Source organism: Pipistrellus hanaki (assembly GCF_964339955.1).
Source record: "Pipistrellus hanaki genome assembly, chromosome: 3".
Classification (NCBI taxonomy): domain Eukaryota; kingdom Metazoa; phylum Chordata; class Mammalia; order Chiroptera; family Vespertilionidae; genus Pipistrellus; species Pipistrellus hanaki.
Genome location: NC_140505.1, coordinates 179,550,187 through 179,824,802, shown reverse-complemented (window position 1 = coordinate 179,824,802; position 274,616 = coordinate 179,550,187). Strand labels below are relative to the sequence as shown.

Sequence of the window (274,616 nt, the reverse complement as noted above, 5' to 3'; positions counted from 1 at the left end):
ACCACAATGCTATAGAGTAGAGGAAATTTAAGAAGATAATAATCAAATCCTCTTTACATACCAGAGGGGGCAGTCTAATACACAACTGAGCATTCATGTTTCCAACCAAGTCTGCTAAGAAACAGCTTCCATGTTTAGTGTTAAAAATAAAACAATGTTCTCATTTATAGAAACAACGACATTATCTGATTAGTAAAACCTGTTCCCCAGTTCTGTACTTGCTTGTCTTTTTAAAAAATATATTTTATTTATTTTTTACAGAAAGGAAGGGAGAGGGATAGAGAGTTAGAAACATCAATGAGAGAGAAACATTGATTAGCTGCCTCATGCACACCCCCATTTGGGGATGTGACTGTAACCAAGGTACATGCCCTTGACCGGAATTGAACCTTGGACCCTTCACTCCGCAGGCCGACGCTCTATCCACTGAGCCAAACCGGTTAGGGCCTTGCTTGTCTTTTTATTGATTTTAGAGAAGAAGGGAGAGAAACACTGATTTGTTGTTTCACTCCTTTATGCATTCATTGACTCATATGTGCCCAGAGAGCGAACTCACAGCTTTCGTGCATTAGGATGATGCTCTAACCATCTGAGTACTCAGCCAGGGCTGTATTTGCTTGTCTTCATTTAGAAATTCATGAGAAAAGAACAAATTTTGTTATAGTATGAAAATCTTAGGAACAACAAATGACGAATGTTCACTTTTTTTAATCCTCACCCAAGAATATGTTTATTGATTTTAGAGAGAGAAAGGGAGAGGGCGAGAGAGAGAGAGAGAGAGAGAGAGAGAGAGAGAGAGGGAAAGAAGGGGTGGGGGAGAGAAATATTGGTTGGTGGCTTGTCACCTGGCCAGGAGCACCAATATTCACTTTTAAAAAAATGTTTTTCTTCCTAAAATGTAAACATCCAGTAAATAAAATATTCATGATATTCCAGGTATAGAAACACCAATAATCACATATGAAAGAGATGTGTTTTACTATATGTGGTGATAAGGTTGTTGTTTGTCTTAAGCATTTCACCAAAAACATAAAAACATCCAGGTCATTTACTATTTAAAAGTTTACCCCTTTACCAAGTTTTCTCATTTGAATTGATTCATCGATTTCTGTAGAATTTTGGCTATAGGACCAGGCCATAGGAAAGTCTAAAATACCTAAAGGTCATCTGGCTTCAGAAGTGTTTTCTTGCGCCGTTGAGATAGTCATCCGTCACTGTGCTTGGAAGTGGTTCACAGTCTTCAGGGTAAAAGCCTAAGACCTGGGCTCTGGGAAGGGGCTGGAATTTGGACCAGCAGGGCACCCTTACAGGCATTCTGCATGCCACACTGTTGCAGTTCTGCAGCTGCCTGAGACCTGATCCTCTCCAAACCACCTCCAGTTTGTTGGCTATTTGGATATCCTCTTTTGTGAAGGGCTTATGAAAATCCCCCGCCTATTTTTATAAGAAATATGTATCTTAATTTTTCTAATTTTATAAAGATATATGTTCCTGTGACACTTTGCTAAATAGGTCTCTCATAGGACCTTAAAGGGCCCCAGAAGCTTAATCTTCATTGAATTCAAGGTAAGCTCGCCTCTGTCAGGTATCAACTACATCTCCACCTCCTCCAGGAAGCCCTCTCTGAATGCTCTTAATGAACCCATTGTCACCTTCTCTCATTTCACTGAACACACGGTATTGTATCAATATTTGTGGGTTCACTTCTGTGTCCTCTTGCCAGTTCCCTGAAGTCAAAGGCCTTTGCCTTCCCAATGCCTAACACTGTACTGTGGCCTGGGAATTCATTGAAAATTCATTTATATTATAGGATGAACAAAGCCCTGGCCTAATTACAAGCTACTATTATTATTACAAACATTAATCAGAACTGATTTTTTTTTTTGCCTTCAAGGACCTTTCAGGGGACACGCACGAAGTACACATAAAAATGTACTTTAAAATAGCTTATTAGAAACTATTTTGTTATGTATCCAACCTGAGTTGCTTTTTCAAAAAACGACTTTATTTTAAGGCAATTATAGTTTCCCATGTAGTTAGAAATAAAACGTCTTACATAACTATAATCCAATATCACGATCAGGAAATCTATACTGATACAATTCACTGAACTTCTACAGATCTCACTCGAATGTTTCAGTTCCAGGCAATTTCATCAATGTCTGGGCGGAGCCCCGAGAGGGGATGCCTGCTCACGCCCGCGCCTCACAGGCCCGGCCCCTCCATAGCCCCGCCCTCTCACTCCGGCCCCGCCCCTCCAGTTCTCAGCCGCCCGGAAGTTCCTCGCTAGGCCACGCCCACCAGCAGTGGCGGATTTTTGGAAAGCGGAGACCGGGTCGTGAGGAAGCCTGTGAGCCCGTCGTCTGAGGGCGGTATCCTGTCCTCCTGCCCCTGCTGTCCTTCGGGTCCTTTCGCAAGGGACCCGGCCGTGGGGCTGGCTGTCGCCTCTCACTGGCCGGGATGGGAACTCCGCTCTGCAGGCCTGAACTCGGGGAGCCGCCTGGGGTCCGAGGGTTCGTTCGTGGGACCTCCCGCTCTTCCCAGACTACACGCACCCAGCCGGGGCTTTCCGCGGCCCCAGGGTGGCCGAAGAGGCCTGGCCCGGGGCGCGGGTGGCGGGAGAGTCCGCCCGGGGCAGCCTGGCCGAGCCGCCCGGCTTTAGCTTGGGCACGGGCTCCGCGGAGGGATCCTGCAGCGGTGCCCACGGCTCACCCCAGGCTGGCTGAGGGGGCGGGGCCTGCGGCCAGTGGGCGGGGCTTGCGATGGGCGGGTGGGGCTCACGTGGAGTGGGCGGAGCCTGGGGCAGGGCGTGTGAGCCCCAGGGAAATGTTGAGCCAAACTCTGATACAGTTTCTGCTCCCTGGTCCTGAGAATTCCGTGGTGAGCAAAATGCTGACAGCCAGGGCGGGAGACGGACCGTAAACACGTACTCCCAGTATATAATCATGTAATTGCAAGTTGTGAGAGTGTCGTGAAAGGAAAATACAGGGGACTCTGCGGGCCTCCCGGGGAGACATCCCTCCGGAAGCTTCCTAGTCAGAAACAGACCGAGTGCTAGCTCCACCACTTGCGAGCTGGGTGCCCTGAGCGAGGTGGGTGGTCAAGCTGGGCCACGAACTCTTGGGTCAAAAATAGGCTTGTCCCAGCCTTGTGCAAACTGGCCCTGCAGGGCTTCTAAAGGGCAGTGCGGAAAGGCGGGACCCTGGGCAGCTTCTTGGAATAAGGACTTATGTATTCACACACCTCCTTCTCTGCCTCCTCCGGTGTGGCCTGAGTCTTTGTGTTGCCCCAAATTCATGTTGAAATTCTAATGCCCAACATGATTGTATACTGAGGTAGGGCATTTGGCAGGTGAGTAGGTCATGAGGGCAGCACCCGCCCAGCCTGTGGTATTTTGTTACAGCAGCCTGAGCTGACAGAGACACCCTCCTGGGAGGAACTTCTCTGACCTTGTCCAGAACCTACATTGGATGAAATCCTGGCTTGGTGATCCCACAGCGCCCTGTGCTTCATTACAAAGTACACATTGCCCCGCTTTTCTTAGCAGCTCTGGGCTTCGTGAATCATGGATTGTGTTTCAATCATCTCTCTTTTATTTTTTCCTTTTTATTGAATTTATTGGGGTAACACTGGTTAGCAAACGTATACAGGTGTACAAATCCACAACACATCGTCTGTACATTGTACTGTGTGTGCGCCACCCCAACCAAGTCGAGTCTCCATCACCATTTATCACCCTGATACTCTGCTCCACTCCCCCAAACCCTCTCCCCATGGCAACCACCACGTTGTTGTCCATGTCTATGATTTTTCCTCCTCGCTTTTCTGCTCAATCCCTTCACCCCAGTCCTCTCCACCTCCCCAGCTGCCAGCCTGCTCTCTATGAGTCAGTCTGTATTTTGCTTACTATCAGCCGTCTCTCTCTGACCTACAGCGGCAGCATCGTCACCACCACCATCGGACACTGAGGCAGGGCTCTCTGTGCGCGGCACTGTTCTAAGCCCTGACATGTTCCATTCATTTCGGTCTTCACACTCTGGCTCACTGTAGCAACTCAATTAAATGTTGAGTGAATAACTGAATAAGCTCAGGGGAAGAAGAAAGGCACTGATTTTTTTTTTTTTTTTTCCTGATATCTCTTGGAAAGCTTCACAGGGGAAGCTTTGAGGTGGATTAAAATATATATAAATATATATATAAAATATATATATATATATATGATTTCAGAGAGGAAGGGAGAGGGAGAGAGATAGAAACATCAATGATGAGATAATCATTGATTGGCTGCCTCCTGCACACCCCCTACTGGGGATCGAGCCCAAAACCCAGGCATGTGTCCTTGACTGGAATTGAATCCAGGACCCTTCAGTCTGCAGGCCGCCTCTCTATGCACTGAGCCAAACCAGCTAAGGCTGAGGTGGTTTCTGAAAGCCTAGTTCACCAGGTGGAGAAGTGGGGATTCATTCCTCCAGAGCAGTGGTTCTCAACTTTTCTAACGCCGCGACCCTTTCATCCAGTTCCTCATGTTGATGAGTCGTAATGTGAATGTCTGTGTTTTCCAATGGTCTTAGGCGACGCTCTAGCGGTTCTCAACGCTGCTGTAGAGCCTAAGACCATCAGAAAACACAGATATTTACATTACGATTCATAACAGTAGCAAAATGACAGTTATGAAGTAGCAACGAAAATGATTTTATGGTTGGGGGTCACCACAACAGGAGGAGCTGTATTAAAGGGTCGCGGCATTAGGAAGGTTGAGAACCACTGACTAGAGTAACTTGGGCAGGAATAAAGGAACATCAGGGAAAGCTGGGTAGGTAGGTGAGTGTGGCTGGATATTGGGTGCAGGGATTGAGGACACGGGTAGAGAGATATTAGGACTGGAACAACACTTACTTGGATCTGAATAACCTTAGTTTCTACCCCGCTTTCTACCTGCCTGTTTTGTACTTCCTATAAATGCAATACGGTTCCAGGATTGTCCCTTTGGTTGACGTAGCGTCACTGAGTCACCACCTTGGGCTTCTGGTTTTCATGAGATAATACATTTCCTTCTCTGGAGGCCCATTGAGTGGAGGTTTCTGTTCCTTGCAAACTCATGGCTAAAACTTGCTTTAAAGTTGGTGCCCACTGCCCGGCCGATGTGGCTCAGTGGTTGAGTGTCAACCTAAGCCCCAGGATGTCCTGGTTCGATTCCAGGTCAGGGCACGTGCCCAGGTTGCAGGCTCGATCGCCAGTGTGGGGCATGCAGGAGGCAGACGATCCATGACCCTCTCTCATCACTAATATTTCTATTTCTCTCTCTCCCTCTCCCTTCCTCTCTGAAATTATATATATAATTTTTAAAAAGCTGCTGCCCACCAACACCTGCAGGGAGTACATGCACAGACAACCCAGCTGCTCCTTGCGAAGGCTCCGTGGGTCTCCGTGAAGGAGAGCGGTCTGTCCACTCACCAGGCCAGTGGCCTCGGAGCCGAGTTGGTGGCTTGTAAGGGGGAGACGGCCGCTCCTGGAGGTGAATCCCGCCTCCTCGTTCCCCTCCAGAACCTCTGGTTTCACCCTGTAATGTGGGGGCCAAGCACCCCAGGGTGTTGGTGAGATTCAAATGAGATGAGGGAAGGAGAGCAGAGGGGCGCAGTGTGGCCACCGTGAGAGCTGGTCAGGGCCGGGCTGGGCTCCATCAGGGCCCCAGGTGGCACCATGTGTTTTCTCTGCCTTAAAGGTCACCTGAGGGGTCATCGGGGGCTCTTCCGTCTTTTCCCCAAACAGGGCTATGGCCCAAGGCGGCAGTGTGTCTGGGTTTCCGGGGTGTTCTCTCCCCCAGACCGCCCACCCCCCACCTGCTGGGCTCCCTCCGCCGGCTCCGCCAGGCCTGGCCTGAGGGCACGTTGGCCAGGATGTGGCTTTGTGTCTCGGGGCCGCACACCCCCTCTCCCAGGACCACTTTGGCTCGTTCCTCCCGGGAGCTGCCTAGCTGCAGAGAAAGAAAGGCCTTTGGAACCCGCCTCTTTTCAGCCCTTATTGAATTCCACCTCCATTCCTCCCCCTTTCCAAACAGGAACATCATTTATCTTGGACTGGGCGTTGCGGGGTCTTTAAGAGCTTTCTCTCTCCCAGCTGCGTGTGTTGACAGGCAGGCAGTCTGCTGCTCGCCCCCGCCGCCCGCCCCGCCGCCGGGCCATGAAGTGTCCGCAGCTGTGCCCTCCGTGCCCTCCCTTTCTGTGCCGCACGGGGCGAGCCGAAACGCCGCACAGCCATTAGCGCCGACAAAAAGGGACAGTTTTAAAACGTGTCTTCTTTTCACGGGAGAAGCTGACGGCACCAAAGGAAGCGCGTCGTTTTATTGTGAGTGCTTTTTAAATGTGGGTCACTCGGCCATCAGCAGCCCCAAAGGACCGAGAAGTTCAAAGCTGCAGTCACACAGATACCCGCGCCCCGCCCCCTTCTGTTAAATTATGCTAATTGACACCCAGGAAAACAGGGAGGGGCATCTCCTACCCTGTCCCCCCCGCCAGGCCCCCCCCCCCTCTCCTCACGGTGAAGGGCCTGTGAGATCAGAGGGCCAGGCAGGATGGTGGCCTGGGGGCCGGCAGGTCTTCCTTCTGCTTCTGCCTCAGAATCACTGAGACTGGAGTCTGGGGGATGCTCTCAGGCCCCGGGGAGAGGAAACCGGTCCTGGCTGCCCGCAGGCTCCCTGTGTGCCCGGGGCTGGGCCGACCAGCTGGGGGGGGGAGGGAGGTGGCGGGGAGGGAGTGCTGAGGGCGGCAGGGGTGAGTGGAGTGGGGAGTGGTGCCCTCTCTGCCATCCTAAAGGTGGGATGTAGACAGATGATGGTGAGGGTGCTGAGGAGAGCAGAGAATGAAACACGTGTTCAGGGGAGTTACAGCCCTCCCTCCTGCCCGCCTGCTCTGGCGATCAGAACCTGGCTGTGCTCTGGGAGGGAGCAGGGGAGGACTGAGCTCTCGCGTGCTGGTTCTGCCAAGTTCTAGCTTGGTAAGCACCCCCTGGAGGGCCGGGGCCCGCCTGTGACCTGCGGGGGATGCTGGGAGAATCCCCACCGCGGCGCTGCTGGGGGCTGCAGATGGGCAGCCCCCCTGGCCCGTGACAGTGTCTGAGGAATCGGAAGCAGGAAGTGGAGCCAGGACAGTGGTTCTGGGCCACATGGGTGGCCAGACAGTTTGCGGAGATATTGAAACGGAAATGATATGAAGGGATGCTCCGAAAGGCCCCGGAGACGAGAGGCAAAAAGCAGAGGCATCGGGTCAGGCTGCTCCCTCTGAGGGCGGGGGGCAGGGCAGAGGACCTGCCCTCTGTGCCTGAGCCCAGCTGGGCTGCCAACACGGTGGCCTAACCCTTAGGCCTCCTTGGCCCACCTGCCAATCGGGAAGAACAACGGTGGCCGTGCCTTCAGGTGGTTGTGAGGACTGGAGTGAGGCTGTTCACACCAAGCCCTCAGTGTCACAGTCATTACATTTAATTAGTCGTAGGACTCCGAGGACTTGGTGGTGAGAAGGGAGGCTGGTTGACAGGGCTTTCCTTCCCTCCCCCCTTCCTTCCACCTTCCTGCCTGCCTGCTCGCCAGGCACCTGGGAGAGAGCAAGGGCTCAGCACAGGCTTCTTCAGAATCGGCTGTGACTCAGCTCGGTGGACAGTGTGGGGACGCAGGTGTGGCTTTGGGACGTTCCTGGTCTGCCAGTCCCAGCTCTGCCTGGGTTACCCCATCTTCCTGAGCCTGTGCTCCCGGCAGGGAACAGGTGTCAGAATCCTCACGTTTCCCTGTGAGTGTCAACTGAGACAGCCAGCGTGGAACTCACAGCCCCGTCCTGTGCTGTGCTGTGCTGTGTGTGGTCCCGGAGACCCACAGCGGGCAGTGGCATAGGCACAGCGAGGGTGAGGAGAAGGGAGCCAGCCTTCTGAGCAAACAGATAGGAGGGCCTGGGACCCATGCGGAAAGTGGTCCAGGGGAGCGGGGTAAGACCGAGGCACTTGCCACGCTGTCCTGAGTTTCACCTTAAGGCGGTTCCTGCTGTTACCACTTTGCTTGATGAGGATGAAAAAGAGCTGTGAAATTGCTCTTTATATTAAACCAGAGGCCCGATGCATGAAATTCCTGCCAGTGTAATTAGCATATTACGCTCTTATTAGTATAGATGTGCATATTCGACCCTTGTCCCCATTTTTTGCACAGGGCTCCCCAAACCCTTGGAATTTCCTGAGTGGCCCAAGTGCTGGAGGTCTTTTGTTTTGTTCCTGAGGTGACTTTGGAAAGCACCCAGGGAAGGGGGCTGGCTGCTGGGAGACCACCAGGTGATCAGAGGGTGGGAACTTCGAGTCCCACCCCCTGACCGCCAGGGTGGAGGGCCAGGTTGAATCAATCGCCAGCTACACTTGTGCTGTGAAGTGGATGCAGAACCCCAAAGGGCAGTTCAGAGAGCTTCCTGCGGGGAGCACTTCCTGTGAGGTGCTGGGGTCCGCGCCTGAGCTCTGGCCAGCCCACACCCTGCCCTGTGCCTGCACCTGGCTGTTCCTGAGTGTGTCCTTTCCTAACGAGTGAGTAAATGCAGTGTTTTCTCAGTTCTGTGAGCTGCTTTCCACCTCCTGCCACTGGTCCAGGCCGCCCGCTTCCCCCAGGGCAGTGGTCGGCAAACTATTCGTCAACAGAGCCAAATATCAACAGGACAACGGTTGAAATTTCTTTGGAGAGCCAAATTTTTTTAAACTTAAACTTCTTCTAACGCCACTTCTTCAAAATAGACTCGCCCAGGCCGTGGTATTTTGTGGATGAGCCACACTCAAGGGGCCAAAGAGCCGCATGTGGCTCGGGAGCCGCAGTTTGCCGACCACGGCCCCAGCTGTACTAATGCAGCAGCCTCCTACCTGGGCTCCTCTCTGTCCCTTCCGTTCGCTCTCCGTGCTGCGGCCAGAGGGGTCTTTCTGGTCGTGTCCTGGCCTGGCCTGGCCTGACATGCTGTCACTGTGTCATCATAAGACACAGGAGCCCTTGTTTCAGTCACGCTCAACTGCTTGGGTTCTGTAAACACGTCAGGACCCTGTGCCCCTGTCCCGGGAGGGGTTGGGGGTGGGGAGGAGCTTGGTTGGTTGTGGTGCTGTCCATGCATCAAAAAGGTTGCAGGTTTGATTCGAAGTCAGGGCACATATAGCGGCAATGATCAATGTTTCTCTCCCACACTGAAGTTTCTCAAATCAATAAAAACAAACAACCTTAAAAAACCCCTATATTCTCAGGTGAAGATTTAAAAAAATAAAGAAAGAACCCTGGCCCTCAGCTTTTGTTTGAGCCAGCTCTGGCAGCGGGCTCTCTCCCACGTGGCAAGCCCATACTCAGCGCAGGTGTCACTTATGAAACCTTGTTTTTTTTTTTGTTGTTTTTTTTACAGAGAAGAAGGGAGATGGATAGAGAGCTAGAAACATAGGCCAGCTGCCTCCTGCACACCCCCTACCAGGGATGTGCCTGTAACCAATGCACATGCCCTTGACCGGAATCGAACCTGGGACCTTTCAGTCCGCAGACCGACCCTCTACCACTGAGCCAAACCGGTTTTGGCGAAACCTTGTTCTTAAAGCCCCTGCAGGTTGTGCTGTGAAAGGGTTCGGTATGGACTCCCCCACTGTGGGCACTCTGGGGACAGGGGCTTCTAGTCACGTTTGTGTCTCCAAACATCTCAGCAGTGCCTGGTACACAGAGTTCCTGGGGATCGGCGTGCTTGTGCGTGTGGGCCTCTCTGAGGTGGGATTCTCGGATTGCTGAGTGATGGAAATGGGGGGTCGGGGTGGGACGTAGGCTGTAATTATTTCCCCAATCCTGTTTTTCCCATTTCCATCCTGTCTGAACACTTTTCTCCCGAGTAAATGAAGACTTCATCACACCTCTCTCCGATTGCAAAGGCAACACATAACATAGTATTTTAAACAGGTTTGAGTTCAAATTTTGCTACTTACCGGCTATGTGCCTTGCACATAATACTTAACCTTGTTATGCCTTTGTTTTCTCATCTGAAAAGTGTGAGTCATTACAAAGATAAAATTAGAAAGTGCACGGAGAGTGCTCAGTACAGTGCCTGGCCCGGGACTCGGTCGCACACCACGCACAGCCGTAACGCCCCCTTCCGTGCACAAGAGGCAGCGGGCCCTGCGGCCTGGATGCAGCGGGAGCCTTGGCCCAGGGTCCGCGCTGAGCTGCAGCGAAAAGGCAACGCCCATCCGACTGCAGAAGCCGGAGGAGAGTCTGCTTCTCTCTCCGGGCAGCCTTCCCCACCAGGTTCCTCTGAAGCAGAGCGCAGCAGGCTGGGCCTCTCTTTCCCTCCCTGGCGCTCAGGGAAGGGACCCACGGCACACAGTGCAGGGCCTGGGACACAGGCTGAGCCCCCTCCCTCTGAGAAGGCTGCTCTGCTGCTGCTTGAAAACTCTGTGCCGGGCTCAGCTTAGTACATCCAAGCCACACCCCTAAGTCCTCCCAAGGCCTCTCCCTTTCCCTGAATCTCCTCTTAAAACCTCTCCCTCCCGCGCCCAGGGTCTGCTCCTAGAGCAGCACTCACTGGTCCCACCTCCGATGGTGCTCGCCACTCACCCACCTGTTCTGATCCGTGTCCCTTTGCTGTTCTTGGAAGGGTAGCCTGCCTCTCGCCATCCTCATGCACCCCCTCCACTTGGGAATTACAGCGAAGCAAATTACTGCCCACGACCACCCAGCACCAACATGACGGACACCTCGTCTGCTTTTTCACGTGCAGACTTTGTAAAAGTCACCTGCACCTCCCGCTGTGGTATTTCTAAGTGCCTCTCCTTGGCCAAAACCCCCTAACTGTCGTGATCTGGGCTCCCCAGGCTCCTGCAGGTCAGGGCCCTATTGCAAAGCCGCCCGCTCTTCCTGGTGCTACTGCTATTCCCGTCTCCAGCCCCAGGGAGAGAGCAGGGCCCTCCTTTATTGGGGGAGGGGTTATGTCGATGTCTTGGGTCAGTAAGGAAAAATAACACGGGTAGGCAATTAGCAGTTCTTACCACAGTTCATATAACGGAATATCATATAGCCATTCATTTTTGAAGAATATTTATTGACATGGGAAAATGCTCACAATGTTAAAGAAGCAGGATACAAATCTGTAAATACAGCATGATCCCAATCTTGTAGTAAAATAAATTATATATGCATAGAAAAAACACAGGACAGAAATACACTAAAACATTAACAGTGATTTATCTCAGGGTGGTGGGACTCGGGGTGAATTATTTTTTAAATTATTTCCGGCATTTTTCAAACTCTGCACAATGAACATATATTACTTTTTACAACGGGGGCAGGGAGGAAGTCGATACAGGTGACACCCAGTGCTGGGAGGTGGCAAGACTGACCGGGACTCGGGAGATACTTGGTACTTGTACTTGTCGGCCAGCATCCTTGCCTATAAAGGGATAACGTCTGTCCTGCCCACCCCCCGGGACCCCTGGGCACGTAAAAGGGTCTCAAGTGTCTGTTGATTGTTACTCCAAAGCAGCAGCTCAAGTGCCTTATTTTAGGACACATTCCTCCACGCGGTGTCAAAGGTCAGGAGGGATGCGGCCGGGGGCCGTGCGTGGTGTGTTCTGCCACCCCCACCGCAGGCCAGCGTGCAGGCAGGGGTCTGAAAGCCTGCAGCCCTGCTCCGGCCTCAGGACTCCAGGTCCTTGCTGGCGAAGCATCGAGCCAGCTGCCCCCTCACTTCAACCAATCACCTCTTCACATAGAAAGTTCTTGACTCTGGTTCTGCTGAAATAGTTATTGCTTAAAATGGCCTGAGAATTACCCCTCTCCCAGCATTCCAGAGTCATAGGAGGCACAACGTGGACCCAGGCGGGCAGTGTGTTACAGGGGAAGGAGCAAGGTCAGGGGTCGGGCCAGGGGAGCTGGGTGACAGGCTCTTTGGAGATGATCTCTAGTATGAGATGGATGTGATGAGGTTACATGACGCAACATAGAAAACCCGTGTGGTGAGCACACAACAGGTGTCGGTTCTCTGTCCACGTGCAGGATGTGGTCACTGTCAACCTCGCCCCCCGCAAGTTCTTTCCTCACAACTAAGACTCAGTGCCCAGTGCGGGGGGCTGAGAGGCAGGACTCAGGGCCCAGTGCGGGGGGCTGAGCGGCAGCGCAGCTCAGGTGAGGCTGCTCGGACCCACCGCACAAGGTCTTCGTTAGGGAGACCCACACGCATGCCACAGCGACCAGATTGTAGAAATTATAAAAATATTTCAAAATGCATTTGTACATGAAATAACAAAAATACTTAAATTCTTCTAAGCTTTTTTTTTTTACTTAATCTAAAAGTATGAATTGCCACATTTCATTTAACTGTTGTTAAAACTAGTCACCAAGATCATCTACACCCAACTGCTTTGGATGACAATCCTAAAATGCAATGTATTCCCCCTAGATTTTTTATCGAGTGTTCTGGATTTTTTTTTTTTTTAAAGAAACGGGCTCATTCTTGAGAATCAGTCTATGGGCCAGATTGTGATACGTGTCATTCGGGAAACAGACTCTCCCAGACTGTGAAACCTTGAGGAGCTTTCTCACTCTACCCGCTTCCTGCCCAGCTGCGGGCTTCACTGCCTTCCGTCTAGCGCTCCTCCTGTGCGACTTCTCTGTGGCCTAAAAGCCAGATAACTAAACGTTTTAGAAATGTATGCACATTTTAGTAGAGATTCTTGAGGCTCTCTCTGATGAGCAAGCTGCAGGAAGTTTTTGACCTCTCTCTTGGTGGCTTACAGGCATTGAAAAACTCAATTCCTGTTTTGTTTTGCCAGAGAAGTGGTTTCTGGATCTGACATTTTCACTCACACCCAGGGGCCTGTCCGAAGGAGGCTATTTTAAGTGAGATGTACAAGTACTTTAGAAAAGCATGAGCTGGGAAATAGTTTACCCCGTGTATCTGTAAAGAAACACACACAGAGGGCTAAATTGAATCAACCCCAATGTTTTATTTAATTTAAAGTTTTAAAAGGCAGTGGTTAAGCACATTTTCTATGTGTGTATATATGTATGTATACAAACATACATACATATATAAAAGGAAACCAACCCCTTTTCAACTTTAGCCACTGATTAACCAGGCTCACCGATTCATTTTCTACTTCTTTATGTGACCAATTTTTAAAGTAAAAATAGCCTTGATCAGTTTAACAGTAACTATTTGTGTTTCTTTTCTTTTCTTTTTTTTTAATAAATAAGGTTACTGATAAACTGATCATATGATAGAAAGGTAGAACACACACACACAGCCCCCACTTAAAACATGTGACGTATGAATGACCTATATGTACAAAAGGGTGCTATGACCCCCCGCCCCAGCAGAGGCCACAGAGAGTTCCCAGGGCTCAGGGGTCCCCATTCCCTCTGCTGGGACACGTGTTCCCGGCACCCCGAGGTAACCTCAGAATGCATGCTCCCCATGCAACGATGTAGATGGGGCTCAGTTCTCTGGGATAGTGTTCAGGTATGTGAGGGAATAAGTAGGCATTGGAGCTGCCTCCGAACTTAACCGTCATTTTACAGGGAGAAATGCATTCTGAAGTTCTAGGTAAGTGACATACAAACTTTCAGTGCAGTCAGTTTGCAAGTCCGGGGCTGTGTGTGTGTGTGCGCGCGCGCGCGTTTCTATATTTTATACAAAACTGAAATGAAGAATGGAGCTAGGTTTATGGAGCAGCTGCTTGGCTTCCATGTAATCAGTCCTGATCTAACAAGCCACTTGCCTCAGCCCTTACTTAGCAGTTCTTTCGGATTCCCGCGCCTCCGTCTGCCGGAGAGATCCAGGAAGGCAGCTCACACGATGAGAGGAAGGATGCAGCTAAATCTTCTGCTAAGAATCTTGGCAAATGACCTGCCAGATTCCGCCAGGGCTGGGTGACAGCGAAGTCCTTCGGTTCCGTCCTGATGAAATGGCGTTCTGCTGCTGCCAGCCCCCGCCACTCCATCTAACTGCAGCTCTGCATGAATGCCTCGGGATCGCAAAAACACAGGATCGCCTCTTACGTACGCTGGATTCTCAAGGAGTAAACCAGTTAATGTGTTTCTAGCCAAAGCAAGGGCATAAATGTTTGAGAGAAAAAGATTCCCCTGGAGCTACAGAGAAAAGACGCTGATAAAAGCAAGACTGGATCGAGCAGGTGATGGCTTTAGTCCGTGTCCGAGCTGGTCTCCTCGATGATGGAGTACTGGCTGAGGGCTTCCTCCAAAGGCGTTATTGTCCCGTCGGGCTTTAGTCCCATTGGCTTGAGCAGCTCCTCTCTGGAGAAAGAGAAAAGAGAGAAAGAAAAGTATTCACCAGCATCACTCACACTCCCCTCCCTCCCGCCCAGGCCACAGCCTTTTAAAAAGGAAAGTCTTTAAAAAACAAAGTATTTTTCCTCCAGCTCTCTGTCGTTTGTACCAGGAAAGATGAAAGGGGCATAGAGAGAAGAAGCGGGAGATAAAAGGCTTCATTCACACAGGCCAAACCCACTAAGCCAATTAGAGGTATGAAAAGTCAAGGTCTAAATGGCTCAGGCCAAGGAGCGGGTCCTTCTGTCTTTAATAATTCACTTTTTTTTTCTTTTGTGGATTTGTTTTGTTTTAGCGAAGCTGAAGCTGCCGGAACCTCACCTGTCGCAGAGAGTCAGGCGCCCGGTTACAGGGCTGATTTGACGTGTGGACTTCGCCACGGAATAAGGCGTCAGGTCTGATTTTGCCTCTCCGATCTCTAGTGATGTATGAGTACTCGATTCATTTAGAATCAGTTGGCCTTCCCCAACTTTCTCCCTCCCTTTTCTTTCCTCCTCTTTCTCCTTTTGTGAAACACCACTGCTTTTGTTTGTAGCAGTTTAATTACGGTTCTGACAGCCATTTTAATCTCCTCAAAGCTCCCCAACTGCCCCTTTCCAGCTAATCCAATTACATCTACTCCACAAGGTACAGCCTCATCTAGAGATGATTAATTATTGATTAAGCCAATCAAAAAGCATTAGGAAAGATTTATTTAATCTTTTCAGGGGTTCCTATTTTATTACATGGAGATTATGGCAAATGGACCTGTTGCGTTCTGATGGGCCGGAGGTCAGCAGTGCTGTAGGGGAGGCCGGAATGGGCACATGAGCTGCTGAAACTTGCTTGTTATGGAAGCTGGCATCGCCCCCTGAAAACTTATCTGCAACCAAGAACCCACGTGGCAGCGGCTGTAACGCTGGTGGGACTTGGAGTGAAGGCAAATAATAAACCTCCCTGGCCGCCGCCTCCCTGTCGTCCCCACTGGGGAGCGCCCAGCCACACGCCAGGGACGTGCTAAGCACAGGGAGACCTCCTGGGCGTGAGAGCAGCTCAGCGGCCACTGGTCAGTCTGAAGAATCAGTAATGTGGACAGCTGACAGGTTAAGCTGAGGCGCCTGAATATTTATTATAAAACAGGAAACATGTTTCCTGATCCAAGCAATGGGGTCAGAGTCACAGAACCTGACGTTGAAGGGGCCTTAGAGATCATTTAGTCCAACCCCTCCTTTCAGAAGAGACGGAGTGACTTACCTAAGGTCCCACATCTAGTGGCCACGTTAGACCTGGGACACAGGGGCCCCGATCCGGCCGTGCGCACTGCAGCACACACAACGGGGCGACCTGCTCTACCTGCCCTGGGAGCACCCTCCTCGGCTGCTCAGTGTCTGCTCACCACTGTGTGCCAGGAACTACGTCACATGCGGGAGACAGGGAGACAGCTCAGCTGCCCCCTCGAGCAGGTGAAACGTATACATGAAAAGTGACTCGTACGTAACGGGGTAAGCGCTGTAAGAGAACCACGGACCAAGGACTGTGGCAGCTCCTGAGGAGCACTGCCCACACTGCCAGGGGAGCGGGGACGGCACGCCAGGGCGGCGTGTGCCGGCAGCAGGCACAGGAGGCGTGCAAAGGGCTCCGTATGGTCCCATTTACTTGTGTGACTTTGCAGAGCCTTGCTGTCTCTGAAGCTGTGGAAGGCTGTGTTTGGGGAGTGGCGAGGGTCTGAATGAGTGGAAGGAGGCAAGGCTGCGAGGGGAGCTTGGGACCTAGTCGTCAGGTGTCCTAAATGCCCAGGCAGGCCGTCTCGGGGGAGCTGTCTCTGGCGGCTGTGTGTGTACAGCGGGCACACTGGGAGGGGCACTGGCAGAGACCAGTCATTAGGATGGCACTACCACCATGTGAGAGAGGACACAGGAAGCTGGATCATGGCTGTGATGTGGGAAGTCAAGACTACGTCTCTGAGGTAGACCTGGGATCCCCTGGGAGGGCAGGTTGGCTGTGAACAGAGTCCCCGTGCTTCCCACTCACTGACCACGTGACAGCCTCATCATGCCCGCAGCAAGGACACAGCAGAGGGAGCGGTCTGCTGGGGAGATGCTGGCATCCTCAGGACGTGAAGAGCGTGCGGTCCTTGCACGACAACCGGGTGGAAGTGTTTAGTGGAGAGCTCGAAATGATCTGCTTCCACTAAAACTTCCCTCCAGCACTGAGGCTCACTGTGCACATCTTATAAACTAATAACTGATACAGAGGAAAAGGGGGGCACTGCTGGGGATGAAACATTAAGGCATAGAAAGCTCAGAGGTCTGAGGAGTTGGTGGACTTGAGGGTACAGTGAGGAGGGGGGGTAGAGGAGGGGGTAAGTGGAAGTAGATGAGATGGGAAAAATTCTACCAAGATAGGAATTGCTGGGGGACAGACATCACCCCTCACGCTCCTGCGTGCCCTTGATGGTGCTGGGCTGGCTACCACCTGTACAGGGAGCAGCTTTCTTGGTCAAACCTGGGAGGAGTGTGTTCAGATCAAGGCCCTTAGTTTCATCCCTACTCCTCAATCCAACTTTACAATGGAAATAATTAAGAACAACTCGGTAGTTTTATGGCCAGTAATTCATCTACGGAATAAAAGGCCCCATATGTTAATTCCCACTGGTGGTCCCTTCTTCCCAAGCACTTATTTTCTGGGCCCTCTGTCTCCACCTCCACTACCGTGGGAGCTCCGAGGGTATGAGTATTTTCTTTCCCACATGGCTCCATGTGATGCTTGGAATTAACACTTCTTTGGGAGAAGTGTCCGTGGTCACTGGCCACGTAATCATGTATTCATGCAAATGAATTAACGCAGCAACGTGATAGAGGAGCAAAAACTATCTGGAGCCAGGAGGTCTGTGTGAAGTCCCAACTCTTCCACTTACCAGTTGAGTGATGATGGGCAAGTCTCTGAGCGGGTTTCCCTGTCTGTGGGACGGGAACAATGATGATGCTAGATCTAACTACTTCCTAGAGAAGATGTGAGTACCCTGTTTCCCCGAAAATAAGACAGTGTCTTATATTAATTTTTTCTCCCAAAGTTGCGCTAGGTCTTATTTTCAGGGGATGTCTTATCTTTCCATGCACTAGGTCTTATTTTCGGAGAAACACGGTAGTAGCATTAACATTAATAGTGGTAGGAGTAGAGTAATAACTACAGTTCAAATGAAAGACTTCCATGAACGGTAAAGGAGTCCTAAATATTTGTGTTACTGTGGTATAATGAAAAGCACATATAGGCTTAAAGTCAGACAGCCCAAGGTTCTAATCCTGAATCCACTGCTCACTAGCAGTATGACCTTGAACTCTCTGAAATTCCACTTCCTTGTCTGTAGAATTGGGATAGGAATACCCACCTCACTTAATTGTCATGAGGGTAAAAGGTCATTATACACCTAAAGTGCAAGGTGCAATGGCTGGACTGTCATGGAACCCACAATGGCATTTCCTGTCACGTGCTTACGGAAAGTTTCCCCACGCTCGTTAGGGCAGTCGGGGAATTAAGTGGGAGAAGAATATGCAGAAGCAAATAAAAGACATGGTCCCTGTCCTCAAGAAGCTTTCAGCCAGCTCAGAAGAGAACACACACGCACATTAAACGGTAATAGAATTACAGGACAGCAGGTCCACAAGCCGAGAGATTAACAGGCAGAGCCCTTTCCCTCACCTGGTGCTCAATTCACGACACACCCTATTGCAACTCAAATCTGCTCAAAGGACAGAGAGGGTCCCTTACAGATAGGTATGTGACTGCTTTTCCTTACAGCTCCACGTTGCAAAGCTCCATCTTAACGTTTCTAACAGTCTTCCTCTCTGTCATACAACTAACAGCCCACAAATAGCAAAATGAAGTCTTTTGATCGAGGGACTCACTCCTAAAAGGTCTGATGCCTGACCTGGTTATAATAGACTGTTTCATTTTATCAGCTCCATTGTATCTAGATCAGCCAGATATGAACAGAGAATGGGAGGCATTAATGAATACCACAGACATGTTGCTCCACCAATCATATGTACACGTGGGAGGGACACAGGAGACGGGGAGGCTGGTCACAGGCTCCTTGCAGGCGATAGATGCAGGGCCGGACTGTAATGGTGGTGATGAATATGGATCATGGGGAGGAAGGCATCCCAGAAGCAGAAGGATTAGTCAAGCAAAGGCACAGAAACAAGAGTTAGTTGTGTGCAGGGATTGGCAAACAGGCTGGGTTGGCTGAGGTAAATTTTTAAAAAAGCTCAAAACAGATACAGGGTATGAAAGAGAATCTCAAAGGAGACTATGAAATCCTAGGCTGACAAGTCTGGATTACAGTACGAGGTATTTTTGTCTTCTATTTCAAGGGCCTTACATTTAAAACATTCTTCTTACAAAGCTTGAAAGCTGTGGAACACTATCACTGACATATAAGAAAAATTGCATGCTTTCATTTTCATATCCCTGTGTCTAGCACAGCGCCGGCAGATACAGACCCTCAGTAAGCATGTCTGAGCTAACCTTAGCTGCAGCTGTTATCACCTTGCACTGGCACAGAAAGGAAAGGCGTCCTCTGGGCCTCCTGAGTAAACCACAACCAAGAGGAAAGTTGCATCTCTGGGTAGAAGAGTCACTTTCATCATCAGATCCACAGAGCCAGGAGAGGTATTATGGGCATTCTACAGGAAATTCCTCCCAAGGCTCTCTCTAGTAGACTGTGAGCAATCTGAGGGCAGAGTCCATGTCTTCCCTGGCTGTGGTCTGCATACCTAGCATAGGACGGAGCACACAGCAGGTGCTCAATGCTTACTGAAAGAATACATGGGTCATAGCATCAGTGGAGAATGACAGAGAACCATCTGTCAGGAATCATTCTCATTACTTTAGGTGTAATTAATTAATTAATTTCCCTGATGAGGCAGAAGTCAGGCCCTTTGCACCGTACAGCCTGGAGCTCCCAACCACTAAATGGTGTAGGTTCAGCTTCTACCACATGGAGCACCAGGAGGTCTAGATTCGAATCGCAGATCTCCCACTAACGTGCTGGGTGACCTTGGGCAAGTCATCTCCTTCTCTGGGCTTGAGTCTCCTCATCTATAAAATGAAAGGGTTGGACAAGATGATCCTCCAGATTCTATGCTAAGTGTCTAAATATCAGGCTACTAAATAAAATTTCGAACTATTTAAAAAAAACTGCTAAGTTTTTAAGACACTAAAACTCAATACTGCTAAGCCTTTGTTTTTAATATAGTCTAAGCCTAAGAGTCAAACACAGCATCCTACCTAGTTGTCACTGACATACACCGAGACCAGAAATCCTTTCTGCAAAACTATCAGCGGATGATTAGAATGATTACAAAGTAAGTCAAAGCAGTGGCAGCAGTCACAAGGAAGGACCTAAACTCAATCATGGCCCTCAATAAACAGGCTACTTCATGAAGAATCATTGGTCCTAAATGATGAAGGCCCCACCTGAGGGTGTCAGATACATGAACATCGTGGTTAAACAGAGATACTGTATATTGAAATGTGCATCAGGATTAAGATAGTCACATAGCAACAACTCCTTCATACTTACCTTCAATGCTATACACAGGCCTTAACACAAGTTAAGACTGCCCTCGTTATCATCAAAAAGTACAGTGATGTCTACTGGATAAAGAGCCCAGTCTAGGCACTGTGACAGTATCATGGCGGGCTTCTCATCTGATCAGGCATCTGGCCAGGGAAGAGATAAGCCTCCAAGAATGTTCAACTGGAACGAAACATCATTTAGAAATTTGATCTTACTAAACGATAAGGAACCATAATCTATAAGGGTCTGGCCAGGCACGAGGACACAGATAAAGCACGTCCACGAAAGGAAACCCTATTTGCCCCAGCCTAACCCTTGGGACGCTCATGGAAACAAAAAAATGCTTTCTTAAAGAGCGAGGGGTGGGAGATTATGGAACTTACACCGTATTTAAAACTGTCTGCTATCTTTCTCTTTCTTCAGATATACTTTAACATATATCCACTCTATTTCCCTGTAAGAATGGTCCTTTGGGATGCCTGGGCTTATATAAACTTCTCAGAACACGAGAGAAGATTCCACTTTTTAGGGCTTCTGGTTCCTACGTAACTCTTTCCCCCAGAAACGACAGTGCAATATTGGGGATCAGATGCTAACATACCCAATAGCAAATTATAGAAGAGGCCAGATGTGTATGTGTATAAAACACCTTACTTGACCTGGAAGCAAGAGAATACTCTTGCCCACAGCACATGTTTTTGTGCAATACAAACAAAGCATTCAATTCAAGTGTACTTGTTGAAAAACAGGACATAATTAAGCAGTTGGTAAAATGCATTCTTGTTTCCCACTTGCAGATCTCCCGAGTCCCTTCGAATTTACCTATACGAGTTTCAGCTTCCCGCTTGCCACTTAGCTTGATAACGACTCAAAAATCATTCCCTTGTTTTCAAGGGCTCTTCTTTCTTGTCTGCTCTGGGTACTACAGGGCAGTATTGACACATGGAATTAATGACAGGGTCTGTAATGAAATAACAGTCATGCAAACACCGGTCTGCTCTTTTGATAAAACAGCATGTTAGAGACCTATTCACCTCCCTCTAATTGAGTACTGCATAATAGTTTCTATCCTTTTATGTAACATATTTTGTTCTATGATTAGAAAGGAAGAAAAGGGGTTCGGGAACCTATGAGGCATTGCTTCCTTCAATCATCCCCTGATTAATTCTCTGTTTTTAATGAGGGTGGCTGTTGTTTAGGCAGGTTCTGTTACATACTTGTTTTGTTGACTTCTGTACAATGTCTAACAAAACCCAGGATGGGATAATTGGGAACCATTTCTTTGGCCCAGGGATTCCTGCTCTTAATGCAAGGTTGGCTTGGTAAAAAGAACCCTGACATTTTAAATTAGCCATTTCATATTTAATTCCTTTTCACATTTGAGAGATAGGTTGAGAAACTGGTTTATAAATAAAAACCTTTTAATTAACACAGAGCTTTTCCCAAAATGCCTTGCAAGAATGGAGCCAGTGATGGCCTGGAGAAAGAAGCTCTGTAATCTTTGCGACATTTCCAAGTCTGAGTGCATCTTGTTTCAAGATTTCAGCATCACTGCAATAGCCACCAATTCACTGAAATACAATGGATTTTCCAGTAACTTGGGAGATTCTTATAAGTGACTTTAACCTTTTTCCCTCACAGAAATAACATACAGCCTCTGGCCCTGGTTCACATGCTCGGTTCCATCTGTGGAAGTGTCCTTTGGACGCTGATCCTCCATCTCTCCTTCCATTTTTCATCTAATGCTTCCCAGAGCTGCCTGGTTATACTGGTTTTTCACTAAGCCACTAACCCAGGAGGTAGGAGGTATATGGAGGCTTTTCCATAGCAAATTCTAGGTAGTCAGGCTGCATCTTTCAAAAACGATTCCGAGGCCCTTCAGCCCTCACATACTTTGGGAATGGGTACAATTGGGAAGGTTAAAAATGTAGCATAAAAATATCACTCCCAAGACAAATAGATATGGCATATTGTCCACACCACACCCTTACATTTTGTGAAGGCAATTGGGAGTTGTCTAAACAGTCTCAAAGGGAAGCCTTTTAAAAGTTAAGTTTGTTTAATGTGATCATACTAAGTATAAGAATGTTAGAATACCTAAAATCATTCTCTTTTCAAAACTGAGACCATAAAAAAAAAAAAAAAAAAAAGACACCTTATATCACTATGGAATCACAGCAGTTTTACAGGTTTCCTCTATATAAAACTTAGTTTTTTTTATTTTGTTTGTTTTTTTAAAGCATAGGCTATTTATTTAGCTCCTAATCTGCTATTGGAAAAGAGCTCAAATCAATTATGGGATGAAAGAATAGGAATATATGCCATCCAAACCTAAAAGATCTTCTCAGGAAAATATGCTTACTATCTTTCTTTATGCTTTGTCCTTGTTTAACATTTAGAATGTTTTATTAAAAATAACCTGACAGACAAATTTTTGAGAGGTGTTGGTAATTTTCAAGATAACATGATCTGGAGTCTGAAGACTAGGAATTGAGTCCGGCTATGTCATTATCCAGATGCCAGGCCCTGGGTCAGTCATATAAACACTGGTCCCACTTACTCTTCAGTAAAACACCTTTCCCTACCTAAGTCACAGGGCTGTTTCAGTGTTCAGAGGAGATAATATGTATTGAAGCACTTTTTAAAAACTTTAAAGCACTATATAAATATTAGTCTATTATTATTGTTCTCAATTCTGTTAGAAGACAGCATACAAAGCTTCTAAAAATGTGCTGCCCACCTCACATTAAACAGCATGGATAAAATACAGAGGATGAGGTTAGGGATATGCTAGAAGAATAAAACTCAGTTTTTCCCCCTTAAATAAAGGTATTCTTTATTTTGTCTGGGTAATTTCTTTATAGGATTTTTTTATCCTGTTGTCCAAATGAGCAAATTAAATAATAAGAGGTCAGTAGGCCAACTGACACTATTGAATAAAGGAGTAGAAATAGAAGTTATATGCTCTTGCCAAATATAAAGACTTAAAAGTTAAACAAGGGGGGTAACAAAGAGAGCAGAAAGTCAAAAGTCATTTCAGCTAGTGCTTAAACCAAGAGCTCAAAGTAGTCATTGCTACTAAAGGACAGTGACTGCCAACAGGCAGACAAAGGCGGCATGACATCCTCCTTCGGTACTGTCCAGCAAGGAAGGGCCCTCCATACCCTAGCAACATACAACATCCAGTTTTTTAAATTAATGCTCATCTGCCACTTCAAAGGTACATTTAACTGGGTCCCAGTTCCGTTAATTGGACTTCCAAGCAACCTCAGGGTGTATGTTAATGCTGTGAAATGGTGCTGTCTAATGAAACTATAATGTAAGATACAAAATGTAAGCCAAATATTCAATCTTAAATGCTCTGGTAGATACATTGAAAAAGTAAGGAAAGATAGATAAATTACTTTTAGTATATCATAAAATTTCAATGTAAAATCTATATTAAACAAATGAGATATTTTAATTCTTTTTGTACTGAGTCTTTGAAAGTCTGAGTATTTAAAACTTATAGGACATCCCAATTCAGACTAACCACATTACAAGTGCTTAACAGTCATTTATGTCTGGTGGTTACCACATTGGACAGAGGAGAGCTAAAGGATTTTCTGATGTAAACAATTAAATCTTTATACTTTAGTTCCTACAATAGATTTCACAATGCTTTAAAGATTGGACCACATTTCTGAAATATACCTGAAAAGCATTTCCTTGACTAACTCATCAAAAAGTTGGGTGTAATCATAGTTGTTACTTTTGTAAACAGAGCAAAGTAACTTATTTATAAGAAAAAATTACATATTTATTATTTTTCAGTCATAAAGCACTTGTCCCAACTTTAGTAAGTTTAAAAATAATCTCTGGATTGAAAAGAACTAATCCACATTTGGTACCTGCACTTATTAAGAAAGCCATGTCTCAAATACTGCACAATGACTGGCAATAAAAAAAAAAAAAGAATGAATAAATAAAAATTATTAGATAAGAAATGGGAAAATAATTATTATTTATTTATATACATGTAAACTTTAGAGGATGTTGATAGAATAAGTGAAAAGGCAATGGACCTTGTTAAAAAGTAATGGGGTAAGGGTGGGGTATAAGATTAATCAGTCCTGGTTCCAACTAAGGAACTAGAGGGGATTAGAAAGGTCAAAACAAACTTGAAATATTATTTCCCTTGGTTAGTTTAAGCTTAAGCCAATCAATCCTCTCCCTCCTTTTTGGAGGAGGCTGCATTATTATATAGGAGTTGTGTGCTGTAGCTAAGGTGAATGCAATTGTATTAGCTACACTGGACTTGCTTAACCACACACAATCCCCATTCTAATCTCCTGCTTAAATTGCAGGGCTTATTCTTTTTCCAATTCAGAGAAAGAAAGAGGAGGTATAGAGGCAGGCACGTTTCATCCCCCTTTCCACCTCTGCTCTCACATTAAAATTGTCAAATGAAGCTTTCTATAATAATCTCATGCCTCAAGCCTGAAAGTTTATCTTTGATAAGTATTAAATTTTATTTCTATATAAAATAAATTGTGAAGCCTGATATTTAAATTAGCTAGTCATGGGCCAAAGAACCTTTATAGAATTCTTTTCTAGTCCTGAATTTTATGACATTTGGCCAAGAAATTGAACTGCCAATAGTATGCTGTAAAGTCGTAAACCATATAGGCTATTTTATAGAACAGGAAATGACCTTCGATTTGGGGATCAGCTGTGTGTGTGTGTGTTATTTTCTCTCACACTGGGGAAACCACGGGATACAAGGCACTGTACTAGCTAGACATGATGGGATTATAGGGCTCAGATTATTCTCAAACTCTTAAGACCCCCAGGTCCGCTGCCACCCCCTTATCTACATCTGTTCCAAATACAGTCCTTTTACTTAAAAACAAACCAAGCTCTTGGAATACTTCTAAGTCAGGTGGTATTCAATGGGAAGAAAAGGTTTGAGCACTGGTCTCTCCAGTGTCCTTGGAAATCCAGGTAAGATAAGGCTGCTAGGATGGTGAGCTCCTTGAGGCAGTAGCTATGGCCAGCGTGGAGGCAACATGGAAATGTAATTTTAATTTTTGCATTGGTGGTTTTACAGTTTTGGTAGTGTATATCATCTATACCCTACACCAGGCTCAGTAACAGTATTTGGCATGACCAACCTTAGCAGCACTTTGGTAAATGCTTTGGCACGGGCCACTGTTGCTAACCACCATCCTGGTACAGGTCCTTCACATCTGCTCTCCTATGGATGGAAAAAAGGAAGTGTCTAGTGTCCATTCATTGGCCACATCACCTCCAACCCTATCCTTGACTCATGTGCCATTCAATTCAGGCCCAGGAGAGAGTGATTTCATTTCTGAGAAGGAATTTAACCAGATGAAGCTACAGTACACTTTTAGTGCAATAAAGACTTGGTGGGATGCAGGACATCCTTGGAGGTTGAGGGAGCTGACCAGCAGCACAATGCTGAAGAAAATGACCAGGAAGTATTGTGGCCAACACTGACTCTCACAGACAGACACAGTAGCACAGCAGACAAAGCAAAAGTCTTGAGTTCTGGAAAATGAAGTTCCTAGTCTCACTTTATTATGAAGCTAGCAAGAGAATGTATGTGAAATGTTTTGTAAACTGTTAACGGAAATGGATTATCACCAGACATTAGTTTGGAAATGTTTGGGAAATTCTTTGGGACTTGCTTCCCCCAATGATAAATTTGATAGTATATTAATCAACTAATGATAAAACAACTTGAGCTCTTTAGAAGAAAGATGTAGTATGTGAATGTAGTATGTGGATACCAAAGATTTATCTTAACAAAAATAAGTTTCCCTCAGCCCAGAATGAATGGTCATTTCTCTACCTGTCTATTAAATATCTTTTACACTTTAAGGATCAGCACAAATGCTACCTTTCCTGAAACAATCCAGACAGAACGAACTGCTCCTTTTCCTGGGTGCTTCCAGTTCAACACAGACCTTATTTTCTTTTCTTCTAGAACAGATTTCCTTCACTAGAACGTGAGCTTTCCGGAGGCAGAGCTTGTCATGTTCACCAATCTCCCTCATCTTCCTAACACAGCGCCTTGCTAACATTAATAAATGTTCCTTGGCTTGTACTGCATTTAGTCTACTTTGGCTTACGGCTTCTTGTTTACCTCAAAAGAACCAAAACCAAAACCAATAACAGTGAAAAGAGAGAAGAAACTTAAGACAAACATATAAGATGCATAAAGAATGGCTTCATTCTTTGCATTCCTGCTTTGGAATGCCCACTGCTGATCTCCACACAGCTTTGTCATTGACTGTTATTAGTGAGAGCAAATGTTAGAAAGCACAGGAAGGCAAACAATGTGAAAGACCCACACACGTCATGCAAAGTCTGTCATGTAGACTACTCTCCAAGTTGCCTTTAGCTCCAATTTCTCAACAGCAAAATCGGTACCAACAAGACCTATTTGCTGTGCTTTGTAAGTGCAAAAATCAAAATCAGTGTCACCTTCAGGTTGAGTTGGGCACTATCTGCTGGGTATTCCTGGGTGAGTACATACCTTCTTTGAGGCCTAGTTTAAATCAGGTGGAAGCTTGGTTATTTCAGACTTGACGTTTGTGCATTTATTTGTTGGCAGCCTCTAGAATACGTGAATTTCCCTGAAATCACATGAAGGCCCTGGCACTGTTTTTGTTGCTGTTATCGAAACACCCATAAAGGTGAATTTATATTAGGGATGCCTCTTGTCTCTTTCAGTAAGTACCTGAATGACACTGTATTGTCTTACGTAGTTCTGTCCCTCATCTCCCACTTTCCTAGCTTGGAGCTTACTCATCATGGATATAGGGGCCAGTTGACTAGCATCTTTGTTATCTTTTAAGAACTCATATTATTAAAACAATTTATAAACAGGATATTTATGTAACTGTCCGGTTTGCTAGTATGTCCTAACATACTAATGTGCTCCATTCAGTCCTGTTAACACTTCCTATCCGAGCAGAGGGACTCTTAATCCACTGTGTTTCATCGGTCCTTTTGGAAACAGCTAAGCACAAATCCTACCGTTATATATTCATTCCTAACTTGTTATTCTGCCTCCCATAGGTTTGCCATATCGTATCTTATATTTGACTATTCTACCAAAAGTATGGAGAATGTCATCTGCAAACAGATGACAATGTCTTTTGAAGACTGTGAGCATTGTCAGTTGACTAAATTGTAACCCTGGGAAAAGATGAGAGTTTAAAAAGACTCCCTAGAAGTTCTACTAGGTTTGCAGGTGCTGAAACTACTTACTTCTAAATAACTTGTACCAACCACACTGCCAGCATCATCTGAAAGCAGCTCAGACTCCGCAGAGGGTCTAACTCCCCACCCGCTTTTGTCACACTCTCATGCTTTCAAACATTTCTACTCGGCCCCCTGCTGTGCTCTAAGCTTCTGCCCTCTTTGTTACACCTTTTCCTTTAATGACTGGCTTTCCTATTCCAGTTGCTGCTTCTCTTGGCTGTGGGATACTGTTCTTCAGAGTGTGAAAAAGGAGATGAGCAGAAGAAATTCACCTTTAAGTGACACAGAAGCACTCACTCAAGATGGCTTAAACGAGAAAGTGACTCAATGCATGGACGGAAAATAAGCAATTCAGGCAAGTGTGAAAGGAATTAATATTTTCTAATAATTCCTCCAAGATACCTAGTTGCTGATTAGTATATATTTGATCTAATTATTTTCCAAACTGACTATTTTTGGAGGAGAAGGAGATGTGGAGCCAGAAGGGAAGGGGAGACTGTTTTTAGAGCCCCTAATTAATGCAAGCGCCTGCTTTCAGAAAAGCCTTCATTTGAGCTATTCCTTTTCACTTTTTCCTGATGGGTGCATGACAATTTAGAATTCTTGGTTCCATCAAAAAAGAAAAAAAAGGAAAAAAAGCATCATGATTTGAAACAAAAAACCAAAACAGACCAAAACAAAAAATACAAGAAGCGGCAAAATCACTGAACCTAACTCAGCATCTTTTTGAAGACAGGGAGGTTAGTTGGTTAAATGTCACAGTGACCTAGCAGTTACTGTCCCACCTTGGGGACTGTGACTGTTGAAGAGTGCATGTCCAGAGGCACAGGTAGGGGACACGGGAGCCGAGAGCACTAACTGCTGCTGCCAGGGCCACCCTGTGCCAATCAGCATGGGTTTCCAGAGCTGCTGCTCTCTGGTAACTCTCAGCGAGAGAGACAAAGAAATAGAACATTTGTAGAAACCAAGCAAAAAATGGATGGGAATACAATACCTGGAAAGTTTATCAAGCATGTTGACAAGTTTCATGGCTTCATATTCTTTTTGTTCTTCTGTCATTTCATCTATAAGGTTTGGCATTGGTTCCTCTAAATGACCAGTGATAAGATTAATGCTACAAAAAGAAAAAAAAGTTATGCTGTATGTTTTAAAATTATGCTCTTTCTATATTTTGCTGGTCCAAGTTGTAAGTTATAATAAGAAAGAGTATAGTTGCCAAAAAAAATTGGCAATAATAGAATTTTATGGTATATAACTGCTCTAGGAATTTTTTTTTAAATTACTTTCCTAGTATTAACTATTGTTTTTAAAAAAAGTAAAACTAACTTACTTGCCAGCTTAAAAAAAATAAGGCCCGGCTGCTTTTTAAAAATAAGAAATTTGATTGGCTATTTAGGGTAAATATCCTTGGATGCACACCTTTTTCATTAATTATAAGGGGGAAAATGATTTAAGAGAGTAAGAAATTCATTTTGTGATACAGCATAAAACATATAAAAAAATTTGGAAAAATGATGATAGGCTGGAATCTGAAAATGAAAGCATGCCAATTTATAATCTCAATAAATTAGTCCATTAGTGATACCACAGAAGACAATGAGTGTTTAAATAATAAAAGATAAAGCAGAAGAACAATTTTAATTAGATTTGATCTGACCTACATAAAAAAGGAATGAAATGTAGCCTACCAAAAGACAGGTACACCCCATCTGGCTTTTTGGAAATAGATTTAATAAAGTACTTAGAATGAATACGTTCCATAAACTATGCATGAAGTTCTAATACCAAACAAGCTACTTCTTAGATAAAAGACACATTATTTTTTTTAAGAAAGTGAAATAAAAGGTAGTTCTTCCAATGGCTGCTAAATATCTGTAAGTTAAATATATTGATATTTCTGGAGAAAAGGACAAGCAATTGTGGCATTTTGTACTAGCCAAGTACAGATGTTTTTTGTTTTATTTTTTTAATATATTTTTTATTGATTTTATACAGAGAGGAAGGGAGAGAGATAGAGTTAGAAACATCGATGAGAGAGAGTCATCGATCAGCTGCCTCTTGCACACCCCCTACTGGGGATATGCCCGCAACCAAGGTACATGCCCTTGACCAGAATCAAACCCGGGACCCTTCAGTCCACAGGCTGACGCTCTATCCATTGAGCCAAACCGGTCCCGGCAGATGGTTTGCTTTTAATGATCAAATGAAATATCCCTGCAAACAGCAAATTGCTAATAAATTGCTTTGTAGGGTCTACAAACACAAATGCGTTCAGGGACCAGGCCTTCAGGAGAAGCAAGTGAGTGAACTGGTTGAGTATAAGTAATGTGGAATGCTGGGACTGGAATAAACTAGAGGTTAGAATGCGAGAATCAATAGAAAAAGTCATGTGGGCCAAAACAAGGACATTGTGATTAATTCGGTTCTCTGTGGCGAGCTTCTATTAGGCAAGTTAACTTTACTGGCCTGGGCTTTCTCATTTGGAGTAAGGGTTAAGCCACAGGTACTATTCTGTGTTACCACATTTCTTTTTCTTTTGCTGAATTCCTCAGAGGTTACATGACATGCAGATTCTTTTGAAAGAATTCAGTGCTCACCATCCTAAAAAACTGGATCTAAAACATCTGTTTTGCCATTCTTACATAAGACCCATGTCTAGAGCTGTGGTTAAAAAATCTTTTTTCCTTCAAAGCAGTGGAAACCATCCCCTGCTTCTTATTTAACAAATGAAACCCTCAGTAGAGGGCCACTGTGTAAAGTGGACAAAAGTTGGAACTGCTCAGGCAGAAGAGATAGGGATGGCCAAGAGCCCCCTTTATTTGTCTGCACTCATAAGGTATTCCCTAAGACTATGCCAGGAACTGTGATGCTCAGGGTAAACAGTCTGAAACCCACAGGCTTGCCAGTGATTTTTAGCCTTGGCTATACATTAGAATCACTTGGGAAACTTTAAAGGGAACTTAATCTGTGTGTGTGTGTGTGTGTGTGTGTGTGTGTGTGTGTGTGTGTGTACATGTATATACTAAAGAAATCTGTGCATAGGGGGTGAGGGTGGGGTGAGGGGGTGTCCCTCAGCCCAGCCTGCACCTTCTCCAATCTGGGACCCCTCGAGGGATTGGGCCTTAACGGGCACCCAGACATCCCTCTTACAATCCAGGACTGCTGGCTCCCAACTGCTCACCTGCCTGCCAGCCTGATCATTCCCTAACCACTCCCCTGCCAGCTTGATAGACACCTAATTGTTCCCCTGCCAGCCCGATTTTCCCTAACTGCCCTCCCCTGATGGCCTGGCTACCCCTAATTGTCCTCCCCTGCAGGCCTGGTCACTCCTAACTGTCCTCCCCTGCTGGCCATCTTGTGGTGGCCATCTTGTGTCCACTGGGGGCGGCTATCTTGTGTGTTGGAGTGATGGTTAATTTGCATATCATCTCTTTATTATATAGGATGTTTTTAAGTTTTCCAGATAATTCTGATACACAATGAGCTTGGAAACACTGGGCTAGAGTGCCTACTTCAGACACTCGTAATGCATTATTACTGCCTCTCCTTTTTTATTTTTTATTTTTTAATTTTTTTATTTAGGTGCTCATAAAAGAAGAGAAAAAGTCCTCTAGTTAAGTGGCCATTAACAAAAATACTGAATGGGGTCATCATTTTCCCCAAAAAAATCAAGAACAAAGAGGACCCAGACAAGGATTCTGAGAACTACAGAGTTCTTAAGAGGTATCCAGATGCCACAATGAAAATGTAATTCCATCTATTATTTACTTAGGCATATAATGAGACATGTTTTTACTGGTTTCTCTACTACCCCTTGCTAACTCAGAAAACAACTAGTCTTATAAATGATAAGTAAAAAGTACTTATTGTAGGCACATACCACTTCCCAAGCAAACAAAGGAAATCAGTTCTTAGAACAAAGTATAAGGGAAGGTAGTAGACATATTAACATATATGCTCATCTTGCCTCCTGAGTGAAGGCTTCTCTCATAAAGGTCTATGGAGGGGTGATTTTAAAAACCAGGCCCACAGACTGCTTTAGAATATGATGACATTATATAAGCCATTGTGTGCCTCAGGGAGAGGTGTGTCAGGAGGACACACTGGTGAGCTCTGTGGTATGGTGGACACCACAGCACACAAAGGTCAGGACATGCATTCCTGGGTCAGAGCACATTTGATTCTTTTCTTAGTTCTTTTAAGGGCTTAATGGAAGGGATGTCTGTTTTCTGTAAGCTGACCTCAAGTACTCCGCTGCTAAAATGATTGAACGGCTTGCTCTGAAATTAGGTACTAAAATCACAAAACCCTTTGCTCACTGAACATAAAAGTAGTAGCTAGAGTTAATTTTTATGGAGTAGGAACTTACCATCCTTTACCCATGGAGTAGAACATTCCAGTCCCCCCAAAGTCACTCCAGGGATTCAGGTTTCATTTCTCCTTTACAAAATCACCCCACCTGCCCCCGTACTCAGAACAATGTAAACAACACCACAGCAAACAACAGGAGCTATGCCACCCTCTTAAGGGAAAGATGGTAGCGTGCTGGGGGCAGGAGGCAGACTGGGACCCTGTCTCCGCCCTTGCTCCCCACTTCACACTAGTGGCATGCAGTTTCCTTACCCAGAGAAGAATAGAAAACAATCACCACCACAATGATGTCAGTTTCCATAAAATAGGTTATTTTCAGTTGAATAAACACTTGCCACCTTATAACCTCAAACAGTAGAGTATGCGACTTAGCTTTCAATTTCAGGATCTTAACCCTATGAAATACTGGGGTTCATTTTATTTTGTTCCAAGATGCTGAGTCTTAAGATACTTTAAGTACATAATTGTGGTGGGTATTTTCTGTGGTATTTCATTGAGAATTTTGTATTACATTAGGCCCTTATATGAACTGACTACAGCTATATGGGCCGGGAGATGAAATTATTAAGGCATACTAAAAAGTATGAGCAAATAATAAACATATGCATAAAAGTTGAAATACATTTCAAGTCTTTTGCTTGTTCTTAAAATTGTTACATTTGATCATCAATAGCACTAGGTCACTTAGCAAAAAAAGACCCATTAAAAATCCCCTGAGCTACATGAAAGTTAACTTCAGTCTCTAAAAAGTGTGGATTAAATTTTACTCAAAGCACTGTTGCTGAAGAATGAGCTATAAAGCTCAACCCCTACAGAGCCAGGCAGGTAAGATGAGCAGAAAGGATATGCTGTCAAACCAAGGAAACTTAGGCCTGGTATGAAGGGAACCGTACCAACTCCATTGCCATGCAAGAATATTATTAGAAACTTCCACTTTTTAAAAAGGAGCTGAAAATCCAAATTTTCACATGAAATATCTCAATTCTACATTATGGCAAGTAATAATTTAAGCAGTACTATATAAAGTTAAAAACAACAACAACAACAACAACAACAACACACACATACACACACACACACACACACAAACACACACACAAAACCCAAACTACCAACACAACATGGAAAAGTCAAGCATAACCTACCTATAATCTAAATCTAACCTATGAGTTTATAATTTGCAATCTCTGGGAAAGAATCAGGGTTTTAGGAAAAGGCATCTCACAGTCCAGGAGCCCTCAGGGGTGGGAGACAACGCCCCCATTACACCTCTGCTGCTGCCACTACTGGCATTGCAAGTCTTGGCCGGCCCTCGTTACCTGAGCCTCCGATGGCCCTGGGCGGCTGGGCAACTGACAACTGAGGCTTGCCTGTGCCTCGGCTGGCCCTGGATGCCTGGGGGGCTGAGGGGACTGGGGGACTCCGGAGGCAGGTGCATGGAGCGGCCAGACCCACCTAGTGGCAGGCCTGGATGTGCCACATGCCTGCCTCCCCAGAGGGGCTGAGGGGACTGGATATTACTATCTTGTGGCTGTGGAGGCCACCATCTTTGAGGGCGTGACAGTCAATTAGCATATTCCCTCCTTATTGGCTGTGGGCGCTGCCATCTTTATGAGGGTGTGATGGTCAATTAGCATATTCCCCCTTTGTTAGATAGGACGGTAGCCAGAAGATGGACACAATTTAAGTCTTCACTGACAGAAGAATGGTTAAATAAAATGTGGTACATACAAATGGAATGTCATTCAGCCTTAAGAAGGATGGAAATTTTGGCACATGCTGTAATACAGATGAATCTTAAAGAGATTATTCTAAGTGAAATTAGTCAAAAAAGGATAAATATTGTGTATGATTTCACCTATATATGGTTCCTAAAATGGTGAATTTTATAGCATGTATATTTTACCCCTCAAATAAGAAGGCAAAGTGAAGAGCACAATAAAACTTGCTTTGCCTACCTCAACCACACCCGCTCCCCCCAAAAAAACACACACACCATAAGCTTTGAAGTCAGGCCACCTGATAACTCATGAATTATGTGCTCTACACAAGTACTTGACATCATTGAGCTTTAGTGTCCTCTTCTATAAACTGGGGAGAACTCTCTCCCAAAGGGTTACTATGAAAGTTAAATGAGATAATATCAGGAAAGTTCTTAGAACAGTACCTGCACATATTAGACACTCAATACATAACAGCTATTATTATTAGCATAAATGAGCCACTTGCTAAGAAATAAGCAAGCCAGAAGGCCTTGGATGATGTAGTAAGCTTACTCTGTTCAGTTAAATCATCACCCAAGAGGGGCCTGTGCAATCTTCATTAACTAAAGAAGCCATGCAACAATTATGTATTTGGAGCAATTTCCTATACATATATTCAGATAGAGACATTAGTTAATGGTTGAAAATGTCTCAAGTAGTTTGAGAATTACCATAAAAATAGAACAGTGATTCTACAATAAACAAGATGGTAAATTATGAAACATCTTAATCTAAGTTTTTGCAGTCAATTAGCAGTGCAAAGAACTAGGGTGTGTGTTGTCACTCTTTCACTGTTTACCAAATATTTACTAAGTGTCTATCGTGTAGCAACCATACAAATAAGTATACTGAATACATATATGTATATATAGAGATACCATATTGTAAAAAAAACCTCCAAAATGTCTATTTAAATTATAGTGCTTCTTAGTGTTTCCTATGTTGAGTGTTTTGGATTAAGACTGATAACCTTTATTATAAAGGATAGAGAAACTATGGTTGTAAATCTATAGGAAATGAAATGTGGAGCAGCACTAGTCATCTAACACAACTGACCTTTTGTTGGCCATTTACCCAAATTATAACACAAAAATAAAATAAAATAAATAGAAAGTACAAAACTGGTAGGGTTGCAAATATCTCAAAAGCTGGTAAAGTTACAGAGCCCAGTGTAATGCAGAAGAGGCAGTGATTTATTCTCAATTCTGACCTTCCAGAGCAGCAGTCGCGGAGCACCAATGGTCCGAGTACTACTGGCTGGCGACCGCTGTTCTAGATCTGAACTTAGATTGTATTTCATGACGGCTTACAGTAAGTAAATTCTGCTTCCTAGAAATGGTAGTTAAATCCTATCTTATCTAAATATACCATCACAGCCCAAACTAGGCCAAAGGGAAAATCTTCAAGTCCTGATTTCTGGCTCATTTACTTGAATAAATATTAAAAACAAAAATCTTTCATGGATAGCCCCCGATATAAGGAGACATTTATATGGGATCTGACTTCATGTAACATAATAAACCTTGACAAATAAAAGAAAAAAATTCCTTTTTGCTAAAAAACTGTCAATACAGATGCTGACAGAGCTACGGCTGAGAGAAATATAGTCAAGAAGGCAATACCCAAGTAGGTTGGTATAATGATTTTAAGCTTCTGAATGTGATCTGAATTAGTGGGAGTATTAAAAGCATAAGGAGGTATCTTAAAGTTCTGGCCACTCTGGCCTTCCCATCCTTCTCCTCTTGTGTACAGAAGTTCTTTAAAGACACCTCTTTGGACCCCGAGGCTCCTAACCACCCTGAAAGTCACTGGCCTACAATAAACCAAATGTCATTAGATACACATCTTGTGATTGATGTTTGCAATTTTGTATACACCATCTCAGTCAGGTATATTACATAGACAGTTTAGGAGCCTCCATGCTCAGAGGCATAAAAGAAACAGGTATGAAATTAGAATTTAGAGATTTGGTTTCTCTTCGATACAATACCAAAGTTTATATGAAACCTTTTAACAAACATGGCTAAACATACATCAAATATCTGTGTGGCATGTAACTTGATTCAATGAGTGTATCCTGTCTAAGTGTGCTAATTACAGAAAGCCATTTCCAGTCCATTAAATACATTTATTTTGACACAAAAAGGACTGTTGTGATAATAACTGTCTCCCACAGCCTGAATGTAAGCTTCATACAATTCTTGGTTTCAGATTCCACTGAAGGATTACAGGTTACCTTGGTGTATTAATCAGAATCCACTTACATTTTTTTACAATGGGATAAGGGCCAACTGGATGAGGGGTAATTTCTCTGCTTTTGCCAATACTAGCAACTCTTGTGAATAAATGTATCATAAGAAACCTACACTCTGATCCAAGCAATCCTGTCAGATTTTATAAGTTCCACTAAATTGATAAAAGTTTTCAGGGAAAAAGTTCAGGCTCTGTGGGTCACGGCATAGAGCACAAAGGACTATCTCACTTGGAAAGTACTTTATTCACCACTACTTCCACAAAGACTATCTAGTTAAAGTATTTTAACAAATCAAACATCCCCCTACGCTGTTTCACCTAAAATTAGGGAAGATACAAGAAAAAACAAAAACAGACAGGAAACTCATACTTGTGATGAGTAATCTTTAAGAAACACAAAATTTCACAATCGTGACTACTCTGACCGTAAGACACCATTCCTATTAACAACGTAGGCCAGGTCCAAAGGCTAAAGATTAGGGATGTAAGGCCCAAGAACTAGTACAGAATCTCCTATGGCGGAAAACGAAGACAACAATATCAAACCTCATGGTCTTTGATTTAAACAAACAATGTTCTTCTGAAATCTAGCATGTCTATTTCCCATACCATTGGAAGAGACCCAGTGTTCTTGTATTTTCTCTGAACTCTTTCTTGTTACAGTAGCATTCTGGTGCTTGCTAGATACAAGGCCATTACCATTCCAGAAATCATCTACCAAACAAAAGCAACAATACACATTGAGTTGCAACAATACTGACCGTCCACAAGTACTCAAGGGTTGTCTAAGTTGACTGAGTCCACATCCCTGGGGCACAAAGAATGCCTAATGTAATTTCTCTCTTCCTTTATTTTATTTTATTTTTATTTTATTATTTTTTAAAAATATATTTTATTGATTTTGTACAGAGAGGAAGGGAGAGAGATAGAGAGTTAGAAACATCAATGAGAGAGAGTCATCGATCAGCTGCCTCTTGCACACCCCCTACTGGGGATATGCCCGCAATCAAGGTACATGCCCTTGACCGGAATCGAACCCAGGACTTTTCAGTCCCCAAGCCAACGCTCTATCCATTGAGCCACACCGGTTTCGGCCTCTCTCTTCCTTTAATATGAGACTTCTCCACTGGTATATTTTAATGTTTCAAATGGAGAAATATAAAACATTAAATTGTTATGGAAATATAATTTATGAAATGAAAAAAAAAAAAAAAAACAAGAATGAGCAAGACTACATTATAATTAAGTTATATATAATAAGGGAAATATTAAAGTATGATTTCTCTATCTTGTCTTCAAATACTTGATAGAGATACCCAATTCATAACATCTAAATGGTGGCAATCTTAAGAACTTACTGCTAGCATTTCCCCCAAAAGCCTTTTTTGGGGGGAAGAGGATATACTCTATAAGATCCTGCTGAGGCTGATCACACTGGGTTGCTAAAAGTACTGTTACCTGCTCAGCCGAAACCGGTTTGGCTCAGTGGATAGAGCATCGGCCTGCGGACTGAAAGGTCCCGGGTTCGAATCCGGTCAAGGGCATGTACCTTGGTTGCAGGCACATCCCCAGTAGGGGGTGTGCAAGAGGCAGCTGATCGATGTTTCTCTCTCATTGATGTTTCTAACTCTCTATCCCTCTCTCTTCCTCTCTGTAAAAAATCAATAAAATATATCTAAAAAATAAATAAATAAAAGTAATGATACCTGCTCAGACCAATTTGCTGAGAATATGGGCAATAAAATTCCCAATTAGGGCACAATCTTATACCTTCTCATACTCCATTCCTTTAATGTCAATAGGATATAAAATGAACATAAAGGGGGGGGGGGAGCGGCTAATTTTGCAGATAATGATTTTCTATCTTTGACCAAATACAACGTGACCCACATCACACTCTAGAAGACTATCAGTAGAAAACAGCATGTCAACATCAATGATGCCAAAAGGCAGTTACCCTTTTAATATTCAGTAATAAAAACCAAGAAACTGAGCTCAAACAACTTAGGAACTTAGGAACCTACCTGGAATGGGGGATGAGAAGATGAAAAGGATGGCGAGGGAAGGCAAGGAAGTAGAGGTGGTTTGTCTGCGACAGAGGAATTAGTGTCTTATTTGTAAGCACTGACTCAGGGAAGACTTGAGTCTCTATACAGAGCACTATGCATCTGCTCAGAGGTAATTCCCTCAATGTTTGAGTAAAATTTACCATGGAGCCAAAGTTCTTTACTTTTGCTAGTAATGTGCCTTGTTGCTTTATTGGCTCATAAAGGCTTTTATGCAAGAGGAAAACTCAGAATGTATGGAACCTACATTTAGCTTTCTGAGAAAGAATGAAGTATCAAATAACCAACCTAAATACTCAGTCTTGGTTATACCTTCTAAAATCTCAACCTATGGAAAGGAAGCAACAATACTTTAAAAATATATGATGGTAGATACATAAAAGCACCATCTCTCTTATGAGAGCATGTCGAAAATAATCATGCAGCACAACATTTCTTGCAATTATTATCCTTCCTCAATCACTTGAAGATACTCTGTAAGGCAGCGGTCACCAATCGGTGGTCCATGGACCACTGGTGGTCCGTGAGGTCTGAAAGGTTGGCGACCACTGCTCTAAGGCATGAGCAATGAAACTGCCTCTGAAAACACTATTAAATGGAAAGTTCCCAAATCCACAAAAGGAAAAAAACACACTTGGAAAATGAGAGACAAAGGAAGTGAAAGCCAAATAACCCACTCAAAGGCACAGAAGTAGGTGAAAAGAAACTTGATACTATACTTTGGTTTTGCATTTTTGTATTCTTCAGTGTCTGTGTCCTCGTCCTCTGAGTACCAATTATCTCCTCTTCCTCCAGTCAAGAGGCCCCTGGCCGCCAACAGTCCCGCAGCGTTCCCATAGCCAGTGTATTTCAGCAGGCTATCCACTGCAAAAACAGAACAGGTTTTAGACAGGAATCCTCGAGGGTGCACTAGCATCACTGACTACTCACCAACACAGGGACGCTGGAGATAAAGGCTATGATGGTAAAGCTTAAAACGGAGAATTTTTCAAAGTGTGGTTGGTAGTGGTTACACTGAGCTACCTACAAACTCTCCTATGTGCTCTGAGGACCAATCTTTTTTCAGGTTTCTGAAATTCAAACAGCTGATTTGAATATACTTTGTTGCAGAAGTGGGGCTCTCTGACGACCAGGGCATTGTTAAGGGTGCAGTTTTAAGTTTTTGTTCACAAATCTTATTTCTTTATCCAGTTTTAGAGAAATAATGATTAGAAATGAGTTACTGGCATTTTACCAACATTGCACATCATGTAAAATTTTTCTTACACCCTTTGTAGGAACTGGAGGGAAAGAAAATAAGAAAACTTAAGGATATTAGCAAATAGAATAGGCTAAGTTATTGCTTTTTTAACAAAGTCAACAATCTATATACATAAAAGGTTAACATACTAAGTATCTGACTGTCCAACCGGTTGGTATGACGCACACTGACCACCAGGGAGCAGATGCTCAACACAGGAGCTGCCATGACATGCACTGGCTGGCACCACACCTGGCACCTATAAACCAACCCTCAGCTTCCCCCAAGTGGGACACAGGCCCCACCACCACACAGGAATGATACCTCACCAAATTGTAGCCAATGCTGGCAAGACCCCCATGGCACAAAATGTGGCCACAAGCCAATCCAGCCTGGAAACAGTCACTGTGGGTACTGGGTAGTGACGTCACATAGCAACGCCTGGCTTCCTCTCCCTTGTGACAACTAGTTTCCCTGTAGTTTCTTCAGCCCAGGAACACGACTTGCTTTATAGCCAGGTGGAAGCATTTCACACTTTAACCAAATGTCTGTGAAGCATTTTCCCATGTCTCATCTCATTTGAGCCTCACAGAAGTCCTGGAGCAGGCAGATAGGAGACTCAGTGGAATTCTATTCTTTTTTTTATTAGCTATAAAATAGAGATTTAGAAAGCTTAGAAACTTAACCCAACTGAAAGAAGTAAGAAATGATGGACCTTGAAAATAACTAGGTTTTCTCACTGCACAGAATAGTCAAACACTGCTGCGGGTAAATATTTTACCTTTTGTTCTCCCTACGTGATTTACAATAATAATCTGCTTTGTGTTGATATTTACTGCTGTGTGGCTGACAATTACCTGAAAGAGAAGTTGGGGTTCTTCACTTGGCTGGAAAAAGTTTAGCTAAATCAGAAAGCAGGTCTAATTAAGCAAGTTTATCTTATCCTGTTCTATATAACAAAAGCCTCATATGCTAAGTGTCCGGTCATCCATTCAGTCAATCAAAGTGTAATATGCTAAGGCCGCTCAACCACTTGCTTTGATGTGCTCCAACCGGTAGATTAGCTTGCTCCTGGAATCCGGCCAATCACATGCCCTGGAGCCCTCCCTGTGGTCCTTCCATGGCTGGCCAACCTCCCATGTCCCTCCCTGGCCCTGATCGTGCATGTGGGGTCCCTCGGCCTGGCCTGCGCCTTCTCACAATCTGGGACCCCTTGGGGAATGTTGGAGAGCTGGATTCGATCTGACGGCAGCTGTGTGTTTTGATCTGTCATTGTCGATTGTGAATTTGATTGATACTTCTATTATAGAGAAAGGGCGAGTGGCTTCTGGCTGAGTGGAGCTCCCCCTGTGGGAGCGCACTGACCACCAGGGGGAAGCTCTGGCATTGAGCGTCTGCCCTCTGGTGGTCAGTGCATGTCATAGCGACCAGTTGTTCTGCCGTCAGACCGAATCCAGCTCTCCAACATTCCCCAAGGGGTCCCGGATTGTGAGAAGGCGCAGGTCAGGCCGAGGGACCCCACATGCACGATCAGGGCCAGGGAGGGACATGGGAGGTTGGCCAGCCATGGAAGGACCACAGGGAGGGTTCCAGGGCATGTGTAGCCCGTCTTTCTCAGTTCTGATTGGCCGGATTCCAGGAGCAAGCTAACCTACCGGTTGGAGCATCTGGCACCTGGTGGTCAGTACACATCATAGCAAGTGGTTGAGCGGCCTTAGCATATACTGGTGACAAGCAATGTACTTAGAGGGACCTGTGCCAAATGCTTTGTACAAATAAGCTTTGTTGGAGCTCATTTGTTTGGGTTGACTAAGATGATCAGTGATCATTTTACCTATATGACTAGGAAAATACTTTGTGCCCGACACTTTGCATGTGTTGACCTGTGAGGTAGATATGATTCCAATTCTCCAGATTAGAAAATGGGTACAGAGCTGCAACATAACGTACCCAGGGTGAACCAGCTAGTATGTGTTCATTATTGAAATCCATCCAGTGTAACTCCCGACCCTCCCTTCTCAGTGGATTCTGTATGTTTTTATATATATGACTAGTAGCCTGGTGCACGAATTTGTGCACATTGAAAGTTCCCAGGTTCAATTCTATAGAAACATACAGAATCCAGTGAGAATGGAGGCTCGGGAGTTACACTGGATGGATTTCAATAATGAACACATACTAGCTGGTTCACTCTGGGTACGTTATGTTGCAGCTCTGTACCCATTTTCTAATCTGGAGAATTGGAATAATATCTACCTCACAGGTCAACACATGCAAAGTGTCGGGCACAAAGTATTTTCCTAGTCATATAGGTAAAATGATCATCTTAGACAACCCAAACAAATAAGCTCCAACAAAGCTTATTTGTACAAAGCATTTGGCACAGTTTCCTCTAAGTAGTACATTGCTTGTCACCAGTGTAAGGTGATTACCTCTAAGACAGTGGTTCTCAACCTTTCTAATGCTACGACCCTTTAATACAGTTCCTCATGTTGTGGTGACCCCCAACCATAAAATTATTTTTATTGCTACTTTATAACTGTAATTTTGCTACTGTTATGAATCGTAATGTAAATATCTGTGTTTTCCAATGGTCTTAGGCTCTACAGCAGCGACCCACAGGTTAAGAACCGCTGCTCTAAGAGAAGCAGACATGTAACACTTTTTCAGGGAATCCTTGAACTGTAGTTTTACTTTGTGTGTATGATTTCTAAGCACCTTTAAGGAAGATACTGAGCAATCACTAGCAGCTTTATATAGAAGCACTTTCTTTTCTTCAGACAGTTTGAAGGTGAACACTAAAATATTCAATCAAAAGATAAAAATTGGCAAAACTTACTTAAGGCTTTCAATAAAATGGCAACTAAAGACAACTGAAAGAAGCAAAACAACACTATCCTATCCATGTGTAAGGCCTCAGTAAAATCTACATCTGAAATACACTGTAATTCAGATCATTTACTCAAAAAGATAAAATAAATCTGGAGAAGATTCAGAGGAGAGCCCTGGCTGGTTTGACTCAGTGGACAGAGCATTGGCCTGTGGACTGAAGGGTCCCAGGTTCGATTCTAGTCAAGGGCACATGCCCGGGTTGCGGGTTTGATCCCAAGTAGGGGGATGTGGAGAGGCAACCAATTAATGATTCTCTCATCATTGATGTTTCTGTCTCTTTGTCCCTTTCCAAAATCAATAAAAATACATTTTAAAAAAAGATTTCAGAGGAGAGCTATTAAAATGACTCTGGGGCCAAAGCTGGTTTGGCTCAGTGGATAGAGAGTCTGTCTGCGGACTGAAGGATCCTGGGTTCGATTCCGGTCAAGGGCATGTACCTTGGTTGTGGGCACATCCCTAGTGGGGGGTGTACAGGAGGCAGCTGATGGATGTCTATCTCTCATCGATGTTTCTGTCGATCCCTCTCCCTTCCTCTCTGTGAAAAATCAATAAAAATATATTAATAAAATAAAATAAAATGACTCTGGGAACTAGAAAGGGGCAATGGATAGGGAAATAGGTGGGTAAGGACAGAGGATAACTGTGAAAGAGTATGAAATTATGAAGGGTGTGAATAGAATGAATAGACCAACCAGGAGAGAGTTGGTCAATAAATTTTCAAATACTTGAACTACAGGGTACCTCCCTTGACAGTAATAATAAAAGGAAGTCTTGCTTTCAAAGAATATCGCAAACTGGTGAAATTTATGCAAAACAAAACATGTATTAATAATATAAGTAGATTAAATGCAGTTTCAACCATTTGCTACCTTAAAACCTATTGATAACTATGGTTTCTTTGGCAATAATTCTCAGTGGGTGCTCGATAAAATCATATTACAATTTAATGAGAGATCATGGTGGTGTAATTTGAAAGCCCTCGGAATACATCTGATCTGCTCTCTCTTGCATTTAGTACCTCTGCAAGATGAAGTGGTTTAGAGAAATTAAAGAATTCTTAATGTGTTTTAGGAAAAATGAATGTACAGTATATACAGGTATTCTTAATATTCATAGAGTCAGACATGGCCTTACTGACACATCACTGAGGTCAAAGGATCATAGATCTAAACCCACATGGCATACTCTCACTATATGCATTTTTTATAGGTTTATGGTTATTCTTGTTTTTAACAAATAACAATGTCTAGTGGTCTAGAAAAGAAATATTCACTGAAATTGTGAAAGTCTAAATTGAGATATGAATAAATGGTTTAAATGAATATACCCCAAAACAAAATAACAATAAAAAGACACAAAATGTAACCACCTGCAATAGCTGAAGATGAAAACAGTTTCAGAGTTTATCAAAGTCCAAAATAGATTAAAAAGAAGTAAACAAAACACTAAAAAAACTGCTTTCTTATGCAGATTGTCTTCCTGGAAGCCAGGCAATAGAAAAATTTCCTAGCACTTTCATGAAAATAATGCTTACTGCTCAATCACTGGAACAAGCATATGCCAACTCTCTGACAGCTTCAGTTACAGAGACAATTTAAGACCCACCTTGTCTTCAAAGCAGATGAAGCTATAGCCAATAGTTTTAAAATAAAGTGAACTTTTGTTAATAGCATAAAATACTTAAAATGGGGGTTGGGGTGGGAAGACAAATGGACTACATAATTCTCATAGTAAGAAGCATTGTCCTTGTGATGTCAGTCCTTGGCTGGGAATTTGCATATTTAAAGGGCTTAAGTAATATACTGATTTTTCAACTGCACCAATGGTTGGCGCTCCTAAGCCCTACCCAACTATATTTGATGGAGTGTTTCTAGCTACTTTTTAGTCTACTTTAAATTCATTGTATAACATCCTATTTAATATTATATTGGGAAAGCAGAAAAAAGGAAAATGGACTGAACTTGGGTGGTGAGGTGAGCTGATAAAGGCAAAGACATTCTGGTGGTCTTTAAAAGAAAAAGAAACACACAAGTATGTGTTCTTTGTTATGGTAACCACCCATACAGTTAGGTGAAACTGCTGCAAAAATGAAATAAATAGCACTCAGTCAGAAAGTTGTAAGAAATATTTTACCATTTTGTTATCAAGATGCTAGAGGGCACTATGAACAGAGGAAAGCAAACAGCAGCACACTGCAAAGTCAGAGCGGCACTGGCAGCCATGGTATCACTGCTTCCACAAACATGGGTTTTATCACACTCTACATGAAAATGAAAATGAGGTTTAGCCCTTTTATCAAGGAGAAAGAATGACAGAGCCATAGTCTACCCAGAGGCCCTTCTCCCTTCTCTGTTACACAGAAAAGAATTTATAATCCTTTCCTTCCAAATACTTTTAGAAATCCTATATTAGCTTCCTCTAACTATTCTCCCTATTACTAGTCTCAATCCCTCCATACAATACCTGCTATACTTTCGTAAAGCAAAGTGTGACAGTACTGCCTTCTTGGATGAAACTTCTCATTTCTCCCCTAGAGGCTGAAGCTCAAGTTTTACAACAGGGCCAAACAGTTCATTTTAAAATATATATATTTTATTGATTTTTTACAGAGAGGAAGGGAGAGGGATAGAGAGCTAGAAACATCGATGAGAGAGAAACATTGACTGGCAGCCTCCTGCACACCCCCACTGGGGACGTGCCTGTAACCAAAGTACATGCCCTTGACCGAATCAAACCTGGGACCCTTCAGTCCACAGGTCAGCGCTCTATCCACTGAGAAAAACCGGCTTCGGCAGGTTCGTTTTAAGGCCTTTGCTTTCTTTTTCAAACTCATCTCTTCTAACTGTACATACATTGTCAATCAGTGCACCTAGTTTCTTTTCTGTGTGTACCAAGGCAGTGCCCCTTTCTCTGTCCTCTTCTGTGAAAACTTCCTTTGACTTTCTCCACACCACCAACCATTCTCTTCCCGGTCACAGAACCTGACACATTCCTCTCTTCTGGTGCTTAGTGCATTGAAATCATTCCTTTTAATGTAGAAATCCATAGGACAAGGTACAGGGGGGTGTAACAGTAGGTTTATAGTTGTTCATATGGAAAATAACAGTTTAATACAAGAATAAACTGATTTGTGTATTCACAACTATAAACCTACTTGTGCCCACCACAGTAAATTCATAGATAGCACAAATGTTTGTTCTTTCGTTAAAACCTGGGGTACCTACTATCTGTAAAGTACCCTGCTAATACTAGGAATCCAAAGATGAAGACAACATGATCTTAGACGTAAAGAAAACAATGTCCAGAATGAAAGTTCAACACATAAAAAAGTTACGACATAGCAAATGTGGGAAGTATTAAAAACAGACAAAAGTAAAAATTATACAAGGCAGAGAATGATTAAATCTTTCTTGAATGATCAGAAATGTCTTTTCAGAGATAAGACAGGGAAAGGTATTCTATGCAAAACAGCATCTGCCAAGTCATGCAAATATGCCAAGAAATGGTGCAGTATAATCAGGAAAGAATGAAGAACTTCATACAATTAAGAATACACTACGAATGTAGGGATGGAGGGAAATTTTGGATTTTACCATGCAGATGATGACAAGGAGTCATTAAAACTTTTACAAGGAGGAATGATAAGATCATACTTGTATTTTTAGAACAACCCCTCTGTTAGCCATGTGGAAGATAAATAGAAGAAAACATGACCAGATAGAGATGACTACTTTAATAGTTTATAAAGTGATACTTGGATTTGGGAATGCCCAGCAAATAGGCTGAAGCAGAAGTCAAGGGAGTGACCACTTCAGGGGCCAGAAGAGAACTCTAAAGAACAGTAGCAATAAAATGTGGACAAAGATGAGATTAGCAAATGAGATTGAGAAGAAGAGACAGAAATTCAGGAGTGTGTGATGGCACAGAAACAGAGTGGTCAACAGTGTCAACTGTTAAAAGAGATGCAGCAAAGATAAAGACCAAAAAATACCTGCGGTGTAATTTGTTAGTTAACTTGTGACCTGACTGAGCATTTGCAATGGACTCTGGGGAGGAATGGCAGGGGAAGCCTGACTAGCAGCAAGGCGAAGCCTGAGTGGGTATTAGGTACTGAGAAGAAAAGCAGGTGAATTTTTCAAGATGCTGAGACGTGACGATGCATCTAGGTTGAAGAAAATACAGGGAGAGTTACAAACAAACAAAAGAATAGAGGGTGAGAACGGACGGAGCAAACCTTCTGAGAAGACAGGAAAATAAAAGACCAATAGGAAAGGAGGACTGCTTGGCTCTGAGAGACACTATTCCTCTGAGAGGAAGGAGACAAAAGTAAGTTCATACTAGTAAAGGTGAGGGATTTCAAGCCTTATTTATCTCTGCATTTCAGCCCTTATCACAATGCCTAGCACATACTGGGAAGTAATGAATATGTTAAAAGGGGGAAAACCTCACCAAGGCAGGGAGTTTAAAAAAAATATTTTCTCTTCTTAAACCATGTTAGGTCTAACTTTAGGCCCCTTCAGAAAGTATATAATTTGCAGAGCAGGTAATGAAAGTTTAGTTTTGTCATGAGCACAGGTTAACTGGTGGGCCACTCTCAGCGGGAGATTCAGGTTAGCTGGCACAGATGGGTACTGAAGAGACTTGGATAGTTCTTTCCGTGCCCAGTCTTCCATAAAATGTTGCCCTTTGTATTTCATGCTATTTCAGCTTTCTTTCTTAATCCATTCTCTGTGTTCCTAACCCAGTTTGACAGCTGCCTGTTGTCTCTACTTAGTGGTCTGACTTTTGAGTCTGGATCACAGTACCTTCACTTTCAAGCAGCTTTGAATATCCTTAAGAGGGAGGTCAGCCACTGTGATAAATTATTTAACATTTATTTCATTTCGATACAGTCTGTCTCTAAATACAACCCAAATTCCAAAATCTGATGACTTTTATAAGTTGAATGTAGATTACAAACTTTTTTTTTGCACCAGATTTTAAAATTGGAATTAGTTGACAGAATTTAAAAAATTGGGAGATTTTAAAATTCAGAGTCCTGGCCTCTCTTGGAAAAGCTATAAGATTTGGCAATACTGACTACATGCTCCTCCATGGTAATAACCAGTGGGAACTAAACAGCAGCAATGTCCTCTTTCTAGTTGCCCCCTGCTCACCCCCTTGTCCTCAGTCCCAACACACTATCTCCCCAGCAATGAGCTAAGTGTCAGTTTTCGTTTATCATCTTGAGTCCACTCCATTTGACTTACTTTTATTACCAGCCTGGCACTATGGGCATTTGTGTTATAACCCTTGATAACAAAGTAAATAATATGAATGAGGGCAGAGACCTTATTTATCTTGTATACATACCTCTGTATTCTCAAGGTCTAGCTCAAAAAATATTTGTTAAATAAGTTTTTATTCCAGAAGAATAAATCTACTAAACTTAAAATCAAACTAGAAGGAAAAGCAGAGGAAAATATATGGATTGTTAGAGGTCAAATGAAAAATATACAATTTTCCTAATATGTGTTGGTTTGGGTCCCAAAATTAGGACTATGAAACACAAATGTTGGGTCCAAGGGGGAATGAAGCGAACCATTTCAAATGAAAAACCATTAATAAACTCCTCTATAAATGCATATACTATTATTCACTATGACATTCACTAAGTCAGTAGTAAGGCGACTATATTTAGAGATGTAATTTAAGTTCTTAGATATGTAATTATAGAAGAAATAAACTTTATTTTCCCTCATTTAATAACTTTTTTAGAAGTAACAAAAGAAATGCTTGCTCATTGTAGGAAAAAAATTACAAAGCAGAGAACTAAAAAGCAAGTTAACAGTCATCCTACTACTCAGATAACAATGGATAATATTTTGGTGTATATTTTGATACACCTTTTTTAATAAATAGATAAGTATGTGTGTGTGTATAATTATACTTTAAAAAACAACAAATTTCTGATTTCAGAAAAATTTATTCAATTCAGCCAATATTTGAAATTTATGTGTAAGACACTATACCTGCATTTAATTCCAAATGCTATATTAATTTTTTCAAAGTCTGACAGAAATGAATTGTTTAAAAGAGCTGATGATAATACCCTGTTTCCCTGAAAATAAGACAGTGTCTTATATTAATTTTTGATCCCAAAGATGTGCTAGGTCTTATTTTCAGGGGATGTCTTATTTTTCCATGAAGAAGAATACGGTACACATTTATTGTTAAATGAAAATAAAAGAAATTTATTACCTGTATACGGTAAGGTAAATTTATTTTCATTCTGAGACAGAGCCTGGGGGGCCTTATTTTCAGGGGATGCCTTATATTTCACTCAGAAGGAAACCTGTAAGTAGGTCTTATTTTCGGAGGATGTCTTATTTTCGGCGAAACATGGTAGTTGGAATATAATTATTATGCGAGGAAATATGAAATGATAATACTCAAATTTGGGCTTCAGTTGAAGGCAACTAGGTAATCATTAATAAGATACTGAAAGGCTCTCAAATGCAAGGATGCCTCCTTTATAACACTGAAATAATAATAATAATATTTATCTTAGAGGGGCCTTATGAGAATTATGGCATAGGACATTCGGCACAAGATACTTCAACATAGCTGCTATTGTCATTGTTATGATATTGATTAGATTATGTTGCTAATATACCATCTTAATAGGAACTGAAGTGGTTGGATCAATCAGTCAGAAATGAAGTTTAAGAATTTAATGGGTACAACTCAATAGAAAATAAATGAATAAAGTTGACCATTGAATAATATAGGCTTGAACTGTGTGTGTGTGTGTCCATTTGTATGTAGATTTTTCAATAATTATACACAATACTATAAATATATTTTCTCTTCCTTATTACTTTAACTTTTTATCCTTTAGCTTACTTTACAAAGTATATGTTAATTGACTGTTTATGTTTCTTTCAACAGTAAATTATTAGTAGTTAAGTTTTTGGGGAGTCAAAGTTACATGTAAGTTATTAGTAGTTAAGTTTTTGGGGAGTCAAAGTTTTCAACTGTGTATGGGGTCAGTACCCCTAAACTTCCATGTTGTTCAAGGGTTAACTGTAGTTCAATTATAAGTGGGCAAAAGACCTGAATAAGCACTGTCTCAAGGAAGACAGCAACACATGAAAAGGTGCACAACATCCCTAATTATCAGGGAAATACATATCAAAACCACAATGACAGATCACCTCACACCTGTAAGGATGGCTTTTATCAAAAAGATAGAAGCCCAGTGTACAAAATTCGTGCACAGGGAGTGGGGGGGTGTTCCTCAGCCCAAACTGCACCCTCTCCAATCTGGGACATCCCTCTCACAATCCAGGACCACTGGCTCCCAACTGCTCACCTGCCCATCTTCCTGATTGCCCCTAACCCCTTCTGCCTGTCAGCCTGACCACCCCGTAATCACTCCCCTACCATCCTGATGCCTAACTGCTCTCCTGCAGGCCTGGTCACCCCTACCTGCAGGCCTGGTCCCCCCCAACTGCTCTTCCCTGCCAGCCTGGTCACCCTTAACTGCTCTCCCCTGCAGGATTGATTGCCTCCCAATTGCCCTCCCTTGCAGACCTGGTCCCTCCCCTGCTTGCCATCTTGTGGTGGCCATCTTGTGTCCACATGGGGGCAGAATCTTTGACCACATAGGGGCAGCCATCTTTTGTGTTGCAGTGGTGGTCAATTTGCATATTACTCTTTTTATTAGATAGGATAGAGGCCTGGTGCATGGGTGGGGGCTGGCTGGTTTGCCCTGAAGGGTGTCCTGGATCGGGATGGGGGTCCCCTTGGGGCATAGGGTGGCCTGGGTGAGGGGCCTGTGGTGGTTTGCAGGCTGGTTATGTGCCCCCCTCCCCTGGTGACCCAAGCAGAGGCCTTGGTATCTGGGATTTATTTATCTTCTACATTTGAAACTTTGTAGCCTTGAGCAGAGGCCAGGCAGGCCAGGAAGTTTGGCTTCCTCCATTGCCAGGAAATCCAAGCCTCCTGCTCGCTCCATGGCCACAGCCATTTTTGTTGGGATTTATTTATCTTCTATAATTGAAACTTTGCAGCCTTGAGTGGAATCTATGGCCAGCCAGGGTGTGCAGGAAGCTTGGCTTCCTCCATTGCTGGGGAGACCCAAGCCTCCTGTTCGCTCTGTGGCTGCAGCCATCTTGACTGGGTTAATTTGCATATGCTCCTGATTGGCTGATGGGCGTGGCTTGCGGTTGTAGTGGAGGTACAGTCAATTTGCATATTATGCTTTCATTAGATAGGACAAGAAATAAGTGTTGAAAGGATGTGGCGAAAAGGGATTCCTTGTACACTGTTGCTGTAAATGTAAGCTGGTGCAGCCACTACGGAAGACAGTATGAAGATTTCTCAAAAAATTAAAAATAGAACTACTATAGGATCTAATAATACAACTACTGGGTATATTTCCAAAGGAATGAAATCAGTATCTCTGAGAGATATGTGCATTTCCATGTTTGTTGCAGCATTATATACAAGTAGGGGCCCAGTACGTGAATTTGTGCAACTTGAAGGAACTGTGGTTTGTGAGGCTGCAGTAGGCATAGGGACAAGTCTCAGCACATCCTCTGCACCCGCACCTGGTGCCTCCTGCTGCTGCTGCTGCTCCTGCCACAGCTGCTCCCATGCGCTAACAGCCTAACAGCGCAAGCCCCATTCACACCTGCTGATGGTGTTAAGTGACTGGGGCCAGCACCATCAGCAGGTGCAAGCAGGAGCTGCTGCCCTGATCACTCCTTAGGAGCAAGGGGAGATGGAGAAGCCCTGAGGGGCGATGGGGGCTGGCAGCCACTGCTCACACCTGCTGATGGCACTGAGTGATCAGGGCCCTGGTGCTGATAGCATGTGTTAAGGCTAGGCAGGACCACGGCATGTGGAATCAAAAAATTTTCAATAACAATTACAGGCTTGCCCTGATGATAACGACCGGTGCCCCGCTTTGGTCTGGCACCCCTGATAACCTACTCCACCATTCTACCATGGCTTATGCCCGCCAAGTTCCATGTGCACCCCCTGGCAGTCAGTGTACAGCATAGTGACCAGTTGTTCTGCATTTAGTCTATTTGCATATTAGGGTTTTATATATATAGATAACCAATATATGGAAATGAGTTAAGTGCCATTGATAGATGAATGGATAAAGGATATATGGTAAATATCTATCTTTACTAATAAAGAGCTAATATGCTAATGGTTGGGACACTGTAATGAGTAATAACTGGACCATTAGCATATTAGCTCTTTATTAGCTCCCATCAGCAGGAAGCTGCCTGCATGCACCGTGGGGTGTTAATCCAGAGATGGGGCGGAAGCGGGGAAGCACCAGGAGGAGGTGGGACCATCCCGTGCCAAGGAGGGCTGGGGTGAGAGCCTGTAGCGCCCCCCTCACCAGTCTTTCACCACCCATCACTTGCACTCAGAGCACCCCACTGCCCGCCTGCCAGGGGAAGGAACACAGCACAGCAAGCGGAGCTTCCATGTTCTCCTCTGGTGCCATGACGGGAAAGAGCCGCTGTGTTGCTCAGGAGACAGGGTGGAAGTGGGGAGGTGCCCGGAGAAGGTGCTAAGGGTGGGGCTTAAAGTGGCCAAAGAAGGCCATATGGGTCGGGGGCTGGACCAGGCTTGCTGGAGCTCTGCATGGGGAGGTTCGAGTGTTAAGGCAGGGTGGTGGGTGGGTGACCAGGGCCACACAATTTCACGTGCTGGGCTCCTAGTATGTATATAAAATGTAATATTTAGCCTTGACAAAAAAGGAAATCCTGCTATTTGTGATAACATGGGTAAACCTTGAGAACTTTAGGTGAAATGAATAAACCACATAATATATGATCTCATTTATATGTGAAATCTTAAAAAAACAAACCAACAGCCCTGGCCAGTGTGGCTCAGTTGGTTGGAGCATCATCCCATGCACTACAAAGTCTTGTGTTTACTTCCCAGCCATGGCACATACCTAGGTTTTGGGTTCAGTCCAGGCGGGGGAACATGCGGGAGGCAACTGATCTATGTCTGTCTGTCTCTCCACCTCCCTCCCTCCCTAAAATCAATAAAAAATAAACAAAGAGCAAATATATTTAAAAAACAAAAACAAAACATGCATATAAACAACACAGAGCCAGAGTACAATGGCAGTTACCAGGGGGTTGGGTAGAAGTTATGGGAAATAGGGAAATGCTGGTCAAAGAGCATAAGCCTCCAGTTATAGCATGGTAAGTTCTGGGGATCTAATGTACAGTATGGTGACCATAATTAATAGTTACTGTACACTTGAAATGTACTAAGAGAGTAAATTTTAAGGTTCTCACCACACACACACACACACACACACACACACACACACAGTAAACTATTTGAGTAGTAGGTATAAACTGACTGTAGTAGTCATTTCACAATGAACATGTATATCAAATCATTGTGCTATGTACTTCAAATATATACAATTTTAGCTGTTAATTATACCTTGATAAAGCTAGAATAAAGAAAAAAAAAAAGAATTCAACTGACTTAAGATTTTGAAAGGAGTGAAGTTTGCTACCTTCAAATTATCTATCTAAAAAAACTGGGGTATTATAAAAGAGTGGAAAATGAGATCTGCTTAGTTGGGACTTTTTCACTAGTACATTTATAAACCAGGAAATGAAGAAACAAGTAAGAATATCAGAATAATAGTGAAAGTACCTTAATTGGAGAACTTGCCTTTTGCAGAGCAAGCAAACCATACAATTTTAGGAAACACCTTTCGGATGTATCTCAAAAGATAATCACTTTATATATACACTTATAAAATAGTAATTATTACATTATAGTGTAGTTATTTTATGTAGTTATTTTAAAACTAGAGGCCTGGTGTACAGATTCATTAGAGGGCATGTCCAGCCCATCTCACCCAGTCCCAGTTGGCGGCCGGCTGGTGAGGGACCACGGGAGGTTGGTAGCCACGAAGGGACTGTAGGAGGGCTCCAGGGTGTGTCCTGTCTGGCCCATCTTGCCCAGTCCTGATTGGCCGGACTCCAGCAGCAAGGTAACCTACCGGTTGGAGCTTCTGCCCCCTGCAGGTCAGTGCGTGTCATAGTGACTGGTTGAACAGTTGAGCAGTATGACACTTAGCATATTAGGCTTTTATTATACAGGATTTCTCTCTACTTCTATCTTACCCTGTTTCAAGGGTAAAGGTTGTACCTTATGCCTTTTTGTACTTCTATTATATTACTACAGCAATTTTCAACCTTTTTTCAGCTCAAAGCACACATAATTACTAAAATTCTATGGCACACCAAAAAATGTATTTTTTGCCGATATGACAGATTCATTCACAGCAGATGGCTATTGTTGTGCTGGCTGTTGTAATTATTTTATTGGACAATCTAAGGGAAAAGAAGTCAATACCTGACTAAATAGTTAGGTATTGCATGTTTTAAAAATTCTTGTGTGCCCTGGCATATTGGTTGAAAATCACTGATCTAATCTATTATGTAGCTTACATCCTATAACAATTTATTGACCAAAGAGTTAGTGAAGAAGTCTGTAATTTCAGTTCCAAAGGAAATTAAAAAGAGGAACTAACTCAGGCCTTTGTTTGGTATCAAAATTGCAGCACCTGAATTAGTTAAGCAGATATTTTCATAATGGATCCAGGTCATGCCTGGCTCATCAAGATTAAGAAGTCTAGATTAAGGATAGTGTAAATGTGAGTGTGTTTGGAAGTGTATCTGCATGTCTCAGTGAATTCAGAAGCATATAGAAAATGTTTTAAAATTATTACATTTAATATCTTCTTAGGCCTCTAATAGAACAGATGGAGAGGTAATCTCTGAGAAGAGTGGAAGGATATAGCCAGAAGAATTTTGCAAACTCCCTCAGAAAAATAACCAAGTAGAGGGCAAAGAGAATTTAACCTACCTCTCTCCTTGCAAAGGACGAAAAGGAATTCAGCAGCAATTTGTTTGACTCCAAGGTCAACATGTGTCATGAGGCGCACCAGCTTATTTCTCACAGTTGAGCCAACTTCAGGTCGATTTGTCACATCCCTCAGCGGTGGTAAAACCTAATGGCATAAATGCAAAAACCATCATCAATTGTGGGTACTAGAGCAAGAAAGGATGACACCATGAAACTGAATCAGTCTTGTACCCAGTTTTGTAAGCATGAAAAAAGCATTTAAAAAATAAATAGGTTTGTTTCCAAATAAAATAAAACTAAAGAGCAACAACAAGCCTCAAATAAGTTCATGCCTGTACTGAAATTTTGTTTGAAGAGAAACATCTCTTCACTATACCAGCATGATATACCCAAGTCCGTTTCTGAGCTTTATTCTTCACAGCACCTGAGATGCTTCTGCTTGCCTATATCAAAATCCATTTTAAAGTGTGGGTCAAGTTTCTCTTTCTTCTATGAGGCTTCCTATTACCCTGACTCATATAGATTTTCCTTTCTTTTAATTCCTGCAGCATTTTCTGTTCACTAGAGAAAACATCTGTACTTATGCTTTTAATTGTTTTATTTTATAGTAAAAAGGCTACTAATTATTACTTCTTATATGCTAGTTGGTGAAATTGATGACACTTTTTCTAGAGACCTGGTCCGTGAAAATTCATGCACTGGAGAGGGGCCTTCCCCCTCTCACAGTCTGGGAGCCCTCAGGGATGAGAGGCAAACCAGTGATCAGGGGAAGGCAATGCCCACATCACACCTCTGCTGCTGCCACTGCTGGTAGTGCAAACCTCAGCTGGCCCTGCTTACCTGAGCCTTGGGCAGCTGCCATATGAGGCTTGCCTGCTCCTTGGGCTGGCCCTGGGAGGCTGAGGGGATGGGCACCGCCATCTTGTGGCTGTGGGTACCACAATCTTTGAGGGTGTGGTAATCAATTAGCATATTCCCTCCTTATAGGCTGTGGGCACCTCCATCTTTGAAGGTATGGTAGTCAATTAGCATATTCCCTCCTTATTGGCTGTGGGTGCTGTCATCTTTATGATGGCATGATGGTCAATTTGCATATTCCTTCTTTATTAGATAGGATTAGATAGGATATTCTGTATAATCAATCCTCACCAGAACTCTTAATGCTCCCAGCAGAGCTGTTTCTTCTAAAGGTCTCTATTTTAATGCATGGCAAGCCATTCTTCCGTTTGGTACAAAAACCTTGGAAATATCCTGACTCCTCTTTTACACCAACATCAAATCCATCAGCAAATTATTTCAAACCTACCTTCAAATATATCTACAATTCAACCACTTCTCACTCCCTTGTCTAGCATTACCAAATCCAAGCTATCATTACTTCTCATCTGGACTACTGCCACAGCTTTCTAAGTGGTCCTGGCTTCTACCCTGGTCCTTCTATGATTTATTCTCTACATAGAAGCTAGGATGATTCTTTGAAAGTCAGATCATGCCACTGCTCTTCTCAAAGTCCTCCAGTTCTCATGGCTTCTCATCTTACTCTTAGTATAAGACAGAGTTCTTACAACTCCTTTAGGCTTCACATAATTCCAGCTTCCCGTTACTTTCCTGATTTGTTTGCTATTACTTTCTTACACTGCTACAGGCACACAAACCTCCATGGAGCGCCTTAAACACACCAAGCACTTTCCTGCTTCATAGTCTTTGCATTTGCTGCTCCCTCTGCCCAGAAACTCTTTTTCCAGAAACCTGCATGGCTTATCCCCTCACTTCTTCAGGTCTCTGTTAAATTGTCAGTTATATGAAGACATTTCTTGACCATCTACATAATTAGCCTTTAGACTTCTCTTTCTATACCACCCCCCACTTCATTTTCCACAAAGCATTTATCACCACCTGACACTGTATATCTCTATGTTTTTACTGTCTGCCTTTTATAAATTAGGCACTATGCTAACAAATGAGGATAGATACAAAGTCAAATACTAATTTACTGTGCCAGACCCTTTATGTGTATATTATTTTATTTGGTCCATTCAACTTATTTCTTTCCTTCCCTCGCTCTCTATATTAAATGCCTACCATGTATTAAGAGGTACCAGAGGCACTGGAGATACAACAGTAAATAAAAATAGAAATTAAGTTTCAGAAAATTAAGTACTCTACCCAAAAGGTTTACAGAATGCATATTTTAATGTCTCTGAAAGGGCAGATTACACGGCTCTTTGTGCACTATAGCCACAAAGTAATTGCACAATAAATTCTTATTTGATTCAGCCAACCATACTGTTTACCTCCTCTTTGTAGAAGACTGAGAAATGTAAAAAGTGATTTCTTGTAATATGTGCCTATAGTTACAGAGTACAGAATCTTATAGAAAAAAGAGGTAATACGCAAATTAACCCTCATGCCCTCAAAAGATGGCTGCCTATGACTAGGCCAGCAGGGGGGTGAGGGATGACCAAAGGACTGAACATCAGACTGTGTGGGGCAACCAGGCCAGTGTCGGGGTGTGTGTGTGTGGTGGGGGGGGGGGCGCGGGGCAGGCTAGCTGAGGGAGGGGGGGCAGTAAGGGGTGATTGACCAGGATGGCAGAGGGTCATCTGGGGGTGACCAGGCTAGCTGGGGGAGGGGGGGCAGTAAGGGGTGATTAGACTGGCAGCGGGGAGGGGGGGAGGAGGGCAGTTAGGAACGACCAGGCTGGCAGGGAGGGGGAAGTTGGGGGCGACCTGGCTGGCAGGCAGGTGAGTGATTAGGAGTCAGTGGTCCAGGATTGTGAAAGGGATATGTGATTGCCAGTTTAGGCCCGATCCCTGAGATTTAGACCTAATCCCTGGGATCAGGCCTAAACTGGCAGTTGGATATCACCCAAGGGGTCCTAGATTGGAGAGGGTGCAGGTTGGGCTGAGGGGACCCCCCCTTTTGTGCATGAATTTTGTGCACAAGGCCTCTAGTCTATTAATAAAGATTATCACACAAAAATTTTGTTAGCTATATTTTGGGCTTCTTAAAACAAGTTTAAGTGAAATTTTGTTTTTGTTGTTTATATAGGACTCCCAGACAAACTCCATCGGTATGGACTCTTTCTATTATCTCCCCAATACTACCCTCCAATACTTTTTCTTTTCTTTTTTTTTTTGTTTTTTTGTTTTACAAATATTGTCCAGCTTCTCTTTCAAACCTACAGCAGCCTCATCTATTCTATATGCCTCTCCAGACAAACCCAACCTGGATCAGTAATTTTCTACCATCTGTAACTATTCTCTTTCTACCTGCCCAAATACAGAATACTCAAGACCAATTTCCTTTGGGTATGCATGAGGAAATTTAATCAGGTACTAAGTGTAGGGCATAATAATTAATTAGGCATGGTTCCATTTACAATATTGTCAAAGTTAATCATCTGTTCCTTTAAGTTCTACCTTTCTTGAACAACATAGACTATAGTCCATCCTCCTTAGAAGAAAATGTGGATTTTTGTATTGTGCCTTGTACCTTTAGTTATCTTTTACTTGTCATGTCTCATCTCTTTATCTATACTGTACTGTTTCTTTGAGAACAAGGGGTGGGCCTCATAATCTTTTGAATATACATGTGTGGCACTAAGCCTTCATATAAAGAAGTTGTTTAACAAATAGATTTTTTTGGTTGTCTTGGTTATAGATAGCAAAATCTAAATAGCTTAGTCATAACTGGATCTCTTATGTGAAAAAGCTGAAATGTATAGGATTGAAATAATTTTCATTTATTCTTCTTCATCAAGTCCTCTTAGTCATGGTAGAATGTCTTACCATAGTCCAAGTTGGAAATGACCTTAATTCATTAGTTAATTAGTTTATTTTAAGTGATTATTCATGCTTTCATACCTCTCCCTTATTCCAATAGACTGCAAATCCCTCAAAGATAGACTCTCTATTTTCTGATCTCTCCTCATCAGCAATAACTATTAATGTACTTTATACATATCGATAGTAAAAGTGCTTACTAAATCTTTACCATAAACATAGATGGGGGAAATCAACATGGTATATTTATTAGGAGAAATCCTATTGATATATGGCAATAAATGAACAAGTAAGTGACTGGTGGTACCATGTACTGGAATGTGTAAAGAAAGAAACGAAACAGGATGGAAAATCAGGAGATTAGTTTGGGATATGTTAAACTTAAGATATTTACTACACATCCAATGGGAGGAGATGAGTAGGCAGTTTGTTATTTAAGTCTAGAGCTTAGGGGATAGGTCAGGGCTGGAGACAGCAATTTGGGAGTCATCAGTATTTATATGATTTTCAAAATCATGACTGCTGAATGAGATCAAAGATGAGTAAAAGGAAAAGACAGAGTATAGAAAACTCTCCTGAGGAACACTGCATAAAGAGCAGAGAAATGGGGAGGCAGCTTGAGGAGTGGGATTAAGGGAGGGTTTCTTTTGCTGTTATAATAGAAGATGTATTTGTATGCAGACAGAAATTATCGAGTACATTAAAAAAATACTAATGTAAGAAAAAAGAGAGGAACTACATGCAGGATCAAAGAAGGTGAGAAGGTGAGAGGAAAAGAGATCCAGGATAAAAGTGCAGAGGCTGGCCACAGAGGGGGAGATAAAAGATACGGTGGTACAGATGAAGTGATGGAAAGATTTTTTTTTTTAAATATTATTTTTATTGGTTTTAGAGAAGAATGGAGAGGGGGAGAGAGATTGAAACAGCAATAATGAGGGAGAATCATTGATCAGCCGCCTCTTGCATGCCCTTTACTGTCAAGCCCACAACCAGGACATGTGCCCTGATTGGGAATTGAACCGTGACCTTCTGGTTCATAGATCGACACTCAACCTCTGAGCCACACCTGCCAGGCAAAAAGACGATTTCTTACTATGATCTCTAACTCCTAACATCCTACTTCAAACCTTCATCATCAGTTCTCTTTGGGCTAGTATCCTCACATCTACTCACACTCTTCTAGTCTATTCTACATACAGTTGCCAGGGTTATCTTTAAATATGAATGAGGTCACTTCATTCCCTTTCTCCAAATGGTCCAATGCTTTTCCATTTCACTTGAAGAGAATGAAAGGTCCTGTACACTCTTATGTTACTTAGTTCTTGTTTATCTCTTTTACTTTGTCCATAACTCTTCCCCCTCCCCCTTGCACACTTATCTAGTTTTCTTGCTTTTCCAAAGCATCCTCTCCTCTTAGGGACTTTGAATTTGTTCTCTCTGGTACATTCTTCTTCCAGAATATTTTCAGAGATTCTTTTCTTACTTATCAAGTTTCTGCTCAAATTTTATTTCCTTGGGGAGGCTTTCCCTCATTCCCCTAAGTCTCCCCTTCCCCTGCTGTACCTATTTTCAGAACACTTATCACTACTTGACATTATATCATATATTTATTTGTTTACTTTTTGTCCCCCCACTATAAGGTTGACCCCACACGTCAAAGACTTTATTTGTATTTCTTAGAACAATGCTTAGAGCATAGCATATAATAGATTTCAATGAAAATTTGTTGAATAAATGAATAAATGATAAAAAATACACAGGATCACTTATTTCAGGATTAGAAAGATTTCAAAGATTAATACAAACTTTCCTGAGTTTCTGACCTTGTGAAAAAAAAATTCTGATAGAATTCAACTCATTAATTCTATGTTTAAAAAAACACACACACACAGAAAACTAACTTTAAGTTGTTATGTGCATAAACAGTTACCTGATCTTTGAGATACTTTCTGATGTTTCGATGGGTTCGGGAGCATTCTGTTAATAAGCTGAGAACTGGAGTTAGGCCCTCTCTATAGCTGCTTCCCTAGAAAAAAAAAGTCATACATGCTACATTAGTGTAGTTACTAATAGTGTTACTTTCCTCCACATAATGAGCATGTTATAATACTCCTTTTGAGGGGGAGACATTTATGCTATCCAATCTTTAAAAACCATTTAAAAATTATTTTCTTGACGATATTTCCATTTCATCAGTTAGCTTCATGTTTACCAAGGGTTACTTCAAGCCTTCCTGAGTTTTGCTACTTTTTGTAGGATCCTCACTGGCTTAATCAATGAGCTTAAATGAGGCAAAGGCTTTGATGACCCATGCAAACTACAATACCTTGCCTTTCAAAGCAAGTGATAGATGAGAGAAATAAGCAATTCACAACAAATGGAAAGGTGGTGATTTTTCTTTTAAGGATGTCTTTTAGATAGTATAGAATGCGCTTATCATTAAGTTTTTTGGGGGAGTGATAATTTTTCTTTCTTTTTTTTATCATTTAGTATTTAATTTTTTAAAAAATTTTCCCTTATTTTTTTAATTAAATTATTATCTGTGTACATATCTTACTATTACCCTCCCTCCCATACATACCCTCCCTCCCCAGAGTTTTGTGTCCATTGGTTGTACTTATATGCATGTATACAAGTCCTTCGGTTGATCTCTTATCTCCCCCAGATCTCCCTACCCTCCCTGCTGTAATTTGACAGCCTGCTTGTTGCTTTACTGTCTCTAGGATTTACAAAACACCTGTATAGAAAAGCAATCTTTCCTTTGTTTTCAGGCACTAGTCATAATTTTGGTGTTGCCAACACAATTTTCAGCTTTAAAGAAATAAATTCACTCAGTTTCAGTGATTTATCATATACTGGAACAAAGTGCTTTCCAGAGTACAGATAATTATGCAAGGCGTCAGCTATTTTAAAAAGCTTAGATTTAAAAATCATGTCCTGCGATGTTTGTATATATGGCCCATTTACATTATTTATAAGCATTTCCCCAAGGCCTCCATTTTATCAGCCTTACCTTATCTATTCTCTTCTCCATAAAATTGAGTAAAACGTGAATGGCCTCCATATTCATACCATTGTACACCATGGTATTGTTTTTCAAAACTGTTTCTTTCTCAGCTGTTTTATCACTGGGCAGTTCATCTAGAGTCGTTCCCTCGTGCGTTTCTTCTTCATGTGTTAATGGACAAATGAGAACATCCAAACAAGAGACCGGAACATTGCTTAAAAGGTTGACTGCATTGCTGAAAAGCAATTTAAAAATACAATATTTTAATTTGATTGAATAGTCCTTTAAAATGCAAACACAATAAGAAGTTCAGAAGTGACTTTTTAGGAGTCAATTAAAATGTTTCTTTTTCAAAACGAACCTTTAATATTACCTGCGTTTATTGAGAGATAGAAAATAAAGAGAACTATTTTAAATACACATAAGACAAATTAGAAAGAACAGATGTTAAATGGACACACACAATCACATGATGTCATGCCACTTTCTGAAATGCTAACATAGGAATTAGTGAGCTTTAACGCCAGTCTTCCATTTTATTATGACAAATGCTGGCTTTGCATTATTTCCTTGGGGTTTTAAATCCTTTTGTGGATACACCGGTGTTTTATTATTCGTTAGATTACAACATAAAGCATTTGAAAAGCACTGCATATAAGCAGTTTATCATGGAGGCAACAACATTAAAAGTCAAATATTATAAGATTAAGTTCTGTTCTTTCTAGATGTAGAAAATACAATTTTTAGATCATCACCCCCCCCCCCCTTTTTTTTTTTTTGGTAAAACATTTGCAGAAAATGGATAATGGTGCTTTTTCTTGAACTCTCATCACAGGTTTGTTTTTTTTTTTTAAAAAAGGCCAACACAGCAATTTTCTATATCGCCTAGGCCTTTCTGTTATATGTTAATGAATGCACAAGCCTGGAATGCACACCAGCAGGGGGAACTCAAACCTTGTATTTTTTTGGTATTCCTTAAAAATCTGGCCCTGTTGCTCAGTGTACAAGAGATTAAAATGACACTAAAAATTAAAAAAATTATACATGTTCTCAATTAACATATTTTTTCCTTCATGCACAATTTCATATTCTTTCATCGGAAAGGAGAAGCGGTGTTCTGTGCTGACTGGATCTTATAAACCTGGGTCTCAGAACTTCCTGATAAACAACAATGGAAAGACAGGCATTGCATTTCCTAGTGACAGAGAAGCAGATCTAAAAATAGCCACATCCTGACTAAAAATAAACTCTTGCAAATGCAATTTAAAAGTCTAACCAGTTGGAAACCAAATTCAGAGCTTAATGTATCTGATGCTGTCTTAATTTAGACACAGTAGTTCCTTTTAATTTAGACTATAGTGACACTCTCAAGAATAAAACAAAATAAACAACATCAAAACAGAAATAAAATACAAGGATTTTTTCCATCTCCTTTACCCTGAAGTGTGGCTCCATTTCCCACAAAATGAGTATTTCTTTTCTTTCTTTTTATAATATGAAACATTTCATAAGAAATCAAAGTTTAAAATTAGACAACACGGAACAGTGAGTGGTAATGTAAAGATAGCAAAAATTTCTGAGTCAAGAACAAAAATAATTTAACAAGTCCTATGAATGAATGGTTCCTGGTAAAAATACAAGTTATTTCACTGTCCCCATTAAAAATCAACTATAGCTGCTGCTGCTCTGCTATTACCATTACTATTAAACAAATCACCTAATTTTGGTTATTTGTAAATAACCACAAATGGTTTAAAAAAAATGCTTTCCTCACAAGCTTCCTTTAAAAATTTTTTGCAAATTTCTGGAGTTCCTTATCTATAGTTAAAAATGTTTTTGCTTCTGACTTAAACATTGGGGAACTGTTATTAAATATCGTACATTCATTAGGATTAAAAAAAAAAAAGAACTTTACTTTAGAATTACTTTCTAAAACTGTACAAACCATTCTGAAATGTTAGGTTTGTTTTTTTAAAAAACACATTAGGGCAATTGCTTCAGAGTCCTTCTATGGTATAATTCTCTGAATCTTCCATAGAGACCACACTGAAGTTTAAGACAATGCATTTCCTTACAAAGGAATGTTTCCCTTTAAATTCATTTAAAATAAGCAGGTTCCAGGAATTCGGTAAGTTTAAGGAACCAAATGTAGAATTTGATTCAACAAATATTTGGAGGTTTTAGGCTTTTCAAGAAAAGTTCCCATTTTCTCATTTCTCATTAAACAACTGGGTTCCCAAACAACTACAAAATTAATTTTCTGGCTCACTGTGTTTGAGCTATTCTTTTTAAGTAAGGAAGGCCAGCTTTTTGAGCTCTGTCACTTCGCTGACGGTTTTATTTGTGGTAGAAGAGTGTATGAAATTCTCCAGCTACCAGGAAGTCAGTGACTATGCACAGATCCGCACAATGGTGTTTGCATTCCTACTCCAGGGGGTGGAAATACTGTGTATATTACTCTCCCCTTTTCAGCTTCCTAGAGATCATTAATCACCGGGACATGACATCATCCCACTCACGCTCCCAGCCCCCTCCTGATATGCAGATTTCAAAGCAAGGACTATTAAAGCCTTGTAGTTGTATGGGAAGGAAGGCAATCTAAAATCCAGTGCTGTATAAATCACTGGACTAAACATAAATTTAATACCAAATGACATTAAGGAGTATAATAACAGTACAGGTAGACCTACAGCTGTTAAATCTTCCTGGTCAAATGTGTGTTCTTTATGTTTGGGGCTCACATATCTTTATCACGGCTGGAAAATCTACTCAAGTGAACCTTAAGATCTCCCAGAGATTTTCAGGTGTAGATATCTAAGTTTACTTTAATCTAACTCAACTCAGTAATTATTTATTAATTACTTGTGCTAGGCATTGCTTCAGGCAGGCATTATGATGAAAACATAAAGCTCCCTATGGAGCTTATTTTCCAGCGTGGAGAGAACAGTCAAGTAGATAAAACAGGTTAAGTTACCTGAACAGAAGGCGATTAAGTGGTCTGGGAGGAAAACCCAGGAGGGTAAGATAGCCTGGGATAAAGGGTTATGATGGTTAGGATAGATTTCACGGAGATGGCGTCATTTAAGCAAAGATTTAAAGGAAGTTAGGGAGTCAGCCATGAGCCCTCTGGGAAAGAGCTTTCCAGGAAGGAGAAAGAGCAAGGGCAAAGGCCTTAGGACAGGAGCAGCGGCAGGTCTGAATCGCAAAGAAGTTGGTGTGGCTGCATCACCCGGCACAGATGAGAAGGAGGAGGCGGCGGAGGAGGAGGACAGAAGATCGTACAGATAGCGGGTCAGATTGGTCTTGCAGGCTTTTATAACTTTACTTTTTATTCTGAGTGTAGTGGGGAGCCACTGCAGGGTTTGCGCCGTGATAGACTCTAACTTATGTTCAAAGGGCCACTCTGGCTCCTGCACTGGGAACAGGAGGAAGGACATCAACGCTGAGGAGGACCAGTTAGGGTGTTACATAATAAGTCAGGTGAGTGCACAGGGGGATAACAGTGAAGTGGTCAGATTGGGACACATTTTTAATAAATTCCTGATAAGCTAATGCAGAGTATAAGAATCCAAGGTTCTAGCGTTAGGAGGTAGAAAGCTGGAGTTACCATAAATTGAAATGGGAAACACCATAGGAGAAACAGCTTTTTAGGGGAAGATTAAGAGTTTAATTTTGAATATATTAAGTTTGGAGTGCCTACCAGACTTCCTAGTGGAGATATTAGTAGGAAGTTAGCTAAAAGAGTCAAGGTCAGGGAGAGAGATCTGGATTATAGATATAAAATAAGAATCATTAGCATGTAGATCAAGCATGTCAAACTCGCAGCCCACAAGTATTTTTGCAGCCCAGACAATATAATGGTATGTAAGAAATGTTTTAATAAAAATTTAATGACTTAATTTTTACAATATCCTGTTATACATAATTTTTAATAATGAACTACAATGTTTGTTAATGACTGATTACTATAATCATGTTGCATTCAATTCCTTACACACCTTACGTGCAGGCATACCATTTCTCTCCACTAATACTAGCAGCGAATATTTTAGCAGCCGATTGCCATGTCATTAGTCTTATCTTGACTTATTTGGTGTGCACAATAGGAAACAATTCGTTTTTGGAGAACAAGAAAAATAAATTTATTTGCATTACGCTTATTAATTTGTGCAATTATTCAGTATCTGGTAAATTAATGTGCAAGAAAAAATATTTTTATTGAAGTGTTCTATTATTTTATCTTAATGATAACTCATTGATTTTAGCCCTTTGTATTCAGCATGTCTCTATCGAAATAAACCTTTGTTTCTATGAAAATTTCAGCTTTTGTTTTTTTTTGCGGCCCACATAAACTTAAACCTTGTTTATTTGGCCCGTGTTAGCCTTTGAGTTTGACATGCTTGATGTAGATGGTACTTACAAATAAAAGATTGGATTGAATCGGTAAGGAAGTGTAGATTGAAAGAAAAACACACACACAAAAAACCAACAAAACCCTATGAGGACTGAGCCTGGGCAGTCTATCCTCCAGAGGCTGACTGGTAGAGGAAGAAGTTACAATTAGTGAGGTAGGAAAACCAAGATAGTATGGCATCCTGGAAGAAAAGTATGTAAGACTGGAGTCACCTGTGACAAATGATGTGAACAGTAAGAAGATAACTAAGAAATGTCTTCTGGATTTAGCAATACAGAAGTCACCAGTGACCTCAGTAATAGCCATTCTGGTGCAATAGTGGAACTAAAGCCTGAGGAGATTGGATTCAAGAGATGATAACAGAAGATTCAATCTGTACCTGGAGGAATTTTTTGCAAAGGGCAAGAGAAGACCAGAGCAGGAGCAGATAGAGAAGGTTCAAGAAAACCTGGATAATTATGGCTAGAAAGACCCCTAAATACTGCTCTCAGCAAAGCGTACCTTTTAAACCCACAGTGACCTGGTCATTGTTCTCTATTTTTTTTTATTAAAAAACTTTTTTTCATCTTCTAAATAAATCTTTATTGTTCAGATTATTACAGTTGTTCTTTTTTTCCCTTCCATAGCTCCCCTTCCGGTTCCCATCCCACACTCTGTCCTTACCCTCCCTCCCCACTATCCTCATCCACAGATGTACGATTTAAAAAAAAAAAAAATGTTTTTTATTGATTTTTCACAGAGAGGAAGGGAGAGGGACAGAGAGTTAGAAACATTGATCAGCTACCTCCTGCACCCTGGGGGATGCGTCCGCAACAAAGGCACATGCCCTTGACGGGAATCGAACCTGGGATCCTTCTGTCTGAAGGCTGACGCTGTATCCACTGAGCCAAACTTTGGCACGATTTTTTTTTTATTTTTTTTTTTATGACATTCAACCAATTGAGGTACTAGGATCGGGGCCAGGCCAGCAATCTTTTTTTTTTTTTTTTTTTTTTTTAATATATTTTATTGATTTTTTACAGAGAGGAAGGGAAAGAGGTAGAGAGTTAGAAACATCGAAGAAAAACATATGCCCACAACCAGGATATGTGCCCTTGACTGGATTCGAAACTGGGATCTTTCAGTCCGCAGGCCAATGCTCTATCCACTGAGCCAAACCGGTTTCGGCAGGTGTACAATTTTTGTCTAGTCTCTTCCTGTACCCCCAACACCCCTTTCCCCCTGAGAATTGTCAGTCCACTCTCTCTCTATGAATATATTCTATTATATTCACCAGTTCACTCCGTTCATCAGATTTTTTATTCACTTGATTTTTAGATTTACTTATTGATAGACATGTATTTGTTGTTCATAACTTTTATCTTTACCTTTTTCTTCTTCCTCTTCTTAAAGAATGCCCTTCAGTATTTCATATAATACTGGTTTGGCAGTGATGAACTCCTTTAGCTTTTTCTTATCTGTGAAGCTCTTTATCTGACCTTCAATTCTGAATGATAGCTTTGCTGGGTAGAGTAATCTTGGTTGTAGGGTCTTGCTGTTCATTACTTTGAATATTCCTTGCCATTCCCTTCTGGCCTGAATAGTTTCTGTTGAGAAATCAGCTGACAATCGTATGGGTGGTCCCTTGTAGGTAACTAACTGTTTTTCTTTCTGCTTTTAATATTCTTTCTTTGTCTTTTGCTCTTGGCATTTTAATTATGATGTGTGTTGGTGTGGTTCTCTTTGGATTCGTTTTGTTCAGGGTTCTCTGCGCTTCTTGGACTTGTAAGTTGATTTCTTTCACCAGGTTGGGGAAGTTTTCTGTCATTTCTTCAGGTTTTCAATATCTTGCTCTCTCTCTTCTTCTGGCACCCCCATAATTAAGATGTTAGTAAAGTTGTCCCAGAGGCTCCTTTCACTATCTTCATATTTTTTTATTCTTTATTCTTTTTTCTTTTCCGGCATTGTGTTTTTTGCTTCTTCGTATTTCAAATCTTTGACTTGATTCTTGTGATCCTCTAGTCTGCTATTGGATCTCTGTATATTATTCTTTATTTCAGTCAGTATGCTTAATTGCTAGTTGGTCCTTTTTCATATTCTCAAGGGTTTCACTAAATTTATCAGCGGTTTCTAGAAGATTCTTGAAAAACCTTAAAACCATGGTTTTGAACTCTATATCTAGTAGTTTGCTTTCCTCCATTTCTGTCATTTGTGACCTGCTTCTTTGTCTCTGCATTTTGGCTGCTTCCCTGAGTTGATAAAAAGTGGTTTTGTGTGCTAGGTGTCCTATAGGGCCCAGTGGCTCAGCCTCCCCAATTACCCGAGGTAGACCCTCTTGGTGCACCCCTTTGAGGGCTCTGTGCACAGTCTTGTAGTTAAACCTTGATTTTGTTCGTATCACTGGGAGGAATTGACCTCCAGGCCAATTAGCTGTGAGGGTCAGTGTATCTACAATGGGAAAACTTCTGTACTGGAGACACCCTTATGGGGCAAGACTTGCTTCAGTGGGGCTTTGGTACTCACTGAGTCTACCCCTTGAAGTATGTCCCTATGCATCTGAGGAGTTGAAATCTGGATAGTCCCACTCTGATCACTGGGTACACTGGCTCTTGGATCTCCAAGGAGGTGCAAATTTAGCCTCTGCCTGAGGCTACCCAGCAGGAGCTAAGGAGATATCTACAGATTCCTCTTCTTTGGGGTTTGAAGGTGCCCAGATGAGGCCCAATTATGAAGCAATGCAAGCTGCTGTGGGGCCTTGGGCCTTCTTTTGGAAGTTCTGGGGCTCTCTGACCCAGCTGCAGTTTGTTAGGTAATTTTTGATTGCAATGGGCCAGGCCATTCATATGCAAGAGGCTCTATGCACAGCTTGGGTGGGGTGGGGTCTCAGGGAATCAACAGGGTGGGGCAAACAGCTATAGCTGATCCTCAGCACTGCCCTAAGAGGCCCCCGGGTCTCAATGTCCTGCGGTAATCACTGCAAGCATCTCTAAGAGAAAGCCGCCCTCGAGTTCCACCTGAAGCCAGACAGTCCAGTTTCTCCCCATACGAGTCTGGGTCCCCAGAGTCTCATCTAGAACTGGAGTTCAGAGCAGTCGGGAGCTTATGTCTCCCTCCTGATTGAAAAAGACAACCGTGTCCTCAGTTGCCAGCCCTATCCACGCACATGCCTCCGTACCTCCGCACTTTAATTTTGCACCTCCTCTGAGTCTCAGTGTGCTTTTCTCTTCCTTTCTAGTTGTAGAATTTCCACATAGCCAGCCTTCCTGTGGTTCTGGATGATGTCTGTTTTGCCTTTTAGTTGTAGTTTTAAAGTGGTTGTGTGAGGCAGCAATTTCAGATGTTTACCTATGCCGCCATCTTGGTTTCTCCTCTATTTCTTTGTCTATGATTTCTCCTGCCTAGAACATTCTCATTCCTTAAGAATAGCTCAAACCTCACTTCATCCTCAACAAATATTTCCTATGCCTTTTTCTAGGTGCTAAATATAGAAAAATAAATAAAATAAAATATATTCATTTTCCTAAGAGAAGGCAGCATAACAACATGTAGAGCAATGGGCTGAATTCTACCATGTTTCCCCGAAAATAAAACATCCTCTGAAAATAAGACCTACTTACAGGTTTCCTTCTGAGTGAAATATAAGGCATCCCCCTGAAAATAAGGCCCCCCTAGGCTCTGTCTCAGAATGAAAATTAATTTACTGTAAACTGGTCACTAGGGCCGCCCCGACTGGCCATGGGGAGGGGCTGTGGGTGGTGGGCTGGCTGGCCCCACTCCCGAATGGGGTAGCAGGGGCTGACTGGGGGCCAGGAGCCTGGGAGAGGGGCCATGGGTGGCTGGCCAGGCAGCCCTGTCCCTGATCGGATTGGGGGCCGACTGGGGATGGAATTGGCTGGGGGAGGGGTCATGGGCCAATTGGGGTGGTGCAAGCTCATCTGGGGTAGAGGCTGCAGGAGGCTGGCCAGCCAGCCCTGCCGGTGGGAGAGGCTGATCCAGGGGTGGGGGGTGGCTAAGCGGAGGCACTGCGGGAAGTTGGCTGGCCACCCCCCATCTCCATTTGGCCAGTTCACTGGCCACAGTGTGCCACATAGTGACTGGTCATTCTGGTAGTTATGGTGTAACAGTTGCTGGCTTTTAATATATATAGACTAGAGGCCCAGGGCATGGATTTGTGCACTGGTAGGTTCCCTCAGCTTGGCTTGCACCCTCTCACAATCTGGGACCCCTTGGGAGATGTTGAACTGCCTGTTTTGGCAGGGTGCACCGGGATTCTAGTATGCATATAAGATCTTTGGTTAATCTCTTCCCATCCTCCCTCCTTCCCCTTTCCCTCTGAGATTCATCAGTCTGTTCCATGTTTCCATGCCTATGCATTAAGCATCTGCTTACTGGTGGTCAGTGCATGTCATAGCTATTGGTTAAATGGTTGCTTAGGTTTTTATATATATAGATAAAGCTGGGGGGAAAAAGACATTATGCTTAGCATTGTAATGAGATGTCACTAGGTATTAAATTGTCCCCTTCAATCCTATATAATAAAAGCCTAATATGCTAAGTGTCGGGCAGTTCTTCCAACCATTCAACCAGTCACTATGATGCACACTGATCACCAGGGGGCAGATGCTCCGAATGGTAGGTTAGCTTGCTGTTGAGGTCTGGATGATAGGGACTGGGCGGGACAGGCCCTGGAGCCCTCTCACAATCTGGGTCCCCTAGGGGGATGTCAGAGAGCCAGTTTCCACTTCATCGCTGCAGGCCAGGCTGAGGGAACCTGCATGGTGTACAAATCTGTGTACCAAGTCTCTAGTATATGAAATAAAATGAATGTGTCTAAAAGAAACATCTGAAAAAGCATTATAGGTGCTAATGTGCTGAGTGAAAGACATAAGATTGAGAGGCTAAATGACATTAAATCAGATCTGGCCCTTTCCCTTCTTTTTTCTCCTCTCCAGTGCATGAGCCATCTTATCTTACCCCTTCTCTCTAAAATAAATCCACAACCACAACCACAGCCACATCCATATGCAACTTTTTTTTGCATAAGCTTATTGATTATGAACAAGAGAGCTAAAAATACTTTCAGGCAGAGATAACAGAACTAGGCTGTCCTTTAATGTAGCAAAGAAGGTGGATCATACCAACTTGTTACAGTAAGTATAAACAAAAGGAAATGAAATATAATACAGATTTTAATAACTAAGATGCTAATTATTGGAAATAAAGGTCAAGTCAGCTGTTATTATAAGGTAACTCATTTTCTCTCTATGTTCATGTCCCCTTGATTTCTTGGGGGAGGGAGGAAGTACTGTCTTACAGATATCAGAAAAAGTTGCTGCCAAGCCATCTCCTAACTTACACATCTCTTAGAGCACCTTAATAGGCATCTGACATGCATGTTTCATAAAACGTACATGGCTTGAAAACAACACACCCTTAGAAAATAACTTTGAAAATGGAGTGAGATGTTACTTTGAAACAGTCTTCCCCCCCACCCCCACCCCGCTTAAACTTATGTCTTATATACACACACAAAATGTTTTCAGGATCACTACAAATGAGCAGAAATTAGTAGACATTACAATTCTAGTAAGCCTCCTAAAATTGCCCTTTGAGGTTGATGCAGTTTTCCTCTATTAAGTGAATTAGCTTATGTGTATTACTGCTAGAATAATCACTTTAAATTCTGATTAAGGGATATGCAGGGCCACTCCAGACAAACTGCCAAGTCAGCAGCAACCTCAATCTTCCAGGAAAGCCTCTGAGAATTCTATATGGGTAAATTCTATACTGGCTCTAGGGTAGGGATGGGGACTATCAGGCTCTTAGGCAGTTTAAGGCCTTCAAAATCATCTCGTCTGGCCCTGCTAAGGATTAGGGTTCAGTTAAATGTTTGACCAAATATAGCAGGCTAATTTTTAAGTTGATAATGTTGTATGGCCCTCTGATGATGTTATAAATATCCCAATGGCTCTTGGCAGAAAAAAAATTCCCTCTTCTCTGCTCTAGGGAAAGCATTTTTATTTACAGTGTAGCTAATAAATAGTTTATCAAAGCAACTTTTAAGATAAAAACAAATTTCATTAAAAATATATTTTAAATCAATTTAAGAAAAATAATATATAAAGCAACTCTTAGGAAGGGAAGTAAAGAAATCCGATTACTTTTTATTTAAAAATCTGATTAAAAAAACCCTCTATAGTTTTGATCTATTTTGATGGATACCAGGTACTATGTTAAAATATTAAATTCATTCTTCAGAGAAATCCTTAGCAATATTTTGTGACTAGTGTAGCAATGACTTTTAATACACTTTGTGTTGAATGGTCTCAATTCTTTGTATGAATGTTCTTTAACTCATGATATCTGATTTAAAAAAAAAAATTAATTTACTCCTGGGCTTATAAACCCCATTTTCTTTTAGTTTCTACATTTCTAATGCCTCTTGATTATATAAAAAAAAATTATGGTAAGAAAAATGTTCAATGAAATCTTTTTAGAGACTATGATTTATTGGAGTTATCTGATTATTTTTTAAAGGCACAGTCTCAAGAAAATTGAAGGAACTTTTGACCTGTAGCTGCATAAAAATTACACTTTTCAATTGAAACAAAAACACAATCTTTTGCATACTTGCAGGATAAAGTACATAAAGATAACCTACCAACGAACTCATTACAATATCAAATGATAAATTGCCAATTGTAACAAAAAAAAGTGGATTTGCTTAAAAAAATAACAAGAATATGTTTCATTTTATTTAAGCCATATTTTGGAAAACAATATTATAAATGTTCAAAGGCAATTTCTATTATAAAGAACCCAACTTTTAAATTTATTTATAAAGCAGAGATAATGCCAAAGTTACTTTTTTGCAGATTTAAATTTATTTGAATTGTTTAAAATGCCACTTGCGTTATTATTAAGCACCATGAGCAGTTTCATGTTAAAAGTCAGAAGTCTTGTTACTGCAAATCTGATCTTGAACAGAAAGAGCACTAGAAAAATGCATAAATACTTATTCAGTTGTTCTTGGAGAATGATAAATTTCAATAGTAGTCCATTAATACTCTAACAGGCAAGTCATAAAACTTGATATTAACTATTTTTTATGTATTACTTGAGACAGATTCAATTCTATCTCCATGTGCCGGTAGCTCTCCGTGGGACCTGGCCGCTCCACACCCGCCGCCCAGAGGCTCTCCGTGGCCCAGAGGCCCCATTCGCACCCCAGCCAGGCCAGAAGCCCATTTGCAGCCATGCGTGGAATGCTTGCCTCATTGCTGGGGCTACGATGCAAGCATCCCTCACCACTGTCCAGAGGCCCGCCGTGGACAATGCAATGAGGCAAGCATTCCACCAGGCCACTCATGCTGCCTGCTCTCAGCAGCCACCCCCCTGGGACTGGGGGGCTCTGATGGGGCTGAAAGGACTGGGTGCTGCCATATTTGTGATGGAATGAGTTAATTTGCATATTACCATTTTATTAGATAGGATATATTTTATTGATTTCAGAGAGGAAGGGATAGGGAGAGAGAGATAGAAACATCGATGATGAGTGTCACTGATCAGTTGCCTCCTGCATGCCCCACACTAAGAATTGAGCCCGCAATCTGGGCATGCATGTGCCCTGACCGGGAATTGAACTGTGATCTCCTGGTTCATAGGTCCATGCTCAACCAGTGAGCCATGCTGGCCAGGCAAGATTCAATTCTTATAGTTTATAAAATATAATTTATATTGTTTAATATATATTAAAGGCCTCTGAGAGGCTGCTGATCAGCCCCACCTCTCTGATCAGGCCCAGAGATGCTTACTGGCATAGAAATCGACCAGAATAAAATCTGGGTGAACTCTAAGGAGCCAATGGCTGCCTAGGAGGTGGAGCTTTTGACACTGAATGGCATAGAAACCAACCAATCAGAACCAAATCTGGGTAAAGTGTGAGGAGCGAATGGCTGCCTAGGAGGCAGAGCTTTTGACACTGACTAGCATAGAAATCGACTAGTCAGAACCTAATCTGGGTGAACTGCAAAGGCAGAACCTAAGGTGGGGGCTGAGGAGGGGGTTTTAAGGGCAATAGTTATTTGGTGTAAGGTGTAAGAAAGTGGTTCAATTTTTTAATGACAAGTTTGGCAGTATAGTGCACATGGCTGGCTATCAGTCCAAATATAGGGATTATGTATCTTTGTCTGCCAAGAGCATCTCCTCCTGCTGAAAAAGGCTCCCCCTATTTAAGCAATCCTATATTATATAATCTATCTATATTAATAAAAGGGTAACATGCTAACTAGACTGGGTCAACCAGCCATCATTTGGACTTCCGACTTCCTTCCGGACAAAGCTGTGGTGGTGGGGGCTGAGGCAGAGGAGATCAGGCTGGCAGGGGAGGGAAGTTGGGGGCGAGATCAGCCTGGCAGGGGAGGGAAGTTGGGGGCAAGATCAGGCTTGCAGGGGAGAGCACTTAGGGTAAGATCAGGCTGTTGGAGAGGGCCGTTGGGGGTAACCAGGCCAGCAGAAGTGGGCAGTTGGGGACGAGATCAGGCTGGCAGGGGAAAAGAGTTGCGGGTGAAATCAGGCCAGCAAGGAAGGGTAGTTAAGGGAGATCAGGCAGGCAGGCAGAGGCAGTTAGGGGCAATCAGGCAAGCAAGTGAGCGGTTAGAAGCCAGTGGTCCCAGATTGTGAGAGGGATGTCTGACTGCCAGACATCCCCCAAGGGATCCCCAATTGGAGAGGGTGCAGGCTTGCTGAGGGATAACCCCCCCCCCCCCAATGCACGAATTTCATGCACTGGGCCACTAGTCTATAATAATAAAAGTGCTAATTACACCAGACATGCTTCTGGATGGAACCGGGGCTGTGATGGAAGCCCAGGTCCCAAGTGCCAGAATGAAGATGGTGCTGGCAGCTGGGGGGAGGAAGACCTACTTTTGCATGAATATCGTGCATCAGACCATAGTTAAGATTATATATGAACTTGGATAAACTGCTTATCTTTCTATGCCTCAGTTTCATCATCTATTGAGAAGAAAAAATAATAGTACCTATTTCTTAAAGCTAGTGTGATGATTAAACGCAGCTAATCTTTATAAAGAACTTAAAATAATGCCATACACATTATTCAATAACTGTGTGCTATTATGATAGCTGTTCTGGGTTTTCTTGTTGAATGCAACAAATGCCAAATTCTCTTCTCTTGTTGGGGCTAAGTTTATAAGTCAAAGTGGACAATGAAAATAGCTCATTAGAGCATAGTAATGATTTCTAACTTACCAGTTACCCGATTTATTATGATATTTTCACTTTCTTGTGCTTATAGCAATTAAAATTAGATGCATAAAAACAATAAGAACTGGAGGTTACCTACCTATGCAACTCTTCTGTTTTGTCTTCAGTTGGACCTGCAATTAGTAAACAATGGCGAAGGACAGCTGCCATGACACGGAACTGATGAGATTCACTCTATGGCACATAAAAAAGAGATGAAAAATTAGAGATTGAATGCCTTACTGAAGGAGTTTGGTACATCACTACATTCCTGGGAATTTATTATGGCCTATCTGCCCTTCAAAACAGTCATTCTTATCCCATACATAAAGAGGGCATAGTCATTCTCACATCAGTAGCTATAGCCACTCCAGAAATAGCTGAAACCAGTAGTTGTTGATCTAGCCACTCCCTTGCAGGGGTGGGGATCCTTTTTTCTGCCAACAGCTATTTGGATATTTATAATACCATTCAAGGGCCTTACAAAATTACCGAATTAAAAATTAGCCTGCTATATTTGATCAAACATTTAATTAACTGACCCCTATGCCTTGACAGGGCCAGACCAAATGATTTTGAGGGCATTATACTGCCTAAGGGCTGGATGTTCCCCACTCCTGCTTAGAGCATGTCAGGCAAAGAGAGATAGGATAGCACCCACTCACTCTTTCACCTTAAAACCAATTCAACTAGGGATCTTTTACATTTCTCGAAAAGCCTAGATTATTTTGTTTGATAGTATATTGTTCCAGATTACTAGTCATTAGAAAAGTTCATACAGATGTAATGCTATCAGATATTTTAGGAACGGGTTGTATATCCTTAATAAAAATATCTCATCTCTTAACTTTCTAAAGTAATGGATTAAAATCTATAATCTATCGACTTTATTTTAATGAACCATCTTAATCTCCCAGTTTCTCCAAATCTTGCTAAGTCTCCCCAGAATTACCAGCAAGTGATGAAAAACAGGTGACCTGAGTTTAATCTATTTTTCCAATGTTTACTCATTGGTAGTGGTGTTAAAAACAGTAGGAAATAAGCTAAGCTCGGAATAATCACTTGGTTTACTACCTTATTTTTAGTGAGATCTCGGGTCACTACAATTTCTATAATTACCCACATCAAGATCTTATCTATCTTCTTCCAGAATTTTAGTAATTAAGAAGACATAAAATTAATAATTATGATAGCAATTCCAGATATAGTATACTTCAGAAAGGCTACTTCAAAAGTACTGAAAACAAATTCTCCCTCTCTCTCTCTCTCTCTCTCTCTCTCTCTCTCTCTCTCTCTCTCTCTCTCTATATATATATATATATATATATATATATGATTTAAAGTCCATATGAAGTGGAATATGCTCACATATTATACACATATACCCTATATTCATATATATAATTCAGCCCTTCTAGGAAGAATGTCTCTTATAAAATCTAACAAGCAGTAGGGCACACTTTCATTACTCATAATGCAGATGACAATATTTTAAACAGAACACCATTGTGGGTAGATGCAGTGGCATAATAAAAAAAGCACTGCACTTGGTGTCAGGCGTTTAGTTTGTGACCTTAGGACAAACCATATAGCTTCTTTGAGTCAAAGCTTCCCCACATGCATCTCCAAAAGCATGAGCTTGTTAGGGTTATGAAAGAATTAAAGAAGATGAAACACATAAAAGTGCTCAGTATTTTCAAAACATGCTTTTATTGATTTTAGAGATAGGAAGGGAGAGGGAGGGGAACATCAATGAGACAGAAACATTGATCATCTACCTCCTGCATGCTCCTACAGGGAATCCAGCCTGCAACCCAGGCTTGTGCCCTGAATGGGAATCAAAACGGTGACCTCTTGGTGTATGGGATAATGCTCAACCAACTGAAGGTGCTCAATACATTCAATGAAACATTTGAAGGTGAGGAGCAAGAATGAGGGAGAAAGGAAACAACAAAAAGTGAGATTGATAGAGCTGAAATGAGTGATATTGAAATAACTGTGTGGTGGTGGAACAGGAAAGAATAAAGGAGAAAAGGGACCGATGCAATGCCAGAGACATGAAGGCTGGCAGGGTTGGAATGAATGCTGTCCCTTTTGCCATCCATCTTCAAATGCTTGAGTCAAAATTCTCTAATATGTAAATACTAGAGGCCCAGTGCACAAAATTCGTGCATGAGGAGGAGGTCCCTCAGCCTGGCCTGCACCCTCTCCAATCCAGGATCCCATGGGGTATGTCTGACTGCTGATTTAGGACTGATCCTGGGAATCGGGCCTAAGCTGGCAGCTGGACATCCCTCTCACAATCTGGAACTGCTGGCTCCTAACCGCTTGCCTGCCTGCCGGCCTGATAGCTCCCAAGTGCCGCCCCTTGCCAGCCTGATGGCCCCCAACTGCCTTCCCCTGCCAGCCTGATCTCCCTAACTGCTTCTGCCTGAGCCCCCACCACTGTGGCTTTGTCTGAAAGAAAGATATCTGGTCACCTGGTCTAATTAATGTATTACCTTTTATTAGTATAGATACTTTTATTTACCCCAAATTATACCAAGCTCAAAACTCATCTATTACTTAATCACATTTTCTTGGTTTGAAAATTAACTGGGAATTTACTTCCTTTTAAACTAATTTTCCTTTATTCTAGGTATCACAGGCCTTTTGCAAAACTATCCTTTTTGGTTTTTCCATTATTTGCAACTGTAAACCCCAGACTCTACTTCCTTCTATCCCATTTCCTCCTGTCCCAGTTTTCATAACACCAATTCCCAAGTTGTAACCTAGATTTGCCATATCCTCCTTTTATAATAAATCCACTAAATCCTATTTCTCCACTCAAAACAACTACTGAAGTCCCTGATTGTTGCCTCCACTCTTGGCATCAGATTCCTTTTGAGACTCTAGGTCTCAACTGAAATCTTAGAGAAGCCCCTTCTTTGACCACCTTATCTAAAGTAGATTCTTTCCTTCATTATTTTCTATCACTACATCTTGTTAGAATTTTTTTCAAGAAATCAAAATTTGTAATTCCACATGATTATATACTTGCATATACACGGTTTTCTCCATAACCTATTACCTTCACAAGTTTAAAGGGTATGTATATAATAGATGTTCAATCAATTTTTAAAATTTAGAGATTTTTAAGAAAGAGGAAGAAAGAGAGAGAGAGAGAAACATCAATCTGTTGTTCCACTTATTTATGCATTCATTTATGCATCTTATATGTGCCCTGAATAGGGATCAAACTCACAACCTTGGAGTATTGGGTTGATGTTCTAACCAACTAAGCTATTCGACCAGGGCTCGATTATTTGTAATATAAATGGTAAAAAACAAAACAAAACATGCCCAAATTATAAGTGTACATCTAGATCAATTTTCACAAAATGAGCACATTCATATAATTAACACAAAAATGATGCAATGCTAAGATTAAGAAACCCAGAATTCCCTCTTGGCTCCTTCCAATGATATTCCTCCACTACTCAATGGTAATCCTAATGTATCACATCACAGGCTTGTAGTTTTGTTGTCACTAAACCTTACATGAATGGAATCATAAAATACAGACTCCTTTGTATCTGGTTGTGAAATTCATCTGTGCTGTTCCGTGTAGGTATAATTTGTTCAGTTCATTGCTTGAGAGCAGTGCTATTTGCACTGCAGTTTGTGAACCACTGCTGTTCTACACCCTGTTTGCCACTGATCTGCAATGCCATAGTACAGAAGGTGCACGTGAGCATTTAAAAAAATTTCTGAGCAGTTTGACATTGTGTGTAATATATTATGTAAGAGTTTCATTCTGACAGCTTGGGGGAAATCTGGTCCTTTACCACAGTTAGGTTAAGAAAACACTGCTGCATACAATGAATACATTACAATTTACTTATCCATACTACTCTTGGTGAACATTTGGATTATTTCCAGGCTTGGGTTATATTGAAGAGTGCTGTTATGAACATACTTCTTTACATGCCATTTGGTATGCTGGGTCACAGGGCATATATATATGTGAAGCTTTAGAAGATACTGTCTGCCAAACAGTATTTCAAAGTGTTTAAATCAACTTATACTCTCACCAGTTTTCTACAGCTATGCCAACAATTGGTATTGTTAGCCTATTTAATTTTAGTCATTCTTGTGTGCAGTGTCTCATGGTTTTATTATGCATTTTCCTGATGAACACCTTTTCATATGTCTTTTGGTCATCTGAACAGCTCTTTAGTAAAGGGACTGTTCAAGCCTTTTGCCTATTTTTCTGTTGGGTTGACTGACTTTACTTATATGTATTTGTAGGAGTTTTTAATGTATTCTGGATAAAGTCCTTTATTGCATATATGTGTTGCAAATATCTTCTTCCACTTGGTGGCTTACCTTTTTACTTTCTTTTCTTGATGGACTCAATTGTCAACTTCCCCTCTATAGTTTTATCTTTATTTTGTCCTGTTTTAGAAATCTTTGCCTATTTAAGAAATGTTTGACTTGTTTAAGATAAAGTCATGAAGATAATCTTTTGTTTTCTTCTAAGAACTTCATTATTTTGCCTTTTATATTTAATTCCCTTATCCACATTAAAACAATTGTGTCTGGTACAAGATAGAGATTCACATTTGTTTTTTCCATACAGCCACACAATTGCAATTTATTAAAAAGCTCACCTTCCTTCCACTGTACTTCAATGTTACCAATATCATAAATCAGTTGACTGCATATGTGAGGTTTGTTTCTAGACTTTTTATTTGTCTCAACAGCCTAGGTCTCAACAATATTTGTTGAATGAGTGCTATCATTTAAGAAGTATTATATAACAAAGGTTACAGTGAATACTATTTCCTTCTGTTAGTTTTTTTTTTTTTTTTAATCCTCACCCAAGGATATTTTTCCAGTGATTTTTAAGAGTGGAAAAAGAGAGGGAAAGATAGAAACTTCGTTTCTAAAGAAACACATCAATTGGTTGCCTCCTGTATGTACTTGGACCAGAGTTTGGTCCAGGGAAGAGCCAACAACCCAGGTATGTGCCCTTGATTAGAATCAAACCCAGGACCCTTCATTCTGCAGACAGATACTCTATTCAGTGAGCCAAACCAGCTAGAGCCCTACCGGTATTGTTGCTTATTTTGCTGTGTGATTTTTCCATAGACAATTTAAACTCTCTGATTTTTATTTAGTGTCCTCATTTCTCAAATGGAGTTAATGTTACTATCTTAGAAGGATGATAGAAGGTTTGAAAATAATCTATATTAATAAAAGCATAGGTGGCCCTTGAGCCCTCATGCACAATGTCGTCACAAGATGGCCACCACAAGCTGGACACAACAAAGGCGGGTCCCAGTGGAGGAGACAGGTCACAGCAGGGGAGGACAGTTGTGGGCAACAGGCTGGCAGGGGAGGGTAGTTGGGGGCGATTGGGCCAGCAGGGAGGGCAGTTGGGGGTGATCAGGCCAGCAGGGGAGCAGTTAGGGGGCGATTAGGCTGGCAAGCAGAAGTGGCTAGGGGCAATCAGGCAGGCAGGCAGGTTAATAAGCCACCAGACCTGGATTGTGAGAGGAATGTCCGACTGCTGGTTTAGTCAGACATCCCCCAAGCGGTCCCAGATTGGAGAGGGTGCAGGCCAGGCTGAGGGACACCACCGTGTACACGAATTTTGTGCACTGGGCCTCTAGTTACTCTTTATAAAACATTATACAAACCCAGTATATACAACTGTCATTTGCTTGCTTCATGATCTTAGTTTTGATATCTTTAGGGAATCAATAGTCTTTCCTCTGATATCATACTATCTCCAAATGTTGTGAAGGAAAAGAAGTCTCTAAGGACAAAGGGAGGAAAAAGAGAGAGAAAGCCAAGTAGGTTTGCTGTGAAAATGAAAATGAGATGACAAAACTTAGGAAATTCTTTGGGATTTCTTTATACAGCCTGTATTTCTTAATGTAAATTCTGGTGTACTATTGCTTTTTTTCTCAAGTGCAAACTGTAGAAGATTTCACTTTTGTTTGGTAAAGGTACCAATTTCTTCATACCTTTTCATTCAGAGCTTTAACCAATCTAATCAATGCCTGAGAGAAAGTCTAAAGGGAGAATACATCACACTAATGAGTCCTAATCTGGTTTTGTAATCTCAGTGTAGTTCTAATTTACTTCGATAAAATTTAGGAAACTTGTCCTATATAAATTCACTTTCAATTCTAGAAAAAGTGAAACAGACAAACACAGACAGGTGTGCACAAATGCATTAAACATTCTTACTTGGAAATATTTCAGGTAGCTTTTTATCCTATGCTTTACTCTGGCCCTTTTGCTTACCTCTACCATAGCTATTGTCCCACTAAATTGTATATGTTCAAAAATCTCTCTCCTTATTTTACATCTACCATGGTGCTGGGCATAAAGTTATAAACACTTTTTTTAATTAACTGACAAAAGGAAATGTTTACAAAATAAGAGTGCTGTAATCCCAAAAAGGCTAGAAATCTGCTCATCTAAACACTGTCATTAAATTTTTTAAGCTTCTAGAAAATGTTCTACTAGCTTTGAAAATTCATAAACTTTCAAAAATACCACAAACTTTCCTTTCTTCCTGTCAACCTCAAGTGATTTCTCCTATACAGATATCAAACTATATCACATTTTATTTTTCATTAAGAAAATATTTACTGAACACCTACTTTGTGCTATAGGTATGTTGCTTAGTGGAAAGGCTATGTTAATGAGGTCAGACATAATACTCCCAAAGATCTAAAACATATAGCATTTGAAGCAACTGTACATTTCTGAGGTGATTCTTTTTTACTTTCAAGTAAGAAAATACAGAGAACAGTAAATAATGTAACAAACAGTTGTATATCCACCTATGTTTATATGTCTGATTTTCCTATTAAACAGTTGGTTCTTTGAGGTCACTGATGCTTTGTCTTGCATCTTGTGTGCCTAACACAAAATTGACACATATGGGACAATAAATGTTTGTTGAAAATGATTCTGCAAAAAATATCACACAGCTTGAAGGTTTTTTTTTTTACTTAATATCATGTCTTTTTTCTTATATTTCCTTCAAAGCCTCTAAAATAATCATGGAACTAAACTCTTCTGTTACAGAACTTTTTAATCCATGATATAAAATCTAGTTACAACCTAAATTAAAAAAAGAAACAGCAATAGCAACAATCAGATGTGTTTTTTTTAAGTGAGGCTGGGGAACATGGAAGCATTGCCCACTTATCCACAGGGGCTACTCCTAGGAACTTTAAGGCTTCAAGGAACACATATTGGAAACCACTACTCTATAAGAACATTTGTTGTGAAAAGAAATCAAGATTTTAAATGACTCAATTTTTGTAAAAAAATGTATACGTATTTCTATTTATACTAGAGGCCTGGTGCACAAAATTAGTGCACGGGCGGCTGAGGGGGGAGAGGGTGCCCTCAGCCCAGCCTGCACCCTCTCCAATCCAGGACATTCCTCTCATAATCTGGATTGCTGGCTCATGACCACTTGCCTGTCTGCCTGCCTGCCTGGTTGCCCCTAACTGCTTCTCCCCTACCCACACCAGCCTAGTTGTCTCTCATGGGCCCCCACCAACCTGGTCACTCCACACAGCCTGTTTGTTCAGTCATTTGGTAGTCCCTCACTAATTCCCCTGCTGGCCTGATCATAGGCAGCCATCTTGTGAGGGTGTGACAATCAATTTGCATATTACAGCTTTATTATATAGGATATTATACAATGGAGAATGGTTAGAAAGATATACATAAAAATGCAACTAGTGCTTATCTTTGAGTGGTAGATAATTTGTATTTGTTTATTGCTTGTATGCTCCTTTCCCCATGGATTTTCTATAATTAGCATGTATTATTTTTGTAAAAAGAAAAATATTATTTTTAAAGTTAAATTTTAAAGTTGGATTTTTTTTTTCTGTATAATACATTTTCCATATCCCTTTATTTCAAATGGCATTTTAAAGCATTAACAATTCTTTCAGTATATGCTCAACTGGAGAAAGATGTTTTTCATTTTATAATCAAGGAGATATTAAAACCCAGGTAAATGGACTTTTACTGGCAAGTTTCTCTACACTCTTAGTATAGATTTTCTTCCTTTTTATTTTATCAATTTTCTTTATGGTAGGCTGTAGGTATCTCACTAAAAATACTTTATGCTGATTTCTGCATCATTTCACATGCTGTTCAATTTCTGTGAAATGTTCATCCTTTATTCTTCGAATGGCTGAATCATTCTGTCTTCAGATCTCAGGAAAGATTTTCAGAGGTCTGTGACTGTGCTGAGTACTCTCAATCATTTTACTGCTTCTCTCCTAGCATTTCACACAATTTAAATTATATATTTGTTCATTTATTTATTACCTGTTTCACCAAAACTGGAATTTCATAAAGGCAGAGAGACCTATTATTGTCAATATATTACACAACACCTAGCATAACACCTAGCAATTGTCCATAAATATTTGATGATGGACTGAATGATTGACTAAATGTTTGCTAACATTTGAATCTGGGGACTCAAGTGGCTTAGAATCGCTTTTCCCACACTCTTGCCTAGATGGATTGGCAAGCTGCTGTTTCCAAATTTCTGATACTATACAATAAGCCAAAGTCACACGAATGGGGTACATTTTATAATGGCTGTATCATCTGATTCACAACTCAAAAGAGGCAGTAGGTCTGCAGAGATGTCTGCTGCAGGACTACTGATCCTCGCTCACATACCTTTTGGAGAATAAACATTCTATAACGCAAAATGTGTATTTGCCACTTCAACATTTTCTAAAGCTTCTTCCAGCCTCACCCCTGAGTGCTAATCTCAATTTACTGATATTTATTACATGTCATCCCATAAATACTAGTATACTGACGGGTAGCCACTGAATTATAAACCCTTTTTATCAGGAATCTGAACAGTGTGAGCTACTATTTTGGGCACAATTTAAATAACAGGGAATCCAACAATGGCAAACCAACAGCCTCAGAAGAGCTCTTGCAAACTAAATGGAAAATTTAAAAACACCAAAACAAACAGTGTAAGAAAAATAACTATAGAAGGTACCAAATAAGCATAGAAGACATAGCATTTTAAATACTTCCAACTATTTGGTTTCAAAGCATAAATGAAACATGTGGGCTTTCCACATTTTTTTCTGCCAAGTCCCAGGAAAAACTGACCATACTATGATCATCTAAAATAGCTGTTAGGACTGATCTTCAAATATTTGGTTTCAAAATATAGATCTATTTGCACTTTAAAACTCAGATGCCTGCACACTACCACTACAGCACTGCACTGAGATAATACTTTCAAAAAAAGTTGCTGGCAAATGAGATCTTTATTCACGGTAAGAACTGATTCAAATGGACACAGCAAAATTTTAACCTAAGTCCTACAGTCAATTGTCAAAAAAAAATAAAATGTGTTCTGGCACCAAAATGCTTTTCTTTTCTTCTTTTTTAAAGACAGGGTTAATCTCACCAGTTATTCAAGGTTAAGGTGAGAGGGTAAATGTGATATATTAAGATTCTAGAAGCAAGAAAAAAGAAAGTTTATATTCGCTTCACTTAAAATTGTTGACTTCCTTAAACTAAGTTTCTTATTTAACATATTGTTCTTGTGGATACTCAAATATAAACTATCAAATATGCCTTACTTTGGGCTGCTGGACAGTCCAACCCACAGAAAAGGATCTTAGTCTAGAAATAAGTCAAGTGGTTTAAAATAACTGTTCCCATACTCCCATGTAGTTATGCTTGTTTCCTAGGACTGTACAAGCATGGATATCTAGTTGTAGTCCTCCACTTCTGATTGTTATCTAACACTCTAAAGTAACACTCTAGGAGACTGGGATGATATGTGATACAGCCTCTTACTCTTTTGAGCAGACATTAATTCTGATTGATCAATTTCAACTGGCTTGATTTGTCTTAATTTTTACTTAATTTTTAAAACAGCAGCCACTGAAAATACCTACACCTTTTTAAACAACATTGTTTTGCTTTCCTTAAAATTTTATAATTTAAACCTTATTCCTTAAAGAGGCATTCTTAAAAAAAAAAGAAAGAAAAAAAAAGACACATGATAGTACAACTCAGAAAAGAAACTATATTTGGCTTCTTAAAAATAGTGGTCCATCTTCACCCTTATTCTTCTGATTAGTTACACAAATGGAAAGAGTAAGACTTAAAATGGCTAAGAAATTAATTCTGAGTCATACAACTGGGGAACTCAAAATTTTTTCCATTTCCCGACTTCGTATTCCTCCCCTGCAGGAAGCTCTAAGGATGCCCCAGACAAATTAAATCCCACAGTAAATAAAACCCTTCTTAACCTTACCTCTTTATGCACCTTCCAACTGTCTACCGTCACATTGAAGAGAGCTTTGAGGGCCTCAATGGCACAGTCTGTCTCCTGAGGTGAGAGAGGAGGTCCATTATGGTCTATGGCCGATTCATACTCATCGGTCCACTTGATGCTAAAGGCACTTTCCAAGATCTGGGTTAGCAGCGGTAGTCCCTGGAGCTCATAGCGCAATTGTGACCTGATGTCAGTGTGCAAAAGTGACAGGACGAAGAGCAAGCGCAAGTCAAAGCACTTTATGTCATTGATAAACTTCCGGTCCTTGCACTTTCTCAGGAGGTTACAGAGCTTTGCCGCAAGGTTAAGTTCCAGGCTGAGCTGCTGTGCCATCTGACTGTTGAACACTATGTTACACAGACATTTTAATGACTCCACAATGACTGGGAACTCGGACACCTTCTCCAAAGACTCATCCAACTCATTCAGCTTCGCTAGTCGCAGCAGTATCTGCATATTTTCCTTGGTTGTTACAGGAACTAAAATCTTTTTGTCTCTGGAGAGAATGCGGAGAACTTCCAGGCAGGTCACTTGACATGTTGTTGGGACGTCCTTCACAAGGACTTTAAATATCCCTTCGCAGAGTTTCTGGAAAACAAGATTGAGAATGCAAAAATCATTATTTGGCTTAAAACAGACTTTCTCTACCAATGTATTTAATAGCAGCTCAAGATCTGACTAGAAAGGCTTTTATTATTTTTAAATAAAAAAAATGTTAGAACTGAAAGAGACCATATATTTGGTACACTTCTTTCATTTTATAGATATGGAAATTGAGAACTAGAGAGATTATCTTGCTTGTACTGAGCCAGAGTGAATTAGCGGGGAAGAGCTAGAATATGGATTTCCTAACTTCCAGCCAATATTCTTTCTATAAAATCACTATTCTCTTTTAAGTTGACTAGTTTTAAATTTCTCAAATAGCTTTGTTCTCAATGGAATTTTAATTTCAGACTACATATACGTAATATCAGGATATAAGGCAATCAGTCTGAATCATAGCTGTTCCCTTCCCAAAAGTAAAGATTAATGCCTCGAGATTTGGTTCACAATTGCTCACAAGTACAGGTTCTCGTAAAAGACTTTTAAAAAAACTCCTTTTTTCTGCCGAAATGTTATCTGTGATATTTCTCCGAAATTTAGAATTCTGTCAGTAGTCCCATGTTTTGTAAACCTTAGAACTCTCTTTAGCTAACATGTAATAACATTTAATCACTGAGTGCTTTTGCAGGCAAAACTGCTAAAATTATTGTAAGTTTGGTTGGTTCCAAAGAGGTCTTAGTTAATATATATGATGCCTTTGAGCCAAACACAAAAAGGCACCACTCTCTGGGCCAGATAACTGTAAAGGAGTGTCCCTACTGGATGAATAAAATTTTAAAAAGCCCTCTTCCTCTGGTAGCCCTGTGCCAGCACACATAGCTTGGGAAGCTCTGAGTGTGGGAAGATCTTAGTTCTCCTTTGTTCTCTCAGTTCAGAGCACAGAAGGGAGGGAGGGAGACACGCAGAGATAAATATTAATGTGAGAGAGACACATTGATTGGTTGCTTTCTGCACATTCCGAACAGTGTGCAGAAAGGGCCTGCAATTCAGGTACATGCCCTTGACTGGAATCAAACCCGCAACTCTTCACTGCAGGCTGCCGCTCTACCCACTGAGCCAAATCAGCTAGGGCAGTACCCATTACATTTTATAAAAACAATAGCAATAACAAGTATAACCAATATAAAATTTTACAAAGTTTTTATCAACCTATCATCAGACTTTAACTCTTTAAATAAAAAGGGCTCTCTACCGGTCAAGCATTATGATTTTGGCAGGAATCCCAGACTATGTGCACCTTCTCAGTAGATCCTAGTCATACAGCTCAGCTATGGAAATTAAGCTAATTCAAAACATACTAGCTCTGTAACTAGAAGAGGAAGGAAATTAACCTGACAAGCTAAAAAAAATGTTTGTAGCAATATCAACTCTATCCCTGCCATACCGGATCACTAGCAGGGTCTTTCATTTAATGTTTTAATATCATTGTTAAATAATTTTTTAAAATGAATGCAGTTTTGGGATAGGGTAAAGAAGAATGTGCCCATTATTAAAAACTAGAGGCCCAGTGCATGAAATTCGTGCACGGTTTTGTGTGTGTGTGTGTGTGTGTGTGTGTGTGTGTGTGTGTCCCTTAGCCCAGCCTGCACCCTCTCTAACCTGGGACTCCTTGAGGGATTTCTGACTGCACATTTAGGCCTGATCCCAGTAGGCCCTCCCCTGCCAGCCTGGTCACTCCTAACTGCCCTCCCCTGCAGGCCTGATTGCCCACAACTGCCCTCCCCTGTTGCCATCTTGTGGCGGCCATCTTGTGTCCATATGGGGGCATCCTTTTTTGACCACATGCGGTGGCCATCCTGTGTGTTGGAGTGATGGTCAATTTGCATAATACCTCTTTATTATACAGGATATTTAAATCAAGAAAATTCTTCTCCAATTTCAGATCTTTCACATCCAAGATCACCCCTCCTAAAAAAAACCTCACTCTACATATGACTTCTTATATGTTATATTCCTGGTGCTGTATTCAAATAACCTTTACTCCCACATAATTTTACTTAAGAGAGAAACCATCTACATACATATTTAAGAAATATATAATAAAGTATCATAAAATACTATATATATGAATTTGGAGTTCTGCATACCTTTCTTTCTAAACCAAAACAACTATGAAAAATTTAGGGGCAATATAGCTCCTTTCTTCCTCTACTGTCAGACTCGAGAAAGAAAAAGAGCAAAGCATGAATATAAATTAGAATAGTTAAGGCTATAAAACAAATGAACTGTGACACTCTGGGACATAAGACACTTACATGAAAAAGAGTAGAGGTCCCTACAAAATTTATAATTAAAAATTGCCTCATCTGAGGGCTGATAGATCAACTAGCAACCAAAGATAAGAATTCTAGTTTTAAAACAGTTTTCAATTAATCTAGTTTTAAAGCACAGTTTTCTTAAACATGCCACTTCTCATTACAGACTTGCCTCACACAATGACTAATAGGTAGCTTTTTGCTATAATGTCTCTTCAAAAGTAATATTACTTCTTGGACAATGGCATGCTTCCCCTTCTTTTGTATTGTAACTTAAAATAAATCAAAGACATACTCAAAATATAAAAAAGGTGATATTTAATATAGTCATTGCTTTATTCAATACAACCATTTATATTCAGAGAACATTATAAAGAACAAAGTAATAAATCATCTACCACATTTGGATGAATCAGAAAAGTTTTCTTTGTATATGTACACCATGCAAGATATTTTTATTGATTTCAGAGAGGAAGAGAGAAGGAGAGAGAGAAACATCAATGATGAGAAAGAATCATTGATTAGTTGCCTCCTGGATGTCACCTACTGAGGATCCAGCACACAACCAGGCATGTGCCCTTGACCAGAATCAAATCCAGGACTCTTCAGACCACAGGCTAATGCTCTATCCAGTGAGCCAAACTGACTAGGGTGAAGAGATAGTATCCTATATAATCCTATATAATAAGAGAGGAATATGCTAATTATCCTTTATGCCATGAGGTGTGATACCGACTGTATAACAACTGGATCAGGGATCAGCAGGAGGGTGGGGCAGCAAGCTACAAACAGGCAGCAGAGAGCTACAGGAAGGGTCAGGGCAGCAAGCTATGAGGGGGGTTACAGGAGGGCAGGGCAGAGGGCAGAGAGCTACAGGAGGGTGGCAGTAAGCTACTGGCACACAGATTAGTGCACAGGGCTATTAGTTTTTCATAATTTCTCCAAATTTGAGTGTGCACATTGCTTTTTTAAAAAGGTGTTCTTATATTTTGCCCTAAGAATTTTTCTGTGCTATGATTTTCCCCCATTGATTTTACTCTCCTTAAAACATGCCTTGTTCTCTTCAAAAACTTTCTATAGCTCATTGTGCCCACAGAATTTAGCTGTAATGAGCCCAGCATCCTCTTTCCTACTGATGTCTGTCACAAACCCCTTCCTTTTCTTTTCCAAGTGCTCCAAACTGACTTCCAAGACCCTAACCCTATGTCTTGAGCCATTTCCCCTGCCGTTCCTTCAGCTTGGCATGCCCTGCCACCGTGTCTGCCATTCCGAACTCCACTCTTTTTCTAAGGCTTAGGTCAAGTTTTGGTAGTTCTATAAGCCTCCCCAGCCACTTCCTCCTCTGCTTTCTTTCTGTTTGTGCCTGCAACAGCACTTCGTTTTTGCCTTTTTTTTAGAATGAGCTGTTGGGGCATCTCACTCCTTCTCCAGACCCCTGGAGAACAGAGGCTCTGTTTCGCCGTATTCCAGTGACTGGTCCAGGTGTGCTAAACTATTTTTAAGTGCAAGAAAACCACAAACTCCCAAAGTTACCTGCCTTGAAGTCTACCACCTGACTCTCCAGCACTTTCCAAAGAATGACTCCTTTGTATTCCTCCTTCACCAGCCACCACTCACTATCAAATCTTCCTTTGTTTGCAAGTACAGCAGACCATCATATTTTAGGTAAAAATATTTTTATTTACTTTCAAAGTATTCATTTCTAAATTTGTTTTCATTGTTCAGCTGATATATTTTCTAATCTAAAAGTTACTTTGGTATTGCAGATAATCATGAAACACATACTTTTTCCCATTAAAATCAATAAAAATATTTTCTGATATTAATAACTTAGAGGTCAGTTTTTTCAGGAATGAACTAAAGTCATAAATCAAAGATTAGGTATACTTACAAAGTATAATTAATGAAAGTCAAAGAGTCTGAGGAAAGGCCCTTTAAATATGCTCATTAACTTAGTAAGCCATGGCTATTTCTATAAAGTTAGAGTGTAAGACCCAGCAGCCTACACTTAAGAGTAAGGTACCAAATTGTTGGTGGACAACTATCAGTTTTCATCACAAGGCCTACTAATTAAACTAAGTCTTAGATAAATATATTTATGAGGCTTTATATTATTTTCTCATTACTCTGAAATCTGAGTTAGTTTTACTACTTTGGTTATATAGTTGAAAACAACTTATATGGGATAAAATTCATTCTCTAGAAAAGTGCTTCTCAAACTATTTGTGACAAAGGACCACATTATTGTTCCTTTTTTTTTGTTTACTTTCCCATAATTTGCAGTAGAACAGTACTTTCGTAAAATACAATAAAAGTGAATCATTAAGATAAATAATCACATCCTTGGCTATCACAGCATCATTAAGTTACTATAAGGTTTGCTACTAGACCACACAGAAACAGGTACATGAGTTGAGAGCAGTATAACAAATTTAGAACGTGCATTTAGAAACCATTAGGAGAAAATAAGTATATAAACAACAAAAAAAGAAAGAAGCACTAGAGAATGTATTTTATTCTGTATAAAATTTCTTCAACTATATAGCCAAAGTAGTAAAACTATCTCAGATCTCAGAATAATGAGAAAATAATGCAAAGTCACATAAATATACTTATCTAAGACTTAGTTTATTTGTTAGGCATAGTGATGAAAACTGGTAGTTGTCCACCCAAATCCATTCTCTTCTGACATAGTAAGAGAACTATGGCAAGGCCCTTGACTGCCTAGCTACACCACATTCCTCAGCTGTTCTCCATGGCAATGACTGAGTTCTTGCCAATAATGTGTGTGTGGACACATTGTATGCCATTTTCAGGTTTGGGTTTTCAAGACAGTGTATACATCTCCACTTTCTTGTCCCCTTTTATAGCCCAGAACTTGGAAATGGCAGCCCAATATAGGTTAGGACAATGCTCAGATGGTGAAGTATTACTTGACAATTTGGGAAGAAACTGGGCCACTGAATAAAAAAAAATTATGGAGGTGGAGAGGGGAGGAGGTGGACGTATTTTACAGTTTTATGGAAAAATGAAAAGTACTTGCACAAGAACAGATATACAGACCAATGGAATATTGTAGAATAGAGAACCCAGAAATCAACCCAAACTACCATGCTCAATTAATATTTGACAAAGGAAGCAAGAGTATACAATGGAGTCAAGACAGTTTTTTTCAATAAATGGTGTTGGAAAAATTGGACAGATACATACAAAAAAAAAAAAAGAAAAAAAAAGAAAAGAAACTAGACCACCAACTTACACCATACATAAAAATAAAATCAAAATGAATAAAAGGACTTAAAGGTAAGATAGGAAACCATAAAAATCTTAGAGGAATCCACAGGCAGCAAAATCTTAGACATATGGCAAAGCAATATCTTCACCGATACAGCTCCTAGGGCATGGAAACTAAAGAGAAAATAAATAAATGGGACTACATCAAAATAAAAAGCTTGTGCACAGCAAAAGAAACCATCAGCAAAACAACAAGAAAGCCATTGCATGGGAGAACATATTTGCCAATGTTATCTCTGAAAAGGGTTTAATCTCCAGCATGTACAGGGAACTCATACAACTTAACAAAAGGAAGATAAACAACCCAATCAAAAAATGGGCAACAGACCTAAATAGATAGTTTTCAAAAGATGACATAAGGAAAGCTAAGAGACAAATGAAAACATGCTCAAAGTCATTAATCATCCGAGAGATGCAAATCAAAACGACAATGAGGTACCATCTCACACCTGTCAGAATGGCTGTCATCAACAAATCAACAAATGACAAGTACTGGTGAGAATGTGGAGAAAAAGGAACCCTTATACACTGCTGGTGGGAATGCAGACTGGTGCAGCCACTGTGAAGAACAGTATGGAGTTTCATCAAGAAACTAAAAATGAAACTCCCATTTGACCCAATGATCCCACTTCTAGGAATATATCCCAACAAACTAGAAACACCAATTGAAAGGATATATGCACCCCTATGTTCATATCAGCACAATTTACCATAGCTAAGATTTGGAAATAGCCTAAGTGCCCATCAGCAGATGAGTGGATAAAAAAAAAAAAAAAGACACCTGTGGTAAATCTACACAATGGAATATTATACTGCAGCAAAAAAGGAAGGAATTATTACCATTTGCAACAGCATGGATGGAACCGGAGAGCATTATGCTAAGCGGAATAAGCCAGAGAAAGATAAATATCACATGATCTCACTTATTTGTGGAATATAATGAACAACATAAACTGGTGAACAAAAACAGATCCAGAGCCAGAGAGGCATCGATCAGACCGTTAAACCTCAAAGGGAAAGTAGGGGAGAGTGGGGGTAAGGGAAAGAGATCAACCAAAGGACTTGTATGCAGGCATATAAGCCTAACCAATGATAGACACCAGGGGGGTGAGGGCATGTGTGGGGGTATTAAATGAGATAATGGTACACATTAATAGCTAAAATACATTTTCAAGAACAAGACCTATAATTAAAGATATCAGCCAATAACACTATTTTGAAGGATGCTGTTTTTCTGATTGAAATAATAAGCCTACAGGTAGATTAGACTTCTAGTTTTCTCTCCAACATCAGTGTTTATGAAAACAATTTAATAAGCTGAGGTTTTCAAGTATTTACTATTAGTTGGTAAAATTCAGGTGAAGGTTCACAGATTAATTTAGAATAAAAATGGGCCATTAACTGAGTAATTAAGTGAAACAACAGTGAATAGCGAAAGAGAATATTGCAAAAGATAAGGACTAATGTCTGTTTTAATTTTAAGAAACAGGAAAATGCAAGAACTTTCCAGTTCAAGCTGGAGAGAGGGACAGGGTATACACACAGCACAGGCACTGAATTCAATTCAGGCAGTAATCCTACGAAAACTACATGCAAAAAAGAACTTAAGAGCCAAACAAAATGAGTATAAGTTCCAGAATCAGAATGTTAAGAGTTAGATGGAACTACAGTGACTACTTAATATTAATGAACACTAGCAGGGCAAAAGACTCTATTAAAACATGGGTTTTATGGAAGAATAAGGTTTATTAAAACATTAAAGATTCTTAGATGTACCTTGGGGGGAGGGGGGAAGATACCTAAAACATACTCAGGACTATGGGATATTTCTTTTATTTTACAGATATGAAAACTGACTCCCAGAGTAATTAAGTGATTTGCTTAAGGTAGCACAGAAAGCTACAATGGGAAAGGGGATTCAAATTCTTATTTGACTCTCTTCATTCTTCTGGTGTCTGATGATTTATAAGAAGTAAAGCAAAATGGATGTTCCAACATTAAAAGCAATATAATATAAAATCTAGGAATTTGGGTTAAGGTAGGCCTGTGAAAGACATTATTTAAAACTGATTTTTTTTCTCCTTAAATAGACTAAGTCATTAAACATGGTTCTACTAATTGAGGTTTTTGTTTGTTAGTTTGTTCTTAATGTTTCTGTTTTTCTATTCTAGTGGTATGAAATACCTACCCTTACAGTTGCCACTTTTTCTTTATTAAGAATGGACTTTGACTTTCTTTTTTTGGCCCAATATGTCTACAATGTTAGGCACATCTTGATTTATGCTCTTACTCCATTAACAGTATTCATATAGTGATGGGATAGGACCCCGATCTTAAAATAGTGCATATTCAACTGGGAGATGTGGCAGAGATCCAGGAATACTTAAAGTCACAAGACAATCCGGGTGCATCCTCTTTAACCTCTATTTTATTAAAAGATTTTTTAAGGGTAGGAGTGGGGAAGAATTTCTACATGAAAATAAACAAATGTATTACAAATCACAATACAAAAAGTCACACAAAATTTTAAGATAAAAAATCAGGCATTTAAGGAATTTTGTAGTAAAAGCAGGATCTCTTGGATGATGCCTCCCTGGATTCTCAAGGTTATGCCTACACTGTCCTCTGATAGATGTCATTGGATATATATTCCACAGGAATCTAATTTTAGTTCTTAACTGAAGCTGAAGGTCAGCCACCTAAATCTGATAGTCTAAACTTTTGCCCTCTGTGTACTGCATATGTGAGTGTGTGAGAGTGTGTGTGCGCACACACAACAAAGAGAGGTATTAAGTTCTAAAATAAGCTTACTATAATTAACAGCTGGAACAATGTTGTCAGTCCCACAAGACAGACCTATTTTAAAAATTTATTTTACAAAAATATTAGTTAATGACTTACTGCCAGAATTCTAAAATGTACTCTAAAGAAAAGTTAAGAGAATTCTACAGGCCAAAATTGGAACTCCTTTATAAAAAGCTAAAGATGAGATTTTCTAAATGAATACTCATGCAGCTGGGTCCAGTTATATATGACTTAATATTATTCCTTACACTTCAGGTAACTCTCACTTTTTATTTAATGGATACTGTCCTTGTGAAAGGTTTTAGGTCACTTCCTAAATGTCATCTCTGGCTTCCCTTCTTGCACACGTACATATTTCAGTAATACAGTCCTCTAAGCTATGTTCTATATCAGGGGTGGGGACCTTTTCTCTGCCAAGGGCCATACTAAATTATCAACTTAAAAATTAGCCTACTGCATTTGGTCAAATATTTAATTAACTCACCCCTAATGTCTTGGCAGAGCCAGACCAAATGATTTTGTGGGCCTTATGTGGCCCGTGGGCTGGACATTCCCCACCCCTGTTCTATATCATGGTGATCTTGGTAAAGACTGAAAAGCCAATCCATGTGTAAGACAGAAATATATCATTTCACAGAGTTACTATAATTAACTTATTACAGATAGCATCTGAGAGAACATATATTGTATGGCATTAGGCATCTTATATGTTAGTTATTAGGAAACAGTACAATTGAAGTAAAGAAAGCAGGTGGATTAAACACTAGCTTTGCCCATTATGGCTATATGATCTTGGCCATTTCTTTAAAACACTGGTGCCTCAGTTCCTTACCTCTAAAAACAGGGGTAAGATCTAAAGCTTATAAATATTAAATCAGATGATATATTTAAAACTCTCTAGCGTAGTGCTTTGGCATAGAAGAGAGGCTAATGCACATCCTATATAACAAAAGCCTAATATACAAATCGACTGAATGGCCAGTCGCTATGACATGCACTGACCATCAGGAGAAGACACTCAGTGCAGAAGCTGCCCCCAGCCCACAGGCCCCAGGCCACCCAAGGCAGGTGCCAGTGCCCCCCCAACCTGATCATCTTGCTGGTCCGGAGGCAAGATCAGGGGTGGGGTCAGTGGTGAGTGGAACCAGGCTGGCCAAGGCAGGTGCCAGCAGAGCCCCCCAATCGCCCCGCCAGTCACCCCAAAGATTGGCCCTGATTGCCTTGCAGGCCTAGGGACCCTACCCATGCACAAATTTCATGCATTAGGCCTCTAGTTATATTATAAAGATGGCCAGATGGACAAACAAATCAAGAAATATTAACAGATATACTCTACACGGTTAATATGGTTAGGAAGTTTTTTTAAAATCTGTATTTGCCTTTTAAAAGCAAAGCCACTTAAGAAGGGAAAACACTGATGGTATGAATATAACACTGTAATTTTATATAAATTTTATGGAATCCTCAGTGTCCATTTAGAATCTAGAATGTCCATTATTGGGCACTTGTGTACACAGCACCTATCTTATAAGACTCTATGAGGATTAAATGATGTACTTATATAAAAATCTGGCTCAGCATCTGACTCATTAGTGTTCAACAAACACAATTATCATTATTATGGGGACTGTAGAAGAGATGGCATGATACTTGGAGGTTTGCAGGACCTGTCTTTCTCTGGGATGAGGACAAGGCCTGGCCATACCCCTATGCACATGGCCAATACAGAGGATATGTACAAAACTCCCAATTTAAAATTCAAGTACATGCAAATTATTCAAGAGAAATAATTTCTAACCAAGTGACAAGAAGTCTACTGGGTTAAGAGCACATGACTCAATTTATTTATAATATTAGAGACTGAACATATGTTAAATGAATAAGTAATGTATATGTATAGCAATTTATTTTTTTTAATGTATATTTTATTGATTTTCCATAGAGAGGAAGAGAGAGATAGAGAGTTAGAAACATCGATGAGAGAGAATCATCGATCAGCTGCCTCTTGCACACCCCCCACTGGGGATGTGCCCGCAACCAAGGTACATGCCCTTGCCCGGAATCGAACCCGGGACCCCTCAGTCCGCAGGCTGACGCTCTATCCACTGAGCCAAACCGGTCCTGGCAATAATGTATATGTATAGCAATTTAAACTGTGTATTGAAATACTGAAGAAATTAATTATAGGGAATTTAGCCAGAAAAAGCTTCTTGATAAATGTTGAGTGTTGGGCAATAAGTGGGGGTGGGGGGGAATAACTGACAGAGATAGCGTGGCAGAAAGGAAGCAGGAAGACAAGTCAAACAGTGGAAAAAGGCAGAGGCAGAAGGGGATATGGGCAAAGTGGGATGATCAACCAGAACAGATTTAGAGCTCATATAAAGTACAAGCATTCTGATAAGTTGTGAGCTTCCCATATTGAATTCTTGTCAGAGCGTGAGATACCTTAGAAAGAACCACTATGCTGTAAGATATTCTGGGTCCTGAGATCCCTGAGGAAGAACCCTGCAAAGATGATGACTGAAGGCAGAGGACCCGATTTGAATCCCACCTCTTCCACTCACTAATGTGACCTTGGGTAGGCCAGCCTCTCTGTTCTTCATTTATAAATGGGGATGTTTGGAACAATGGGAATGTCTGGTCAGCCAAGAACTCTCTCAGGTCCCTAAGAGTTTTTCAGTAAAGATGTACAAGTTCTCCACTTTCCTTAGTATGTGATCAAACTTTGTAAGGAAGAAAAGAGCTAACTGCTGAGAAAAAGAAACTTCACGTTTTTGGTCAAAATATAATCTGAGGAACGTAAAAAGAAAAACAAATAGTCTTCAGCATGTCTGACTCCTTTATGTCAAGTACTATCCCGCTTAGGGGGAGAGCTGACACTAGATATCCTCACTAGCTATCCTATCCAGTCACTGACACTGCAAGTATGCTCTTCAGTTTCCTGTTAATGCTGATAATTAGTTCAACGTCAAAGCTCTCTTTATACCACACATCAAGTATCAAATTTTGTATGCCTAAAATCAGAAAATTAATAGAATTGATTCACATGCTATACAACAAGTTAATTCAATTATTGATGAATGGCAGTATGGTGTAGCGCATTGGATATAGAGCCAGACTGTGTAGGCTTGAATCATGGCCTCCCACCACACTAGTTTAGGCAAGTACAGCAGCTCCTTGGATTATGTTATTTTTATTAGAATGTTGATGAGATGCCATAGAAACTTAAATATTATTTAGAATAATTAACCTATGGTAAAATTAAAAAAGAATATCAAACTTTTTACTTAAAGTCACAGACTGTGTAGGTGATGTTAAGTAGGACTTACTGTAATTCCTGTGGGCCATAGTTTCCTCATCTATAAAAATAATAATACCTACTTTATAGCCTTGTTGTGAGGATTAAATGTGTTAATATTCATAGTGATTGGAGTGATGATGGGCATGTAGTATATGTCAACTGCTAATATTTAATAACGACTGTTTTGATATAATTCACATACCATAAAGTTCAGTTAAAGTATACAAATCATTGGTTTTTAGTACATATATTCACATTTTGCAACCACCTGATTTTAGAACATTCTCATCATCCCAAAAAGAAATCCAATGGCCATTAGCAGTAACTCCCCAATTCCCTTATTTAGTTCTTTCTTTCAACAAATGTTTTATAGTTCTCTACTTATTTCCTTAGTGTTGCTCTGGGGCTTGCTTAGCATATACATCTTATCAGAATCAGCTCCAGGTTTACATTAACTTAATTCCAGTGAGATATATAAATGTTGTTACTGCTATAGGATGCTATTCCTTTTCTTTCTGTGGCATTATTGTATATATATCTATAAACTGGTTAGAGTCCAACAATACATTATAATTATTACTTTATATAATTTTATCTTTCAAAGACTTTGTAGAAAGGAGAACAACTATATATACTGATAGCTTTTGTTATATTATTTATCATTTCTGGTTCTCTTGTATTCTTGAGGATTCGAGTTCTTATCTGGAGTCACATCCTTCATCTAATAGGTTTGGTCTCAGTTACCTTTGTGCTATTTTTAGCAAATATAAGACATTTCTATATGTTACTGGCTCAATAAATTATATACATAGTTTTATATAAATGCTTTTAAAATCAGTTAAGAACGGAAAAGAAATATGCACTTAAGTGGTTTTTTATAATTACATTTTACAATGACCTCTACCAGTGCTCTTTGTGTGGGTTCAAATTGCTGTTTGTAGTCACTTTCAGTCTGAAAAACTTTTAGTACTTCATATAAGGTGGGTCTTTAACAAATTCAGTTTTTTTCATTTATCTGGTGCTTTTATTGTCAAAAGAGCACTCCGCTGGATATAGGTTTCTTGGTTGAGGTTTTTTTCCTCTGAACTCCTTAAATATGTTATCCCACATTTCTGATGAGAAATCAGCTGTGTATCTTACTGAGGTACTATTATAAGTGGCAAGTCATTTTTCTTTTGCTGCTTTTAGGATTTTCTCCTTGTCTTTGGGTTTCAGCATTTTTATTATGATGTATCTGTTTTTAGATTTATTTGAGTATATCCTACTCAGACATTATTGAGCTTCTTGGATGCTGTTTTCCAATAAATTGGTCAAGTTTTTTTCAAATTATAGAGAAAGTTTACTTACAAAGTTATAGAGGTAGTAAAGTGAGCCAGCTGCACTGTGTAGGTTCAGGGAACAATTACACAAGTGAAAGGGCCCTTGGAGCTTAGGAGAAAGGCAAAGGTAACAGCCTGATGGGAAAAGGGGGGAGGAGGGAGAGAAAAGGCACTGCTGAGTTCCACAGAGGGAAAACATTTCAATTTTGGCAAGTTTTTAGCCATTATTTCTTCAAATATTTTTTCTCTCTGTTCTTTACCTTGTATACTCACTATTGATCTATCATCAAGTTTGCTTATTCTTTCTTCCACCAGTATGAATCTAATGCTCAGCCCTTTTAGTGAATTCTATCTCAGTTATTGTACTTAATTGCACTTTTCAATGTCAAAATTAGAGAGAGAGAGAGAGAGAGAGAGAGAGAGAGAGAGAGAGAGAGAGAGAGAGAATCGATGTGAGAAATACCGATCAGTTGCCTTCCACATATGCCCAAATGGGGACCAAACCTGCAACCCAAGTATGTGTCCTGACTGGGAACCGAATTGGCAATCTCTTGGTGTACAGGACGATGCTCAACCAACTAAGCCACTCTGGCCAGGTTTTTGTTTTTTAATGACTATCTTTAAAGTACTAGTTTCTAAATAAGAACTGTAATTGCATCATGTATCAAAATATTCCCTAAGTTAAAGATGCCAAATAAAATTTGAGTCAAATTTGCAAGGCTTAGAAAGCTCATTTGTTTTAGCAAAAATTAAGAGCTGAACAAGAACTTCAAATGATTAAAATAAGTGTAAAAGGCTTTCATATCCAACATCCAATTTATTTCTAAGCGTGGACCCACACTATAGGATTAATGTTTCTATGTTGGCACATTTTTCATGGGGTGATCTAATATGAAAATTTATCAACTCATTTTCTGTAATTCACAGTGGTAATCCTCCATATGCACCTGTAGCTAAGAAAGTGCCAAACCAACACCATAAGCAACTTACGAACCAAAGCCTAACACAGGATCTGGAATATAGAAATTACTGAAAAAAGACTTGTGGACTACAGATATCTCTACTAATATGGCATGTCTGGCAGGAAAGTTAAAAGAAAAGAAATATTTCAAATGGTAGCATGGAACTCTGTGTTCATATAAAACTCCATAAACTGATTCTATAGGTTATACTATCTCTAAATGTGGCATGTTTATGTTCCTCTAAAAGGAATGTGTAAAATAATGAAGAAGGCTCAATTTTAGAGAAAATAAATATTTTTAAGAAAATGTATTGGGCCGAAGCTGGTTTGGCTCAGTGGTAGAGCGTCGGTCTGCGGACTGAAAGGTCCCGGGTTCGATTCCGGTCAAGGGCATGTACATTGGTTGCAGGCACATCCCCGGTAGGGGGTGTGCAAGAGGCAGCTGCTCGGTGTTTCTCTCTCATCGACGTTTCTAGCTCTCTATCTCTCTCCCTTCCTCTCTGTAAAAAATCAATAAAAAATATATTTAAATAAAAGAAAGAAAGAAAATGTATTGGTCTTGCCCTAGCCAGTTTGGCTCAGTGGATAGGGCGTCGTCCTGAGAACTGAAAGTTCCCAGGTTCGATTTCAGTCAAGGGCACATGCCCAGGTTATGGCTCAATCGCCAGTGAGGGACTTGCCGGAGACAGCCGGTCAATGATTCTCTCTCATCATGATGTTTCTCTCTCTCTCCTTCTCCCTTCCTCTCTGAAATCAATAAAAATATATTTTTTTAAAAAGTATTGGTCTTTGCTTATGCCTCTAATCACACTATATAAAAGAATATGTAACATAATATATAACACATGTCACATATAATATTATCATATTTTTATAACATTATAATCTCCTATAATAGAAAAGTTTAAATTACAGATCAGGAAAGAAAAAATCATCCATAGTAATAATATTCAAATAGTCACCATTTAGTGAATTTTCTTGTAATCATTTATCTTTGTATAGCTTTTTTTAGTCTTACATGGTGATCACACTGTATGAAAACTCTTGTATTCTGCTTTTTCAGTAAACAACATTATGAGATATGCTTGAGATCCTGCTGTATAGTTAAAGAGAATATCAAACTCAACACCAAAAACAATATGTGCATGTCATAAGAATTCTGGTCTCCACTCAATTTCCAAGTTCCCTTCATTCATTTAACAGGTATTTATACTGTAGGTGCCTATTCTGTGCCACATGCAGTGCTGGGGGGATGAACATACAAAGTAAGCAAACGCATGCTTGTCCTCAAAGAATTCTCAGCTCAGCAATTACTCTCTGCTTTCTCAGAAATTTGGCTTACCTATGTGAATTTGAAGGTAATAAAAGAAATGCTTACAACTTAGGTATTTTTAACTTTATTCTTTTGAGGAAAATTAATATACACAAAGATTTATCTTAAAAACAACTGAAGCTTTCCACATTTTATCTAGTTATATTCTCATCTTACAGGTGAAAGAGCTAGAATTCTTTTGCTCATTTTGTGACACGTATTTTTCAACATTTATTGAAATTATGTAGTACTCTATTGGTCTTGAGATCAGTGTGTTTCAGAAACCAATAGAAGAGCTTTCATTTCTTCAAGATGTAAATTTTCAGATTATTCATGCATCCCCATCCTACATATTTGCATGATATATTTGTTTATGTGCTAGCAGAAAATCATAGTCTACCAATTTAGATAGCAAATGTAAAGCAAATGCTCCAGAAAGCACAGGTGCTTACATCCAACTGTATAATGATCCACATGCACCTGAAACTATTTGCATATATGCACAAGCATTAGCAGTGGTAACTGACTTTATTTGGAAAAATTTAAGTACTCCTAGTTGGTAATTTCCTTGGTTATATTCTAATTTAAGTCTAGTTGCTTAAATGGTGTCTCAAGATATGAAATAAGAGATAAAACAAGGTTTTGAGCCATAGTTTCAAACCTCATGAAATACACCTCAAGTGATAATGAGTGGGAGCACTGAGCAGTTATCAGAAAATCTGTTCTCTATCTGAGGCTCCAACACTTACTACCCTGTTTCCCCGAAAATAAGACAGTGTCTTATATTAATTTTTTCTCCCAAAGTTGCGCTAGGTCTTATTTTCAGGAGATGTCTTATCTTTCCATGCGCTAGGTCTTATTTTCGGAGGATGTCTTATTTTCAGGGAAACACGGTAGTTACGTGAGTTTTAGCAAGCTTATTAATGTGATCCTCAGTTTTCATATCAATAAAATAGGGATGTTGACATTCTTCCATACTTACAGCAGTAGTGCATTACTATTACAAAGCAAATCTTTGTAAACACGCAAAACACTACATGAGTGTTAGAAATTGGGTCTATAGCGATTTCCTAAAAATCTCGGTATAATTTTTATTTTTTGAAAGGCTCTGTTTCCTTACATTTACTTCTAAATTGTCACAAAGGTTTTACATAAGAAAGGTATTGTGTTTTTTAGAGGCAGTACTTGTAATTTACCAAAAGGGATGCTGCAGTTACCAAGGAGCTACCGTATGAAGACTCCAGAAACATTTTTAAGAAAGAGAAAAAGAGAACTGGCGTAGCAAAGCAAATTGAATGGTAATTTGAATTCCTCTTATTTTCAGTCTGGGTTTAATGTGGAGATTTGTCTACTATTCTGTGTCTTTTGGCATAGAGAACTTAAAAAACTGGTAGGTTGTAGATCCTTTAGAAGCAGTCCAACAGTTATGATTTCAAACTCATTCTAGAGCCTTAGGCATGAAACAGTCCCTAATGGTTTTAACCACTGGAGACTGAAGTGTTTTTGTTTGTCAATGTTTTTCCGTTAATAAAGATTACCTAGCCAGGTCCCTAATGACAGCTGTTTGTATCAGAACTTCCAGGAAGCAGAACTCTGCACTCTAAAACTAAAATAACACCAGTACAGTAGTTACCATCTCCAATGATCTAAAAGGCAGTAAACATAATACTTTAAAAATGTTAGGTTTTGCTACTATAATATAGGAAATAAACATGCTTTATTAATAACTGTGTGGGAATTTTTCCCTTCAACTGAAATTTTTATGAAGTAAGGGGATCTCTATCTTAATGTATTTACTTTTATTTTTATTTTTAATCCTCATCCGAGGATGTTTTTCCATTGATTTTTAGAGAGAATGGAAGGGTGTGAGGAGGGTGGGGAGAGAGAGAGCAAGAGAGCGAGAGCGCGAGAGCGAGAGCGAGAGAGAGAGAGAGAGATATCAATGTGTGAGAGACACATCAACTGGTTGCCTCCTGTATTTGCCCTGACTCGGGCTGGGATTGAGCCTGCAATCAAGGTACATGCCCTTGATCGGGAATCGAACCCAATACCCTTAAGCCCATGGGACAACACTCCAACCCCTGAGCAAAACCAGCTAGGGCATATTTACTTTGGCCAGTAGAAGCACTACCCAAAATTCTAGCACCAGATACCCAAGGAACCATAAATCTAGATGTATTGTGGATTCTCCCAACTAAGTTAATTGAATAGCACTTGTCTTCCTAATCTGAATACCTATTATGAGTTTGTCTTGTTAACAACATGCTTCTTTTCTTTCACTTCACCCTCTCTCTGATTACTACATAATGGTCTGTCTCTCACCCTTCCCACCCCCCATCATTTCATAACATTCCATTATATAGATGTATACCCTCATTTCTTCAAATATTCCCTAATTGCTGGACACTTGATTGTTTCCAATCTTTTACTACCAGGTATAATGCTTCATTGAATAACTTAGTTTACTTGAGTTCAACCTATCTACAAAACAGATTTCTAAAAGTGGCACTGTCTGGTCAAAGGGCAAACTGCATCTGTAATTTTGGTAGATACTGCCAGTTTCTGTTCCACAGGAATTATGCCATTTTATATTCCCACCAAATGTGCAAGTACTTGTTTTCTGAAGACTATCTGTAAAAATACACACGCCTGGATTCCACCCCGCAAATTCTGACTCAGTAGATAGAGGGTCAGACCTGAACAGGCCTATCATCAAAAAGCTCCCCAAATAGCACATTCCTGGTTGAGAACCCCAGTTCTAAAAGGTATTCTCATCTTATTTACACTCTTCAGATCCATAAGAAAATCAAGTTCAATCTTTAACTTCCAAAGTTTATATTCCATAGCACTCGTTCAACACTAGTTTTTGAATGCCTATGATATGCTGGACAATCTAGATGTCAAAGACATAAAGATAAATAATAGCTGTCATCAGGGTCTAATAATGATACATATTTGAGACAATGTATAAGCATAGTGTTAGAGATTTACATAGTATTTTACTGAAATACTGAAAAGGGATACTTCACCTTAACAGGAATGCCAGAGGAGACTTTCTGAAGGAGGTGCCCTGGAGTTCCAAGGGATTAACCAAATAGAAAATAACGTAAGCAAAGGTAGAAAATAAGAAACAGAAAGGGCGGTATGTAACTGGAAATATTTCATATTGTCAGAGCACAAAATATAAGGGAGAGAAGGAAGCTGCAAAAGTAGGCAGAGATCAGGTCACTAAGCATCTGGGATGTCATGTTTAGAAGCTTGAACTTTTATAGGCAAAAAAAAGTCACTCAAGGGTTTTAAAGGCTGGGAGTAACACGATCAGATTGTTGTTCTAGATTTATGGACAATGGGCTGGAAGGGCACATAACTGGAAAAAGAAAAAGCAGGAAACTGGTGCAGTAATCCAGATGAAAGCTGGAATTAGGGCAGGGGTTAAAGGAGAGAATGGACTAAAGAAATCATAAGAGGTAAAATGAGCGGGACATAGACATTATATTGTGGAAGTGGAAGTGAATAGAAGTTTGATTTCAAGGTTTTATCAAACCATGACCAAGAAAGCAAGAGATTTAAACTATTTTTCCAGTAGCAGTGATAGGGTTGCACTGATTCAGTCATGCTCTCTTATCTGGTCTTCGCATGTATGAGACCACGGATAGATGTACGCAGACCAGCAAAACACACATCATGCTCTCATCAACTAAGTAAAGTAAGTATAAGCAACCAAACAGGGAAACACATTACATGGTCATATCTCTGATGCACCTTCTCTTATAATTCCTCTATGGTGAGTCTCTTGATTCCACTTTCATCTATGCCCCTGAAGTGATTTAAACAATTGCTGCAACATAAATGTCAGTCAGGGAACAATATGTGGCTAAGGGGCAGCAGTATGAATAGCTGTTTTCCCAAAGCTAAACTCAAAACCAAACTTTACAATTTAGCAAAACATTTTGGGCAGCCTGCTGTCCTGCCATTAAACGAACCCTTCCCATTGCTCTAATTTATCCAAGTATAATGGTCCTGTGGGGATGGAGCAAGATAACGTTGCATGTACTAAACCTGGCACTTGCTTTCTTCTCAGAGTTCCTAAAAAAAAGATTGGAGGGAAACTGGAAACTAAACAACCATCAGATGAAAACAAGTCCTCTGTTTAGAAAGTCCATGAATGAAACATACACACACGCACATGCACAGTAACGCTAAGGCTTACCTTTCTTTTATCTTCATCTGTTGGTTCAAATTTGAAAGTAGCCCTATGCTGAGGGAGGAAAAAAAAGGAAAATAATGTCATTTAAATACAAAGAGTTTTAATTTTGGCTATGTTTAAAAATATATATTGTCTCTGAAAAATTTTGCCTTCCCCATATCATATTTCACTTTTCTTATTAAAGTAAGAGAGCTAGGCATGTAAGCAAATAATCTTCAGAAGTATAAAAAGACGACAGCAGAAATATATACCAAGGAGCACAGAGTGCTAAGCCGCTAACGCTGCCCAGGGAAATCTGGAACGCTCTGCCTGCAGGATAGAGGATTGGAACTGGACCTTGGGGTATGAATAGAAGTTTGCCAGGAGGAAATGGAAAGCATTGCAGGAATAGAAACAAAGGCTCAGATGTGTGAAACAGGATGATATATTTGTGAAATAGCAGCTCTGTCAGGGTGAAAGCACAAATGTTAGGGGGTGGGAGGAGTAAAGAAAGATGAGAACGGAAAAGTAGATTGGATAGAGATTTGAAAGGTCCTTCCGATGTTGTTGAGCAGTTTGTACTATCTTTATCATATGTAATAAGTAATCATCGGATAGTTATAGATAGGGAAGAGACTAGTCGACAAATATTCTGTAAGAATGAGGGTTTAATATTATGGCTCCATCACTTACTAGTTAGTTCAGTAAGAAACAAACTCTCCATAACTGAATTTCTCATGTGAAAAGAGGGGGTACCTAGTTCACAGAGCTGCTGTGAGGGTTAAAACAGCTATGGCATATAACGCACCATCTCAATGACTGGCACATACTAAACAGTAAACAGGTTATAATGATGGTGATGCCAATGATATTGAGGGGGAAATAACCGAAAGAGAATAGAGTGTCATGACTCCTAAAATGACTGGTGGGAACACTGTCTTTTCCACTCTGTAGCTAACATAGATGATGGAGTAAGTTGACGATGGTACCCAAAAACTAGAGCACAAAATTCCTCATTCTCCTCTCAAGTTTTAGTCAGAAGAACCAAGTGCTTTTATGAATCCTAAGCTTTGCTTTAAAAAAGTCTCCAGTGAACATCTCTCTGCCTTTCCTTTGTATTCCCTCACTGGCCATACAAACAAACATTTACTGGCAACCCACCAGGAGTTAAGTACACTGAGTACTGAAGATATCATCATTACAGAGGGGTTCTAAATTGACAGCTTTGTAGAAGAAGAAATTTTTTATATTAAATTTATAAGATGGAGAAGAAATGTCGACAGAGCAGAAGTTCTGAATATAAGAAATGGTCAGAGGAAGGACTTAGAGAGGTAAAGGAGATTGCTTCTTATATGGTATGCAAACCACACCATAAATTAAAATGAATTATGTCAGGTGGTAGGGGCTGGATTTTAAAATTTACACCTAAACTGTAAGAAAGGTAGCAGGCATCTAGCAGAAGACTCTTAAAAAAGAAAAAAAATGTGAACAGTAGAGCATGCTGGAATAGTTTGGGCAGTAGCTAACAGACCAAGATCAAAGGAGAGCAAGACTGAAGACACAAAGCTCTCTGGGAAATGATCATCAATAATCCAAGCATGATATTGCTGGCAGCAGTGTAAACTGACACAAACTTTAAAAGAGAAACTGATTTGGCAACACATATTGGAAACCCTAAAAATATTCATTCCCTTTGACCCAGAACTTCTACTCCCAAGAACTTACCCTAATGAAATCACCCAGAATGAGAGAAAAATTATATATGTAAACATATTCACTGCAGTGTTATTATTATAGAAGAAAAGAGACAACCTTGAATATCTAATAACATGAGATTAACTAAACTGTTATGCATCCACCTGATGGAATATTATATTGCAATTTAAAAAAGATAGCTAAAGAGCTCTGAAACAATATGGCAAATAATGAATATGTCATTAAGTAAAAAACTATCAAATTATAGTTCTGTGCCTATGATAAATATATGGATGCATTTGAACAATGCAAATATAGAAGCGACTGTACAGGGGTGGTGGAATTTCTGGTAAATTTTTTTTTGGTCTATTATTTTTATAATTAAAAGGGACATTTTAAAAATAAAAGATGAGCCCTGGTTGGTGTTGCTCAGTTGGTTGGAGCATCTTCCCATACACCAAAAGATTGTAGATTTGATTCCCGGTTGGGGCACATACCTAAATTGCAGGTTTTGATCCCCAGTCAGGGCACATACCTAGGTTAAGGGTTCAATCCCCAGTCGGGGACATGTACAGGAGGCCTCTCTACCTCTCCCCCTCTACCTCTCCCCCCTTCCGCCCCCCCCCCCTTCTCCTCTCTTTCTTAAAAAAACAAAAAGAGGGGGGAAATCAATAAGTATAGGATAAAATCAATAAGGTGAGGATTAAAAATAAAACATCAAGGAATGAACAAGAAGAAAAGGAAGAAAGAAAGAACTTGAAAATCTGAAGGCTATAACTTAGGAATTTATAGACACGAGTTTTAGTAAAAACCAACATTAGATAAAAGATAAAGAGGCACCAGACATCAGGCTAAGCTTGTAAACTGAAGCTTAGTAAATATCCAATACAAATGAAAATAAGTTGTACTTACAAACCAAGAAAGCTTATTCTTTGCCATTATATGTGAGTTCCATAAATTATCTGAAATAAATGTACCTAGTTGCCAATATAGTGGTTCTTGTAAATATTTTTCAGCATTTATGGTAAGGAAATTTTTTTAAAAAGAAATCTTTTGGGGGAAAAAAAACCATTAAGTTATAAAAATATATTTTTAACAGTTTCTACGAAGATTTAATTTTTAAGGTAGTAATTTAGAATGGTACCAAGGACTAATTTTTCTGTTTCTTTTTAAATACAAGGCTGAACCTGTATTAAAGAAGAAAAGCTTTCAAGAACCCTGTCTAAATAACATGAGGGTTTAATTTAATTAGAAGGTATATTGTGGTATGTGAGGCAATAAAACTGAATTTTGAATGTGCCAATCTATTCAGAAACGCAGCCTTCTAAGCTTTTTTGGATCCAAAGATATTTAAGGCTGAGTTCTTTTATCCAACTTAGATCATCCCTACCCTACTCAGTACCTCTAACCTTTATTCTCCCCCCTTTGTACAGCTGAAAGGAAGGAGAAGGGGAACTACATTTCTGGCTATAAATGCCTTTGTAGAACTGCTAGCCACCTCACCTTTATACACGTAATTTCCAGACAAGCAGGAGCAACAAGTCAAACATAAACTAAAGAGTAAAACTATTGTTCAATGTAGAGATCTAGTAAGGCACAACAGCTCAGTGACACGCCGGACTCATTAGCAAGTTACTAACTCTACCAGTCAGAATTTCCTTCTTTTATGCATAGCACCTTGCACATAGCAGGTCTTCAATAAGTGGCCACTATTGTCATCACTGCATGGCCTATGATGTGCCCAAATACTGAACTATTGATGGTAAGGGAACTACAGCTATTTCATAGATTTCTAAAGGCACACTTCAACGGTACCAATAAAAGGGAATTACTCTAACTGGGGTAGGGTGTGTGTGGTGCTGTGTTTCATAAATAGAGCTTACTTCTAGAACTAAATGCCTGTAACTTCAATTATACAACCCGTCTGGAAATAAGAATAAGGTATAACAAAGGAACAGCCCACTAAAATGCTCCTCTGTAAAAATCTGTGGAATGAACTGAGTCAGAACTTAACCTCAAGGTGGAAAGCAACTCCTCTTACATGGTACAGGATATTTATATGCCCTATTCAAATGTGGAGGCTGTATTTCTAGAACTGTCCCAATATTAGGTCCCCATTAATCAGGTCTTCTAGCACATAAACTAAGACCTCACTGCTATCAGCATGGTTTTCCTCTCTTGAGGACTACTCTTGGAGACCTACCTGCCTGAATCTTACGTAACTTTTACCTTTCATTTGTCTATAACTATGCCATACTTCGAAGGTAGAATCAATCATGTTGGAGCTCTTTATGGGGTAACATTTGCCAAGTATCTTCTATGGCCAGCAGACCATCTCTCTGGTTGTCATTACTGTTGATGACTCTACGCTTCAGTTCCTTCACCTCCTGAGTGGGTTGGGTTGGACGCAATTATCTTTGAGACTCCTTCTAGTCTAAATATCCTGTGATTTCAGAACTATGATCCTACAGTGTACTTTGGGGTCCTGGACCACTATTTTTGTTGATAATCATAATGATGGCAACCAATTTCTCTATTAAGTCGTTATCAGAATAGGCCCTGAAAGAGGAGAACAAGATTGGACAGCTTCGACTAGCACAATACGTATTTTCCATAATAGCTCATTCTGTAACTGGAGTGGAGGTGATGAGGGTGCAACAGTCGCACTGGCACTGGAAAACCCTTCCTTTCTATGCTCAAAAACACAGAACAGACATGGAAAAGCCAACATGGCCTTGCAAAAAGAGCAGTGGAAATGGAATATGAAGACTAGGTCTGACACTTCTAGCCATGTGCCTCAAGGGCCATTTGAGTATTTATAACATTAAATGAATGCCTTATAAATTTATAACATCACTTGGGGGCCATACAAAATTATTAACTTAAAAATTAGCCTCCTAATTTGGTCAAACACTTAATTAACTCACCCCTACTGTCTTGGCACGGCCAGACCAATTGATTTTGAGGGCCTTATATGGCCTGCGGGCTGGATAACCCACCCCTACTGTAGATAGTCACTTTGTCATTCTGAACCTCAATTTCCTATTCTCCCAAAAGGGAATACTTCCATCTCCCTCCTAACTTTTATATATATTTTGATATTTTACAAAGAGGAAGGGAGAGGGATAGAGAGCAAGAAACATCGATGAGAGAGAAACATCGATCAGCTGCCTCCTGCACATTCCCCACCAGGAATGTGCCCGCAACCAAGGTACATGCCCTTGGCCGGAATTGAACCTGGGACCTTTCAGTCCACAGGCCGACGCTCTATCCACTGAGCCAAAAGGTTCCCGCTCCCTCCTAAGTTTTAATGTAAGAGGATTATATGTGATGACATGTGAAAGTGCTTAGGATAATAGGCACTCAATAAATGTTAACAGATGAATTGAGAAGAGTGGAAAAAGAACCACCACCCTTCCTATATTTTTAATACTTTTTTTAATACTTTCCTATACTGAGTCAATCTGCATTATGCCCTTGAGAAACAGACAAGTACCATGTTTTGTTTTGTTTTCTGGGATAAATAGATCTTCCCTCTCCCCATGATAACCAGGATCAGTGAAAAAAGCAAGGCGGCTTGGAAATTAGAGTCACTGTAACACAGTAGAATTAGAGCCAGCCAGGTAACTGTTGCTCTAAATATGGTACACAGTATTTTGCTACCCATCAGAAAATGCAAGGGTCAAGGAAAAAGAGAAAGATTGGAGTATACTCCCCAATTTTTCTTGTCAACTAGGTCAACTCAGTGGCACATATTTAATTCCTATCTTTTTTTGTAAAAAAAAACAAAAACAACTAACAGTTATGGGTTCTTAAGAGACAGGCACTATTTTATGTGCTTTACACAAATAACTCATTTAAGCCTGACAACATGTAGGCCCTGTTATTATCCCTGTTTGGCAGAAGAATAAACTGAGGCAAGGAAAGTTAAGTAACTTGCCCGAGGGCACAAGGATGGACGATTGAGAATCAAGAGTTCAGGCAGACAGTATGGCTCAAGAGCCTGTGGTTGGGTCACAGGACTTCTTGAGTACCTAGATTACTGGAATTTATCACCCTCATTGAATGCCTCCAGGGCATCGTGCTCAGTGTTTGGCATTATACTTCCTTTAAGTTAAGCCTCGGAATAACTCAGGTGGTATTTTTCCTGTTTTACAGATAAGGACAAAGACTCAGATCCTTACTCATAGTCGTGAAGCTAATAATGGCAGATGTGAAACAAGCTTTATCTGACTCCAAATTCCACCTTCTGTCAACTGTATTTGATTGCCTCCTTTTGAGGACTGGCTTTATTAGAGAAAGAAGGTAACATAAAGAACATTGCCCAGCCCTACCGGGTTTGGCTCAGTGGATAGTGTCGGCCTGTGGACTGAAGGGTCCCAGGTTCAATTCCGGTTAAGGGCATATACCTTGGTTGCAGGCACATCCCCAGTAGGAGGTGTGCAGAAGGCAGCTGATTGATGTTTCTCTCCCATCGATGTTTCTAACTCTCTATCCCTTTCCTTTCCTCTCTGTAAAAATTAATAAAATATATATGCCGAAACTGGTTTGGCTCAGTGGTAGAGCGTCGGTCTGCGGACTGAAAGGTCCCGGGTTCGATGCCGGTCAAGGGCATGTACATTGGTTACCAGCACATCCCCGGTGGGGGGTGTGCAGGAGGCAACTGGTCGATGTTTCTCTCTCATCGACATTTCTAGCTCTCTATCTCTCTCCCTTCCTCTCTGTAAAAAATCAATAAAATATATATTTTTTAAAATTAATAAAATATATATATTTTTTTTAAAAGAACATTGCCCAAACAATGAACTACATTCTCTATATATCATTCATTTCCCTTCTTGGTTAGACTCCTCAACCCCCCAAACCACCTCCTATTCTAACCATTTTTTAAATAAAAAATCTCAGGTAGGGAAAATGAAGCACACGGTATCCAGCTACTTTTTCAGTTTCAGATTCCATATTCTATCCAGCTGCTCAATTTAATCTCATCTCCCCATTCTTATTGCCGGATCACAGGAATCATACTTCCCCTTCCTATTCATTTGCCTCAATGTCTTTTTCCTTGAAGGGCAAAGTCCCACTGCCAACGTGAAATTCAGCTATTTTCTCTGCACTCTGGCCCTACTATAATCAGCATTAAACCTGAGAACTCTTTTCTGAAGCTAATTGACTCAGTATGAATCAAGTCAGAGCATTTTCAGGGGTGACCCAAAAAGTTCAAGCCTCCCAAACACTTCAGTAATATCCCCTTAAAAAAAAAAATACATATTTGGCCGACACCGGTTTGACTCAGTGGGTCAGCCTGCGGGCTGAAAGGTCCCATGTTCGATCCCGGTCAAAGGCATGCACCTTGGTTGCAGGCACATCCCCGGTTGAGGGTGTGCAGGAGGCAGCTGGTGGATGTTTCTCTCTCTTCGATGTTTCTAGCTATCTTTCTTCCTTCCTCTCTGTAAAAAATCAATAAAATATTTTTTAAAAAATACATAATTGGCCTTGGCCAGGTGGCTCAGTTGACTGGAGCGTCGTTCCATAAACCAAAAAAGATTGATGTTCGATTCCAGGCCAGGGGTGTGTACTAGAGGCAACCAATGTTTCTCTCTCTCTCTCTCAAAAATAAAAATAAAAATAAAAAAACACACACATATTTAACATTACTACTTTAAAGACATCCCCAGTGTGAAAGGGAGCTGGAGATGTCCAGAACTTAAGTTGATAGCACTGATCAGGAGTGGGAACCAACCTGGAGGAGACCAAGGAGAGGGAGAGATAAGTTGGAGGGAGCAAATCTGGAGTTCTCCTTAGTTTGGACATGAAGGGGAGAGAGAACATTAAAAGTGTGGGAAGATCCAGTTTGAAGGCTTTCCTTCTCCCTTCCTACGGGAGAGTTTTTCTTTATTGCTACATATGTGTCATACAGTAAGTGCTAAGGAAATACGAACTGATTCAACACAATGGCAAGGCTTCTGTTGTTATTTCTTTTGAAAATCACTTTGCAGTGCTTCAAATAGTTTTTTGGAGAGCAGTTATAAATCAAGTAAAATCAATATAATCTCCACAATATGTCCATCTATGCATTAAATGAATTCCTCCTACATTAGGTAAATAGGCAACAGTGAAGTGTATCCAAGAGTGAAGGAGCTAAGAAGAGAAATGAATCCATGCATCATCTTCAAGGAATCAGGATAGGCCTGTAGAAAACAGTAGTCAGACTATCTAAATTCAAATCTCTGCCCCACCTCTCCATGGCTGTGTGGATTTGGGGCAACTTTATCCTAAATGTTATCATTTGTGGAATGGGAATACCGCCACTCTCCTCAAAGTGCTGCTGGGAAGGTTACTCGGGAATGAAGGTGTATTATTTTTGGATCTCCGCCCAGGGCAGAAATGGCATACTGGCAGCCCAATAATAATACAAAGTGTATGAAAGTGCAGTGGTGGGCACCACAGCAAACACAGAAGAGGAAATCATGAATGGACGCAAATAAAAGGAAGAAACGTGTTCTATCTAGGGTGTGACTTGGCGTTGGGTGTGTTTTCACAGAGGGAGTAGTCAGTCATTTCTTACACAGTAGTCTTCTTAATGGAAGAATAACGGTGTGGTATGCTACCTTTTGAAGTGAGCACGTAAAATTCCTGGAAGGATATGCAACGGAAAGCTAACGGTTTTACGAGAGATTCAGAGACATGGCTGGGATTTATAACAAGATACCTTTTTTTTAACCGCAGAGTTGTACAGAGGAAAGAACAATGAATGGTTTGAAGACCAAGGCTGGAATCCCAGCTCACCACCATGACCTTGGACAAGTTACTTAACCAATCAAGAATCTCAGTTGCAAAACGCAGATAAAAACCTCACAGGACTGATTTCAAGATTAAATGAGATAAGGGATGGGAAAACTGTTAATGCGATAACCAATAACAGGTATTATTAGGAGTTAAGATTTCTACCTTCACTTACATTGTAAGTCTTACAACATAGTACGCCCATGACCTTGGCATGATTTCAGTGCTTTGCGCCTCGGTTTTCCCATCTATAAAATGGGGAGGATAATAGCATCTACCCTATAAACACTCTGAGAATCAAGTTAGACCACATACGAGATATCGCACCTTGAAAACGGTACCGTGCTACACAGGTACATAAAGAACTACCATCGTGGCTGATAACGTTTTATGCATGTCAAGGTCCATGTTTAAGCAAATATTTTTATGCTACACAGGTGAAGAAGCCTCGCGTGCATGTATGCATCCAGGAGTGGGGCGCAGGGCACGGATGCACATCCACGGATTCCGGGGGTGTGACTTGCGCGCTCGGGAGGGCGACCGCAGGGCTGGCTGCTGGGCCGGAATCAGAGGAGTGGGCGCCAGAGTGGGGGCGGGGGGGTGCAGGATGCACGGATGGGAAAGGCTGGGGGAGCACAAAACACGCATGTCCAAGCCGGAAACATTGTTGGGGGGGAGAGCAATGCGCATCCCCGGAATGAGGGGGTGGGGAAGGGATGCGCGTGCAAGCCCGGAGGGAGGGCGGCCGGGGTGCCTCGCCGCGAGCCTGGGGCCAGGGCTCTTTACCTTCTCGCTGTAATCCCTCAGGACCCGCTCGATAGCCCCCGCCTCGCCGGCCCGGACGATGTACAGGGCGCGCTCCTCATCCATGGCCGCAGGTGCGGGGGAGCCGCGGCCGCTCTGCACGCCCGAGCCGCTGCCTCCAGGTAAACGCCTCGCGCCCCCGCTCGCTCGCTCGCTCCTTCCCAGCTTCCTTCCTTCCCTCCTTCCCTCCCTCCCTCCTGCCTCCAACCCGCCAGCCTCCGCCCGGGCAGGCCCGACGTCACCGCCCCTCAACTTTCACCCCGCGACGTCACCGGTCCCCCAGCAACCAGCGTCCCCGCGGCCGCCCCTGACCAGGCCCCGGGCTCGACCGAGGCCTGCCGAGCGGCCTGAGAGGGGTCAGGCCCGCGGTCCTGCCGGCTCCTCTGCCTCTCCCTCCCTCGAAGAAGCCAGCCTTTTAAGTGGGCTTTCTCGGACAGAACTGTTCCCACCTGACCCTCCTCTATGAATCATTCTTCTCAGCTGACGAGAACGACCCGGCTCTTCCCCGCCCCTTCTAAGAGGCAGCCGCTAAGTGGACTACAACTCCCTGCATGCAATGGGGTCGTCCCACGATCCCGTCTAATAGACTGGAGTGCCGAATGGCATGCCGGGATAAGTAGTTATCCAAGCGGGAAAGACTTCCCTCCTAAGGCATGCTGGGAACTGTGGTCCTGCCAAGGCCGGAAACGAGAGTCCCCCGGGCCCCGGAGGCCAGCGGCCAAGAAACCGTTAGGGGGTGGGTCTGAGCGTGGGCCCGGCCTCCTTTTTGTTCCTTACGGAGCTGGCCGCCCTGCCAGAGCCCTGACTGGTTGGACTGGTTGCCATTCGCGGAAGCCGGCACCCTTTGGTGGGAACTGTGAAGCGCCGGTTTAATTCCCACTTTTCTCGCTTAGCGGTTTCGGTCTCTGTCAGATTCTTTCCTTCCTCCCTTGTTTGCGGTCTTGTTAATGTCTTCAGCTACAGCGATGTGGGAAATTGCAGGTAGTTATCTAGATAAAAGGGGGCCAGCGATTTTTTTTTTTAATGCCGTTTTTGAAATGTCATTCTTTAATCTTTCAATTACAGTTGACATACAATATTATATTAGTTTCAGGTGTACACCCCAGTGGTTAGACATTACATAACTTACTAAGTGATCATCCCCATATATCTCGTACCCATCTGACACCATACATAGTTATTAGGATGTTACTGACTATATTCCGTGTGCGGGACTTTGGGTCCCCATGGTTATTCTGTAACAACCAATTTGTACTGCTTCATCCCGTCACCTGTTATCCATCCTCCCAGCCCCCTCCCATCTGGCAGCCGCCAACATGTTCTCAGAACCTATGAGTCTGTTTCTGCTCTGTTTGTTTGTTTGGAGTCAATTGTTTTGTTTTTCATTTTTTTATTAAGATACTATATGTGTACATATCTTACCATTGCTGGAGTCAATTGTTGATAGATACGTATTGATTGCCATGTTGTTGGTCATATTTTTTCTTCTTCTTAGGGAGGACCCTGGAACATTTCATGTAATCCTGGTTTGGTGGTGGTGAAATCCTTTAGCTTTGTCTTGTCTGGGAAGCTATATGTAGGCCCACCTTTGCTAAGCATTTACTGCGTGCAGGCACCTGTCACTTCAGCTGTGGTGCCACAGTCAATTTGCCACAGATCCAGTCGGCAAATATTTGCGAACCGATGCTGTGCGGGGCACTGTTCCATACGGTCCAGCGCTGTGTGGTGTGGCGACGGTGAGCCCCAAGTGAGTGCCTGCCCTGATGGAGCTTCAGTTCTGGTGCTTACCCTATGAGAGGGGGAGGGAGGGAGTGTCCTGTTCTCATGTTCAGATGAGGAAACTGAGTCTCGGAGGAGCTAATAGAGTCATCTACCAAGATTGCAGAATTTGGAAACTGAAGCTGTTCTTTTTGTTCTCCCAAGCTATTTGTTAGAGAGTGGGTGACGTTTCCAAGTAATTTCCAGTTTTCCATTCCAAGCAGCCTTTACCAGAAATAGTCTTTAATGCCTCCCCTGCCCACCTCTACCTCTTGAGCTGGGCTGAAGAGAGGAACTAGAGACAAAAATGTATTCATCTAATAATTATTGAGTTTCTTCTATGGGTCAGACATTGTGCTAGGCTTTGGGAATTTGGAGAGAAAAACCAAATAGGGAATCTGAGCTCATGGAGGTTTAGGTCTTTCTGTGGTTTATACTTTTCATGCAGCAAAATGTATTGAGCATATTTGTTGAGCCAGGCATTGCGGTAGGTGCTATGTCCGTAGTAAACTAAATGACAAAGATTTTAATCTATCCCTTGAAAGAGCACATGTATAGAAAGGTCATGCTATAATAAGCTACATTCCTTAGGTAATAGTAACATCTTGCAATTGTTTTGAACAATTTACAAACCATTTGAATATACACTATCTCAGTGAATCCTTGAGGAAGTATTTTTCCCATTTATAGATAAGAAAACAGGCTCAGATGGGTTAAATAACACAAACTGGGACTCAGACTGAGAGCTGTAACATAACAGTATTTGGGTGCCTCCTCTATGTCCAGTACTGTATTTCATGCTTTTTGGGTAACCATATATTTATTTTTGGAGCTGGACAGGATACTAACAAGCATAAAGTATCTGAGTAGAGCTGTGTCTTTCAAAGAGAGTCTTACACATGTGTTTGAAATGTCTAACAGAATTAGGCTTATGTTTTTAGGCACACCTGTATTTCTAAAAAGAGATTTTAAAAATGTGAAACCACAGAAATTAACGGTTTGGGAAATTGCACTTTAGTAATTTTTAATTAAGCACTAATATTCTGATTTTATAAATTAAAAGGATCTTTGACTCCAATCAAGTCATCCTTTGACCACTGACGAGACTCTGGTCCCAGAAAAATTAAGTGACTTGTCCAAAGTCAATAGTTAAAAGCAGACTCTGGGACTAGAGCCTAGACTAGCTGAATCCTGGGTCACCACGTCACTTTACCTCCCTGAATATTTAGTTATGTGTTACTTTCAGTGACTACAGCCTCTAGTCCAACACCAACTCTAGTTCCTGTTGATTCTTGGATGGTCTGGTGCGGAGTTAGAGACTGGGTAATCAAAGCAGCAAATAGTCACAAGTCATGGTTCTGAAAGATGGTAATATAATTCTGTACATGTGTATCAACAGTGCTTTAGTAGTCTCAGAATATCTCTATGTAGATCATCTGATTTAATCATTATAAGAGCTGAAAAAATAACAAGGTCAATAGGACAGGCACTATCTTTCTTTTTACAGAGAAAAGGGAAGTTCGTGGCGTTGATTAGCTTGCTCATAAGCAATAAGTTGGCTAATAAGTGGTATAGTTAAGGGCTAGAAGTGCTCTAGGTTCTGATAGAATAAAATGTTATAGACTTATAGGTCAGGGCCAATGAACAAGCAAATAGATACGAGTCATTTATTCTGGACTTTGATATATCCTGCTGTGGCACTTTCTCTGCCATGACAATGGGTAAGTTGGAATGTGCCAAATTGAAGGTTTTTAAGGAGTACTTGCTGCTAACAGCTTTTAAAATCCCAATCTTCCACATGCAGTTATGTTTACACCTTTTCTTTGACATTTAAAAACTAAACGGCTTGGTCTAGTCACTACAGCTCCAGAACTGGAATTCAGAGAATTCCACTAATTCAAGATAGGACCTGTCACTCAGTCTTTCTTAAGCCACAGTGTCCTCAGCTGTAAAAATAAACGAATTGAGTCAGATATTATTTTAGTTCTCAATTCTAACATTTTGTGATCCTAAGAACCACAAAAGTATATTTGAACATGCTTGTTCTTTAGAAAAATCTATTGAGAGTGAGGTTGTACAAATCAATATGTGCAAATGAAATATCAATACGATATATGCAAATCCTTTCCTGGGCATATCTCCAAAGATTCTGATTCAGTTGATCTGTGGTGAGGCCTGGGAACTGGTAGTTTTAAAAGCCTCTCTGTTGATCTGAGTGAGCAGCCAGGATTGAGAAACAGTGGACCAATATTTTGATAGAATATCAACCACTGAACTAGTTTTTTGATAGACTACCAAAGTCAAATGCAAATCAAATTAGTCTTTGAGAAATGAGACCGACCCAGCAAGATGAAAATTATTTTAATTTCATTTTCTACCAAGAATGAAGTCTCCTTTTTATAACAAAGTTAATTATCATGGTTTGATCCTTTAAGAAATACAGGGTTGGGCAAAAGTTCATTTACAGTTGTGAGTACAGGAAACACAGACTCTGTTATGATATTATTGTATCATTTTTTATACAAACAACTGTAAACCTACGTTTGCCCCATCGTACATATGGTGATCACTGGAGCACAGAATTATCTTAAGCACCATTAAAAAAAGAAGTAGAAACGACTGACCCTTTTCTTTGGGGGCTATAAGAAACATCCAGGCAATCAGCAAGTATTTCCTAAATGAACATGTCTTATGCAAATCAAAGCAAGAAAAACATTGATGAGAAGAAGAGTAATCAGAGAAGCCTTCTTGGAGAAGGTGAACTGTAAAGACAGACTAGAGAGAACTTCAGAGGGCTTAGCAAATAGGGGGAAATGCCAAGAGAAAAATTCAGGAGGCCAAAATTAACCAGATGCTTATTGAGAAATGATCCCAACATGGTTGAACTTGAAAATAAGCAATGGAGATTTCCTAAGAGGTCAATTGGTCAGTAGGATAAGGAAAAGTTAAATCTGAGAGACATTTCATAATCAGTGATGACTCTAAGACCAGCCAATCCCACTTCAACATATTACATTCCTGAAAACACTATCTCACAATGCTATATGACAAAGTTAAATGGAACCAGGAAACAGCCGAGGTGTCTGTTGCCAGAGGGTGTCAGATCCTTGTGTACGCTATTTTAATTTCTCAGGATCTTATTTATAAAATTAGAATTGGATCAAATCACTTCAGAGTGTTTTTTTAATTAAAAATTTATGACTAATCTATTTAGACTTTCCGCATCTTTATGAGGTTCTGCAGTAACATTTCCAGTATTCTAATAGCTAAGATTGAGCCCATGCTATTAGTCCTTGGCAAATGTACCTACAGTTGTTCAATATTGATTGACTATCCACAGTGGGGCTCTCAAACTAAGCACACAGAATGGGTACTGCTCTTTAGGAGATTTTATTTATCCAAGAGCTGGAATGTGGGTCAGACCTATTTGCACCGTGCTGGCTTGGAATCCCATCCAAACACCTCTTGGGAAAACCCAGCGCTTTGGGTGGCGGTGCTGTAATGTGGTGAAAGAACCTGGACTGGGAATTGGAAAACCTGGTCTTTAGTTGTGACTCACTGTGTATCTCAGAAGCCAGTCATTTGTCAAATTTCTTAAAAACCCTCTGGCAACCAGTTTTGTAAAAAAAAAAAAAAAAAAAAAAAAAAAAAATCTAACTGGAATTCTTGCAAGCCAAAAGATTCTAGTTTACATTTTAACTCTGCCCCTGGGTGTTCAGGAATAAGTCACTTTGAGCACTGATGTTTTTCAACTGGAATGAGCATAATCATAGCTACTTTGCAGGATGCTGTAATGGGGAAAAGAGATGGCTGTCACGGTGGCCAGCACAGCAGACCTGGCATGGAGTGGCCACTCAAATGTTAGGTGAACTGGAATGAAAAATGGGCAGTCTCCCTCACAGTGATGTTGTGAAGATTTGGGGATAAAAAGTCATGTTATTCCTGTTGCTGTAAATATGTGTAAGATTCATGGTTGGTGGTGGTGTTTTTAACAAAAGAGTAATTCCAACACACTGCTTTGGTTTTAGAACCTTGGAGTTAACACTGACATGCTTTGACATAAGACAGTTTTGATATAGTGACTGTGTGTGTATGTGTGTGTAAATAGTCTAACAACACGCACACACACACACCAATGTCTTTGCAGTTAAGCTTTTGAGGTGCATGTCAGAGGAATTGGATTCTCACACACCTTCTTCCCACCACTTCCTTTTTAACTCCTCATTGATTTACTTACTGACATTTGATTAAACTTTTAAGGTTCAACCCTAGGAGGAGGTGGCAGTGGACAAAAGATTATTGCCATTCATCATCAACACGTTAGTCTTCCCCTTGAGTCGCCTATGAAGGATTAGCATTTCCCTGAAAGGAGGAGGACAGAATAAATTGCATCTACGGCCAAAGAACTGCCAGCTCCTTTCAGCTGGGGGCACATACCGAGGGCTTTTCCCATATTACTCAGCTTTCTCTCAACTTTTGGGCAGCGTCTACATCTGAATTTCATGGGTTTCAGGGTCAGTCAGAACAGAATTGTAGGGCTGTGGAGGTCAGAGGCCACCGCTGTCAAAGGGTAGTGACCTGAACAGCAAGAGGTAGCCACTGTTCCCCGACTCCCTCAAATGACTTCATTCTGATGAATACTTGGCTCATTGCACCTCCCCTGCAGAGCTTTTTTTTCCGACCTGGTAATAAAAATCCTCCTGTGACCTGTCTCTCTTTTTTTTTTAAACATTATTATTGATTTTCTTTTGTTCCTGTTTCTCTATAGAATGGCCAAATCTTGGTCCTTGATCATGTATTGGTTTGCGTGTTCCCTGGGAAATGATAGAGGGAAAGCTGGGGAACCAACATCTCCCAGGACCCGTGAAACTCTCCAACCCCAGTAGGTTCTCTGACCATGGTCAAGGTTAATTTAAAAACTGCAAAGCTGCTTAGGAGAGAGGATTGGGGGTGGGGTGGGGTGGGGTGGGAACAGATGGAGGAAGGAGGAAGAAGGCAGCGTGCTGGAGGAAGGAGTGCAGACTCCGGAATAGGGTAGTTTTGTTTTCAAACCCCAGCTCTCCCACTTACTGTGTGACTCTGGGCAAAGCACTCAACTGCTCAGAGCCTACGTTTCTTCACCTGCAAACAGATGTGGTTATGCCATGGACATAGCCAGGGGGGTGGTCAGAAGTGGAGAAGAGGTGCCTGCCACACAGCAGACCCCTAGAAGAGAAGCCTCTGGATTCAGGCAGATCTATTTCAGAAAGGTGCCTCACGTCACTGTGAGTGAGGTGAAGAGAGCGTGTCACGTTCTCATTTTTATTTATTTTTAATATATTTTATTGATTTTTTACATAGAGAAAAAGAGAGGTATAGAGAGCTAGAAACATTGATGAGAGGGAAACATTGATCAGCTGCCTCCTGCACACCTCCTTCTGGGGATGTGCCCGCAACCAACGTACATGCCCTTGACTGGAATCGAACCTGGGACCTTTCAGTCTGCAGGCCGACGATCTATCCACTGAGCCAAACCAGTTTCGGCACGTTCTCCTCATTTAAAGACTGTCTTCAAATTCGGCTGTTTTGCATTTTATCCCTTCTGAGAGGTGTAGCACTGGCCAGGACATTTTGGATACCATTCCTGGTGGGGGCGCAGTTTGGCGGTTTCTGGAGAATTCACTCTTCTAAACCCAGTGGCTTTCCAGCCTATGGGGAGACTATTATAAATGCCAAGGATCAGCACTGCAGCTGGTTCTGCGGTTGCCTCTCTCGCCCCTGCTGTCACGGTCAGACCTCATTATTTTTCATAATAGTTCTCAAACAGCTGGGTTTAGCTCTTGAGGCATTTACGGTGACAAGGGGAGGAATCAAACCAGGGAGCCCTATTTCTCCCGCCCGCCCACCACCTCTTTTCACCCACACCCCTTTCCTAGCAACCGCTCTCTGCTCAACTCTTGGGGCCCACGTCTTCCGCCCCACCTACACCAGCAGCAGCCAAGTATGGGGGTGAGAAGGCTGGAGCGGGCTGAGGTGCAGGAGGAGGAGTGGGGAGAGTGCTTCAGGGAGGAGGCTGATAAAACACAAAAGATTCTGACCTCGGAAGAGGAGGGGAACCACCAGGGCCGTGTCCAGGCTGGCTTAGTTTGGGAGGCTGCCAGGGAGCTGCAGCAGAGAAGGGCCAGGTTAGCAAGTGGCAGGGAGGGGGGCTGGCCTGAAGGGCCCACAGAACAGTAGCCGGGGAAAGGGTTGTCAGCTGCAGGGAACTGTCAATTGTGCAGGCCAGAGATTTTCAACCTTTTTCATGTCATGGCACACAAATTACTAAAATCCTGGGGCCCACCAAAAAAAAAAAAAAAAAAAAAAAAAAAAAAAAAAAAAAATTGCCAATCTGACAAAAAATAGGTAGAATTTTTATTCATTTGTTCCTATTGTCATTTTTTTTTTTTCCAATCAAAGGGAGAAGAGGTCAGTGCCCCTGGCTACACAGGTATTGCATGTCTTAAAAACTTGCAGCATACCAATTGGGAATCGCTGAGATAGGTTACTGGGGATTTCCCCTCTTCTCTACTCTGCAGACTGGAACCCTGTGAGAGAGAAGACTGGGTGCACGGTCAGGGAATAGCCATCTCTGGATCTTAATACTTCAAGGTGTTAAGTCGTGTTTCTCAACGTTGGCTGCATGTAAGAATCGCACTGGGAGCTTTAGAAAGCTACTGATGCCCTGGAGTCACTTCCAGGTCAGTTATTTACTGTCGGTGGGACCTTACACCTTGAATTTGACGGGATAAATCTAACAGGCAGCCAGGGTTGAGAACCACTTAAGTCCAATCCTACTTGGAGCTGGAGTGCGCTTCTTACAACATCTTTGGTAGAACTGGGAATTAATCGTTCTACCTCACTGTACAGGCACTAAGTATATCCCCTTTTCCTTTAGGCCCCCAGTGGTGATTTGCATTCTGTAGGCTCTTGAATACATCTGAACTATATGCTTTAGGAGACCTAAATAACCCTTCCCCACATAATAACATGAGTATTTATACTGTTTTCTTCTAGAACTTATTTTTTTTTTTAATTTTTTTTTGATTCTGCCTTTAAGAGATGCAAGAAGTTGGGGAAAATAGCCTGTTTGTGCTCTTGTCCAGTTTCACTTGGGTCATTTTGATTGATGTCACTGTAAAGCAAATATTAAGGACGAATCTGGGAGGATAGTAAAGGGCAGAAGATTACTACCCAGATCTGTGCAGGGGAGGGTGGGGCTGGGCCTGAGGAAGGGGTGGAGAGTTGCTCGGTGATGGTGGTGCAGGTAAAGGGGCTGAGCTGATTGGGCATGAGCCCCAGGCCGTTTTTGAGCACCAGCTGCCATTGCCTCCGCTCCTGCGGCTGGCTTCCTGAGCCACTGCCCAGCTGCCAGTCCTTCCTTTGTTTTCTTTAAGCTGCCACCCTCCTCACCCAGACATGCCTGCCCGGGTCCATCAGCGCACAGACTGTAATTGGGATGTCATAGTCATACAACATGCTTGCTTGAGGTCCAGAGTGGGGAGGTGACCCCTCCAAGGTCACATGGTGGTGAAGCCAAGGCTTCCTTTCAGTTCCTTCCACCATGTCAGTTCCTCTCCCCGCTGAGGTTGGGCTCACTCACTGGCCCAGTTCTGATTGGCCTGGGACTGGGCTGCAGGCTCAGAGGGGCCAGATTCCCTTTCTTTCCAGACCTGGGTATATCAGAGGCCTGACAAAGGACACAGCAGGCTGGATGCCTCGGACGCCACAGGCCTGCGACGTGGGTGAGCCATCCTGGCTGCTGTTCACGACTCCAGCCAGTTTCAAGCTGGCAGAGTCCTTTTCAGAAAGAGTCCTAAAGCGGGGAGTGTCCCTTTATTGCCAAGACTCCTCTGTTCTTCCTCTGACAAGTGACTGGCCCCACTCCCAGCCACCAACCTTGCCCGTTCCCATTCTGGTGACGGGGAAAGAACCATCCGAGAGGGAGAGAAGGTGCATGTGAGTCGAGCTCACAGCAGCTGTTGTCTTTTCATCAGATCCCTGTCAGTTCTGAAATTGGAGGTTGAGAACAATTGGGGACACAGGCAGTATGCTCACCTCCCAAGAGACGGGTACCCTGTGGTCTGGAGAGAACGCCCAGGGCTCTCGGCGTCTGGCTGTGCTGTGAGGAGGAGGCACACATCTTGCCAAGTTCTTGGAGTGACCACTTTGTTCTCTGGGATTGGGACTATTTTTTGCCTGAAGTTCCGTGCATTTAACAAGCTTGTGGCTGTGACTTGTATATGGGTGTCGTTTACTATGTGCTGCTGCTACCTGGCTAGAGAATTTGGCAATTGCTTTATTTATTTTTATGATTAGCAAGTCAAAAGTCAAACCTACTCCACCCTTTGATTCTGGAGCACCTACTTTGGGCTGTAAGAGCGCGAAGGTCTGGGTATCTTCAGGTTTGTTTCACACAGTGACCGAATCTGAAATTTTGTTCTTCCTCCTTCCTTTCCTCATATAAAGCCAACTAATGGATTGCGGCCAAAGATCAAATTACCTTCAGGGAGTGAAATCTAGTGCCTCCTTTTTTTTTTTTTTTTTTTTGGCAGATCAACAGAGCTAAGTTTCTAACGGGGATGCTATGTAAAATATATAATTTTAATCTTAAAATCATTTTCAGGTACAAATATGTTATATAATAGCAAGTAAAAGCCTGGCTTTAAAAATAAATCTTTCAAAATGCAAATCGAGTTGTCAAATTCTCATGCCTCTTAGTTAACACATCACTGCTGCCATTTCTGGAAATCCTTGGCTCTGACTTTCTCATAGACCTAGACTCTTCAAGTTTGGGCAAAACATTTCATCATTTTGCCTGCCTATCCTTAATCCTCAGCCCTAGAATCCAAATTCAGCACTGGGGAGAATTTGTTGTGCTTACTGAGTACTCAGTAATGTCATATCTGTCCCAGAAGTTTTTGCATCTAAAGCACTGCACTTGACATCTCTTTACTCTCAGAGATCATTAATGCACAATGAATTAAGTGCCAGGGGACCAAGTCTTAATGATGCTGATGTTGAAGAACAATATTCCCTTTAAGGGCTGAAAGGCCCCTGCCCTTTGCTGACGTCAGTCATCATGCAAACTTAAGTCCTTGTATGTGGAATTGGTCCCCTACAAACCTCAATCAGGCTGCAGGCACTAAATTGTTGCCCATGGACTGCATGCCAGGCCTATCCGAATTTTAATGCTTGTTTTATGAGGAGATGATGATGGACTGGATAACCACGACCATTCGGGACCACTTAGTTTTGTTTTGCCTGTTTTCACCCTAGTATTCAGAATGGTATTTATTTACACACATGCACGTGCGTGCAAGCACACCCACACACACATAGGTCATAGCAAATGCAAAATGAAAGGACGTCATTTCAATACTTTTTATTTGAGTGTGAAACCATTCATATCTTGCACAACTGTACAGGTAAAACTATTTCCATTTTAGCTGTAGACATGATTATCACACAGAGTGGGTGTGATCAAAGATTTTATTTACAGAACAATTGCTAAAACATCCGATGTCATATTTCTATTTATTTCTTACCCATAGGGTAATAGGTCCACCATAATTGCTTGGTGCTTTTTATAATACAGAAAGAAAACCTATGTTAAGCTCTAACAAACTGCACAAATTGCTACAAATCTGACAGAAGAATGCCTACGAAAAATTTTTCCAAAAGTACAATACATTTTTATTTCCACACATACACAGTATAGTATAGGCTCAAAGGCACAGCTTTGAAATTTTTTTTCTATCAAAGTGTCAGAAATTATTTCGTCTTATGAAGGAACCGTGAAAGTCACTTGCACACTTGGTGCCCAGTAAGCTAATGTTGGTCCATCCAGTTTCACAACATTAATACAGCAGAATGTGACACTCAACACTCGATGTCCGCATCACACAGAACTATAGAAGCCCCTCCCTGCCTTTCGCTGACACTAGCCATTGTGCAAACTTCGGACAAATATTTGTACATAGGAGAACTGGTCCCCTACGAATGTCAGTCAACTTAAGGCACACAGAACAGACCTCTTCCTTTCCTCTAGACGGTGCTTACGTTCTAATGCAGGTACTGTGACAGGCACGAGTTGCCAGATACCTGCATTTACCCTGATGCTCCGGGAGCACCAGCAGGCAGAAGGAATGCGCTGAACGTGTCTGAGGGCTGTTCGCTGTACAGTAAGATGCCAGACAGATAGCAAGGTGAGTGCTCTCGGTAAATTATGTGCCCATCCAAAAGCACAAACCAGGTTCTGCCTCCAGTATCCATCCTTCAAGACTAAAGAGCTTTTGTCAACAGAAAAATAAGTAACTTATAGGGAGTGGTTGGCAACGCAAAGCAAAGTCATGGAACAAGGGGAAAAGGCACAGATTGGCCTGTCTGGGATAGTGCTCTACACAAAGTCAAGTCTGGCTTGGCTACAGGAACCCAATCTCACTGACTTTTAGTGGGTCCTGTTTCTGAACTAAAGTTTATTCATCCCATACTGAATCCCAGCCTCACGTTCATTAGGAAAATGGATGCCTAGGAATGGTTTACAAGTTATAATGTATAGAGATAAAGTCTTCTGGGGGGGGGAGAGTGGGTGGGTTTATTATTATTATTATTAATACTTATTAATATTAAATATGGATTCCTATGAGAGCAGTCATTTAGCCCATCCTGTGGAGGCCTCTCCATTGATGTAAGCAAAGCCAGGAAAGTGTTGCATGTGCTCATACTCAGAATTCCTGCGGGTGGTCAGGGGAGTGTACATGTCACTAGAGTTTCCATACCTCGTGGAGTGCACAGGCGGGCTTGTGTAGCACGTGTTGGCTGTGGGCACCTCTGGCCATCGGGGGGTGACTGCAGTAGGATGCAGTCTGGGAGTAGTGCTCATCAAACAAGGCTCCATCCGGGAAGTGGGGCTATTAAAAGGGTACTTGTTGAGGGGAAAGAAAGTCCACAAAGTTAAAATTAGCTTGAAGTTACATAGACACAGTATCAATCATGTTTACAGTTTGTTAAATTTCTTAAAAAACTATTAGTGAAAGTCAATGGGATGAAATCAGTGAACCTCTGAAAGATTGAACTGTGGCCTAGGTCTCCAACGGGGGAAATGCAAAGGATTTCATAGCCAGTGTTGGGTTGGTGTTCACTCAACCAGTCATACAGACTTTGTGCTCAATATAAAATGACTTGGGAAGTCAAACCCCAAAGAAGGAATAGCCCTACTGGAATATAGAAATGATATAAAGTGGGGGAAAGAAAAAGGGGGGAGGGAGGGAGGGAAGAGAAGAGAGAGGTGGGGGGGGGGAGAGAGAGAGAGAGAGAGAGAGAGAGAGAGAGAGAGAGAGAGAGAGGGAGAGAGGGAGGGAGGGAGGGAGGGAGGGAGGGAGAGAGGGAGAGAGGGAGAGAGGGAGAGAGGGAGAGAGGGAGGGAGAGAGAGAGAGAGAGACAGAGACAGAGACAGAGAGACAGAGACAGAGAGAGAGAAAGAAAGGACAAACACGAGTAATAGCATGTCCAAGTTGATGTGGATGGATGGGTGTGAGTTTTATCACTAGTTATGGAGATGTGATAGGTCCCACTCAATCAACCCAAGAGAACAGTACTGCCAAGTGAAACACAAAGACATTATTAAAAATAGCACTTTACAGTTGAATTCAATTATGAGCTGCAGCCTAAAAGCAGGCTTTTGAAGAGGAAGCAAGCAAGCTAACAGCCTCAAAGGTTATTATTAGTGCCTATCATCTGAAGAACATCTTTTTGGCCTCCAGTCACTGGAATCCTGGAAGAGACTCCAGCAGGAAGTGGCAATAACTGGGCTCGGTGTGTGTGAATGTGGAAGGAGCCAGGATGAGCCAACTGAGAGGGAGGGGAGGTTGTGCAGGTCAGAAAAACAGGTGCTCGTAGCTGTAAGAAGTGGGGAAGCAGTTCTAGAAAGAATTAGAAATAAGAGCAATGTCTCTGAAGTGCTTCTTCACCCTTTTTCCAGTTCCCAAGACAGCTATGCAAATAAGCCCTTCGGCACAATCAGAGGGTGATACCGCTTTGTGGGCCAGTCACCAAAGACTTCCTTGCTGTGCTAAGCCACCCCAAGAGGGACAGGAGCCATCAACAAGGATGGCAAGGACTGCAAGTAGGGGAGAGAGTGTGTGAATTCTTCTGCTCCCCATCTGTCTTCCCTGACAGTTGGAGAGTGGAGCCCTGAGGGATTAGGTGGGAGGCTGCCTCCTGTGAGGGAGACAGACAGGCTGAAGCCTAGACAGCCGGGAGAAGGGGCATGACAACAATGGCTGCTGCTGGTAGTCTTGGGGCCAAAGGGACCGCTCTGCCTCTTTGAGTGGGAGCCCAACAGGAGCAGGGGGAGGCTGATAGGCCCCAGGCATGCAAAGAGGACCAGCCATTCATCCGTCGAGGAGGAGAGGGTCCCACATCTAGTAGAGCGCGTCTGCTGTACCAAGGACAGCACGCCTACAGAGCAAAGTGCAGCCCCTCCACAGTAAAAGGAGCAGGTAGAAAAGAGGGAGAGGGGTATAGTGGTGTCTGGGGACTCACAGGAGACAGCATCAGGGCTGTTGCCAAGGTGACTACTGACAGCATACCAAGGCTTTCATAATGCTGAAGTGCACCTGGTCCCCAAGCAGGAGCCTCATGGTGCCGTCTGTGTGGCAGGGGAATTCCTGCCCAGCACCCACTCTACAGCCCAGAGAGGCCACAGCCAGACGGGGCCCTGCTCAGTAAAACAGGACCCCAGGTGTTAAACAGCTCCTACTAAGAAATGTTATAAAATAGTCTTGTTTTTTTCCAAAAAGGTTGCTTGTTCCTCGTGATAATCTGTCTTCATGATGCCCTCCTTGGCTCCTCCCTGTGGCACGCCTGGCTCGTGCTCATTCCAGAGATTTTCTCTTAGCCATCTCCTCTGCCCAGGATGTGCTGCACCACCCCTCCCTACCCCCAGGCTCCCGTGCGTCTGCCTTGTGATCATTCTTCAGATTTTAGCTCAAATGTCACCTCCCCAGAGCGACTTTTCTGGACATCCTATCTCAAGAAGCTCAACACTCCACCCTCCACCGTTCTGGTCGGAATGTTGTCATTCTCAGCAGCTGTCTCTTTCTACTGGCTTAGTCACCCATAAGCTCCCCTAGGGCCTTCTCATGACTGCCACCGTATTCCCACATCTAGAATCATGCCCGGCATCTAGCAGGTGCTAACTAAGTCTCTGCTGAGTAATGCATTATTTGGTGGGATGTCACCACTAGACTGAACCTTAGGGATCCCATAATCCATCTCGGTGTCATACAGATGAGAAAAGCAATGCCCGAGGCGAAGCATCCTGCCCACAGTCACACCACCCAGTGGCAGAGCTGGTGTATGAATGAGGCCTGGGGCCCCGCTGCCCACCCCCCCTCGGTCTGTCCGCCTGGCCCACAGCTGAATGACAGAGAGGAAGAGCACTCCTTCGTGGACAAGCAGCCCATTGACCTTGACCTCTCCCCAGCAGATGACAGGGTCCTGCAGTTCTGACCAAGCCTCCGCTCGCTGGTTCCAACCGTCTCTGCTGCCTTGGCTTGTGTGCGGACGTGGAGTCTCCTTCCCACAGAACCCGAGAGAGTGTGGCTTTTGTGCCTGATCAAGGACCCTCGATGCAGCTGTGCCCAGGGGTTGTGTCACAGACTCAAAAGAGTAATTGCCTGGAAATGAGGCTGGCTCAAAATATCTCCAATGTGACAATAAAATCCTGTTACCACAGAATCCGGCTTGGAAAATTCTGTCCTGTTAGGTCAGCTAATTGCAAATGAGTCAGTGCCTCGCTTTCCCGTGGTGAAGAGCCCATTGACGGGAGCGGCTGCAGCCCGCTGCCGCCTGGCCACCAGCGCCACCAATGAGGCTTCTTGTGCAGCGGGCCCGTGGCACCGCCTCACCTCTCACACTTCACATCCGGTTTCGTGCCGGGTCCTCCAGCAGGCTGGGCACAAACCCTGGGTCCTGAGAGCGCGGCCCAGAATAAAGGCGCTTTTTGTTGAGGGCCCATAACAGGAAGTTACTATTTTCTGGGCCAGATCACAGGCTACTGTCCTTGATGTTAAAATGGAGCTAAGGCCCAGTTCCTCCCGTGAGAGGTGTGTGAGGTGTGGCTGTGGGCGAGCATGCATGCATGCGTGCGTGTGTGAGTGCGTGTGTACATAAGCAGTCAAAGGTTCAGTCACATGGCCAAGGCCTAGGTTTGCCTCAGCTGTGCCTGCCTCCAGGCCTCCTGGAACCATATTAGGACGTTCTATTTTGAGAAACGACTCCCCACACCAAGGGCTGCCTTTCCTGCACATGGAGAGGGAAGAATGAGCCCTTTATCCCTGACCCTTACCAAGTGGGCAGTTGCCTGAGCCAGGGGTGAAAGGTGGCCCAGTCAGGAGCACAAACTGTTTTCCTATGAAAGGCGGCTCTCACCGCACCAGGCGCTGCCAGGGCCCGCCCTGACTTCCTCTCGGTCTCCTCTGGAAGAGGGCACAGCTCCCCCCACATCTCTGCCAGACAGTCGTATCTGCTGAGCTTTTAGGGTCAGGATTGAGTTAATACATGTACATGTGAAACACTTAGTACCCCCATGTAGTGAGTGTTCAGAACATCTGAACTATTATTAATATTCTTCCTCAAATCATAACATTATGGTCTATTAATGACAGGGAGAGCCACAGGCACTGACCATCTGGTCCTACTGCCATCACTTTCAGATCAGGGAAGTGAGGTCAAAGAGAGGGGAAATGACCGGCTTGAGGTCATGCAGCAACTTAGTACCCAAGTAAGGATCCAGTCATTTGTTCGTTCATTATTGAGTTCCCACTAAGGGGCAAGCCGTGCTGGGGTCTGGGAATACAATGGTCAGAAAAGATGGACTGGCCCTGCTGCCTTCACAGAACTAGTGTAGTGAGAGAGGCAGATGTTAATTCTACAATTACAAAAAAGTAGCAAAGGATCATAATAATATACACAAATAGTGCTAACTCTGACCCAGGCCCCATTCTACCTTTATTAACTCAATGCTCACAACCACCCTATAAATGACCTCTAGTTTTCACATGAGGCTCTTGTGCACAGAGCTCATCGGAGGCAGAACGGGGGTGTGAGCCCAGGAAGCCTGGCTCTGCAGTCAGGATCTTACGTCCCGTTGGCTGGCTGATCTGTACTCCCTGTGGCCCAGGATGTTATCCCAAAGCAGAGCACCCTGTAGCAGTCAGTGGGCTCTGAGATTGAGCACCCACGGGCCCCGGGCTGACCTGAAGGTTCTGTGAGCACTGTGACTGGTGGGCAGGGCTGGGCCTTGTCATCAGGATGGGAAGTAACAGATGGCTCTCCAGGCCACTCTAAGTGTATTTCTGTCACACCGTTTCTGGTTGATGACATGGCTTTTGAGCTCAAGTTTACATTCCCAGTCTACATTCATGGCAGCGGTGAGGATAGAGGTTCCATAAAGGTGAGTGGAGTGAGGCTCAGAAATATTTGGTAGCTGTGTACTGAGTCTGGTTTGCTCTCTCTTTTGGGCTGGGCATGAGAACGGGGACCTAGGAAGGTACAGCTGACAAGATCCCTTGTTCACTTATTCTGATGTGAACAAGGACAGCATCCTTGCAACAGGGTGTTTTTCTGAAATAATTTAAACCTTACACTGTGAGGCCTCATTCATCTGGACTCCCTCCTTCAGAAATTATGAGAATTCAAGAAGGGCTGGAGGTTTCCCTTCCTATTACCCAGAAAGCAAGCATGTGTTATGCAAAACAGCAGTATGAGCAAGGACACACACATACTCTTATTTCAAAAAACAAATGACTATGGGTTGCTTTGAGCATATAACTGCTGGGATGTATATGATTACTGCACGTCACAGGTGTACTGAAATGGCTCTTTAAGGCAAACCTGGCAGGAGTCATTTCCAGTTACTCTTGAGCTGACGACCAATGGCATTCTGTAACCATATTCCATCATTCTTCAACTCGGATCTTTTCTCCAGTGAGTCTGATATACTGAAGTGTGATTTTCAGTACTCAGGGTTGGAACAGTTGGACTTCTGCTCTGGGAAGCTAAAACTAATTAGCCCTGGCCCTGGCTGGGTGAGTCCTTCTTGGCTGATACTGTCCCATGAACCAAAAGCTCGTAGGTTCGATTCCCAGTCAGGGCATGTACTCAGATTGTGAGTTCTATCCCTGGTCAGGGTGCATGTGGGAGATAGCCAATCAATGTTTTCTCTTCTCTTCCCTTCTCTTTTTCTTCTCTTCTCTTCTCTTCTCTTCCCTTCTCTTTTTCTTCTCTTCTCTTCTCTTCTCTTCTCTTCTCTTCTCTTCTCTTCTCTTCTCTTCTCTTCTCTTCTCTTCTCTTCTCTTCTCTTCTCTTCTCTTCTCTTCTCTTCTCTTCTCTTCTCTTCTCTTCTCTTCTCTTCTCTTCTCTTCTCTCTCTCTCTCTCTCTCTCTCTCTCTCTCTCTCTGTTTTCCTCTCTAAAATCAATAAAAGCGTATTTAAAAAAAAACACATAAAACTGATTAGCCTTGCACTGGGTTTCTCCCATATGCTCAACCTTAACCCAAAGAATCAGGAAAGGAAAGACATAAGGTATTGGGTGTATGCTTTTTCTCTTTGGAAACTTGAAACTTTCTGAGAAAAGTTGCAGTAGCCTCGAATTTACCTCCCACCCTCCAAGACACACAGTGCTCGGCTCTGGGGGCTTGAGAGCTGGAGAACTTGCATTGTGGTATGCTTTGTCATTTCCTGGTGCCTGGCCTGAGGCAAACTACCTTCTGAAGCTGTTTCCTCATCTTTAAGAACTGGAGAAAAGGCTGCTATGATAATTAAGTGCATTTGAAAGTGCCTAAAACAGTGCTTGATGCATAAATGTTAATGAAAAACAAAACAAAGAGTTCTTTGTCCTTAGAGAGTGCCTACCATAGAAGCAGCCTGCCAGATATATATGATACATGGACTTCTCCCCACCCCACCTTCTAAATGGAGACTGAGGCCTAACCCATAGAGCGCACAGTGTACTGTGTGGTGGGGTCAGAGGTTGTCACAGACTTTGTCTAAAGGTCACAGGGAATGGTGGTGAAGAGGCTGGCCGAGGACCTGCCACCTCTCACAGGATATCTAGACTGGGCCCAAAGGGCTCCACCCTGCGCTTTCATGTAGTCCTGGCCCTTCACTTGGGCCACCGGTAATGGCAGTGCTCCAGGAGGGGAAGGTGTGGCTTCTGGAGCAGATGCTGCAGGCCTGTCTTTGATCGTCAGGGACCATGAGGGCCTTTAAGAGACCCTGGTGTTGTTTTTGTTGTTGTTGTTTTGTTTTTTATAGCAATGGCTGTAAAAATATCAACCCAGAAAACCAGCTGCATAAATTTCATAAGGAGGCTTGAGGGATGAGGGGGTGAAGTAAAAGGGAAGATAATGCCAGGAGCTGTGGTTTACAATGTAAGATCGATCTTGCCACTGTGGCTTAGACCAGTGTCTCCTGCTGGAGCGTCAGTTCTCCCAAAGCAGGCACGTTTCCGTCCCATTCTCCACTGTATTCTCAAGGCTAGAGCAGTGCTTGGTACATAGTAGACACCTGACAGTCATTTGAGAAATGAATAAACAAATGAACAAACGAGTGTATGAGCCTCTGATGCTGTGTCCAGGGTGACCCAGCCTGTAACAGCAGCTCCGTCACAGAGAGGAGCACAGACCCTGCTCCCGAGAGAAGCAGCCCCTGAGGAGCTGGCGTCTCTGTGTGACGCAGCTGGAGACCTGTGATGAGTGCCCAGGTGGTGATTTAGCGGAATCCACTTGTTGGTTTGTCTGGGGATTATACCAGCGCTCCCCTTGGTACCTCAGATGGAAATCAAAACAGATGCCTGTGTGCCCCGATGCCCAGTTTGTGGATACATTCTCCTCGGGCCCTCCCCCCATGATAGCAAAAGCTGTAGTGGCAGCTGATGCAATTGCAGCCTCCACCCTGGCTCACGTCCTGCCATCTCGCTTCTCCACCCCTGCAAGCCCTTGGGAGCAGAGCTCCCTGCCTCCACCAGGGCGCCCCTCGCTTTCTGGTTCTTGCTGTGAATGCTGTGAGAGCTCTTTCTTAAGCACATCTCTCACCTTGCCACTCCCAGGCCCCCAAACCTACCATGGCCCCCACACCTGCAGAACCAGTGGGTGCCCGTGGCACACCACACGGTGGTTTATGCCGACCCCTCCTCCTGCTGCTCATCTGTTCCATAAATGCCCAGAGAATGCCAACATTTGAGAGGCAACAGAGGGTGATGCCTAAGAGCTTGAACAGCTGGACCACACTGCCTGGGTTCAGATCCTTGGGCAAGTGACTCTCCCTTTCCTGCAGGGATTACCGTGAGGGTGTGCAAAGGGCTTGGCACATGTAAAAGCAAGCTGTTCCTTCTGACAGACGCATGCCCTGTGACCGGGGGAGGCTAGACTTAATGTTTGCCTTCAAGGAACTTCGGGGTCTCCTGTGGGAGTCAGGAAAGTCAGCAATGATCACAGTGTGGGAAGTGCTACCACCAGAGGAGAGCCCAGGGTGCCATGCAAGTACCGAGGAGTGGGCCTAATGAAGTCCAGAGGAAGGAAGGGGGGAGTGTCAGGAAGTGCCACACAGACCATGAGATGCTTGTCGGAACAACAGTGAAGAGACTGGGGCAGACTCAGCCAGAGGAAGCCACCTCAGCGCAGGCCTGGGGACTGCCCACGGCTGGCCTGCCTGAAGCAAGGATGGGGATGGTGCCGTTCATAGGCCAGAAAGGCAGGCAGAGGCCGATGGTAATGAATCTGAGAGACAGGCTAAGGCACTGAACTAGACTCTGAAGCGATGACAAGCAAAAGAGACTATTATGACCAACTGGGTTTCCCCCCAAAGATTCCTTTAGCTGCAATGTAGGGGACAGACCAGAGATAAGACAAGTTTAGCGACATGGAGACCAATGGGAAGGATTGTGCCATCATCTCACGTGGGTGAAGACCTGAGGTGAGGCAATGGCCGTGGGGGTGCAGACACACAGAATGTGGAATTGAGCGGACTTGGCAACGAGCTGTGTCTGGGGCCAGTGCACCGGAAAGTGTCTAAGACAAGTCGAGTGCCCAACACTGATGTTACAGGTGCAACCACTTTTCCATCCCCACAGGTCACAGCGGGTCAATTTGGCTAGTTAGACAGTAAGAGCCAAGAGAAAGGTGTGGCCTGAGATATGTGATAAGGGCCCACCTCAGGAGGACTCTCTGGGTGAGACTGTGGGGGGTGGGACTGAAAGGAGCACGCGTGGGAGACCGAGGCGCCAGTGAGAAGGTGGCTGAGATGACAATCCTGATGACTCGCTGAGGATCTGCCCCAGGAGGATGCTGATGGAAGGAGAGGTCCAATCGGAGTGGGGCTGCCCGAAAAGGGGCAACAGGCATGGCAACCAACTGGATCCTGGGATCAGAGAGGTGAGAGCGGGCGGAACTAAAGACAACTGTTCATGCACACGTGCATGGGTGAGAGAAAGTGGAGCGTGAACGTGGTTGCCTCCCACTATGGGCAGCCACTGGAGGGCCGAGGTGACACTGAGGAAAAGACCATCCTTTCCTGGGCACACAGCTGCACACACAGTAGACAGAAGATGCTTATTCACTGTGTTACATGAGTAGACCTGGCCTGAACAAGCAAGCAGGACCACCGACTCACCTGTGCAGAGCTCCTGTGGTAAGGGGCGTAGTGGAGTGGTCCAGAGATGGCTGCCTCGGGAGGGAGGGCCGGGTACTGGCTCTGCATTGGTGGGGGATGCTGGTTGCCATAGCTCCCATAGTTATAGCTTCCTGTGTATCTAAAGTGCATGAAACACATTGACTATTATGAGTAATAGCAGGAAGAACAGATCAGTTTGATGTATTCAAAAACCAACCTTATCTTTTTTTCTTCCTTTTTTTTTTTTTTTTTTTTTCTTCCTGTCTTACTATTCCACTCTGTAGCTCTGTTGTGGTAGGTGTAAACTCCCAGGTTAATTTTCCTTTTCCCTTGGGTACATCTCCCTCACCACCCAGCAAGTGCTCAGGGAACAAAAGCTTGCCCTGAGCAAAACATAATTAGTGATGGAAACCTCTACTCCTGTTGTCTTAAAAAGTCCCATATGATATCCTGAAGTTAAATAGGAAAATAAGGGTTTACTTTGGGATTTATGTTTTTGTGTTGTTCAGGCCTCTGCTTCCCCATGATGCGGAAGGGCGTGGCACCTTCCAGGCGCTCTCTCCTGGGAGAAAACACCATTGGCCTGGTCAACCAGGCATCAGGGAGCCCGGCTCTCAGCCCGGCCCCACCACCTTCCAGCTCGGGAATCTTGGGCTCTTGGGCTCCTCGCAGCCTCATTTCTCTCACCTGTGAACATGCTGCACACGCTTATTCGGAGGGTCACATATGTGAAGACACTCCATAAAAAAGACAATCTTGTGTGCACAGGGGATATTCTAATCACTGTTCTTAAGAATAACTTTACAGCAAAGACGCTGACATGACCACGTGGATGTCTATTCGACCTTTCCTGCAGAATAAAAAAGCTCTCTGAGCCTTGCTGGTTAGGCTCAGTGGATAAAGTGTAGGCCTGAGGACTGAAGGGTCCTGGGTTCAATTCTGATTAAGGACACATGCCTGGGTTGCAGGCTTCATCCCCAGTAGGGGGTGTGCAGGAGGCAGCCAATCAATGATTCTCTCTCATCATTGATGTTTCTCTTTCTCCCTTCTCCCTTTATCTCTGAAATCAACTTTTTAAAAAAGCTCTCTGAAATAAATTTTAATATCTATTCTAAACGTGTGAGAAAGTACCTGAAAAACAATGGCTACACTACAGATCGGTCTGGGGCACCTGAACTAATGGAAATAGCTCAAGTACACCAATAGCAAGGCCTGCGCCTATTCTCAGGTCACCACTCTGAGGAAGGGACCTGAGAGGTCCTCCTCCTCCTCCCCTCCCGTATCCCCCACAGCTGGTCTGTTGGAACCTGGCTCGGGAGGCTCACTGCACCCACACAGCAGAGCCCCACTCTTGAGGATAAGGGCCCTTTTAACACCGTAAGTGTTTTTCAGATCACTGCACATCAGACACTGTAAGATTAGTGTCTTTTTATAAAGACAGTGCATAATGGCAAAAAGCTACTGTGACTCAGGTCACACTTTTAAATGGATCTGTAGTTTATTCCTCACAGCAACATCACTGGACAATACAGGCAAAATGGATGACTGAATTATTCAGGGTCCCAAGCATCATTGGAACCCACAGGGATTCCCATTCACAATCCCCACCCTCCAGGGACCTGCAGCTCTCAGGTGGGGAGCCCTCCTCTGAGTAGTCATGAAAGACTGGGACCTGCCAGGAAGCTTTCTAAGGCTGCAGAGCGCACAAGGAACCACCGAGGGATGGCTGACTGGTGTGTGCAGCCGAGACTTTAATGGAGTCAAGAGGGAAGAACACAGCTGCTCAGTCTGGACTCCATGGTTACCAGCTGTGTGACTCAGAGGAACTGAACTTCACCAACCAAATCTGAACGCCCTCATCTATAAAGTGGGGTCGCCTCACCTGGTCTTGGTGGGGACTGCTGGGCACAGGAAGAACTAAACACAGGGTGGCGCTCCGCCTGCCCTTTGAGAAAACAACTGCCACGTAAGCCCTGCCCTTTAAAGTCAAATTTAAAAGTGAGGCAATAACCCAGGAAAGCCGCCTACCCGTGCTCCTCTCGGTGAGGGTAAACTGGTATCCTGTGTGTGACCGAGGAAGAAGGCACGTGAGTGCTCCTCATACAGGGGAGCTGCTGGGAGTTTTCAGCGGGGGACCCCGCGGCTGTCGTCACCGTGTAGGTTAGAGACCACGTGTATGACTGCATCGGTCCTGCAGAGACAAATCGAGATGCATCAGTCCTAGGACAGCTCTCGCACTGCCAGCTCTTCCTTAGAGCACTTCAGGGGCTTAAATTTTTTTTTTTTAATTTTTATTAAAACAGATTATCTTCAAGTGGTCGGATTGAGGATTGAGGGTGGCTTTAAATTTTTTCTTCATTTGGCTTTCTTGACCTGAAAGCCAAAATATTTACAAAGCATATGTCTCTCTGGTCCCCTGACCTCACCAGAAGCTTCCCCTACCTCTTTCCGCCCTTCCCCACCCCCCACCACTTTTGTTCTATCTGATCTAGCCATAATACCTTTCTTTCCTTTTTTCCCAGAGTACCACAATTCCCAGCACCACAGGACCTTTGCACATGCTCTTTTCTGCAACCCAGAGCCCTCATGCTTCCTTCCTTCATATCTCAATAGAGAGAAGCCGTTTCCTAACCCCAGACAGGGTCAGATCCCACACTGCACTAACAGTCCTTGATGGTGCCTACCACAATTTGTAATCCTACATCCGTTAGTGAATGTGATTTGATTAATGCCTATCCTCCCCACTCCTCAACCCCAGACTATAAACTCCATGGGGGTAGGGGCCTTCTCTATTTTGTCCACCATTGGCTCCCCCAGGGTTTAGCATAGAGCCTGGAGGCCAAAAGGCTTTCACTAAAGTTTTTAAAAGGAAGAAATGGGAAAGGAAAGATAAGAAGAAAGGGAGGGAGGGAAGGAGAGAGAACAAAAGAAATCTTGGGGCAATGTAGCTCAGACAGGCCTAGCAAAATAAATTCTCAACGTTCAACTCAACAGGTGTTAAGGATCCAACAAATTGCTTTAAGCAAACATAAGTAGATTATTGAGCTCTGCTTGCCCAGGTCTTTTTGAAGATTATTAGACAGTGACCCTTACCATGACCTATTCCATACATATTGTTAATTCCACTAATTTATTTTTTAATTGGATACCTGGAAAGTGCTAGGGACTGAGAAAAGAAATTGACAAAATTAAAAACACTCAAGATGCTTAAGAATTTTATGAGATGTTTAGAATTTAAAAATGGTAATTTAAGAAATAACTGATAATAAATAAGCTTATGCTATTTAATAAACTTATAATAACTGGACAATAAACTCATCAAATTAATTTCTGATAAAGTGTAGAATGCTGACATAGTGAAAAGAATCAAGCCTATTTTAGAAGGTGGAGGGAATAGGATTCAACTCCTCTGTGTAGACACATGAAAAACTAAATAATTCGGAGGCCAATTTTAAGAAGTAGAAGAGAAGCCCTGGCTGGTTGTAGCTCGGTTGGGTGGGTTTCATCCTGTAACTGAAAGGCCACAATTTGATTCCCGGCCTGGATTGTGGGCTCAGTTTCTGCTAGGGGGCATACAGGAGGCAGCCAAGCCATGTTTTGTTCCCATATCAATGTTTTTTTTTCTCTCTCTCTCCTTCTGCCTTCCCCCCCCCACCCTCTCTCTCTCTCTCTCTCTCTCTCTCTCTCTCTCTCTCTCTCTCTCTCTCTCTCAAAATAAATAAATAAATAAGTAAATAAAGTGACAAAGTATTTTTTTAAAAAAAGAAATAGAAAATTTGATTCACTAATTCTGTATGTTCTGCAACAGATCACTTCTATCTTAAAATTCCTCTGGAAAGATAAAAGGTTTTCATTTAAAAAATGCCATCCATTCCATTCCAAACACTATGCAAATAGCACATGAGAGCAGCTGCCCTGACAAGGCAGGGGGAAGGGAAGAGCCAGAAGGTCAGCACTGCACTGGTTACATGACAGAGACCCAGTAAGGAGTCCCCCTACAGGTCTGTGAAAATAGCACCCTATTCTAAATACACATGTTTATTATTAAAAGAAGTTTCTATTGAACCCTCCTGTAAATTAGAGAATCTTTTGGAATGCAAATAATGCCTTTCTTTTTTTATGAAGTGACACAGATGCAATCCAAGAGCGTGAAAGGAGACACCATTTATTGAGCATCTAATATAGGCCAGGTACTGTGCTACGTTACTTACAGACTCCCTCAAAAGAAATAATACCTCCCCAGGAAGTGAAAGAAGAAGTTAAAACAAAACTGGAGCAAAAAGTGCAATCAGGAATGAGATGAAACATGCACACCCTGAAGGTCCAGATTCTTTCTAGGTGGGCCTTAAACTTGGCTCAGAGTTTTCCAGGGGAAGTGCTTGCTATAAAGATTAGGAGCCCAGGATCAGAAAACAAATCACTCAGGAGAATACTGTCCTTAGAACTAGCACACACAGGAGTTTCTTTCACACGCCCTTACAATGGACTCCATGTCTTGGATTGTTAGGATGGTTCCTTATGCCGACACTACTTGCAGGCTACTGATGTCACACAAGAGGCCCGTTCAGGGGAATGCAGTATGTTAAACGTGCCTGAGGCCCCACAGTGAGTGGGCGGCCCAGTGGGCCTCTGAACCTGGTCGCCCCACACTTCCCACTAACTCTACCATAACGTCTCTGTACTCTGGGTCCTAGTTCTGCCACGGACTGTGTGTAAGCTCCTGGCAAGCCTCTTAGACTTTATGAGCCTTCCTTTCATTATCTGCAAAATAGGGATAATAATGTCTATCTTGAAGGACTATTGTGAGGATTAACTGAGATAGCATGTCAGAGCTTGGCACAGGGTAGACTTTTAATGATAGGCAAGCACTCTTCATGAATTCAGATATTCTTATGTCAGACTTGCTTAATGTAGAAATCTCTATATTTCCCATTTCAGGTTGCAAGGAAGAAAGACAAGTTTCTTGGGTCAGATTCTGTCACCAGGGATGAAATATTTGATCAGCAGCAATAATTCAGCTAATGACAGCAAACTTCTACCAGGGTTTTCTGTAAAATGTCTGGAGCCTTCAGTATGGCTAAAAGTACTCCTTTCCACCTCTACACGGTATTTTTCCTCCAAAAGATGACTGTAGCGGACTGTGCGTGAGGCATCATTTATAATATCTGCAAGACCGGGAGGGAAACCCCAACATGATCATGTCCTCGGTGACTGAATTTTGCGTGGCAACTCTCCTCTATGTTTTGAACTACCTACAAAATTACTGTTATAATTTTTATTAAAACATGTTATCTTCAAGTGGTAGGATTGAGGGTGGCTTTAAATTTTTTCTTCATTTTGCTTGTCTTTTTTTCCCTATAATGAATGTGTATTGCCTCTGTGAAAAGAAAAATATTAAACTATGTTAAGCAAATTTTATATACAACTGGGAATGGAACTGGAGGGGGGTAGAAGTTTGCGAGAACAATGAACCAGCCACATTCAGCAAGTAATTAACCCTTGAAGCCCCTGAGACCTCAGGAGAGCACAGTGAGGTCAGTGGGGCTTGACAGGGGGCAGCGAAGGGACCAGAGGATTTTCTCTCCTCCTCCCCCCCCCCCCCTTCCCCCAGCAGTAGGAAGAGGCGTGATAACAGCCGTCACCTAAAGAAAGCAGAAGTTACTTTTTCGTGAGCTCCTGGAGCACAGCAAATGTTCCATATTCATCTCTGTATCCCCAACAGAGGGGTCTGCCTAAGAGTAGATGTTCAGTAAACTTCTGTTCTATTGAATTTGTTGTTGAAGGAGGAAAAGCTTCTAGAAACAGACGTTATCAAACACAAAGCTAGTGGAACGCTTGGAAAAATGGGCTCCTGTGGCCTGGGAAACAAAACCCCTAAATGGCCATGTGCCAGCAACCTAACAGACCCACTCAGGCAGGCTTAAGCAGATTAACACCTACTGGCTTGGGTGAGAAACCCTTTCTGCCAGGGGAGCAGAAAAGAACACCCCTCGCTCTCCCCTTCCTACCCGTGGGACCTCCAGTGAGAACTGCCGCTGCTTCTTTCTTTAGGAAGCTAATGAAAGAAAACCTGTGCCGAAAACAGTCTGTGCTTCATTTTTAAGACAGCTCTAATTGCTTTTCATTTGCTGGTAAAACCATAACAGACCTTTTCTAGTTGTCTTAAGTCCCTTGCTTTCTCTTCTTTCCCCCTCCCCATTCCTCTACCCCCATTTAAAAGTCTAAGGACAGCGCTGGGAGCTCTTCATTTTTGAGAATCCTATAAAGAAAAGTTGTCCATGTTATAGTATTGAAATTGCTAGAGAGGAATATTTTCTTTCCTTCCCATTCTCAATAAAACATTCCCCCCGCCCCCCCAATATTATTTTTCTGGAAGGGGTTTTAAACACAGGACAGAAAGGGTGCTTGGAACATAATAGGCAGTCAGTAATGACTGTTGAATAACTGAATGATTGATTGGTCATCCAACATAAACCAGACCTCATGCTAGTTTCTTTTTATACATCAACTCATTGAACCTTCACAATAATCTTTTCAGTAAATATTACCTTCCTTTTTAAGTGAGAACATTGAGACCTAAGACTTGCTCAGTTAAGTGGCAGAAGTGGGATTTGAACCCAGACCTGCCCAGCTCCAACGCCTTTCCACAACCACCTATTCTAACAGTTGAATGTGCATTTGAATCCCTGGCATTTTTGTTATAATGCAGATTCTGATTCGGGAGGTTGGGAGTCTGCATTTTTAACAAGCTTCCCAATTATGACAATGCTGCTGGTTCATGGACCACTCTGAGTGGCAAGGCTCCGCAACACACTGCCCCCTGCCACGCACCCTGCATGTTGAGGGCCATTAAAAGTCAGAAGTTGAGAGGCTGACGCATAATGGTGAAAATTTAGACTATTTCCCAGGCTCTCTGGCCAAGCACTTCCTTCAGATCTTGGGCTAAATTGTTTGAAAACCCTTTTCCCACTAGGATTCTATGAACCATCCCAGATGGTGCTCAGGTTTTGAGCTAACCTAGCCTTTTGTTAGTACCTTCCTGGGAAATAAGCCCCTTTAAGTATGTCCAGACTCTAGAGCTGCTCTGCCCTAAAACAGTAGCCACTAGCCATTGGTGGGTATTTAAATTTAAATGCAATTAAATATCCAGGTTTTTTTAGTTGTGCAAGCCACATTTCAAGTGCTCAGTAGCCACATGTTGTTAGTGTCTACTGTTTTAGACAGCTCAGATTAAAAATGTTTCTATCATCACAAGAAGTTCCATTTGAACAGTGTGCTTGATAATATTTGATATTAAATAAGCATTTCATGTAATATTCAAGATGGAGACAGGGAAAGAAAGTATTCACTAAAGGCCTAGTGCATGAATTCGTGCACAGGTGGGGTCCCTTGGCCTGGTGATCAGGCCCATCATGGCTGGCTGGGGGGGGGGGGGGGGGGGCGGGGGAGGGACCGCAGGAGGTTGGCCAGGATGGGAGGTTGACTGTGGGAGTGCACTGACCACCAGGGGGCAGCTCCTGTGTTGAGTTTCTGCCCCCTTATGGTCAGTGCACATCATAGCAACACAGTCGTAATAGTCACTTAGGCACACACACACACACACACACACACACACACACACACATCTCCATCCCATTAGCTATCAGCTCTCCTCAATGTAATTGTACTTAAGGAGAATTCTTGCTGAAGTGGAAAAACTCATTTGAATTAAACTTAATGGTTCCATGGCCAAACTCTGACAGAACTGAGCAGGGGCAGCAAACCAATCTATTCCCAGAGAGATGCTGATTCATGGTCTGGCCTCGCCTGCCTCTGCAGCTCCTCTCCTGCCACTCTCCCCTCTTCCCAGACACTAGTCAGTCCTCACCTGCCAGGCTTGTCTGCCTTGGGCCTGGGCACATGCTGTTCCTACTACCCCAAACGTTCTTTTCCTCCCCCAACCTGCCTGGCTCCTTGTTACCTCTTCAGGGAGGCATTATCTGACAAGCAGCTAAGGTGGGTCCCCATTTTATACCATTTCACAGCATACTATTATTTTCATTATGACATTTGAAGTTATATATTTACTTGGTGGTTTATTTCTGCACTGATTATCTTACCCACTAGAATAGGAGTGGGGTAAGGGCCATGTAGATATTTATAACATTGTTCACTTTAATATAATTCACTTAATATAAATTTAAGTTGCTATAAAAAAAAACACTCCTAGATTTATTGAATTTCGAGTCCTGCCTACAGTTGCCTTGGCAGGGCCAGCCCATATGATTCTACAGGCCTTCTACAACCTGCAGCCAGATGTTCCCCACCCCTGCACTAGAGTATAAGTATCATGAGAACAGGGGCCATGCCTGTTTTCCTCACTTCAGGACCCCCAGGTCATGGCACAGATTAGACACAAAATACGGGGAATGAACAAATGAATGGATGAGCAAACCCCAAGGTGCCAACACCAAGCCAAGACCCTGATGGTATGAAGTCAAGAGCAGATTAACCACCTATTTTTAATCCCAGCTTACATTTCCTTATTTCATTCCTTTAAAGAAAAGGAAGCAGCAGGGATGGAGGAGGAGGAAGTTCTGCGATGAGTCATCGAGGGCTGAGAGGCGGGGCCACAGTGTCCGGCATACCCCACTCAGTGTAGCTGCCCTCAGAATAACTGAGCTTTTGTTATTTGGAAAGACTAGGGGCCAGTTATCTTTGTTAACCCTCCACTGAAGTAGAGAAAACGCAGCTGGGCAGGCCAGATGTTCTACAGTTAGGGCCATTTATGAGGAACTTGCTTTATTTCTTTATGCATCCCAGCATCTCAGTGGTTTAATTTGCTGGTTTTGTGTTGTAGGGAACCCATGGTGGGAAGGAGAAAACATGAGTTTAATAGTTAACTTTTATTGTCATTGTTGAAGGAGGGAATACTTAAAATGACATCATAAACAAGGTCTTAGAACCCTTTGGTGGCCTGACCCGGACAGAGTGGGATCTTCACATTTTGCTTTAAGTGACTTTAAAGAATTGCAGCCCTATGCCATGTTAAGTGGGCAGGGCAATTTGGTATCACCTGCCACACTCCTGAGGAGGAAAAGAGCCAATTTTGCTTAAAGAAAGTTATAATTTATGAACTTTGCTGAGCCATGAGGGCAGTGGCAAGCTCACAAGGTTAGGAGCGGGGAAAAGGATGTATGAGAATCATAGCTATCTGCTTGTGGAAATTTGCTGAAGTGGAACATTGACCATCTTTACCATGGTGTTGCCATAGACTTGAACATGCCCAAATGAAATTGGCCATGCCTCGGGTTCAGTGTTTGGTGCCTGATATTCCCTTCCTTCCCCTTTCATTTTTCTCCCTTTTAAAAGCAATTACTAAATATAGTCTTAAGAAAACAGACTTAGAAATATATGTATACAGGTGTGGACACAGATCTAGATATAGGGAAGCAAAATGGCTGTACTCCTAGAGAGTCCTAACTCCTAATCTCTACTACTTTGTATTCACTAATCCTTGTATGAAAAAGATACAAAGGAGCCCTGGCCTGGTGGCTCCTTTGGTTGGAGAGTCATCCCATGCACCAAAAGGCTTCGGATCTGATTCCCAGTCAGGGCACATACCTAGATTGTGGGTTTGATCTGTCAATTGATGGATATTTCTCACACTCCTCTCTCTCCACTCTTCCCTCCCTCCCTCCCTTCCCCATTCCCTCCCTCCCTCCCTCTACTCTCTAAAATAAATAAAAACATATCCTCAGGTGAGGATTTAAAAAAGATACCAAGAAGGTTTGTGCAATGAATTGATTTTCTCTTTATGCTAAACCAAGCAGACATAATTCAGTTCTCTTTCTCATAGCTGAGAAATGAAGTGTCCGTCAAAAGTGAGACTGATTTGTGGAAGAATTACAGACACCTGACTGGCCTTGACTCTCAATAAGTCAGACTTCATATGTCCATCATCCGACCACTGTCATTCAGAATGGGCTAGACACCCAACTAAATCACGAGATCACATAAAATCTCACCTAAGGCATTAATAAACTGTTTTAGCCAAGGGTTTTATTTTGTTTTACCCACTTCTTTATTTCTTGCTTTCTGGTTTGGGCCCTTTTTAAAAAATTGGTTTTGTTTCATTTTTTTCTGTTAACACTTCAGATCCTTTTTGGAAAGCAATGATATATAAACAAGCAATAATTTTAAGATGGAAATAAAAATTAACTGGGCGCGGAAACTATATGCTGAGTTAACCTTTTTAAAAAGGAACATGGAAAATGCATTTTATAAGATGCATAATTGCTTCCCAATTTACAGTGTTGCCTAATGAAAAATTACACAAATCCCCCAATTTAGGAAGCCTACCATAATACATTTCTACTATTTTGGTATATATCATCACTACGTAATTTGTGCTTTATGATGTAATATCTATAAAACCATACATGTTGTTAGGAAATTATATTTATGTTTCCTCCAAAACCATGAACCACAAATACATGCCAACATCCAGTCTAATTTATGGATGGAGTATTTCAAAAGTGGTACTCGACAAAAATATTATACCTGGTTTTATGTAGGATGACATTTTTAATGCCCCCTGGAGGTATCTGAGAACAAAGCTGGAATGTGCCAAAATCTTCAAAGGTTACAGTCATCTGAAGAGAACCTGGTTCACATTTGTATTTCTAAGAAGCTACTTTTATGACTCTTGAACACATTGCCCAGAAACCTCTGAACATGTTTATGGTGTTGCTGTGGCTCTGACTATCACACCTGCCTACTCGCGACCTCCAAATTGCTGGGAAGAAAGCCAGGCTGGCTCTGGCTGGATGAGGGTTTGGAAGAGACCCCAGAAGCCTCCCTCCACACGCCTGCGCCCGTTTCCATAGACGCTCTGTTTGTTATGTTGCTACACGCAAGACAGGTAGCACTCAAATTGTTTCTGCTTCACAATGCAGAACTGTTTTATTTGCATAATTTCCCTGTTTATTTTCTTAGTAAGGATGTTATCACTGACTCACTTGCATGTGTGTCTCCCGGGTGGGGGCAGGGTCTGAGGCAGGTTCTTACTGCCCTGGTTCCTCTCCTAGTGAGGCAGGGACTTGGGTGGCTGCCCCATAACTCTGGTCTGGGAAGATGTGCCCTCCTCCCCCCGCCCCCAGCAGCTGAAGAGCTGTGATCAGTGCTTCAGTTCCCGTCCCTTGTTTATTTCCAGTGAACAAAGTTGTTCGCTATAATTAATTCCTCTTCCTGAGCCCTCCAAGCAGGAACCGCAACAACTCACTAGGAGAGAAGGGAGGGAGGGGGGGCTCATGTTCTTTCTCTTCAAAGTAGGAAACAAAACATGATTTGAGGTGCATCTGTGTAAAGAAAATCCAACTTTCCACAGAAGAGGAGAGCCTCTCTGGCTGTGTACCCACAGTGAAATCAGAGCTCCATCTCATGCCAGTGACTGACAGCCCTACTGTTCGATTCTCTGAGGAATCCAGGCTCCTCAGCAGGTCCTGACAAAGGGCCACTGAGCTTGTTGGCAAGTTCCTGCCCTGGCAGAGAGCAGAGGAGGCAGCACTTTATGGCTCCTCAGCATCTGCCCGCTTCCTCTCTGAGGAGCTCCAGTTCTGGAGACAGGAAACTTTGGGGAAGGAATTGATCAAAAGACAGCTGGCCTCTGCTCAGAAAGTCCTTTTGCATGCCTTTGTCAAAGTCAAGTTCCAGCTCAAATCCTCCTCCTTTGTGAGGTCTTCCTTGATACCTCTGACCAGAACCTCCCCCTTCCCTAAGGACCCCCCCAGCACCAGTTTGCACCTTGTCGTTCCCACGTCTTGAATATGGTTGTCATGCTTAATAGATGGCTTTCTGTCTGACCCCTTTCCAGAGCTGCCTCTATTTGTGGGTCTTGTTTTCAAGAATGTCTGTGTATTAATTAATTTTATTTTATTAAATTATTATTTTTGTACATATACCAATGCCCCCCCCCTCCGTTTATACCCTCCCTCCCCAGAGTTTTGTGTCCATTGGTTGTACAACCGAAGGACTTGTATACATGCATATAATTTATATTTTATATAATTTTAATCATTTTAGTGGCTTAGATTTTGGAAGGGTGGAAATTTTATCATGTACTTAATCTGCCAATTTGAAAACAGAAGCCTAAAGAATATGTACAAATGGATAACTGCAAGTCATCTATAAATCCAGGAAAATACTCAGGTTTTTGGCCGTGTTGGGGAGTGGGGCTAGAGGGATGAATGTTTATCCAGAAAGTTTTTGCTTTAGACGTCAACTCCCCACTCAGAACCTTGGGGGACCTTTTATTACCTGTGGTGCTGAGGCCAGTGTACTCAGGGGATGGATTGCTGACAGGGGAGGATGGAGGTGGCACTTCCACGGACGTGGCCGATTTTGCTGGAGAAAACGACGGCACTGGTGAAGGGGTGGGTGGGGCAGCATCTGTCAAGATAATCTCTTCTTGGACTTCTGCTACAAGTAGAGAAAAGGGTGGGTTCTTATAGCCAAAGGTCAAGGCGAGTTGTCTTTCTACTCTGCATTGTCACTCCTCTGCTTAAAGCCCTTCACCGGTTTCCCATCACCATCATAGCACCCAAGGCAATGTCCATATACAATATGCCCATTCTAAAGAAAAAGACATGACCGGGTTCATGCCACATGACCTGTTTGCCATAGCTACATCCTCAGGGGTACAGAGCTAAATAAAGAACCACAGAGCACATAAGTAAGGCCATAAATAAAACTGGGAAGTAGGGCAATGTCCAGGGCAGTGCTGGCTTACCAGTGCTTCCTTCTCCCTTCATGGCCCGCATGAGCTCATTGGCCCGCTCCTGACAGTGCAGGGATTCTAACAGGTAGAGCACGTAGTCATCAAACATCAAGTGAATTAGGTGAAAAGACCCTGGTGAGAGAAGACCCAGACAGAAGGGTGAGTTGTGTCAGCACACAGTTGCCCCTCGGTCTGGTCAGCAGCACAGGTTACACTGTGCTCAGAAGATCTATTCCGACTCTCAGTCCCCACTCAGTGATGATCTCATGTCAGAGGTTGCTTTATTTATTTATTATATATATATATATATATATATATATATATATATATATATATATATATATATATATTTTATTGATTTCAGAGAGGAAGGGAGAGGGAGAGATAGAAACATCAATGATGAGAATTATTGATCAGCTGCCTCCTGCACATCCCCTATTGAGGATCAAGCCTGCAATCTGGGCTTGTGCCCTTGACCATAATCAAACCAGGACCCTTCAGTCCACAGGCTGATGCTCTATCCCCTGAGCCAAACCAGCCAGGGCTCAGAGGTTATTCTTTTTGCTGAATCCTCAGCCTAATCTCTTCCTCAGCATAGGTGAGTGGCGTTTACACTTTGTGGCAATGCAATCTTTTCCTTGCTCAATCTAAGAACCTTTGATGCTCCTCCAACTGCCTAAAAGAACTTAGAGGACCTCCAGGAAGGGAGATATCATCATAGACAACTGTAGTTTAAAATGAACTAGTTTTTAATAGACAAAAAAGAACCTGGCAAGGTCCATTTGATCCAAGTCCTTTCTGTGTCCAATTGGTGGTGGTGGTTCTCCCCCCACCCCACTTCCCGGCAATTTAAAACAAATGTATTTATATTATTATTATTATTATTATTATTAATCCTCATCCAAGGATATTTTTCCATTGATTTTTAGGGAAAGTGGAAGAGAGGGGGAAAGACAAAGGGAAATACATTGATTGGTTGCCTCCAACCAGGGTCAGGACCTAGGAGGCTGCAACCAAAGTATGTGCCCTTGGCCAGAATCAGACCCAGGACCTTTTGGTCCACAGGCCAACACTCTATCCACTGAGCCAAACCAGCTAGGGCTAAAATTTTATTTTTCAATTACAGTTGACTTTCAATATTATTTTATATTAGTTTCAGGTGTACAGCATAGTGGCAAGACAATCCTATATAATAAATTCCTAATATGCTAAGAGTCTGGTCAGCCATTCAACCAATCAAAGCATAATATGCTAATGATATGCTAAAGCCACTCAACCGCTCCCTATGGCATGCACTGATCACCAGGGGGCAGAAAGTTGACCTTTTGACCAGTTGCTATGACATGCACTGACCACCAGGGGACAGACGCTCTGACTAGTAGGTTAGCTTGCTGCTGGAGTCTGGTGAATCAGCATTAAGCGAGATAGGCCGGACGCACCCTGGAGCCCTCCTGCGGTCCTTTCCCTGGCTAGTCAATCTCCCACATCCCTCCCTAGCCCCAAACCAGTGAGGTCCCTTGGTCTGGCCTGAGCCTTCTCACAATTCGGGCTGAGTGACCCTCCCCACCCCCCCTCGCAAGTGCACTAATTTTGTGCAGTGTGCCTCTAGTCACATATAATTTACAAAGTGATTTCTCTGATAACTCAAGTACCACCTGGCACCATACATAGTTATTACAATATTATTGACTATATTCCCTAGGCTGAACTTTACATCCCCATGACTGATTTTTAACTACCAATTTGTATTTCTTAATCTCTTCACCTTTTTACCCACTCTCCCCAACACCCCTTCACTCTGGCAACTATCAGTCTGTTCTCTGTATCTATGAGTTTGTTTCTGTTTTGTCTGTTCATGTATTTTGTTATTTAGATTCCACACCAATAGATCAGTAGATTAAAAAGTTGTGTTATGTATACTCAGCCATAAAAAAAATGAAATCTGCCGAAACCGGTTTGGCTCAGTGGTGGAGCATCGGTCTGCGGACTGAAAGGTCCCAGGTTCAATTCTGGTCAAGGGCATGTACATTGGTTTCGAGCACATCCCCAGTAGGGGGTGTGCAAGAGGCAGCTGGTCGATGTTTCTCTCTCATCGACGTTTCTAGTTCTCTATCTCTCTCCTTTCCTCTCTGTAAAAAATCAATAAAATATATATTTTTTAAAAATGAAATCTTACTATGTACAACATATGGATGAACCTGGAGGGTATTATGCAAAATGAAATAAGATGGCTCAGCAAACTTCTTTCCCAAACATTGGCTATTTCAACTCCATATGAATTGCCTTCCAGCCCTGTGAAGTTCCAAACCACAGCCTCCCTTCTCCTGATTTGTCCTTGTGTCTCATATTCGTATGGAACCGTTTGTACATACATAATTGCATTTTGTTATTTTTCCCCTCTTAATCTGTCTCATGTCAATTTGATTATTAGACTATCCAGAAGGTCTAGTTTACTTATTCAGAGGCCTCCTGGCTTTATTTTTCTTATGATTCTGTTGTCGACACCACCACCATTATCATTATCATCACTGCTGTCATCATCTTCCCACTTACCTTATACTGAGTGCTTACTCTGCCGAGACTATGCTAAGTAATTAACACAGGTCTCAACTTTACAACAAACTGTGAGATGGGTGGTATTATCATCTGTTACAGGTGAGGAAATGAGTCTCCCATCAGTAATCCAGGAGGGATTTGCCTGTTTGGACTGGCTCTGAAATCTGCTCCCATTCCCCTACAGATCACCTAGTCCATCCCCTCATAGCAGTAAGACCCAGATGGCATAAAGGACTTGGTCTCTGGAAGGGCCATTTGAGTTGTGAGCTATACGCCCTTTCAACTCTCAGAAGAAAGTGATGGAGCCAGTTGGGGACTTTGGGGTAACTCCTCTTTGGTGGAATTTATCAATTTTCTCCTTAGTGGTACCTGGCTTCTACATATCCACACCCCCAACCCCACCCCATTCATCTCAGATAAATTATTTTGGCTTAAGAAAGCTATTGACTCTATAGTATAGAGGAAAATCTCTGATAGTGTCAGGCTCTACAGCAGCGGTTCTCATCCTTTGAGTTGTGACAGGTTGAGAACTGCTAGCAGGGTCGCCTAAGACCATTGAAAACACAGATATTTACATTACGATTCATAACAGTAGCAAAATTACAGTTATGAAGTAACAATGAAAATAATTTTATGGTTGGGGGGGGGGGTCACCACAATAGGAGGAACTGTATTAAAGGGTAGTGGCATTAGAAGGGTTGAGAACCACTGCACTAGATGCTTAATAAATGCTAACTATTGTTATCATCACTAAGGTCCCTTTTGTTTCTAATGTTCTAAGATTCTATGACTCTCTTGTTCACAGAGTCAAAGAAGTCAAAAGGTAGCATCAAATGCTTAAAAGGAAACCATTTCCAAAATGAAGAAATATTTGCTAAGATGTTGCTCTAAGTCAATAGGATGGAAAGAAACAGCCCTCCTACTTTTATAAGACAAGGAGACAAAGATCGGAGGAGAAGAAATTTGCCTAGGACCACTCCGCTAGAAAACATCAGAGCTAGACTTGGTCATCAGCTCTCCAGGGAAGTGTTCATTTGGGGCTTCAAGCTCTCTTCCTTAATGGCTCTAATTTGTTACCCAGACAGTTTGATAATTTTCTATCATCTTTCAAACAATACGAGTTTGTGGAGCTACTGCTACCTGCCTACTATTGTGCTAAGTGCTCCAAGTGGAACAGAAGCTTAAAGCTCAATAGTCCCTGACTCCACAAAAGCTAGTGTCCTCAGTAAGCAGAAATCATTCATTAAGATTACTAGGCCATGGCCAGTGTGGCATGGTTGCTTGAGTGTGGTTTTGTGCACTGAAAGGTTGCCAGTTGAATCCCTGTCAGGGCACATGCTCAGGTTGTGGGCTCGATCCAAAATGAAATAAGTCTAGACAATAAGTCTGGAGGCAGCAGACCGATGTTTCTCTCTCACATCCATGTTTTTATCTTTCTCCCCCTCTCCCTTCCTCTCTCTCAAAAGGAATAAATACTATCAAAAATAAAAATGAATACTCGTAGCCCGGCTGAAGTGGCTCCATGATTGAGCATTGACCCAGGAAACAAGAGGTCACCAGTTCAATTCCCAGTCAGGGCACATACCCAGGTGGTGGGCTAGGTCCCTGGTGGGGGGCGTGCATAAGGCAGCCAACCAATGATGTTTCTCTTTTATCAATGTTTCTCTCTCTCCCTACCTCTCTCTCACATAGCTTTTAAAAAAATATTGAGGATTAAATATATTTGTTTAGTCTTTTTATACATGCATCTGAGCCTAGGGTATTTGTCTTAACTGTGGTCATTTGAAAAGCGTAGGTTTTGTGGTCAGGCAGATTTGATTGTGAAACAGAGCCCCACCACATTCATCTTGGGCAAGAAAGCCTGCAAGCTCTCTTACCCCTCTGTAAAAAGGTACAGTTAACATGAGCATCAAGGGTAGTATGTGCTTCCTAAGCACTTGTTACCATGATCATCATTGTCCTGCCTTTGCTGCATGTTCTAGTTCAGGTTCCTCATCTGTCACATCGAGGGCAGGAATAAGGGACCTCACAGGTGTTGTGAGAATTAAGTCAGAAAACGCCCAATATCAGGGGTCATGTATATGAGGCCCTCAACAAATGTTACTTTGTTTTTATTAGTAGTATATCACTAGAGAAAGTTAGAAGAGGCAAGTGGCAGTGTGGCTTAGCAGAGAGAACACAAGATCCATCATAGCAAGAGATGCCAGGGGAGCGCCACTCAACTTGCTGTGTGCCCGTGGGCAAGTTCCCTCGTCTCTGGATCCCTGTTTCCTTCTCCTGCATATGGGGGAAGGGATTCCTGCCTCCTAGTGCTCAGTGGAGGCCTGAGTGACACCCCCAACATCAAGATTCTGTAATTTAGCAGGTTCTGGGGAAGAGAGGCAGGCCAGGACTTCCACACACAGCGCAGCCATTGGAAGGCTCGGCGTGGCCACTGGTCTGGCAGCCCATCCCTGACAGAACCATTCTCATGTGGCCTCCCGGCCCTGCCCGCCAAGTGAGTGAACTTCGAAGCGAGCAGAAAACAAGTGTGTAAAAAGGCGAAAACCTGGGGGATGATGTGTGATGCTGCTTCTTAGCCATCAAACCCAGGCTGATTTCAAGCCGTGTTGTGCCACGTACTTCTGGAACTCGAGTGGCCTTCCCGATGTCCCCGTGAGATCAGGGACAGCTGGTGAAAGCCCAGAGTGAACCTGTGCCGACTGAGACCCATGTATCCTAAAAACTGAAGTCAGAGTAGGCACCTGAAGATATGGTTGGCTGTTTTTTTTGTTTTTGTTTTTTTTAAAAAATCTCACTTCCTCAGCTCTGCAACAACTCAGAGCTCATTGCCTGCTAGCCTACCTGTGCAACTAACTTGGCTAGAAACTGCTGCTGGCTGCAAGAAAGAAAGTCTGGCTACTTTAGTTCACAGCTACTTTAGTTCATAGGCTTTCTCAATGAAAAGGAATTGGGGAGAAAAGAGTGAGAAGGAATTAAGGAGAAGAAAGGAGTCAACCACCTTTGAAAGAGGCTGTTCTGGGAAGAGGTGAGGGTCCCCGTGGATTCACTGTCAGATTCCACACGATCCCTGTGCTGGGCAGCCTGCTACCTGGCACACAACCTCGCACACTCACCGCAACAGGAGCCTGTGGGGCTATCAGATAGATGGAGCTGGCCCCGGGGCTGGGGGTGGGGCCAGGGAACAGAGGGCTCTTTTTCCTAATTAGCTGTTTTTATACAGGGGACACATGACCCAAATACAACCACCAACTGTGTCTTTGACATACACAGGAGAAAGGGGGAGCTGGGCTTTTGTTGGCCACAAATTCTTTCAACTTGCATGTCACCCCAAGCGCAAAACTCCACAATGAGTCCGAGGAGCGGGACCGTTTCAGATAGTTTGCGAAATGGCCTTGGAAGCAGGTATTTCAATCTTGTTTAGGGTCAAAAGATACTGCAAAAGTGATATTGAGTTACTATCTCTTTCTTTCATCTTCTAAAAGATTTGTGACCATTTTTGCCATTTGCCTGAGTTGCCAATATATCCTAAAATTGTGTGTTCTTCAAAAAGAAATACACACATTTTAAGGAACAATATTTCTTAGCCATAAATTCAACTCATTCATAAAAACCTAATTGCTCTACTGTCCAAACTGCCTTTATCACATTGACTGTGAACTTAGTAAAAACAAATGAATTCAAAGGATAGTGTAAAGTGAATTACTTTCCCTGTCTAAAGAAGGGTACTTGAGCTGAAACGAGTTTGGCTCAGTGGTAGAGCGTCGGTCTGCGGACTGAAAGGTCCCGGGTTCGATTCCGGTCAAGGGCATGTATGTTGGTTGCAGGCACATCCCCAGTGGGGGATGTGCAGGAGGCGGCTGGTCGATGTTTCTCTCTCATCGACGTTTCTGGCTCTCTATCTCTCTCCCTTCCTCTCTGTAAAAAATCAATAAAATATATTTAATAAATAAATAAATAAAAAATAAATAAAGAAGGGTACTTGATAACATACATAGTCAGTTTAAGCAGCAGCAAATTGAAGAATAAAAGATAAAGCAAGGAAAAGAGGCATGCTATGTGGATGTGTATGTGTGTGTGATATTGTTGATTCTTTGATTCTGAAACAATGAAAAAAATCTCAAGTATTTTCCAACCACCTGCTTAACTGAAAGCAGTTCTGCACGGGTGATTTTCCCAGAGCCAGAGGTAACATGTGCTAACACTAACTGTGCTGAACTGGAAGCCATCAAACGCCACGCCTGATGGCCCTGCCCAGGTCACAGCCACCGGTGCCCCTGCACACACAGCCCAGAGCGAATGGGTGCAGGAGGGCCGGAGACCCTCCCGAGGCGGAGATGAAAGAAACCCACCACAAACGCCTCTCCAATTGGGTAAACACAGTCTTTCATGGACGGAGCTGTTTAGAAAAAAGAGCGCCTTCTTTGTTTCACCACATAGCCACTTGGTTGTATAGCACAACTGGAAAACGGTGACAAGACCATAAAAAGCTGGATGGAAACTTGTCAAATTAAACCCTGAGCAAACCCCAGAGCTGATTGGCTTAATTGGAGATTATGAGAAACGAAACCACATTGCTACTTGCAAAGTAAAATAGAGAGCTGAAGCAATTACCCAGAAAATTTACCAACAGCCCTTTGCTGAAATGCCTAGAAAATTGAGGCCAAAGTTTTAAGATTTCCAATGGCTGATAATGCCCTAATGCCCCACCTCACTTTGCTAATGATGACCTGGACTCAATGTATATTCCACTCTTTCCGAGGGAAAACAGAAAATGGGGTCCCACAAAGAAGCACAGCACCCACCCCCCAGTGGCAGTTGGGCTTCTGCCTGAAGAGGCTGTTATAAACACTCCAGGGCAGATTTCCCCCCCCCCCCCCCCGGGGGGGAAAACAGTAGCTGAAGACTGGGAGTAGGGATGTTTCCTGAAGTGGAGTACCCGAAGGGTAAGATAAAAGGAAATGAATGGGAAGTCCTCGTCTAGGAATTAGACAGTCTACCCATTGCTGGAGTGCCAATCAAGCCCCTGAAAATGCTGAAACTCCGGGTTTCCTCACCGGCTGGCTTGGGAAGCACACACGGTGGAACCCTGCAATATCGCCCTGTGGAAGCACAATGTAGGCACATCTGGCAAACAGGGAGCCCAGCCACTGCCCTCTATTCCTCTCTAAACTCAGATACTGTCTGTGCCAGCCTCCCACTTTCAGATTTGCTCTCTTCACCTTTACTCACAATTCGCCTTTCTCCCTAAAAGCTCTAAGAAAAAGGTGTCCCCCCAGAACAGGTACATTCCAGGGCAATGTCCTTGTGGCCTCAGAGACAGCCAGTCACACTGTGGCTGACTCCAAGAGGTGACCAGAGCCCAGAGAAACCAGTGTTTGGCGGCGGGGAGTGCTGGGGCCTTACCAAAGCTGGGGGCACTGTGCAAGGTCATGTCCCGGATCACCCTGGTGCCGAAGCAGGACCACATCAGGAGAAACTGCTGGGCCACTTTCCTCAGGGACCCTTGTCTCTTGGCGGCCACCTATGAGAGAGTGAATGACTTTTACATGATGGACCTGACCCTCCATTTAGCACTGTCTTTAGAAACTGACAGGGAAGGCTTATGTAAGGTCTCCAAGTTCAAAGTATGGAGCAATGGTTTTCAACTTTTTGTTTCTATCAGCAAAGACACTTGTAAAAGAATGAGCTCTCTCACCAAGGCCCAATGTGCATAACAGGTGCTGGCCTGGCTGAAGCAGAGGAGGGAGACCGGGGGCCCTGTGGCTGCTGAGGAACCTCCAGGTGGCTCGCTGCAGGGCTCTGAACTACCCACGTGTCACGAAGGCGAGTGATGGGCTGCACCTCACTCTCCTGTCTACCAACCTTCACAACACAGCGGTCCACCATGGTGTCCAGCCACTCGATGTAGGACTCGATGGGCGACTGCTCCTCCAGCAGGTGGTCGAACTCCTGGTACACTATCAAACAGAGAGCCCCACATCACCACACTGGGTTTAAGCAGAGATGCATCTTAAGAACAACAAAGGCATAAAACTGAAGAAATGAAAACTCCAGTCTTAACAGGGCATTCAAGGCTTTGGAAAATAAGCCCCAACTTATCCTTCCCAGCCTGTGAGTGATTTACCCGGCCACCCCATCATCCCTGCCATTCCCCCAGTCCTGCTATTCTCAGGCACTTCCCTATACTTGGACATGCCCCACCTTGAAATCTTTCTACCCACTCTGTACCCCTTACCAGCACTGACCATGTCCCTCTATACATCCACAGCATTTTTTTTGTATTTTGCCTTCAGTATATCACTCATAATCCTGTGATGTGGTGTGTGTGCATTTTTGTCCACTGTTTTTGTTAGCTGGTGCATGACCTGTGATGCAGCTGTTACCCCTGGGTGCTGGCTGGCCCAAGTGGACAGCAGCGCTGTTGCTTTCTTGCTCTCTGCCCCGTGATTGGGCACATTTGATCATTCAAATGTTTTTAAACCACAACTATACTGGGCAGTAGCCTGACCAGCTTCTGCTACCTAAATGGTAGATGCTTGATAAATATTTTTGGATTGAAGGAAGCAATCGCTGTCCCCTCAGTTCTGCATTAGGAAAAGGTGGATAATCGTACCATTTCCCCTTGGCTTCAGCTGCAAGTCAGATCATGGATTGGGAAGTACTTTGCAAGCAGTGGAGCACTGAGAAAACAGAACCATCTCTGTAGTGGTCTCTGAGCTGAAACATCTTTTTATGACTTGTGTGTGTGTGTGTGTAAATCAAACCACAATTCAAGATCCACACACGTCTGTAGTTTTCACTTGTCTGAGTGGCTTTAGTTCCCCATTTCTCTGGAATGGCTGGTTGTCCCACTTTACTTAGTTGATAGCCACCAATGAGGTCAGCTTCCAGGACTACGAGAAGGTCCTAGCATTGCAGAATGAGAAGGGGCTTCAAAAGTCCGATTGGTTGACCCATCTCTTTTTACAGACGAGAAAGCTAGGTCTTAATGAGGTGACATGATCCACTTGAAGTCAGAGGGCAAGTTAGGGACGGAGCAGGGACTGGAACCAGGTCTTTGAGCTCCTTGTTGGTTGTTTTTTCCCCCTTCGTCCCACTCTGTGCATCTGAGCTACTGGTGGTGGCAGTGAGTGCTAACTGCTAATGGTTATCCAGTGCTTGCCACGTGCCAGGCACTCTGTACGCGGACACGTTTAACATTAGACCATCCCTAGAAAGTGAATATCAGAGCCTAGAACAGTAAGTGGTATGTAGCAATTGCTCAAGTGCCTTTTGTGCTCAAGTGTTTGCTGAATATGAATGAATGAGCAACCCAAGGAGTTAGATACTGATTACAATGAGGAGACGAGGGCACTATGGAATACGTAACTTTCCCAAGGTTTCAGAGATAGTGAATGGCAGAGGCAAGTTTAAAACACGGCCTGGCTCCAGTTTTTGCCTTCTAACCACCTCATCTATCAGCACTACACTGTGCACCAGGCACAGGACACACATTGTCCCCTTTAATCCCTCTGCATTACCCCATTTTACAGATTCAGAAGCCAAGTCATCGTGCAAAAGAGCCGGGGTTGAATCAAAGTCTGTTGGGCACCCCAAACCCATGCTCTTACCAGAGCAGCACTTACTAATTCCCACTAGCACGCTCAAGTCCCAGCGTGCACTTTTTAATTTAAAATAAACACAGCATTCCCAGGCATGACTATCTCCCAAGATACTTTCTCTTTTTAAAAAGAAACACACAAAATGACATAAGCCTGTAGCCCATCTTACGCTGGATGATGAGTTTGCGGTGCTCCTCATGGGAGTCCTCCATGGTGTACAGGGTTTGCTTGGTGATGCTGTTGAGGTCCACGTTCCTCCAGTCTTCCAGCATCTGGAATGTGATGTCCGTGCTGTGGATCACCGTTCGAGAGGCCTGTAATCCAATCCAGCCAGCTCCTTAGCTCAGGGTTGTCAGGGGAGAACCCCTTCACTTTATTTCCTTTAAGCCTTTTAAATGAATCTGCCAAGGGTATTTTGCAAACTACTTTGAAATTCAGGAAAATAGTTCTAACAAATACGTAGGTGAGTCCATAACTCAAGATCCATACCCTTTTTCTCTGAGGCTCTCGATCTCCCTTTCTCTAAATGACAACCTTATGGTGGCCTAGGCCAGACCCAACCATGCTGTTCCCAGCCCCTTGGTCTTGACCCCTGACGGGGTCCAGAGACCTGCCAGCTCTCTGATGCAAGCCTGTGGGACAGGAGTTCTGTGCTGAATGACCTCTATGTCTCCTGAGCCCAAGAAGTGCCAGTCCCGGACCAGGAATGGTCCTGCTGCCTGGGCCCACCACAGCCTTGACCCAGGAACCTTTCAGTGTGTAGTTTACATGTGAGTGCATTCTGACACAGTTTGCAGTCTCGCTTTCTGTTTTTCATGTAACTGTAATGATTAAAACAAATATAATTAAGATGGAGAAAAAGGGAAATTAGACCTTAAAACTCGGTAGTTTGTGTGTGTGTGTGTGTGTGTGTGTGTGTGCGCGTGTGTGTGCGTGTGTGTGTGTGTGTGTGCGCGCGCGCACGCGCAAGTTGTAGCTGTCTCAGCAAACCCTCATTGGTAGAACTTAAATCTGCAAGTTGAAACAACACTTGGATCACTAATACCTGGAACCACCAAGTGGGAACAATATTGATTAAAGCAAAGAAAAACATTTCCAGAATCATTTCCTTTACTTGCGTGTTTTCAAAGGAGTCTTTGGTAAAATGGAAAAAAAAATTTCAAATACACATGGACATTATGTTTCCTAATGCTTGTGAATTTCCAGACAGGGGTAAAGACCGACAATAATCTTTACACCCAGACTGTCTGAACTCAAGTATAACCTCGCTTAGATCATTGTAGAACTCTGAAGGTCACAGAGGCCTGAATATATGAGTATGTGACCTGGGTCAGGCTCTAACGGTAATGAAAACAACCAAATGTGAAGGTCTGGAATTCCGAATTCAAATATACTTAGTTCAAATCCTGGCCTCGCTGCTGACCAGCTGAGGGACTTGGGGCAGGCACGTGGAACAACCTCAGTTTCCTGGTCTATAAAATGGATGTGTCACAGGGCCTGCCTCTCATGGAGGAGTGCTGTCAGGATTTATTAAGGTTATGTTTGAAGAGGACATAGCTTAAGGAGTAAGAGCTCAATGGAAGAGGCGACTGTTATTCAGGTTCTCTTGATTGCCATGACACCTCAGGGCCTTTGCACAGGGTCTGTGTTACGTCTGGAACTTTCTTCTCTCACCCTGCCCATCCCAGCAACCCTTCCATTGCGTACACTCCAACTTAGATGTCACTCATGGAGAGGCTTTCTCTCATCACTCTACCTAAGGAGAACCTCAATGCCCCATCATTCTCTCTTTCTGTGATGTTTCCTTCATACACTTAACCACTTTCATTATTCTTTCATTTACTTTTTTTTCCTGCTGAGGGCAAATACCTTTGAGCATACATAATGCCTGGCACATAACAGGCACTCAGAAAGATTCTGTGGAGTGAACAGTTGAGATATGAATGCCAATTTGCTTGCTTAGTGTATCCAAAAGGGTCTAGATATTTAGATCTTCAGGTGTAAGAACTCGGGGGAGGGTGATGATTTTGGTTGGGGGCTGTGTAGTCTGACTTGCTGTGTGTGTTTAGGAAAGCCGGTTGGGATCTAAGACGTTCCATGAAATGTTCTTAGCACCAACCCCAGTCCTTGATAGCTGTCCAGTGAGGTGGAAAGATAACATTTGCTGATTAAATTACATATGTCAGTGTGGAAGGAGAGAGGAAGTGTGTGTGTGTGTGTATGTGTGTGTGTGCGCGCGCGCGCGCGTGCGCATGTGCACACGCACCCTTACATATATGTGTACATGCTTTTACCTACCTGTGCTGTAGAAAGGGCCAAAGGCTTTCCTAAACTTTTTGAACCCCGAGGTATGCACCAAGACCATGTCTAGTTCCCTGATATGACCCGAGGCATGATTCCTGGGAAACATGGCAGTGTCTCTTTCATTTGCCAATATTATTTTCTTCACTGAATCACATTCATCTGTCAGGCTCTGCCACGTCCCAGAACAATGCCCAGTATGGCCTCTGTACCTGCCTACAGGAACATGGAAGGGTTTCCTTCTGGTCTCCAAATCCCTCCCTGTGCTGTTTATGCCAGGGGCGGAGCAGGAAAAGTGAGGTGTGTGGGTGCAGTTTTACACGTTCTGGTTCCCAGCCTGGAGCCTGCCTCAGGCACTCTAACTAGAAAGTCTCCCTCCCACCTTGACCTTCAACCCAGAACCAGCCCTATAAGGGAGGGACTGCAAACCCAAACACAGAAAGCAGGTAGGCAGGTGACACGTGAGTGTCATGAGAAGTGGGGAGATGAGGACAGTGTCGCTGGAGAGGCCCTCAGCCCACCCAGCTGACCACTGCCCTGGGGAGGTGTAGTGTGAGGGTTTTAACATTTTTCTACAGAAAATTTGGATGTTCAGCTGTCATCTACAAGTTTCAATAATTGGTGGCTGAGTAATAAAATGCCTTTGAATACATGCAAATCAAACAAAAATAACCCCACACATCTGAGAGCTGATTTGACCTGCAGCCACCAGCTTGTTCCCTCTGCTTTTATGTTAATTAATTATTTTATGTGTTAATCAATAATTAACTAATAATTAATAATTAATAATTAATGTGTTAATGAATGATAACAGGCCAACTCACAGTCCCTTCCTTAAGGTGCAGGATTAATAGAAATGCAAAAGCTATTTGCCATTCAGTTATAAGGATGGAGTTACAGTAGAATCTTCCATTTTTTACTGTGCTACACTTTTGCTAGTTTTAAACTTTGTAAATGGTAAGCATATGTCACTTTTATGCTCCAAAGAACAGAAATCTAGAAGAATAAATAAAATTGGCTAAATATTTAACATGCCTCATGGCTGCTTTGAACTCTTTTGGGTGACACAAAAACAAATAAGTCATCCTCCATATCTGTTTGAATCACTCATTTCAGTGGCTCACCACCACTCATTTCCTGACTGTCACATCCAGGTGGGACTTGGGGCTGAGGAGGGGGTGCTACTGGCTGGCATCAGGTGGGTAGAAGGCAGGGGTGCTACTAAATACCTACAATGCACAAAACAACTTCTCACAGCAAAGAATTATCCAGCTGAAAATGTCAACAGTGTCAGAGAAACCCCAATTTACAGAAGGGAAACAAACCCGAGAGCCTAGAACAGGTTAAGGGACAACTACTGTCAGAAATTATTTTGTTAGTTGAAGCTATTTAGTGATTGGCTAATGTTTTTATTCCTTTTCTGTAATTAAAGGTAACAGCTACACCCGACACCCCATTGGCAGCTGGTCTGTGGAATTGCCCTTATTTGTAATGACTTAGCAGAAGTTAGAACACAGCACAGGACACATACCTGGCAGAGATGATTTAGTGATGTTTGCCGTCTCAGAATTTGGGAAAACCTTCTGGACACTGAAAGAAGAATAACAGGTAGTTTGAAATATTTGCAGGCTTTATGGTCCTGCTTCAGACTTTCCAGGGGCAGATTTCAAAAAGTAATTTCATTATTTACCTAAAGTTGTCTCACTGTCCAACTCATTTTAGAAGCCCATTGGCAAAACCCAGGGTTTGAGATTTTGTTTTCCCATTTGGACAACTATTTCCTAAAATGGCGATATTTGGGACATATGTTTCAAAGTCACACTAGCAGGTGGGAGAAATCGTGGTGTCAATCAACCGTGAGTAAAAGCAATTATTTACTTGTCTTTCATTTAGCTAATTGCAGGCTCAATCCCTACTCCCCATAAATAATTGCAAAAATCTAGTGGGAGCTTTGAAGAAGGTCCTTTACAATGCAGTCTGTCTAATAGGAAGCCCTGAATGAGCCTCGGGGTGTGAGCTGCTAGGGCGCTCCGGTGATGGAACCCCAAGCTGCTCCTTGAACATGGCTTTGCATTTGTCATCTGTCCCTTTTAGCGAATGAGCTCCATGATGCATTGCGTGTTCTGATGGCTGTTTCCTATGGTGACACAGTGGGCTGACGATGTGAAGTAGTCTGGTCCTATTCTGTGAATTCTGAAGCAGACAAGCCTTGTGCCTGCCCCGGGTCTTCATTCTTACAATCATTTCGAGTGGTGTGTGTTTCCACTCCTTGCCCATTTTCAAGGTGCACCCCAAGTCTCCCTGGGAAGAGTGGGTGTCCTCAGGCACCCACAGGTAGAAGGTCCCAAAAGCTTCTCGCTGCCAACGTTCAACAGATTTGTTTTGTCAGCAAAATTAAAACGGCACAGGCATTCTTCTCATTAATTTCTGAACTGGTCAAGAAGCAATCAGAAGTGGTCCTGGGATTATTGTAATTTGGACTTGGAGCCAGCTTGGTTTGAAAAATAAGGCATGGGGTGGAGGAATGGGGGCGGGGGGAAGGGGGACAGAAGAACTTCTAATTTTCCAGGCTGATCAATCGTTAATCCTTCTCCTTAATTACTTTTTCTTTAACTTTGTGATGTGGAATTTAGTGCTGGGGGAAAGAAAAGAACTGAGAGCCGTGAAATAAAGTGGGCTTTATCAGTAGGTGATGGGCACCGCAGGCGGCCTCAGAGCCGCTGAAAGGGCCCCTCCGCCTGTGGAGAGAGGTAATTTGATCTCCTTCATTTTACTGGGGGCACCGATTTAGGGCAAGAAAGGCAGGCTGTATTCAAATGGGGTTTTAAGAAACATATATCTTATAACTTTGATTTGCTTGAAATCGTTTCGTCTTTGTTTAATAGTGAGTCTTTCCACTAGTACAGACACATCGAGACAGAAATTGTACCAGTTTCCTCAGGCAAAAACAACGCTGGAGAGTGAGGGTGCCGCTCAGCAGAGAGAAGATTCGCAGTCCCAGCCCCTTATGAGAAATATTAATTTGGCTTGCTCATTAGGCAGGACATTAAATATGTGAGACTCACGCTGTTTTCTGTCTCCTGCGACCAGTTCCATTTGTGGGCAGGAGCTCAGTGGAATCTCTGGGCCTGGGGGTTGGACAGACGAGAGTTGGACTCAGGGCCCCTAGTGACTGGCTATGTGGCTTTGGGGACCTTTCACTGCGTCTTGAAGCTCCATCTGTGAACAGCAACACTGTGTCCTACACCATAGTGGTGGCATAAGGATAGGTGAGAGAAGGAGCATGGAGGTGATGAGCAGAAACTCTGGCATTTCAATCCTGCCTCTGCTACTTACTACCTCCCTAAGCCTGTTCCCTTTTCCATGAAAGCAGGTGTACCTCCAGTAATTCACATTTTGTGAGGATTAAACAAGTTAATGTATGGAGAAAGTGCTAAGCATACTACTTGGTGCTTTGTAGTAACACACAGTAAATGGTAGCTATTGTTGTTATTATTTTATGTAAGATGTTTGGCACAAAACTGTTCCCCCCCTACCCCTCTGCTCCCAAACTCAGCACTTACGTTCAAACTTGATGTTTCGCAGGTTCTCTGGGAGGTCATGAAGAGCCACTTTTAGCCACTCATCCAGCTGCTTGGCAAACTTCCGGATCACCTGAGTTAAGCTAGGAAGAGAAAGGATACACTTTAAGTGCCTCATGTGTGCCCAGACCTTCCACAAGAGTGCAACCAATAGGTGCCACTCATAGCAGTAACCCGAGAGGTGAGGCTGTCAGCCCCAGCTCTGCAAACTGGTGGGTCTGAGAAGGGCATGAGCAGAATGTGCTCTGTGCCAGTGCTGGTGGGTGGAGAGACCTGGCAGGCACAGTGCAAGGCTGGGCAGCCCATAGAACTTTCTGTGAGCAAAACATCCTCCATGTTTCTGTGGAGCCTGGTGTAAGGGGTGAAGACAGTGGGCCTCTAAGCACCGATTTGCAATTGGCACCTCCTCCTCATGCTGCCCAACTTGTCCCAGCCCCCCAGTTGGACAGGAACCCTGGAAGCATATGGCCATGCCTGCCCACCCATATGGGCCCAGGCTTACTGAACTGCTTGCTGCTTGGAAGGGACTGGGAAGCAACAGCGTATTTTTAACTTGCAAACAATCCTGACATGGACCTTGAACTCATATCAGAATTGTAAAGTCAAGAATTGTTTTGGAGCAGGAGGTGGGAAGGGGCTGGAGGGGTGAAAGGTCAGTGGGGAGGGGGGCGGCAGTCGATTATAATGTGAGATGGGAATTTGGAGTTGAAAAAGACATGGAGCACCATTTTCAGGATCCCACCTACTCATAGCCCCAACTCCAGTGTCCTCCATGTAGTCCTCCTTAGTCATTCTGGCCACAGAGACCTCTTCCCACACTGACATCCAACCATCCCTGCCTTCCACCAATACTACCCTGTTCAGTCTCCCACAGACTCTCCTGTCTTACCACAATCACCAACCTCCTCTCCACTGGGCAGTCCGAAAGTGTCTTTCTGCTCATATGTTCTTTCCTTTTCAATGACCAAGTCCTACCTTCTCTCAAGACTCTCACACCTCCAATGCACCTACTTCCCTCTCTCTACTAGCAGGTCTCATCCCCTCCTATTTCTGGATAGGATCAAAGAGCCAATCTCCTATCTCAGTGGTCAGCAAACCATGGCTCACGAACCACATGCTGCTCTTTGGCCCCTTGAGTGTGGTTCAGCGTTGGAACAACTTTTTCAAAATAGACTCGCCCAGGCCAAAAACCGACTTTTGCGCATGGGCCTCGAAGTTTCAATCGCACTGTATGTGCAAGCCCACGTGTGGTATTTTGTGGAAAAGCCACACTCAAGGGACCAAAGAGCCTCACTGTGCGGTTCCTCCCCTCATCCACATTTCAGCCCCACGGGCCTCTGCCCAGTCTTTGCCACCTCAGGGCCTGTGCCCTTGGCAACCTTTCATCCCTCTCCTCCATCCGATCTCAGACCAGGCGTTACTTCCACAGGAAAGCCTTCCCTGAAGCCCCTTCACTGGGCCAGAGCCGCCAAGGATTCCTCTGGACAGGTCCTGCTGCTGCGACAGTTAGTCATCATGCATGAACTTGTGCGATTATCTGATTAACGTCCACTTTTCCCCACTAGACTGTGCACCATGGTAGCCTCAGCACCTGGCAGAGTGCCAGGCACTTAGTAGGCACATTAGAAATGTTTGTTCAGTGAAACAAATGGATTAATGGCTCCCAACCCCCGGTGCACCGAGTTCAGATGTATTCCCCATGAGGCCCTACCCAAATGCTCCCCTTTCTCCCTCTGATTTCAGCCCCTCCCCGCAGCTCACCTCATTCCCACGGGCACTAGCCCCCTTTCTGTGTCTCCAGGCCCCTGCCGGGCCCTTTGTACTTGCTGCTCCCTCTCCCTCTGCCTGGAAAGCCGCTGCCCCAGAGAGCAGCCTGGCTCCCTTCCTTCCCAGATTCCCAGATCTCCCACTATCTCAACACTCTCAATCCTGCCATATGTTTTAAAGACCCTTTTGGCTTCTGTGATGAAAATCAAGTGTAGGAGGGTGAGGACAGAACAGGGAGATCTGTGCAGAGTTCCTGCAAGAGTCCGGGCAAGAGGGAGGACGAGGGTGGTACCACTGGAAATAATGCGATATGATCAGATTAAAACATTTTGAAGGCAGAGCCAACAGGATTTCCGGTGAGTGGGTCTGGGTGTGTGAGGGGAAAAAAGGAAGTCAAGTGTGTCTTCCTGAAAGGAAAGGGACTATGCGCCCCTGTGCCTGTGCCTAGCAGCGTGCCTGGCTCAGAGGAAGTGCTGACTCAATGTTGAAGACTGAGTGGGCCCGAAGCCCTGCACCTGCAGCAAAGCAAAGCTTCTAAATCAGTGTCAGCTAGTAGCACATTGGGTCTGACTTCTGAGGTTAAATCTCAAAAACACTTGCTGCTCTTAACAGAGGTCAGAATCTAGAGACGTGTCCAGTGTGACCCTCCTGCAGCTACTGGACCGACAGGGACGGGGCCTTGCCATTCTCTGTCCATGACACTTACCCAGGAGGATTACTCACGGCTGGGGTGGGGAGTGGCCTTTGTCTGGGAGCAGCAAGTAAGCAGCAGGATTGCTGATGGGCCTTTCACTTGGTGCAATTGGTTGGCTTAAGCTGAAGAAAGGCAAGGGGGGTTCTGCCTGGAAAAGATTCTACTTTGGGACTCAGACATGGGGCTGCGGGACTTTGAGTAACCTCAATCTTCAGGCTGCCCTGCTCAGGGGTCCAGAGAAGGAGCTAGCCTCCCCTCATCACCTGGTCTGAGAGATGCCTCCCTGCCCACTCCTCCTTCCCATAGCATCAGGGGATGGGGACCACACCCCTTCTCAACATATCTCCTCCCACAGCACACTGGCTGCAGCCTGACTTTTTCCTCTGCTGACTTATCCTGCCTCCCTCCCCAGGCTGGCTTTCCCGGCCTTCCCTGCACATGCAGGGCTTTGGGTTCACTGAGTCTTCAACATTTTTTCAGCACGTCCTGTGTGCCAGGCACTCTGCTAGGCACAGGCACAAGCACAGGGGTGCATAATCCCTTTCCTTCCCCTCCCTTTCCTGCAGATGCTCCCACACCTTTTGCCCTTCCCCTGCATCTGAGCTCCCACTTGAAACTGCCAGAATGATCTCCAGCAGTGATGCTGGTACAACAGCAAAGTGGTGATAATAGCAGCCACTTTTTAATGAGTGCAAGGTGACAAGCACTAAACACTTCACACGTATTTTCTTACTTACCCTTCACCAACAAGTAGGTGCTATTGTTATTCTCAGCAGGGAGGTGAGAAACTTGAGGCTCAGAGAAGTTACTTTATTTGCCAAGGAGATGCAGCAATAAGTGCAAGAGCCAAGATTTAAGCCCAGTGCGGCCTGGCTGCAGGCTAGGTGATGGAAACACCCACACTGTGCACACACCTGAGATGCTGGATCCCCACTTTGCGCGCACGTGTTCTCCCCCCACCTTCCTGCCCCCACACACAGACCAGGGCCTCCTGCTGCTTTTCGGCCACAGGGCTGGCTATTGCTTAGAACTTCAGTCTTCTCTTTGCTTCACTGATACCTTATCTTTCTTGACCATCCATCCCCAACCCCCTACACCCAAATAAGTTTCCTTATATCTGCTAGACCAATGGTTATTTAACAGCCACTGTGCCAGCACTCCTTGAGCGGTCACAGAGGTGAATGGCCCAAGTTTGAGAATGATCTATCTTGCACGTAAGAGTGCATGATTCATGGTTCTCTCTATTATGTTGTCACTTACTTCACCAGAAAGCATATTTCAATTTGCTTTGCAGAGCAGTTAAAGAAGGGGCGGGTGGTCTGGCAGCTACGCCCCAGCCTAAGCCAGGAGGGCTGTGAGAACTGCTAGACCAGATTCCACCCCTGGCCTGGCACAGGGCTGGGCACACAGAAGGCATGCAGAGAAGTGAGGGACAAATAAACAACTGAAAAGTCACTGGTCTTTCCAAAAACTTTGTCTTCCTGATTTAATGGAAAGGCACTGGATTTATAAGCCAAAGGTCATTTTGGCAATTAACTATGTAATTTTAAAGAAGTGAATCCTCTGGCAGACTGTAAGCTCGGTGAGGGCAGGGTGCACATTTATCTCCTTTAATGCTGCATCCAGGACCTAGCACAGTATAGTAATCATACACATCTGTTTAATGAATGAGTGAATATTGAGTTCTGGCTGTTTCATTTATTTGCAGATGAAGATGGACAAGTGATTTCAGCTCTTAAGCTTTAACTTTCACTTCTATAAAAATAAGACAATTAGCCGAAACCAGTTTGGCTCAGTGGATAGAGCATTGGCCTGCAGACTGAAAAGTCCCAGGTTCAGTTCCGGTCAAGGGCATGTACCTTGGTTGCAGGCACATCCCCAGTAGGGGGTGTGCAAGAGGCAGCTGATCGATGATTCTCTCTCATCGATGCTTCTAATTCTCTATTCCTCTCTCTTCCTCTCTCTAAAAAAAAAAATCAATAAAATATATTTAAAAAAAATAAGAAAATTAGAAGTGGCGGCAGCAGGGGTATTTTGTTTGTACCCCATGCACTGCTTTACAATAAACTATAATGCCTTGTGTGTAGCACCTGGTAAGCAGTATTAGCAGCATGTAAAGCTCTTATAAAGATGTGAATACTTGTAGTGATCCTGCAGGAGGTCCCTTCTTAGTAAAACGGAGAGAGCTGAGGCCACAACCACCTAGCCTGGAATTTGTGGAAAGACAGGACTTGGGAGCTGGCTCATCTGTGTTAGAGGGAGGCAAGCAGGACATCCCACAGCCAAGGAAGAACTCAGCTTAAATTGGCAAAGGCCGAGTGTGAAGTAGTATGAGTACATGGAGCTCTGGGAGCCACAGAGGCAGAAGGCATTCGCATTTATTCACAAGGTCTTCTCCATGGGCCCAGCCATATGCTCCTGACTGGGGCAGGAGAGGAGAGCCCACCTCTGAGGAGCAGCTTGGAAGAGGGGAGCAGCCAGTGCTGTAGAGAAGCATGCGGTCCCACTCAGACTATCCTCTCTATAACAAAAGCCTCTAGAGTGGCTAGGGGGAGAGGGTGGGGAATACTGTTGGCCTGGGCGCGGGGAGAGACTCACTGCAGGTGGCCAGGGGAGGGGAGGATGAAAAGGAAAAGCTTTCTAACCTTGGCAGAAACCATCATGGGCTCAAACTACTAGAGATTTATTTCTGGAGTGGGATATGATCACTGAAAATGCCCAACATTGACTGCCAAAACCTCAGGCTTACTTACGACTGAGTCAGGATAACAGAGAGCCCCACCCTCACCCCATCCCCAAACAGGCTAACAAGTGTAATAGTGGTACACGGGAGACCTAATGCTGATGATGTAGCAGTAACATTGAAAAAACTCCTCAACAAACAAACTTCCAACCTAAACACAGGCACTCCAAAAGAATTTAAATCTGCTGGGATACGAAAGGTAACCATAGCAACAGTAAAACCCAACCCCAATGAACTCCTGAATAACCTGGCTCACTTCCTCACATTAAGAGCCTAGGAGAAGAAAAGGCATGCTCATTTCCAGGCATAAATACTACTTACCTCTGTGTTTACTGCTCCACAAACTGTTTGGCAGTCAATATAAAATTGTAAGATACACAAGAAATTAAGAAGAACACACTCCCACGAGATAAAGCAATCTATGGAACCAGACTATCAAACAGGGAATTTAAAGTAACCATGATTGTGCCTAAAGAAATATGAAAAGGAACAAATAAAGCCCAAAGTTAGAAGGAAGGAACTAAATAAAACAAAAGCCCCAGAACCAGATGGCTTCACAGGCGAATCCTACCAAACATTTAAAGCAAAATTAATACCTATCTTTTTCTAACTATTCCAAAAAACTGAAAACAAAGGAATGCTTCCAAACTCATTCTGGGCCAACATTACTCTGATGCCCAAAATAGACAAAGACACTACAAAAAAGGAAAATTATAGGCCAATATTCCTGATGAGCATGATGCAAATTTTCTCACAGCCAATTAGCCCACTAAATTCAAGAGTACACTAAAAGAATCATATACCATGATCAAGTGCCAGGGATGCAAGGATGGGGCTCAATACCTCCATATAAATCAACGTGATATACCACATCAACAAAATGAGGGATAAAAACCACATGATGACTTGAGTAGATGGAGAAAAAGCATTTGAAAAACTCAATATCCATGATAAGAACTCTCAACAAAGTGGATATAGAGGGAACATACCTCACCATAATAAAGGACATTTATAACAAACCCACAGCAAACATCACACTCAATGGTAAAAGCTGAAAGCTTTTCCTCTAAGATCAGATAGAAGGCAAGGGTGCCCACTGTTGCTACTTTCATTCAACTTCTAAGTGAGAAGACGTCTCAGAACTAAACAACAACAAACTTGGTCCCAATTCATAAATGTGGAAGTGGCACTTTGAAGACACAGTGCTCCTTCTTTCCAAGTGTAAGACGTATGTTAGACGACAGGGGAAACCTAAATTAAATCTCAAAGAAATACTGTAGTTTAGAAAGTCTCCAATCACAAAGCAATAAAGGGGGGAGAGAGGGGGGGAGAAAACATAACCAGAAAATGCTAGCTCCTGACAATTGGAACATTTTAAATCTCTTTTTAAATTCTTAGGACACAGAAGAACTCCAAACCAATATATTTAGAAAAATAACAATTATTAAAATATTACATATCAAAACCTATGGCATACAGTCAAAACAGTGCTCAAAGAAAAACCTAAACCTGAAATACTTGTGCTATAAAACAAGGGTAAAAAGTGTAAATAAATCAGGCATCTATTTTTTGGTAAATTTTGGGTGTGTGTGTGTGACTGATATAACTGAAGCTCCTAGAATTGGAACAGGCACATAGGAAGCATTCAATAAGTATTTGTTGAGTAAATGAATAATAGTAAGCTTAAGAAAGGAAAGGAACAAGTTAGTAAAATAAAAGCAGATATTAATATATTAGAAAAAATAATAGCACCAGTAAGTATGTCCAAAAGGTTTTTTTCTTGAAAAAATAAAATTAGGCAAGCTAACTACAAAGAAATGGCAGAAAGCACAACCACACAAACTAAAATACAGTAAAGCAGAAATAACCAGACTCGGAGGAAATTCAGTGAGTGCACAAACCCACTTTGCTCAACCCTAAGCAAATTAATTTAAAAATCTGGAAGAAATGGATCATTTTTTAGGACAATATAATTTACCAAAACTTGCCTCAGAGAAAATAGAAAATCTAACCTGAGCACTTATTATATGAAAAAAAAAAAAAGTTTTTGAAGATTTACTCCCATAAAACACAAGGCCCGGATGGCTTCAAAAGGGAACTAATTCCATGCGATCTTTAAGAGCAAGTCATTTCAATACAATTTAAACTGGTTTAGACCTTAGGGAAAAAAGGGCAGGGAGCTTCCAGACTCCTTTTATGAAACAAAAACAAAAATCAAGCCAAAACCAGTTTGGCTCAGTGGATAGAGTGTCAGTCTGTGGACTGAATGGTCCCGGGTGCGATTCTGGTCAAGGGCATGTACATTGGTTGCGGACACATCCCCGGTGGGGGATGTGCAGGAGGCAGTTGGTCGAGGTTTCTAGCTCTCTATCCCTCTCCCTTTCTCTCTGTAAAAAAATCAATAAAATATATATTTTTTAAAATCAAAACAACCAAAAAGCAAGAATACCAATAACATAAAAAGAAAATGCAGACCAATCTTATTTATGACTTTTGATGCAGAAAACCTAAATAAAACATTAACAAATAAAATCCTGCAACACATTAAAGAAATTAATGATGCTCTGGGCAGGGGACCTGGTGTCTGGAGAAAAAGAAGAACGGGGTGGGGGTGGGGGGGTCTTCACTGTACGCCATTATTATACATTTTGAATTTTTAACCATTTTTAAATTTTAATTAAGAAAAAACAATGTTAGCGGTGCTCATACTACCATTGGGTTTTTCCTTTTAGTGCTTTGTGTTAGAGACTTTCTAAACAAGGGAGGCCCCAGACAGTGCATGATTAGAACCCATAAAGAGAAGCAGGAGCAGTAAATGCTGGGGACCAGCCCTGCGGGGAGAGAGAAGTGTGCTCACCTGTCAGGTAATGCCTGCAGCACGGTGGGCATCAGCACTCCCGAAATCGCTTTGTAGAGGATGGAGTCACACACGCCGACGATGTTCACCACCGTGGAGGAGCCCAGCACAGGCAGCATGTGGGGCGGCATTCCTTGCCAAAAGTGCAGAAGGAAACTTTGAACCTGTATCGACCCACAGAGAGAAGAACCATGAGGTCACACAGGGCCCTCCCATCAGAGGCCTGGGACTCGGCCAAGGCCACCCCAGCCTGGGGTGGCTCAGGAGGTGAAAGGTCCTCCCTGCCCCGTGTGTGCCATGCCCACTGCTGGAGAACCATGTGGCCTGGCAGCCTGGGTCTGTTCTGCCCTGGGAGAGGATTAGCACCTTAACCCCTCACCCCACTTCGTGCTTACTGTGGTCTGAGGAGAATTTAAGGGAGGGAGGGTGGGTTTTGCCTTTTAAAAGCTCAGATTATTAGAATTTACTATTCTAGGGACTTATTTGTACCCCAGGGCCATGAGTAAGAGGAATAAGTCTGGAAGGGAAGAGAAAAGGTGCTACAAACAAAAATCTCCTGATTCAAACCTAGGTGCCCCAAACTAGGTGAAGTGCAAGGCTCTCTTCATATCCAAATGCCTCCCTTTTCCCAAAGAGCCCTGACAGATAGTGTCACTATAGGATCCTAGATGCTGATATCTGGGCAGTAAGCTGCATGGCACAGATCAGGAATATAGTAAGCACTCCAATGTGGGATATTATTAATATGACAGCAGGAACACAAACTGGATTGCTGATAGCAAATGGTTGAATGAACTTCCAAAGCGGAGAACCCCCAATGGCCCTGACACCTGTCTTTTAGTATGACTTGAAGGTCAGGGAGAGAGCAGAGTAGGGGGAGAGGGGTGGAACAAGGTAAGTGAAGGGAAATGATAGAAGACGGTTAACCTGTACATATAACAACATGTAAAAATGTATAGACTTTAGCCAACATTGGGGAATGGCTCATCTTGAAGCTGGGGAATACCTGAACTTTTGTGATCTCATGGGTTCCACATGGCTCCTGGACTATTGTATCCTCCCTTCCTCCACAGGTGGCGCTCTCTCACCCACGGCATTGTCCACATTCCTGGCTCCCCTATGCGTCCTGAGCCAATGCAAGGGGAAAGCCAGTGCCTCAGCCCGATACTTTGGAGGGGGTACTCTTACTGGCATTAGCTTTGTTTACTGAGTGCCTACGACATGCCAGATACTCTGCATAGGTTCTCTCATTTAACACTCATAATACTATTCCAGCGAGACTCATCACTCCCATTTTGCAGAGACATTCCCCTACTTGTCCAAAGCCAGTAGCAAGCCAGGCAATGGTGACATAGAGTCCCTGTCTGCCTGTCCCATGGCTGCCTTGTTCTTCACATGGTAACTGGGTTTCTACCCCATTCCTGAGACTGCCTGCTGCCCCCTTCCTGCCCCGGCACCTGCAGTGTCCTTCAGGCCCCTCCGAGGAGGAGGTCTTGCTTTCCCTTCACCAGGCTCCCCCGACCCCAGCCTGGCGACCTGCTCTCACTTCTTCCAACTCTATGGCCTGCCTGGATTTCCCAGTGTTGACACTGTGTGGGAGGCCTCGGAGGCGAGGAATGGGAAGAAAAGCAGGTCCCTGACTTCCTGAAGGGGAAATGGTAGTTGCCAAAAACATGATCCAAGTGGTGGATGCAGTCAGCTTTGTAAATTGTGAAACTCAAGTCACAGTTTTGTTAATTCCATGAAAGTGAAAATACGGCCAAGTTTTCATCCAGACTGAACATTAAAGCTACAATCCAGATGAGGGAAGATTTGCATGTCAGGGTTTCAGTCCTAGCACCACTATCAACCAGGGGTGTGATATCTCTACACCTCAGTTTCCTCACGTGGAAAATGGGAACAGAAGTAGTATTTACTGCATAGGTTTTGGTAATGATTCCTTAAAAGTACTTATTATAGTGCTTGGCATGTAGTAGATGCTTAATAAACGTTAGCTATTACTATTATATCATGGAGGCACTAATAGGCCCAAGAAATCAGGATTCCATCCTAAGCATCTGGCACACCCTTGCCTAAATTTGAGTGTCAGCCAGCCAGAATCCTCCCTGTGGCTCTGCTCACCTGCCTTTGGGACATCTGGTGGCTGGCAGTTGGCCTGGCTGGGCCTGAGAGATGGCCACATTGCATGTACAAGGTGCCTGCCCTCCAGAGTACTCCCTTGCTGTTCTCTGACCCCCTGGGGATTGGCCTCAGGCTGGGTCCTGATCCTCTGCCTGCCCTTCCAACTCCAAGGAGATAGCTCTGCCCAGCTGATTCCTACGATCTGGTACATTCTGGATTCATTTGCCTTTCCATGAGTTCCTTGCATGCAACCCTACTCTTTTAGTCGATTTCCAGCAGAAATCCTGGAAAGACCAGGGGCTGTGTGTGTAAACCAACATTCGTACCAGCATATGTGGGAGAGGCACAGGAGCCCTGAGCAGCACTCCTCCTCTGGAGCCGCCTTTGCAGGGGGTGTTTTACCCAGACCTCCCTTCCTACTATGTGCATGTTAGACCATTTAATGTCCAAAGGTACTGTTCCTCGGAGTGAGAGGAAAAAGGAAGGAGTGGGAACAGTGCAAAGCTTAGGAGCTGATACTTGGAAGTTGGATGTGAAATGGACAGACAGTGCTTATATCTGGAGGTAGAGCTGACAGGACTTCCCAACAGACTGGATATGAAGAGGAAAAGAGAAGAATCGAGTTCTGTGGCCTGAATGACTGGGTGGATGGTAGTGGTAAGCTAAGACTTGGAAAGCAGATTTGGGGCAGAAAATTAGTACTCTGGTTTGGCCCTGTTAACTTAGATGTCAATTGAATCTGGACCTCAGGACTGAGTATATGAGATGAGTTACCAGCGTTTATAAAATGGAGATAATAGTGTCTAACTATTGTTAGGATGAAATCACATCCCTTCTATAAAATGCCTGGATCACGTAGGCATTTAACAAGTGAAAACTTATTATTAGACAGAAGGAAGAAGTTCTGATTCTTTGCAAGCATAAGAGGTGAAGTAATCAGAGGCAAATAATTGAAAGAGGTTATTTAGTTTCCTGCCCTATCTGGTTTGGCTCAGTGGATAGAGCATCAGCCTGCAGACTGAGGGGTCCCAGGTTTGATTCCAGTCAAGGGCACATGCCCAGGTTGCCGGCTCAATCCCCAGTGGGATTCAGGAGGTAGCTGATCGATGGTTCTCTCTCATCATTGATGTTTCTCTTTCTTTCTCCCTCTCCCATCCTCTCTGTAAAAAATCAATAAAAGCTATATATATTTTTAAAATCTATTAAATTAGTTTCTTGAATTAACTCTTTCAGTCCCTTACTGGTGGGCTTTGATATATATATGGATCATATTGAGAATGGAGGGGACCAGTATCCAGCTCCAAATGCACCACAGTGGATGAGCCTCTGGAGAAATTAAATCCAAAATACAGAAATGCTTTCCTGAGTCTGTAATTCTGGATGTAATGCTACCCTGACAAAACTGTCTCCCTTACAGGCCAGTCAGGCAGGATGCGGCTCACTGGTTAGACTGGGGAAAGGCCACACAGGAGGTCTATGAAGTTAAGACAGCAAAAGTGCCCAGTTCTGCCGAAACCAGTTTGGCTCAGTGGATAGAGCTTCGGTCTGCGGACTGAAAGGTCCCAGGTTAGATTCTGGTCAAGGGCATGTACCTTGGTTGCCGGCACATCCCCAGTGGGGGGTATGCAAGAGGCAGCTGATCGATGATTCTCTCTCATCGATGTTTCTACTCTCTCTCCCTCTCTCTCCCTCTCTGTAAAAAATCAATAAAATTTTTTTTTTTTTTTTTAAAGTGCCCGGCTCCTAGGATCACTGTGAAGATTAAGTAAGCCCCAATGTGCCCTGGGGCTTCCAGGTCAGGCACTGAGCAGCAGCTCATGGAACAGGAATCACTTTATTATATTTTAACACAGACGCTTGTTGACCTACCTCATCAAAGTTGGCTCTTATTACAGTGTCCAGTATTCTCTGACAGTGTGTTCTGTACATCATAATAAAGGTAGAAACCTGTGGAGGTGAGGGATCAACAGGGAGGGATGCATTAGTACATGTTACTGCTGCCCTTGGAATATCAATTTTCAACTCACTTATTCCCTGTTGAGGGGATGACATTCACCTAACTCTTCCTCATCCTGCAAGACCCCTCTGAGACCCTCTTTCCTTAGGTGATGCTCACTCACCTTCATGCAACCCCTGAGAGTGTTTCTCTACCAGAATACTGACTTGTGGTGTGGAAACACAGGTTGCACTCTCTGTCCGCATTCCATCCTATGAAACTGTGGGCTTTGGGAGAATGAAGTGGCACATTACTTGTGCTTTTTTATCCAGCATTTAGCACAGCGCCTGGCACATAGTAGAGCTCAGCAGGGCTTATGAATTAAACTCTCCTCTTCGGCTGATGTAGTGAAAAGTTAAAATGCAGTGTGTGTAAGAGGTGTTTTAGCCACAATCAGAGAGACACTGGCAATCCTCTGGATCTGCTTAGCAAAAAAATTTTCTCTCCCATCTCCTCTTATCCAAAATTTTCAAAGCTATGGTATAAGAAGTCTGTGGGGGGAAAAAGCACATTTGAGAAACAATAAGGATTTATCTAGTTCTTAGATTGAAAGTACTCTTTGCATTCTTTTTGTTGCAGACATGTGCTTAATACAAAGGTAGTTTGCTTTGCAACCATCTGGCTCCCTGCTCGACTCTGAGCAGGCCTCCTGCCTCATCCACCACCACCCCAGCTCCCAGCGTCACGTGGGGACAGTAGAAGCTCTGTACCTATTGGCACACTGGTTGCACCAGGATAGGTGCGTGAGACATGTGACGACCCAGGGGAAAGTCCCCAGATTTGTGTTTCCAATAATTTCCTCCAGGTACCCTATGGCCCAAACTGAATTGCTATACCAAGAAAAATCTTATCTACGGGACTATGATTTCACCTTATCCTGGGCAGCGCACAGGAAAATAAGCTTTATAACAAAGCCATCAGAGGAGAGGGGCCCTTCCTTTGTGACAGGAGGCAGTAAAACTCATAGATGGGTGGGTAGGTTGGTTGTAGGTAATTAAACTTTTTATTTTAGAATAATAATAGATCCGTAATAAAGTTTTGAAGATAGTGCAGGGAGTTCCCATATAACCCCACACCCAGTTATCTGTATTGTTAATATCTCACATTAGTATGGGGCATTTGTCATAACTAATGAACTGATACATTACTATTAATGAAAGTCCATGCTTGATTCAGATTTCTAACTTTGTATTTTTAAACTCACCATTTTGTAGTGAGTGAGTGAGAGAGAGAGAGAGAGAGAGAGAGTTGTGTGAAAGAGATAAACCACCCTCCCTCCAACCCTTCGGACACAGTCACCTTCTCCTCGGGCAGACTGGCTGGCAGATTGAGATCTTTGACATTTGGAAACTCTGGCAGCAACGTCCCAAGTTTGGACCGGGGTGAGTATGCCACCGTCTGCTTGCTCGCTTCTTTCTTGCCCGTCTCGCTCACCCAGGCGGCTCCTTTCTTGGAATACATCACATCATAATACTGGGAGCTCTCCTTCACAGCAATGCCGTAGTAATGGTACCTGGGCCCAGGGAGAGAGAAAGCCCAGGCACGTTATGGGGTGGCTTTTCCTGAGCAGGGCTGCCCAAGGCCACGGGCGACTGGGCCCGTCCTCTCTGGGCGAGAAGCACTAACGCTCTGGTGGAGGCTTGACATCTCTGAAGTCTGGAGTTAAACCAGAGTTCCATGTTGCCAGCCATCAATCACGCAGGTAAAAATAACCAAAATTGCCTCCCACAGAAAATGTTAAGTCAAATACTTTGCAGAGTGAGGGAATGAAAAATATTTCCATTTGTACTTAACCTCTTCTATCGAGCCAAGTGTGACCCAGGGACAGGGCATTTGGGTCTCCCCTGCTATGAAGACCCACGAAGAAGGTGGGTTTATGGCTGCAAACTACCAACCAAAAGTCATTGGGCCCGTTTTCCTTAATAGATGGTGATCATAAAGAACTCTAAGCAGATAAATTCAGTGCTTCTGTTGACAGTGAATGTAAAGCAAAGACCAGAACTTTGTATTAACTAAGAATGGGCTTACTGACAGCAGTATTTCCCATTGAGCCTAATGGAGGGAGGCTTTTAAGATTTTAGCTACAACCTGTTGAACACTTGTTCTGTGCTAGGCACTTTGGTAAGTGCTGTTTTTACTTAATTTGTAAAACAATACTACAAAGTGGGGATTATTACAGTCTTTTTACAGATGGGAAAATGGAGGCAAGAAAGCTTAATCTGCTCAGGGTTACTGGGCTGTTTTGGGAAAGAACCTGGTCTTACACACAGGTCTGTCCCACCACGAAACCCTCGCTAGGACCACTGTGCGGGGTATTACAAACCTGGGTGTTTGTCAGAGCCATTCATGGAGCACAATCAAAGCACAGCATCCTGGGCCCCTTCCCAGGATTGGAAGTGTGGGATGGGGCCCAGGGCCAGCACTGACACAAGCATCACAGGTAACCCTGACGGCCGTCAGTTAAAGCTGGCCAGCCTGCTGGGGGAGCACCTGCGTTACCCTCCGACTCTGTGCTCCCAAACCGCCGGAGGGACTGTCGCTCTCTGCTACTCCACCACAGCAGCTCCCAGGCTGCTAAATGCTTGACACACCCATTCCTTGTTTCATCTCACAAAACCTCGTGAGGCTGGAACTAATGACCATCCCACTGCACAGACGAGGGACCGAAAGGCCCAGAGAATTTAAATAACGCACCAAGATCACCCCATAAGCACGAGAGGCAGGATTTGAACCTCCAAAGGGCTTCACCCTCAAACTTCACCGACAGCAAGAATCCCCTACACAACATATTACAGTACTGACTCCTGGGCCCCAGCCCAAAGACTCTGACTGAGTAGGCTGAGAGGAGATTTTCACAATCACACATCAATGTCCATCAAGCTTTCAGAAACACGGCCACACAGTAACGATTCTTTCCCTCCCACAGAAGTCTGGTTGGTGGCAGTCACAACACAACACAAACCAGAAAGCATTCTGAGGTATGGCCCAGGAATCACAGGGAGGAGAGGCAAGCACAGGTAACGCATCCTCCAAACTACCCCCTCCCCCCCCCCCCCCCCCCCCCACACACACACACACAAATCCCGTTCCTCTAGGTACCATTCTGTCATATTTCTGCTTAGCGGGCATCTCGTCTCTATCTGAATGCCTCCTGGGATGAGGTACCCAGGCCCTCCTAAGGGAGCCCAGTTCATTTTGGGTCCGAATAGTTCCCAGAAAGCTCTCTCTGTGTGGAGCCGATCTGCCTCCTGCGCCTTCTACTTCCCAACTGTCATAACTGCCCTTCCTGCTCCCCACCCCCCAGCAGGAGGGGGAGGGGCGTTCCATTCCGAGGGCCCCGACACACACACCCTTCAAGGGGAAGGCAGTTAGGACCAGCCTCCCCACGGTTACAACGCTCCTCTCCATAACGTCTTAAGACTGAGAGAGGGGCAACAATCCGGATCAGACCATTTCTTGATTTTTCAGAGTGTGTACTGCTAAAAGCCACAACTACGGAAGTCATTGCTCTGATCGTTTCTGAATTTTCCTATATGTTTCAGTTTTGTAGGGCAGGTCTAAAACCCTCCGCTGGCCATCCCCACCCGCAGCCCCAGCCCCTTTATTCTGCCCAGGTACATTTGCTGAGGGATTTTGTTTGTTTGTTTGTTTGCTTGCTTGCCTTAATAAGACCAAGCAGCAGGTTGGAGACTAGAACTTCTTATTACCTTTCAAATGGTTGGAGGTGTGACCACCCTTGGAGAATCCATATGGAGGAGAAGCCATGAAATAAATCACGTGGAATTTTAAAAGAAGTGTTTCCCAATTTGCGAACTTTGAGGTTAAAGAAAAACAAACAAACAAACAAATAAAAACCACCCAGGCGCTCACATGAAGACAGAGGAACACTTCCTCCGAGTGTATGTAGACAGGAAATCTTTCTGTTCTAGCTTCTCTGTTTCTCCTCTTAGAAATGGGCAACAATATATGGAAGCCAGTGACTCTCTACAGACCACCTTTGGGTGCTGCCCGACAAACAAGAAAGGGAGAATGTGGCTCTTGTACTCTATACCCTTACCAAGGCTGAAGCCTTATTCTAAAACAGACCCTGGAATTTCTCACCACAAACAAGTTTTGTTCCCCAGAGTAGTCACCGTGGAAGATCATGTGCAATTTATTCCAAATGTCCCTGGCTAACAACTGTTCATCTCCTTGGACATCACCGCCAGAGCTTCTGAGCCCCACAAATAAATCGGTCTCAGTATTTTCAGGACTTCAGCAAAAAATGAGTTTTCCCAGTTTGGTCATCCACTCTCTTTAAGTTGGCCCCCATGCTAAGCCCACACTGGGAGGGCGGGTGGGTACCTGCTGCCAGGACTGGTGGGAGTTGGGGAGGGAGCAGTACTGGACACGCTGCTTTTGGATCACCCTTGGTCACAAGTCTTGTGAGTCTTCCGTGGTGGTTTTTATTGAAAAAATTTTCAGTGTTTTGTAAGTCACTATGTGCTGACCTGCTACATGTCAAAATGTTGAGAAATGTTGCATAATAAGCACCCTCTAGTGGAGTCCCAATGCGTATTAACATAATCAAGGTTCTGAGAAGTCCTGCCTCGAGGAATCTGTTCAAAACTCAGCGCTTACCAAACTTACATGGCCATCACACCCTTTTCGAGAACCAGTTCCCGAAGTGCAGCAATTTTTGAACACCCTTTGAGGCAAGTTTTACAAATGCAGATTTTCGTGAAGCCTGCTGCACAGCAGAGGTAGAGATTTCCTTCCCATTGGCTCACAGCGGTCGGCAGGTGTCCACCTATCCCTCACACTCCTCAGGACCACTCCCCCGTGGTTATTCGCTATGAGAACCCCTTTTTGCAACCAAATTGTCTTTTTCCTGTCTGTCTCCCCTATGGGAAGTGTGCTCCATGGAGGCAGGGCCTGTCTGCTCATGTGTTCCCGGCGGGCAGCGCCCTCTATCTGACACAGGAAATGAGAACCGAACAGGTTGGTTGGCTGACAGACTGCTGAAAGGGAAGCCGTATGCCCTGTGCACTAGTGTGGGTGCACCTGTCCCCCTTCTCCCCCTCAGGTTTATTAGGACGGTTGCTCCTTTGGCCGGCTGGCTGGCTGGATGCTATGAGAGCAGAGAGTTTGCTCAGTGAAACAATCTAGGTAAACCTGGAGGTTGACCAAGAAGCTACAAGGTGCTCCTGTAAATAATGCCCAAGAAGATTTTACACAAAGGCCTTTCGGGCAGGGTGGCAAAAAGTTGGATTCCTTAGGAGGCCCAGGTGGTCCTGGGCTTTGGACAGCCTCTCTCAGGGGTGCTGGGAGAGGGGGCCCTGATGTCTTAAACACCCTCCCCACCCTGTCCCCGCCCCTGCCCTGTGCAATGGCTAGACATAGGCTTCCCGCCAGGCCTGCAGACAGAGCTCGCTCAGCCTGGGGTGGGGGCCCGGTGCTTACTTGGACTGTCCGCGGGTCCCGAGTCTTCTGGTGGTTAACTGGGGAAACTGCTGCCTTATGATCTGTAAGTCAACACAAGAATCAGTTACCGCGGGAAGAGCTGGGAGCACAGGGACTGAGTTTCACGATCAGCAATCTCAGGGAGGGAGGGCATCGCAGATACCGCAGGCTGCAGTGACTTATTAGGATCTCCCTGGGTCCCGAGGAGGAGACCAGGGTCAGGGAGGGGGAGCCCTTGAATGGTGGTGGGGCTCTGGCTCTGAGGGTCTCATTTGGCACTCCGTGCTTCACCCCTCTACTTACAATGTAGGGAGAGAACGGTGGACCCAGAACTTCGTCACTCCCCTGCTTAAAGTACCCCAATGGCTCCCATCCACCTGAACTAAAGCCCACCCCAGCCTCTGTAACCTGGTCCCTGCTCACCTCCTGGCCCTTGTTCCTCCCCCTCTCACCCTCAGTCACCAGGGCCCAGCCACGCTGGTTTTTTTGCCCCCTATTACTGAAATACAACCAGGCCCCCCACTGGGGGCCTTGGCACCACAGTTCCCCATGCCCACATTGCAATCTGAGCAATTGTCCATCCCAGATGGGCTCCTTCTCCTATGTTACGCCGGGGGTGAGGGCCCTCGGCCCAGTGGCCTTCTCCCATCAGCCATGCAGAGTAGCCCAGCAGCCCCTGGCCATTACGCAGCCCTGCTTTATGTCTTCCCACCCCACCCTACCCTCAGTAGACCAAAAGCTCCATGAGAGCAGGGCCTGGTGCAGGGCATAGCACGTGCAAAGAACTTGATCCTTATTTGCTGCTGGAGGACATCAGTAGTCATCTGCAGAGTGGAGGAAGGGACCCGCTGCTGCCCAGGATAACCACATAGATCTGCTGGAAGCCTGGGAGGAGGGGCCGTCGGGCAAGGTGAAAACACCCATAAGAGCCTCAGCTTCATCCCCGGGTTCCCAGCACCATTGTCTGTGGGCAGGCAGAACGGTGCCACCTGGATCAGATCCCAGCTCAACCTTTTGTTAGGAGGATGCCCCTGGGCAAGTTATTTAACACTCAAATGGGAATAATAACCCCAACCTCAGAGAATTTTTGTGAAAATTAAATAAATAAATGTACGTAAATAATTTGCAGCAGTGCCTGGAACTTAAGGATGTGTCAATAATGGATGAAAAAGCCGAGACCAGTTTGGCTCAGTGGATAGAGCATCAGCCTGTGGACTGAAAGGTCCCAGGTTCGATTCCTGTCAGGGGCATGTACCTTGGTTGCAGGTACATCCCCAGTAGGGGGTGTGCAGGAGGCAGCTGATCGATGATCCTCTCTCATCAATGTTTCTAACTCTCTATCCCTCTCTCTTCCTCTCTGTAAAAAATCAATAAAATATATATATTTTAAAAAATAATGGATGAAAAAAATCTGCTTTCCCCATAGGAAAGGTTAGCGAATCTAATAAGATCACATCGGAGACCATTTAAAAAATATATATATTTTATTGATTTTTTACAGAGAGGAAGGGAGAGAGATAGAGAGCTAGAAACATCGATGAGAGAGAAACATCAACCAGCTGCCTCCTGCACACCCCCTACCGGGTATGTGCCCGCAACCAACGTACATGCCCCTGACCGGAATCGAACCTGCGACCTTTCAGTCCGTAGACCAACGTTCTACCACTGAGCCAAACCAGTTTCGGCGGAGACCATTTCTGAAGGTAAACAAGGGTTCAAAAATGTTATCTCACAGTGAGGATACTAAGAAATCATGCGATGATTCTCTGAATTTTTTAATGGTGTCACTTTTGTAGGCAACATACCCCTGGTTTCTTCAACCCTAACCTCTGTAAGCTAAGGACCTGGGCTTCTCACGTTGTCTATGCCCCTTCCATTTGTCAGGACCCGAGGGAAGTGCAGTGTATTGAGAATGGGGTCTGACCGGGCCAGTGGCAGGGCTCTCCAGCACTCAGTCTCATTAGGCCAACCATGTCAAACTCACGCTCGGGCCACCTGCAACCCACAACAAATATTACTGCGGCCCAGCCAATATAATGGTATGTAAGAAATGTTTAAATAAAAATTTTGTAACTTTATTTTTACAATATCCTGTTATACGTAATTAATAACAAACTACAATGTTTGCTAGTGACTGATTACTATGATAGTGTTGCATTCATTTCCCTTACACACCTTACATGCAGGCACACCATTTCTCTCCACTAATAATAGCAGCGAATATTTTAGCAGCCAATTGCCACGTCATTAGTCTTGGACTGACTTGTTTGGTGTGCGCAACAGGAAATATTTCACTTTCAAAGAACAAGAAAAATAGGTTTATTTGCGTTACCTTATTAATTTGTGCAGCTATTTGGTGTCTGGTAAGTTAATATTCAAGAAAAAAGATTAATTTTTATAAAAATGTTCTATTATTTTTTGCTAATGATGACTCCTTTATTTCAGCCCTTTGTATCCAGCATGTCTCTATCAAAATAAACCTACGATTCTATGAAAATTGAAGCTTTTGTTTTTTTGCGGCCCACATAAACGTAAACCCACGTGAGCCTTTGAGTTTGACATGCTTGCGTTAGGCAGTCTGCCACAGGATCTCGTGGCCATAGCACCGAGGGCCACTATGAACCCCTGGCCAAATATGCCCTCTAGACTCACATCACATGACTGATTCCAGAGCTGAGATCTGCAGCTGTTCACAAGGCTACAATGATGGACAGATAAAGAAATGCCAACAGAGACAGAGGGTAAATACTGGAAGCATATAAACAGGGGCCAGGGCAGTCTTCTCGTTGGTTAAAAGTGGGTTATGATTTGAGTTCTGAGTCTCATCTTAATCCAAGCAAAGAAGAGAATACAATGAAGTTACAAGAGCCCATGTATCTGTAAGATAGACACATACCAGCTGCTGAGGAAAAGCAGAGACTTTCCGATAGTTCAGTCTGGGAGATTTCTTCTATGCAAATGGGAACAACAACAGGCACCATGTTCAATGCCCTGACACCAGCTGACAGAGTGAAAACGATAATACTGAGTGCTGTCTAGGCGTAGGTGATCTGAAATGCTTATGTGGCTAATAACGTTATTACTACGTCCCTACCCCAGAGCATTTTTACAATAAAAAAATTCATACTTTTGACTTATGAATTCCAAGAAAATAACCTAAAATAAGAAAAAGCGATGCATAGTGCGAGTGAAAAGCTGAAAAACGGCAAACAAAATAAATGTCCAGTGATAGATAACTGGCTAAATAAATGATTAGATATTATATGTACTCATTAAAATATAAAATCATTAAAAATGATGGTAACAAATGTCACAACACAAAAAATGTTTATGATATCATGTTAAATGAAAGGGCAGAATTCAAACTACATTTATGCTGTCGTTATATAATTTATGTTTGTACAAATATAGGAATGGAAAGGGAATATGGAAAAATAAAACTAGATGTTTAAGATATTACAAAAGGTTTTTGTATAACATTTGTGCAAGAAATCAACTTTTTAGCAAACAGAAAGGATTTTCTTACTACAAATATTCCTAATTGATAAAAGCTGTTCAAGCTAATTTTGAAAGAAGCACCAAAAATATGCCATAAGTCTGGCTGGTTTGATTCACTGGTTAGAGCATCAGCCCTCAGACTGAAGGATCTCAGGTTTGACTCCCAGTCAAGGACACATACGTCAATGGTGGGTTCGATCCCAGTTGGGCTCCATGCTGTTTATCTTGAATCCGCCACTCTCTCTGCCTCCTACTACCATCTCCACCTCCTCATCACTGTTCCTTCAAGCTGGACTGTGACATCACCTCAGCCACCCAGCATGTACCACTTCTCCGTGAATAGCCTTCCTGATTCCCTGACCAGGTAAGAGTTCTTCCTGCTCTAAACCACGATGACACATGCTACTTCCCATCTGTGACCAAGTTCCACCCTCCCTCTATGTTGGATGTATCCTAACTCTACCCAGCCTCCCATCTCCGCCAGTCCCAGGGTCATGCTCTCCCACCGGGGTTGCTACAAGGTTCTCCTCATTGCCTCTGGTCCAGTCATGCCCCAACACAATCAGTTCTCCATGAAGCCTCTAGACCAAGTTCAAACCCATCTGGAGCTGCAGGATCGGTCCTGCCTTCATTCCAGCTCACCTCTCCCAGTCCTTTTCCAGTCTCCATGCTACGGCCACATGGAACGTCTTTCAAATTTGTGAACACAAATTGTGTTCTCACTCCTCCTGGCCTTTCCCACAGGCTGTTCTCATTTTCTGCAACCCTTGCTCCATGCCCTTTGTCTGCATAACGTCTATTCATCCTTCAAATCTTAGCTCGTACCTTATTTTCTTTCCAAAAATTTTCCCTGGGCCACTTGTTCACATGTCCATAGATAGCAATGTAGTCTGTGCTACCCTTATAACCATAAAGTAGTCTACTCAGCCCTAGAAAATCCTTGCATAGGTCTATGAGACTCTACACCAGGGATGGGCACCCTTGCTCTACAGCAGGGGTCTTCAAACTACGGCCCGCGGGCCACATGCGGCCCGCAGAGGAGTCTGATCCTGCCCGCCAGGTTTTTTGGGCAGTGAGCGCAGCCGAGGTGTTACAGTAGGAATTAGTAGTTCATATAGTCCGGCCCTCCAGCTCTCTGAGGGACCATGATCTGGCCCCCACTTTAAAAAGTTTGAGGACCCCTGCTATAGGAACTGGATCTCCAGTCTCATTTCCTATTGCTCTTCCCCATGTTTGAGAAGCAGCAGCTTCAAGTAACCACATGGGCTGCCTAATGGGACACGGCCTGGATTCATCAACAGCAAATACTTATTGAACTCTACTATATGCCAGACATTTTGCCAGGCATTGAGGAATCAAACACTGAACAAAACAGAAACAGCCTTTGTTTAGGAAGCTGACATTCTAGTGGGAAAAGACCAAAAATAAACAAAAAGTCAACATGTCTTTTATCAGACAGGTGTTGCAGAAAAGAACAAAAAGAGCAGGGTGGGGGGAATAGGGGATGTGGAGGTGGGGGTGTTTTTATTTAGGGAGATAAGGACTTAGTGATCAAAGGTGGCAGTTGAGAGGTGAGCTGAAGGCAGTGAGGAAATAAAACTTGTGGATATCTTGGGGAAGAAAACTGCAAGCAGGGGCAACAGTAGTGCAAAGGCCTGGGGTAGGAGCTTAATTAAAGGAAAGAAACCTGTCAAGTGCCCCCCCCCCCCCCCCCCACACACACCAAAAAAATCCTTTCTCTTCCATTTGAACATCAGGTTTCTTGCTGTATAAAACAGGGATAACACTCTCTCAGCTTATAGGCTTGTAGCAGGATCAAGGGAGTAGGGAGTAGACCCTGGGTTTGTCTCCTGGGCTTTGTTAGCTGGAACTAGAAGGGTGGCGGGGAGAAGTTCTGCCTCAGTGGGGCTTTCCTTGGCTTGTCCCTGGATGTGGGGGTGGGGAGGGCGGCCAGCTGCCAGGGAGGGTCTGGAGCAAGGGGTCCACGCCTGTTAACACCTCTCTGCTCCCTCCCTAAGCCTTCCACTAGTCACCATCCTTTTCCAGCCCAGCCTCCCACCGACAGACCTAGCGCTCGGTACTTCACAGTCCTTTGATGGACTTTCAGAGGATCCTCATGCAGCCAGTTCTCAGGCCGTTGAGTCTGGTGTCCCGAGCAATGTGTGTGTGCGGCTGGAACACTCAGTTGTGTTTGTGAAAATGCTTTTGATCTGAACATATTGGATGGCCAACTCCTCCCCTCCTCCCCGCAAAAAGAGAGAAGGTGATTTCGCATGAAGCACTCAGAGGAGAGGAATTGTGGGAAGGGCTGGGGTGGGGGAAGGGAGGCTCTGCTGAACCATATCCCATTCTGCCCAAATGGAGGTCAGGACTTTTCCCACTGGAGCTAAGAAGGGCCGCTGCACCAGGCCTCCTCCTTCCCTTCCCGCCCCAACAAAACCCAGTGGGAAGGGAGATGGCTTTTTTTTTTCTTTTTTTTTTTTTTTTTCCCCTTTTTAATTGTTTCTGATGGGCGGCACATCACAAATTCTCCTCCTCTCCTTTCACCAAATAATCAACTGGTCCTGAATCTGAAAGCCCAGCACCATTTCGTTTCAGTTGCAAAATGCAGGGTCGGTCCAGCCCCGAGAAGGCTGTTCGGCTTTTAATTTCTGGAGCAAGACTCAGCAAACAGCCCGACACTTTTGTGGAGCGGTGAGAGCCGAGCTTCACTGTTTGATAAATGAGCAGACGGCAGGCAGCCCCGCTTTCTCTTTTTGTGTGGATTCAATGAAGCCTGCCTAAAGAACGCCACATGCTGTTCTCGCTAGTGATCTAACATTCCGCAACACCCAGCCTTCCAAATTCCCCTTAATTACTGGGAATTCCACCCTTCTCCCTTTCGGCAGCAGGGCAGCCGGGGCTGGGGGCTCCAGGCCGGGTGGGACGTGGGGAATCCCAGGAGGACTGCTCTCTGGAGCTGCGGGGATTCTCTTCCAGGTGGTGGTGGTCACACAGCCATCTCCCCAGTCCACTGCTCCAGGCTGAAGGAGACTCAGCAGGCCAGCTTTCCCGACATAATTTGGGGGATTCAGTTTTCAAAAAACATTAGTGGGGTTTAGATAAACATTCCTGAAACGGCATATTCGAACCACCATCTTCTTTTAAGATAAGGGAAAGAGGGAGAGGAGGAACAGATGCCTACTGGGCACCACTGGGCACTAACCAGGTGCTTTATCCTAACAAGCCTGGAGGAGAGAGAACAGGATGGGATCCAGTGACTGATTCGAGGCTGCTCACAGTCACAGCCTCCAGCCGGGGGAGAAATGACTCTGTTCCACTGTCTCTCCCGCTCTTCACCGTAGCTCACACCCAGGGGAGCCAGTGACGTGCCCACTACCTGTGCATGAAACCCTGGGTGTCCTATCCAGGTGTTGCCTCAAGTGACACCTTCAGAGCCACACAGGAAAGCCACTCAGTTTCATGACTCTACAAGACAGGCCTTGTTTTAATTTGGACCCAAATTGTATGATCTTGGTCCAGCTTGGTCTGTAAACGTAGTCATCAGAACGGCTCTGAACAAAGGCTTCTGGCTACTTCCAGAAATTCAACCCACCTCAGCAGGCAAAGATTTGTCACCAACAAGAACTGATCCCAGAGACGTTCCACAGAAACAGAATAAGTGCAGCTCCCCCATACTACGAAGGAGACAAACTCTGCGATAGATAAGAAGCCAGCTCTGCTTAGCCCAGTTTAAACAGAAGAGCTGTGGCTATTATTTCCGAGGCCATTCAGGTGGTGGGAAAGAAGATGGGCTTTTCAAACAGCAAGGAATTTGTACAATGACAAGTTACTGTTTTGCAACAATGATTGCAGAAGTCTTGCGCCTGCTCTTAAAAAACATAATTTTCTGAACAAGAGAGAGAAATTATTAGGGAAAGAGGTTGGTTAAAGGGATTCTAACAGTCACAACTTAGAGTCTGAATGTGGCTTTCTCGCTTTCTTTGTTGACAACAGACCTTTAGCCCCTTTTTCAGAGAAGAAAAAATAATGAAGCCTGTGGTATGAATAAGGATTTTAAAACACCTCACTGGTACCATCCTAAAATAGGTATTTGCAAAAATAATCTTAGTATGCTGATGTAACTCTATCCATTGGATAATGTTTTTGTACCCTCACTCAATATATTTATTGATTTTTGATTTCAGAGAAAAACATCAATTGGTTGCCTCCCATATACTCCCTCACTGGGGATCAAACCTGCAAATCTTTTGTGTACTAGATGATATTCCAACCGAGTCACCTGGCCAGGGCCAATCGATAATCTCTTTTCTTGATAGCACCCACTGGGTGCCAGGCACTCGTGGTCCATAGGGTAAAATGCTGCAGGTTCCATAGGAAATTCCCCGAGAATTTTCCAAAATTTACAAGAAACTGTATCTAGTGCAATGAGACAGAAATGGACTTCAAATCATGTACATGGATTGGTGAAGGATGGAAATCTGCTGGCTAGGAAGGTAACAGTTAATCTGCTGTCCCTTACAGGATGACAATTCCACGAAGTCCTAAAGCCTGTATGTGAGCCCAGGATTGTCCTTAAGGTGACACGATGGATGATGGTCACATGTACGAGTCTGAGAAAAGACAGTTATCACTCACCGATTTAACTAGAATGAGGTGAGTTACATAAGATACAGGTTAAGTCAAAAATGGAATAATTCTGAAAACGGTAATAAAGAGGGTGAGGGTGGTGATGGCAATGTGTGTGTGATGTAGGACATTTTTAGAACAATTGCTCTCACAATTGTTCAGAAGGAAGAGCAGCTAGAAGAGTTGAAAATTGATGTTAGTGATGATATATTAAAAGCATCAGGTTTTGAAGTCAGGAAATGTTGCTATGATAAACCGAAGGCATAATTACAGCTAACGTACACCGAATGTTTATATTTACCAGGTACTGTGCTAAGGACATCCTTTTAACAGTTCGTATCTCAACAATTCTTCAGGTGCTTGCTATCATTTTCCCATTTTACAGATGAGGAAACTGCGGCCCAGAGCTATTATAGCTCCTAAACTCACATGGCTGGCAAGTAGTGAAGAGGCGAGTCAAACACGGACAATTTGATATCAGAGTTTTAGTTTTTATAATTATTCCATGGCAAAGGGCACCTGAAATAATAAAATGTGGAGTCTACCGTGAAATCAAACATCCTGACAAGGACACTCCACAGCAGATACTGAAGGTTAAGGATAACATATGCAAGCCATACGCAAGGCCTGGTCAGTGTGGCTCAGTCGGTTGGGCATCGTCCCGTGCACTGAAAGGCTGCCAATTCTATTTCTGGTCAGCGCACATGCCTGGTTTTGGGGCTTAATCCCTGCTATTGATGTTTCTCTCTTTCACTCCCTCTCTTTCTCTCTAAAAATCAATTAAAATGTTTAAATAATATATACAAGAATGCGATAAGTACATTCCATGTACTAATTTTTTTCCTTGAAGATTGGAAAAAGACCATCCCTGAAGGAGCCTAAGGATGCTCCTTTGTCCTCTGCTGTGGCCTTCATGGTGTGCATGTGACTCTCGGTCAGGGAGGAGCCAGAAGAGAAGAGAGACAGAGTCAGCCCCACCTTTCACAAAGCAAATTCTGAGCCATAGGGCTTTGACTCTGATGTGAGATTTAAGTTTTAATTTAGACCAAACTGGACTTTTTCATAGCTGAAAGTGACTCTAAATTACCTAACTGAGACTGGTGTGATGGCTGAGCATGGTCGGATGCTGTCGGATTTCCCTGCGTTGTCGTCAGAAGTCAGGGCAGAAAGGTCGGAATGGGACTTTCAAGGTGGGCTCTTCAAAGTAAGTAAAAATGCAGCCAGTTGCCACTGGTACATTAATAAGTTCACTCCTACTCAGCAACGGGCTCATGGAAAATGGGCATAATGCCAACTTCATATCGTTACCGTATGAGGTAAACAAATTCACACGTTCAAGTGATTCATGTGGCCCCTGGCAAATACTACTAATAAAAGTCACTCAACTTTTAACAAATATCTGAGGGTCTGTTATGTGCCAGGCACTATTCTGGGAGCGAGGCACTCATTGTGAATAAAACAGCCCTCATGCAGCTCCCGTTCTAGAGAAGGAGGCAGACAAAACACATTAACTGATATATATATATATATGTATATATGTATAGTATATAGTATATAGTATATAGTATATAGTAGTCATATATATGTTAGTTACAAATAATTATAATATATGCAATATATAATAATATATAATATACATATATATAATATAGTATAATACATTATATTGTAATATACTAGAGGCCCAGCGAGTGACTGAAATCTCGCGAGGCATCCTGCCTCTCACCGTGTAAGGAGTCACCCTGCGGGGGGCTGGGACCCTCGCCTGACTCACGCAGCAGTGGCTGCCGCAGGAGTCAGGACGGACTGGTGCCACGGGAGGCCAGACCGGTGGCGCAGGGGGCCTGTACCCATGCCTGACTCGCAGCGTCCCCCTGATCCCCTGCCTGTGTCTGCTCCAGGGCACTATGACGCATATTAACCACCAGGGGACAGATGCTCAATGTTGGAACTGCCTCCTGGTGGTCAGTGCGCTCCCACAGCAGCCAACCTCCTGTGGCTGGCCAACAACCTCCCATGGTCCCTCCCCCCAGCCAGCCAGCATGATCAGCCCTGATCAGTACTGGGCAAGATGGTTCTGATCACTGGCCAGGCCAAGGGACCCCACCCATGCAAAAATTTGTGCACCGGGACTCTAGTATTATATAATATAGGTAACTATATATACTATATATCAATTATATCATATATATCACTTCAATATATGATATAATTATATATAGTATATATATTCTATATATACATACTAATATATAGTATATATTCACTAATATATATTCTATATATACTAATATATAGTATATATGTTCACACACACACACACACACACACACACACACACACACACATATATATATATATATATATATATATATATATATATATCTTCATCTTCAGACAGTGGTAAGTGCTGTAAAGAGAAGTAGAGGAGGCGAGGAAATAGGAGCTATGATGGAGTGGAGCCAATTCTAGATAATAGTGATTTCTTCCATTGGTAGAGCACTTTGCATTTTAAAAATGCTCTCCTAACCTCTATCCCATTTTCTCCCTAGAGTATTTTGGTGTGGGATTATTCTGGTCTAAAGATAAGGAGACGGGAGTTCAGAAAAGGTAAGTGAGTCCAGTCGGGGACCTTCTCTGACCTGAGCCGGCAGCAGGAGTGGGGAAAGGCCATTGGGTGAGGAGCCTCAGCGTTCTCTGTGGACCCCATGTCAATTCCGTGACCTAAAGTCAATAACCACTGCTGGAAGCCGGTGCTGACGGGGCTTGGCCAGGTCTGGGAAGGGGAACTATGCATCAGTTCTTACTTACAGCAGAACAACTGCTGCCGCCCACTCTGTCAAGGCAGCACCCCAGCAGGAGGACACCGGTAGGGGGGGGGGGTTCAGCCCTGATGTCTGTTTCACTTCAGCCCCAGTGCTAGCTGAGTGGGGAGACCACCACCAATCTAACCTTTCCCTCTAAACTAATTTAAAAGCTTGAACCCCACTTGCTCTGAGTTAAAAGTTCATAGATGAATCCTAAGTTCAGAGGGACCTGCTCAAAATGACACTCCAAGGTCGCAAGGAGGTGGCAGCTGCGGCGAGCTGGGAGCCACAGGAAGGGCAATTGTCTGGGATTTCGATTCAAGAAGCTCACGTGGAGCCAGCCCTCAGCAGGCACCTGCCATGTCCACCTGCAAGGAAGCCTCAGGGCATTTGCAATCGATGGCAAGGCAGCTGCAGAGCCTTGGCATTGGCGCTGCTGATCCATTAGAGCAGGTCCTTGCTTTTGGACTGAAAGGAAGGCAGATGTTTATCTGGATGGTTGGGTATTTATTTTAATTATCATTTTGGAAGTGGCTGGCACTGCACTTCTTCTTGGGGAGGAAACAATATTTGGAAAAATGTTTTGAGTAGCCAATATCTGGTAAATGAGACTTGTGGGCAAGGATATCAGCAGAAACCAAAGATCAGGGAACAGAGGGAAGCTGGTGGAGGGAGGAGAGAGGGGAGCAGGAGGAGGCAGAGGAGGAAGGAGAAGACAGCTCAAGTGCTCCGGGATTTGCTGAAATCTTGGTGGCAGGCTTGAGACTTAAAATAGGAAAGGGACTGGGGTTCTGGGAGGAGGGACAAAGTTAAATCAATTTTATCTGGACCATGCATGAGGTCAAAGAAACCCTAAGCTGACAACAGAGTTACAAAATTATTTGAGAAAAAAGCAATAGAAGGTCCTCACACAGGCAAATTAGAGTTTATAGAAATGGGTAGGGTTTTTTTTTTTCCTCTCCAGAATCTAAGCTAATGAATAGATTTTCCCCCCACACACACAAACATCTGGAGAATTCACACAAAAAAACAACAGCTGCAATGGTACATGGTAGGTGTTAGCAAATATCTGAGCCCCTCGATGGCTGACAGTGCCTTGCATCATCCACTGACACCCTCTCACCCAAATCTAACAACATCCCCACTCACAGCGAGAGGGCTAAGGCTCAGAGAGGTTCAGGTAAGTCCAGGAGAGGCACGATTCTTGGTCTTTCATTTCACCCAACCTGCCCCTCCATCTAAGAGGCCTGAACTGGTCTTTCTATTGTGGCCCCTGCGTGGGATTGTGCAGATGCAAACGTTTTCAAGATCACAGACACGTGACCAAGCTCCAGGGTCCCACCCATTCCTGGCGTGCTTTTCCTTCTCCCACCTGCCAAGGTCTTCCTCTGTCTCTGAACCCTTCCACGTGAGGCCCCACACAGGTTCGAGGCTGGGCCTCTGCGGCCTAACAGTGCCTGCCACACCGCCCATCTCCGCTAATACCGAGGGACTAGAGAAATGAGTGAATGAAATGGCAAAGGTGGTTTCTCCACTGACTTTCAAAAAAATTCTTTTCACTTTGGAGAACTAGCATCAGAGCATCACAAAATATTTCCCTTCCTTCAGGCACCAGAGCACCTTTCCATTTATCGAGGGGAGCCAGTTCTCAGCCACTCCATATGGACTCTCCAGGGAGGCTGGCTGAGGTCGGACACCTCTCTTTTTTTCCTCTCCTGTTGGATTTATCTGTTGGGGAACTCCTGACACTTGCACACTGATCTCTTTCTCCATTCCAGTCCTGGCTATGCCTGCGCTCAGAAAACTGGTAAGGGTGCAGTAAAAATTAGACATAGAGAAAAGATGATAATAAAAGGAGAATTTGGATGTATTGACTCAAGCTATATTGGGTATTTTGGAAGGGTAAAAATGTAGATCTATCACACAAACAATCAGTCATCGATTGCTCTAACAGCTTTCCTTGGTAATTATGAATGACCAGGGATAACTTTTTTTTTTTGTAGACACAGACTAAGTGTGGAATATATTTTTATCATAAGATGGATAGAGAACAGTCAGATCTGCCGTGACATTGCAAACACCACCCTTCTCCCCACCAGCTGACGCCTCCCAGACATCCCAGCTAATGAGACAAGGCCATTTCCCAGGGTCTCCAGGGCATTCCCATTACGAAGACAAGCAGTTTGCCCACTCCAGGCTCACTGACCTACGTACAACACGCTTGGGAGTTCAGGATTAGCCTTGCAGAGGAAAGAAGCTACTTTCTGCCAATTAAAGACCGAAGACATTCAAGTTAGATGTCCTATTTTCCTTTATGACCTGCCTGAACTATTTGAAGTTTTTAATACTTTGGAATTACTTGGTTTTGGTATGTGGTTTTGTATTCCTTTAACAAGTGTTTAAACTTTTTGCAGTGAGGTGTTACAGCCAAGTTACCAAAGTTTGGTAACTTACGAAGATCCAAGTCACAGGATGAAGAACTGTGCATAAATTACTGAAAAGGGTGAGAGAATGAGCTCGGCGGCAGGACTCACCTTTCCAAAGCTGGCAGCATTGACGGGCTGGGTGTCATTCTTCTCGCAGAAGTCCAGGTAGTGCATGTAGAGGGCGCTGCGAGGAATGCAGACCCCTTCTGCAATCTCATAGTTCTCCTCCAGCCTGGGGAGAGAAACACATGCCCCGTGAGCAAACCCCAAGCCAGACAGGGATGGTCTTTCTAGTCCTCCTCCAGGACTGGCCAGACCTCAGAAATGGCTAAATAACTTCCTACAGATGGGGAAACGGAGGCCCAGGAGGACAAAGCAACCTGCCCAAGGTCATGATGGAGTGGGGAGGTTAGCAGACTTCTGGCCCCTGTGGGAATGCCCGCTGGTCACATTTTCAAGCCAAATTCCCAGTCCTTCTCCTCGGTACTATCTTTGGCATGGCTACATTCTGGGTGGACTGAGTTCCCCGAAATTCCAAAAGTGATATAGGGTCTTACAGGTGCCCCATTCAGCCAGCTTCAAACCGTACACTCACTGTACAGCATTTCTAATGGTGTCACAATCACAGAGTGTGCTTGGCTGACACGTAGCAGTGGGTGAGGACGGCCCGGGAAACAAGTGCCCAGGAGAGACCGGGCAGCTGGACAGTCACTGACCGCCACAGCAGGAGGCTTTCCAGCCACGGCAGGGAGCTGTACTGCCTGCTCCGCTAGGATCGCCTTCTGGGCTGTACTAGGATCACTAGTCTATGATTCTGTCCCGTTACCTTCCTCATGAGCACCGGTCAGGGGTTCACAGCAGGGACTTTCAACATGGGTCAAATCCCAGCCTTGTCACCTGTGGGCTTGGTGACTTTGGGCAAGTTACTCAGCCTCGGGCCTCAGTTTCCTTCGGGAGGTGATGTGATAACCACCTCACCAGGTTGTTGTGATGATCGTGTAGTTTGGGTCATGTGCCGGCATGCTGCCTGGCACCCGGTAAGTACTTAGATGTTGAACCTCATCACCACCATCCACTTTTCTCTTCGTAAAACCTCTGTGGGCTCCTCTAGGTCAAGGACGTGTGCTAGATATTGGGAACACGAAAGCAAACTAGGCTCTTTCCTCTTTAGCCCACACACCAGAATGCAGGCATCAAAACGACTCCCACCTCCTTTTCCACGGACACACAGGCAGGTTACCCACTTCTCCCAGCAGACCCGCCGGGGAACACGGCCCTGTGCTTCTCCCAGGCCCTGCCACCTTCAGAGCCGGGCACACAGGTTCAACAAACTCACCAACAGAAACAGTCCTCCTTTGATCATGAGCTGGACTTTAGGAAACAACCCAAAGTCATTTGGAATCATGTTTGAGGAACGAAAGACTTTTTGAAGGGCGGGGGGTCGAAAATACGCCCTAATTCTAAAGCAATGACACAAACGTCCTCAACTGGCTCCTAACTTTCCCTGAGGCACTTGCCCAGGAAGTGGTCCAGCGCTGTCATAACCGGAGTGGAATGAGGGCACAGCCTCCCGAGGTGCCCACTTGAAAGGCAGCGCTCAGTGGCTCACTCTGACGTGCTGAAAGAAGACCAGTCTTTCGTAGTCAAACCCCATGGACGCACACAGCCCTAGGATGCTCAGATAAATGAGGAAGCCGGTGCTGAAGGGTCCCTGGTCACCTCATCCATCCAGCCTCCTTGTCTGGGAAGCCGAACATTGACTCCTAACAGTTTTTAAGAATGTTTCAGGAAATACTTTATGCAATCCTTTCTGGGCAACCCAGTTCCTTGAGTCTGAGTCACTTCTGCATCCTTGAAGCCCAGCATATTCCTTGGCACCATGCAGGTGCTTAGTAAGTGTCTGATGAATAGATGGTGTCAGTCATATAGTCAATCAACGAATACCGGTCGGTCTCCTATCACCAGGCAGGAGCTGGGGACACCACGGTGAGCAACATGGTCCTTGTTTGCACACAGAGAACAGTTGATGGTGGGCAGATGGACAGAGGAACAGGTAACCTTTAACAATATTTATTGAATGCGAGTAGTATCCTAAACATTAAGGAAATGGCAGTGAATAAAACAAAGGCCCTGTCCTGAGAGGGTCCCATTCTCATGTATTTGTCCCCAGCACCATAACTCGAAACTCTTAATGTGTTTTTTTTGTGTGTGGAAAAGTGGTTTCATGTAGAGATTAGGTTCCGTAGGACTACCTGAGCTCCAGGTCCGCTAGGGAAGGGAGTCAGCCCTCTAGCTTAGTTTGGACCCCAAATGCCACTCACAGAGCTGCTTCTCTGTAAAAGGGAGTTCAGATGTCTAAATAACAAGCATACACACCACCGCGCAGGGGCCATCTGAGCAAGCCGGGGTCTCACAGACACGCTTTGTTTGGCCTGAACTGTGTTGGCCCAACTTGGAAAACTCAGGACGTTTCACACTGGAATCTGGATTTCTGGCTTCTCTTGAAAAGGCTGAGGTCTGGCAACACTGGGCCCGAGTTACATGTGCCCCCAGACTGGCAGAGGCCTCACTCCTGTTTTCTTCCACCCAATCTACTTTCTGTGCCTGGCCTGGCTTCTGTTGGCTCCTGTGTTGACGTAAGACACGACCTATGCCCTAGATCACGGTGCAGTTTAACTGGGGAGAATAATGCACAGAACTAAGAATATTTTAAGTGCTACAACCTGCTGACCACAGGTGCAGTGGAAGGTGGGAAAACAGAGAGATTAGTGTTAGATGAGAGCAGCTGATAAAGGTTTCATGGGTGAATTGGGATTGCAACTTTGTAATGGCAGCAGCAGCACATCTTATTAGGCGGGGGCTCTGGGTATCAGGATCATTTGATCCTCACAATAACCCTGTCCAGTAGGTATTATGATACCCATGTTTTAGATGAGGAAACTGAGGTTGTAAGAGTGGAACTCATTTGCCCAGGACCATGCAGCTAGCTAGTAAATGGGAGAGTATGGGAGAGTTTGTCTCACTCCAAACCACTGTGGTATTTGCCAAGGTAGAGGGAGGGGGTCGCAGGCAAGAGAACCAGCAAGGATGCCAGACAAACGTGGCATGTGCTTTGGGTGACGGAGCTACTGGTCCGAGTGGAGAAGGCGGCTCGTGAAGGAGTATCTGAAGGGAGAGAACCATGGCAGCGGGGTGTGGAGAAACTTTCAATGCCCACAAGAGAATGTGGCCTGAATTAAAGAGTTAGCAACCCTGGAGTTGAAGAGCTGCTACGAAAGTGTTATTTTCAGAAGGCAATGAAGAGGTACTCAGAGAATCAAAACAATAAAGACTCAGAGGCAGGAAGACCTGAGTGTTTCCGGGACACTGTAGGGATAATAATAATGTCATCAATAACAGCAGTAACTAACATTAATTTAAAGCTCAGTATGTTCTTTTTGCCAGCAATGTCTTGAATATAGAAAAATGTAAGCAAAGTCCATGTCATAGGTTTCTTCCCTTTGAGAAGCATTTACTTCAGCTCTTTAGACAGAGGTTGAAGGCACACACTCGAACAACTGGGCATCGGGAACTTTGTTCACAAGCAGCTGCAGAGAGGGGAGAAGTATCCCCTGTTTGCTTGTTTGTGCTAATGAGTTTCTAAAATTAATTTTGGCCAGAAAAATCCATAGGCACATTCAACAAACATGCATTTCAAACTATTCAGAATTCGTATTATAAAAGGCATCTGAGCCTTTAAAATGATGGTGGGGAGGAGAGCAGTTGAGATTTTTAAGCATGGGAGTAACACAATCAAATTTGTTTTGGAAAGTTCACTCTGGCACCTCTGGTGGGTGAACAAGGTGGACTAGTGAGGCCTAGTCCACAGAGTGGCTGACTACTTAGTATTTGTTGAATGAATGAACGGATGAACAACTGAGACCAATTGGGAGCTATTACGACAGTTCAGGTAAGAAACAATGGGGCATGAACTAAATGAGTGGCCTCTGGGGCAGAGAGAATATTTAGGGTGTGTGTCTCCCGTCTTCAGGTATGTGAAGGGTAGAAGCAACCAGGGCAGGATCTTAAGCTCCTAACTGGGCTGATTGGATGAATGGGGGCTTCACTCCCCAAGATTAAAAAAAGCAAGAGTGCTCCGGGAGGGGGAATGATGCTCTCAAACGCGGTGTGAGCACAGGCTCCCGGTACATTCCCGGTCCCCCATTCATTGCTTAAGGCCCCTGTGCTCAGTTTCTGGTTGTTCTTGTCGCCTGTTTGCTCATTAAATCTGGCCAAGAGATCAAGGGGTAAAATATAAGATCGAGATTAAAACACATCTCATTAAATGAACCCATAGCAGCAACCAACTATTTGAGTCAGATGTAAGTCAGAGATCACAGGCTGAGTTAATTAAGCAGTTACCTGCCCAAGGCCAGCACCTTCTAAATAACCACATTTCTACCTGTTTCATTCCTCTCACTGAGCTTCTCCGCCTCCAGGTATCAGGGTGAAGCATTTTAATAAGCTCTATGAAGACACAGATGTAATTGGCATTAAGGGCAGCGTTGATATCTGATGAGTTGCTGCTACCAGGAATAGCATCATGACACCTTACCCCAAACCTCCTCACAGAGTGCAAAGGGCCTGGGATGCCTGCTTCCCGGCCAAGGCATAGCAGAAAGAAAGGCAGTTCATTATTTCTCTTCTTATCTGATGAAATTTCCCCCTTTCCCCATCACTTCTAGAGGACATCATTAGTCTGACCTGGTGAACAATACTCCATTATACCTGGGTATTTTTAATGATCACAAAACAATTTCCCACGTCTTCCATTTTCTGATCTTCTATTCAACGGCTTGGTCATATTTGAATTGAGTCGATCCTATTATGGAGATAATGAACTCCGTCTACTAGCCAGCATGAGTCATTAACCGCGGTGTACATTTTTAAAAGACCTCCTCGCAAGGTTTCAGCATGTGGCGTCCGAGGCCACTGGAGGAAGCTTTGCATTAGTAGTTGATAATGAAGAGCAAAGAGCTCCTGGCATTCTTGTCCCCTCGGTTCTCATTTTAAACCTGTTTCCTTACATGTGCACATGGGCTTTCAGCTCAAAGGTTCCACTTCTCCCCTCCTTGCACACATGTCTAAAACAGAAATTCTCCCTCCACCCCCCCCCGCCCGTATTTAACCAAAAGAAACAGCAACAGTTTTTTTTTTTTTTTAAATTTCTAAATGTCATAGCTTATAATTGAGGTCGTCAGAGACACCATTCACTCTCATAAACCATCCCTTTCCATCTATTCCCCGTCTATACATTACAAACAGGGCCCTAATGACATCTGGTTAGAGCATCATCCTGATATAAATACACCGAGTCAGGGCACATACAAGAATCAGCCAACAAAGCCCTATCCAGTTTTGCTTAGTGGGTAGAGCATTGGTCCTTGGACTAAAGGGTCTCAGGTTTGATACTGGTCAAGGGCGAATACCTGAGTTGCCCTGGTCTGGGTGTATGTGGGATGTCTCTCTTACATTGATGTTTTTCTCACTGTCTCTCCCCCTTCCTTCCATTGGTGCACAAAATTTGTGCATAGGGGGCCTCAGCCTAGACTGCACCCTCTCACAATCTGGGACCCCTCGGGGGATGTCTGATTACCAGTTTAGGCCCGATCCCGCAGGCCCTACACCAGCAGTCAGGCATCCTTTTGCAATCTGAAACCACTGCCTCCTAACCACTCACCTGCCTGCCTGCCTGCCTGATTGCCCTAACCACTCTGCCTACCTGCCTCATCCCCAAACCCCTCTGCCTGCCTGATCACCTCTAACCACTTGCCTGCCTGCCTGCCTGATCACCTCTAACCATTGGAATGCCTGCCTGATCACCCCTAACTACCTCTGCCTTGGCCCCTACCCACTGTGGCAGCAGCCTCTGCCTTGCCCCCACCACCGCAGCTTTGTCCAGAGGGTTGTCCGGAAGGACGTCTGTATGCTGTTCGGCTCTCTGGTCTAATTAGCTATTACACTTTTATTATTATAGATATGCATAGCCCATGGACATGAGCAATAGGCTAGTGAAGACGTGGGGGAGTAGGTAGGGACTTAAGAGAAATGGGGGGAATGGGAGATATCTATAATACTATCAACAATAAAAAATATATTTTAAAAAAGAATCAACCAATTAATGCATAAATAGAGCAAATTGATATTTCTCTCTCCTGTCCCCGTCCTCTCTAAAATCAATAAATAAAAATTTAAAATAATAGTTTCATCATCTTATACCTTGACTACCGCACAAAAAGCCCCTTTTTAAAAAATAGGAACTGAGCCCCACAAAACAGCATCTCATTCCCTGAGACATTTCCACCATGTGGATCTGCTTAACCATCCTTTCTCCACCTGTAGCTATGGCTTCTAACAGGACACACTCACACCTTTGTATTATCTAGCATCTCTGGCTGCTTTCAGAGCTAGAAATGGCCACCTTTCCTTTCTGAAACTTGCATTATGAAAGTAATGGCCTCGTTGAATAAAGACTCAGGTCAGAAATGGGTGCAAAACATTAGGCATTGGTCACAACCAGTGAATGAGTCTGGCCTAGGAGCTTGGCCACGTCTAAAACTTCAATGCGCTTCTTTGGAACAGTATCGGCCCAATGCTCTATCTCAGGCCTCCAGAAACATTTGAAAGAGAAACACAAATTTACTTCATTTCATACTAACTTGAATACTGAAAGCCCATCAACCCCCCAGGCTTCACTTTTATTTTTTCAAAAGAAAGGAAAATGCCCCCGCCCCCACCGCCCAAGGATGTGACAATGTGGTCCTTAGGGGAAGGGCCTGGCTTCCTCTGAAAGTTGCCAAAAGTGAAAGTGGGTCCACCAGAGAGTGACAGGAGCTGGGAGTGACCCTGACACCCCCAGACGAGGAGGTGTGAGAGGGCGGGGCCAGAACAGGACCTGAGCGGGAGGCCAGGATGGCGGGACAGGCTGCTTTCCCTTCCCAAATCCTCCTGTGAATAGAGGTTATTGTGCAGCCAGGACTCCAGTAGGGCTGCCTCCCCAGCGAGCTAGGCTTTACTAACCCTCGTGACCGAGGATGCTGGGAAGTGTGTGGCAGGAGGCACTGGACAATATTTGTCTGTTTTCTGCTGGGAGCTGCCTCCCGATCACGTGGCCTCAAGGATTCCAGGCTGCTTGGCTGCTGGGTTATTTGTTCTTAGAGCAGGAGTGGTGTCTAGGGAGATGGGAAGAGACTTGTGACAAGATAGGGGGAAGGTGGTGAGGCAAATAGCTCCCATCCGATTCCCAAAACAAGCCAAGCGTCCCGGGAAAGTGTGGCACTATCGGGCAGGTGGCAGCCACCTGCGTGGTGAGGCCTCTGTTTCCTCACAGCATCCCGCCGGGCTGCCCACGGCCACTGGAGAGAGGGGACACCATGAAGGATGTAAACACCTCAGAGAATGAGAGGCCATGCTGTGGAGCCTGGTTCCCATTTTCACAAAAAGCACTTTATTCTGCAAGTGAAGATATAAAAATGGCAAAGCCATCGAGAGGGCCAGTGTGCAACCCCTGACCCGCACAGGAGAAACGCTGCAGCAGGTGTGCAAGGGGCACACGTGGAGACATTCTTTGGGGCCCTATTTGTAAGGGTGAAGAGGAGATGTAGACACAACTAAACTGTCCATCAAGAGGGAAAGGGGGCCGAAACCGGTTTGGCTCAGTGGTAGAGCGTCGGTCTGCAGACTGAAAGGTCTCGGGTTCGATTCCGGTCAAGGGCATGTACCTTGGTTGCGGGCACATCTCTGGTAGGGATGTGCAAGAGGTAACTGGTCGATGTTTCTCTCTCATCGACGTTTCTAGCTCTCTATCTCTCTCCCTTCCTCTCTGTAAAAATCAATAAAATATTAAAAAAAAAAAAAGAGGGAAAGGGGGACATAAATGCTGGGCTGCCTTTGGGGGGAGGGGGTCACAGCGATCACAGGGAGGTGGTTCCTTGGGGACTAATGTGGGCAGCACTCCAGGACCTTGCCCTGAGGAGGAGAGTGTGGGTCATTAGAGTGTGCCAAGTCCTGTGACAGTATTTTTAGTGTTATGTGTCTTATTTTTCGTTTGTTTTTTATTTTGTTTTTCTTCTTTTGTTGTTTTAGTGTTACATGTCCTAAAAAGGAGAAAATACTAAATTAAAAAAAATCACGGTTCATAAACTTTGATCAGTACACGTGCACGTAAATGCACAGGCAAAGACCACATATATACATCTGTATGTACACATGTGGTAATTTCTCACCGGTAATGGAGTTGCCCTGAAGGAGGAAGCAAGGAATTACATGAAGAAAAGAATTTAGCCTTATCTGTAATGCTTTTGTTTTTAAATAGGGAAATGTATTACTGTGTACGTAAAATAAAAATACATACTCAATGTATTTGTATCTTGCCTTTTTAATAAAAAGCTATAACATATTTTAAAAGAAGAAGAAAATCAGACAAAGGAAAGAGATTAAAAAGTACACAAGCTTCAGATTTCACTCTGAACTCCCTGGCAGCCAGAGCAGAAAGGAGACAAATTATAAATTATGTCACATTTCCTTATAAAGTGGAGGCTGCATCCAGTTCCCTTTGAGACAGTTTTTATACTGAAATTATTTCTTAAAAACAGTTACTCATATGGAATTTTATAGAGGAGGTCACATGTACTCCACCACTTTTAAGCATGATTGCTCCTATTTAAGTTTAAGAAATGGCTTACTTTTTCTTCCCTGATGCTCACAGATCCTCCCCTTGCCTCCCTCTGCCACTGCTGTCCCCATTTCTCAGAGAGTAGACTGAGGCACAGAGGGGTTAAGGAACTTGCCCAAAGTTCCACAGCTGGAAAGAAGCAGAGCAGTCTGACGTAAGAGACTGCACTTTCCAGAGCCTCGCTGTCACTAGGCAGATGTCAGAGAATCACAGGCAACAGACACAAACAAGGTGATTTCCTTATAGTCCCTTTCAAATATTTTATTCTAAAATGTGCAGCATGTTCCAGTTATTAAAGCAAGAATATCTGTTGACTTGTTGCATTTATAAAACTCTCACTCCCAAAGTCCTTCATGTTGATGCCTCATTTTCTGTCCTGACCTTACGGGAATCTGTGTGGCCATCATTCAGGGGGAGGGGGAAAGGAATGATTTGACCAAAAAGGAAGAAAAGAGTTTTAAATAAAGCAAAAAAAAAAAAAAAGCAGCAAACGCAATGAGAAAAAGAATATAGGGATACATCGATGGGAACCAGACAGAAAGCTGGAAAACAACCTTGGCTATCCTTAGAGCAAAGCAAATTGACGGTTGAGACTCTCGTTAGAGGAGATTGAGTTACGTTCCTGAATGCTCTCTTCCAGTGCTGTTTGCCCCTCGCCTGTGGCTGGATTAGATGAGAGAATCTAATACAATTTGCTCATTAATGCCCATCTGCTTTCTGGTTCTCTCCTCCATCTTCCTGATTTTTCTCTGCCTTTCTTCCAAACATGAGTGCAACCGCTTAAACACCATCACTAAATATTACATCAAGCCCAGAAATTTCAAATACTAAAGAGAAAGCCACTCTAGTAGATAATTCTTATTAATGCTAACACAATTGCTTTGTAGTTGCAAGTAATTGTTAATTCATTAAGACTGATTGATGGGGTGACTAGACCTATGTTTCTATATAATCTGCTGCAACATTACTAACTGAAGTATGGATTCCATTAAAATCAATGAATAGCATCCATGTGGAATTTGGTCCTTGCCAGTGTTTTGATGATGGGGGGAGAAGGGATGGAATATACCCCAAAATAAAATATCAAAATTCAAATCTCCAGGCTAGACCAGGCTTGAGTATTTCACACATCCCTGCAAATTCAAGAGTTTGCAGATGGGCTAATAGATGTCACGGTATCATGACAATGTCAAAACAGCCAAGCCATGTGCTCTCCAAGCAGCAGTGTGAAGATATAGTTAGATGAGCATCCCATCAAGAGAGAACTTGCTAAAAAAGGAACTTACCATTGCAGAGTAGCAGGCGTGGAGTGGGGCTTGGATGCTCTATTATTTTCTTTTTCCTCATCTGTCAAAGGAAAGAAAAAGGAGCTAACTTCAGTAGGAAAAAAGTAAAAGGCCACTCAGCTCTCAAACACTGTTTCCCTCGTGTTGATGCTCTGAAAGCAATGATATGTTGGCTTTTTCAACAATTCAGACTTATTATACCTTAATTTAAAAAGGGGAGGGGGGACTGATTTTTACAGGGAACTCTCACACTGAATTGTATTTTTATTTAACGCAATATGTAACGATTTGAAGAGTTGAATAGGAAGGACTGCGCTCATCCAAATTGCTTTTTTTCCCAACTAAAGCTGGACATTTTTCTCAACAGTTTTGACCCTAAGAACATACTGACCTCACTTACCATTTTCTCCTTTTAGCTTCAGAAAGTGAGGGGAAAGGTAGGGAGAGTGGGAGTGTGTAGAAGAATCAAGTTAGCAAACAGAAGAGCAAGGGTCAACAAACCTTTCCTGTAAAAGGCCAGACAGTAAATATTTTAGGATTTTGAGGCCAAGAAGCAAAAATCAAGAGTAGTATGTAATGCCCATCTGGCGTGGCTCAGTGGCTGAGCATCAACCTATGAACCAGGAGGTCAGGGTTTGATTTCTGGTCAGGGCACATGGCCAGGTTGCAGGCTCCATCCCCAATGTGGGGCGTGCAGGAGGCAGCTGATCAATGGCTCTCTCTCATTATTGATGTTTCTATCTCTCTTCCTCTCCTTTCCTCAGTGAAATCAATAAAAATATTTTTAGAAAATAATAAAAATTTAAAAAGAATACTATGTGATATATACTAGTATATAACGAGAAAACAAATTCCACAAAACTTTTATTGACAAAATTCAATATAATAGTAATTGAGTACAACTTTTGTAATACAGACCTATTAATGAGAAGAATGAAATTATTTGGGGGGAAGTGGGTAAAATTTTTCTTAATTAGGGTTCAAAGTTCATAATCCCTCTCATCAAACAGATTACAAATATTCACCTATGAGAGAAACGCCCTGTGAAAACAGACATCAGGCAAGATCTGACTCTACAAATCCAACAGTCTGAACAAATCGACTTTTGCATACCTAAGAGAAATTGCTCCCATTTTATCAGGATGAAACAGAGAAATACATATAGTCTCATCCAACTCCTAATGAAGATTCTGATAGAAAAAGTCAATATAAATTAAAATTTCTTGATCCAGAAAATTTGACCCAAGAAGACTGGTACACATAACATTCTCAAAAAAAAAATTATCAATGTCCAAACCTGCAAGTATAGTCAACAAAATTTAATACGAACTTGTAAGATGGCTAATGAAATAAAGCTGTGGTATAAAAATTATATGGAAAAGAATATGTACCCATGAAAAGAAGATAAGTAAAACGAAAATGAAAGTAAATGATATAAGCTGTGTCAAAATTGTAAAAAATTAATTAGCTTAACAAAGTTGAGCTCAGAAAATATTTTTCTCAATGAAAATTTATCAATATTGGTGTAATTCAGATGAAAATGTCTGCTCTTAAAAACTGTGGCAGATTTTGTTGTTGCTTATTCAACAACTGTAGGCACTCACCTGTTTCCACATTAATGAGGGCCGATGTAGAGGGGACCATGTGTTCAGGGAGAGCAATACCCTCGTAATTCTCTAAGAGGCGAATATTGATGAAATCCATCATGGTATTTCTGCCATCTAGCCCCTCATGGATCAGCGGGGCATATGACATGGTGTTGGCCTATCAGACTTAAGGAAAACTCTCTGGGGCTTCTGGGAAAGATATTTTTCCCTAATAAATAGAAATGGGGCCATGATTTTAAACTTCTGGCTCCAAAATTGAAAAAAACAAAACAAATGTCTGGTGTTTTACAAAGGAAAGAAGAGAAGGAGACAGGAGGGGAATGAAGAGATGGAGGGAAAGGAAAGGAGGGATGGAGGGAGGGCTGGATGGATTCTGGCCTGACCTGCCTTTGAAAATGATAACTGGAGTGAGGGAGCAAACTTTCAACTGAGAAAAGAGCAGCTGAGGACAAAGTCAACGCCAAGGCAGGTGAAAGGTAAAGGGGGGAAAACTGTGGGTCCTGAATGCCATGTTGTGTCTCTAACTATGTGTCTCTAACCCTAAAAAGAGCTGCCTCTTTATTTCCTGTTCTTAGTTAATAGAACTTATTTTTTATTGGGTATTCTCTCCTGTCACCAAAGCCATTCTGATACAAACACACTAAATGTTCTCAGAGACAAAATGTCCCAATACAGCATGGCCTCAATACCTGTTATGTTGCTTTGTTCATCCTAAATACGTCTCCTCCTTTCCAGCCTAGAATAAATGACACCACCTCTCTGAAGCCTTCCCGGATACAATCCAAGTCAGGAATAATTGATCCTAACTCTGTTCTCCTACAACCTATTACTTGTTTCTTTCTTTTTTTAAAATATATTTTATTGATTTTTTTACAGAGAGGAAGGGAGAGAGATAGAGAGCCAGAAACGTCGATGAGAGAGAAACATCGACCAGCCGCCTCCTGCACACCCCTCACCAGGGATGTGCCCGCAACCAACGTACATGCCCTTGACTGGAATCGAACCCGGAACCTTTCAGTCCGCAGACCAACGCTCTACCACTGAACCAAATCAGTTTCGGCTACTTGTTTCTTCATTGAACAGTTTATCCACCTAGATCTGTGGCTGGCAAACTGCGGCTTGCGAACCACATGCGACTCTTTGGCCCCTTGAGTGTGGCTCTTCCACAAAATACCACGGCCTGGGCGAGTCTATTTTGAAGAAGTGGCATTAGAAGAAGTTTAAAAAATTTGGCTCTTAAAAGAAATTTCAATCGTTGTACTGTTGATATTTGTCTCTGTTGACCAATGAGTTTGGCGACCACTGACCTATAATAGATCATTATTCCTATACACATCCACCTTGTTGACTTTTGTGTCCTACTTAACAAGCTCCTACTTAAGAAGGCAGGAATGGCTCTAGCTGGATTGGCTCAATGAATAGAGTGTTGGCCTGTGGACTAAATGGTCATGGGTTCAATTGTGGTCAAGGGTTGCAGGCTTGATCCCTAGTCCTGGTCAGGACATGTGTAGGAGGCAACCAATCGATGTATCTCTCTCACATCAATGTTTCTCTCTCTCTGTATCTCCCTATCCCTCCCATTCTGAGAAAAAACTAATGGAAAAAATATCCTTGGGTGAGGATTAACAACAACAAATGTAGGGAAGGTATCTTAATCACCTTTGTTTACCCTCCTACCAGTGCCTTCCAATTTGTACTTAATTAAATAGCTAAGTCTTTCTTCCAGAAATGTCTTCAACAATCTTTAAAAAAAATAAATAGTACAATAAAAGAATATGAACACATGAGTCTTATAAGAATGTAGATAAGTAGACACAAAGAACCATACTCAATCTCAGTTGTTCACAAAGAATTAGAAAGAAAATAATGAGGCACAACTTTACATCTCTGGAAATAAAAAAAAATTAAATAATGATAACCCCAACGCTGGTGTGTAAATGGTAAAACTGGCAGTCTCATATTTCTCTTAAAGAGTATTAACTGATACAATGTTTTTGGTAAGTAATGCAGCAGTAATATTGAGATGTCCAGTCACCTGACCCCATGAAGCAATAAGCAACAAGGAAGAAAAGTCTATATTAAAAAACATGACCAATTAAAAAAGTATATAAACAACTTAAATATACCTCTGCCTCGCTATGCTGTAACATGATTAACATTTATGTCCCCCCTGGAACTGGCTGGGTTGGTTTGTGTTTTTCACCCTGCTTCTTTAAATTTCAGCTCTTCTGCCAACCTGGATTAGATTTCAAAGACCCATGTTCTAGAATCAATTAAAAAACTTACTGGCCCTGACTGGGCAAATCACTTAATTCTTGGCTCCATTTCTCTTCATTTGTAAAATGGTCATTTTGCAGGGCTATTGTAGGGATCATATTAATTAATTCAATAAATATTCATTGAGTTCCTAATTTGTGCCAGCTAGACATCGGGAATAAAGAAATTAAATACTTGTCCCTGATTCTGGTTGGGGAAGAGAAAGACTATCAGTGGAGGGAGAGAGGCCAAGTTCAATAAGAAGTGGTAAAGGCTGAGGTCCAGGTGGGCAAAGAGGAGCCCGCCAACCCAAGCGGCTTGAAAACGCAAGGCCTGTGAGAGAGGGCTTCCTGGAAGAAGCGGTAAGTAGGCTGAGTCACTAGCAGGCCAGAGAGGAGAACCGGATGGCAAGGAAGGTGGGGGTCAAGTCAGGGTGTGGGGAGGAGAGGCAAGCGACAGACACAGCCTTGGGGCCTGGAAGATCATGCCACCTTCCCAGAAGCAGGGTGGCTGCCGCAGGTATCTTTGTTGGAGTGTGGTGCGTGAAGCGCAGGAGCGCTGGAGGGGCTGTTTGACAACCCAGCAATCCTGTTGAGTCTTCAAGACAGTTTCTCTAAACTGAGGGTAATAAAGATGGCTACCTTGAAAGGTGGTTGGGAAGATTAAGTCAAATAAAGTTAATAGAAGCTAAGAGCTCAGAAACCTCCTCTGCTTTTAGAAGGCTGCCCTGGGCTGCTGAGGGCAGGGAGCCCTGGGGCAATTCTGTTCACAGGAAGCAGGTCAGCCAGGTACTCTCTATTCAGGAGGACTCCCAGGAGCAAAGACAGCCACAGGGATAGGACCCTGCAGGCAAACACACACCAGGGGACACCACAGCTCCAAATTGGGGTGGCACTTGAGCTGGCCTTGAAGAGATGGTCAGGGTTTTTAAAGCAACTTTGTTTTCTGTTCGCAAAAGTGAAACCTGTTTATTTTTTAAAATTTGGAAAATATAGAGGAAATAGAAAGCTCTAGGTATCCCCGCCCATTTCAACAGAGAGAACAACTAACTTTTTGTCCTATTTACCCATCCTTTTTTCACTGTTCTCTCTCAGACCCAGGCACACACATGGGCCCCTAACTTCACACAAGGGCCATGCAGCACATCCTGGATTGTCACCTGTCTCACCTTTACAGGCACAGGTGACACTCTGGGAGAAGGACACTGAGGGAGAAGAGGCTCCAGGGGAGAAAACGGGGGAGGAGGCTCTCTGGGGCCAAGGAGGACAGCACCAGCGTCCCATTTGGCTGAAGCCAGAAATAATTCTCATTCTAGGATTCCATGGCAGTGCCTTCAACTCACCTGTCTCTACCGTGTCAGACAACTTCCCAACTGAACTTTGTTAAGAACCATTTCTGATTCCAGGAATGGAAAATGAACTGGCTCTTGGGAGCAGGAAGTCCTGGGTTTGAACCCCAGCATTGCCCCTAACTCCATGTGGGAGCCTGACTCATCCAAGCCTGAGGGTCCTTATCTAAAAGAATAACTTATATTACAAGGGTGGTTTGAGGATTAAATATATGTTAAAAATACATATATTTATTTATTTATTTATTTATTTATTTATTTATTTATTTATTTATTTATTTATAAATATATTTCTATTTCAGAGAGGAAGGGAGAGGGAACGAGAGATAGAAACATCAATGATGAGAAAGAATCACTGATTGGCTACCTCCTGCATCCTACCTGGGATCAAGCCTGTAACCTGGGCATGTGGCCTGATCAGGCATACAACCGTGACCTCCTGATTGGGAATATGTCAACGCTCAACCACTGAGCCACATGGCCACGCAGATACATACACTTTATTTATTCATTTTTTAAAAATATATTTTATTAATTTTTTTACAGAGAGGAAGAGAGAGGGATAGAAAGTTAGAAACATCAATGAGAGAGAAATATCAATCAGCTGCCTCCTGCACACCCCCGACTGGGGATGTGCCTGCAACCAAGGTACATGCCCTTGACTGGAATCGAACCTGAGACCTTTCAGTCCTCAGGCTGACTGCTGTATCCACTGAGCCAAACTGGTCAGGGCTTTAGAAAGAATATTATATTGACCAAGTACTTAAGGCAGGCACTGGGCATTTCCTTCCATATGCCATCCCATTCGATTCCTCCCAGCAGTTCTCTGAAGATGTTTTCTACCCCTATTTTACAAATAAGGAAGCAGAGCACTGGCAAGTCTGAAAAACTTGCAGGAGGCCACATAGCCTGGGAGAGGAGACAGGGCTCACCTGGTGCTCAGCACATGGCAGCCACTGACAGGACTTAGACAAGAACCGGTACACCCCAGTGCCAACATGGACCCTCCACTCAGTCATCACACATGTGCTTCTACTTCAGCAGGCCCCTTTCTAGACCGCAAGTGACTTCATGGCCAGGGTCCAAATGCCCTCCGATCTGATGACTCTCCATCCTAATTCACCCGCAGTGTTGGGTACTCAATCACTCCTTCATCAAATACTTATTGAGTGTCTACTACATTCCAGCCCTGTGCCAGGGGCTAAAGGGTGAGATAACATAGACATGGTCTCTGCTCTATTTAACTCAAAAGTCAGCAAACAAAATGTAAGCTCTGGGCTAGAGCTGGGAGGGCGGATTCAGGTGGAACGTGAGCCCTGCCTTGGAAGCTGGAGAGCAGGAGCATCCAGGCGACAGGACAGAACACCTCTCAGACAGATGGAAATAGCCATTGGCTGGTAAGGACTTCAGGAACTGGTCCTGCCGAATGCCTTTCCACTTTAAAACCTGTTAACCGGGGAGTTCCGTTTTTAATTACGCAACATACAACGGGCGCATACTCTTTCACTAGGACGTGTCAGTACGTCACGCCCAGTGGATGTAATTTTATATGATTTTTTTTTATTTATACTTAATTAAAATAAATGAAATATATATTTTTTCGTTTATTTATATATAAAGCACAGAGGAAAATACAAAATTATAAACAAATAGAAAAGAATACCAACAAAGAAATGGAAACATCGAATTAAAAAATTATAAATTTTACAAACAATTATAAAGATTACCAAAAATATATACCGTCCCTCTCAGGGCGCAACATATATTTCAAGGACGTATTCATATGTCCTACAGGTTCCCGATAGTGTTTACGTTTGACGTATTTATAGGTCCCGCTCGGTTAACAGGTTAACAGGCATAAATGCCTCAAGCCAAACAAGAGTCACCCTGAAGGCAGAACTTCAGGCCAGATTCCTTTAGTACATTCTGGACCAGCTACCATCAGCACCCACCCTGCTCATCCTACCGAAGCCGGGAAGCAGCAGTCCGCTAAAAACCTCCCACCGAGATGCTGCCTGGTGCCGGGTTTTCCCCTGGCCGCTCCGTTCTGCTCCCACATTGCAGTTAAGGTTCCAAACTAGCTCCAACTCCCAGGGGTGGGCTACTCTGCTCCCCTTTCTGGATCCAGCTCCTAATATAAATTCTGGGGCCAAATTACCAGGCGCAAATCCTGGCTCCACCACTTGCTGGCTGTGTGACCTCCAACATCCTTTTGGTGCCTTAGTTTCCTCATCTGTAAAGGAGGGGTAATAACAGTAGCAAGCACACACTGTGAGGATTAATGGAACCCCTCCTGGCACAAGAATTGTGCTTTCTAAGTGTTCCCTACAACTGGAATAGTTGTCACACCCCTGGGAGACTGGACCTGGGTCCCCATCGTAGACAGGGTAGCATGTGGCAAGCCCAGGGTCTGGGGCAGGGTTGCTCACTCCTCCCCTGTGCTCCCTCAGCACCCTGGCTGGTCCCTAACAAGGTCCCTGTCACAGGGTGTGGTGGCTGCTTCCTGACCACCGGGTTCTGCCTGTTTGTAAGCTCTGTAGGGCCCAGCCCACGTTCACACTTGTGTCTCCAGCACCCATGCGTGGCAGGAGCTCATGAAGCATGTGTAGAATGACTGGATGGCCAAGATAATACCACAATTAAATGCGGAGCCCACCCATCCGATTTCAGTAAGCATGGAAAAGAGAAAACGTTTATTGAGGACTGGTCACATGCCAGGCACTGTGCAGAGGTCTCCACATCATTGCATTTAATTTTCACAGCTACCTGAGACTGTGAGAGGTCAAATGCATGTGAAACATCAAATACCATGCTTGGTGCATACTTAGTGCTTAATCAATATCAGCCCTAATAACCATTTTTATTCCCTTTTACAGAGGAAGAAACTGAGGCTCAGAGAAGTGCAGTGGTGTGTCAGAGGTCACGCCAGTAGTGGAGGCATCAGGAGAGGAACCCAGGATAGTTGGCATCCAAACCTCCCTTAATCCAAAACATTTATAAGCCTCACTCTGCCTTCCAACCTGGAGCACCGGACTGAAGATTTTAGGAAACATATTCTCTGCCTAACCATGTCTTTTCTGCCTCAATTGGACTCACCATTTTTGGAAATCTATTCTAGACTACTTTCTGCCTGGACTCAGTGGCAGAGGTTAATATTGGGGAAGAAAGTTTCTAAATTAATTACTTCTTTTCAAATCTCAGAAAAGGTTCAAGTTTATGCAAGTCTCGAGTTTCACTTGGAAGTTTTAATTCTATTTCCTTTCATTATACTAACTTGGCTGCACCTGGACAGACCTCACCTGTTGTGAACACAGGGTTGCCAAACACTTCATCCCCTTACCCACCTCCTTCCCAGCCCCTGCAAAAGGTACCAGCTGAAGATCAATCAGGATGCCTGGACCCAGGCCTCTGGCATGGGCATCAGCCCCTGGCAGCAAACCCTGCTCCCCGTGGGAACGGGGCTGTGTCTCAAACGAAACTGCGCTGTTGGCAGCTTTGCTCTGGCGACTGCACACCTGCTTCCTCTCTCCTCCTCTAGGTGAATTCCTTCACGACCCCGAATAGGAAAGGGCCTTCCTAACTTTGATACAAAACCCAAAGGCAGCAAAGAAAATACTGATAAATTTCCCTGCATAAAACCCAAGGCTTCTTCATGGAAGGAAAATGAGCCCTAAGTACAAAGGTAATGATCCACTTGGAAAAACCAGTCACAGCATGTTCAACCATCTCATCTCTGCACCACAGAAAACAAAAAGGAAAAGACCAAAACCAAGAGGAAAAAAATAACAGGATACACAGTTGATGAGGAAAAAAAGTACCAATTTTCCTGAAATGGGGAAAGACAATTACTCTCAACTGGGGAGATTAGAAATTACACTAAAATATTATTTCTCACTTATCAGATTGGCAACAGTCCAGACCAGGGCCACACAACTCTGTGTGAAGTTGTGGGAAACAAGCCCGCCCTCCTACCTTGCGGGCAGAGGACAAAACGACACCTCCCGGGACGGAAGGTCACTTGGCAGAGTCTACTGAGACCCCACCAGCCGTACCCAGCAGTCCCACATCCTACAGCTGCGTCTGGACGCAGAGGAAATGGCCTGACACAAGGTTCCCGGGGGCAGTGGTCGGTACCAGCAAACGCCTGGAGGCAGCCCTTGTCCACCCGGTTAACTGAATTATAATTCGCACTCACAGTGGAAGACTGCACGGCTGGGGAAAAATGACTAAAATCAAGCAAAGTGCGAGGATCCTCACCATGTTCTCACGACATAATGGACATTCTGGGGTTCGTTATTAAGAGAAAAGAGCAAGTCACAATGCATATAGGGTGCTACTATTTTGTATAAGGAAACTACGTGTATTTGTATTTTGTATTTGTGTGAAGGGATAAAATACCAGAAGAATAAACTCTGGAAATACTGGAGAATTATACAATAAATGAATAGAAGTGCTCACCACTAGGAGTAGAGGGGGGGGACATAGGGGTGGGACCCAGACTTTGCAATGGGTATCTATAGCGCATTTTGATTTCTGAAGCCTATAAATGTATTAGTTACTCACAAGTACTCTAATTAAATTTGAACGAACTGAAAGACCCACCTGGGGAGGGAACATCCGAAGGAAGAATGTGTTCGAACGGTTAAGTGGTCCTGGAGTGCCCAAACGGAAAGCTGGTTACAAATACGTATGACCTGCCATGGCACTGCCTAGCTTGCTTTCCTGATTATCTATTTACTCAACAAGCACGCGCTGAGCACCTACTATGTACCAGGCCCTACCACATTGACAGGATCAGGAGGGTTGTCCACAGTGTAATGGGAGTATGAAACAGATCTACATCTCCTCTTCTCTGGAATCCCAAATTATATAATAAACTAACACGCTGGGAGAGCTGTGTGGAGTGACTATTCATAAACACAGCCCTGAAATATCACTAAAATAGCTCATAGCATGAGAGTTTAATATGATAATGAGTCACATTACATGGTAGCCCACTGTGATCCCAAGTCTATGCCATCTTGCCAATGAATTCCAACCATTCCCTTCCTTGTGCTATAAATATCTTCCATCACCACAGTCAGTCACAGCCATGAGGAGCTGGGGGAGACTTGGGGAGGGCAAAGGAAGCGGCCGCACTCTGAATGAGGCAGGCAGGACAAGAGGACAATGGCAGTTCTTGGGAAGTGTCAGAGTAAGAGTGTTTCAGGAGAAACAGAAACCCCCTCCCACACATCCACCCCACAAACAGAAGCTGATAACCCTCAGAGACAAAGGGAAGACCCTGGCTCCCGCCTAGGATACAGAATACAGGATATATACCACATCAACGGTAGAATTTGATGTATACATCAAGGAAACGTGATCTGAAGGGTAGAGGACTTGGGCACATTGGGGTTATAATGAACTTGTTTCCCAAGAAGGACAATAGGAATCCCAAGGAATCCCATTGGGTTCCTGCTCTTTGGACCATCCCATCAGCACAGTCTTTCCAGTTGTCTCCTTCCCAGCTTACAGATTGCAGCCCCATCACCTCACCAGTCGTGGAGGAGCCCCATGTGTCCCCCTGGCTCGGGTCTGCCTGCAGAGAACCTGAACACTAACCTTCTGAAAATGCCTCTTGGATATGTCACCCTTCCACCCAGCTCTGTCAGTGGCACCTGAGCTATGAAATCCCAAACCCCTTCTTTGGAATTTAAATCTCTCAACAATTAGGCCCAAACATCCCTCGCTAGCCCTGTCTCCCATGATTCTTCAACCTTGGTTCAAGCCAATAGAAAACTCTGAAACCTCAAAGCCTGCCTGGTGGCTTTCTGCCTCCCAGCCCTTTACCACCACCCTGCCCCCCCCCCCCCCCCGAAAGGAACTACACAGATCCCTTAGGTCCAGCGCCAATGCCACCTCCTTCACAATGCCTTCTCCAGTCACCTTCCGACCTTGTGACCACACCCAAACTTCAGCATGCATTCTAACCACCTGGGGGGTTTGTTTCAGTGGGTCTGAAGTGGGCCTGAGAACCAGCATTTCCAACACGCTTCCAGTGAGGCCGTGCTGCAGCCCAGAAGCACACAGTGGGGCAAGGAGAACACCTTGCATCATTCAAGTGGAACTGATCACATACAACCTCGTATTGTTAATACTGAAGTGTGGACCTTAACTTCCCTTCTAGACTGAAAATGCCTTTAGAGCAGCGACCCACAGAGGAGGTGCTTATGTAGTAGAAAGAGAGCCAGTGGTAAAATCAGACAACTCTGAGTTTCCATTTCACTCTACCACTGACTGCTATGATAGTGACTAAATCCCAGGACCTCTGAATCTGTTTCCTTATCTGTAAAATGGGGATAAAAATTACCTCCCTCTCAGAGGATTAATGGAAACAGTGGCTGTGATGATGCCTTGCATACTGCCTGATGCTGAAAATATTTCAGTTTTGGCTTCCCTGCTCTTTCCTTCCTTGGGTAACTGGGCTTTCCATAGTCTTGTATGTAGTAAGTTGGAAACCTTCTGGGCCCAACTTTGGCCAGAATATCTGCTCTACAATCTACTCAAGTAGAGCTTGCCTTTCAGGATAGGATGTTCCATCCGGTCATGGACCTGATGACACTTTAGAGCTCATCACAGTCTTCCTCTTTGTAGAGAATACGCCATCAGAAACATAAAAACCTATTGACATCTGCCAGGGCAAAATGCAGTTTGCTCAGGTTGTAAAGGAGAATTGATGAGCCTGACTTACGGCAGGCATTTAGACTTTGACCTCCCTGGTCCAAGGTTTCCTTCCCAACTGCATTCCATCAAAATGTCCCATTTCCTCGTGCTCACCTTAACCAACCAGAGCACTCTCTTCTGGGCTGCTAAAAGGCACATAACAGAAAGAGCCCTGACAAATCAGAAGAATGGGGCAGCAGGTTTGAAATAAGTGATCATCCCCAGACTAAATTGGAATTAATTATACATATTTTATATATATCCTTTCAAATATGCTAACCATATATAAAATATATATACTTACCTATATTTGTAAATCATTTTACATTATATTTCTGTTTGATAATATATTCTACTTCAAATATTAAAACTATTTCTGGGGTGGGAGGGGAGAGAAATTTCTGCTCATCTGAAGATACCACTAAGAAAATGAAAAGGCAGACCACAAACTGAGAGGTGTTTGCAATACTCTTAATCTGATAAACATCTCCTATTCAGAACATAAAAACAACTCTTACAAATTATTAAAAGACAAACAGCACAACCTTAAAAATAAAGGAAGACTAGGTTTTGCAATGCAATATATAGATGATGTAGTATTATAGAATTGTACACTTGAAATCGATATAATGTTATTCACCAATCTCAACTCAATAAACGTAATAAATATTTTTTTAAAAACTGACAGGCAGAGGATCCAAGATGGCTGCGCCCAGGTGAAGACCTAGCCGCAGCCGCACACAACAATTTCAATAAAATACAACTAAAATATAAAACGGACATTGCCCAGAACTACAGGAAGGTTGACTGACTGGAAATTCTACAGCGAGAAGCAAGGACAAAACCAGAAGGAGGCGCGGAGGAGCTGGAAAAGCACAAGGTACGGAGACGCGGAGCGCGGAGAGGACGGAGCCAGAGAGGAGGGGGAGACCGAGTGCCTGGCGGGCGTTCCCTAGCGGAAAGGAGATAAAACTCCGACTGTGCTAGGCCCCCGACGGCTCTGAACCCCAGTTCCCCAGACCCCGGGGACCCAGGCTCAGCCATAGGGAGCCGGGCTGTAAGGCGGGGCCCCGGGGAAGACGCTGCGAAAGGAGGTCCCGGCGGCGCGCGCAGAGAAGGGCCGGCCGGCTGTGCCGCGGGATTGCCCTGATGGGAAGGAGACTGGGGCTCCAGACTGCTGTGAACGCCACCTCCAACTCCACTTCCAACTGAACTGAACCCCAATACCAGGCTCATTGGGGGAGAGCATAGACAGTTTGGCAGCAGGCGAAAATCGAGGGCACCTTTCTCTCAGAGGCGCCGGCAGCGAGCACTGAAGGACCCGCATAGGGCGGGGCTGACGGAAGCCAAAGCTGCAGGCTCCACCCTGAAACCCCATCCCATCTGTAACTGCGAAATGCGACAACAAAATAAATCACAAACAAAAGAAATGGAGGACAAAAAGCATCTGGATATAGAGTTCAAATCTACGCTTATAAGGTTTTTCAAGAATTTCCTAGAAAAGATGGATAAGACCTATGAGGATATGAAAAGAGATCATCAAGAAATGATAAGGGAACAACAAGAAATAAGGAATACATTGTCTGAAATAAAACATATTTTACAGAGTCCTAAAAACAAAAGGGAAGATCGCAAGAATCAAGTCAAAGATTTGGAACATAAAGAGCCAGAAGACACTCCTCCACAGAAGCTAGAAGGCAAGAGAATCCAGAAAATTGAAAATAATGTAAGAAACCTCTGGGACAACTTCAAGAGAATCAACATCAGAATTATGGGGGTCCCAGAAGATGAGAGAGAGCAAGATATCGAAAACATACTGAAAGAAATAGTGACAGAAAACTTCCCCCACCTGGTGAAAGAATTAGACTTACAAGTCCAGGAAGCGCACAGAACTCCAAACAAAAGGAATCCAAAGAGGACCACACCAAGACACCTCATAATTAAAATTCCAAGAGCAAAAGACAAAGAGAGAATATTAAAAGAAGCAAGAGCAAAGAAGGTAGTTACATATAAAGGAGCACCTATACGATTGTCAGCTGACTTCTCAACAGAAACCATGCAGGCCAGAAGGGAATGGCAAGAAATATTCAAGGTGATGAATAGTAAGAACCTACAGCCAAAGATAATCTATCCAGCAAAGCTATCACTCAGAATCGAAGGTCAGATAAAGAGCTTCACTAATAAAAAAAAGCTAAAGGAGTTCATCACCACCAAACCAGAATTATATGAATTGCTGAAGGGGGTTCTTTCAGAAGAGAAAGTAAACAAAGATAAAAATTATGAACAACAAATACGTAACTATCAACAAGTGAATCTAAAAACCAAGGAAATTAAAAAAAAAAATCTGATGAACAATAGTAACTGTTGAATATAATAGAATCAGAGGTATGGAAGGGGAGTGAACTGATGATTCTTGGGGAAAAGGGGAGAGGGGGGTGTGGGTAGAGACTAAACATAAACTGTGCACCTATGGATGAGGACAATGGGGAGTGGGGAAAGGGCAGAGGGTGGGGTGGAAACCTGGTGGAGGAGAGCAATGGTGAGGGGGGGGGGGGAAAGGAACATTTGTAATAATATGAACAATAAAAATTTATTTAAAAAAAAAAAAATAAAAAAAAATAAAAAAAAATAAAAACTGACAGGCAAAAGACCTGAACAGGCAGTTAACAAAAGAGGATGTGCACAAGAATGTCCAGAGCACCAATCCTTTTAAACTCTTGCAAAAAATGGAAGAGGAGGGACACTTCCAAACTCATTCTATGAGACCAGCACTACCCTGATAGCAAAGATAGACAAAGACACTACAAGAAAGAAGATTCTAGATTAGGGGTGTCGAACTCAATCAGAGAAGGGGCCAAAATCTAAAATCCAGCCTAAATCACAGGCCGAATGGTTTACTGAACAGTCATAAACTGACAATGTCATAAACTGACAGCGGAGTGCAGTGATGACAGCGTGGTGCGGGCCACATTGCAAGGCCTGGCGGGCTGGATTTGGCCCACGGGCCTTGTGTTTGACACATGTGTTCTAGATCAATATCCCTTATGAATACTGATGCAAAAAAAATTCTCAAATACCAGAAAACAAAATTCTACAGTTTGTTAAAAGGATTAAGCATCATCACAAGGTGGATTTCTTTTATTTGCGGAGTGAAAGAATAGTTAAACATACAAAGATCAATCAATGTAACACACCATGTAACAAAGTATCCACATGATCTTTTCAACTGATGCAGAGAAAGTGTTTGACAAAGTTCTTTTGTGACTAAAAACACTCAACAAAATAGGAAAATAAGAAAACTACTTTAACATAGTGAAAGCCTTTATGAACAACCCACAGCAAACATCATACTCAATGATGAAAGACTGAAAGCTTTTCCTCTAAGATCAGGAATAAGACAAGGATGCTCACTTTTTATCATTTCTATTCTACATAATACTAGAAGGCCCAGTCAGAGCAATTAGACAAGATTACTCATATGCACACAAAAACCCTGTCAGACCTGATAAACAAATTCAACAAAGTTGAAGGATACAAAAAAGCAGCTGCATTTCTCTATACTAACAATGAACAATCCAAAAAGGAAATTAAGAATGCTATTTACAATAGCATCAAAAAGAATAAACTACTTAGGAATAACCTTAACTAAGAAAGCAAAAGACTTGTACTTGAAAAACTATAAAATGTTTCTAAAATAAATTTAAGAAGACACTAATGAATGGAAAGACATACATGTTCATGGATGCAGAGAAAGTGTTTGAAATCTACTATGAAGATGTCAATGCTACACAAAGTAAACTACAGATTCAATGCAACTCCTATCAAAATACCAATAACATTTTTTGTACAATGTTAAATACATCCTAAAATTCATATGGAATCTCAAGGGACCCTGGATAGCCAAAACAACTGGGGTCTTTGGGGTCTCAGAAAATACAAATGTGCCCACTGCCACTTTCTGCAGTGGCCTCAATTTCCACGCGCACCTAAGTGGCACTCCCTATTTCAGAACATTACGGGGAGAGCCTGGGGCACTTCCTCATTGCCTCCAGAGCCTCTGGTTCTGGGGACTGGCCAGCCCAGCACTATAGAAGTGCTATTCCTCCTGTTAGGACAGTAGCCAAGTCTAGGACGGCCTGGAAAGCTGAGTTTCAAATACTTACTTTCATCATTAGAAACATTCCCCAGAGATGTGTGGCTGGAATAACGTTTGTTTTCACTTTCGTTGAGACATCTTTCAATCCAGCTCTCTGAAAAAAGAAAATCACAAAATTGTAGAACTGCTGCTGACAGTAACACCACTGACGCTTTAGACTTAGTGAATGCCCATCAATTTTCATTTGAGAAGTGCCACGACTCGAACTGAGTTTCACAAGTAGATCCATCCACGTGCACCATTTGCCGGGTATTGTGAAGGCAAAGTGGTAATTTGAAGCCCCACTTGAGTAATTCTTGGCCAAATTCTAATTCTGGAGTATTCGTTTCCCAACAGTATTTACTGAGCATTATCTTTCTTCTAGGAAGATACGTTTTTCGAGTAGTAGTATGTAAAACCAAATTCGAATGACTCCTTGATGGAGGTTTGCAGATTTGTAAATGAGCAGCAGAACCCTTCCTTTAAGCACAAACAAAAAGGAGAGCAGATCAACCCCGGGGTCTGGTGGGAGTAGAGAGGGAGGGCAGGGATCTGCAGTGAGCCCTGAAGGGGCTCTTCCAAGCACAGGCCAAAAGTTACTGCACAAGGAGGTAATAAGATCTCTGGCAGCTGTGTAGTACTTTTATTTTTATTTTAAAAAATACTTATTGATTTGGGAAAGAGAAAAAGGGGAGGAGGGGGGGAGGGAAGAAGGGAGGAAGGGAGGGAGGGAGGGAGGGAGGGAGGGAGGGAGGGAGGGAGGGAGGGAGAGAGAGAGAGAGAGAGAGATTTGTTGTTCCACTTATTTATGCATGTATTGGTTGCTTATTTGTCCGTTTCCAGTTTGGAGATCAAACCCTCAACCTTGGCATACTGGGATGACACTAACCAACTGAGCTACCTGGCCAGGGCAGCTTTGTAATACTTTTAAAATCCCAAAGACTATAGTTTTTAAAATCCATTCCAAAGGCTATTGATACTTTCCATGATGTAACATAATGCTATTCCATCCTCTAGACCAGGGGTGAGGAGTCCAAGGGCCATTTGGATATTTATAACATCATTTGAGGACCATTCCAAATTATCAACTACAAAATTAGCCTGCTGTATTTGATCAAACAATTAACTCACCCCTAATGCCTTGGCAGGGCCAGACCAAATGATTTCATGGACTTTATACGGCCTGTGGGCCAGACATTCCCCACCCATTATTCACTCACTCACTCATTCATTCATTCATTCATTCATTCAACATTAGCAAAGTACAGTCAGTTCTGCTATAATGCTTGTTTTAAAAATAAAAATGGAGTCCGATGCAAGTAATATATTAGGTAACAATTTGAGCACGTAGCAAACTTTGTGCTTGCTTACGCTCGATTTCTTCTGTAAGAAAGAGGTAAATACAGCAAACTGTATGTAGCCCAAAGGAATATGCAAAATTCACACACTCACAATTCAAGCTACTTTAAGTTCTACTACCCACTTTAAGGTCACATGTGTGTTACCTGCCCAGATAACTAACCCATGTGCTGGCACTTCACACGTCCACTTCCACGTCAGGTCTTTTCCAACATGAAGTGTCCTATTTATTGTATTTACCTCTCTTAACCATTTAACATGTGCAAACTGTGCTACCATTTTATCAGTTTGTTTTCAATGTGTCACTGACAAAGTTTCTGAGTGTTGTGTCCCTAGCTTAACTTTTCCAGTAAACTCTGTGGCTTTTATTGTGAGATTTTGCAGTGCGGTGGTGATTTCTAGGAATGCATATGTGGTTTTATGGCAGAATTGACTAGAGCTGTAGCTGTGTGCTTTTGCATGGGGCAGCCTCCAGTTGCCATCTCTGCAATATGGGAACTAGCATTTATTGGACATCTACTTGAATAGGCCAGACCCTTTGCATATGTTATCTCATTGAATTCTGACAGCTCCAAAAGTGAAGATTTTAATCTCCGTGTTTCCTAGAAAGCAACTGAAACTTACAGAGATTAAGCAATGTGACTCCTCATGATTCAGAGAGCCAAGGAAAAGATTGTTAGTTAGTACCTTTGTAACATATTGTAAAAAGCAGCCAGCTAGTGAGTAAACCGGGGGGGGTTGGGGGGGAGCAAACGCACACAGCAAGAAGACATGTTGGGTGTTTGTTTTGTATTTTATGTTCCGACAAACTGCTCTTTTAAAAGCTGCTTCTACAACTGTAAATAAGTATGGGAATATCCAAGCAGGAGCCAGCTTGCTAAGAGGACATGAAAATCTGTTATTTCTGAGGAAGCAACGAGCAGCAGAGAAATTCAAAATGTTACAGCGCTACCCTTTCCAGATAGGAAATGCACAATCTAGAAACACATGGCTTGCCATGTTTTCAGAGCGGCGATGGCACGAGGTGGGCGTCTGTCATCACATCATACTGAAAACCGCATCTGAACACAAATTTCCCAATTCTTTTCAGGACTCCCCAGAATGTCTCCGCTCAGACCTTCCAATCCCTTCCATCCTGGCGCACTTTCCTCTGGCAGCAGCCACGGCTGATTTTAAACGGCATTTACTGAAATGTGCAGCTTCTTCCTCCGCCAAACCCTTCCACCAACAGCCGTTTCTGTTGTCTGGGCCAGTCCCCAGTCCTGCTACCTAGGTATTCCTACCTACTTGCTCTCACATGCATGGGCACACATCATCACATGTTAACCAACACCCCCCCCACACACACACACACACAGAAACAGGGAACTAAGAGAAGTGCTGGCTCTCTCTCGCCCACTTTGCCTGTGCCAGGATTAGGCCTGTTATAATTGGAGCCCTTCGAAGGGCCTCTTGCTGCAGGGAGACTCCCAGTGATGAACTCGTGGAGACATTCTGGAGAGGAGCTGGACTAAACCCCAGGTGGGCAAGAGAGGGCAGCCCACCAGAGTCAAGTATAAACTTCCCTGATGTTTGTGCCTGTCCTCCACGCTGCTCACCCCAACACTGGAGAGGTGAAGGCAAGTTACAAGAAGGGAGAGAGGATTTGAAGGGCCATCAAAGAAAAAGAAAGAATTATCACCAAGAAAGCCTTTCCCCTCCCCGTTGCACCCACTAGGTCTCTCTGACCCCATGACCTGTGCCCGCAGGCATTCTGCTACCCAGCTCTGCTCCTGAGAGCAACACAGAACCACCTGGTCGCTCTGCATACGGACGATATAGGAAGAGATATCCCGTCTCCTTTTTTCCGGTCAAAGTGCCCTGCCTGTTGCAGCTCTTTCGTGGAAGAAATTGTTCTCGCTTCTTTGCCACCCAATTCACCTGCTTCTGGCTGTCATCTAGTTAATCAATGTCCTCTTGGACAAGCAGCACCCAGGATGGACTCCTGGAGGGTCCAGACGGTGGTCTGAGCAGTGCCCAGAATGGCAGAACCATCACTCTGCTGTTCTGGAGACCTGCCTGGAGTTCTCAGAGCATTTAAAGGCCCTGCATTCCAGAGTGCATGGGGCGACACTCCGAAATATCCCAACAGGCCACGGCCTTGGAGTCACAGCTGCTCTTTGACCTCTGTCTTCTTCCCTCATAGGACCTACAGCGGCATCTGCAACTCGTGTCCCATTGGTCAGGTTGCTCCATATGACTGGAAGGTCCCTATTTAGGTCACCACCAGAAGTAAACTTTAAAACTATTAACAATGGATTTTGGTCTTGTAAAGATCAAGAATTACTCAACAGGGATGACATTCATATTAAACTTCTAATAAACACACTGTGTTCATCTGTCTTATTTATTTTTTAATTATATGATTTAATAATAAAGGACACCATATATTGAGGCCCTGTGGGCCAAGCAAATGCATTACATCACCATCATATGTAATCCTCGTAACAACCCTTTGGGGTAGGTGTTAGTAATATGCACATTTTAGAAGAAAGGAAACTAAGTCTCAGAAAGACCAGGTGGCTTGTCCACAGTCACCCAGCTAGTCAGAGGCAGGATCAGCATTCACCCTCGGGTCCTAACCACAGAGCTCTCTCCCTGTGTGAACCGGGCCCTTCTTCACCCATGTCCCATTCTGTCTCCAGAACACAGTGCCAACATGGCAGCATTGGTCACAGTCTGCCTTGCATCAGAACTTTTGCTAAAACTCTTAGACTTAACAACTTTTGCTGAATGCATTTATGTATTTCTTTGCCAGCCTTTGTTGTACATAGCAGGCTCTTCAGTTTAGAACTGAAACATCTTTAGCATGGGGTTCACTTTATCCTATTTCTTTTGACTCTCCACTAGTGCCTGGCAGAAAGTTTTTCCTGTAACCTCAATAAATGTTATATTACCGATACATGTGATCAGTACGTCCACTTATCTACAGGACTTTCTAACCATTTTCTTTTTTATCACATAGGCATGAAAAAGTACACCACATCAAAGGCGATTCTTTTTTTAAAATATATTTGTATTGATTTTATAGAGAAAGGGAGAGAAATAGAAACATCAATGAGAATCATCGATTGGTTGCCTCCTGCACACGCCGCCCCCCCCCCCCCCCCCCCCCGTCCCTCCACTGGGGATGTAGCCCACAATCCGGGCATGTGCCCTGACCCAGAATCAAACCGTGACCAACTGAGCCACTGTGGCGGGGCCAAAGGCAGTCTTCTAAACAACGCAAGCAAAATTCAAAAAATATATATTTTGTGCCTTCTAGATACAAGCAGCTGTGAGTGATGTAGACATGAATAAGTGCAGCTCTGCCCTCTAGAAAGCCAAGCAGATGCTACTCCGCAAGCTCATGAGTGCAAAGATTCTGCTGTTTTCGTTCACTACCTTGTGCCAGTGGCTGGCCCTGCACCTGGCCCCACAGATGCTGCAGAATAAATATGTTGTTAAATGCATTACTTTTCCTAAAAGCAACCAAGTTCCTATTTGTGCCAGGTACTACGCAAGGTATTTTCACATATCTGGTTTAAATTACTGTATTTTCTGGTGTATAAGATGACCCCCTAATTATACAGTTAAAACATAGGTTTAGGTCTATATTCGCTGTATAAGACTACCCCCCACTTCCGAGGCAACACCAGTTCTTTTTTTAATAGACCGCCTCTTGACTCTGGCCAATCTGAGCAGGCTTTTTACTAGAACACAGTGTAGCTTCAGGTACAGAACATGTATAATTTGCATGCATAAAAGCCTGCTTGGATTGGCTGAGTTAGAGAGGCGGTCCGAGCAGCCTTGCAGTGATTGGTGCGGGATCGAGTTGAAAATTCGTTTAGCAGCATATCCAGACGATTTTCGGGATCTAGTTGGAAAATTCGTTTAGCGGCATATGGAGACGTTTTTCGGGATATACTCGGTGTATAAGATGACCCCCGATTTTCGGTTGACTTTTTTTCGTTTCAAAAGTCGTCTTATACTCCGGAAAATACGGTAAATCTCAGGACAATGTTATATGGTTTTAATATCTCTGTTTATAGAGGTGAAAACTGAGGCTTGAAGCAAAAGTTGTAACACAAAGCAGACTGAGATCGATGCTGGAACAGAAGCACTGTGTTTGGAAATGCAGGAGGAGAGCTCAGTTCACACGCGGATAGCTCCCTGCTCCCAGTTGCCTCATTCTAGATCCCTAAAAATCATCAGACCTTTTCACCAGGACCAAGCCGGCTCTAAGTGCCAACAGGATTTACTGACGGCTGTGAGTATAGGCTCTGGGCTGCCAAGCACCCGCCTCCCCCCCCCTTCCCCTGACTCCTCAGAGACCACAAGCAGGAAGCAGGACGCGGATGATGCCTTGTGCGTGTTCACTTTGCAAACAGTCTCACTATGCTCCTTGGAGGCAGTGCTTCCTGTCTCCCACTTTGGATCGAAGATTTGGAAACCCCAACTTGAAGTGACTTTCTTAAGTTCACACAATGAGGTTGAACAGACCAACACCAGGAAGCAGGGCTTCACCCACAGGCATTGGTCTGGCAGGAGGAGTCGGCAGAGATGGTTCTCCAGAGGCAGGTCGTCCTTGATGTTCACAGAGCCCAGTGACATACAGAACCTGATCGGAGCCTCACAGCCACCTCATGAGGTAGGACTTCATCTCACTTTACAGATAAGGAAGCTGGGGGTTAGAACTGGCAGTGGCTTGGCCACGGTCAGGCAGGAGGATTAGGCTCAGAATTCAAATCCAGACCTTCCATCTCCACAGCCTATGTCACTGTTTCTTGATGCCTCTCCTTGGGCACAGACCAATTGTTCTCTCAGATCCATCCATCCAACCATCTTGCAAATAATCATCAAGTACCTTCAGTGTAAAGTTCCAACAGAAGAGATGGACAAACGCTATTTTACTGGAAGCCAATATATGATAGCAAGATACCCCTGGAGGACCAGGCTCTCAGGACCTGAACTACAATATCTTGTATGTTTCTGTATTCCTTTTTAGTATAGACTGTCCCCACCTTAAAAATGTAAGCGCTCACAACCTTGTTATCCTGATCAGTGCTTTCTTCCCCAAGAGCCAGGAATGGTGACAGGCACAGAGCGGGGGTCATGACTGAACGAAGTAGATGAAGGAACAGAGAAGGGTGAACAGAAGATTTCCCTACCCACTCCTTCCCCCCATGATGCCTCTGAGAAAAAACCAGCTCTGGAGACAGTGCAGTGAGGGGCCAGGCTTTCAAAGGTTCAGAGAGTGGGGACCACACAGACCCTAGGAGGGATCCTGTGTGACCGTTTAAGGCACATGTGTCAAACACAAGGCCCGCGGGCCAAATCCAGCCCACCAGGCCTTGCAATGTGGCCCGCACCGTGCTGTCATCACTGCACTCCGCTGTCAGTTTATGACATTGTCAGTTTATGACTGTTCAGTAAACCATTCGGCCCGCGATTTAGGCTGGATTTTAGATTTTGGCCCCTTCTCTGAGTTCGACACCCCTAGTTTAAGGAATGGCAAGAAGGCCTGGGGCTGATGTGGAATGATGGGGGGGGGTGGGGAACAGCACATATGACAGAGATGACAGAGGCAGGCAGGGAAGAACATGGGCTTTGGAGTTAGAACAACTGGAGTTAGAACAGTTTGATTTCAAATCCCAACCCTCCCAGCCACCAGCTATGTAACGTTGGGATGGTTCTTGAACCTTCCTAAAGCCCTACTCTCGGGATTTCCAAAGATTAAAATAACACATGGCCAGCACTTAGCTTGGCTCCGGGGGCCATGGAAAGACAAGGAAAGCATGGTCTCTGTCCACTGGGGCCCCCAGCTGAGCAACAGGGACAAACAGCAGCGGTGCTGCCAAGCGTTCACTGAGCACCCTCCCCACACCAGTCACCCTCTTCACATGCCTCATCTCTACTCCTCCCAGCAACAGCGCCTTCAACAACTCCGTCTGTGAGGCGCAAACAGACTCTGAGAAGCCCCCTCTCTCTCCCCCCGCTAGTTGGTGGCCGAGCTGGGTCAGGTCTGTCTGCCTCCAAAGCAGGTTCACACTCCCCTGGCACACTGCTCCAGAGGCTGGCAGGGACCAGGAGCAAGTCAGTTATTACAATGAGGTGCTGTGGGCACAGGAGGGAGCGTCCCGCGTGGCCCGGCTGCTTCACAATGGGTCCTCACAGGACTCAGCATCTGCCGGACCAAGGAGGCAAGAAGGGCATTTTGGACAAGGGGGCTGCTGTCAGGGGCAAAGGCACAAAGTGGGTTCTGGGAAAGGTGAGAAGCTCACTGACGGGGGACCCACGGAGTGGTGGGCGACAGGTAGGACTGTTGGTTGGGAGCGGATCACCAAGGCCTCACTGGCCAGGCTCCGAGCCTGCAGGCAGCTGGGAGGAGGCGTGAGTTTCCAGCCACGGGGGAGTAGCACGACTAGCTTTGTTTCTGAGCAACTGAGTGAGAACGGGGAGTTCTTGACTTATGCAATACCTGCAGAAACGCTGCCTGACTTAGAAAGTGTCACCCGGTTTTAATAGAAGGCATTATTCAGATTCCTTCTATCAACAGTCTTTCGGGGCTGTGCTGGGCCTATTTTAGGAACTCACAGCTTGAGAAATGCCACATAAAAGAGTTGACGTGCCACACTCACAGCTACCAAGGGAGGACCAGGCCCCATGGCTCCTCCCCCACCCACCTCGGGCCCTGCTCATTACCAGTGGAGCCACCCCAGCGTGGCCTGCTTCCGTCTCCCACGGCACCAGGGTGTCCTTTCCTCTTGATCATTCTCTCCCAGCCCCTTTCCCTCTCTCCCCACGGTGGTGACACTCAGGACAGGCAGGATCGGATGGAAAGTCTGGGCCCAGGAGGTGGGCAGCTGTGGCCTCTCCTAGGGAGAACTCAGGTCAGTGGGTTGTCATGGCGACACCAGAGGCCCTGCCCCAGAGGCCACTGGGTTCCAGGAAGGGGCCCCTGCCCTGCCTCCAAGGGGCAGCCTCTGCCCCCTCCCACTCTGTCCCTGGTTTCATCCCTTCCTTTGCCCACCAAATGTGGACTGGGCGCCAACTGTCTGTGGGCTCTGGGGACTTAGTGAAGAACATGGCAGGCTAGGGCCCTGCTCTCAGGGAGCTTAGATTATGTTGTGCAGACAAACAAAGCCGTGGCATGGGACAGATAGAGATGGGGCGGTGTGTTGGTGATGGGGATACTGAAAGCCTCTCCGGTGAGATGATGTCAGAACAAGTACAAAGACCTGAGGTAGGTGTGGGCCTAGGGGTGGGAGGAGGAGTCAGGAGGCAGAGTTGTTGCCTCTGAGGTGTTTACATTCATTCATCCCACTATTTGTTTATCAACCACTATGGAGTACCATGTTCCAAGGCACTGGGCTAATTACACGGAGGGGGCATAGCTGTGAATAAGAGGACACGGTTTCTGTCTTCATGGAAGGTTAGACTTAAGGGTGGGAGCCAGCTATTACATAATCGCACACACAGAGGTGTCATTACCCAGAGAGCCACGGGTGAGGGAAAACGGAGGTCTGTCCTAATCTGCGAGAGCCAGGGAAGCTTCTCAGAGGAGGTAGCAGTAAGAATGAGAAGGCATGATGCTACCATCCAGAGAGGGAGGGGGAGGGAGAAGAAAGGGAGGGGGAGGGAAGGAAGGAGAGGGAGGGAGGGAGGGATGTTCCTGGCAGAAGGACCAACTGTTACAAAGGCCCTGCAGCAGGTGGAAGAATGATGCAGTCCAGAAACTGACAAGCATCCTGAGTGAGAATGCACACATTCATTCAGGTAGTAAGTCACACGTGTTCATCGAGACCATTCTGTTGGACAAGCACTCCGTGAGATGCTATGGGGCATGCGCACATCAGAGCCCTGCCTCTGTGTTCGGAACTGGGTCAAGGAGTCTGGGGTTTATGCAGTGGGGGGTTGGAAATCTCTGAACGTCTTTTACTAGAGGGTGGTATAAGCACAAGAGCTGTGTGGGCAGCTCCATCTGCTGCTGCTAAATGCAACCTTGGAGGGAAGAGAAAGGGAAGCAGGGGACCATGTCACTCACCATCCAAACTGGACACTTCCGAGACTGACAGTATTAGTAATCTTGCCAGCACCACGTGTGTAAACCAGGACTGACCCAGGACTTAATACTGGTGCTATGCAACAAGAGGCCACTGCAAGATTCTAATTAAGGCTCGGAGCAGGAGTGGGGGACCTTTCTTCTGCCAAGGGCCACTTGGATATTTATAACATCACTTGAGGGCCATACAAAATTATCAACTAAAAATGAGCCTGCTATATTTGGTTAAACATTTCATTAACTCACCCCTAATGCCTTGGAGGGCCAGACCACTGGCCACATGTTCCCTTACCCCTATTACAGAAGGAGAAAGGAAAGCCTGACTGAAAAAAGATGAAAACGCTGCCCTCTTTCTGGCTAGTAACTGTCCTCACTGCCCCAGCCGGTGGCCAGTGGCCCTGTGTCTCTTCCTCATCAGTTGGAGTCGCAATCACGCACAATGCAGGTGAGTCCAGGGTGACAATAATGATTATCTCCTAGAATGTGGCCTCCCAATGCCAGCACCGTCATCTTCATCAACAGCATCAGCACAGCAATGACCCGCCCAAGATCACACAGCGGGAAGCAGCTGAGACAGGATTTCACTCTGACTCTAACCTAACCCTTATGTATATACTGTAACACCCAGCATTATATATGCCTGAAAGTCTCACTGTGAGTACGAAGCTGTGTCTAACATTATACCAAACACACAACAGGTGCTCAGTAATGTTACTGCCCGTTCTCACTTCGGGGAAACTCAATATATAAAACTCTAAAATAGGCAAAGAGATTTGTTGTGGCATCGTTATTTGTAATATACAAGAATTAGGGAGTGAACCTTGAGGGTATACCAAAGCCATCCATTCACAGCTCGTGAGCTCACCGCAGTCCCTGCAGACGAGAGGAAGTCAATGCTAAGGTATTCAGTGCCATCTCCTGTCGAAGATAAATTCAAAGCAAAAGCAGATCTCTGCTCTGCAAATCTCCCCGGGAGCATCGGATTAATGTACAGAGTTGCATAACCAGGCTGTAAACATTTCATTTCCCTTGGCTTGAGGAGGGAGCATACCCACTACTTTCTAATGTCAGTGGACTTTTTGTTTCTCTATCATTACATTATTATATTAAAACATAGACATCTGAAATGGCTTCTGGAGCCAAGGTTACCCACTGTGCACCAGCATCTGATATTATTTGATTCTTGACATCACTTCTTTCCTAGGTGGTGGTTGTGTTTTTTTAAACCTCTTTCCCAAACAGACTTCAAACTAGCCTGAAATTTTTAGATAAATCCCAAAATGGCCTTCTCCTTTTTTCTTTCTTATGCTAAGCTATCATTGAAATTTAAATGTTAAAAAGAAAACACATTCACCCACAAGCCCACCCTTAGAAAATGTGAACTACCTATGCACATGTGAACTGTAACTCCAGCGAACATGCAATTTCCATTCCTTTTAACATCCTGTGGTGCACATTTGTCCTATGTGGCATGTCTTTCACACTTCCTATTGTTTAAAAGTTGCCCGATGACCCACTAAACTAATGCTCCTATTTTTTATAATGTTCCAATGAACAAATGGGTGCATATCACTTTTTCTCTTTTAAACCATTTCCTGAGAATATATAGGGCAGTTTGCCTCTCTGTTGACTAATGAGTTTGCCGACCACTGGGATAGGGGCTTAATCACAAGGAACAACAGCAGCCTGTAATTATTGGAATTGAGAGTCTAGGTCAGTGGTCCGCAAGCTCATTAGTCAACAGAGTGGCAAACCACGGCTCGTGAGCCGCATGTGGCTCGAGAGCCGCAATTTGCCGACCACTGATCTAGGGAATGAACAGAAGCATGCGTGTCTAGTAACTAGCTGAGCGTGAATGGTCTGAATTCCTGCCCTAGCACTTCCTGGTTGAATAACTTCAGGCAAAGTCTCTAAACCTCAGGGGCCCCTCAGGTAGAAGGTGGATCCTAATAATCTGCCTGTCTCATCTTAGTGGCGCAAGGCTTCAGAGAACAGAGGAGTGGAAAGCACTTTGCGCAGTGCCCGGCACTGAGCAAGGTCTAGATACGTGGCACCAAGATGACTCCCAGGGACCCGCCTATGACAGAGGCACTTTGTTCCCATCACCGTGCAGCAGTCAGCAGCATGCCCTCTGGAGCTCAGCTGCCAGGTTCAAGTCTGACCTCCTCACTCTCTGACCTTGGGCGAGTGGCTCCACCTCCATGAGCCTTGGCTTTTTTCATCTGCAAAATGGTGGGAGTAATATAATCCAACTCCTCATGGGATTTGTATGAGAATTCAGACCAAGGCAGAGAGAGTGCTTCCATGATAAGCACTGTCATTTCTAGCTTTTATAATTTTTATATCATGCCCACCCAAAGCATCCCACGTTAGCCCCTTCCCTGTCATCAGTCTTTCAGTTTGACTCTTGGGTCTCTTGGTGGAGTGAAAAGAACGTGGCCCTGGAAGCCAGGGGGACACTCTTAATTCTCTCCTTACAAGTGACTAGTTGGCTCTGCAACCCTGGGCAAAATTACTTAACCTCATGGGCCTCGATTTCCTTGCTATATGGTATTTTAAAAAATCTACCCCATGGGTTGTGTGAGGATTAGGAGAAATAATTTAAGCTCTTTGACAGCTGACTGTACCTTATTCACCCACTACTGCCTGCCTGTGGATGGTGCTGAGCACAAAAGAGCAGACTGATGAGACAAGAAGGAAAGGATGGATAAAAGGGAGGGAAAAGAAGGAATGAATGAAGCACCAACGCCACACCTGGCACTCAGTAGTCTCAAAAGAGTGTCAGTTCACCTGCAGCTAATTATGAAGTACTTGTTTCATGGAATCTTGAGCCAGACTTCCTCAAAAGCAAGCCCAGTTGCAGCATCCTTCGTGATATGAGGATAGAGTGATTTGTATCAAGTCACTATTCATGGAGCACTGACTTGTGCAGGACACTCTAGTGGAGATAGAGACAGTAAAGCATCAAACAGAATGTCAAATTACAGTGGGAAAGTTAGGGAGAGGTGGGGAAGATAAGAGATCAACTGAAATATTTATATACACACATATAAACATAACCAATGGATGCAAAACTCTGGGGGGTGAGGGCATGTATGGGAATGGGGTTGGATGGGGGGGCAATGGTAAAATATGTTCACATATAACACCTTAATTAAAAAAAAAAAAGACACTCTAGTGGGTGTTCTGCACTGAGCCCAGATAGTAAAGACATGTGTGGGAATCTGGAAAAACAAAGGAAGGCACGCTAAGTAAACACGCAAAATGAGGATGGACAGTACACGCCCTTCAGGTCCACGTGCATAGGTGCCCGGGGTGGCAGCTCAGAACAATCAGACCCTGTGAAGGAGGCATACCACCAGCCCCGCCCTTGCAGCTGGCGTGGAGATGGGCTGGGTGAAAGGAAGCTCGATCAGCGTTGTGGCCATAACAAACCTGTTTAGATGCTCTCTCGTTATATGAAACAGTGCATGTGACTCGAGCCCACTGCAGGGCATTGTCACTGAGTGTAAAGTGGGACTGATCCCACCTAGCAGATAGATTTATGAGGTCATGTACTGAAGAGACTAAGGACAATATTATCGACGATGTTCCCTGTGCTGTACTTGACATCCCTGTGACTATTTTGTAACTACCAAACTGTACTTCTCAATCCCTTTACCTTTTCACCCACCCTTCCACCCTCCCTCTGGCAACCACCTGACCATTCACTGTATCTCTGAGTCTGTTTCTATTTTGTTCATTTATTTTGCCCTCTAATTCCACATATAAGTGAAATCATATAACTGTCTTTCTCTGACTTATTTAGCATAAACCTTTCATGCGGTTGCAAACCACATGAATATTGGGGCGCCCTAGCCAGTTTGGCTCAGTGGACAGAGCATTGGCCTACGAACCATGTACTGTGGTTGCTGGCAGGCTCCTCCCCAGCAAAGGGCCCTGATCGGGAGCATGCAGGAGGCAACCAATCAAAGTGTTCTTCTCACATCGATGTTTGTCTCTATCTTCCACTCTCTCTAAAAAATCATTGGGAAAATATCCTCTGGTGAGAATTAACCAAAAAAGGAAGAAAAAAAAAAGAAATATTTCTGTGTGAAATATATAATTGTTTAATACTATGATGCACACCTGAAACTAATACAAAAGAATATTGTATGTAAACTCTAACTAAAAAATAAAATTTAAAAAAGACTGAGCACAGCAGAAGTGTTTTATGCATTTTGTTTTCCTCTTCTCGGGGTCCATGGGCGCAGGGAGACGTTAGGTCTTGGAAGCGACTAGGGCAACACAAGGAGAAGCTAGTGACACTCGCAGCACCTTCTGTTTACTGAGCTTGGACAACGTGCCATGGCCCGGGCTGACCCCTTTACATGAATCACTTCACTTAATTCTCACAATACCCTAAACAGTGGTTCTCAACCTTTCTAATGCCGCGACCCTTTAATACAGTTCCTCATGTTGTGGTTCTTAGACTCTGCCCTGCTAGAAGTTCTCAACCTGTGGGTCACTGCTGTAGAGCCTAAGACCATCGGAAAACACAGATATTTACATTATGATTCATAAACAGTAGCAAAATTACAGTTATGATGTAGCAACGAAAATAATTTTATGGTTGGGAGTCTCTACAACATTAGAAAGGTTGAGAACCACTGCCCTATAAGGTGGGCACTATATGTGGTTCTATTTTATTGACAAACTTAGGCTTGGAGAGGTTACCTAATTTGCTGAGTTCATTCATACCTCGCCCATGGCAAAGCCAATTCTCACCAAACCTATGGGATGCCGAATCTGTTAATGATTCAATGATGGGCAAACTCCCTGTTATTAATCATTGAATTAGTGATTGCAAACTAGCATGCTGTGCAAATGGAAAACACTGCTATTTTAACACTGAGGTTTTTAGGTTGAGCCTATTAGGAGGAGAATCATATCCGTAAGTCAACAGATATGAAGCCCTTGATGATGTAAGATGTCGAATCCGCCAATAACTGGTGGGGGTTGGAGAAGCACGACCCAGCAGTGGTGCCAGGCTGAACTCGGAAGCTCCGAGAATGATTTGAGATGAAAGGCACACACTGCATGAAAGCTCCCCGGCAGGAAGGAGCACCCGTGGGCGTCCTCGATCAGCAGCCTGCTGCCAAGGTCACATCGGGGCAGTGTCTCCAAAGATCTGCGGGGTGAACTGCTGTCTCCCACAGGATCAGGGATCATTGGATCTCCTGAACGCCTTTATCAGCAGAGCAGGTGAGCAAGGAAGAACATCTCCAAGGTCTTCCTTCCAGTTCCAGGCTTGGCAAGGAGGCAAGGAGGCAGCCTGACTTTGAAATCAGAGTCATGTGTTCAAACCCTAGTTTGACACCAGCCATCTGGCCTGGACATGTTAATTAGGCTCTCTGAATCTCAGTTACCTCATCTGTAAAATGGGGGCAATGATGCCATAAACTCAGAATGAGAATGAAATGGGGTAAGACATGCTTTAGCTTTTAGCACAGTGCCTGAAAAAGATTGTAAAATTCATGACTCCACTACCCAATTAAAAAAAGGGAGTCACTTTATTTTTTTTAAGTAATACTTTCAAAAATAACTCACTAAGTCAGCCTGCCGGTAATTATCAAAAATTACTTCAATGTTGTTTTCTCCTTTTGTCCCATCCTCCCTGGGTCTCTTTCTTCCTTGCTATTTTCCCTTCCTTCCTTCTCAAAAATGGCCTATTTATCTACATAGAACAGACTGATGGTGATCAAATGGAAGGGAGATTGAGGGATTGGGTAAAAAAGGTGAAGGCATTAAGAAATACAAATTGGTTGTTAAAAAACTGTCATGGGGATGTAAAGTACAGTATAGGAAATATAATCAATAATATTGTGAAAACTGTGTATGGTGTCAGGTGGAAATATCAGGGGGCTCAATGTGTAAAGTTTATGATTGTCTAACCACAATGCCGTACACCTGAAACTAATATAAAAAATATTGAATGCCAACTATAATTGAAAAGTGAAACAGAAATTATCTACTATCATGCCGTTTTTAAGTTTCTTTCTTTTTGAAAATATCTCTCAATACGAAGAAAAACTTTGAATAAAACACAGGATCCCCAGGGAATCCTTTTCGTAGGTTCCTCATTTCTTGGATCCCTCTGGCCCCTCTGCTCTTCATGCTTTCTGGGCTTTGCTCTGGCTCACCCAGCCTCTGTGTGGGTCCCATGCCTGGTGTGTGGGGGTCCAGGCCTGGGCAGGCAGCTCTGCCGCTCCCCACGCTCCCTCAGCTGTGCCCTGTGCAGTGGCCGAGACAGAGAATGCCCTGCAGCCTGGGCAGACAGAGGAAACCCCAACGAAGCTGAGAAATAATTCATTCTTCTAATCACAGCAAAGTTTTCAAACTTTAAAACAGAGCCTTGATGAGAAGAAAAGCGGTGTGTTTTTTTCTGAAAGCTTGGCATTTCTGAATAGCTCCCCTACCCAACCACAGCGACCTCCAAACCTCTGCCCACTGAATTGAAAATAAAAGTGCGTGCAGACCAAAGGCCCTCTCACAACAACCGCTTTAGAAATCTTCTCTCCACAGCGGAGTTGTAATGTTTTAACAGAGGGCCTCAAGCCTCTGGAGCCGTTCTTCCTTGTAAAATCCCAGGGCTTTCTCAGCCCGCGTTATTTATTTTCTATGACGTCAAATAATGCTTAGGGGGAAATGGTTTTGCTTTTTAAAGAAGTCGTCAAATAAAAGAAATAGAACTCCTAGACACAGAAATTTTAGCTATTTAGTAGTCATACTAAAATTAGGGTGATACATTAGTTGATTTGGTTTTGGTGGCTCAAAGAACTTATAGGGGCTCCCAGAGCCTTCCCCCACTCAAGCTGTGTTATCAGCAGAACCGACACCATCTAGAAAACACAGCAAATGTTGAAAGTCATCACAATTCCACCAGGAATATTGTAGGTCTGCGTTTGTGTCATGGTCCCAGTTCTGAAACATTATAAAATCTTAATGGTTTCAATAGGAACTTGACCTACCCATGAGTATTTAGAGTTGGTACCCAAAGTATAAATATGTTATATGGTGTGGGTATCAACATCCCAAACTTAGACTAGTCATTCAGAAAAATATAAAATGGAACTCCAAAAAACCCACTCATGCTCATTTTTTAAAATTATGAATTCTGGAATTGCAACCTTCAAAGAAATACTTCCTTCTTCAAAAGTCTAATATTGGCTTGAGATGATTTCAAGGCACTCACAAGAGTCAAAAACAAACATGAAATGTATTTGTGCCTCAAGAAATAAGATGCTGGAGGTATAATTACCAATTGCTAATCACTAATTTTATTTTATTTTTGGTGTTGTTAATCCTCACCAAAGGATATTTTTCCATTGATTTTTAGATAGAGCAGAAGGGAGGGAGAGAGGAAGACAGAAAAACATCGTACAGGGTAAACGGGACCAAAAATTGAACCAGATGTGCTAACCACTGAGGACCACCACCCAGGGCACTAGTAACTTTAGATTATTCAAATAACAGTTCAAAATCTAGTTCCAGAGCAGTTCACTGAGTTCACTGATGGTGCATTCTCTCCACAGGATGGATTCACGGCATTGGTGCTTATGAAGTGCTAATTCTCTGTTCCGAGTAAATACAAATCTGCTAAACGTAGCAATCTCACTTAGGTTAAGCCTAAATAACACGGACCTTCAGTAGAGTTGGGTAGTCAGAAAACACTCAAGACACACAGCACTAACCAACCTTCACCGGCCGCAGCCTTTCCAAAGGCTTTCTTATTATCCCTCTAACTTCCAACAAGACAACGGCAACAACATGAACACAACAGTTCCAAGTTCACCTGTCAACTAATAATTACTGACTGCTCAGCAACAGATTGAGCTTTTAAGTTTTATTGAAGATTAAGCAACCATAAAAACGGAAACTATATATATATATATATATATATATATATATATATATATTTTTTTTTTTTTTTTTTTTTAAAGTAATTTTGCTCTGCGGATCGGATCTGACACCCAGAAACCACATGATCTCCTGGCACAGGTCAATCCAGCCCTCGTTGCCTAAATTTGGACCGAATGCAATGGAAAACATAATGACTGAATTTAATTCTTTTCTGCTTTTTATGAACTCTCTCTCTCTCTCTCTCAGAGGAAGCTGTTAACATTTCAAAAACTCAAAAACTACATGTAGGTAAAAATCAAATTAGAAAGACAGAAACAGAACAAACTGGCATTTGTTACATTAAAATATGCAAGAAATACTAAGGAACTAGACACTTTTTCTGCATCCTACTAAAAGGAGTTTCAGAGAACGGTTTACACGAAACTGAGTTTTCCATTTTCTAAACATCAAGTGTAAAATGAATGCTTCAATCTTTAACCCAGTGATGCTTACAAATAAAGGGGGAGTGGGAGGTGAAGGGGGGCCAGGTGATCAACCACTTTCTGGAACTGGGAGGCCCCCATCAGAAATGTGCAACGTATGTCCTCTGACTGACCTAAGAACTCCCCTCCAGGATTCAAATTCCAGTCAGTAGGTGCTGCCTCTACAAGGACGCCTTTACCACTTCCTTAACCACACTGGAAAGCACGAAGATGGCTCCACGGCCAACGGGAGCACATCAAATGCCTTCTTCACGCGAGAGGCTGAGATAGAAAATCAATCCCTCAGTCTAAACGCTTTAGAAAAGAATAATTTCTCTTGACATTAGAACAGGGACTATGCCTTCACAGAACAGAAAACACCTAGATGTGTGGAAACAGTGTAATATTTTTTCGGGATTCTTATCCCTATTTTTCTCCTAAACACGTAGGGTTGGGCCTAGAAACACCAGATAATAATTATTAGAATAAAATCTGCCATTTACTGAGCAATTTCAGAGTGAGCTGCGCTTAACTGAATGTACACAATCTCATGATAATCTCTAAACCAACCTAAGGAAGTAAGGAGTGGATGTTTTCACAAAGAAGGAAGCTGATTCTTAGAGAATTTTGGTCATTTGCCCTGGGCCACACAGCTAGAAAGTGACCAATTAGGGATTGAAACCTTGGTCTGTTTCATGTCAAAGCTCATTTATTTTCATTAAGTCCCGCCACATTCATCTGAAATCATGTTAACACATATCTGTGAATGGCTTCTAGCTGCAACGTATTATTTGCTAAATTACCTAACAGCTACATATGTTATCACATCGTATCACATCATGCTTTTGCTTCACTTGTTTGTGCTTACTTAAGTGTCTCTATGTGAGACATCCTCAGAGACTAAGCAAATGTGAACTACAGTTCAAATGAATCAAATGTTAACTGAACTTCAAAGATGACGACAGCACATTCACGTCTATAGTAAAGATACAAATGCTCTGTATTCCCATCTTTGCCAACAATAATTTAAAATTTCATCTCCACAGTTTAAAGAACTACCCTAACACTTTTATGTAGGGAGAAGACAACAAGTCCTTTGCTTTTGCTAGAATGCTGTATGCTTTATTGGCTATCCCTTTTCCCATCTTCTCCCTTACTAAACCAGAAAAGGGGAACCAGTATATGAGTTTGCCGACCACTGGCCGAACCAGTATATGAGTTTGCCGACTACTGGCCTAACCCATGGGAGATCTATACTAGGCCAGTGGTCGGCAAACTCATTAGTCAATAGAGCCAAATATCAACAGTACAGTGATTGAAATTTCTTTTGAGAGCCAAATTTTTTTAAACTTAAACTTCTTCTAACGCCACTTCTTCAAAACAGACTCGCCCAGGCCGTGGCATTTTGTGGAAGAGCCACACTCAAGGGGCCAAAGAGCCGCATGTGGCCGTGAGCCGTGGTTTGCCGACCACTGGGTTACCCGCTTCAGGGATAGGATAGCTTTTATATTCCTGTTTCCCATTGCATAAAATGGAATAGATAGCCCAGCTGGTTTTGCTCAGTGGATAGAGCATCAGCCACTGAGCAAAAGAGTCCCAGGTTCTATTCTAGTCAAGGGCAAGTACCTCACGAATTACAGGCTTGATCCCTGTGTGGGAGGCAACCAATCAATGTGTCTCTCTCACATTGATACCTCTTTCTCTCTTTTTATCTCTCACCCTCCCTCCCTCCCTTCCACGCTCTCTAGAAATCAATGGGAAAATGTCCTCAGATGAGGATTAACACACACACAAAAAAAGTAGATAATAATAGCACCATACATATGTATTAAAATATAACTGATAATGCATTGAAAGCACTGAGTACTTGCCTAGTCCATGAAAAGCATTTAATAAACATTGGTTTTAAGAAAAGCTAGATTTATTACTTGCATTCTGCCTCAAGAAAATTAGGCACATGCTGTTGAGGTTGATCTTCTTTTCCATACCATCAAGATATGTTTTTTTTTGGGGGGGGGTGGTAAGACATGTACACAGATGATAATTTAATAAAAAATAAAATAAAATAAAAAGATATGTTTTTGCCAGCCCGACTGCAGGAGCCCAAAACTCATTGAACACCTCACTGGCTTGCATTCCTGCCTTTAGCCCATTTAAACTGTGATGAACAACAGTTCCTTCTTTATAGGATTGAGGTGAGCATTATATAAATAAGGAATTTAAATTAAAAATGCTAATTAGCAAAGTATAGACATAGAATAAGTGTTGAATATATGGTATCTATTACCACTTTCACACGTCATGCTCACCAGCCCTACTAGATGGGTGTATCATTTTCATAAGAAAGTTGGGGCTCGGCAGTTATTAAGCTTCCAGACCGAGTGCACACGGCTTTACACGGCAGAAGGGCACCCTATGAAAGGCAGCCACCTCCCATCTCCGGGCTCTCTCTCCATCACTCCAGGTAGTGTTTATTTTCTTCACGTGCTCTGTAATCATCTATTCGTCTTATTTTCTTGTTTGTCTGTCTAGAATTTATGCTCCAGAAAGAGAGATGGCATTTTTGCTAAGCCCAGCATCTATAAGAGTGCTGGGCACATAGGAGACACATAGTTCCCTTGAATTAATGAATTAATGGATAAGGCAAGCTAAATTTGTCCAAAACCTATATTCAACCACTTTGATGCAGTGCCTAACGATTAAGGCCATCATTAAAAATCCTCTTCAAATGCAGAATCACGTGACTCCCTCAGAGCGGTTTTCTCAGGAGCCCAAAGATGACAACATTCCACACCCCTCCACTCTCATCCACACGTTCCCCTTCTCACCCAGGGGGACTCAAATCCACCTCGAGGTCAGAGCCATGGCGCAGCCCTGCCCAGCTGGCACTCCAGCAGTGCCCAGATGAAGTATGTTGGGTGGTCTCCAGAGTCTGGTCTCCCATCCAACTCTGCCACGTATAAGCTGTGACCTCAGGCAAGGCCCAGACCCTCTTTCACTATAGAGAGGGACAGCACAGTACTGTGGGAAGGTAAGGCTTAAAGGGCCCACGTGTGAAAAAGTGCCTGTTCCCGGGCTGACACCTGGTGGGTACCGGACAAGTGAGAGCACCTCTCTTCTAGGCTCCAACGGGACTGTTTTTATGTCCCTGGGAGTGCTCCTCACCCTGAGTGTCCTCATCTTCTCTCATCAAACACATTCTAAGGCAGGGGCCGCGGCCTTGTTCATCCCCCGGGTCTGCCACCAACAGGCGCTCAGTGATTAAAACTGAATAAAACCTGTTAAATTTGCCCAAAGGAATTTTTAACGTTTACCTAGCACTTTCAGCTAATCTGTCTTGGGTTCATTCTGGGTCCCTCAGACCTTCAAAAAATTGCAAAGACATAAAATAGAGGGAAAGAAGTGAGAACAACATCAGGGACTTCCCCCACGTTTTCCATCCACTGGTCCCTGGCACTCAGCAGGGACAGAGGAACAGTGTCCCCAGGGACCTGTAGGACGTGGGGTAGGTAGGCTCTCAGGGCTCTGGTGAAAGCAGAGACCTGGTATCCCAACTTGGGATGCACCCTTTTATACCGTCTCGGCCCTTTTGGCAATGACACCAGGGCAAACCAAAACAGAACCTGACTTAGAATCGCCACCTTACAATGTTGGAAGTGGAAGACAAACCCTGTTCTGGACTCAGGTCGCAGTAATGCCTCTCTCGTGTAGCCCTTATGAGGATCAATGACCACAAAACTACTTTACAAAGTACCGGGCAGAATGCATGTATGTGCTAGAAGCCATGCACGGACACAGGCGTGCATGTAACTAAGCGGTAGATGTTTAAAGAGACCACAGCCACCATGGTCACTAAGTCAAATCCATTCATTTACAGCAGAGGGCAGAAAGGAAGGGGTCACTTGCTCAAATGATCACCAGGAGGGATGGCTCTGTGTGACAACAGCCTCATCTCTTCCTAAAAGCTTGAGCAAGGGGAAGGGAGGGTAGAGTCTAGTGTTCCTTTGAAGGCAACATTCTGTCACGCTGGCCAGTGTTTATTCTCTCCAACATCTGTGCGTGTCAGTGATGCTGACCATCATCCACAGGCATTTCAGTATTTCCTGAATGGACATTGGATACAGCCCCATAAAATCTAGTGTCTTACGAGTAAGCTCCTGTGGGATGCAAGGAGGTGTCTGAAGATTTAAGGGATGTACCTCAGGTGTCCCTGAGAAAGGAAACAATGGACCTTTGACAATGGGTATCCAAGGTTCTTGATTCGTAAAATCCTAAATAACGTTTAAAAACATCTTATTATTAGTTTGGGGAGAGATTCACGGATTATGTAGTGGGTCACAGGTCAGACAGTGGCAACCAGCTCACACATGCGTCCTGGGTTCTGCAGTAAAGAGGGGATATGTTTCACTTGTGGAGAATCCCAGCCTGTGAGCTGTCTCCCCCTTCCTCTGACAGGCTTGGGAAATTCATCTTGGGAAGGCTAGATTGGCCTAAAGGAACACTACAAGTGGTTGAGCGGGACTATAACTCAGCTTTTCCCACTGCACAAAGGAGAGAAAAAGTCAGACCCTCCAAGATTGTCCTGCCTTATCCTATCCCTTCACGCTTTCAGATCCAGTTGGAGCAGGGGGTGAGAAATTCACCCGGGGTGATCCTACAGGTCGTGGGGAAGAAAAGCCAGGACTTTTCACGGTGGCGAGCCTGTGGCTCCTGGGGGCGGCGGCCCCACGGGCTGGCTGGCCCCTAACCTCAGATGGGGCGAGCATCTGGAAAGGAACCCAGAGAGGAGGGCGGGGGCGGGCGCGCAGGGGGGTGAGAAAAGGTGTAGCTGCAGGAGAGAAATTAAGAGACCTCCCCGCCTCTGGGAAGCAGGACGCTCCGCTCTCAGGGAGCGGCAGGGAGGCCCCTGCAAGCTCCTCTCTCCGGCGCTCGGGCCCTTTGTTGTCCGCCTCTGCCTTTGGCTCCCGCTCATGCCCTCCGGCCCCCTCCCCCCCCCCCCCCCCCCGCCCCGCTGAAGTCACCCCAACTGCACTCATAATATTTTGCTTTGCTGCCGGGTCTGTTTTCTGCCACCAACTTCCAACGGTCTCCATGGCAACGCGCTGGGGAGGGGGAGGGCTCGGCTATGGAGATCCCGGGCCGAGCGGCCCGGCAAACTTTTCCGGGTCTCCGGGGCCCGCGGGCGGGTAGGAGCGCGCGGCCGCGTGGAGTCAGAGTCGCGTCGCGTGCGGGGCTCCCGGGCCCGGCCTGCGCGCCGTGTTGCGCCGGTGAAGGCTGCAGCCACGGGGCCTGGGGACCCCGGGACCAAGCGGCTCCCGTTGGACCCTGATGCCAAACCCAGGCGCAAGCGCTTGGCAGGTGGCGAGGGTGGGGGCGCGCATTCCCCCCATCGCCGGCCACACACACACACACACACACACACACACACACACACACGTGAAGGGAGAGACGGACTGTTTTGGTCGCAGGAGCAAAGCCGAGACCCTGGCCCGTTAACCCCCAACCTCATCCCCGCCTCCACCGGCCCACAGGCCTTCCCGTCTATGGCCGAGCTGGGAGAGAATGGCAGAGGCAAGAACCCCGACCATAGGGGCTCTGGCTTCCCCGTGGGCCTCGCGCACAGCCACCTGAGGGCCCGCGGGGCCAGGTCGGGCCTGGTGCGGAGCAGGCACCTGGGAAGCAGCGCGCCTACCCGCCGGTGAGGCCCGCGGGGCTCCAACAGCCGCCGCAGCTCCGGACTCTGGGGATGGGGGTCAGGGGTGGGCAGAGGCACAAGGATCCGGGGCCGGCTCCGCAGGGCCCCTCTCCACGGCGCCATCCCGTTTAACGAGGAACAACCCTTCAGTTGCGTAGGCGTCCGACCCGGCCCGGGGCCCTGTGCGCACAAGTTCTGCGTGACCTACCATTCTACCTACTTTCCCATTTCGTTCTCGAACTTTCGGGGACCTTCAGGAACTGAGCGACGCTCGCCTGGGCAGGGCAGCCTCGATTGGACCCCTACCCAGGCCAGAAACACGGCGGCCCGCGTGGGCAGGGGGCCACGACGGGCCACGCGGGGCCGCGCGCCGGCGTCAGTGCCGCGGGGGCTGCGGCGCGGCCGGGGGAGGCGTGCGCCGCCCCCGCTGCAAAGGGCGCACGGGCCGCGCGGCGCGCCGACGGCCCCACGCACCACGCACGCACGCACGCACGCGCCCGAGGCCTGCGCCGTCGGTCCGTTTGGGCCGCGAGGCCTGCGTCCCGGGAGAGGGTCTCTGCTCGCCGCGCTCTGTGAGCGAGCGCGCTGCAGGCCCCGGAGGCGCGCGCCGGCTGTCCGGCCTCCCCCCGACGACGGGGCCATTGTCTTAGCCCCCCACTTGTGGAGTATTTTGAAAAAAAAAAAACTTGCGGAATATATTACCGGCTCGGTGCGCGGAACAAAGGGGCGCGTTTCCTGAGGTCACGCTGAAGTGGCCCCGTGGCCACCACGAGAGCCCGGCCCCTGCAAAGTTGTCCTCCCCGGCCCGAGGCACTTGGCGGGGATTTTCCTTTTAAGAAAGGAGGACGGAGGCCCGGCTCGCCGGCCTCTCTAATCCTGGACGCTCCCGACTTGGCCCCAGCACTTTCTGCGAAACGGTGGTTGGCGCCCTTTCGGAATGAAACGATGATGATGACACTCGTGGTTCTGGTCGCGCGCGATCTGCTGGGAAAGGAGCAGAACCGAACTGCTCCGGGGAGCGCCCCGCTCGGCCAGCCGGCCGGGCAGCGGGGACCTTTGCATAACAAGGGGGGACGCACAAGGAGAGCTAATTGGATTAAGTTCTCTGGAAGGGAGGTGAAGGGAAGGCTCCTGGATGCACCCGGCCACACCGCCGCCCTTCCCTGGGCGTCCGTCGTGCAGGCCTGAGCTACAATGTCACCTGGGGCCCTTCGTGCCATTTCTTCCCGCTCCTGTGTACCAGGCCTCTTGGCTTCGAGTTTAGGAAGGCTGGCTGCACATCTCCGTTGTTGGAAAGGGAGAGGAGAGCGGATGCGGGAAAGAGCTCAGTTTCCCCATTTGGGCTGTTTGCAGTTGGGGTAAAGTGACCGGGTGTCCCACGGCCATCCGCTGCGGGGAAGTCGGAAATCAGAACGTTTCCATCGCCCCAAGGACGCAGGGAACCGCTCCAGGCATGTGGAAGGGGCGACTCACACTCCCGCTGGGCCAGGGCGGGTGTCCGGGCGGGAGACTTGGTCAAGTCCCTCCGTGGGCCCCTTGCAAATACAGTCCTTGGGGCCGAAAACAGTGCAGACATGAGTTTAATTTAATACAAGGATCTTCACCCTCTAAAGTCGGGGTGCTCAGAAGGCGCGCAGAGGAGAAAGCACTGGGCATGACACTGGAGGGAAGACCTCTTTCCCTCTCTGGGCACCTTCTTTGCCGCCTGCGGAGAGAACCCGGCAGGGCCGCCTCTGCCTGCAGCCGGTGCGTCCTGTCTCCTTGCCTTCGTTTGTCATCGCATCTAGTGAGCAGGACTGCGGAGCTCAGCCTGTCCCCACTCCCAGGGTTCCACACCCACTCGGGGGAGCGCTATGGAAGAGGAACTTGGCTCTTGGGAATCAGAGATAGATAGCCACTCTGGGAAACCGAAGGTCGCCCTGGCGTGGCCAAGGCGAGTGGGTGTCCTGGCCAGCGGGGCCTTGGCAGGAGCCTGGGGGTAGAGGTGGGGCGCTGGAAAAAGTCTCCAGGGACCAACCAAAGAAAGACAACTTGGGGTGATGCCCGGATGACCCCTACACCTCCCCACACGCACTGGGCTGGAGGGGGAAAAGCATCCGTGTGGGGTTATTTGCTGGGGAAGGGTCGCGCACGTGTTAGGGGGCGGCAGGCGCTGGAAGGCACTTGTTGCGCCGCGCACCCTCCCAAGCCTGGCATCCAGCTGCCACCTCCGCCCAGGCTGCCCTCACCGCCCGGTTCCCGCTCCTTCCCAATCCCAGCTCCCCAAGACATCCCGAGGCTGCCCCGGAGTCCGGAGAGGAGTAACCTGCGGCCAGGGAAAGAGGTGAACTTCTTCCACCTGGAAGGGACTCAGGGAGCATCATTCGGATTTGGAAGTTCGGGGCTCTTTAAAGATGCTAGAAATGGGAGGCGGCGATGGCTCTGCTGGAGAAAGAACGCAAGCGCCCGGCTTTTTCGTTGGAAGAGATTCTTTGGCTTCCTCCGTTTTTTTTACAGACCGCCGCGACCCCAAAACCAGCAGCCCACAGCCGCCGGAGCGCCCGGCAGCAGGCAGACCCCCAGCCCCCACCAGTAGGCCTCCGGGCTGCGCTGGGACCTGCCCTCCCTCCCGCAGAGTCACAACCCCTGCGCATCGCTGGGTGCCCCTTCCCCTCGGACCGGCCTGGGGCTCCCACCTCCCAGGACCACCGGGTTCGCCGTCGCCACTCCCTCCAGCGGCCGGTCTCCACCAGCCGGAGCCTCGGCCCCCCATCCCCCGGGCGCTGTGCGAGGCCGCAGCCCTGCTCCGCCTCCGGGCGTTCCGCTCGGCCTCCCGGCCCCAGAGCGCACCGCTATCCGGAGCCCCCAGCTGGGGGAGGAACCGCGCCGGAAGGGGCAGTCCGCTCGCTCGCAAAGTTTCTGCAAGTGGCACCTCGAGCTCGCCACGAGCCAGCGAATCTTTACGTAACTTTGTGTCCTGAGCAAGCGAAAGCGCGCTCCTCGGCGCGTGCGCGCGTGCACACACACTCACACATTTGCACACCCACGTCCACGCACCCGCTTGCACGCCTCGTGCCGGATCGAAAACTTGCACACGCTTTCCGTTATCTCCCGGGGTTCCGCTGTCAGGTTGACCTTTCTGAACTTTTTGCAACTCTTTCTGAAGTTTCCCCTCTCCCTCTCTTTCCCTCCCAATATCTCCCCCCAACCCCCGCCAGTAGGACTAACCTGTGGAATCCATGTCGGGTTCCTCCAGTAACCCACAATGCATGCTCTTCCCATGGACAGCACAGGCGCCCCCCAAAAGTCCTGGTGTTTGGGGATCCCCTGTGCTAGAGCCGCCCAGGGAGGAAGGGAGTGAGAAGGGGAGAAGGAGCGAGGGAACGCAGAGAGTGCAAGGGCAAAGGAATAAAGGCGAGAAGGAAAAGAAAGAAAGAGAAAGGAGAAAGAAGAGGAGAGAGAGAGAGAGAGAGAGAGAGAGAGAGAGAGAGAGAGAGAGAGAGAGCTCAGAGAAGGGGGAGAGAGAAAGCCAGCGAGCGAGGAGACACGCAGAAATCCAGCCGGGCAAAGCCAAACCCGTCAAAATGTTTGCGGATGTTTCATGGGAAAAAGCATCATTTTATAGGAGCCCCGATGGGAGCAATGTCATTGATAGGCCAGCCGGCCTGATGAATGGCCGCTCGTCAGATGGGGCCGTGGCGAGGCGCACTGTGAAGCCCATTGTGGGCCTGTTTTGAATAAGAAAAGCCGCCTCCGAAAAGGGGGGCTCGGAGCGACGCAATCCCAGCCCTCCGACTTCCCCCTTCTATTATAGCATTAGCAACGTTTTTCTTATTTAAAGTTCCAGCGGCCTTCTCCAGCCTCCGCCCGCACTCATTATGGGCGAAAGCAAAATTGGCTTAGATGTGGCCCCTCTCCCCTTCCCACCCTCCCCGGCCCGGCCGGCCCGGGCGCAGGCGTGGGGGTGGCGGCGGCAGGGACTCCGGGGAGCCGCCTACGTGGCCACGAGTGGGCCCCGCTCCTCTCCGTGTCCTCTTGTGCCCCCCCCCCACCCGCCCCAGTTTGATCCCGGGTTGGATTTCAGTGGGGGACCTGAGGATGCGGGAGGAGGTATGTCTTGACTCTTCCACGCGGGTTTGCGGACACGCGTGGGGTACAGAGGAGTCTGGGGGGGAGAAACACAGCCCTAAGGCCCCATCCCCCAACCTGGGCGGCGAGGAGACCGCTTAGCAGAGAGGGTGCGAGGGGCTGACGCCTCTCCTGCAGAACTTTGTCCTCCTCTAGGTCTGTCTTCTTCACTCTTCTCTTCTCTCTCTCTCTCTCTCCCTCTCTCTCTCTCTCTCTCTCTCTCTCTCTCTCTCTCTCTCTCTCTCTCTCTCCCTCCTCTCTCCCCTCCTTCCCTCGTCCTCTGTGTCCCTCTATTTCGCCGGTTTTGGCTGCCTTTCTGTCCAGCCCCTGCCCCCACGCCTCTTTGTCTCTCCCTAGGACTCTCTCTCCCCCTTGGTCACTCTGACACCCCCTCCCCGCCTCTTCCCGTAACTCTGTCCGTCCGTCTGTCTGCGTCTCAGCCCCTCCCTCCGGCCTCCTGCCCCCCCCCCCTCCCCCTCAAAACCTCCCGCCAGCAGCGAAGTTTGTGGGAAGCCGGGCGGCCAAGTGGGGACGCCGTTTCCCAGGGACCCCTCCTCGGCGGAGTTAAAGCGGGAAAGGGGGGCCGGGGGCCGGGCTGGAAGTGGAAGTGGGGGGGGGGCTGCCTCCGGGGCCCGATGGAGTGGCCGCTCGCGGGCCGGCCGCGCTGTGATTAGAATATGAATGGGGCTCGGCGGGCGGAAGAGAAAGGCGGATTACCCGGGTGCTTTGACCATGGACAGAGGCAGCGCGGGCGGCGCGGAAGGGGCGGGGCGGGCGGCCGGCGGGTCCCGAAGGCCGGACGAGGCGGGTCTCTAACCCGGGCCCCTCGCTGGGCGCGGCTCCCCGCGGGCCCCGCGAAGCCCCCCAGTCTGCCTTCCCCCGCAGGGCTAAGTGGGACAGGGGGGAGGGGGGAGCCAGGGGCCAGCACGTGCCAAGTTAAGGTCAGGGTACCGGAGGGAGGGAGGAAGGAAGGGAGGGAGGGAGGCGGCGGGGCGGGATGCGGGCTGGACAGAGCCTGGGGTGGCGCGTTTCAGAGCGCTGGGTTCGAATCCGCACAGACCCCGGGAATGCCTTCATCTTCCCGGGCCTCAGCGTCCTGGTGTGTAAACGGGCAGATCTGGCTAAGAGGTCCCCTCCCAGAGTGTGGGGGGAGATCAGACGGGGCGGAGGGTGTAAAAGGAGCGGAGTGTTGGCTGCTCCCTGTGCTTGCAACTCTCTCCGCCGCCTGCCCCTCCCGGCACGGCCCCCGAGGCCGGCGCCTTCCCGCCGCCGGGCCCAGCTCGGCGTCGCCTCCTCCTCGGAGGGCCTGCGCCCGCCGCTCCGGGCGGGTCTCCTGCTCCGGCCGGGGCCGCTGCCGGGTTATCGCCCGTGTTTCTGCCGGGGCCGGCGCCTTGTCTCCGGCTGCGATGGTTGGTGAAGGGAACGGGGTCCATGAAGACCTTTGGCCGGCGAAGGCGCCGGTGCCCACAGCCGCGTGCGGTCCTGGTGTTGGTGTGCGTGCCCACGCACGGCTAGTACCGCGGGGTTGGGAGTCGGATTGAGCGGCTGGCAGCCTCAATTGCTCTTTCGGAGAAATAGGGCGAATGGTCCTGTCTCCTTCACCGGATGCGGGGGCGGATCTTGATCAGGTGCAGTTCAGAGTTAGAGGGAGGCCATCCTGAGTGCATGGGTCCCGGGGAAGAATCCTTGAGGAATGCAGGGGGGGGGGGGGGGGCTAGACTCAGAGGACGGGCGACACTATGATTACAGCTGTTTGTTATTATTATTTTAATTATTATTCGCGTTAAATGGAGGTGGGGTGGGGTGGGCTCCCGTGGGGAAGGGATGAGGATAAAGTGGGCCGCGCAGGGTGGGGTGCTGCCCTGCACGGCTGGGCTGGGTGCATCCGGCCCCTGCCCAGAGCTGTCTGACCCGGGAGGGCAGCAGTCCTCAGCCACCACTGAGCCTCAGCCCCTGGGAGCTTAAAGATGAAAACAAGCGTTAGCAGTTTTTTCTTGCACACCTACTATACGCCCCGCTCTATTCTAGGAGGTGGGGATGCAGCCATGAACAAAATGGACTAAAATTTTTAAAAAAAATACTTTTGGCCTTTCTGGAGCTTAAATTGGGGTGAAGGGAGGTAGCCAATATATAAAATACATAATTAAATTACATAGTTTGTCCAGTGATGAGTGTTATGTAGCGGGTGGGACAAGGGAGGGCTTCTCTAAGAAGGAAACATTTGAGCTTTAAAGTAGTGCTATGTAGGGGCTGGCGTCAGGGTGTGAAAATCCACTGGCTGTGCACACTATGATTTTATGCATTTTTCTGAATGTATTCCAAACTTCAATGATATGTTTCAATTTCTTGCTGATTTTGCAATAGTAATAGCTACCGTTTACCCTTTGTGTGTTGGCTGATTGTGCTTCCACCGTGATAAGCATTTCCATGTATTATCTCATTTAGTCCAAACAATACAGCTAACGTGTACCTATTATTGTTAGCCCCAATTTTAGAGAGGAGGGTAACTGGTTTTCAGAGTGGACAAAACAATGAACAATACAGTTCTTAACCCCCAGAAGCTCGAAGTCTAAAACGAGTGTGTGTGTGTGTGTGTGTGTGTGTGTGTTGTGGGAAGCAAGGGGAGGGAGGCAGGAAACTGAGTCCAGGAGGCTGGTGTCAAGATAGGCCTCCTGGCCTGCCGAAACCGGTTTGGCTCAGTGGTAGAGCGTCTGTCTGCAGACTAAAAACTCCTGGGTTAGATTCCAGTTAAGGGCATGTACCTTGGTTGCGGGCACATCCCCAGTAGGGGGTGTGCAAAGGTCAGCTGATCGATGATTCTCTCTCATCGATGTTTCTAACTCTCTATCCCTCTCTCTTCCTCTTTGTAAAAAATCAATAAAATATATTTAAAAAAAAAAAAAAAGATAGGCCTCCTGGAGAAAGTGATGACTAAGCCAGGCCAGGGGGTGGAGGGTGTTACAGACAGAGGCCAGGGCAAAGAGGAGAGCGTATGTGGCGTGTTTGGGTGCTGGAGCTTGGGGTGGCTGCATATGGAAGTTGGGGGGGGGGGAAATCAAGGGATGATTTCTTTGGGAGGTAGGCTACCTAAATGAGATAATACATGGAAATGCCTATCACAGTGGAAGCACAATCAGCCAACACACAAAGGATCAGATCAGGAGGGTCATGCTAAGGCATTTATCCCGGAAGGGTTTTGATCGCATAGGACTGGATTTGGGGTTTTGGAGATAGCAGTGTGGTCATAATGCAATCTCAGGATGGGGGCTGGTTACTAAAGGCCAAGGTCATTGGGAGAGAGGGAAAGAGAGAGAGAGAGAGAGAGAGAGAGAGAGAGAGAGAGAGAGAGAGAGAGAGAGAGAGAGAGAGAGAATGATGGTCTGAATACAGACATGGCAGGGGGGGTGGTGGTGTCAGGAGATGCTGAGGAGGCTGCATCCACGAGCCTTGGTGTTGATTGGATGTGCTCAATGAGGGTGATGCCCAGGTTTCTGACTTGGGCTGTTGATCCATTCACAGAGATGGTCCAAATGGGGTGGGGTGGCAGGAGGAGGGAAGATGTGGCAGCAGGGAGAGGTGATTGGAAGTGCTTAAGGCTTCCCGGGAACCCAGGAGTGATGAATGGCAGGTAGGCCCACTAAAGCATGGAGGGGGATATGTAGACCTAGCTGGCTTCCGGAGGCCTGGGATGGATGAATGAGCAGCACAGAAGGGGCAGGGGCAGGGGCAGGATGGATCCCTCTCAGATCACCTGGCATGGGCGGCCTCCACTACTGTAGTCTCCACAGTGCCCTGTATTTCCCAATCCTAACACTCAACTGCATTGTAATTATTTACTTGTCTGATGTCTTCTTTTCTCTATGGAACTTATCGCCATCTAAAATTGTCTTTGTTTCCTTGTTCACTGTATGCTCTCCAACCTCAGGAGGGCTGGTACCGGTCCTCCCTGCTCACCGCTGTCTCTGCACTGCATTTACTGACTGCTATGAACGGCCCCTTCACAGGTCTGACTGGTAGCAGGCAACAGGCTCACAAAACCCACAGGAAGATGGATTTCCTTGTGCACTGAAGTCACTGGACATGACTTTTACACCTAGCATAGTACTGAAGGGTTCTTGGTTACCCTAAATAAAAATCAGATAGAGCCCTGTTCAACTGATTCTAAAAACAAAATCAAAAGGTCAATAAATCCTCTTTAAATATATCTAAAACATGTGCACATTTCTATTTTAGACTTACATCATATGTGGGTCTAAGCGTCTTGGACGAATTTCCTCCTGTCCTATTGGATAACTGATTTATCTGTGCATTCCTAAATCAATTAACAGCAAAAGGCACAAAGTAGATGATTTTGCCCCAAACAGGAGACATTTAGAAAGTTCTGCAGACATTTCAGGTTGCCACATCTGGGTGGTATGGGTGTGGGGTAACACTATTAGAGTATTGTTACCGGCTTCTAGTGGGTAGAGGCCAAAGATGCTCCTAAAATCCCTACATTGTACAGGACATTCTCTCACAACAGTAATTTATCTGTCAAAATGCCAACAGAACCAAGATTGGGGCCACCTCTCTTAGAAGTACTAGATGCTGGGGCTGATGACAGGGACAAAAACCGTAGCCCTAGCTGGTCTTTCCTGATAAGTTTGACATAGGATTGCAGAGAGAACACACCTTGGGATGTTAGTTTAGACTTCCATCCTGGGCCTGCTCTTTTTTAAGAGTTGTCTTGAACAGGAGTCACCACAAAGCAGGATGAGGCACCCAAGAAAGGCCAAGGGTGGTCCTCTCGCACCCATTGGTAAATAGTTCTTGACTACCAGACCTGGCTAGAGTGTCCACTCTGTTACGTCAGTAGTCCTGACAGTACAGGGCTGGCTGCATTTTTTCCTGCTTCACTGTGGCAAAGTCTGTCCAGGACAATGTTAAAGAGCAAAAGGAATATCTCAAAGTCTCTGCCATTCGACTGCCCCGTCTTCATCCACGGGGTTCAGCCATGTTCTGCTCAGGGCTTCCACTTGTCCTCCTCACGCCAGGACCTATACACCTCCTGTAATACCAGAGACTTTTTTTTTTTTTTAATCCTCACTTAAGGATTTTTTTTCCATTGATTTTTAGAGAGAGTGGATGGGAGAGACAGAGAGAAACACCAATATAAGAGAGACACATCCATTGGTTGCCTCCTGCATGCCCCCCCACCAGGGTTGGGAGCCTGCAACAGCATAGAAGCTGTGTTCAAAAAGGCCCATTCCGGGCTTGAGTTTCCCAAGAGTAAAATTAAAGCTCCGGTCCTTTTAAGACCTGAGCTTGAAAATCCCTGGATGTCCTTCCTGCCGCATTCTATTGGTCAAAGGAGTCACAGGCCAGCCCAGGACAGGAGTGGTGGTGGACACAGTCCACTTCTCGATGTGAAGAGTGGCATGCACATCGAGGGGAGCGGTTGATTGTTGGCAGAAGACTTTGAGGGCTAGCAACCACAGAAATGTCCTGGAAATTGTCATAGGATACCTCTGTGTACTTCCCATTATCCAAAACTAAGACAGATGACAGCTACAAGAAAGCCTGGGAAATAAAGTTTGTAAACTGAGCATCCATGTACCTGGATAAAAACTGAGGATCCAATCTCAATGGAAGAATGAGGAATCAGAGCTGAAATGAGTCACCACAACATGAATGGCCTGAAGTGGTTATTAGGAACCAGGATGCAAGATCAAGGGGTGGAAGGCCAGGGAGTCCATGAAAACGAATGGCAAGGGTAGTGAAGACAAAACAGTTCATTTCAATAATGTAGTTTAGCAGAGCTGGTGATAAAATATACTTTTACACATTGTATTTTATTCATCAGTTTGTCCACTGGCTGTCAGATACTCATCTACTCCCCACTATAGACCAGGAATTAGACCAAGTGCTAAAATATAACAAGAATAAGACATTGATAGATGCAAGGTAAAGGCAAAATAATGCACAAGGCTATGCCTCCTCCTCTACCACTTTCTAATTTTAGGGGACCCTTCCATACTGTTACATAAGGTTAGAAGCAATAAAAGGCAGCTTAATTATGCTAATGACAAGAACCTTTATTCAGAAGAGTGGCAAATATTTTTATATTTGATAGCGTTTTTCTAAATCCTCATCTTAAATTCCGCATTCCAAAAATAGCCATTCCAGGATTTTTTTTTTTTTTTTTAACTAAGTCAAGCCCCAATTGTAGACATCTGTAGGTTTTGCCTGTTCAGCATCTATCTATCACATTCATTCTATTAGAAACAGCACCATTTTTCTTTGATACCATCTACTTCAGCCTACGTGGATGGAGTCTATGGAATTGACCCCCTTCTCATTCCAGGAGGTGGGCATGTGGCCCACACATAGTCTGGGCTTTTGCTAGAATTCTTGCGAACGAGAGTTTAAACAGGAAGGGTGAAATGCTGGGTATGTGGTGGTCATTGAAGAGAGCCTGCCTGCCTGGGTCCTGCACAGATGAAGCACAGCCAAGAAACGAAGGGAGAAAGTCCAAATGATGCCTTCTGAGTAGGTGTGACCATGCCTGAAGTTCAATATCCTCTCGAACTTTTCAGTTATGAGAGCCAGTAAATTCACTTTTTTGATTAAGGCAGTTTGAGTTTCTGCTACTTGCAACCAAAAGGCTCCACATAAATAAATTGTTTTTTTTAATAAATAATTTCTTATGTCGTCGACTTTCATCATTTCCCGTTCTTTTCCTTTGGAAAGGTTGGTCAATGTCTTCCAATTAGTACAATTTCAATGTTGATCTTCCTCATGGGTCTCTCTCCCATGATCCTGTCTGTACTCATAGAGTGGAATGGTGAATAGGAGGGCCCACACTATTTATATGTGTCTTCCTGCTTTGCTCCCCTTTCCCTGAATACAGGGTTGAATTCTCCGAGTTACATATCGGTGTGTGTCGCCTCCATTGCACCGCTCTGCCCTCTGGCAATGGTAGATGACTGGTGATGCCGCCTTTGAACACTCCACCGGAGTACAACCATCTCAGTCCCACTCTGTCTCATAATAAATGTTCAACAAATATGTGTAATACTAATGATAATTAAAATTAATAATTTAAAAGCCTATTTAAATTATTATTATTATTTCTTTTTCATCTCATGTATGTTGGAGCTCATGAGACATTTTATGTATATGGAGCTGCCTTGGTCTTTAACATTTTTCAAATAATATTTCTTCATATGGATGTTCTGCAGTTTAATAGTTCCATATTTGTTGGTATTAGATTGTTTCTAATGTTTTCTTTCTAGTACAAACAATGCTACAGTGAATTTTTTTGTATATTTATTTTGCTCACATGTGCAAGCATATGTGGGTTATATAACCAGATAAAAAATTGAGAGGTCAAAGAGAACATGCATTTTAAAATTGGCTTATCGAGTTTCATGAACATCTTGTTAGAATTGTGACTGGAATTTCACTGAATCTATAAAAGCTGGCATGTTTATGTTATTATCTTCCTATTCAAGAACATAATAGATTTCTTTATTTAGGTCTTTATTGTCTTTTTTTTATATATATATAGAAGTCAATATCTTCTACAGAAAAAAAGTAAGGAGAGACTTGTCTTACCAACTATTAGAATTGTAATGAAACTATAGTCATCAAGATAACATGATATAGTAGCAGAGATAAACAATTTAAACATAGAATAGAGATCCCAGAAACAGACTTACTTATCTTACATGACAGATTAGTGGTGAGAAGAGGTACTATTCCATAAGTGGACCTTAAAAAACTGTTCATATTGAAAAAATGAAATAGAGGCCTCACAATTTGTACCTCACACCATACAAATAATTTTAACTTGGATACCAAACTTACATGTCAAAAGCAAAGCTTTATAAGATTTGACAAAAACTGTAAGTGAATATTATTCTAATCTGAGGGTAGATACAAATATTTTTAACAAGATACAAAAAGTGTTAACTATGAAAGAAAATATTGATAAAGTTTTGCCTCTATAACATTAAAAACTATTCATCAAAAGACACTGACAAAATTAAAATGAAAGTTATGAGGTGTCTGTCTTAATATTACTATAGCATTTTTATTTTTATTTTTATTTTTAGCATTTCCTTGATATATATTTCCCTTTCCTTGATTTTCAATCATTATATATTGGGCCCAGTGCACGAAATTTGTGCGTGTGTGTGTGTGTGTGTGTGTGTGTGTGTGTGCGCGCGTGTCCTCAGCTCAGCCTGCACCCACTCCAATCTGAGAGCACTCGAGGGATGTCAGACTGCCCACTGGGATCGGGCCTAAATGGGCAGTTGGATATCCTGCTCACAATCCAGGACTGCTGGCTCCCAACCCCTCGCCTGCCTGCCTGCCTAATTGCCCCTAACTGCTTCTGCCTGCCAGCCTGATCATCCCGTAAGTACTCCCCTGCCAGCCTGGTCTCCCCCAACTGCCTCCACTGCAGGCTTAGTCCCACCCAACTGCCCTCCTCTGCAGGCCTGATCCCCTCCAACTACCCTCCCCTGAAGGCCTTATCCCACCACAACTGTCCTCCCTTGCAGGCCTAGTCCCCCCCAATTGACTTTCCCTGCAGGCCTGGTCCCTCCCAACTGCCCTCCCCTGCAGGCATGTTCCCTCCCAACTGATCTCCTCTGCTGGCTTGATCGCCCACAACTGACAACTTATGGCGGCCATCTTTGACCACATGGTGGTGGCCATCTTGTGTGTTGGAGTGATAGTCAATTTGCATATTACTCTTTTAATAGATAGGATGATTTACCTTTAGATATATCGTTCATAATTGGCATATAGCTGAACTTTAAAAATCCAATTTCTAGTTTCTCTTCTTTCTTTTTTTCTTTTTCTTTTTGTAATAGGTATGTTAACCTGTATAGTGAGTTAAATGGTGACCTCTAAAAAGACAGATCCACTGAAACCAGTTTGGCTCGGTGGATAGAGCATCAGCCTGCGGACTGAAGGGTCCCAGGTTCAATTCCGGTCAAGGGCATGTACCTTGATTGCAGGCACATCCCCAGTGCGGGGTGTGCAGGAGGCAGTTGATCGATGTTTCTCTCTCATTGATGCTTCTAACTCTCTATCCCTCTCCTTTCCTCTCTGTAAAAAATCAATAAAATATATTTAAAAAAAAAAAAAAAGGTCCATTTCCTGACCCTCAGAGCCTGTGAATGTGACTTCATTTGGACAAAAGGTCATTGCAGATATAGAGGATCTTGAGATGAGATCATCTTGGATTATCCAATAACAAGTGTCCTTCTCAGAGACACACAGGGCAGGGACAGAAAAGAGAAGGCCTTGTGAAGGAAGCAGAGATTGGAATTATGTAGCCACAGTCCAAGGAATGCCAGAAGCCACCAGAAGGTGGAAGATGCAAGGAAGGGGCATGGCTCTGCTGACAACTTGGGTTTTGGACTTCTGGCCCCCGGAACACTGAGAGAATAAAAATTTAGTTGTATTAAGCTACCAAGTTTGTGGTAATTTGTTATGGGAGCTTTATAAAATTACTACAACCTATTTAACCTGATAAATAGCACATTTAAATGTATCTTACACATCTATTTTTGTGTTTTATTTACCATCTCTTTTTCTGCTTTATCATCTTTCCTGGTTTCTGCTGAATTGATAAGGCTACCTATAATCATTCACCTCCCTCTGTGCTCGCTGTATTTCTGTTTTTCTAATGGTTACCCCTGAAAGTTTAGCATATATACTTAATTAATCCTCCTACAAGAAGCCTGAAATAAAACAATAATCTTAACATGCTTTAATTACACATTGAACATAACCCCTACCTAATATTGATTTCTATAATTTATTTCACTATTCTATACACAAAAGTTAATGATTTGCATAACCTACAGTTATTTCAATTTATCCCACATTTATTAATTTATGTTCACCATTGTGCCTTGAATCTCACAGCTTCCCTCTTTTCTTCTTGTTAAAGAATACATTTAATGGGTAATAAAATCTTAGTCTTTGTATGCTGGAAAGCTTCTATTTTGTCATCACTCCCCAACCTCTCCTCCCTGCCTCCCATCTTCTACCAGCTCCTCCCAGTTCTCTTGGTCCTGAAATAGGTCTTACTTGGCAATGTAGGGTACCTGCCCCATGGTGATATTGAAGCAATGGCAAATATGCTGCCAAGTCATCAGGGAACAGCTTGATTTAAATCCTGGTCATAAACTGTGCTGTTTTTTGCCTCCCTAGGACCGCAGCTTCATGGAAGCCTTGCGGTAGGCAGCAGCTTGCAATGAATTTTCAGTCTCTTTTCACAGTTAAAGGAGCCCTGGTACAATCTCTGGTTTCTTGTGATGATCCTGGCTGCATAGGAACACGTTTAGACCCAGTTAACTCAGCTGAAGATAAACCTCCAGCTGCCATGGCATGGTGGAAGATGGCCAACTACACCTTTAAAACTTTGACATATAATTATTTTAGTTCACACTAAGTCTAAGGTTATTTTCATCTTTCTCCTCTGTGTTTTTGTGCTCTATCCTTTTATTTTCTTTATTACATTCTTGTTTTTATTCTTAATCAGTGTTTCCCAACCTTTTGACATATGTGTACCCCTTCTATAATTTTCGTAATGCTGAGTACCCCTCGTACTCATGAGAATGTAGAATTAGGTGCAGCTAAGCACAGTGCAGTGCATACCCCCACCAAACTCTTCCTGTACCCCTGGGGGTACACGTATCACACTTTGGGAAACACTATTCTAAATAATTCCTTTTACTTATTAGTTATATCGCTTTTAATTTCTAATATATTAAATTCTATCTTTATATTAGTTTTTCCTCCTGCTCTCCTTATGTTTATTCTATTATTTTTCTAATGTCTTGAGTTATATTATTAATTTTAATGATTGTTATGCATAGATATTAATGTCTTTGGCTATGAATTTTTCTCTATACTATTTTAGTCATATCTCCTGAATTTGAATATGACGTTTATATTATTTTTTTTAATATTCTATAATTTTTGTTTGAGTTCCTCTTTGATTTTAGAGTTACTGTTTCTTTTTGTTTTCAAGTGTTGTCATTGGTTTTTAGTTTTATTGCATTGTGGCTAGAGAATGTTATATGCTGTATGATTTTGAGCAGATACTATCTTCTTTGGTTGTATAGGGTTCAATGCATTAAATTTGTCATAATATTTATAGGTTTTCTTTCAGCTTATTTATTATTTTGTGAACTTTACCTGAAATAAGGTAAGAGAGATGAAATCTCCTACTTTTACATCTACCTCTTATTTCCTTATATTTTTGCTTTATGAATTTGGATGAAATTGCAATTTGTGCATAATCAATATAAATGTAAGGTCTTCATTGTGCAGTTTGCTCCTTATTATAAACGAACAACAAATACATTTGGTGTTTTTCAATAGTCTTTTCTGTTCCAATATGTTTTTTAAAAATCTTTTTATTATGTGATTTATATTTTTTGTATTTTATTTTGTGCATGCATTTCCTGATCATTTGGAAGGTTTTTAGTTTGTTTTTAGTTATTTTAATGGTTTGATGTGTTTAGTTATTTTAGTGGTTTAAATGTATGTGATTAGTCCTCTTTTTCTTCAAGTAGCAATTATTTACTCTTAACTATGTAAAATAAAAACATTACTATGTTTCCACTTCCCCCCACCTCCCATCAGTTCTTCCCCTCTATCACCAACTTTCAGTCAATTGTACATACAATTTTAGTTAATTATGATTTTTAGTTCTAGCATTTCTCTGTCAATTTGTCTCTTTCATCTATTTAGACAATTCACATCAAAATCAACTGCAGGTATAGTTGGATTAATATCTATCATGTTTCCCCTAGCCAGTTTGGCTCAGTGGATAGAATGTTAGCCTACAAACTTAAGGGTCCTGGGTTCGATTATGGTCAAGGGCACATGCCCAGTGGGAGCCTTGCAGGAGGCAGCCAGTCAATGATTCTCCCTCATCATTGATGTTTCTATCTTTCTCTCCCTCTTCCTTCCTCTCTGAAATCAACAAAAATGTATTAAAAAAATATCTACCATGTTTGTAATGTGTTCCATTCCTTGTATTTGTTCTTTGTTTCTTTGTCTCCTGCCTTCTCTGAATTTAACTGAGCATTTTGTATGGTTCCATTTTATTTTCTCTTTTAGGATATCAACGAACACTTTAAAATATTTGTATGGCTTGCCTTAGAGTTTCCAAAATATATTTTTAACTAATGTAAGTCCATCTTCAAATAACACTATTCCACTTCATATGCATAGCAACTCATTGTAACAGAGTACCCTCTCACTCATCACCTTATGGCATTGCTGTCATTTATTTCCACCATGACATGCTGCAGGAAGTTCTCAAAAATTTGGCCTTGGTCATCTGTCCAGTAGCCCATGCGCGTAGCTAGTAAGTGGCAAAGCTGGGTTTTGAACTTCTGCCTCCTGAAGCTCTTCACTTCCCCTATAGCTGCCCTCAGTGCATGAGACACTCCTGAGAAAAGGCTTCTAGAACCAACTGCTTCATTAAGATGATGCTCTAAAACAAGAGTGGAGTGAGCACCTGGCAGCTTCTCTTTCTCAAATGACCCATTGGACAGTCCATGTTAACAGGGGTGCACAATACGGACCAGCCACTGCTCTTGGATGAACATGCTCTGAGATACGCATCTGCTCAGTTTGGACAAAACCTCTGACATCCAGAGAGTACTTTGTTCTCTGTGTATTGTAGCAAACACGTGAGGCAAAAGTGTATTGCATATTGAAATCAGGTTTATTCGTGAAAACCCTGACATGGGAGACAAGACATTTTCTCCACTTGATTAGTAGTTAGTTCTTGTTTGAGATAATGTGGACAGAATGAGGTGTGCTGGAACCAGTAGTGACAAAAAAAGCAAGAAAAATATCCCCTACCAAGGAGTTGCCCTTAAAGGCCAACACACACACACACACACACACACACACACACACACCAATCAGCGGTAATAATCAGCCTCTGGATCTGGACTCAGCTTTGAAATAGTGAAAATCATGGCTATCCCCCAACCTCAGACAACTACACGAAGCAAGGGACAAGGCTTTTCCACGCTGGAGAAAGCATGCCGGGAGGTGAAAATGCTCACTCATGTAAACTGTCTCTTCTCTGTAAATTTTATCCTTAATTATACAAGTAGTATACAAGCATAGTCTGGTTATAAAAAAAACAAACAGAACAGTTAAAGTTAAAGAGCCCTGACCACCATCACTGATCCTACTTCCTGCCCAGGAGGTAACTATCACGTGTGGTGTGTTTTTTTATTTTATTTATTTTTATTTATTTTTTTAAAATATATTTTATTTATTTTTTTACAGAGAGGAAGGGAGAGAGATAGAGAGCTAGAAACGTCGATGAGAGAGAAACATCGACCAGTTGCCTCTTGCGTGTGCTAGAGGATGTGCCCGCAACCGGGGATGTGCCCGCAACCAAGGTACATGCCCTTGACCAGAATCGAACCCGGGACCTTTCAGTCCACAGGCCGACACTGAACCAAACCGGTTTTGGCATGTGGTGTGTTTTTTTAAATAAGGGATGAGATCAAACATTTTTCATGACGCTGATGATGCCAGTTAGGACCATTTCAATGATGCCAAGCATCTTGCTCAAAGGAATCAGCTCAGTGAAATAGCAAGTGTTCTGTGTGGCCAGAACCTATCACGCCATGACTGTTCCTGGCAAGAGTAGGTCAAATGCTGCAATGGGAATGAAATATTTTCCAGCGTGAAATCCTAAGACTGTGTCAAGGGGTGCATTTACCACTACATCCCAACAATCATGTACTCCCCGAGCTGTTGAGCATGACCCACGCAGGAGCTTAGAGTCTAACACAGAGCTGAAGGGACGCTTAACCAAAAGAGAAAGCTCGTGGGTGGACTGTGACATTGGTGGCTCCCAATCATGCCCCCTGGTGTTCACACACCTGTGTGGTCCCCGCCCACACTGACTCTGGACACTTGTTTTGACCAATGGGACATCAGCAAATGATAATTAGGTTGTCCTTCATAAGTGCCTGGGGTTGTCCTTTAGAAATACTCACCCCTGGAGCAGAGCAGCTTTTTGTAAAGCATCTGGACCCCTGCTGGAGAGCCACAGGAAGAGGGAGTGAGCGAGGCCATCAGTCTTACCAGACAATCCAGCTGAGGCGCCAGACTAGAGTGAGGCCTTCCAGCCACCAGCTGAACACACCGGAGACAGCCCTGCTGACCCCGCTCTTCCAGGAGCTGAAGAGCTGCCGAGCTAAGCCCTGCACGTGACCCCCACCCTCAGAATCAGGAGAAGTAAACTGCTGTCTGAAGCTGCTAAGTACTGAGGTGGTCTGAGGCAGTTATAGAAACATTTTCCACAATGAACATTCACGACTGTCTATTAGAACCACTGAGAACGTGTGAGTTGGGAATTTCTAATGAGTAAACATTAATAATTGAGGAAAAGAAACAAGAGAAGACTGATGGGAACCCTGCCTTGGGTTCTCCAGTCATGTGTCATCAAGCTGCATGGGAATACTGCGTGAAAGATGGTGAATATCATTCCTGTCACAGATTTAAACAAGTGGGAGTAACTTTAAAATGTTGTTTTATTGTTTACAAAATGTGCTCAAATCTACATATTCTTTGACCTCAAACTGGTAGACTATTGGTGTGTGTCGTTTTTAACTGATGGATGGAACCCAAACCTGAGCAGTGCTGTCATGGAGGCCCTGCCACAAAGGGTGTGAATTTGATGGCACTGAAGGAGCATCTGGGTGTGAAGTGGTAAAAGGCAGGCTCCAGAGTAGTATGTCCTATCTGAGTCCATTGATAGAGAGATCTATTTCCTTTTCATACTACACTGCTGGGCTCTCATGAATGTAACACTGGGTGAAAAACACACAAGGTAAAGTATATGTAGATGTGTCAGTTTTTTTGTTGTTGTTCTTTAAAAAATACATTTTATTGATTCCAGAGAGGAAGGGAGAGGGAGAAAGAGATGGAAACATCAATGATGAGAGAATCATTGATCTGCTGCCTCCTGCTTGTGACCAAACTGGGGATTGAGCCTACAACCGGGCATGTGCCCTGACCTGGGAATTGAACTGTGACCTCCTGGCTTATAGGTCAACACTCTACCACTGAGAAGAGGATATGTGCATATATTTACAAAACAATAGCACATAAAAAAGGTAAATGGACAACTCTAGAAGAAAGCGAATAGAATGAAGAAGACAGGAATAGATTTAATATTTTAAAAAAGTAAATAAGCCAAAACCGGTTTGGCTCAGTGGATAGAGTGTCAGCCTGCGGACTGAAAGGTCCCAGGTTCAATTCCGGTCAAGGGCATGTACCTTGGTTGTGGGCACAGCCCCAGTAGGGGGTGTGCAAGAGGCAGTTGATCGATGATTCTCTCTCATCGATGTTTCTAATTCTCTATCCCTCTCTCTTCCTCTCTGTAAAAAAATCAATAAAATATATATATTTTTAAAAATTAAATAAGAAACAAATTCCTAAAAACCAAAATCAAGTGAAATAAATGAACCTAACTTTGTATATTGTCAGTGGAAATCACACAGAGAACAATTCTGAGCGGCCAGATTGTTATGCGTTCAGAGATCATAATAATCTGGCCACTCAGTGTATATCCGTAGTGGGATATTCTGAATAAACAGAAAGAGCCCTAAAGCCACAAAAACTTTCTTCAATAATTGTGCTGTTCGTGGTAATGTTGGTAGTGCTGTTCTGAGAATGTTGTGCTTATATTCTGGGATAGTGATTATGTTGGTGTTGAGAACTTGAAACTTAGGTATGAAAATAGATGTAAGATTGATGCAATTAAGAAAACCATGTAGCCCTGAATTGGAATTGGAATGATTAGTATGGACTCATGATTCCTTCCTTCCTTCCCTCCTTTCTTCTTTTCTTCCTCTCTCCCTCCCTCATTCCCTTTCTTTTATCTTCTATCTTAGCTTTAATCCAAAAAAAAAAAAAACTAGAAACAAACTACCCACTCAGTAGTAATGAGCATTCCTAACACCTGGATTATGGTCTTGAAAATGTTTCCCACAAAAAAGAAACTGGCTTTTTAGGAGAAATGGTTGAGTCCTGTCCTGGGACAGCACATGTACAATAGGAGACTGGGACATCATGGCAGACCTGAAAGCTAGCCAGTTTCAAGGACTGCTGAGGGTGTGTCCAAAGGACTCATGGGCAAACTTGAACAGCCTCTCCTGGCCGAAGACAATTTGAGCCTCAGAATGATGAAGCTGCTATGGACTGGGACACATGAAATACAGTTAATCCACGAGTTCATAATGATACCTCACCAAAACTCATTGGTCCTTATTGAAGGATGCTAGGGAACTAACGCATTATTTTGAAAACTGGTAAGTGAAGGGAAAAAGTCATGAAGACCCCTCGCTGTGTCTGTTCCCTTTGCCCATCGCTGCCTTCACCCTTTCCTCCTGATCCTTGTGTATTTCCTGAGGGGCCGAGAAGACAGGTGAGCTAATCATCGTCCTCCTCTCTCTCTCTCCTCCTGACCTTCAATGCTACCCCAGACTATGCTTGCATTGATTCATGTCCATTCGTTCTTCAAAAGTCAGCTGTGGCTGTCGCCTCCTCTGAGAAACTTGCCCTGACTGCTCAGGAGCTCCCACTCCTGGTGTCACAGGAGCTCCCTCCTCCTGCCGTGTGATAGGAGAACCCATTCTCATTGGGGCATTAGCGTCTAGTCAGTATTTAAAGGGAAAACGCCATAAAGTCAGAATCACCCCTGAAGGCAACTTTAACCACTGAGCACTGGAACAGCTGGCTATGTCTTTGGTTGAGCACCTAACGGGACAGGGTCTGCCATGTAGGGTCAGTAACGCACAAATAAAAACGAACCCCCCCACACACCCTTTTTACCTCCAGAGACTCTCACGCTGTGAAAAGCACGAGGAGGCAGCAGATTTCATTTCACTTCACTTCGACTTGACAATGGTGAGGTGAAAGCAGGTGTCTGCCTTGTTTAAAGACTACTCTTCCTTCTCTTTTCCAATGCCGAGCGTGTATTAAATCCGTGTAAGTTACACATGTGAATGGTAGCCTGTCTTCCCTCCCAATTAATTGGGAGCATGTAAGTCATGACGACATTCCCAGGACATAGTAGAACGCCCTTCCGCTTGGAGGAAACCCAACGTGGAGTGAATGGATTCAGTGTGGACCTCTCCGGCGATGGCGACTTTCACAAGAATAAAACAGCCCATTCTGTCCTCTGATCGAATGAAGTGGGCCCACCGGATCAAGGTCTCTATCAGGACTCTAACAGGAAGTAATGCTCTGACGCAGCGTTCAGTGCTGAACCGCTCAGAGGACTCCGGCTCGGCTGACCGGCAGATCCTATTTGTCTGAAGCCGCTGGTGTGGCTGGACCAGCGAACTCATCAATGGGTTCTGGCAGGGTTCCAAGGGCTGATCCAGGTTTAACGAGATGAGCGTCATTAAGCAAGGCAGGGCCGTTATCCTTTAAGTGAGCAAAGTGACTCTTCACAGAAGGACTGATTTTAATAACCCAGTGCGAGACCCCCTTTAAGGTACAGAATGATTCTGGCACATCAGTTAAGTGTTACACAAACCAGACGTGAGAATTCCAAATCAAAGGCGTTTTTCATTCATGTGAAAAAGGGATCAGTAAGCGGCTTGAAAACTGGGGTGCATAAACGTCCCGGGGGCCTCTGTCCGCAGCAGGAAAAGCTCAGAGCAGATTGGGCCCAGGGGGAAGCAACCTCGGCCGCCCATAACTCAGAGATAGAAGGCGGTGATCCTCATGTGCCGCCTCCGTTTCATGTGCGGGCTCCTGCCTCTGATCTTCCCGCGGTTGCCTAATTGCCGATGACTGTTTCTGTGGACACAAGGGTCTGCTAAATGTGTAAGGCCTGCATTTTTCCAGGGGAGACTTTTTCCTTTGCACATCAGCCAAAGATTCCTTCATACACAAATTCTTTTCGCAGGCAGGTCATCAGATTCTTACGTGGGGGACATCAATGCCGAGTTCAATGCGCACAGCTGAATATGAATATCTACATACAAATCTGGTAACTCGATGGAGTGGGGGGTCCTAGATGGGAAGGCCCAGAATGCCATATGCATGTCTTGAATTTCTTTCCCACATGAGGACTGCACTCCTAACCCGCTCTTAGGTAAGTACTTTAAGCTGTTTGTTTTCTCAGAGTGGAAATGGCTTCCCTTCCAACACGCCCTCTGACCCAGCTGCCACTGTACCCAAGGGCATGCATGGAGGAGCGTTTGAATAAAAGTGAGGGGCACATTGAAACTTACTCCAACAAGGACCAAACTCGAGCATTATCGGCACCACAGGCCACCCACTCGGATAATGAGTCACGCAGATGAAATAGAATTAATTAATTAAGAGAGAGAGAAACAGCTGTATGCTACCAGGATGGCAGATAGGATCCATATGGAAGCCACCTCTAGTTAACCACTGCGATAGCTGATATTTACTGAGCATCTCCATGGGTCACATGAATCGATTCAATTAGCTCTATGAGTAGGTATTATTATTATTATTATCTCATTTAAAAAAAATATTTTTATTGATTTTTTTTACAGAGAGGAAGAGAGAGAGAGAGAGAGAGAGAGAGAGAGAGAGAGAGAGAGAGAGAGAGTTGGAAACATCAATGAGAATCATCGATCATCTGCCTCTTGCACACTCCCCACTGGGGATGTGCCCGCAACCAAGTTACATGCCCTTGACCGGAATCGAACCCGGGACCCTTCAGTCCACAGGCTGACGCTCTATCCACTGAGCCAAACTGGTTTCGGTTCAGTTTTAAAGATGAGGAAACTGAGGCAAACAACGTGCCCAAGGTCCCATAAGCCAGTTGGCAGTGGAGCTGGGATGTGAAGGCAGGCAGCCTTGCTCTCAATCACAGCAGCTCCTGCCTCTCAGCTGAAGGGTTGTGGCTTCCGAGCTTGGCGTTCAAAGGTCTGAGGCCAAATTCAGGTTTAGCAGGAAAGGCTGCTATGACTGATAGGGGGCTACCAAGAGGATCCAGACACAGAATGGGAGCATATGTATGCGCATTTGCATCCCTGACTTTATTTCAAAGGTCCTTACAACATCTGTACCATCAGAACTGTAACTGCCTCAATCTCTACAATTATCTACTCCTAGATTTTTGTAACATCTGACACTGAGTAAGGTAATTAGGATAACTCCCTGCTGACAGAGCAGGTAACGAATCATTAACAACCTCCTTGTTTCAGTTTCTGGACCAAGCTTTATGTATTTCAGCTCCTGACAGATTGTAGGCCTACTTGGGACATGCAGGGCCAAGACTAACGAGGAAGGACAATTTCCGGTCACTCAGAAAGACAGTTGAGGCTGCTGAGATTTCTGCTCTGGGACCCAGCTCTGTGGCTGTCATCTTAAAGTGCAGACAGTCCTTGAGCTTGCTAGGATAGAGCTCTCCCAGGACATCTGACCCCATTTACTTGTGCAGGACCATTCAAAGGGAAGGTAGAGTTTCTGCATTGGGGTAGACTGGGAGCTGAATAGTCGCTGCCATGAGGCAGTCAGGCAGATGCAAAGCTGGCGTATTATTGGATAAATGATGAAAATCAGTATGTGTCCTTGAAAAACAAAAAAAATTGACTAGATATAAAATGAATCAGACTGTGGGCAAATGTGAATAAAAATGGAGATTATAATTAACCTTATCTTTTACTATCTGTAATAGTACCATCCTACATAATAAAAGGGTAATATGCAAACTGACCCTAATGGTGGAACGACCAGAACAACCATTCAACCAGTCACTATGAGGCACACTGTCCACCTCTTGGTTTCTCCCCCGGGCCGGCAGGCTCCCATTGCCCAATGGCGAACAGGGAACCAGAGTGGGTGATGGGGGACGTGAGTGGTGCCAGGCCAAGGCCCTGCCCCACCAGTCATCCCACACACAGAGGGAGACCCGCAGCAGGGGCAGGGCTGGTGAGTGGGCAGGAACGGCCGACCACTTGGTCCCACCCCAAGCCGGCAGTCTCTGATCACCCCATGGCGAATGGGGAACCAGGGGTAGGTGGGGGGAGGGGGGGGCGGGCAAGCCTGGCTGCTGGCAGCTGGGGAAGATGGTTAGGCCTAGGGACGGTACCCAGGCACTAATTTTGTGTGCTGGGCCTCTAGTTAGATATATAAAAACACATTTTCAATAGGAATGAAACTTATTTAACTTAATCACCAACACAATGGACATCCGTTTTATCTAATGCTGTTTGTAATTTGTAAACTGAAGGAAAAATAAGGGCTCATGTTTACATTTGTTGGCATAATAGAGTAATAGTTATAGTGAATAACTCTGGATAATTACTAGATTGTCCAGAAGCGCATGGTCTGTCCATTTACTGAGGACAAATCTAAATAACTGCAATTTGAAATTGTTCTCAGTTTTGTAATTTAAACCACTTTTCATGTGCATTGTCTAATTTAGTAGTTCTCAGCTGGGGCTGATTGTGCCTTGCAGGGGACATTTGGCCAGGTCTGGTGACATTCCTGATTCCTGTATAAATCTGGCCTTTAATGCCCATTTCCTCCACTCAGCCTCCCACCTGCAGGGGTAGGAGTGGGGGAGGCGGAAAAGTGGGACCGAGGCTCAGTGGGAGGAATGGGCCCATTCAACCTGATGCTTAAGGAAAGTCATGGCAGCAAGAATGAGAGAAGAGTGGGGAGCTAGTTCCCAAGGGATGGGTCCTATGGCACCCCTAAGAGTCAAACACTGGCTCTAAGAGAGGGTGGGATCCAGAGTTCTTCATGCAGCCAATACAAAAGGATCTCAAGTTTAAGGTTGCATGGAACCCCCCAGAGGGCTTGCTAAGACAGACTGCTGGGTTCCACCCACATTTGTAACACGTTCCCTGGTGATACTGATGACATTGGACCAGGAACCCCACTCAGAGAACCCCTGGCCTAGAAGCATCCCAGTTGTCAGGCATCCCTGCCCCCTCCAAGGATCTGTCATCATTACTTAACCATAAAGGGCAGTATTACTCCCGTTTTTTCCAATGCAGTGTTCATAGAAGCCACTATTTATCTTCCATTCTTTTCAGCCACCTTATGACCATTTCTCTGAATTCTTTCTCTGATAGGTTGCTTGCCTCTATTTCGTTTACCTCCTGAAGCCACTATTTAAAGTAAAGCCAAACCTCCCAGTTCTATTAAAAAATGTGAATGTGAGCCTTACTCCAGCATCCAATACAATAGGGTCAGATTCCATCATCTGCTTTAATTTATTCACACCGCTTTTTGCCTGCATTAATGTGGATGATTGGGAGTTAACCAGACTTAAACTTTATTATGCATGCAACGAGCTATATTACCTGTGCTTGAAAAGCACTTTAACTCCTTTGACCAAGGGCTGAGATTTCAGACTTCTGAGTGAAAATGTGAGTTTCAGGCTGCTCTGAAATATTCTGCTATGGCATCCCCATCACAATAAATTTGATTTGCTGAAGCAAATCTCTTAATTGCTTCCGGAGCCCGTGTCTGAAACCCGAATGGTAACAGACGGCACACGCTCATTTTTTTTTTTTTTGTTCCCATTTAAAAATGCCTCTTTCAAGCTTGACTTTAATTTCTCACAACCTTGGCCCTGTGGGCTGATGTAGTAAAAAAAAAAAAAATCCAACTTTTAGTCAGCAAATGAAATAAACTGTTTTCAAGACACATATGGAGTAAATATGGATGGTAAAGAGGTGCTACTTTTACAGTCACTTTTCTGACCATCCGTTTCGCGAAGGAATTAGTTGCAGGCCTCCCAGAAACTGGCTTCTCTATTACCCAGCCGGCCGGGGAGCGGACACGGCCAGCCGCTGGCCCCAGTGTGCTCGTTCTCGTGTGACTCATTACTGCACACGGAGGTGTTGGCCCCAATGCTCTGAAGCAGCTGAAAACTATCTCATTATGCAGCAGCCAATCAAGGCCTTTTTCTTTTCTCTTTCTTTCTTTTCTTTCCTTCGTCTTCTTTTTTTTTTTTCTTTAAACAAAACCCTCTCCTTGACTCTCAGCACATGGAAGTGTTTTGAGGACTGGTTCTGTGGGCTTCATGAAACTATTCTGGGACTCCGGTGCCGACAACAGGCCTCACTTTGATGTCAGCGGTAAATGGATGTTCCAAGGAAGTGGGTTCTCAAACCCCACCACCGTCCTTCCTCCCTACCACCGGCAAACAGGGTGGCTTTCACAAATAACTTCCGCAAAACCCCACTTGGTCCTGGTTCCCAAACTCCCTCTCCTAAAGGAAACTCGGGATTGCTTCTCCTAACCCTTTCCCGGGGAAGCTGTTTAGGATAAGGACGGCAAAAAGGATGATATTATCAGTGAAAACAATAATAAACATTTGTGAACACCTGTTATGTACCAGGCACGGAGCCCTTCCCGTGCATTATCTCATTGAGTCTTTAAAATGGCCCTATTATACTTCTCATTTTGAAGATGGGAAAACTATTTGGGGTAACAAAGCTATTAAATTTGGAATCTGTGTTCTTTTTAAAAAAAATGTATTTTATTTTTTCAGAGAGGAAGTGAAAGGAATAGAGAGTTAGAAACGTTGATCAGCTGCCTCCTGCACATTTCTTACTGGGGATGTGCCCACAAGCAAGGTACATGTCTTTGACTGGAATCGAACCTGGGACCTTTCAGTCCATAGGCTGATGCTCTAACCGCTGAGCCAAATCAGTTAGGACCGGAATCTGTGTTCTTTTTTGAAATTTACTAAAGTATAACATACATTCAGAAAAGTGTAAAGCCCTGAGTGTATACTGCTCAATGAACTTTCATAAGATAAACACCCCTGGAACGAGCACTCAGGTCAGGAAAGTATCAGCCACACCGAGAAGCCCACTTCCTCCACCACACAGTCATTAACCGCCCACTCTGCCCAGGGAACGAGCTATTACCTGCACTTGAAAAACATTTAACTCCTCTGACCATGATTGTAACCCCTTAGATCAGGGGTCCTCAAACTTTTTAAAGTGGGGGCCAGATCATGGTCCCTCAGAGAGCTGGAGGGCCGGACTATATGAACTACTAATTCCTACTGTAACACCTCGGCTGCGCTCACTGCCCAAAAAACCTGGCGGGCCGGATCAGACTCCTCTGCGGGCCGCATGTGGCCCGCGGGCCGTAGTTTGAAGACCCCTGCCTTAGATCATGCCTATCATTGAACTTAAATGGATCCAATACAGTATGCATTCTCTTGTTTAACTTTTTCAATCCAGTATTATAGTTTTGAGAGTATTGAGATTATTTAGGCATTTTTTTTTCACTGCTGTATAATATTCCATTGTGTGAACATGGCACAACTTAACTGTTCTATTGTTAATATGCAGGAGTTATATTTTTAAAACGTACTTTTATTGATTTTAGAGAGGGAGGGATTTTTACAATAAAACGTACTTTTATTGATTTTAGAGAGGGAGGGATAGAAACATCAATGATGAGAATCATTGTTCGGCTCTCTCCTGCAGGTTGCCCTGACCAGGAATCGAACCATAACTGCCTGGTTCATAGGTGGACCTTCAACCTCTGAGCCACACCTGTTGGGGTGCAGGGGTTATTATTAAGTTGGGGCTATTAAAAATAACTCTATTAGAAACATTTTTGTACATACCTACTGACAACAATTCCATACGTTTCTGCTGGGCATACATACACCGAGAAACAAATTGCTGGGTACATTCAGCATTAATAAATACTGTTAGCAGTTCAGCCTGTGTTGCTATATGACCCGAAGGTTACTATGAACTGAGCTGTGTCCCTCCAAAATTCATATGCTGAAGCCCCAACTCCCAATGTGTTCATATTTGGAGACAGAGCCTTGAAGGAGAAAATAGATATTGGATGAGGTCACATGGGTCCTAATCCAATAGGACTGGTGTTCTTTTTTAAGGAGAGCAAGAGACACAGCACTCTTCCTCTCTTCTAGCACTCGCGGAGGGAAGGCCACATGAAGACACAGTGAGAAGGTGGCTGTCTGCAGAGTTCTCACCAGAAACCAAACCTGTCAGCACCTTAATCTTGGACTTCAAGCGTCCAGAACTATGGGAAAATAAATGCCTGTCATTGAAGCCATGCAGTGTGAGGTGTTCTGTTCTGGCAGCCAGAGAAGACGCATCGAAGGGGAGAAGTAGTGTGGAAGTGGGCCTCACCTCAACGAGCTTGCCTTCTATTTGGGACTGTGGCCTTTCTGGTCCTGGCGTCTTTGCAACTCTGAGCCCACAGGTTTGTCTCTGCAGCTCTTGGACTCTGCCAAGGCGCAGGTCAGGCCTGCAGCCTCTTAGTGGTTTTGTAGCCTCTCATCCCTGTGCCACCTCTGTTCTGGCAAGACCCAGAGAACAAAGTGCTCGAGGGTGGTCTGTAAAAGCCCACTCTATCATGACTGGAAATGGAAATCCAACTGGTAGTTTTTAAAACAAGGCATTTACAAGTAACAAATGCTATTCAAATGGAGTGTCTGCTAGTTTTTGAAATAGCAACCCAACACACATTTTTCTTCTAAGGATGTCTCTATTGGGAACCCACACTTTCTTTAATCTTTGTTGGCTAGAGACTGAAAATTTCCTAGAAGGCTAGTTAGGCGACTCCCTGCAAAATGATCAGAATTGCCTAGAATGGTTTTTTAGGGGGAAAAGTTTAAGAAAAACAACCACTCAGTGACACTTGAATAAAAAACAAACAAACAAAAAAACTGTCTCATCTGGGCCCTGGCCGGGTAGCTCAGTTGGTTGAGTGTAGTCCTGATATGCTAAGGTTGTGGGTTCGATCCCCTGTCAGGGTACATACAAGAATCAACCACAACAAATTAATGTTTCTCTCTCTTTCCTTCCCTCTATCTCTAAAATCAATAATAATAATAACAAAATAATAAAAAGTCACATCTAGTAACTGAAAAGAGAATCACAGATGAAGACCAAGTGATGTCGGGGTTTGGTTCTCAAGCCGACTCAGAGAGCCTGGTTTCCACAAGTGGTGGGTATGGTGCTGGGGCACCAGCCACTTAGTGCCTCCGTTTCCTTAGCTGTATGAAGAGAATAATCATGCCTGTGAAGAATCGTCCCCAAATCTCCAGAGCAGTTCCTCAGCATATGCCTGGAGCCCCCTCAGATTGGCTGAGATCCGTCCTTGGCACTGATCACCGATGGTGCTATGGCCAGCTGACGTCTGGGCCTCAGCCGAGTCTGGCTCCTTCGGGCACCGGCACTGGCTGCTCTCTGTCCTTACAACAGTGCCTCACACGTGGCAGGTCCTTATGAACCCGGCACGCCGGTAGCTCTTCCCAAACTGACCCATCGAGTGGTCACTGCAATGGTGAGCCACACATTACGAGGCAATTATGTCTTCTGTGAAGTTGATAAGTGGAGTTGTCATAGACTAGGACGTGGTCAAAGTCACCCAAGAAAACTCATTCAATGGCCCTCAATGTACAGAACATGTTCTGTACACTCCATCTGGTACAGTCGTCGTCAGGCACTCTCAGTTCTGAGAATGACAAAGCCAGATGAAAGGAAAGGGTGATGGGCATAACCCAAGACCTTGGTGCATTCGAACCTCAGTCTTTATTACACCTCATGTTTCTTGAAACAGCTGGAGACCCATGGTGATGGCTAAGGAAGGCCTCCTCACCCGCAGTACCTCCTCCATTCTGCTTTTACTGTGAAGTCTCTAGGACTTTTACACCAAGTGATGTTGGGGTTTGGTTCTCAAGCCGATGACTAGCCTGTTTTCCAGAACATCCCTCTTTTGGAGAGTCCTGGAGCATGGTAGCTTGGTAAAGTTTAACTTGGTTATAACCATTTTCTCTACCCTATTTCACACTGGCATGTGTTTCCTGTCAGTATATAAAAACCTATTAATATTCTATGAGACATGTTCATTGTGACGTGCCAGGAATGCAGCCTTAGACAGCTACTTAAAGCTTTTCTG

At 44.0% G+C, this 274,616-nt stretch overlaps 2 protein-coding genes across 10 annotated transcripts; both read right to left on the bottom strand.

Moving 5' to 3' along the window:
• Nucleotides 1–11,051: 11,051 nt before the first annotated feature.
• Nucleotides 11,052–114,284, bottom strand: RIC8B (RIC8 guanine nucleotide exchange factor B). 7 transcript variants are annotated; one of them, XR_014794716.1, is made up of 12 exons: nt 113,751–114,211; nt 104,511–104,558; nt 84,430–85,038; nt 74,197–74,291; nt 60,446–60,674; nt 59,363–59,458; nt 53,648–53,792; nt 38,322–38,466; nt 28,144–28,263; nt 20,700–20,838; nt 19,881–20,057; nt 14,153–14,284 (listed from the first exon to the last, which is right to left on the bottom strand). XR_014794716.1 is itself a non-coding variant. In XM_084880132.1 (10 exons), the coding sequence occupies exons 3-10, from the start codon at nt 84,904–84,906 to the stop codon at nt 14,173–14,175; spliced, it is 1,419 nt and encodes a 472-aa protein (XP_084736258.1). In that variant the 5' UTR covers nt 84,907–85,038; nt 104,511–104,558; nt 114,218–114,284; the 3' UTR covers nt 11,052–14,172. The 7 variants fall into 7 exon arrangements, 5 of the variants coding, with proteins under 5 accessions (XP_084736258.1, XP_084736255.1, XP_084736259.1 ...); XR_014794715.1 differs by having other exon boundaries at nt 19,881–20,838; XM_084880132.1 differs by lacking the exons at nt 19,881–20,057; nt 20,700–20,838; nt 113,751–114,211 and adding an exon at nt 114,218–114,284 and having other exon boundaries at nt 11,052–14,284.
• Nucleotides 114,285–124,925: 10,641 nt separating this feature from the next.
• On the bottom strand, nt 124,926–248,189 carry RFX4 (regulatory factor X4). Of its 3 annotated transcripts, none has more exons than XM_084880116.1 (18): nt 247,758–248,189; nt 221,079–221,165; nt 205,000–205,060; nt 195,109–195,232; nt 181,641–181,702; nt 177,498–177,711; nt 176,072–176,149; nt 172,082–172,245; nt 164,003–164,103; nt 161,971–162,029; nt 158,308–158,452; nt 156,400–156,494; nt 155,941–156,058; nt 147,991–148,110; nt 147,519–147,680; nt 137,250–137,412; nt 135,222–135,360; nt 124,926–126,471 (listed from the first exon to the last, which is right to left on the bottom strand). In XM_084880116.1, the coding sequence occupies exons 1-18, from the start codon at nt 247,798–247,800 to the stop codon at nt 126,199–126,201; spliced, it is 2,208 nt and encodes a 735-aa protein (XP_084736242.1). In that variant the 5' UTR covers nt 247,801–248,189; the 3' UTR covers nt 124,926–126,198. The 3 variants fall into 3 exon arrangements, with proteins under 3 accessions (XP_084736242.1, XP_084736243.1, XP_084736244.1); XM_084880117.1 differs by having other exon boundaries at nt 147,519–147,677; XM_084880118.1 differs by having other exon boundaries at nt 147,519–147,650.
• Between the last annotated feature and the right edge of the window lie 26,427 nt (nt 248,190–274,616).

What these genes read in the sequence shown, in the direction of transcription:
- RFX4 (XM_084880116.1), bottom strand. Translation starts at nt 247,800, where the DNA reads ATGCATTGTGGGTTACTGGAGGAACCCGACATGGATTCCACAG. An exon ending in ACCCGACATGGATTCCACAG is followed by an intron (nt 221,166 to 247,757) that starts GTTAGTCCTACT and finishes TTCTTTTTTCAG; the next exon opens with AGAGCTGGATTGAAAGATGT. An exon ending in TAAGAGCCAACTTTGATGAG is followed by an intron (nt 172,246 to 176,071) that starts GTAGGTCAACAA and finishes GGGTCGATACAG; the next exon opens with GTTCAAAGTTTCCTTCTGCA.
- RIC8B (XM_084880129.1), bottom strand. Translation starts at nt 113,834, where the DNA reads ATGGATGAGGAGCGCGCCCTGTACATCGTCCGGGCCGGCGAGGCGGGG. An exon ending in TGAGGGATTACAGCGAGAAG is followed by an intron (nt 104,559 to 113,750) that starts GTAAAGAGCCCT and finishes TTCCTCCCTCAG; the next exon opens with CATAGGGCTACTTTCAAATT. An exon ending in AAAACAGAAGAGTTGCATAG is followed by an intron (nt 60,675 to 74,196) that starts GTAGGTAACCTC and finishes ATTGCTTTTCAG; the next exon opens with CAATGCAGTCAACCTTTTAA.